Source organism: Haliotis cracherodii, unplaced genomic scaffold (genome assembly GCF_022045235.1).
Source record: "Haliotis cracherodii isolate W230 unplaced genomic scaffold, xgHalCrac1.p SCAF_2, whole genome shotgun sequence".
Lineage (NCBI taxonomy): Eukaryota > Metazoa > Mollusca > Gastropoda > Lepetellida > Haliotidae > Haliotis > Haliotis cracherodii.
In genome coordinates this window covers 38,070,742-38,288,292 of record NW_027266275.1, presented here as the reverse complement: position 1 = coordinate 38,288,292, position 217,551 = coordinate 38,070,742, and the positions used below count along the sequence as shown (strand labels likewise).

General features: G+C 39.6%; 6 protein-coding genes across 12 annotated transcripts; 3 read left to right on the top strand and 3 right to left on the bottom strand.

The window, feature by feature from the left end:
* Nucleotides 1-4,667: 4,667 nt before the first annotated feature.
* Nucleotides 4,668-57,089, bottom strand: LOC139468065 (PDZ and LIM domain protein 7-like). 5 transcript variants are annotated; one of them, XM_071249768.1, is made up of 14 exons: nucleotides 56,836-57,089; nucleotides 55,809-55,960; nucleotides 31,191-31,223; nucleotides 28,736-28,832; nucleotides 19,062-19,195; nucleotides 17,364-17,491; nucleotides 15,278-15,461; nucleotides 13,077-13,283; nucleotides 11,781-11,818; nucleotides 11,121-11,478; nucleotides 9,675-9,861; nucleotides 9,081-9,201; nucleotides 8,125-8,240; nucleotides 4,668-7,704 (listed from the first exon to the last, which is right to left on the bottom strand). In XM_071249768.1, the coding sequence occupies exons 1-14, from the start codon at nucleotides 56,944-56,946 to the stop codon at nucleotides 7,627-7,629; spliced, it is 1,944 nt and encodes a 647-aa protein (XP_071105869.1). In that variant the 5' UTR covers nucleotides 56,947-57,089; the 3' UTR covers nucleotides 4,668-7,626. The 5 variants fall into 5 exon arrangements, with proteins under 5 accessions (XP_071105869.1, XP_071105868.1, XP_071105870.1 ...); XM_071249767.1 differs by having other exon boundaries at nucleotides 17,364-17,494; nucleotides 56,836-57,088; XM_071249769.1 differs by lacking the exon at nucleotides 31,191-31,223 and having other exon boundaries at nucleotides 17,364-17,494; nucleotides 56,836-57,088.
* A 9,368-nt stretch (nucleotides 57,090-66,457) lies between these two features.
* On the bottom strand, nucleotides 66,458-95,621 carry LOC139468066 (PDZ and LIM domain protein 3-like). 2 transcript variants are annotated; one of them, XM_071249773.1, is made up of 9 exons: nucleotides 95,368-95,621; nucleotides 80,358-80,509; nucleotides 79,307-79,448; nucleotides 77,734-77,927; nucleotides 74,357-74,565; nucleotides 70,751-70,859; nucleotides 70,085-70,170; nucleotides 69,484-69,580; nucleotides 66,458-69,145 (listed from the first exon to the last, which is right to left on the bottom strand). In XM_071249773.1, exons 1-9 carry the CDS (start codon nucleotides 95,494-95,496, stop codon nucleotides 69,142-69,144), a joined length of 1,122 nt encoding a protein of 373 aa, XP_071105874.1. In that variant the 5' UTR covers nucleotides 95,497-95,621; the 3' UTR covers nucleotides 66,458-69,141. The 2 variants fall into 2 exon arrangements, with proteins under 2 accessions (XP_071105874.1, XP_071105875.1); XM_071249774.1 differs by having other exon boundaries at nucleotides 74,492-74,565.
* Nucleotides 95,622-97,945: 2,324 nt separating this feature from the next.
* LOC139467602 (uncharacterized) lies at nucleotides 97,946-100,742 on the top strand. Its single transcript, XM_071249134.1, has 2 exons — nucleotides 97,946-97,987; nucleotides 98,926-100,742. The coding sequence occupies exons 1-2, from the start codon at nucleotides 97,946-97,948 to the stop codon at nucleotides 99,436-99,438; spliced, it is 555 nt and encodes a 184-aa protein (XP_071105235.1). The 3' UTR covers nucleotides 99,439-100,742.
* A 4,436-nt stretch (nucleotides 100,743-105,178) lies between these two features.
* Nucleotides 105,179-112,544, top strand: LOC139468063 (IQ domain-containing protein K-like). The gene is made up of 7 exons (XM_071249766.1): nucleotides 105,179-105,436; nucleotides 106,226-106,480; nucleotides 108,240-108,337; nucleotides 108,777-108,829; nucleotides 109,127-109,204; nucleotides 109,842-109,926; nucleotides 112,078-112,544. Exons 1-7 carry the CDS (start codon nucleotides 105,382-105,384, stop codon nucleotides 112,471-112,473), a joined length of 1,020 nt encoding a protein of 339 aa, XP_071105867.1. The 5' UTR covers nucleotides 105,179-105,381; the 3' UTR covers nucleotides 112,474-112,544.
* A 4,526-nt stretch (nucleotides 112,545-117,070) lies between these two features.
* Nucleotides 117,071-181,020, bottom strand: LOC139468062 (TATA-binding protein-associated factor 172-like). The gene is made up of 39 exons (XM_071249765.1): nucleotides 180,689-181,020; nucleotides 175,920-176,043; nucleotides 170,700-170,814; nucleotides 170,198-170,335; nucleotides 169,831-170,000; nucleotides 168,241-168,365; nucleotides 167,288-167,414; nucleotides 165,144-165,302; nucleotides 164,063-164,158; nucleotides 163,466-163,642; nucleotides 162,524-162,664; nucleotides 161,618-161,745; nucleotides 160,553-160,685; nucleotides 159,610-159,867; nucleotides 155,957-156,102; nucleotides 154,887-155,061; nucleotides 153,448-153,617; nucleotides 152,331-152,495; nucleotides 148,403-148,520; nucleotides 147,937-148,093; nucleotides 147,058-147,125; nucleotides 146,466-146,555; nucleotides 145,853-145,985; nucleotides 143,405-143,502; nucleotides 142,224-142,425; nucleotides 141,238-141,386; nucleotides 140,266-140,418; nucleotides 139,237-139,374; nucleotides 137,457-137,608; nucleotides 132,175-132,252; nucleotides 131,646-131,709; nucleotides 130,393-130,600; nucleotides 128,457-128,701; nucleotides 127,345-127,493; nucleotides 123,770-123,928; nucleotides 122,912-122,989; nucleotides 122,450-122,579; nucleotides 121,546-121,637; nucleotides 117,071-121,057 (listed from the first exon to the last, which is right to left on the bottom strand). The coding sequence occupies exons 1-39, from the start codon at nucleotides 180,697-180,699 to the stop codon at nucleotides 120,790-120,792; spliced, it is 5,487 nt and encodes a 1,828-aa protein (XP_071105866.1). The 5' UTR covers nucleotides 180,700-181,020; the 3' UTR covers nucleotides 117,071-120,789.
* A 10,588-nt stretch (nucleotides 181,021-191,608) lies between these two features.
* Nucleotides 191,609-211,822, top strand: LOC139469091 (uncharacterized). Of its 2 annotated transcripts, none has more exons than XM_071251219.1 (5): nucleotides 191,609-191,679; nucleotides 202,014-202,115; nucleotides 202,632-203,669; nucleotides 210,231-210,338; nucleotides 210,811-211,822. In XM_071251219.1, exons 2-5 carry the CDS (start codon nucleotides 202,056-202,058, stop codon nucleotides 210,994-210,996), a joined length of 1,392 nt encoding a protein of 463 aa, XP_071107320.1. In that variant the 5' UTR covers nucleotides 191,609-191,679; nucleotides 202,014-202,055; the 3' UTR covers nucleotides 210,997-211,822. The 2 variants fall into 2 exon arrangements, with proteins under 2 accessions (XP_071107320.1, XP_071107321.1); XM_071251220.1 differs by lacking the exon at nucleotides 191,609-191,679 and adding an exon at nucleotides 198,376-198,437.
* The last annotated feature ends 5,729 nt before the right edge of the window (nucleotides 211,823-217,551 follow it).

The following is a 217,551-nucleotide window of genomic DNA, read 5'->3' as shown; positions in this document are numbered from 1 at the left end:
TAAAGTTCACTAAAATCACCGTGAAATAAGGTGAAATAAGTATGGCTGCCGGAGTCGTTATAACACAACACAGTTCACATTTCATTAATGTCGAACACACTAGTAAGGTCCACAATGACTGGCTAACTCAGTATCTGGTGTAACCGCCTCGCACTTGGATAACATGTTCTACACGCCGTCTCATGCTGGTCACCATACGTCTGAATCTCTGTTGGGGGATCTGCTGCCACTCATCATGCAATTCATGGGTCAATTCCTGAAGGTTCTGAACTGGAGGATCCCTTGCTCTCACCCTACGTCCCAAAATGTCCCACAAATGCTCAATAGGATTAATGTCTGGACTTCTGGCAGGCCAGGGTAGTGTCTCGATGGCGTTGTGTTGGAGATGCTGAACAACAGCTCGAGCACGATGTGGTCTGGCATTGTCGTCCATGAAGACTGGACGAGTGGCGAGAGCATGGTTATCGAAATGAGGCACAACAGCACCGTCCAGGATCAAGTCCTGGTACCTCTGTCCATTCAGTGTTCCGGGAACTGTGATGAGGTCAAGTTTACAATCGTAGGAACAACACCCCCACACCATGACGGATCCACCCCCAAATGGGACATCAGCTTGAATATTCCTCTGATCATATATGCTGTGCCTCTCTGCCTCCAAACTCGTGCCCTCCCGTCTGTATGATGCAGCAAAAATGTGCTTTCATCGGACCAGTGGATCCTTCTCCATGTCCTCAGGTTCCAGCGAGCACGTGCTTGGCACCAGGCTAAACGGGCATGGCGGTGCTGATTTGTGAGGAGTGGACGTCTGATTGGTCGTCTTGCTCTCAATCCTGCAGAATTTAGGCGTCATCTGATGGTGCTGATGGACACACTGTTGTATGGATGCCATCCATGTCGCAGCTGTATACAAGTAGACTTTGGGCTTCGTCTGAGAGCACGATCTCCCCTGTCATTGGTTTTTCTGGGACGTCCAGACCTCGGTGCATCCTTCACTTCACCGGAAGCAGTATGCTTACGTATTAGCCTGCTGATGACAGTGTGATTAATGTTCAGTTGTGCTCCAATAGCACGATATAACATACATCTGGTGCTTACCAATAATTTGCCATCTTTGGTTCAGAGGCACTGGACGCTTGGTCTTTTCACTGGTTGGTCAAAATAAAGCTTAATTTATGCCTAAAACCAGATTTTAGCTGTGTCTGCCAACATAACATACGCCAAAAGAGGCTATGTGCATACTGCATTTTTAGCAAACCGACCCCCGGTACAAGCATGCTCAACGCAAGCATGCACGTGCAGCTCGGAAAAGGGTCTGTTTGTGATATTATGTTCACAGATGGTGTAGTATATGAAATATGTGCGTGTAGTTTAAAAAAACTGAAAATGATATTTTCTGCTTTTACTTTAAAATGTGTGGTGCGATATTTATGACGAGGTGTATATATACCTGATACCCTGCAACTGTGGCCACCAGTACATTGGAAAAACCCTTAGACCCCTCAACACAAGAGTCAAAGAACATCGGACCTCTGTTAGCAAACTCTAACCATCTGCCTAGTGCATGGGACTTATTGCTCTGATCTTTGTCGGGGCAAAATGCCTAGCTGGCTTCAAATTGGCCCTTGCTATGTCCATTCTTACACCTATCAGTGTTCCTCATAATAAAGAAGTTGACATCCATATATTCTCTTCCTTATGTGAATCACTTCTAAATGCCATTCAAAGGCCTGGGGAATCTCCTCGTCCAAAAACAACTATCTGCGACAGCAACCTCCTCGACTGTTAGAGATGTTATGGTGGCTAGGGTAGGTTGCTTCACCACTGCTTTCAGGGTCGGACGGACGCTAGACTTCGTTGTACGTCTAGGCATTTTTTGACGAGGAAGATCCATGCTGTGTCCTTAGATTTTGATCTGCGATCTACGTTCCTCTTCTTGCATTTCTTTAGGTATTCGTTGAAAGGTATGAACATTCTTTCCATCGGAACGTAGGTTAACTGTGTGGATCCACCGCAGAAAATATATGCCGGCACTTCTCACAGGGCGGACGTTTCTGTTGGTCCTTGCCCAGATGGTGTAAGAAGTGCCCCAAACTCCCGTAGAATTTTGAGAATTAAGGCCTAAAATATTCTCTCAAGAAATAAGTAGGTGTCCACAGTGAGGCGAAGATAAAGAGAATGATTAGACAGAGAGTGCCAGGTGATCAGCACACGTGCGGCAAGCTGCACGAGATTCGCGTGCAAGACCTGATGGACAGGGTGGTCGCCATAGTGATCCAAAGGGTGATTGGGCGAATGAAGCTTACAAGCTGGAAACTTTGTTTTGGGTCGTTTCCACACAAGGATCTGAAGAAGGATTAGATGCATAGAGTGAAACAAGATAAGTTTAAATATTGTTATTTTCTCTTAACGTTCGTTGTTTACTGGTGTAACCGTTCAAAATGGAGGGTGTAATTCAGAACTCCCGTTCAGCGATTCCATACCGAGATCATGAACTAATTCAATTATGATTTGGTGCCCCAGTAATGAACTGTGTCATCCTCACGCAGAAGATCTGAGTACGAAGTAAAAGGGTTACAATATCACTCAAATCTGATTAAAAGGTGTAACTTATTCTGCTTACATGTTTTAAGGTCGCAAAGCATTTTCGGTATGACATTAATGTCACAACCCTCATTGACTGATGCGCATCACCAATCGTGACGGTGGATGGATGGAACTCTCGAAAACTAACATCAATTCATTATGGATCCCAATGAGCAATAGATCCTTCACTTTATTGAAAAATTCCTTAGTGTTATTGAAATAATCACGTAAAACTCCTCCGCTTTACTGAAATACTCCAGTGGGATTTAACATGTTATACTGCTGTTAATGATCTCGGTAGATCGTGGAAATATTGGACGCAGCGCCAGTAAAATATGACGGTCGGGTCAAGTCGGGACAGCTTTTTGGTTTGGAAACCATGTCAAATTCAGCTGACCATCAATGTTTTTTGCTTATTGTAGATGCCCTAGGCTATCATCTAGTCTCTGAAATGAACATATTTTACAGAAAAAAAAGTTCTTAAATTATTTTAATAAAAAGGAATTCCTGGGTATCTCTTCATTCTCAGATACTACGGTAATCTAGACTTGCCCATTATAATAGAGTTGCATGGGCTGCATTGGATATATTTGTTTCAGGGTCTGTATGACAGACTATTAATGCCTGATGAACATTGTAGTGTACACGACCTAAAGTCTCCACATCATACTGTCATTGCCAACTGAAAGAAAGCAACACAAATAATAAATGAACATCGAAGACGTGTAACGATACAGTGGGGTCGCGCTACGATTCGCACCCCGACAATGTGGATGCGATACCATTCGTATCCCGATGAAGTACTTATATTTCATACGTTGATATTATTTTCTTTTTGTGGTTGAATCACAAATCTGAACCATTTGGGATTTTTTAAATTCAGGAAATCGAAGATGGGATATTTTGGGGCGAAACAGGGCGTGAAGGTTATGCTTCTTATAGCCAACCGGGAAATACAAGAGAATCTGTCAGCTGGTTGTTGAACAGTTTGTTATTATTCATGTTTTACACCAATATAACTTTCAATGTAGCGTATGTATCGTTTCAACACAGCCAAGGTAACCATATTGCAGATAGTGATAAATGTGTTTATAGTTCTTCCAGATGGATTGAAAACCTTGTCATTTGTATCAGAATTAAAACAATTAATTAGCCCTGAGGTTTGCTTCACTTTCATGGACCAGAACAAACCAAGTGTTGCCATAGTAATAGATATTTAAAAAAAGATGGATGCTTATTAAAAAATAGTATAGGTTAATTGTTATGTTATCTTTAAAAAAAACGAAACAATAAAACAAAACCTCCACATGTAGATTTAACTCTTTCTTTTTTTAACCTCAGACTTCTTACTTCTGATTTTAGAGGGCAGATCGTTGTGCCCTACGACCTGGGTTAGAGAAGGTGCCCAGTACTTTTGCAACTGATCATGATAGTGTCCTCTTGCTCATAGCAGAGGCTGTATCATTGCTAATTTACGCAGTCACCAGTTTATCTAGTCCAGGGCCCCGTTCCAAAAACGATCTTACTGCTATAGGACTATCATTAGCCAATGTGAAAGGGCCAGTAGATCGAGTTAGACTTTAGCACTATGATTGCTTTGTGTAAGGGGCCCAGACTTAATTGTTGACAGGCCACCTGGATATGGCTGGGATCAAAAACATTCACCAACTCTGTTTATCCCATGCATAATTTCTCCATACTATTATGATACATAACCTGTACCCATTCACCACCATAGTATTGTTAATGGACTGACATCATCATCATTTCTCTTACCAGAAACTTCGCACAGAAGATCTCTAGCTCTTGAGTGCATTTGATTGGACATCTTTGTTAACCAATGCATAATTATAATCAGCCACAAAATAAAATGCTGGTGAATGGTCTAGGGTATTTGATATTGAAAAAGGGAGACAAAATACCCTGCATCATCGAGGATGGTACCATCAATCACAGAAAGCATTAGGGCAAAATATTTACACACAGTTAAAAGTACAAAATACGCCTAATCAAATTTAAGAATGGTTTCAAGTCAGATTGCAGCTCCAACTCTTATTTACAGTAAAAGATAACACAACACATAATCAAATTATTCCTTGCGTTTATTACTCGGAACATGATATGGTTGGAAAGTTACTATCAAGTGTTACTAGGAGTACTGTTTGAAGACAGTTCAATATTAATTTGCATCCAAACACGAGGATCTCCATGTTATGTCTGGGTATACACCTATGTAGCCACACAGATGGGATCAAACTCAAGACTTAAAATAAACAAACAGCCCTTCATACTACCATCATGTCAAGGTATATTTATGAACTATATATATACACTGTATGCAATGTATACAACAGAACAAGCCTTATATAACAGCTTCTAGGGGCGATATATTCTATAACACATCAACGTCCTTGCAAAACATTGAATAATGCATCAGTTTCCTTACGATATATTCAATAACGCATTAACTTTTGTGTGATATATTCAGTAACACATCAACCTCTGTAATGCATTGACCCCTTGTGATGTAACATTTGAGTACCCTGCGAAATGTTCAAGATGATTCTGAGAACATCGTATATTACATCATCTTTCATGTATCATACTCTGTCAAGTTTCAACCTATTTGTGAGAAACTCAGAATCATGTCAAGTCTGCTGCAAAATTCTGCAACTCGTCTCCTTTCATGTGATTATCTCAACACTGCATCAGAATGCAAGACTTTTATGTACACTACTCCACACATGCATCGGACCCAAAGTGTCATATTTAGTCCAAGGTCAGGGTGCCGTTACAAAGCGATCTTGCGCTAAGGTGATTTTAACTCCCATACATTAACACAGACTTACAACAGTCGTAGCGATAAGGATGTTTTGTACAAAGGCGCCCTGGTCTTTAGCAAATGTTGAGTAGCATATATCATACTTGAGAACAATGCATTTTGAAAAACCTCACATTATGCATGCATGGAAATGACTTTATCGCTGAAGACGATTCATTCCATAAACCCCTGCTGTAAAAGTTTGTTTTCCTTCTTCAGTGCAAATCATGCACAGGTTTAAGCTAGCAGTTTGGTAAGAGAAAAAAGGCTAAATCTCAGGAAAATATTTGGACTATAACACCTGACATTACATTCAACATCCTGAAAAACTGAGGTACTAAACTGACAAAAGTCCAACACAAGGGAATAGTTGCAAGTATAAAACTTGCTCTAATGGCATCCATATTGAAACAGCCACGCCTCTCCTGTCACAACATACCCTGTTCCTAGCTACTGCTTCCACTCATATATCCGTTTCTTTTAATGATAAATGAAGTCACTAATGCATGCAAAAATTTGGCCATACATATATTGAGTTCAAATATTAATCACCATTGAAATCATTTAAATAATTGCATATGACTTTTGAATTTAGGCCACCAGAACTCAGAATGGACAATAGAAAAGGGTGTAAGAAAATAGTATTTCTTACAAAGGTCTAAAAAATGGTACATATTGAGGCGAAGTTATAAAAGTCATAAATTACTCATAAATTTGTATCAACTATGTATAATCTTTGTACAATATATCTATATAAATAGGTTAAAAATAAAAGATTTGCATATATTGGAGAGACCCTGATAGAAAAGCAAGAACAGAAGAGAGTTGACATCTATCTACAAGACCTATATACACAAGAAAAGACATTATGCAGGGGATGTAAGGGAAGTTGTTAACATGTATATATATATACAATACTTACATAAAGGTTTGGGCATACAACTCAAACTACACATCGAAGCACATTAATGTGGAATATTCACAAGCAATTTCAGCCTCATACTATAAATTTGTTCCTAAAGTATTCACCAAAAATATGCAGCATGGAAATTTGGAAACCATGGATTCTTTTACAAAACACTTCACTCCAAAATGTCATAATTGAGACCCAATAATGACTTCTTTTAACATATAAAAATTATGCAAATGTTTATTTTCTCAGTCCACAGAATCGACAATGTTATTTTTTGCATTTAGCATAACATGAGATCTCAAGAAATTAAAAAAGGATATTGCTTAGAACAGTGATTCATAACATTTAACATTCTTATTCGAAGATGGATATATAGTTGATATACCACAGTAACTAATATATATTGCTAACACCAAGCAAATGATATGTTAATGATGAAAGTTACTTGGGCTACAGGTGATACAAAGTCTTCGCAAGTTATTTTTATGTTCCGTTTGAGCCTTCTAAACACGACTAAAGTTAAATGACTGTTTCATTGGGTAAAGAAGCGTAATGGCAGTTGGTAGCAAACAAGAACACAAGGCACACACAGAAGATACTATTCTCCTAAAACAGATTTCAATATTACATTTGGCTATAACAAGAGATTCAGACATTGGTATATATACACATTCTGCACACAGAGACTTAACCAATCAGATTGTGCCTCATGCTTTTTTCTCACTATTTTAAGACATTCTCTGAGATGACTCCAAATACTCGGATCTTTCAACACCTTTAAAAAATTATTCAAAGCAGGAGATATATCAAAAGACATATTTGAACAGTTATAAAAAGACAATAACCTAACAAATGTTGTTTGTACACAAAAACTCATTTATTCAAGATTTATTGCTTGGCTAAGTAAATCAAGTGCAACCATACGCATAATAAGTATCTTATTCTGAACCATTTAATTGTTGCACAACTTAACACTATAAGAAAATATCAAATGATCCAAATCAGGATTAAACATTAAACAATGTTTAATATTTTGTACATAATTTTATGCATTTCAAAATTATATTATATAAACTGTATGCTTATATAATCAAGGCACACAGTCACATAGTTTTTAATTGCTTAAACAAAGGAATTATTGAAATGTGGATGGAGCAATAAAAAAAGACCCTAGCTAACTAGCCATTTCACCACAAGGCACCGCAAACCGTCGACCGTGGAATAACCCAGTACTGTAGCCAGAACTCATCTTCACTTATTAGTCAACAGTTGTATTGTAAGAATAATTATTGTATCATCCAGTGTTATTCTATCGTACATGTTTCTTGCAGAAGGGCTTCCCGGCCTTGACATAGAAAGGAGCGCCTTCCAAACTAATTTGGCAAGTCTGAAAAAAAAGGTACAGAAGGTTATATAACATGTAACCAGATATTCACCTTAAATAATGCAAAATAATCATATTTCCAAAAAGAAATTGTGTGTCTACAAATTCAGGGGGAAAAAAATCAACTTATAAACTCTCATATTATGTGGTGTTCAAGACAAGTTGTGTATTGATATTATACCATACAGCACAGTGATATTTCACTGTGTTCTGTATGGTATAATATCAATACACAACATGGGGTACAGTGTAAGAAAAACGACATGTAACAGGAATAAAGCATGAATTAACAAGGTTTTGACATATATGTATCTATCTATATATATGTATCTTGAAATAGTTTTCACAATCACTTCTAAATATATATTGAGACAATCCCAGCTGGGCTTATGAACAGTATACAGACAAAGAGAGGTAACTCACCGAGCAGTTGAAGCATTCAGAATGGAAGTTCTTGCTCATGGCCTCGACCCATTTGTCGCCAGGTTCGATGGGGAAGCTGCACCCAGAGCACATTGTCTGGAACATGGCGTTCCAATCTACGGACAAAAACATTTACATGGATGAAAATGCGAAAAGCTGTCCATAACAATTATCCTATCTTACTTAATTTTAGCCCACAAAATGTAAGGCCTGGTATCTCCTAAGGGAGACAGGGAGACAATCATGGGGTACTGGGGACCTACTCTGCCCCAGAATCACTGCAAGGAGACAATCATGGGGTACTGGGGACCTACTCTGCCCCGGAATCACTACAAGGAGTCAATCATGGGGTACTGGGGACCTACTCTGCCCCGGAATCACTACAAGGAGTCAATCATGGGGTACTGGGGACCTATTCTCCCCTTGAATCACCACAAGGAGTCAATCATGGGGTACTGGGGACCTATTCTGTCCTGGAATCACTACAAGGAGTCAATCATGGGGTTCTGGGGACCTACTCTGCCCTGGAATCACTATAAGGAGTCAATCATGGGGTTCTGGGGACCTATTCTGCCCTGTAATCACCACAAGGAGACAATCATGGGGTACTGGGGACCTACTCTGGAATCACTACAAGGAGAAAAGAGTTGGGTACTGGGGACCTACTCTGCCCCGGAATCACTGCAAAGAGACAATCATGGGGTACTGGGGACCTACTCTGGAATCATTACAAGGAGACAAGCATGGGGTACTGGGGATCTACTCTGCCCCGGAATCACTGCAAAGAGACAATCATGGGGTACTGGGGACCTACTCTGGAATAACTACAAGGAGACGTGTGGGGTACTGGGGACCTACTCTGCCCTGGAATCATTACAAGGAGACAAGCATGGGGTACTGGGGACCTACTCTGCCCTGGAACCACTCTCCCCATGACTTGCTAGGTCATGTCTCACCTTTCTCACAGTAAGGGTTTCCATCCTCGATGTGGAACTGGTTTCCACCAATCGGCTGCTTGCACTGGAAGCACAGGAAACACTGAGGATGGTAGCTCTTCTGCAGAGCATTCACACACTCCTGCAAACAAGACAAGGTAGACTTAGCACCCAGTGAGTAAATCTACACTGCATCTGAAATAATGCTATCAACTCAGTTGCATTTCGATCCACAACTTACATACCCTGGAAACCCTGGAACTGCAACAACTCAATTCAGTATCCCAAACTTACTTCCACAGGAGACATAGCTTGTCTGTGAACAAACGATATCTCAAAGAGAATCTACCAGAGTTCTTTCTTCACCACCCACTGGTCAGTTGACATAGGCCTTCAGGTTAAAATATTGAAATCTTACATTAGTGATTCTGCTATAGCCTACATTGTTCCTAAAAACATATTTCCATTTATTTTATTCCAATACTGCCACGAAATAACAGCTAATACTGAACTCTTTGGTTAGTGAGGATCTGATCGAGTGCAAGGTTGCAAGATTCTAAACCTGTGATGTTATAGCATAATAATATATACATAAATACAACATTGTTCACTTACTCCGACAATGGCAACACTGCACTTGGTACACTTCGGGGCAAAGTATAGCTCGTAGTCTCGCTCGCAGTAGAGGTAGCCGCCCTCCTCCACGAAGCCGATGTCAATCAGCTTCACACCACAGCGGGCATTGGCACAGATGAAGTGGTCGGGACACCATGTCTTCCCCATGGCAACCACAAATGGACCTCTGGAACACACACACACCATGTCTAGTGTTTCAAACATTTGGTTTGCATGTACCCTATTTACCATAATAAGTGCCAAGGACACAGTCACTTGACAGAGGTGGTGGTGGTGGAGAGGGGTGGGGGGAGCTATTAAAACCACTAACAAATTAAAATTGTGTTAAAAAATCGAGGGATTGTGATCAGACTGAGTTCAAATTTCAATCAAAATAAAACTTTTTTAATAATAATATGCTGAATAAGGTCCATGAGTTATAAGTCTTTGAAGAAGGACATAATGAGGCAAATTAGTTACAAAGTTGCACATTCACCTCTAAACTTCAATTTCGGCATTGTACTCTATCCCACTCCGAGCTATAATACTCTCTTGCAAGATACAGAATGGACTGTGGCCCCATGTCACCACAGCAAGAGATGGTCGAGGTCGTGGCCACTCGGTGGCAGGGGCAGGCGCACCCCAAGAGAGAGTCTAGGTCTAAAGCCTTGACAGGCATATCTCCACATTAGGGTCCACGTTACTTCTCGTACGTGGGTCCTCAATTGACAAACCCTCATTATGCCTTTGTTATAAACTGAACTGCAAAAGAAACTTTACTTCATTGAAATACTTTTCATGAAGTGATGTTTCTTTTGCGGTTCAGTACATACTCATACTATAAATTTGTTTAGCATCTCCATGGCTCCTGTCGCTGTTGTACAGGAGTTGTGTTTATGTGACTGCTACGTTATAAGAATAGTTAGCGCATTACCTGATAGCATTCAAAGTGTATTACTACTGTTTAATCTCATGGCCTACTGCCTATTTTCCTATAAAGCTGAAGGGTTGGGGGTTAAAACAACAACACATTTGAAGTGATTTCATGAAGGGACTTGTCAGTTGGGCGAACATGGTGTAATAAGAAAGCAACTATTTTTTTCAGAACTGAATCTGTTTCTCAAATTATATATTTTGTACCACATTTGTGAAATATTAACTTTGGGTGATCTCCATATAAAGCATTTTAAAATAAAAATCAAACAATGTGTAAGAGTTCTTTTATAAGTACATTAAACTATGTTTATAACAAACACGCTTGTAACAAACTTATGCATATAACAAACTATTTCATGGTCCCCTCCATTTGCTGTATATATGCTGTTCATACGCTTATAATGAACAATGTATATAACAAATTAAAATTAGTGGTCCCATTGAGATTGTTATAACCGTAGTTTACTGTAATTTAAAGTTTTCTATGCAATAACAAAGGTGACTCTTTACCTAATGGTATTCCCACACTGGGCACAGGTGGCCATCCTGGGAATGTCCGCTCCAGTCGCCCCCTGTTGGCGCACCACAGCATCACCCTTCTTGAACTTTGTTGCCCCTTTGCCGGTGGGCTTGGGCACTGGGCCTCGGGAACCCCCCATGGGTCCTCCGGATCCCCCCATGGGTCCTCCGGATCCCCCCATGGGTCCTCCGGGTCCCCCCATGGGTCCTCCCATGGGTCCTCCCATGGATGGGCCTGGGGGTGGTGGTGCAGGGGCAGAGGGGGCCCATGGCTTGGCAGCAGGGGGAGGGGCTGGGGCTGATACTGGGGCTGGGGCTGGCTTAGGTGGAGCCCATCCAGTGTGCTTGGCTGAAATAGAAAATATGTCTGTTGCAAATGTTGACAAAGTGAAACTGGGCATCTATTCTATTTATCCTTCACTTATCTGCATATTCCACCTATCTTGTGGACATAGAGTCCATCCCATCCATTTTAACCTATTTCTGTCTGCATCTCTCTCATCCATCTATGCCCAATGGTATCTCCCACCTACTGGTATCTCCCCCATGACGCCAACCTCCACCCCCACCTAATGGTATCTCCCCCATGATGCCAACATCCACTCCCACCTAATAGTATCTCCCCCATGACGCCATCCATCCCCTACATACCTCCTCCAGCTGCCTGTCCAGGTGTAACTCCTCCACCACTGTAAACAACAAACAAACAATCAACAACAGGCACATGCAATGTAAAGATTTAACCTCCACATAACTATTCTTCTGAAAGGAAGACATTATTAATTATTCATGTTCCCCAGAAAGGAACAATTCAGAGAATGACTACATGTATTTCCATTACAGGAGTCCCCTGACTCAGAAGATTGTTAAAGTGCACAGATATGATACAAGGACACAAAGAGTTGTAATACATGTATAGAACTGACATACGTCGTATTGTTCTCTAAAACTAATCACTAGTCTACAATTAGTAGGTTGGAACTGAACAGATTAATATTTCATGCACATTATGCTATGTCATCATGGGATTATTCAAAACATATCATTTACTAAACAATGGCATTATATATTAACAGACTTACATTGTCAGCAATCTCTGGTGGTATGACTTAATCACACTTTCAAACTAACTTCTTCCTATGCCAGATCTTCCTACTCTACAGATTTAGGCCACAATAAATTATCACATTTTCATCCACACCTCCCTCTGACCATCTGATCTGCCCAAGTACCTACAGACAGGAGTATACATGCGTTGCCTTCTTTGTAATATGATGAATAGACACCATACCTTGTCTGACTAAACATGAACGCTTTATGTGAATCACATTCATCAACAGTTAATGTGAACATATGCCTTCCATAGTTGGCTATAATAAATAATGGGAAGGGGCAGTATATTTTTTATAGCCAACAATAGAAGGTATCTGTGCACATAAACTCCCACATTTAAATATACTGCCCCTTCCCTATATTTTTTGTGAAATGTGAATAAAAATCTAATAATTAATATATTGTGGATTTATCTAAGCTGATCTAAGGGCAAGTGTTGGTAAACATCCCAAAGTTGGAACTAAGAATATCCCAATACAGGTTATCACAATTATAACTGATTTCAGAAATTAAAGTGCCATTTTAATAAATTCCAAATGATTACCTGCAAATACATCATCAGTACTTAACAGTCTTGTGTACACTATGTTCTTAGAGTATACAAGACTGCATAATACAGATGATGGATTAAATAATGTATTTTCCCCAAATCTGACAACCATTCCTTTTCCTATTTCAAACAATGATTATCTCTGTTACTCTATTCCTGATCCTGTTATGACTATTTCTACATGAGTTGTCTCCCTTGCCACTTGTTCCCCCCTGTCCTTTAAGCCAACATGGGTTGTCCCCATTATGAGTGACCATGACCTCATCTGCCCCTAATTACCATACCTCTCCAGTTGGTCTTGTAACATTTTGAGCGACCGAGATTGAGCAGGTTTGTATCTCGGATCCCCTTTCTCTTGCTTGTTTTCCTCCTCCTGAACCAACTTAAATGTTTCAGAAGGATAATATACACGTTTTTCTGGGTTGGAATTATTTTCGGTGGATGTACCGTTAGTTCTGCCGAAAGTTGGTGCTGGTGATGGCTCATCGTTCCTGAAATAGGACACTCCATGCATATCATGCCAGGTGATCATTCCATGCCATGAACAATATCATACAGTATACATACACCTGATATAGGGTTTATCACATGTACATCACTGTAAACAAATTCAGTAATGGTTACCTTCCCTATAAATAGTTCGATGATAGCTTAAATTCCTTCGGACTATCATCTCAGCAGAGTGAGTGAGTGAGTGAGTGACTTGGGTTTATCGCCTCTTAAAACAGTATTCCAGTTATATCGCCGCGTGTCACCTTAATGTGGGAGGAAAGCCCCAAGTGATGCAGGTCTCAGATGTTTACCACTTCCATAAAACCCACGAGCACGGGTATGGAGCTGACAAACCTAGAAACATAATCGGGGCGAACTGGGATTCGAACTCATGATCATAGGTTTCTGGCATGCCCAAGGGATGCAACTCTGCACAGTGAATCGCTGCGCCTTTGGCGCCTTTGACGACTAGGCCACCCATGCCCCTTCATCTCAGCAGATGCCACTACAATTAACTGCACAGTTCCCTTCAAAATTTGACTCTCTAAAGGTGCTTTAAGTATTGACACACAAATTGTGTAGGTTTAAACATAGAAAGAGTGAAGATTACAGAAGAGATCAAATGATATTAAACGAATCAGAATTCAATAAATATTTTCACAGAATAAGCAATTAATATGATGGACTACGTGGGGTTTGGTTACAATTCTAGCCTATGAGTTAAAGGGGAGTTTTATTGGTATGTTAACAGGATTTCACTCTCTGCATGCAGTAGTTCACAAACTCATCACAAATACATTCATCACTCAAACATCTTAATGAAAAATTGGTATGAGCAAACAGGTCAGTTCACACAGACCTCATACAGTATGATAATGAAAATATTACACAACGCTTTTATTGTTTTGACTATACAGAAAGTAACAAGTAACACGAAAGTCATTTGGATCACTGACTCATAGAATTCATTGAAATTCAGTGTTGAATACAAATCACACCATACATATCATGATGACAATGCAATACAATTCACCCCATGAGAACACTCGTGACATCATTCCATTGTGTGCCTGTAGACTAGGGAGCTAGTTGTCACACAAGATTCTACAATGTCCGATAATGAGACACATCAACCCGACAACACAGTTTCCTATAGGATTCTAACAAATACTAAATGCCTGATCAACCAATGGAAACAGCAGAACAGGTCACATGACCTGCACCACACTGCACACAGGCGACCTATCAAGCGCAAGGCGAGTATACCTGCGCCAAGCCTGAACAGGTTCAGCTGCTGTCCATTGGTCTGAAATACAAGCCCAATGAGATGGTCAACATCGGATCATATAAACTGTTTCCTGGGTGTATGGTTCTTGTTGTCAGGTTCTTTGGAGTTCTGTAACTACTTCGACATTCAAAGGGGCCATAATCAACATCTTCGGCATCGTGTACCCAATCCTCTCCATGCATAGGGGCAGTTGGGTAGCCTAGTGGTTCAAGCGTTCCTTCATCATGCCGAAAGTTTTGGTTTAATTCCCCTCTTGGATACAATATGCGAGGCCCATTTCAAATGTCACCTGAGATGTTGCTGGAATATTGCAAATAGTGGCATAAAACCAGACTCACTCAGTACTGTAGATAAGCCCATTGGGGGGAGAGGGGGGGAGAGGGAGGGAGAGTCGGGTTGAACTTGCAGAGCTAAGGGTCATTTATGGAACCTTCGACAACTGGGCCACCCTGGGGCATTGTGGTCACAATGTGGGAGTTTTTTCAGAAAAGACTGTACCCTATCCTGTAATAACAGGGCTTCTTTAAGGAGCTTACTATGTTGAATACAGTACTGACTAACATTCTTCCTCACATTCTCCAAATGAATCCAACATCAAGACAATACATTCCTTCCACTTGTCAGTTTGAATGATTTCAATAGAACTGAAATATTGCCACTGACAAGATAACCACCATTTACAACATAACATCATGGAAGATTTACCCGCTGGGATCTTTGACCAAGAATTTAGACTGTCCTTCGAGTTCTCTCTCCACATTGGTGTCTGAATATAGTCCAATGGGGTTGTTATATTTCTGCGCCATGATGGCCTTGACCTTCCCTTGGGAGGAGCCCGCCGCGCCGGGCGTGTCTCCCGCAGGGGGCTGTCCGAAGGCAGTGGGGGCTTCTGAAAGGGTGGTGGATGAGTTGGCAGGCAAGATGAAGTGCGGAATCTATGGGTAGTGGCTAAATGATATTCAAGGACCGTCCATTTCATATTCTTGGGAGTGGGGAGGGATCCTGGGAGCTAGGTCATTTCAGAAAATAATTTTCCCTCAGATTTAACAAAATATTTCCGAAATATACTTTTCTTGACATTGTGGATGCCCTGAAAATAAGGTATTTTAAAAAGAAAAGGATGTTTCAGCTCTTATTTTCAGAAAAATAAATTGTATGTTAGGAAGTAATGACCCAAAAAATATTTGTCTTACAAAACTCCAAGGCCCCATCCCTTCCAGAATATTAAATGTTGGTTCCTTATGCAGTGTTCGAAATTAAGGAGGGTCACAGGGTCCTTGAGGTGTACTCCTATAGTATTTGAAGCAATGGACCCCCTAAATCTATATTTTTAACATTACTGTTCTGACATGTGAAAACCCCTTTAACTTTCATACTTAATTTCGACCACTGCATATGTATGAGATATCTAGAGGATGGCAACGAGTGAGTGAGTGAATGTTGCTCTGCCCAATTAAGCAATATTCCAGCTTTTTCATGGCAGTCTGTAAATAATCAAGGCTGTTGAGGCAGACAAACTAGAGGACGATGGCATGAAAAACAGAGCCTGCTTGGGTTCAATGACACATAGTTGGTTAGGTCACACATCATAACCATCATCATCAGTCGTCTTATACGACAAGCATGAGTACAAGGGTTTTATTTTGACCCAGAGTGCAAATTTGGGAAAGGATTGCAATGAAGGAACCGATGATCGCTGCCTTTGGAAATTTAAAAAATATTGTATGATAATATTAACATACCTATGTAAATCATGCTAGTTCTCAAACTTTGTTTCTGGATACATTTTTTGCACTCATTGCTGCAACTGATTCAGTACGATCAACTGATACAAACCTGAGTGAGTAAGTTGTGTTTAACGCCGCTTTTAACAGTATTCCAGTTATATCACGGCGTGTCAGCTGAATGTGGCAGGTCTCACACGTTTAACATTTCTGTGAAACCCACAAGCACGGGTATGGTGCTGATAAACCTAGAAACATAATCGGGGTGAACCAGGATTCGAACCCACAATCATAGGTTTCTGGCATGCCTGAGGGATGCAACTCTGCACAGCGAATCACGGCGCCTTAGATGACCGGGCCACCCATGCCCCCTGATACAAAACTGCCCTGAAGTCCCTTGAATCAACACACAATGTCTTGAATAATGTATGTCATTACTTTACTTAACAATTAGCTGAACAAGTTTCAAAATGACTATATACTATGCAAAACATTGGACAGTTAACGAAATTGCAAAAAGGGAAGTTATCTCCCTTGGGTCATGGCTGATCAAACTTCATCCCAGTGCATAACATCTTCTTACCCTCCCAGCATTTTTGCTGCCACCAGTAGGGATTATGTCATTACCACAATCAAACCTAAATTCTTGTGATATTTGTGAACTTGTGAAATGTGAAAATAGCCAAGGACATATTTACATTTATTTCTTTCAAAGACTCATTCCAGATCCATGGTATCCAATTATCCGAAATATCCCTTACATTTTCTATTACAATATTTGTTTCCTTAAAACATATAAAAAAGAATAAATTAATAGTGACATCTGACATACCTATTTCATGGCTCATCTCTTACAACAATGGTTGGTGGGTCATGATTAACTCCATGTGGGGATAAGGACACCTAGAAGTGTAAGAAGTTCTGAATGGTGGCAGCGATAGTACCGGGAGCAGAGGGATTGATGTATCACTAAAAGGAGCTTGATGGCCATAGCCACAACATTATTTCCAAGAATTGTGAAACTGTTGAGAATTATCTCCTCGAGATATAGCTGGAACCTGGCCCACCTTGTCCACTGTCCATGAGACCTTGAAGAAATTTGAAAGATCTTGATTGGTTCTGTGTGGGGTCTGGCGCCGTGTCCCTCTCCGTATACCGCTGTGCCGCGGTTAGGTAGTCAGGTGCCTGGCTGCTGCTGCTGATGGGAGACATCAAAACTAATTCACAGCTGGTACTAGTGTACGTTCCGAGAGTCTAGGCTGGACATTGTGTAGCAGATACACAAGAAAATAGTTCCTCTGTGAACAACTGTACAGAGTCAAACAATAACCCTTGTTATCATGCTAAGTGTTTTGATATGTACAGAAAAGGACCTGATCACTGAAACTGTAATAAAAAGTGATATTGTTTAAGTGTACACATTTTATGATGTTAGGAGTGTTGTAATTTAGGGTATTTGATTTTTGTACTGAGTGTTACTCTTAATGATAATTTAAGATAGCTCTGCACAATATGTAACTATAGAAGCCATGCTAAATTGTTTTTGCACTATGCACTTACTTTATTAATATCTATATTGGACATTTTGCTGATACACGCTAAACAAAAGCAGCAACGAACAAAAAATATATGTCATCTTACAGGTTTCAGCTTTCACAACATGAAATTTTTGCACTTGGTCAGTCATTACATCAAATAAGTATTTCTGTCTAAGTATTAGATTTGATCAAGGTTAGAATTATTCATTCAATCAGTTAGCCTCGTGGCTCAATGTGAGTGTGCCTAATGACTAATACAGTTAGCCTAATGGCATATAGTATGATTAGGATACACACATTAGACTTCCTTGAACAATAATCTCAAGATCATTGTGTGTACACGTAACAAGTTTAGACAACACTGACATTGTAGAATACAATCTTAGCACCATATTGATTAAACAATCAATTAATCCTTCATTAGTACTAAGTTAACATTTTGTACTTTTCCACGTTGAAATTAGTCTATTAGTAATATATTTAACACAAGGGCACGAACAAAAACACATGCTTTAGTTCAACAAAAAATCATCAACTTTTCAACACCAGCGTCTGCAAAACCATCACAACAAACATACTAACTACACTTATATCAGCATACGTGTGGTGTGCGCAAAGGTCTGAACAGTTGCAAATTATTGATGCCTATCAAGAAAACTCTCCAAACTTCACATAATTCACATTTAAAATTCAAGTCCATCTCAGCTGTATGTACAGAGAATCTCACTGAGTGTCTTTTGATATAAAATATATCAACATGAGTTGATAAGAGCTGAAAAACTCTGAAATCTTATTGTCACCCATTTCATTCTTAAATCAAAATACGCGGGGGGAAAAATTAGTGATTTATGAAAACGATATCTACAAAGTTTATATCTCTTGATGTCACCAAAGCGATATCTCCTGTGGGAACCAGTTTTGGATGATATATCTGCTTTGATCCATACATAAGAGCATATCATCATACCCAACCATCTGAATAACAGGAGATTGCAGCCATGTTAACTCTTCCACCACATGAATTGAATCACTATAAATGATGCCAAAAGGATTAAATTCCAATTTGAAACTTTTGAATTTTAACATACTCGCAAGTCTTCTTTAAATATTAGGACAGTCTTGACAATAAATTTCAAACAGTCCAAGAATGAATATGTGGCGTACTCCAGAGTTACCTCCCCTGTGGTTGCCACCAGGGGAGAGAGGCATGCAGACAGGTGCACCTACCCCGAGATGTTCATGTTCTGTGTCTGCTGAGACAGGCTGTTGACGCTGGGGCTACTGAAGCTAGGGGCAGCAGCTGGGGCAGCAGGGGCGGCCGGAGACGGTGCCCCGAAAGGCTTGGGGGCAGCATTGAAGTTCTGTAGATAAAAACATTGAAAATAACAAAGATGAAGTGAAAATGGAGAAAGAGAAAATGGCAGGAAATCCTTCAAAATGCAGAAGTGTCAAGTTCATTAGGTACCCAACCCAGTGAGAGTGAGTGAGTGAGTGAGTGAGTGAGTGAGTGAGTGAGTGAAAAACAGCTGTTCAGTAAGCATGGTAACAATCACAAATTGTATTCTTGTGGGGGATATACCCGGTATGTGTATTTTCCCTTAGGAATGATTCCCCCTTAACTAGTCCTCCTTACTGTCACAGTACTGACAACAACATGATCAAAACTGAAATAAGTAAGAAAAATGTTCTTCAGAAGAATTAAACTGAAACTGTAGACTGGAGCAGTCTCCATTCTTTTATGACAGATGTTAATTATGTCTGACATTACCTTAGAGAAGCAAACAAACAAAAAAGGCAACAACTAAACTACATTTTAAACATTGTTCCAAAAATGTTTCTTATGCAACTGGAACATACCAGGGGAACAAATATATCTCTTATTTTTACAATATTTTTCTGTAATATACAAATTGTAAACAGGGACTTCTTCCAGTCTTGTTTATTGATGCTGTGTTTACATCTTGAGATTCTGATGTTTGTATGAGGGTGCATAAAACTAGAGGGCAGCAAGAGTGTATCAAAACACGACACTCAACGTTTCTCATCACATGTTCATTTCGGGATATATTTAGTACGCAGACAAGATAATACTTCTTTCATGAACACCACTGTTTACAAAGGAGGAAAATATTTCAATGTATATTTATTACATAGATAATATCACACTCTTTTACGAAAAAGAAGTCTTATCAGTTCCTGATTTCTTTCCCTTATGAACAGATGGTGTTGGAACTAGATATGTGCCCCGATGGACATGACAAGTCATCTACCCAGATCACAGAGTTCACAGAGTTGGACAGGTTCCCCCATCCCCTCCAAGTCAATCTGGCAAACCCAGGATGTCATGGGAAACCCACAAGGTTTTAACACATCCATGAGTAGTTGTCAGGAAATCATACTGTATCAATCATAATCCTCTTCCTCACCATCATCATCAATTTCTGATCTATCATTTCAGTTAATGTTTTGGAGTTGATATCTGACTCATGATTATGTATTACAAGAAAATTTCTCCATATCTGAGGCAGCAGTTTGTCTGGTTCATAACCCGCCCAAAGCCAGAAAACCCATCCTACAACCCCGTCAAATGGATGGCTATGATATCTGGCTGCCATCACACCAACCCCATCCACCCCAAAAACAACACATACCCCCATCAAACACATTCTTAACCACCCCACCTCCACTCATGCAGGCACCCACCCAATCTAGCGATCATTCAGCTGAAGACCCATGTTTCATTCCACAAATGGATCCAATGTCTAAAGACAATTGTTTAAGTCCTTGTCCATAATATTGCTGCAAAATTGCTCAAATGGAACATAAGCCAACTCCCTCTCCTCCAACAGATCAGGTGTGTGAATAAGTCATACAAGACCCCATTCTCTTGATAACGGCCATCAAGGACACGCTCAGGAAATTGGGCATACTGTTTCAATCAACTCGACACAGACATTTGTAAACATGTTTAAAGCAATCTCTGTGGTTACACTTAGTAAATATCCAGAAAAACTATATTTTTCTAGAAGAATTTAGTTACAGGGTTAAAAAGCAAGTCTTAACGTCAGACATGACAGTGTTTGTGGAGGCATTCACAGACGAGTGTGTCCAGGCCTTGAACACTGTTCCTGAGGCCAGCACAAACAGGCAGTAAATACTCAGACTTATCACCTAATGATAGAAACCTATAACTGTATCACCAAGTTATTTCTTAATGAACCAATGAGCAGTTTAAATATCGTCAAAAACACAGCCAAATTGCTTTGGAGATAGCTGAACACCCAACAGATGAACTTGTGTTTGCGTAGGCAGACAAAACTATTTATGGCGCATTCTTTTGGCGGTGCCCTCCCGGAATATCAGTTGAGTCTCTGCCAGGTATAACTATGATAACATCCCACACAGAACTGCAGGTGTAAACAAGGAATTCCAGTTCCTGCTAATGCAGCACATTTCAAATGTCTGATAATTTTTGGATAAATGACCATCTCTATCACTCTAATCACTAATTTAGCTCAGAATTTCTCTCGCTCTTGAGTGTAATATAATTAGATGGCTATTTTAAGTGTCATTCCATTTGAATCAGGCTCAGTTTCTGTAGCAAATTAATTGTGGGTACTGATCTTAATACAATGGATGGATTTCTATGATCCTTTGAGTTGGCAGTCAGAATAGGGTAGTGTTGAGGGGTAACTCCATGAGTGAGTGTGTGAGTTGTTGAATATAACATTCAGCAGGATTTCATCAACTTCACAACAGCCTGGAAATAATTGAGTCATAGCCAGGCAAACCAGTAGTTGATAGCAAAATCAAGAATCTCGGGTACATCATGACACAATCAGACAGCTCACTCACTGTAAGCACAGGATCCTCATTTAAACAAAACTCGGCAGTCATTACGAGTGAGTTAGATTAACGCTGCTTTGAACAGTATTCCAGTCATATTAGGACGTGTCAGCTCAATGTGGGAGGAAAGCCAGAAGTGATGCAGGTCTCAGACATTTACCACTTCGGTGAAACACACAAGCACAGTATGGTGCTGAGAACCCTAGAAACCTACCAGAGCAAACCAGAATTCAGACCCTCAATCATTGCTTGCTTGTGTGCCCAAGGGATGCAACTCTGCACAGCAAATTGTGGAGCCAGAGACAGCTGGCCCACTCATGCCCCCAGCCATCATTATAACCAGCCATTCAATATAATTACAGAGACACACTACTTCCTAGTTTCCCATGGGGCAAAGCCCACTACAATCATTTAATCCTGAAACTTCTCCATCAGGAACATCCCCAACATCAACATGACCATCATCATCTACAACATCCACAGTCAGCACTGACAGAAGGTCACAGGAAACCCATGTAAGCATGTTCAACAACACATGTGTCTATTTTCAACTCTTCAACAGCTGCCAAACACATACTTCCAACAATGTTTCTATGGGTTTCTGGTTCTAGCTCCCCTTCTACACATGGCCTTCACTCACCTTAGCATTCACAGAACTAAAAGGTTTCAGACTCAACAATGGCATGTCATCACTCGGTACAACTTACAACTACCGTATGATATCTGTGGCAGTGTTAGAAATTGCCAGTAAAGTTATGAGCAGAAAAGTTGGCCTCCTACTGCATTTGTCTAGGAATAATATTTGAAACCTATTTCACAAAATTTATCCGAGGTGGATCCAGGATTTTGAAAGTGGGGTGTACATGATACTGAAGTCACAAAGTGACTTGGACGAGGACACAGTTTACATGTAACATGCACCCCTCCTCTAGAGTCGCCAGTGTTTAATGGTTATACATTATGAATGTTCTACCTGTAGATCTGACCCCTGAAGTGGCGACTAATGGGATCGGGTGGTCAGGCTCACTGACTTGGTTGATGCATGTCATCGATCCCAATCGATGCTCATGATATTAATCACTGGATTGTCTGGTTCAGACTCGATTATTTACAGACCGCCGTCATATAGCTGGAATATTTCTGACTGTGACGTTAAACAACAAGCCAACCATCCTGTAGATCTAAACAACATTCGTGCAACTTGATTAGCTTGTTGCATTTAATATATTATTACCCATATACTGTGTCTTCATTCAAACCATTTTTTATTACACACAAAAACAAATTCCATGAGGTAAGAAAATAGAAAGTATTTATCATATTTTGGAATCAAACCATTTGATTAGACTTTTCAGGAATGTTATCATAGATCTGACAGCATGAGGTTACCAGCTATAAGTACAATCATCATAACTGAGGTATCAAATAGGTAATAACATATCCCAAAATTCCCAACCAACTTTAGGTGAGGTAGAGTGACATGGGTTTTAACCTCGTCCTGTTCTAGATTATTTCACTTAAATAGTGACAAGCATACATGTGTGTGTGGCTGCTTGTACTAGTCTTGACTAATGCTGGTTGTATTGTGCTAGTCCACTGAGATAACATTCTGCAGGCTGACAAGTGCCATCTTTTAACATCCTTAGATATGATGTGGCCAGAGAATCGAACCAGAACTGACGGGATTCCACATATAAGATGGAGTCAGTAATAGTCTCAGCCTTATTCAATGTGCTACAAGATTCAACCAAGGAGTCTGACAAGCAGCATTTGTAACATGGTAATACTGAAATCTTGTCTCTGCTGACTAACACCCTGGCTTATAGGATCAGCAATGCAAACAAGAGCCCAAGTCAAAAATATACTGCTGTCAGCTTGAATCACAAGAAGCAAACCAAATGTTTCCCTCCGATAGTATACTATCACTACTGATCAGATGCTGCCAGGTGTTAGCAGAGATGCAACCATAAATTGAGGCAACTGGGAATATCTGGAATAATTGGTGTCTATATGTGGGATTGAAAATATATCCCATTTGTTATCATTTTAAGCATGTTAGACTATATGGCTAGGAGGAAATTAAACAATCTATTGTATCATTTTTCATCCTCCAAGCTGCTCAAAATCTGAAAACGTTTCCATCACAAGCTAACACAGGAGATTACTTATTCATCATTAATCTGTATGGGTAGCGTGGTTAATATCTGGTTTAAGTTACAGGCAATGCTGTTTGGACAAATTTGTAACATACAGAATAACTAATGATTCTGTCCAAATCATACTGACAGCCCACAGTATCCTCCAGGGTGATAACACATGTCTAAGCTGTCTGTTCTCAGAGCCCAGCAGGTTAGCTGTAACCTGACCTCACAAGCAAACCACACCTTCCTACCTCCTACCACATACACGATTATCAAACTCCATTAACATTTACCCACGAAACAAATGGTTGCATGATACGGACACCCTGCAAGTGATATAACAATTGTAATGCTCAGATCTCTATCTCCTTGAGATGACCTTTCGCTGGCGCCATTGGCTTCAGGACAGTCTGGGAACCATGCTGGCCTCCCAAGTTGTCCCTGATAATTATGGATTTATCAAAGACAATAAACTCAATTTCACATGAATAATATTTGAACAACAAAAAAACATTGAATTTTATTTTAATAGCTTTTGAAGAAAAAAAATATTTAAATGCATTTGAAGGCACCAAGGTCAGGTTTTACTTACCACCTGTTAACACAGTGCTAACACAAATATGTGATGTCATAAAAGACAGTAAAGATTCAACAGGTCTCCGATATGTTTCCATGTGTATGATACAGACCATACTCCGATTCCACAGTCTGCAAGAATTATCAATCATTACCAGGAAGCAACTCATTACCTGGCTGGGTAATCACATGACACAATATACATACATACGCACCCTGTACATGAGGATGAGGAGGTAGTGCTGACAGATAAACCTTGGTGTGTTGTATGAGGCCTCTGCCCAGAACCTGGACTTGGGATACAGTTACTTGATCTCCATTGCAAGAATCTAACGCCCTATCCTTTTATAGCGAGTTGCTTGGTTATGTTATATGAGGGCCAGCTGTCTACACAATGGTCTTATGCCATCTCACTGCAATACGACCACTGCCGCTATTGCGCCCAACAGGAAGCCTGCAATGGTTTGGACGGATGATGACGCCAAAGTGAAATGTCAACGTCCCCAGAAGCAGTTTTTTTACCATTTGTTAACTTTATGCATGCTGGGTTAAAACGAGGTGACTGTTATTTCTGAATTATATTTATTTTAAAACTTGATGTATATTCCAGATGTGAAATAAAAGGGTAATATTTTGTGCTATTGTTTTTTGTTTGAGATGAAGGTGAATCTTTGGGTAGAATTTTCATGAATAGCTACTACCGGTACTATTAATATTTGAATTAGAACTTCTTTGTGGAAATAAAATGTAATGTTTCCATTGTGTTGACTTTTCAATGTGTAACACTTTGAATTGGACATTTCCTTGCTTGTCCGTCTCTACATGGTCACAGCTTGTAAAGTTGTATTCCCCTCAAAACAAATATTACTCCCAGTACTGCTAAACTTCATAAACCCTCAAACAATATGATTTTATGTAATCTGATATTAAGCATATTGAAATATTAATCTGTGAACATCAAATACATCTTAATTACATTTCTAAGGCATATTTATTTTGGTGTTAAGAAAAATAATTATTTTCTATTTCCTGCTCACAACTTTTAGAAATGATTATTTCATAAACAATCATATACACCTTATCCAGTGTGTGTTTATTACTTAAACAATACTGTTTATTTTACCACAGCAAAAACAGGCTACATACACGCCCAGACAAATTCTGTGACTTCTCGGAGAGTCTGTACAGATTTATTCATTCACAGCCAGCCCACACCTGTCTCGATAACCTTATAAATAATTCAAGCAATCAAAACAGTTTTTAACAAATTAGGTGATGGTTTTGTCTTGCCTTTCTAACATGCATAATTACAGCATTTGTATTCAGTGGTTGCTGACATGTTTGCATGGAGATTCAGACTGCACTATCAGTGTAGTGTCATTTCAACAAGGGATCTAACAGCTTTGATATGTGTCTGTGTGCTTTGAGGATTAAAACAGTTTTCACGTCAGCATTTCCTTGCATGTACATAAATTTAAGAGTTAAAAAAGGAACTTGACACCTGCGTTTCAAGTAGAAGTCCTTGACATAGAAGGGTGAGTGGACAGGGACATGCAGACACTGGTTGACATCCCTCTGACTTCCCTCTGGCTATACAATGTTTCTCCTAACAACTACTTACAAACTCAAAGACATGTTGTCACAAATGGCCGACAAGTTGGTTGTTTCTCTGTTTAGGCCTTCTATATTTGTTGAATGTTTCTCATCTCTTAGCACTCCTAAATTAGCCCCACTCAAAAATAATTGTTACATCCACCTATTCTCCAACGTGTGAATATATACTGAACAAAGAGGGTTTGGGATCATGAATATTTTGCAGAATATTTTTAGGTACTGGAGACTGGGCACACCATTTCATAAAACTATTCTCCCAAATATTCATGATCCCTAACTGTTTTGTTCATCATGCATCATCCTGCCCTGGAGAAGTTGTGCTCTTTCTATTTTCTTTCCTTCCACCCACCTGAAGATGGGGATGGAGATGAGAAACACATGAACTAATACGGATGGCCTTACAAGAGTTGGGTTGGCTTCCCCTTCCGCCACCACATCTCGTCTTAGTCACTTGAAACGATAGTGTTGGGCTGAGCTCTTTCAACCCCAGAATTCTGATGAGGTGCACTACCCAAGAATTCTGATGAGATGCACAACAGAAGAAAAAACACTGAACAGTGCTGATACAAACTCATTTGAATGCTTCACAACTCCACATCCTGAATAGCATTCTTCATCTTAGTACAAACTCCAGCTTGCCACACATGTTTGAAAACATTCCCTGACAGATGTAATGAGAACATATGGTGATATCCACTTTTCCATGACATATGTAATGACAACATATGGGGATATCCACTATTCCCTGACAGTTTTAATGACAACATATGATATCCACTATTCCCTGACAGTTGTAATTATATGGGGATATCCACTATTCCCTGACAGGTGTAATTATATGGGAATATCCACTATTGACAGTTGTAATTATGTGAGGATATCCACTATTCCCTGACATTTGTAATTATATGGCGATATCCACTATTCCCTGACAGGTGTAATTATATGAGAATATCCACTATTGACAGTTGTAATTATGTGAGGATATCCACTATTCCCTGACAGTTGTAATTATATGGCGATATCCACTATTCCCTGACAGGTGTAATTATATGAGAATATCCACTATTGACAGTTGTAATTATGTGAGGATATCCACTATTCCCTGACATTTTTAATTATATGGTGATATCCACTATTCCCTGACAGATGTTATGACAATATATGATGCTATCCACTATACCCTGACAGTTGTAATTATATGGTAATATCCACTATTCCCTGACAACTTTAATGACAATATATGGGCATATTCACTATTCCCTGACATATGTAATGACAATATATGATGATATCCACTATTCCCTGACAATTTTAATGACAATATATGGCGATGTCCACTATTCCTTGACAGTTGTAATGATAATATAAATTGATATCCACTATTCCCTGACAATTTTAATGACAATATATGGCGATGTCCACTATTCCTTGACAGTTGTAATGACAATATACTGAGGATATTTAACGGTGGTAGTCAAATACGCTGTTTATCTCAGCGAGAGGCTTGGTTAGAATAGATGTTTTAACGAGTAGCATTGGTCAGGGAAAACCAGATAGTCTGACAGACAGTCAAACAGAAATTCCCTTAACAATCTCATACAAGTTAGCAAGTCTAAATTTCTTAAGTCTTAGGAAATTGAATCTTCGGCACTCCTTTCTACATATTAAAACAAAAATAATGAAAATCTTGCCAGGCCCCAAGCTGTTTGGACCAGGTGAGACATTGTGACCACCAGTCCTCATTATAGCTGGTTCTTGACAAGCATGGTGCACTGCCAACCTGTGCTACACTGGTATCATCATGTGGGGAGTCAGTTAATGACTTAATAAGGGTTCTGTTTTTGCCATGATGTAATTACAAGCACCTCTGGTAGAGCAAAGTAGGTATTTCTTTTCTGCCAAGTATCTTGAAAAGTGAACGATCACTCATCCCACATCCTCACCACACTCTGTGTTTGTTACTTCTTGGTTTCAATTTCATACCTTGTACCTAGAGGCTATTTTCAAATAATCAGAAACTCATTACACAGCTGTGCAACGAATAGGGATTTAGCTGCATAAATGATCTCGATGCAGCTGCCTTAATCTGTGTGCTTGAATTTGAAAATGGCGTTTAAACATTGCTGCAGCTATCACAGAGCTCAAGAGAAGCTGCATATTTGCGTAAAATATGCATTAAATAAACTGAAATATGCACACAAATCAAATCCTAGCGTATCAAATATAAAACATAAACTATAAATACGCTATTCAAATAAAATTAATGCAATTTAGATAAAATGATTGTGTATAAGACAATTGCCAAATTCACTTACATTTGGAAAAGCTTCTGCGACAAACATACTGATAGATGCCACATTGAAAAGTACATTGTGCCTAGTCAATATACATGTTGAATCTTAATTAGTCGCTGATTGGTAATTAAAACAGGTTTTTAAGTTAAATGCCCGAATGTCATGAAACAGGTGGGAAAAACAAATTTGAATTCCCTCTAAAACTTGTGGATACCCAATCAAAATCAAACCCCTGGGTAAAATACCCACATAATCAAAAGCTTATCTATAGCCCAGTATCATAAAGAAAACATGTAGAATTGTGCTACATCACGGTGTACGTACCCTATCAAGATGTGAGTGCTGGATCAAGGTGTGTGTGTGTATGTGTGCGTGCGTGCGTGTTCTCTATCAAGCCATGTGTGCTGGATCAAGGAGTGTATCTCACCTGTGAGGACTGGAAACTCCCCTGTGCTGGGCTGGATCCTCCCCCGAACTGGTTGACAGGAAACTTGTCATAGGCAGGCTGGATACTTGAGCCACCTCTGAAGATTAATCATAAACTTTACAACACATGGCTTTTGTTTCTATAAAAGTGACATCTATTGACACCGTATCATATCTCATTCAGCTCATTAATCCTGCGTTTCATCTTGCTTCATTATCTAACCAGTACTTCACAAAATGGTAATAAAAAGTTTGCAAATAAATATTTAAATATCATTATTAATATTATTAATAAAATGTCCATATATTTACTGATACTGACATGTTTTTATTTCTAATAGAAAACATGACGAGACACTCAAAAAGTCACTTTTACTTAATTTGTATAGTTCCAATGCAATGAGTATCACAAAGCAAGATGAAACAAAGGATTATCAAAACTATCCTATGTAACAATAACAATGATTAACATAAACACATTTCAGACTATCAACACATGACAGAGCACAAGAAGCTTGATGGGAAAAATACTTTGAAGTACATCTGATGCAACTGAAAAAGGGAGATAACTCTTGCATGATAACTGAACAAGGAAATAACATAGGGTCACACTGGATCTGGATCTTAATCACACTTTCAACAAAATGACAATGCGTCTTTGTATCCGGAATTTCAGGGAAGCAAAACAATGACAATGACAAAACTTAACAGGGGTTGAACTCTTCAAAACTGTCCATTCTGGATACTTTGATGAAGGACTTTAAGGAACAAATAACATTTAAAGCTCAAAACAATTAAACAACATACTAACATTAAACCTAGGCCTACACAGAATTTCAAATGAACACATTTCATGCTTAACTATGGTTACAAATATTCAACTAAGTATGTCAAAAGTGTACATAAATTTATCATCAAAAGCATGCATATCCACGAAGCCTAAAATAACCTTTGAGAGCAACAAACACAAAACATATGTCATCAATTTTCTGATAATTCCAAATCCATATGCATTAGGATTTCTAAGGTTCATGTAAACAGAGTTACTAAACTAACAGGTTTGACAAGGCTATAAATTTAGACCACTTAACAGCGTGTTGGTTTTCCAAGTGATATTCATACAATACACCTATTCATCAAGTTCAATGAAAGCGTGTGGTACTCTATATTGAGATACTTAATCTGTGACACGTGGTCTCCATATATGCAGAAACTGTTAGTTTCTTATCTGAGACTGGGTTTGCAGAGCAGCCAGACAAGTTATAAAACACTATGGCTTTGTTGTGTAGCTCACAGCAAGAGCTACTGAGGGGCTAGGTAGGTTAGAGAATTCCAGTAATGTCATGACAGGGTCATCACCAACTAGCTTTACACAGTGTATTATGTACTCAAATCAAATCCCCGTCTTCGGTGTGGCAGCCAAAAGTCTTGACAACTAGACTAAATCTCTCCTCAATACAAGTAGGCTAAAACAAATTGTATTATTTATAAATTTCTGCAATGACATGTTTACATCATCCCACATACAAAAATATGCACTGAATAAAACTGGGACACAAAAAACGACATTACATATTTTTCATTTTGAAAATGTTTACTTTATACATAACTTGTTTTGTTTCAAGTTTCTCTCGCCTCCCCTAACCCATGTGATACACACATAAAAAAAGACACCTAAAATTTTCAACCAGAGACTTTATTTGTGCTCAGAATGTATAAAATACACCATTTTAGGTCTATATTTGAACATGGGGGAGGCAAGCACCCAAACACCCTTAGATAGCTTTGTGCCTGCAGCTCTTGCATTTAATGCATCCAAGGGGACCCCATTATTTTAGAGACCAATGCAAACACTGGTATTTGGATATAGTGAATATATTGCATATATGTTAAAAGAAAAAAACTGGAAAAAAAATTATCAACTAAAAGAATTAATTATTTCCTTTTTCACAGAAAATAGATTATCACGATAACAAGCTGAAACTTGAGTGTCCATTGTCACAAAAAGTAGAATATGTATTTAACTTTCAGCATCTTCAGAGTCAAACAATTACAAGTTGTTTATTTTAGATCATTAAACTATTAAAAGAAGAAACTGCTTTCTGACAAGTCTAGGCTACACAATCAATATCATGCTGACTACTCTATTAAACATTTTCACACTCATCTCATGCAGTTTGTGGCCAAGGACACAGAAAGCTATAAACAGGTTATAAGTACATTGATTCAAAAGTAACTCTATACGGCTGAAACAAACCACATTGGTCATTTGTTGACAGCATAAGGGTTAATACACCATGCCCACAAGTTATACACAACATGGAGTCAATATACATGTTATACATTTCTACATAAGGCCATTTAGTTACACATTGTACATTATGTAGGTGATCCTATGGTTATAATAGTCTATATCTCCTTCATGCTGTACATTTTTACTACACAATCATACTCACCTGTTAACCGGTTCACTTTTCTTTTCTTTAATTCTAAATTAAATAATTTAAACCTCTTCAAAAATTGGATAGGTACTTAAATCATTTATGTGTGGATAAAACCTAGTTGTAGTATTTCAGTTCTATCATAGCATGTCAGCTTAATGTTGGAGGACCAATCTAACAGGCCGTTGAAGCTGTTTAAGCATTTTACTGCATCCATGGCAACATTCAATATAGATTGCTCTGTAAATGTGTATTAAAACCGTTATATCTTCCTTAATCTTCAATCTCTGATCTTTCCACTTTCCCCCTTCAAACCTTATGATTAGCACAGGGTCATCCATCAAATACAGGCAAATTTTGTTAGGCCTTATCACAAAATCCCAGTGATCAAGTAAGAAGAGTGTGGATTACGAGACAGGCAGTTATAGCATTGACTCTCTGCCCCCCTAGATCCCAGGCGAATCTGCCCTAACAAATAATCATATCCTACAAGAGTCCGATAAACTTGGATAACTTGGTTCTCGCACCCCAACTCTGCATACGCATGTGACTGAGCATGAAAAGCCATTACTTTGTGCAAGTTTCCAGTGAGTGGGTCTGAATGGCCGTAGACAGCATGTCAGGCAATGACAGGAGTGTAATGAGGGTTATTCTCCGCTTCATTTTACCTTCACGTACACATGATATACAGCCGATAAGATGTGGAATAAACAGGATATACATCATGTACACCGAATTCAATCTTAGTGGATGTCACTGCTTACGAAACCTTTGAATTATGAATGTGTAACGAAAACTTTGAACTATGAATATCTTTTTGTTTGTTTGTTTGTTTATTATGAAGACTGTTTAAAGTACTTGTGAATAGTCTTTTTTTAGACTCAATGAAAATGATGACACACACAATTCCGAATTGATTCATTTGCATGCAATAATGATGCTGATGCTGATGATGCTGCTGATGATGATGATGACGACGACAGGCAAATCAAGCAATAATGATATCCTGCACATGGTTTTCACCATGGTTGAATCTCTAGTCACCATAGACCATACTGTTCGAATAGCATTAACATCTCTTTGCTCTAGCATGGTGGTGCTGCAATTTATCAAGGTTATTTATCAACTGAGGTAGTTGATTACCACCTTAAGTACCCCATAATGCCAGACACTCATTAACATACTCTGGCAATAATCAGCTTTCAGATAAGTGTACAATAATTTACAATCTGGCACATTAGTAACACATAAGAACTAGATACTGGTTCTTCAACACAGCATTATAGTGCTATTTAGAAACTTAATTCTTTTGCACTTTCTTTATTTTACCTACAAGGTACTGTGTTACCAAGCTTCTGAAATACATCAATTTAGAAGTTCGTTTCTAGTCCTGCACCATGACTGTGGACTTCCTATTTATTCAATTATCCTTTACTAAAAGCCTAGGCAAGTCAAGATGAAACCAAACAAGTCTAGTTTCCTTGATTCTACATGAAAATAGCATCAGAGGAAAGGTTCTTGTGAACAAAATTGTTATTTTAAAGAAATGTTTTCTTAGACTAAGTGTTAGTCTTGTCCATCTGTAAAGTAGACTGATAGGGCCAGCATAGGTTTCTGGGGACCTGATGTAACCTGGAATCCCAATGGGGAATCACGATATTGTCACATATGCATGTAGGTTACCAAACACTTGCATCTATTAAACACATGTTCATGAAGATGACATTATCATGTAGACATATTGGAGAGGACATTATTCATCATCAGCTTTGAAACAATAACCAGGATATACAACACAGGCATGTTATACTTGCATTCAGGTTTTTATCATATCAATGGTGATCAGAAAATATTTATTTTATTCATTTCCCAAATATCCTGAATTTCATAGCAACAAACTGCTATTGAAGTCCCCATTACACTGTGAACATAGGCTAGGACAAGCAGGGGGATGTACAGCCAGAGTGCTGTCCCTGTCCATTCCAGGAATAGCTACTGGTGTAAACACAAACACATGATGGGGAGGAAATCTCAGATATGTCAACAACATGGGAGATGTCAAATTGGCTACAGTCACCCTGCCAACATGGGCAAGGGTTTTCTCAAAAACTTGTCTGTCAATTAAAAACAATAACATGTCATTTTCTTAATCAGACATTATCATAATACATATCTCATTTTACATTATTTAAAAGATTATAGTTTAGTCTCAAATTTGAGCTACATTCATAACAATAAACTTGGTATTTATACATTTACATATGTTATAACTTTTGACATGGTCCCCGTGATGGAGGTTGACATTTGTGTGTGATGTGGGTCTGTTTCGGTGACAAGTACATGGTAAGGTCTGCAGGGTATCCCACATCAATACTGTGAAGGGCTTGACAGCAAATGTCAAGTCAGAACAAAAACATGAGTTGCAGAGGTCGCCTGTCACCATATTCCACTTGGACATAGCAGGATTAGACTCAGAGTGACCACCAAATCTAAAAACAAGCACTTTTCCACACCACCATATTCAGGGGGAAAAAAAGCCTCATAATGTAAAGGTGAAAGACTATAGGACATTTACTACTCCAGGTAATAAAAGCTGATGTCTTAGCTACGTAATTTATATCAGCTCAGATCTATGATCACAAAGAACCTCTATTTTCTCCTAGTGTGCATTAGTTATTCATTTGGAAAATAAAATGCTTCTTATCTGAATTGTAACTCAAATTATTATTACCTTACACAGCCTCAGTTGTAACAATGAGCACTGAAATACCTAGTGAACATTATTTATGCATATTTTCGATTTTTAATATCAGCAATTTCATCAATACTTTGCCACACAATAATGCATGAGGTATTTGACTTCTTTTCAAACAAATCATTTTCAAATGCGCCTCTATCTTCATGGTCTCAGGAAGTTCAGTTAAACATGAAAGATCACCTTGTTCTGAATGTGTGACTAAATGAATGAAAATCTCTTTTTAATGTGATATTCCTCATTTAAGAATATCATAGACAAAGACGTCCACTTGGACACATCTCCCAGTAATCCTTACTATCCATTAGAGTGAGTGAGTGAAAGCCTGACCTGTCACGTACGTGGGACTAAATGAATGACAGAGATGACAATTATCAGACAACAGGTTTTTCCTTTACATGAATGAACTGACGACTGAATGAACAGGCTAGTGTTCACACCTAGGTGGGGGAACGTGACTGACCAAGTTTGTGGAGGTGCCAGGTGCGGTTGCTACATTGAGGACATCTTCATCAGGGTCATCTGAGCACACACTATGCTGCCTCCCCCGACACACAGTGGGAGCTCATTAGCACCTTCCTGCTTCCCGGGACTGCACCTACAGGTGTCTCTTGACACCAGCATGGTAGATCCTACTACACTGGAGGGGAAGGGAGGGGACAGAAGAACACTACTATCTAATCAAAGTCCTAACCCCTGCAACCCACCTTAATATACCCTTTCTTGTTCCAGGTAAAATACCCATAACAAGATAAGTGTGGGTGAAAAAACATTAAAAAATGTAACCCTGGATAGGTTTCCTAGAGGGTAAGTGATGTTTGTTTTGTTTGTTTGTTTGTTGTTTAACTCAGCAATATTCCAGCTATATGACGGCGGTAAATTATCGAGTCTAGACCAGACAAATCCAATCATTGACATCATGAGCATTGATCCATGCAATTGGGATACAGTGACATGCATCAACCAAGTCAGTGAGCCTGACCACCCGATCCCGATAGTCGCCTCTTGTGACCTGTGACAGTCACCTGGGCAAGTGATGAAAAATATATAATTCCAGGGTTGCAGTCAACTAAACAGTTGGTTGTAACTAGAAACCAAAGTTCTGTTCTTCTTGCCTGTGTTTTATTTCCCTGAATGATGCTGCCCTAAATTTGATTTGTGGCATAATTTACCAATTTATTAACACTGACAGAAAATATTACAGGCTCCATCAAAAGAATATGACAAAATGAAATCAGTCCACTATTAACATCTTGAAACAAATTGGTTATCATAAACATGGTTGGTTATCATCAAATGAAATTTAATTTTTTTAGCTACAACAAAGGAAATTTTGTGCATAAAAAATGATCGTTTTATTCTGAGAATGATCAGTTTGGGACCACATCTGACACCAGTTGAAATTTTCCCTTTCAGCTTTGATATCAATACTTCACCTGCCAAGTTTAAACAGTACAATTAATAAAGTCCATGTTCCCATTAACTTGTAACAAACCCCAAACCCAACAAACAAGTTCTGAACATTATCAAGGACTGGTATTAGGCGAAGATAATTAATCACATCATAATGAAAGTCAAAGTTAGTTAATCATTTCACTAGCATTGTATCCCTGTGTTGGGAACAGCCTTGTTATCTAGGACCAAACACACTCCCCTTTGCTGAGTGCTGCGGTGGTTAAACTCTTGATTCACCAGGAAACTATTTTCACTCGAGTCCACAGAGGTTAAGGATCCTTTGCAAGTTTGTTCTACCTGAATCTGGTATTATATGGTGGACTCCCCACAGCTCCCCAAGAGAAGCAGGGGTGAAAGGCCCCGACATAGACTCTGGGGAGGGTCAGAGTTGGGAGAGGGAATTGTAATACAAGGGATACAATGTAGACATTGTACTGGAGAATCAGAGCAGGTGAAGCTAGTACAACAGCTCACCAGGATACAAAAACAATTTTTTGTTTCGGTACACACAGTCTGTAAGCCAGGGCTGACATTAGACACCTCACTTTCCTGTCAAAGCAGTTGTGTATAGCTGTTGATATGTTACAGAAGTGTCCTGATAACAGATATCCTTGGTCATTGAGTAACAAGGTACCTCAAATAGTTGAACTAGTTTATAACACTATAATACACTGCTGATAGGATAGGCAAGATTTATTAGGGATGGGTATTGGAGGTCTAAAGTGTATCACAATATTTTGCGATGCCAAAGGCCATATTGCAATACGTATCACAATATACTGAATAATTCTAATCTTTGAATTAAGAAAAACCTAGAACATCAAAGTATGGATGGAAGTTCACAAAAGGGAATGGAACAAAAAAGGATGCTGGTACAACAAAATGTTTACTCATTTAATAAAATATGCAGCCATCTTGGGTTCATGGATGCATGCTCCAGGGCAGCAAAGGTATTTGGCAAGGGTCTTACATGAAACACATGATAAAAGTCGCTATTTTAAACCAGGAATTCCAACATATTCACGTACAAATAATGATAAACATAATAAGAGTTTGCCAGAACCGGAGTGTGAATTTGACACAAGGGATTTGACACATCCGAGTTTGAGACAAGGGGTTCAACGGTATATTTTACATGTGTGCTCTTTGTGCTTTTTGTTTTGTCAACAAACAAAAAAGTCTTAAACTAGGTTCAGCTGGGTAATAGGAACAACAGTTGTTTTAAGCACAGTTATTGCATACAGTCAACAGGTGCTTGCTTGAAATAATGAATAACAAGATCTCACCAAACCAGTTAAGTACATTCATAATGCAAGTTCATAATACAAAAAACAAACACTGATGTATCCGTATTTCACACTTGCAATCTCAGATTAAAAACCCCATGGCAAAACATGTATTACATGTCAAACACCCAAAATACAAAGTAATTTATCCTGCTGCAGCCACTGATCTCCGTGCAGTTACCAAGGTAACAGATGTAGGCAAGTATGCTACTGTGTATTGAAGGGAACTGCATAATGTGCTGAGTTGGCGATAGTGAATTCCACACCTGCATTGGAAATGGACTCTTCTACACATGGCCTTACCCATGTCTGCAGCATATATCCTGGTTGCTATTAGCAACATCTACCCTCCTGCTTAGAGTAAAGCTAAAGCACTGCCCCAGTGATGGAGCTAACTGAGTGAGTGAGTGAGTGAGATAAGGATTCTATCATGGGTCTGTTCTAAAATGTGAGTAGAATTTATTTAGTCTAAGTTAAGATTTAGTATTGATAGAAATTCTGTAATCTTTTTTCAAACTTCTTGTTTTCAAGCAAATTATCATGCTTATGGGACATATTTCACCTTAGTTTCAAATTTTTGCTTCAATATGTACACATACAGAACTAATTACATTGATATTTGTCCAAGCCTTTTAACTTCTTTAGGGTTTCAGTAAGTTTTGTTTGTTTATTATTAGCGCCGCACTCAGAGATATTCTAGCTATATAACTGCAGACTGTAAAAAAACCCAGACTGGACAAGACAGTCACGTGATTGATATTATGAGCATCGATCCATGCAATTTGGATAGGGTGAAATGTATCAACCAAGTCAGCGAGCCCGACCGAGAGTCACCTCTTATGACAAGAATAGTTGCCTCTTATTGAAAGCATGGGTTGCTGAAGACCTATTCTAACCCGAATCTTCACGGGTTTGGTTTCACAAAGACCTTCATACTAATGTTTGCTAAATACCATCAGAAACTAGCCATGTCCCTCTGACTATAATCACGATAATACATACTTCCTCAAACAATAAAATGTATTAATCTCATAAAGATGTCAAATATATGCGTCCTCAAATATGTCTACTAGAAACAATATTGATCCTATCCAACAGAATAACAATTCAATAATAGCACACAAAATGAGAAAACTCTCGAGGTAAAAACCCCTCATGAACACAAGAGAAACAAACTTTCTACCTGTAACAGTAGCCTTTGAACTTCATGAAACAAATTGAAGGCAACCTTCCACCTGCCTTCAGTCCCCCAACCTTGTGTCTATATACTCTCCACCAAGGTACACAGGTCTAGGTCTCACAGTGTTATCACTTATGAAAGCCACACATCAGTGCAGTGTGCCTTACACTCATCGAGTCACTGATACCTACATTTACACTTGCATGTACAGACAGTGTGATCGCACAGGCAGAAGATGCATCAATAATACAAAACCAAACACCTGACATTGAACAGATGTGGGTTGGTTAGCAATATTCCAGCTATATGACGGCGGTCTGTAAATAATCGAGTCTGGAACAGACAAGCCAGTGATTGACATCATGAGCACTTGATCGACGCAATTGGGATCGATGACATGCATCAACCAAGTCAGCGAGCGTGACCACACCATCCCGTTAGTCGCCTTTTACGACAAGCATGGGTTGCTGAAGACCTATTCTACCCTGGAATCTTCACGGGTCTTGAACAGATGTGAGGCATTCTGAGTTCACATACTTATATACACAGACACAATTGGTGAATGTGACTCAATTTTCTTAATTCTTTAGGCAAGATCCATTTTTATAACACATAATTGTGTCAATGTAGTCAAGACCAAATAGTCTCTTCTTTCTCTATATACATTTTTTAACCTTTCTTAAAAATAACTTTTAAAATAAAAGACTTTAAAAAGTATGCAAAATAAATATATATTTAAATTTAAATTTTTAAAAATTATTTAGCCATTTTTGGGGTAGACTCAAGACAATAAATTGGTCTGGGTAATTATTAAATATCAATCAGAGATAATCATGATAATCTCATTATGTTACCGGTGTTTACAGAGGGCAGTACGTACAGCAGCTTGATATGGTCACAAATATATAAAATATGAGCTGTAATGACCGGCAGAAGCAGGAATTCCGTAAGCGGAGTGTTCATGTCTGTGTGGGGCTGATTGCTTCACATACACAGGCAAGTATTTCCTGTACAGAGAGGTCTGAATGACTGGGTCGGTGCAGCAACGTGGGCTGGCTTCCTGGCAACAAGGGGTACAATATTACCAGGTACACTGTTATCACATAATACCACACAGCATTGTACAACACAGGGATGTCATGAGTGATCGTTACATGACAGTCAGTGATATTCCAGCTATAAGGCAGCAGCCTGTAAACAACTAATCAAGTCTGGACCAGGCAAACCACTGACTGAAAATAAGCGTTGATCCCTGACATCGGCTACGATGACACACAATTAGCAGTCACAAAGTCGAAAACCACATTTTATTCACTTGCCTCTTAAAACAAGCAAGAGAGTGTTAGGGGTTTATTATGACCCAAGTCAATATTGAAATTTAATATTCATCTGTCAATGTCCAACAAACATACAATATATCAATTTAAAGATTTGCTAACGTGCTCATACTACTTAAGCAATATGTTCCTGATTAGAAAATCAATACACTCTAAATAGAAGATGTTCCTGTTTCTATCACTAATGTGTCCATAGCGAGACCATGGAGACAACAAAGGTGTTTAACAGAGACAACAAACATGCACTGTTAAGACTTTTTAAATGTTTTCGATCTGTTGAAAGAAGGATTTATTCCATGAATGATTCTACTGCCATATGAATCAAACAATTTTAAAAACCTCACAAACAAAACTACATTGCAGTTCTGAAAGTCATAATGATGAACAACGCAAAGATCGTGAAAGGGAATTAAATCCAAATAAGGCCATTTAACGGAGCAAGGCCAGACTGGGGATGATTCACTGATTAGCCGTCAACGGAGGATAGCAACAGAACTCTCCTCTCCTAGAGGCAAAGATGTGTCACAAGCTGAGGGTTACCTCACGATTATCTCACACAGGGAGGGGGGTCCATCAGAACATGTCCAATGACATCATTGGATTCATTTGCCTGGGAGGAGGGTGACACAGCTCCCACAACTTGACATGGCTTGTCTGTGCAAGGATTAATGGAGACGACTAGTCACCAGTTGTGATTTCTCACGAGCAGTCACTGTATTGTTGGCTTGACCTTAGTCAAACAGCCTAATTGATATGTCACAGATTTTGGTCAGAGGACAAGGGATGTTACGTGCTCTCTTCCCTGATGTCACACAGCAGACCGATCAGAGCGGGGCAGAGATATACACTAGACACCACATTAAACGTCACAGTGATGGGGCAGAGATACATGTATACACCAGTCATCACATTAAATGTAACAGTGATGGGGCAGGGATACATGTATACACCAGTCATCACATTAAACGTCACAGTGATTGGGCAGGGTACATGTATACACCAGTCATCACATTAAACGTCACAGTGATGGGGCAGAGATACATGTATACACCAGTCATCACATTAAATGTCACAGTGATGGGGCAGAGATACATGTATACACCAGTCATCACATTAAATGTCACAGTGATGGGGCAGGGATTCATGTATACACCAGTCATCACATTAAATATAACAGTGATGGGGCAGAGATATACACCAGTCATCACATTAAATGTAACAGTGATGGGGCAGAGATATACACCAGTCATCACATTAAATGTCACAGTGATGGGGCAGAGATATACACAAGTCATCACATTAAATGTAACAGTGATGGGGCAGAGATATACACAAGTCATCACATTAAATATAACAGTGATGGGGCAGAGATATACACCAGTGCTGGATGTGCTGAAAAGTTATATGAACATTAATTGTTTGACCCCTCCTCCAAGAAATGTTTGTCCTGAAGGACTGACTGAAAATATGATAAAATGAAAAATCCCAGGTTTTCCCCAGAATATTACCAGTTAGTCCCTAAACACATTTGTGATAGAATTATTGAGTGAGTGAGTGAGATTAGGATTTTGCATCACTATTACAGAAGGCACTGAGGGTGAGCTTCATGAGCGGGGAATCAAGCCTGTTCTCATGAGGGACAAGCCTTTTGCCCACCGACTGTATAAACCTTTCTTTTTGTTTAACTAAGGGCAGGGTATTGCACTGTAAGGTTCATGAGCAACTCCAGCAAACAGAGTAAAGGTTGCACAAATAAGACAGACCTAAAGAAGGCCAATGTCTGAACCACTAATGTTTGTGTTATTTCTAGTTGGTACATCAAACACTGCAGCTAATTTGTTAACTGCTGCTTAAGTGCCCATTTCATACAATTAAGTTTTTCATCCTCCTTCCTCCAAAGTCATCTGTAACTACCTGTAAAACAAATATGACTTTTAACGAATCAAAGTATGGCATTTATGATATATGTATCCATTCTCTGTCAACTAAAGTTCGTTTCAAGGTGCCAATAATAGCGGTAATCTGACCGTGGTTGCTGATAATAACGGTGAGTTGTGCGATCTTCCGATCGTTTCACTCACGATTTCGCCGAAATTAATTAAAACAATATTAAAAGGAATTTTGAATAAAATTAATGAAATAAGTTACAAACATAAGTCCAGATATACAAAGAACACTTTTTATAGCCAGAGAGCGTAATTACATGAATAATTTGCAAACTTCAGTATGGATTTGTTGACATGGTATTTCCGGTGTTACGTGCTCACGGTAATGTCTTTCCATGGGGGGAAAAACATCAAAACTCATTAATTCGTGCATAATGGGCACCCCCTTCTATACAGCTGTTTTTTGGGGGGAAAAAATTGTGCACTATACTCAAGAAAATACGGTAGTGTAAAATGTCATAGGTGTAACGGTCACAAATAGGAGTGTGTGTGTGGATTCACGCCATTTCCTTCAATATTCAAGCAACATCTTTGGAAAGGACACCAAGAATGGGCTTCACACATGGTACCCATGTTGGGAATTGAACCTGATTTTTAGCCAGACAAGCACACATTTAATAACTACATGACTTCCCAACCACCTCCTTAACCATCATATTTAGCACCACTACAAATTGTTCTGAAGAGTGAGTAAAGTTGTATGTCTCTTTTTGCAATATTCCAGCAATAACCTTGCGAGTGACACCAAAAATGGGTTCACACTTTGTACTCATTTGGGAAATTGAACCCAGTCAATGAACATGACAAGACAATGCTTCAACTTTTCCCCAAGGCCCCCTTAACCATCAGATGTAGGACCACTACAAATGGTTCTAAAACTGGTGGCATGTGTTGACTGTGTCGCCTTTTTGATGATGAGACAAAACAAGATTTAACCACCTCAACGACTGTGAACACACACAGAAATTCCATATGGTGATTGGTGTGTCCCCTAAATGAGTCGACAGGCTAGACAGGTGAGCAGACAGCTCTCTTGGACAGGTGACACCACAGGTGAACTAATGCATCGTGGAGGTCACAGGGGGCAGAGCTAAGCTAATTAATTTGTTTTGGCAAGGTGAGAACATGAGGAGTAGTATATCCGGATGGCACTTGGCTGTGGAATATTTACTAACATCGGTTTGTCAAGAGAAACTATGCCAGCACATTCAGTTTCAGAATTAACTACAAGACTATATAACTAAATAAATAAATAAAATATATTTCCTTAATCAACAATGACCATCTCTTGTTTTCTTGCCCTTAAGGTAAGAATTCCACATTGTCATGTCTGTAGGTAATTGTAGGGGCGATAGGGTAGCCTAGTGGTTAAAGCGTTGGCTTGTCATGTCAAAGACCAGGGTTCAATTCCCCACATTGGTACAATGAGTAAAGCCCATTTTCCAGTGTGGCCCCAGTGTGATATTGCTGAAATATTGCTAAAAGGGGCGTAAAACAGTACTCACTAACTCTGTGTAGGTAATAATTAATTCAGATAGGGCTGTAACCATGTGAAGGATAAGTATTTTGACAGTAAGTTTTTGATTAAAGACACAGAAACAAAAGTCCAGATTTGAGTATAAAATAACAATGGTTTCAAACTTCACATACAGATTATCAAAAAATAGTATTCCACTATCAATGTAACACCATACTATACATAAACTATGTTCCCGATATATATTCCACATGGGACCTTAGGGTTCGAATATATATCCCCAGCATGTAAGGGGCAGCTGAAAAGGATGTGGCAGTCACACTCATTGCATGTCAGCATCCCCTGATTAAGTGAGGCAATGCTCATTACATCAACCACTGGTTTGTCTGTCCCCCACCCCCATCCCCCGTGATATGGCTGGAAAAGTACCATGTCGTATGAAGAAAGAAAATCCTGATACACACATGCATCATTGTGCATCAATACCTCCCAATATGTAACAGAAGCACCAACTATTGCCATACACTGAAACTTTGTTGAATGATTACAAGCGTACATCTAACTGAAACTCAATTCACTGAACATGTCAGTCAAGATGATACCACTGATGGCCCCTGGCAAAATCCTTATCAACACTACAGTCTAACACTTCACAGGGGGCACCGATGGCCTTGTCATCAGTTGAGGACAGGTGCGGCCCTTGGGCATGCCAGAAACCTATGATCATGGGTTTGAATCCCATTTGCCCTGATCATGTTTCAGTGTTTGTCAGCACCATTCCCGTTCTTCTGGGTTTCACCAAGGTGTTTAATGTCAAAGACTTACATCACTTCCAGCTTTCCTACCATGCACACAAGCTTACACATTGGGATATTACTTGACTACTGTTCAAAGTGGCGTTAAACCAAACTCACTCCCTCTCTTTTTCTCTCTCTCACCCACAAATCAGAAACAGTCAGCGTCTGATACCTTGCAATATGATACCCTCACAATGTACAGGATTTGGCCAGCCTGAAAATATACTTGACTCTCTGCCAACCTGAGTTAGTATGAGGTTTCTGTGAGACATTACCACTGCATGACCTGACACTGAGGAACAGACGTGCAGCTGTGCAGCTGTGCACCCATCAACAAGCTGCCTGCATAGAACTGGAGAGACCATATCATTGGGTAATCTGAATAAATCACAACTACGTTGGGGCTTTCATTGCATGTGTGCACTAGAATGAGGATTGGGTGGTTACAGTGTGTTATTGGGATATTGTGTATTTCCTTGATGTTTAAAGCCAAAATTCTGCAATATCCCAGCAATAGAGTCTGCAAATAATCAAATCGGGACCAGACAATTCAATGATTGATATATTGATATGATGGAGGCGACTTCATGGAATTGATGGTCAGGCCTGGTGACTTGGTTGATAGTGTCTCATTGTATCCAGACAGCTTTGATCGGTGCTCATAACATCAACCACTAAATTGTCTCATCTACACTCAACTATGTACAGGTTGCCATCATAAAGCTGGAATATTTCTGAGTGTGGTGTTAAACAACAAACACTTGAGTTTCACAAACTGACAGACTTGTTATATTTACGAATTTGAACACCCCTGTTCCGACTGTACCTTTGAAGAGCCAGATGAAGTACAACACTCCATAAATGGGACCAGGGCTGAGCAGGCACTTCTGCATAATGACAGGCCAATCCAGCACACACTGACATAGAACTAGGGTATTGTTAAAGACTGAAATGTGGGTATGTCCAAGCAGACGCTCTACTCAATCAAAATACCATCTACACAACCTTAATAGTCCCATAACCTAAGTCAACTGACTCGCCCCATAAAGTCAACTGAAATAAAAGACATTGATAAACAAAATAAGACCCTGAATTTTTATTCTATTTATGAGATGTTTTCCGTCCTTAAACCAACAACACGCCAGCTTGATATACTGCCTGTCAAGAGCTCACAATACAGACATATTTTCATGTGTACAACAATTAGTGCCATGTATTATGTAATTCATAGTCACACAGGAGTGGTGTTATGGGTGTCACAGTGTGAAATGATTTAAAGCCATCTCTTACACAATGAGAATCCAAATTAGCCCCAAATTCTTTATTCAGAAGTCAGCTTTTTAGGACATTTATCAAAAGTCTGAATCCTCTGTTGTGACGGTGAGAGTACCTGTGGTTTTTTTCTTTGCATACCTCAAGACTTAGATTACTTTGCCTGTCAATGGTGTCGTGTCAGTCTGTTCAAAGATATTCAAGCATGCATCTACACGTCATTAATTCCAAAGCTATACAGACAATAATAATTCTCATACAAAGCCTAATGTTCCTAACTCAAGATCAGCCTCTTCATGGACTTCGAATACAGACAATATCTAGATTTCTATCTCTTTCATTCACAGCATAAATATGACGATATCCTAAATTATAAGGGTTCAGGTGCACTGTGAAATGATTTTCAATTGAAATAAGAAAGCCATGCAGCATTATCAGCTGTCTAACATAATAGCAATGCTGTGTCCTTGAAAGATGTTATAAAGATTTCAAGCACAAAGGCTTAAACAGGTAAGATTTTCACCAAACATTGTCTTCACGTATTGTAACCATGTTGGAATCAAACACAGGTGTTGGGTGTGATAAGTGAACACTTACCCTACCTGCTTTTTCACATATTAACAGGCCCATGAAGTTCCGGGGTAGAATAGGTCTCCAGCAACCCATGCTTGCCATAAAAGGTGACTATGCTTTTGGTAAGAGGCGATTAACGGGATCGGGTGGTCAGGTCCGCTGACTTGGATGATGCATGTCATCTATTCCTATTGCCTGGATCGATGCTTATGATATTAATCACTGAATTGTCTGATCGATTTTACAGACCGCCATCATATAGCTGGAAAATTGCTGAGTGTGGCCTTAAACAACAAACCAACATATTAAGACAGAGTAAATTGATTTGACATTACATCAGCACTATGATGAAATCTATATATCACCCTGATGTTAAATCAGGCTCGGGTTTGTTGAGTGACCAGCAGACTCTGCAACACAAGGCTACTCCATCTTGTAATCTCATACACTTATTTTCAAAGTAGTGGGTAACCTTATGCCTGACACTGTCGCTATCAAATTCTTCAAACTTTTCATTTGATGATTCCCCTCCAGGCCCAATATTTAGCATTTTCTGAGCAAATTGTTTCCTACAAGCATTGCTGTGACATGTGCGACTGAATCCCAACAACCCCAGATTAACATCTTCCTTGACTGCACCCTACAGCAATCTATTAAATTCTTACTGCCTACATCCTCCTTTGTATTGATGGCACTGGTGTAGGTATATGTAACACTAATTGTGTTAATGTGGTAAATCAGGCATAAATATCCTGCTTGTCACCATGGAGAAAGATGATATGGACTGAATCAGTCTGAATCATAAGGGCCAATGGGAAACACAGTGTTCTTGTGCTGTGAGAGTCTAGTGTATGGGTTTAAGTTTGTTTGTTTAACGCCGCACTTGGCAATATTACACCTTATGATGGCGGTCTGAAACTAATCTAGTCTGGACGAGACAATGCAGTGATTAATATCAAGAGCATCGATTGGGATATGACGACATGCATCAACCAAGTCAGCGAGAATGACCACCTAATGCTGTTATTTGCCTCTTACGACAAGCATGGGTTGCTAAAGACCTAACCTGGATCTTCACAGGTGGTATGGGTTTAAGTTAACAATGTATACTACAGACAACAACAAGGAAAGGTTTTTCTCCATCGGCCTTTTCAACACAGTGTCCATATGTCAACTCCTTAGCAATAATGTAGACTTTAATGCATGGTGCTTACATTATGTGGATGAAAATGAACAAAGTATTGTGTGAGTTGGGTTCGGCAATAATTTCAATAAATATTCAGAAATACTCAAATGCCTAGCTCCTAATGACAATGATAAAGTGTCAAGTGAATGTTGTATAGTGAATAGGTCTTCAGCAACCCATGCTTGCCGTATAAGACGACTATGCTTGTCGTAAAAGGCGACTAAGGGGATCGGGTGATTACGCTCGCTGACTTGGTTGGTGCATGATCATCGATCCCAACTGCGTGGATCGATGCTCATGGTGTCAATCACTGGAATGTCTGGTCCAGACTCGATTATTTACAGACCGCTGTCATATAGCTGGAATATTGCCGAGTGCGGCATTAAACAACCAACCAACCAACCAACCAACTCTCAGTGGGAGGTATAAGAAGACGGCATAATATGAGCTAGGTTACATATCATGATAGTATACTGTACCCTAGTCAATATTATCCTACTGTTACATAGTATAACAAAGTACATCAACAGCTCTCTAACTTGAACAAAGTTGCACAATTTATCGACCATCCACTATTGATTGTTATACCAATGATAAAGCAGTTTTTCTATCTCAACAGAACATATGCTCCAAGTGGTACAGACTGTTTATAAAATGTGGTATTGAGATTCCGAAAATATCTGAACAAGCACATAAATCTACTTTGATCTACAAAACCAGAGACCATAGATAGGACACGTTCTCCATTAGGTGACAAGTGCCAGAATCGCTACTCGTGTATTATCAGCCATGTACAGATATTAGCCACTCAAACCTGCCAATAAAGTGAATCTATCTGGCTTTATTACCTTCTCTGTGGCCTGTGTTGTTTATTGACCACCGGTCAAGTGAACACGGTCTGTGTTTACCTGCCTTCCAGCTTGAGAGATATCCTTCAGCTGTTGTTGCAGTGTGATTGGGAAACCTGAATTAGCACTAAGGTTACTGTGAAAGTGAAGGGCATGATATAGCTCATTTGTTGTTCAATGCTGCACTCAGCAATATTCCATCTATATGACGGCAGCTTGTAAATAATCGAATCGAGATCAGGCAATCCAGTGATTGATATTATCAGCAACAATCCACACAGCTTGGGTACACAATCAACTAAGAGGACACAGCCCGACACAGCCCGACACAGCCCGACCACCCAGTCCATTACAAAGGAGTAACAGGTGTTTGAGATTCATCTGTATCTGATACAACATTGACAACCTCCATATGGCAACCATGATTAGCTTCTTTAAAACTACAATTCTACAAGTGACATTATTTATACCAAAACATTTTGGGTGTAGGACTTCTTCAAAAGTTACAAAACAAAATCAGGAAAACTATCACTAACTGAACTTACAGACGCTTTAAACAAAGTTGTATGCATATACAGTTTTACCAGACTAGGAGCTTTACTAACTAAAGCTCTGTATGTACGACTTCACCAGACTGAGGGCTTTGCTATGTAGAGGCATGTCAACAGTTGCCTCTGGCCTATCTTGCAGGAGGATCTGTGTACTGCTGGTCTAGATCTGTTCTCCATAAGACCATGTTACCAGCTAACAATGCCTACCTATATATACCACCATCGTGTACCACTTGTTGGCTGATCATAAACGAAGATAACACTTTTCTATTCCTTCCATAGTTAGAAAAAGACTATGTATAAAATAAAGATATATTTTCATTACAGAGTAATTTGCAAGTTTGAAGTGGCATTCCTGATGCAAGCTGAAAAATACATCAACATTTGTTCTATTCTAAAATACAAAAAGAAAGAACACAAAAAACACGCATGATGTCGACATAAAGAGGAGAAGCAGCAAAGTCTGGAAAAGATGTTCTCAGCCTGTCAGCAAAACAAACATAGCCAGTGTGTTACTCAACACACGTAGTACATTCCATTGGTAATGTATTCCTCATGACTGTTCCAGACAAAATTGGATATACTGAAGACATCCAACCGGAATGTGGCTACCACAGAGAGAAGATGGAAGGTGCAGCTGTCCTACAGACACCGACAATCTCAATATTGATCTCCTTTTCAAGTATGTATATATTTTGTTAAATCAGTGATGTAAAATATCACCAAAATCACATTTCTTTACACCAATCCTGTAAACATAAGTAGATCTATCATCATAACCCTATTAGTCATTAACCACTAACACCCTTTGGGTAACCAAGGGGCTAATTGGTACTTATATAAAGAACTACTTATCCCTTATAATACTGTAGTGGAATATCCTTACTGGCGATGTGGTTGCCTTAGCTCTAGCTCAGTGCACATTAGGAGTAACAGCCGTACTGTGGAATATAGTATAATTATAACATTGACACATGTAAATGCATGCACTTTGTACATGATTTCATAGCTAAAAAAGGCCTACCCATGTGCGTCTTAGTGTGTATTACATGTCTAGGTATGTGATACCCAATGTTCTAAGGCTTGCAAAATAAGCTATAACTATTATAAAGACACATCTGTGTAGTCCATGGAAAGTTTCAGTTTGCAGGTTAATAATTCAGATTTAACAGCAGTTGCAAAGGTTCTTAGTACTCGTATTTGCACAAAACTTTCTTTCATGGAAGAAATATTGATTAAAATATATTGAATATATCTGATATCGCAAGACATATAAAATATATATAAATTGTCACCACATAAACACTTTTTAATACATATATAATTGCATACCACTTTTCATAAAAAATAGAAATCTCATGGTTATGATTTTTTTCTGTAATCTGTGTATTTTTTGTACAAACAGTTAGACATGTGAACTGATGTTCATTGCCTTCAACATAAAATGTCAATGATTTATTCATTATTGATTTCAAACAAATCTGTGTCGAATGAGCCTTGAATGACAAAGCCCAAGTTATCAATACAGGGAAGTGACAAGCAGTGTGGAGACCAATTGCTTATTGATTGAGAAAGGTCAGCAAGACTCCACACAAGCTGGTTATAGTATCATCTATCGAGGTGATGATAGTGTATCCATTAACATTCCAGGATGAAAATAGAATTATTGGCAGGCAGGTTTCCCATCACTGTCAGACACATGGTAGAAAAGGGAAAGGAGAACATGCTACCAAGATATAGTACCAACTGTTCTTTCAGCATTGTTTGAAATGAAGCCACCAAGAGCTGTAGGATAGGCTGCAAATGATAAATCGCCTCTAATATCCAACTGGAATAAAAGATAAATGCCTATGCATTCACCATGTTCACTGTCAATTTATTCATACATTTTATAGCAGATGTCATCTACGTGGTCAAAATGACCCAAACACCATGACCACATTTTCAAAACCACTGTCCACAACATTTTGCCTGAACAATCCTTTCAGTCTGTTCTTATTCATCACTGGTAGCAATATTTTAATATTCATGGATCGTCTGCCCTGTATTCAGCCGGAAATATTAAATCAGCTATGTATCAGGTCAGATCCTGAGGAAAGGAATGATTATCTGGGGATATAAAAAATAATTTCTATTAACTGGCCAGAGTCTGAATCTGTCTGTGTTGAACAATGACACTGGCGTGTCTTCCCACAATGTCAATTGCAATCCAATGTTCACAGCTTCACAGGGGGTCTGATTACCTGTGACAGGTAAAATTGACAGTGACTTATGATACCGTCACACTCTGATGTTCTGTCACGTCTTACTGTTTCATTATGGCCAATTATGAATTTGGCAGTATCAAATAGTTTCCAATTTCAGACAATTTGTCAAAATTTTGTCTCCACAAAATATGAACTGCTTTCCTGTTATTGGCTATCACAGTAACAGCGAACTGAAAAGTATGATTTTAGCTTTAGTTCTGATTTCAGTGTTTATTTGAACTTACATATATTTATTAACTATTTTATTGAATCTACAGAGAGCCACATTAAATATTAGTTAATTAATATATATAATAATTGTATATTATCGATTGTTACATAGTACTTATCTGAATTATCAAATGCATTAGCAAAAGAAAGTATTTTTTATGAAGGAAGTTAACAAGCAAACACTTTTAAAATATTGAAAAGAAAGTAATAAAAATGACATACATATTTAACTCAAAGAAATCCCAACAATTAACAAGCAAAATATGTAAACATTATTTATGTCAATTATTATTTGGATTATTGATAAGATTCAACTTGTATCATCATGATCAAGTATGCACAACATATGACAACACCAGCACACTTGACAATTTTATGGATAGAATTACTTCATACATCCAGAGACTTATCACTCAGTGCTGCCTTGGAGCAAAGCTATCTTCCCTGGGACTACCTGTAACTGACTAACTGTAGCATGACTAACTCCCTCAATAGCTGGCTAACTGTCAGGAAACCATCACTAACCTTATGACTAACATCTGGGTCATTCAGATTTGCACACAAATCAATGCAAGGTCACACCAAAGTTGTTGTTTTTTCTCTAGATTATGTACATTCCATGATCACTGATGATATGCCAAGATTTAATAAATGTTTTCGTTGATTTGGGGTCAGTTTCCAAAACAAAACCTCTTTAAATCAAAGTTGAAATAAATCTACAAACAAAACAATCTTCAAATAAGCATATTTACAATCGAAAACAGCTATTTTTAATTCATTTTCTCTCTGCACTATATACAGTTGACTAAGAAATAACTGTCTAGGGTAAAACTTCTTTAAAAGGGACAGTAATATTTAGAACTGAAAGTTAAAACTGAAACTGAAACTAACTTCAAAAGTCAGTTATGAGAAATTAAGTGAAATAAAAACATGCTGTATGTTGCTGATTGCATGCTCGTTTGCTCAAAGCTTGGGATATGACTGTGTACAGTGCTGATTCGAGTCATCACATGCTAGACATCAAGTCAGAGAGAATATGTTTACTTAACATCCTGGCATCTGTTATCTACCATATATCCTGGATTTTGTTATCTAATATATATCCTGGCATCTTTTATCTACCATATATCAATCAAGGGCTGAGGGTAATAACTGAATAGAAGAGAAAACACTTGATCAATGTAGTAACACATGAACAGTGTGGGGAATATTTTCACCTATGCTCAATTAATATATTCTCATGCTCTTATACCTCAGTATTACACACAACAGATGCATGTTAATGCTTGAAGGAATGTCATCAATGAATAATAATAGTTATAATAATATTAATAATAATAATATTAATGAATTTGTGAAAGAAGGTGAGTGCATGTTGTTTTATGCCACATCCAGCATTATAATAACAGTAGTGACATTTGATTTATAAATATTCAGGTCTTGCCCAGTCAAGACAGTGGTTGATGGCATGAGCACCCACTGTATACACCAAATCACCATTTTACTTATCTAAGTCAGTTCTTACAATAAGCATGGACTGTTGAGAATATATTCTGACTTCAAATCCCCATGGGATGTTAAATGGCATAAATTGTTTTGAAGTAAGGCTCAAGGCCAATTTCAATCCAAGCCAAAACTCAAGTGACTTCAAAAATGTGTTATTGTACAAAACAGACATGTTCAGCCCAAATACTAAGTCTATCCCCATCTTCACCACCATTATCTGATAATACTTGTCTAGGTTAAATTTTTCCATCTTTGAAACGGCTGTTCCATACATTCCAACTAAATGTCAAGTGCTAGATCTATAACCCAGCACTCAAATATTTCCTTGAAGATATTCTGCTGACTGACCATATATATATATTCCCCCTACAACTGATGACCTCAGGGTCAGGTGTACAGTAAGCAGCCCCACTGATGGGGTTCGGGAGGAGGGCTGATCTGTTTCAAATGTCACCCTTCCTCCCCCTGTTGGCTGAAGACAAGTGAGACTCAAGGTTACCCTGTCAGTGCATCATAGCCTTACCTTAAAGGTATCATGTTTACTACAATACACTTTTCAAATGATACATATTGAAATATTTGTTCTGTTCCGGTGTATTGAGTAAAACTAAAAATAATTATAATAATATTAATTGTATTGATTAGCCTAAAATCTACACAGCAATTCATTCACAAATGAAGTTTCCCTTCGATTACTAGAGTGAATGTGTGAGTGAAAAGTATGTTATTTGCTGTAGAAAAAAACCACAAAGATGCACTGATAAGTTGTGCTATATGTCATGGGCTTTCTCTACCCTGGGTAGGAGCACATTTTATGTAATAGGCACTTCTTTTTAAAAATACAATAAAAGAAAAAAATATTCCCTTCGAAATTGATTGACAAAACAGCTGAAACACGGAATTGATTTTTCTCTCAAGTTGTTATCTCCCAACCTCCATCACTATAAAAAGGCAGTGACTGACCATACATACTGATTTTGACATTGTAATATTAACTTTAGGAAGTACGGACTAGGATCAGCCTGTACAGTCAGTGTCAACCTTGGGTTGCTGCTGCATGGTCTGTACATCATGATAACCCAAGTGGTCTGTATCACTATCCCCTGGTCTTCCAGTACCTGACATATTCCATTAGCAGCCTATCTGCTCCCTGTGGGAGAGGTCAGAGACCCACCCAGCCCTATCATCTCCAAGCTTCACAGCTTGACCCTAATGTCTCCCACACTGTAAACTGTTGGGCTAACACACTTGCTACACTGTGGCATCCAGTTACCACCACTCATCCATCTCTGATAAACACTGTCCTGGTGCTATGTCTAACCTGTGTATACAAAACATACACTGCTTTATCATAAATTAAATAAACAAAAGAAAATATAGACAATAAACAACACACAAGGCTTTGTCCTATGATTGTTTGTCCAATGAAGATAAAGGAGCTCTGATGGGTGAGTGAGTGTGTTTGGGTTACAGCTACTTTGACCAGTATTCATTTACATCATGACATGGGAGGAAAGCCCAAAGTGATGCATGTCTTAGGCTAGACTAAAACGTAGTCTATGAAAATATTTCTTTAAAATAATTGATTTTATTCTTAAAATAACCTTTCCTCTTCTACTGTTCTCACATATGGAATCAAGGAAACTAAAGGAAAACGTAGCCCGGGAACAAGTATAAAGAATATCACCTCAACTTTCCAAAACAAATACTTCCTTACCATGTAATTCAACCATTTCATGCCAAAACCCTTCAGTACTGCAACAACCACTTGATATTAATTTCGAAAGTTTCTCACAATTAGTGTGTGATTCGCTTTCGATTCACTTTCCCAACAAAAGTTGCCGGCAAAGAATTTCCTTCTTCCTGTTCACACAGTGGACTGAGATTTTCTGTTTTTCTCCTTCATTCAATTCCCATCTACCTTTGCTATCTCCTACTTGAGAGCATGTTAACATCCTCTGCATCTGCCTCACTGGGCATGGCAGTTCACCTTCCGCAGCCGGCTCTAACCATTAGCATTCACTTCAGCCAGGCTGTACACATGCCATGGTAACTGGCTACAGATGAAGGGAATGCTGCCAAATCCCTTCCAACTTGCTGTCTCAGACTGTTTAACATTGCTCAGCCAATATTCCTACAGTGATTTCCCCTGTGTATGTTTAACACACTCATATCTTCCCTAGCTGCTTGACCTGGATCTTGTAAGGTGCTCGTTTTTTGTTTTCTTAAAAACTGAACTCAGAAAATATGTCGGTTTGTTTGTTTATTTGTTGTTTAACGCACTCAGCAATATTTCAGATTTGTGACAGTGGTCTGTAAATAATCAAGTCTGGGTCAGACAATCCAGTGATTGACATAACGAGCACCGATCAATGCAATTGGGATACAATGACATGCATTAAACCAGGTCAGCGAGCCTGACCACCTGATCTCATTTGTCGCCTCTTATGATTAGCATGGGTTACTGAAGACATTTTCTAACCCAGATCTTCTCAGTTCATATCAAATGTTAAACTATGCTTGTCGTAAAAGGCGACTAACGGGATCGGGTGGTCATGCTCGCTGACTTGGTTAATGCATATCATCGGTCCCAATTGCATAGATCGATGCTCATGATATCAATCACTGGATTGTCTGGTCCAGACTCGATTATTTACAGACCGCCGTCATATAGCTGGAATATTGCTGAGTGGGGCGTAAAACAACCAACCAAATCTAACCAAAAATTCTTTTCAAAATACAAGCATCACCACAGGGATTATCGTGTGTGTGTGTGTGTGTGTGTGTGTGTGTGTGTGTGTGTGTGTGTGTGTGTGTGTGTGTGTGTGTGTGTGTGTGTGTGTGTGTGTGTGTGTGTGTGTGTGAGAGATATATATCACACACCCTTTACCTATCGTACTGTTGCCCAATGTTTCAATCTGAAGATAAATATGATCCCTCACTGATATGAGATTACATGTTACATAATATTCAATACCACCACTGTATCGTTACATTGTATCAGGTCACATAATTCAATCATAATCATAATCTCAGTGATCTGATAAATTATATCTACTGTATGTTAATTAACAGTGTAGACAAACCACTTAAACTAATGGAGAGTTCAAAATGCAAGATATTTTCAAATTTAAATCGAATATAATCAAATAACAATGAAAATAATTTCTTTACACTTTGAATAATACATGAATTAGCACACACAGAGAATAGATATTTACTGTGCACACATGTTCTTGTTAAATGATATGTTTATCTTAAGAAACACAATCCCTGAGTTTCCACAAAGAGCAAATTTTGAATTATTGTTTCATACCTCAGTGTAAACCACCCCACGACAGAACGTCTATTTTATTTACACTGCACTCAATTTTGCAACTGAAAAACTACTTTCATGATTAACTCTTGTAGCATAACTAAGAAACTGAAGTGAAAAAGAATGTTTAAATACCGGGGCTATTTGCCAGGTTTCCCTGACATGCAAGAAGGGTGCATCAAGTACATGCTGTAGGCCCTTGTGTTGTGAACATGTCGTTGTAGACAACACAAGCATATGGAATGTCACCTGGGCCCTTGTATGGGAGATTCACATAACATTTTACTGTTGCTTTCAGCCATGTTGTAGTGTGCTAAACCTGACATTGTCACAAGTAATGGAATGTGTCAAAGTACATTGTTGTGACATATCTGTCAGCTATGCTTGTGTTGTATTATAATGTTGATCTATTTGAGGTGAAACAAACAAATATTTTAAACATTTTCAAAAATATTTAAAAACATAACAATAAATATTTTTAAAGATTTTATTAAAAGTAAGATTTTGTTCTTTTAATTACCATGATTACATCAACTATCTACATATATATCTGCTTATATGTTTTAGCTGCATTTGTTGAATAGTGAATAATACCCATAGAGTATTATGGGTCAGTGTTTTATTGGATCAGGGAAAATACATTTTCTGTGCTGAGCTGTCAAATCTATTACCTTTGCAGAAGCAGGTCCAATCTGTTAGGGCAGGCTACAATGATGTCCTGAGCTTCCTTATGCCTCAAAGGCTCAGCAGCAGCATTCCCTATTTTCAGAATGATATCTCCCGCTTGAAGGCCACACTTTGCTGCCAGACTCCCGGGTGTAACCTACCAGAAGGGGGGACAGGTTAGCCATGTGAAATAGGAGCAGTTATGAGAGGAATCCAGCTACCATAAATGGTAGGTTTTGGGAGGTGGAGTGTTACTGGCAGACTTTGCCCACATGTTTCGCTGTTTTCTGATTCCTGTGTGGATGTTATTTATATCTTGCATGGAAACACCGAACAGACAGAGTACTGGGAGTAGATTTACACATTCAAGGTCACACTGGTGTTTCAAGGAAGACCTTGTAATATTGCATCAATTGCAACTATCTGTGGACACTCAGTAGGCTCAACATTATTTGTCAATGAAAATAATTCAACATATTTAACCAGCAATCGTTATACAAACTTTAGCAACAGTTTTATAACTTTCATTATCTTCTCCCCAGCGCGTGACACGCAAGTAACAGATTTATGGGATTAATTGTTTGAATAGTACGTGACGATAATCAAAACTTCAAAGGAGCCGCCTTTCATGACCTCGAACCGAAAGCTACACGAGGAGGTGGCTTACTTCGCGTATAACGGGGTGGATTTGAATTTCAAACAACCAAGGCGCGTGACATTACAGTATATTACGAGTGTAATGACCCGTAATATAAACGTGAATTTAACTGACAGTTGACGAGTGACATGGGATATCTCACAGAGTAAACAATCGATCCACACCTACACGTGTGCGAATAATCAGGGATTTAACTTACACATTTACACCACGCGAACTTGTGGCAAGAAATCTACCAGATGAGGGATGAGGAGACACAGTGTACATTGTCACTGAAGTTGAAAAGACCGTTTTGACGCTCTAGTAGTCATATGACCACGAAAACAACTCGTCTCACTCTCATGTCAAAGTTTTAAAATCGTATCGTTACTCACTCTTTGAATGGTTAAGGGGCTCGCGTAGTCCTTGCCTCCTTGCATACGAAAGCCCCATGCCGTTCCTTTATCCGTCCTCTCTAGCTTGGCTTCTAGAGTAAGCACGGACATTTTGACAGTTCAGTTGTAGCAGCAACTATAATCTACTGAGGGTATCCCTTCGCTCCCACTCCTTCCCGAATGAAGGCCCGACTACACAACATACGAGCCGGTAAAGTCCACTGACTCAGCTTTGCACACGGCACGCAACACACCTATAAGCTGGGTCGGATAATAGTGGATAAGATTAATCAAAATTATATCACTGATCAGATTACGTTAGCGTATCGATTACAGACACCATACTTAATACACAATAACATAAATGAGCAAAATTACATCAAATGGTATTACTTCAAAGGAATCAGTTCATAACGAAACTCGGAATCTCACAAAGGAAGGGAGGTAACTCTGACATACTCCTTGTTCCAACAATTCTACACTCCACAGAAATGTGATTCACATGACGCGAATATGTAATTGCTACAATGTAAGGAAGTATAATCTTATCGGATTTATCAGTCTCGGCATATAGCTTAGAGGTAGTTTGTGTGTGTAATAAAAAAGCCCCGTTCGTAAATAAATCGGTTTCGAATTGTATAAAACTTAACTACTAAGAAAGTTATTTAAATAGTGTTTTTTGGTATACAAAAAATACACGTACGTGATTTTTTATTCGCGTTTAGTTATTTTTGTTCACTTAACACTATATGGTCACTGTATGTGTAGGATGTATGTTATCAGAGTGCTTATTCTGATTAAGAATATATACTTTTCTATCTATTTTTTGAATCACTCACTTAAAGGAGAAAAAAACATGTTAAACTTAATCCTTATTCGTCTTAAGTAAGGATATCAAAGAACTTATTCGTCTTGTATGATTTATATGCAATGCTGTACTTTAAATATGAATCATTTAAGTAAAGGCTTGTATAAGAGAATAACTTTAATTTATAAATAATGGGTCACTGCGTTTATACTGTGTCTGAGTGAGGTATTCATGTTAAACTGCGACATGGTATCTCAGTGGGCTAGCGCTTTAAAGCCGGCATTATTACGGACTAGTACAAGCACACACACGTGCGTGCACGTCGTTATATAAGTACAATAATCTTGAACGCGACGCGACGTTAAACCCAATTATCACCTCACCTCACCTCACTTTACCTCTGATAACGACGACTTTATTCTAATCTCAAACACTTGTCTTTCGTTGAAAAAATTAAGGCATCGACATATTACAGGTTCACCAGTGAATATGTCTCGCACTGTAGAGAGTCGTGTGGTTGTGTGAGTAATGAAATTTCTATATTCACAATTTAAACTCTGGCCCTGTGTTCTCGACATTTTAACTAAACATTACAAACGATCCAGGGAGTGTGTAGTTATTAGCTTCATATATACACGCTGATATAGATAGTGATCTATTTGTTTTACACCATGTACAATCTTTTTTCGGGAATGCATCAGGGATGAGTTTGGAATGAAGACTGAACAGAAACCAAATTAGACTTTTAAAACATCGAACGCTAGACCTTTGACTAAACCCGCAAGTTGGGATTCCAATTGAGTTCGTAAGTAAATGAAACACTGGCTATGTTTCAGTGAAAAGGGGTAGCCAGAGCCTCGACACGATTGATATATAAACAAGAAGACGCACACACACACACACGCACGCAACTCACCACTCACAACACACAAACAAATCCAATATTATTGTAAGTATTAAGAGTGTCGGGATGTATAAATGAATGCATTTTAATAATGCCCAATGTAATATAATTTCACCAAAACAAATCCTATAACATTATATTTGAAGCTCTCTGACAAACGATCTGAATGGCAAACTGGAAGATACCTTTCATTCAGTATGTAGACATGTATATTGGTACATTGAATGTGCAATGCGCGGGACCATAGACGGATACAGACCCAGTGGATCAACGACCATGGTCGGATGCAGCCGCGGTCCGTTTCCTTCAGTAAACAACAAGAACAAATAATGTACATGTGTATGTAAACACTGCGATTGTAGCAACTGTGCTCGTGCTGATATGCCAGGCTGTTTAGGGCTGTGAACTGTATGGATAACGAGCATGTGTTCTGTATCTTTTCATGTAAAAAAGTTGGAGGTAACGGACCGATCATTGGGGTCGGAAGGGTGTGTGTGTGTGTGTGTGTGTGTGTGTTAGGGGGGTTGGGGATGGGTTGTAGGTTATACTAGACAACTATATGATGTCCCGACTTGTTTTTTATACTGGACATGCTGGAGGTTCAGAAAAAAAATGTTGATGTTCTGAATTAGTGGCAGCAAGCAATATTATTCTATTTTTAGAAGAAGAAAAAAACGCCACATACTTAGGATAATACATTGTCGGCTCCTCATCACAGAAATAGTTGGATTTATACCTAGATTTAAATGTAATCCCTGAAATAAAGGGATGAATGTGGCTAAATATACTATACTTCTGCAAGGGAGCCCTCATGGGAGCCACCCAAGTCTCTTAATGTCAGGAGAGCTAGAGCTTGAGTCAGAGATTAGGATGGGTATTGGCCGCTAGAGCTAAGGATGGGATAAGTATTGAATAGGGGTGATTAAAATAACATTGTATGCTCTGTGGCCTTTAAAATAGACGATAGATTTATACTGTGTTATAGGGGCACTTAAGGCGCGGTATTCCAAGCAAGCAAGCTTCATTAAAGGTATTCTTGACCCTGTTGCCTGCATGCTAACTCAGCTTTTTATTATGTATATCGACATTGAGGTGTTCGATAACCCAAATTACACCGAGACACTGTTAAATTTTTACACATGGCACTCATTAGAAATGTCTATTAGACCATGGAATCCCTCTTTAAGACGGTTCATATGGATCCATTAGCTACGGGGTTAATCCGGTTACTATTATGTAAGCACAGAAAGAGTCAGATTGACGAGTGGGCCCTCAGCGACACTGCCCCTCGGTAAAGATAATTAGCGGAGACGATTAAAGTACAGTGGAATCAGTCTTTGGTACCAATAGAAAAGAAATACCAATAGTCCGAGATGTGTTTTCCTTCGTCCCTGGTGCGGAACGAATGCATGACAAACACAGGAAACGTATTTTTAACAAGGCTTCTTAAGATAATATGAGACATTCGTTAAATGTCTTTACAATGAATAATAATAAAAGAGACTGCTCCATGCAGTGTACGATTAAGGATGACCGCATGGAAAATGTTGTTATCATTCACACAAACTATATTATTTTTACCATACCAACAACAATAACAATAAAACAACACGTCCTAAAACAACTTGCATGGGTGAATCATGTCGAACTACCTGACCAAGACGACTTTAACTTTCGAGGCACGTTGTATTTATATTTGTTTTTTATTTAGAGGTCATTCTAGTGTTCATTTTCGTGACCTTTAATACAAGATATCTTTACAGATGAAAACCCGTTTTCAACGTGCCACATCAACGGTAGGTCCGAATGACGTACTTCACAATATATGTCACTGAAGGTTGGACCAGTACAGGTAAGCAACACAAAGTTCACGCAATAACAGGAATTATAACGGAGACGAGCAATACAGACCCCCTGCTAATAAGCATTTGCATTAAGCTAATGGTTATATTATTAGGGGGCCCGAGTGTTCGAGGGGAGGGGGTAAAGTACCCCTTAGTGCAATAAATCGCTTGATTCCATTAGAAAGATATCAGTATCACACATGTGAATGGGTTCCTGGCCCGGCACGCGCCACGCTGGGCGATACCAACATAATACCCCAGCGTGACGTCAACATACATTACCCAAGCCCAGTTGTCGGTATGCGATGGTAGGGTATATGTCATTGAAGATACGACCTAAGAATATGTAACATACTCTGCTGGCATTAAATCGTTAATATACGATATGTGGGCGTTGGGCATCGTTAGCTGGAATAGGGAGAACATTATACCCGATTTTCTCATAGCATTGCCACCGTGCAGTAATGGAAACGAGCTGTAATGGTATCAAATAAACACCAGTTCAAATCTTGTTTGTCCACGCCTTGTTTGGAATAGTAACGTAGTTATAAGAGTCGCCATCAATGTTTCTAATTGTACTTAGATCATTATAATATTTCTTTAATCACTTAAAGTTCATATTCTCACAAATGTTATATGTGATACAGTTTCTTAGTAAAGTACAAATTCCTGTACTTTTGGGGGGTTGTTCCAATTCTGGATTCGAACCCCCACTCTCAGAGTACTGGATTTTGTACTTTACTAAGAAAGTGTTATCCCAAATATAACATTTGTTACATTTTAACACTTTCTTAAAGGCATTGTGTATTCAAAGCTTTCGGTCATGGGAACCGTGCCAGTTTACACTTATCAGAGGGGTACACCAAATACTTGATCTAGGTTACCAGTAATCATTTTTTGTGGAAGCCTCGGTGGATCAGTGGGTGTGTGATTTCTGACTTTGTGTGCTGGCGATTAGAAGTCGTCACTCTGACGGCGAGTCAGTTTAAAGAGGAAGCCCAAAGTGATGTAGCTCTCAGACGTTTACCACTTTGTTGAAACCCACGACAGCGGATATAGTGCTGAAACAATCGGGGTGAACCGGGATTCGAACCCACGATCACAGGTTTCTGGCTTGCCAAAAGGGACGCAACTCTCCACACGAACGACTAGGCCATAGACGTGTGTAGAACTCATAACCCTCATTCAACTGTGGTGAAACTCATGTGCACGGGCATGCGAGCGCGCGCGTGTGTGTGTGTGTGTGCCTGATAAATCACAGTGAATGAACTATACACATATAAACAACTTGAGTAATCCACTGTACCTTTTCTTCTAAACACCTAAGGCTGAATGAAGGTCTCACCAACAGAACAATGACCTAGTTACTCGGGCCTACAAGGACAGCTTTTCCTGGTGCTCCTGTCGATCAGGGATCTCATACAACCAAACTTAACCCAGGACACTAAAACTTATGTGTATCTTACGGCAATTTAAAAAAGAAATCTTCCAGCCGTCTTTTTTATGATTTATGCATTCATCATCTATTAATTAACTGTCAACATCACAGATTTAAAATCTCCAACGAAAACAACGGAGATCCTTGTGTTTAGATGTATCACTCTTGTGACTAATCTGTTTACTTTGCATTCCACCTGTTTTTGATGCCACCTCCCTGCCAAACGGAATGCCAGAGTGAGTATATAGCAGTATCTCAACACGCGGTGCCAGACTCGTCATATACAGGCTCACCACACGCACAGAAGGACTCCAAGAAATGACCATTATATTTATGACACCCTCCCCCTCTACAGACTTGTTCATGCTTTTCATGACACTCCCCCCCCCCCCCCCTCGGCAACAGAGTACAATGTTTCCCGACCGTTTTCAATAATTTGATGAGACCTTATCTCGACTGTCTCCTGACAACCACATCCCATAACACTGTTTGGTTCCTTCTACTAAGACACTTGTAACTTCTGTAACTTCTGTGCCGCAGCACTAAGATCGCTCTGTGGAACCAATGCATATTACACTTCCTGTTTAAGAGACTATCGATGACAGTCATAATCGCTGATAACCCCTGGTATGGCGAACACAAAGGGGCCTTTGAAATCAGTTTGCTTTATCTGAAACACCCTATTCGGAGGTGTGACCTCAGGAGTGCTCAGAGATTAGATTTGGATTCTGTAGAGTGGGCATATCTGAAACAGAGTTGTCTGTAATTGTATAGGTAATCAATTTGGGAGAGGATAGGTATTCAATAGATTACAGATGGTTTACCTTCCATCCGAAAATGGTTCAAACATTACAATGTTTGTATATTTGGTAGAAAAGTCATAAAACAGCTTAGAATGAAACTGAAATAGAGGAAGGGTAGGCAAGACAGTCTACAACTACAGACACACTTGCATCAACACCTTGAAGACAAAATGCCTCCAGGCCTTCCTCACACTGTAGACAGACCTGCATCAACACATTGAAGACAAGATGACTACAGGCCTTCTTCCCAATACAGACAGACCCACAGCAACACCTTGAAGACAAGATGACTCCAGGCCTTTCTCCCACTACAGACAGACCTGCAGCAGCACCTTGAATACATGATGACTCCAGGCCTTCCTCCCACTACAGACAGACCTGCATCAACATCTTTAAGACAAGGTGGCTCCAGACCTTCCTCCCAATACAGACAGACCTGCAGCAGCACCTTGAAGTCAAGGTTATTCCAGGCCTTCCTCCCACTACAGACAGACCTGCATCAACACCTTGAAGACATGACTCCAGGCCTTTCTCCCACTACAGACAGACCTGCAGCAGCACCTTGAAGTCAAGGTTACTCCAGGCCTTCCTCCCGCTACAGACAGACCTGCAGCAACACCCTGAAGACAAGATGACTACAGGCCTTCCTCCCAATACAGACAGACCTGCATCAACACCTTGAGGACAAGATGGCTCCAGGCCTTCCCGCCACTACAGACAGACCTGCAGCAGCACCTTGAAGACAAGATGACTCCAGACCGTTCTCCCACTACAGACAGACCTGCATCAACACCTTGAAGTCAAGGTAAATCCAGGCATTCCCCCAACTACAGACAGTCCTGCAGCAATACCTGGAAGACAAGATGACTCCAGGCCTTTCTCCCACTACAGACAGACCTGCAGCAGCACCTTGAAGTCAAGGTTACTCCAGGCCTTCCCCCCACTACAGACAGACCTGCATCAACACCTTGAAGTCAAGGTTACTCCAGGCCTTTCTCCCACTACAGACAGACCTGCATCAACACCTTGAAGTCAAGGTTACACTAGGCCTTCCCCCCCACTACAGACAGACCTGCATCGACATCTTGAAGTCAAGGTTAATCCTGGCCTTTCTCCCACTACAGACAGACCTGCAGCAACACCTTGGAGACAAGATGACTCCAGGCCTTTCTCCCACTACAGACAGGCCTGCAGCAACACCTTGAAGTCAAGGTTACTCCAGGCCCTCCCCCGGCTACAGACAGACCTGCAGCAATACCTGGAAGACAAGATGACTCCAGGCCTTTCTCCCACTACAGACAGACCTGTAGCAGCACCTTGAAGTCAAGGTTACTCCAGGCCTTCCCCAACCACAGACCGACAGACCTGCATCAACACCTTGAAGTCAAGGTTACTCCAGGCCTTCCCCCAACCACAGACCGACAGACCTGCATCAACACCTTGAAGTCAAAGTTACTCCAGGCCTTCCCCCCACTACAGACAGACCTGCATCAACACCTTGAAGTCAAGGTTACTCCAGGCCTTCCTCCCACTACAGACAGAACGACCTGCATCAACACCTTGAAGTCAAGGTTAATCCTGGCCTTTCTCCTACTACAGACAGACCTGCATCAACACCTTGAAGTCAAGGTTAATCCTGGCCTTTCTCCTACTACAGACAGACCTGCATCAACACCTTTAAGTCAAGGTTACTCCAGGCCTTCCTCCCACTACAGACAGACCTGCATCAACACCTTGAAGTCAAGGTTAATCCAGGCCTTTCTCCCACTACAGACAGACCTGCATCAACACCTTGAAGTCAAGGTTAATCCAGGCCTTTCTCCTACTACAGACAGACCTGCATCAACACCTTGAAGTCAAGGTTACTCCAGGCCTTCCTCCCACTACAGACAGACCTGCATCAACATCTTGAAGTCAAGGTTAATCCAGGCCTTTCTCCTACTACAGACAGACCTGCATCAACACCTTGAAGTCAAGGTTACTCCAGGCCTTTCTCCTACTACAGACAGACCTGCATCAACACCTTGAAGTCAAGGTTAATCCAGGCCTCCCCTCCCCCGCCCCCCCCACTACAGACAGACCTGTATCAACACCTTGAAATCAAGGTTAATCCAGGCCTTCCCCCCACTACAGACAGACCTGCATCAACACCTTGAAGACATGACTCCAGGCCCTTCTCCCACTACAGACAGACCTGCAGCAACACCTTGGAGACAAGATGACTCCAGGCCTTCCCCCCACTACAGACAGACCTGCAGCAACACGCTGAATACAATATGACTACAGGCCTTCCTCCCACTACAGACAGACCTGCATCAGCACCTTGAAGATAAGATGACTCCAGACCTTCCCCCCACTACAGACAGACCTGCAGCAACACCCTGAAGACAATATGACTACAGGCCTTCCCCCCACTACAGACAGACCTGCATCAACACCTTGAAGTCAACGTTAATACAGGCCTTCCTTCCACTACAGTGGCAGGCAAATGATTGATGGTGGCTAAAACTTAAACAAGAAAGGGTTAATCGATGGTGATGTATTTGATAGGGGTATCATAGTTGTGTTTTGGACCTTAAGTTTTCAGTGTTTTCAGCCCAGTAACATTTGGATAATGTTTGTAATTGTTTAGTCAAATCCAATTTTCATGAATATACTTTTGCCAGCAGTTTATATCGGAGCAAAGCTATCATCCAGGAATTTGTCATCCGGGATGATTTCACTGGGAACGGTATCTTCTTGTTTACTGACGTTGTACTCTATAGCATTTCAGGATACATCCCTCAACAGCCATGACTAACTGGGGTCACTACAATGTGGGTAACCAAGGGTCGCCCAGTCATCTTCCTGAGTTAACTGACTGAACAAGTCCAGTTTCCACCCTTGCCGAACTGGGCTGGAATTTCTGGGCTTGACTGTAGCGCCACCAATGGCTATTACGAGTTATATCCCTTTTATGTCCCTCCCTATTGACTACCGGGGTAATCAGATTCAACCTCTCATATCGCATTTTCTTCAAATAAAGTGGCGTCCCCCAGTGAGGATGATCTGATCAATTCAATTCAAGATCTTTTCGCAAAGTGCACCAAATTATGTGAGCACCTTGATTAAAAACATGAAAAGATTTGGAAAATATCTGTTGACGGTTGGTTGTTGGTACACACGTTTTGAAAATCCTGCAATCGACTGAATTCTGCAGAGCAGTTTACAAACCGGCATAGACTCATTAATCCAGCCAAAATATAACTCTGTAAATCCTGCCTTGTTCAAACGAGGGGGGAAACTGGACTTTTATAGTCGGTTAACTCCTTGCCTCGGGAAGATGAGTCTATCCAGGCTCCACAATTCACTGTACAGAGTGGCGTGGTCGTGGGTTAGAATCCCAGATTCTCCCAATTATGTTTCTTGGTTTGTCAGCACCATACCCATGCTCAGGGCTATCAACATCTATGACCTGCATCATTCAGCTGACACACCAAAGCAGCCTTAGACTAAACTCACTCACTAATTATGACATTGGGGGACACCAGAATTTGGCTTCACACAATGTACCTATGTGGGGATTCGAATCCTGGGGTGACAAGTGAACGCTTTAAACCCCTGCTAGAATAGGCCCAAGCATGACATTGCTTGGTTGGGAGGTCAGACTAGGTGATCTTGCATGTATTCATACCCAAGGACATGGGATGTAGCTCAGAATATCAACCTCTGGTTTGTCAGTACCAGATTTGATTATTTATGGGCTGCTATCACTGACGAGGAATACTGCATTAAACAATATTCAATCACTTTTCAAAAAGGAGCAATAATGAAACACCAACATAATTGAAAACTGAAGAAAGCACATTTTATTGCCATATTAAGATACAGTCGAACATTCTGGCCCTAATCATCCGAACACAGCCACCCTGTGTTTATAGCACCAATGTTAGCACTCCACCAACATATGTATAGCCAATAGCTATAACTGCTCAACTCATTAGCAGATGCTAGTCTGTTCAGGATATGTTTCCTTGTAACTTTTCCAATTGGAATTGTAAGTATTTATGTCACAAAAATATACCTATGAATACTAAAAAAAGAATTTCAATGAATATCAAAATCAAGAGACATGAATTTCAAATATAAATATATTGTTTATATTACATATTGCCCAAATACTCATATCTCTTAGTCCTTAAATACACATAAATCTACCCAAAATAAACCTTGATTTCCCTAAATTTATTCTTTGGTAAGTACCCAGAATGGATGCATAAATATTTTCAACAAAATATTATAGAACTTCTATTATGAAAGAATCTCTGACTCCAGACTTCAAGATAACAGAATTATATGAAATATTTTTTTAAGAACATTTGTACAAAATTTAGCAAATAACATTCCAGGCTAAAACATCTTGCAAACTGAAACATACACACAAATGGATAACACATTGCACCTTTTTAAACAGGAAAGTTGACCACTGGAAAACATATAATGTAATTATGACCATGACAGGAAAGATGGACAAATAAATATAAAAATTAGTTATTCTGATCCTCACTACAAAATTTCTTCTACAAACTACACAAAATTTTAATTAGTGATATGAACAAATAGTTTTAAGGTCAGACCAACTTAATGTTTACAGTTACAAATATTTTGACAAATTTGTCCTTGCCTCTTCCCTTAATAACGATTTTTCAAATGAACCTAAAAAAGTATGCATTATACAAAAAAACACAGTAATAGGCACATTGCAGTGATAAACATATTCATTGACTTTTTAATTGTTTTTACTCTTGCCTTCAGTTATCCTGTGATAAATAAAACATAAAAAGGAAGTAATTAAATTGGTCTGGCCTATATGAATTTATATTACCAGAAATACTTTACTCGGAGAGTATTTGCAGTGTTACCCTGTCTCGAATTACTGCTGTAGTACCCTTAACAAACATCATCACCACTTGTATCACAGTAGTTTAAACGTCAGATCTTATATTTCATTATGACTCCATAAATATATGCATACAACATTATGCATCTAATAACAATCATAACTTATAACACATCATAACTATCTCACATCTCTGTTCACATGGTCGGGATTCAGAGTTATTTCCCCTTAGTAAGAACAAACTTTTGTTAATAATGATCTATATCCCTTCTATGAAATACCGGAATACAACCATTCACAACTAGGATTTAGAGTTACTTCCCTTTACTAGAAACTGACGGGAAAGCAGGTAAGGATTTGAAACCCTGCTAAACGTACAATTAACTTTCATCCTGGGGTTAGCAGACCTACTGATTATTTTGATCAGTTTGTTGTTTTCTTTCAATCAACATATCTTTGTCGGGACTCATTTCCTTGAACTCTGCATCACAAAACACATACCAGTAATGTGTAAACAGTTAGACACCATCAGAGTTGTTGAAGTTGTTTGAGCAAAAAATAAACATAACATTGTTTACAACTAAAAAATAAAACTTTGGTTCTGAACAAACTGCAGGTCAAAAACGCAGGAAAAAACAAGGTGAACCCTTAACACTCACAGGGCTCTGCATAGAGCTGGTGGAACATGATAATGAATTATGTCAACAAGGTTTTTAGCAGTTGTTGAATTTATATTCCAGTTAGGACAATAATTACTTTTTATAATGGAATGAAAGATATCAAACCACAATAATGCAGTTAAAATATGTCATGTTGATAATTGTAAACAGTTAAATACACTGGCACTTCATCAGGGGTTAGGGGGGTGAAAATACAATTCCACAACGCAATCACAGAGCTACAAAAAGCTTTTGACAGTGGTACTTTGACAATTGCTTTGAAAAATAGGGCCTTGGTAAAACTAATTGTTGGGAAAGATAATTTAGCACATTTGTCCCGATATGAAAAAGTCTTCTTTTTTTCACAAAAGCTTAATTTTTTTCAACTCTGCCCCCAATAAAATTTGTTGATTTGTGATTAGTAAAATAATTGCCAAATCTATTTAATAGAGAAACGGCTGTTGACTCCGGACATGAGGAAATTTCTAAGATTTCGGTGCACCTTAATATTACCTGAATGTATCAACCGTAAAACAATTGTTGGGATAACCCAAACAAAAACAGATTTCCCAAATAAAATGTCTGTAACAAACTAAAATTTGTTGATATGTAATGACAAAAATATCAGATCTCTTGGCACCCTTCATCAACAGGTGTACCATACTTGTAACACAAGGAATGAAAGTAAAACAGAGTAAACAAACTTCAAGTGGGATGAGGATGATTTTGATGACAACCCTGTCTAACTTCAGCAGATAGAGGAGACAAACTAGGGGATTAAAGCTGAGGTCTCGCTAGCTTCTGTACTATTGAAATGCCTTTTTCATCTTATCATCCCCATTATCTGCAAGTGAACTCTTCTATCTACTATGACTGGTTAGTCTATGGAAGGAAATAGGGATGACAGGCCGGGCTGGTAGTTGGTCTGGGAGGACTTCTTGCACACAATTTGATCATCTTCCACAAAATATTTACCTGCAAAACAAAAGTATTCCCAATGTAAATATAACTAAATATGAATTGTGAAATATTTGCACATCTTTAAAGCATATTTTGTAAAATCAACTAAACAAATTATTCATGCATATTCCTTAAAAGATGAAATATATTTAACCAATACATAAAATGGAAATGTACAAGTTCTGCAAATAGTCCAAGTCATTACATGAATGTCATCAATATTAAACCATGAATTACAACTTTCTAAAGACCCTCATCAAAATTTATTATTTTTGTCACAAGTTTTACATGCAGATACAAACACCCAGTCAGATCCGCCACCCCGGGTCTTTCCCAGCTCACACCACACCCACCTGTAGACAGGTACAGACACCATGTCTGGCCCTGGAGCCTGGGCCCTCTGTCTGGCGTGGGTCTCACAGTACAGCTTCTCCTCAACCACAAAGTAACCTGAAACACAAATATAGCCACATCTAGGAAAATGTGAAATATCTTTTTAATGTTAAAATAACATATATATTTTTAATTACAGGTAGCAAGTGAATGAGTGTCACTGACTCTTATGACAAGCATAGGTTACTGGGAATCATCATCATCATCATCATCATCATCATCGGCAGCAGCAGTATCATCCTACCATATTACTATCTATTCAGGATGTTGCTGTGCTATACCACTTGAAATCCCTTATCTAATTTATTTGTCTGTTGTATGACTAGTCTGTCTTACAGACCCTGATACAAATATATATCAAATACAGCCCATGCAAGTCTATAATGTTTGGCAAGTCTAGATCACTGCAGTATCTGAAAATGAAGAGAGTTACTGGGCTCCTTTTTATTATATTTTTATTAAGATAACTGAACAACTGTTTTTATGTACGATATGTTCATTTCAGAGACTAGATTTTAGTCTATTGTATGACAAGCATAGGATGTTGGATGAAAATAGTACCTTTCTGTTTGAGGTTCATACCACATGCCGCACACTTGAAACAGCCCACATGGTAAGGGACTCCATTAGCTTTCACAATCACACCCCTGTTGGAGAACAGATAGGAGAATATATTTCATTTCATATTTCATCATTTATAGATAGCCATTCTTTATGTGTCAAGACAAAATGCTTGTACAACAAAACAGTTTTCAAGAAGGTAGTATTAAAAGTACAAAATGCTAATAAGATGAGTGTGTTACTGTTGTTTAATGCCAGTCAGCAATACTACAGCCACCTACAGCAGTAATTGAATCTGGACCATGAAAACTGATGGTTGATAACATGAGCAACAATTGACACCCTGAGAGTGCAATGACACACTACTAGCCAGGTGACACATTGCAAGTATCCAATCTCAATATAAGACATATTTGCAACATGCTAGTATTAGGAACTGATGCAGGATTTTCAATAAGGGGGAAATGAAACATATTTTGCCATGAAAAATCAGAAAAGCTTCAATTTTGTGTGAATATTCACTGACACATGAATATGTAGCTTGTCCCCAGGATCACCATGGGATCACTCATATGTTACAAGTTCACTATCCTAAAAAGTACATAAATAGATGTATATGTACAAACAAGCTCCTTGAGGAAAGCAGTACAACAGATTCACACTTACGTAGCAAGCATGTCACAACCTCCGCATCTCATGGACGGTTGTTGGGGTTTCTTCTGACTTGCGGGGAGAGCTGTCGGCGCCTTCACGGACCGGAATCCTGCTCCTGATTCTGGAAAACACAATCCCTTCATGAAAATATTTGAAAACAAATTGATCAAATTTTTAATATTCAAAGAGAAATTACATAATGAGAGAACATTTGAATTATTCAGTATTAAATTTGTGAACAAAATTTCATGATTGAAACATAACTCATATAGTCACCTATATTGACTGACTTGTTAACAATATCATTACCTTTAAGTTCATGGTGCCAAATGCTATAAATACAAACAATAATATCTACACAAGAACAGCAATCCCCCAACACATCATGATACACAAAGCAAGCAATGCGCAACATGGCTCCCGCATCTACAACAAGCTACTACACCAATGTTTTCCAAATTCCAAAAAATCTTGCTGAACTTTTTTTTAACATTAAACGTATACAATGCAGGGTCAATATGCAAATGGGCCTGTTCTCAAGATGTAAACTGATTATGCTGTTTTAAGTAGTTGTCAGCAATATTTGAGCCATATCACTGGTCCATATGAAGTCTGGCCCGGCACAAATGTGGCCGACAGAATAAGCAATGGCTGATCCATGCCTTTGGTATATGACGACACACAATCAGGTCAGGCATTTTGGCCAACTGATCCTCATTTTAGTTGGTTATTACCACACACAGTGATGCTGGTGACCAAATTCATGACAGTGATACAGGGCCTGTTCCACAAAGCGATCTTAGTGCTACAATCATTGTAAGTCTACCTTAAAATATGGGAATTACGATCATCTTAGTGCTACGAGCACTGATATTGTAAGAAAAACAATGGAGTTACGATCATCTTAGCACTAAGATCATCATCAGGCAATGTTAAAGTGTGGGAGTTATGATCATCTTGGTGCTGTGATCATAATAGGTTGATGTTAAAAGTATAGTAGGTACAATTGTTCAAGTGAACCGTCTTAGCGCTAAGATCGCTTTGTGGAAGTTCTAGGTTATAGTGGTTTATGGGCACCATCGACAAGCTATAGTGTATCTTGATATTCTTGTTTTGGCATTCCATATCATTCTTCCACTTACATTACAATGAAGCTTTTCTGTATCTAACACTTCATGAAGCACAATCACTGCATACCTATCAATTATGGAGTCATTGGGTAAGATGTCGGATAAAAATAATAATTCCTTAAGTTTGAGGGTTGGGGTGTTTACATGTCTGTAGGTTTTCCATCAGACATAATTCCTTTTTCAGGTTTTCACATTTTAAATAATCAAATAACAGCTCTAATCATAATATTTTTGCTCTGAAAACAAACAGCATCACTACTGCTGGTAAATAAAATAAACCTTCCTTGATGTCTTGGTGTTGCTCAACAACTTCTGATGTGCCTCATTTTTTTACATTATGCAATGGTACTATGCTTTTGCATAGTAAGTCTTACCAGTAATTGTAATAAAGAAGTAGTTCATCCATAAATCCTATCCTTACTTATGCTTTTGCAGTCGTAGGAATTAAATCTGTAACATTTATTGCACAAAGAAATGTCGCTTGTGCATCTTGAATTTGACTAGTCCCAGACTAGCAGACATTTGTAAATTTTAAACTTCACATGCGATAATCAATGATCGGAGTCAAGTTTATACACATTCCATAACATATAAACAGATTGCCCTTGATACTGTCCCCTTTTAAAGAATTGTTTTTGATAATATCTATGCCCCATCATTTCTTGTGTTTTCAACAAAACTATTATTGTTACTTCAGAAAATACACTTGTGTATAACACGATAATAACAGGACATTGGTGCAGGACATGAAGTGCAGTATGATCAAGCCACAGTCACATGACAGTCATGTGACACTGAAACCCTCATGTTTGAGGTATCTACATTACATGCAGGAAAAAGTGCAAAACCAACTCACAAATGTTGAACACAACCACACAGAACTGTTTGGAACTATTTTGTTAAAAGATTTATGTTCATATTTGAAATGGTAAACTTTATGACGTTTCCATGCAGATTCTTTCAAATTGGTCATTGTTGAAATAGGGGATAGTTACCAAACTTAGAAGGAAGAATATGTTTTAGACAGGCTTGGAGTTTACCTGCTAAGTTAGGTTACCATGGTAACAATATTGGTCCGTTTCCTAGTAATAAATAATACTCTTTTATTATCATCATTAATATTGCCGTACGATAATGATCATGAAATAAAACAGTAATGAACGATACATACCTCAGATAAATGACAACATTTTGGCCAATGAATTATCACACTTAATCTGTTGATAAGTGTTAGACATTCAGTAAGAGTAGCACTGAGGAATGGTAATTACATGTCTTACTTATGAAAAGCAGCTCATGATTAAAATGTAATATTTTTCCAAATGCTTTTCCATAAATATGATAAGGGGATAGTCTATATATTGATAGGCCGTTCATCTACTGGAGCCCACGGATGACAATTAATTAGTAGGTATTTGTTCAATTCCCAGTGGCAGGTAAAGTCATGTAGTGGTTTTACCAATCTCTGAAAAATAACCATTCAGAAAAGTGATTTTCTGCAAATGGGGATCTGGTTGTTTGGTTAGGAGAAATAAGGGGAGATAACTACAGGTTCTTAAAGACTGGTGCAGTTGCTGACCTCTACAAATTATTGGTTGACATATTAGATAGATTTTTACTAGATCTATATATGAGGTGTTCAAGGTCTGTACATTTACTATCGTATAAATACACTTTGTGAACAATACATTAACTTTAGTGTGCGTTGGGTTATATTCATTCGGGAATATTAACAAAGTATATGTTCTCTTCCTATGTGTTTTGATTAATAAGTTGTGACTCACCACACCCGATGTAATACAGTTTGTCATAGCTCTCAAACAATGATGTACCTAATATATAAGTACATCTACAATACAATAAAACAACACAAATACAAAATTCTAAATAAAATTACTGAATATTTCACAATTTTTGACACAAGAGAATGTTCTTTTTAGTAATTTTGCACTTTTGTTTGTAAATCATAGGGGTGTTTCAGATTGAATCTTATGGGTGTTTCAGATTGAATCATATGGGTGTTTCAGATTGAATCACATGGGTGTTTGAGATAGAATCATATGGGTGTTTGAGATAGAATCATATGGGTGTTTCAGATTGAATCATATGGGTGTTTCAGATTGAATCACATGGGTGTTTGAGATAGAATCATATGGGTGTTTGAGATAGAATCATATGGGTGTTTTAGATAGCATCATACGGGTGTTTCAGATAGAATCATTTGGGTGTTTCAGATAGAATCATATGGGTGTTTCAGATATAATCATATGGGTGTTTCAGATTGAATCATATGGGTGTTTCAGATTGAATCATATGGGTGTTTTAGATAGATTCATATGGGTGTTTCAGATAGAATCATATGGGTGTTTCAGATTGAATCATTTGGGTGTTTCAGATAGAATCATATGGGTGTTTCAGATAGAATCATATGGGTATTTCTGTGTGAGAGCACTGACAAGGGTAGTGAAACATGCAAACCAACACATACGTGGCATCTCGCCCTGCTGTTCTAAGTTATCCTGCAGGGCTTTGAACGTGCGTGATTGAACATGCGGGTTAGTGTAGCCCTTATATTCGGGTTCCTGGCCCTCCTCTGTCTCCTGGTAGCGTGCACTCTCCTGACCTGGCTGATCCTTAGTCACGGGTTGGTAGGTCCCAGTCATCCTCGACCCCACATCAGACTCACTCACATCCAACCTGGGACAAGTACAGAGCACAAACATCAGAATCATCCTGGGCTCTACTTCCTAAAGAGCCCTCATAGTGCTACGACCCTAGTATGTCTGTGTTAAAGTATAGGCGTAATGATAGTCATAACACTAAGTTGCTCTGTGAAACAGGGCCCAGGTCTCTAATGATGGCAAAAAGTAGAGGTCGTATCCAGAACTGATTTGGTCATGGAGCAGTGAAGAAATATTGGCAGCCCCACAAATAGATGCCATGCCTGGTAAAAAAATAAAGTGTGTTTGTTTGTTGTAAAACACTGCACTCAGCAATATTCCTGCTATATCACAGTGGTCTGCAAATAATCAAGTCTAGACCAGACAATCTAATGATTGATGTCATGAGCATCAATCTATGCAGTTGGGATGTGATAACATGCCTCAACCAAGTCAGCAAGCCTGACCACCCAATCCCGTTAGTCGCCTCTTACAACAAGCATAGTCGCCTTTTACAGCAAGTATGGGTTGCTGAAGACCAGTTTTAACCAGGTCTCCAATAATGAGCATTTGTGTATGGTCCCAAACCAATTCACAGTAGGTGATACCAGAAATTAGATTCACAGATCCAAAGGTTGTACCCATGTAACCATGGGGGCACCTTTTAGAGGAAATGTGGCATGTCACGTTTGCTGGCTCTTGCCCAAACACACACCTTTCCTTAACAGCAGTGGAAATACTAAATAAACCCCATCTTATTTGCATTTCATAATGATATTCAAATTCTTCCCAATTAATTAATTATGCTAAATATTTGCATATATGTTTCAATCACTTTTTTCCTTTGAAACTTTACATACAACAATGTGTTGTCAAATGTTCATTGAAATAATTTACAATATTTTTTTATCATGATAATATTAAACGATTTCAAAAGACACCTGACAATTCAAAGGCATTCCCACACGCCCGTACCCACCCACCCAGCTTCCTACATGATATCATTCCTATTGTGACAATATTTGCCCATGTCCCTTCTGTATGGAGCAGGCTAAATCACCCAGAGCAACCACACCCTACTGTCAACACAAACTGATGAGTCATCAATATACGCGGAGTTTCTACCACATCCAGTCAAGCAATCAATATCTGTATGTATTATACACCACACAGGTGACACAACCAGAGTGTACAAACGGCAATGATTGATCCACCTGTGCTCCATAAATAACCTGGTTTGTGTTATATAGGGCAGATGTAAAGCACAGAGGATGAGCGAAGAGGAATGATGATGATAAATTTAATACCTCATCCTAAACTCCAACACTAAAATTCTTCTATTGCTATGACAAACTTCTACAGAAGCAATTCCATGTCACACATTTTGCATAGCCAATCATAGATGTGATTTATCTTGCTCCACAAATATCTCCAATCTAGTACAGTAAGGCAACTTACATTGAGTCTATTTGGTTCTTTTTTTGTATCATTTGGTTATAGATTCTCTTTTTGGAAACCATATGGTCGGTGGTCAAAATGACATATACTCTTTTGAAGTTAATTCTCCCAAAAAAATATGATATTAATAATGCAATAAAAAATGAAATGAAAGGCAAGTTCTGTGTGGAATGTTCCCTTACATGACAAATCAACACTTAAATCTCTTTTAATGAGCCATTAAGAACTGTTAAAAAATAGGAGGAAATTCAATGAAATTTTGAGACCATAGACCCATAACCAAGAATATAAAAACAAAAAAATAAATAAATATAAATATCCACCCCAGAGCAACTCATATAAGTACATGTATTTGTTAGCTTGATAATGGCAGTGTTTTTTCTATAATATTTGTATTTGCTAATTATTACTTTATCGTGCTTGATGTTTTCAGTCAAACCCCAGTGATTAGCACCTGTTTGCCCAGAGCCCCTGGTGTCCAGATCATTATTGTTTGGAATGGCTACATTTAATCATGATTCATTAATCTGAAAATTTGTTAAGCTGGACGATTACACTTGCAACGGAACCAGATTGTCAAGGTTAAATTGTATACAATTATGCACCAACACAAACTCCCAACTTATGAAGACTATGCCTTTGATTCACAGGAAATAATTATTTCAGGGTGTGCTGTTTTGGTCAGGTTTGTGTGATATTCAGTACTTAACCTAACCAACACTGACACCCCTTGATGTTATCAAATGCCAGACTCGCAAGTTTAAAATCAAACTTGACTCATCATTATTTCACTTAAGAGTCTTCTGACAACCACATGACATGCCCTCCTCAAAATATGTCTATCCTGGGTTGTGAATTAACACCCCTCCACACCCCAGTTGTATTAGCCTACACTAAGCTAATGTAAACAAGAGTCATCAGGAGATGACATAATCCCCCCCCCTCCCCAATCTGGTCCAAATCAGTAAATTACTGTAATGGAGTTTGGCTACTTATACCCCACTAATGATGTTTCAGCAAGAAATATTTAACACTTTTGGAGTTCTGCTACGGAAACAGAAAAACAACTTAATTCATGAAAAATTATGAAAACAAAACATAATAAAAAGAATAAAAATCCCAAATCATCAAAAGGCACCAGTTCCCCACTAGACTGATCTATAGAAAGTTTCAACAAGAAATATTTAACGGTTTTGGAGTTCTGCTCGGTAACAGAAAACAGACATCTGTCAGACGATGTAGCATGGTGATCGCTATATCCCCCCATTGGAGGATAAAAATAAACCAATTATGTGCTTGATTGAACAAGCCCAAACTCACGAGAACGGGTATGGTGATGACAAACCAAGAAACATTAATCAGTGCGAATCTGTGATAATAGGTTTCTGGCATAAGATTACACTTCACATATTGTTCTCATACAGGGAGTCAAACCTGATACTTGTCATCAACATGCATACACTCTAACCACTTGACTCCTCCACATGACTAAAGACGATTGTATGATTAGTTGTGTTTGGTGTGTTATGCTGCAGTCAACAATATTCTGGCTGTATCATGTCAGTCTGAAATAATGACGGCCAGACCTGACCAACTAGTGACTGATATCATGAGCAACATCTCACACCATGGGAATATAATAACACCAATCAACAAGGTCACCAAGCCTGACCACCAGATACCCTAGAGTAGTGAGTAACTTTATCTGCCCGGTCCCCAGGGGCCAGTATTTATTTTGGACACTCACTTCTCCATCTCGCGTTGTATACCAGCCGTCTGTGAAGAGTAGGTGGAGGCGATGTTGCCCGCGGAGTACAGCCCAATGGGAGTGTTATACTGTGAATGGACGACATTTGGCGTTGCACTCTTGGTGGAACCTGCTGCAGCAGCGCCGAATGGCTTCGCTGCCCGATTGTGAGTGCTGCCTATTCTGCATGGTTCCTGGAACGCAATCGACCATTCTTTATCACTACATGAAACAAGTCAAACTTGTTGCCATGGAAACAGGAAAAATTCCTATTTTTTAAATTCCTAAATAGCTAAAGGCACCACACTTCAGGCCTTGATAAATACATGTACCAAGTTTGGATGAAAAATGTTAAATAGCGTTTTAGTTCTTCTCCAGAAATGACAACTACCTCCTTTTCAGCAAAGCCTAACTTTGAAATCGAGAAAAATGAAAATGCCCAATATCCGCAAATAGCAAAAAGCACCACTTCAGGATCTGTTTGATATATCTGCAAATCTTTGTTGAAAAATATTGAACATGTTACGAGTTACGCTCTGGAAACAAAATGATTATGGACAGACAGACAGATGGATGGAGGGACAAGGCATTGACTATATCCCCCGCATTATATCCTGGGGGGAGGTTTAACAAATAGTTTCAAATGGTTGGTGCTTACTGAAGACTATGGCGGGTGCTGGCTATTTGTTCTGAATTCAATAATATAATAAGAAAAATACCAGCGAGTGAGTACCAGCATGCACAGAGTAAATTTCAACCTGTTTTCTTCATAAAAGTTGGGTTCCAAATAAGTTGGCATGGTTATTGGAGCAGGGGGCTTAACATGTTGAATACAGTAGACAAATCCGAAACGGAAACATGTCTGCAAGTGGACGAGTGGGTGAATGGGGTTTTATGCTGTAGAAATATATTAGCTGTATCCAGCAGTGTGAAAGGAAGTTTAAGAAAGAGAAAAATTTGTCTGTGTAAGCAGCTTATTTCCTTGCATCCATGGGGTGAAAACTTCAGTCCTTGTGTACAGTGGAAATGTAATGTTTTCACTATGAGCCCTGTACTGATATGGGGCCTGAGAAATCCCGGAATAATTTTTTAGCTTAATATTTTATGCTTCCTAATCATGTCAAATTTTTGGTTTGAAAATGTTTGTTATTCAAACTTCCATGTTTTGTTTATAAGCATAAAAACAACAGTTGTCAAACATGACTGTTTACTATTACAACAGATACATTGCAATTGAAAAGCATGTGGTGCCTAGTGTATCTGATTGGTGCTTCTAAAAATAGTGTCCAATGACAAACAATGCAAGGTTTTGAAAAAACAGCTTCCTCGAGAGGTCATTGCAAGCAGAGCAAGACAGGTCAAAACAAACTTTACCGAATGATTTGCAGGAATTGTTATGAAACAGCTTCTCAAGTGAAAACATGCAAATATCAAGAAAACAGATATGTAAAAAATATAACTGAATACCACTGAAGATTGTGGATACCAAATCAAAATCAAGCTCTCAAGCTCTGAAAGAGATGCCACAATGACCCTATTTAGCTCTGCCTGCTAAAAGCCATCACATCCTTACAGACTCGGGCTTGTTCATGACGAGGGACGTCTTCTGTACAGGAACAAACTCTTCTCCTGTTGCTGATACAATCGGTTTGAGTTCGGCTGGTCGGAGTGAGGACAGTGGTGTGACTTGTGGCTTCCAGATCTTGACCGCCCCCCTGCAACATATAAGCAGTTGTCAGGCAGCATATACATATATCCTCGCTGCATCATCATTGCATCATCACTGCATTATGTATGATACCATGATCATCACTGGCATATTATGTAGCACAGCCTCACAATCACCATGATATACTGTATATAAGGCAAGGGAAACTATGTTCTAGTTTAATGGGAGAATGCAAAATTAATGTGTTTTGGGTTGACTTTAAGTTCATAAAAACGCTCCAAGGTGGAGCAGATTTGTCCATGAAACAAGAATTCAGTTGATCTTGCCTTTAAATGTATAATGTATATTATGATTATTACCATCATGAATACAATAATAATAACAACAATAACAATAATACATGCATTTATAGAGTGCAACAATTCACAAAATAAATATGCTCTGTGAGCTTTAGCTACTGAGGACTGTTGAAACAGAAATGTCTTAAGATGAGATTTGCAGATTTACGAGTTTTAGGCACATTGTTTCACTGAGATGCTGCAGTGTATGAGAATGTTCTTTTGCCAAAAGTACAAGTTTTAAGTTAAAACTTTTAACACAGGGAACTGTGAATAGATGTTGTTGTTGAGATCACTTATCATGCTTATAGCACATCACATAGCATTGCAGTAGCACCATTATATCACAGCCTCATCACTGTGCATGTATCATTAGGCCACATGTGCTCTTACTGGCATTCGTGATTATCCAGTGTACCCTAGCTACACTGTCCACACTCAGTGGCCATAGTAACCATCGGATTCCCATTCCAGCCACTCTCGTGGCCATGGGCATCCATGCTGACCCAGACCCCTGATGAAAGCATCACAGCACACAGCAATAACACTCTCTGCTGACCTTCATTTCCTAATATCATTCAAGTGTCTGCTATATATCAAGCAGATCTCCAGCATACCTGGCAACGAGCATGTCGATTTTATTTCCTGAGCGCACTATTTCCATTTTGGCATTTTCATGTGTCAAGTTGTCTGTGTTTTCAGCGTTGATTCTCAAAATGGCGTCCCCTGCCAGAAGGCCACAGTGCTCGGCCACACTATTTGGCTGGACCTGCACAGAGAAACAACTTCCGTAAATTGACTGAAGATGTGAAATCAGAAAAAAAGACATTTCTTAATGAGACCAGTCAATAATAACAGTAGCTCCATCTTTGGTAGCTCTTCTGCCTGAAGGTAACATCCATAGCCTGGGCAATACTTATCTCCTCAAGTGGGCGACATCTGGGATTGTTAACATGGTAAAAGGGACACAGGCCTTAGCGTTGGGACGATAAGTGTCCTAGCAACGTTTCCAAAACAGTTTGTTTATCGTCAAAGCAAATTGTATTATGTATATCAACATATCAGTCAATAACTACCCTAATTACTTGTCCCATTTTCACACAAAACACTAAATATGACCATTAGAAATAGACTTTTAATGACCCAAGAGTGCAATGGAGGATGCTCCTCCCTTAAAGCCGGACATGAAGCCTGTTTGAAATTCTCAAAAGACAAAATGATAACATAATGTTAAACATGTTAAAATGAATTCCATGCAATAATGAAATGCCCAGTGTGTATAGGGAAATGTGTATACCAGTAATACATGTAAATCCACCATACCTAATTGTTGTTTCTGAAAATAAATTTGAGCATCTAAATTACTTTCTGTCTTAAATACAAATACGAAACCTTTAACTATTTATACAAATTTGAAGATTGGAAGCTTTTCGTTTGTTTGGTTGATCCACAACATAAAAGAAGCACGGCTTTATGTTAATGGGTGAGGCAAGGGACACACAGAATGGATATATCTTAGAGTGAGTGAGCGTTTGATTTAATGCTTAATCCTGGAGGAAAACCTGAAATAATGCAGGTCTTAGACATTTTCCACTTTGATGAAATCCATGACATGAGTTTAGTGCTGACGAGCCTAACCACATAATTATGATGATTATAGGATTAGAACCCAAGATCCAGCACATCTAAGAGAGGCAACTCTGCACAGAAGATTGAGATACCCTAGATGACTGGGCCAGCCACATGCACCGTGTATCCTAGAAGGGCACATTGAGTTGGTGGCCATTAAACACAGTCCATATGTATACAAGCTCCTTCAGTGTATTTTTCATCACATCTCCTTATCCCTGAAGGTGAAACATGAATATATACCAAAATGTCTCCCACAAATTACAATGTTGACACTTTCATATACTTTTTGTTATATTTAAATAATAGTTCCACCTCCTACAAAGTAATTCATCATCACCAACAATCATCCCTTTGTTATCATTCCACTAATAAATATTCGTAATTGTCATGACTTGCCAGTCACAAGACTGTTCCACTACATTGCTTGTCTGCAGACTCTTCCATTCTCCGACACCCTTTGGTTGATGCATCTGGCGCCAGCTGCTATATGTTGACTGAAGTATTTCCATAGCTTAAGGCAGTATAATCCTAAATAAGTGTCTCTCTACCTACTTCTACCACCATATGTACCACATGTATATTGAAAAACAGATGGTTGACTACCGCGTCAAATGTAAGCACAAAAGTTTTATTAGATACGAAGGCATGTAGTCAGGAATATTGACGAGCATTGAGGAGAAGAAACAAGACAGTTCCATATTTTTATCGGGCTAGACATTTTTTTTGTTGGTTTAAGGATTTTGGTGACAAAAAATAAGTGGGGGGATATAAAAAAAATATGATTGGTCATGGCTTGCCAATTAATGGGACCATGTGCAACTCATGTATCATATCTATGTTGGGAATTAAATTTACAGACCAATATTTTGTCTTCAGAGATCGGTGTAACTTGACTCAACTTGACTCAATAAACTGGATTGTTTATAGATAACAGAACATAAACTTCTAGAACTTGCAATAGTCAAACTCCACACATCAACACATTCACACAGAGGTATGAAAATGAACAGAACATGACAGTGCCATGACGTCATGTCCCGCCCAGCATGGCAGCTCGGCAGGTAGGAATGAGATCATGTTTCAGCTAAACCTCTGAGTGTCTATTTGGAACCAGTGCAATATGTACATTGCTATATATACACAGCCTTCAGCATGCTGTGCACTTTTCGGGCGCACCACTTGCATATAGTCCTGTCCCAGGTAATGAGTAATATAGGTCTCTCATTTCTCAGGTTCATTGCTATGTTTATCTTCCTTAGGGAGTTAACAGACTGTAAAAGTCCAGTTTCCACCCTTGTTGAACAAGGCTGGAATTTCTTGGCTCGATTGCAGCGCCACCATGGCTATTACCAGTTATATCCCTTCTATGTCCCTGGTACTGACCAATCAGATTCAACCTCCCTTATCACTTGCATTTCCTTCAAACAAAATGGCAGCGCCAAATCAAGATGATCAGATTGATAATCAAGATCTATATTGTAATAAAGCATGTCTTACTTTGCATTAAATCGCATGAGCACACTTGATAAGAAACACGAAAGCATTTTGGAAAATATCTGTTGACGCTAAGTTGACGTACACATGCTTAACAAGTCATGGAATCAACCAAAATCTGCACTGCAGTTGACAAACTGGATGTTGATTTCTACCGACTAGTCCTTATTTTAGCCCCTTTATGAGGAGTGCCCGACAGGGTAACAACAAGTTCCATATTCTAACACGTTTGGTGTGACATGGCCGGAATGGAACCACTGCCCTTCCACTCTCCAGGTGAATGCTCTACCACGGTGGTAGTTTAACAGAAAATTGATGGATGTCAACTCTTTTGATCTACACAACTGGGATATGACATGCATCCACCAAATCAGCAAACCTGCCCCCCCATCTGGGCACTTTCACTTTCTATAATACATGAATCATATCACGTACTTTCACTCATAATAGTGTTAGGTCTTTCAAGAGGTCTTTCATGATGTTTGTCCTTATTTAGGGCCAGTGATTGAATAAGCATGATCCTTGTCAAGTTTAGCTTGTCTAACAATTAATTACAAATTCAGCAGCATGTTTTCCTCTGTTGTCCTTGAACCTTCCAGTATGATTAAATTGTGAATGTGATTTTGATTAAATTGCGAATGTGATTTTGATTAAATTGTGAATGTGATTTTTAGTATGGGCGACACAAACCATTATGCACAGCTGATGCTATTTGTGGTTAATGTACCGACACAATGTGGTGAATTCTCTGATTGAAATAAAATTGTGTATAGCTTTGTCACTACAAACTTCCTTCTTGACTTCACTTAAACATGAAGATTATCCTGTGTTATTCTGTTTGAGAACATGTTGTTTAGGGAGAGAACACACCACAGCTCAAAATAGTTGCAACAATAAGGAGCATATTAATAAATCAAATTGACGTAGTTTCATTTCCCATTTGTGTTGTGTGTGTTTCCCATACCTACACTCCCATCCGTGGGATTCATGCTCAGCCAACTGCATAGCCTCGTCTGCTATGACTTCACACTGCATAACCTTTGACCCTGCCCCTGATCTAAGAGGAAGGATCACAAAGGCCCTTTCATATGGTCTATTTTCCTGGCGAGAGGTGTGTCGACATTCCTCTGGGTAACACAATACAGTTTGTGTACAATACATGTATTCACCAAAGCCCGACACCTTACTCAATATTCACTCATGACACAATATAGTGCAGATAGAACATGAAGCGACAACTGTAAACATTCGTCCCCATCATGAACACTGTGGGTGATTTGTTAATGAGGTGGAAAACTGTAACTTAATTATTTACTCAAATACAGTTTTTATTAGGTCTTTGGGTATCGTTAACTCTTCATAAAGATAGAACTATTTCTTTCTTTCTTTGGAAACAACTAGAGAGGGCAGCCCAGGACCGAGTACTGGAAATTAGCCTACTCAGCCTACTTTAAAACTTAAAAACACACACATCACAGGACTGCTGTCCCTACTGAAAAGCAGCTGGAAATGAAATGAATTAAACATAAAAATATAATATTTTTTATTATGTCTCAACATGCTCAAGCTAGTAACATAGACCCTCTTATATAAAATGTTATCATAAATCCCATGTCTGCATCACTATCAGTGTTTTAAAAAGCCAGCCACAGTTTTAACACCATGTCAGAATGAAAATGATTGACAGAGCTATTTTTTTCCATGTCGACTGACCTTGTGTTGAAAAGCTGGAATAAATCTGTGAAACAAAATTTAAAAAGTGTGGCCTTATTCATATCATCCAAAACAATAAGGTCAATAAAAAATCTTCAAGAAACACAACTGCACTGTGTAAACATGACACCTGTATCAATCAGCAAGCCCTGGGGGTGAGGGTGGGGGGAGGGACCCTGTTAGTTCTCCGCTTATCAGGGTTGAATCATTCCCCTCCAATTACCAGACAACCAGTCACTATAAACAGAAACTACAGATAATCTCTGTGTCTGGCGGCCACATGCTTCCACAGTCAAGGGCCTGCAGAATTCATGACATTCTTCAAATGTTTCTGCAGTAATGGCTCATAGTATTCTAACTTACATGTTATTTCACACTTCAGCAATTCTGTTCTTATATTCCGTGGCTATTATCCTGTGGCTATACTTTCATGCATCATTTGATGAGGCGGAGTGTGTACATATTGATTGTCGTGACTTGGCTCTGCAGTGTGGTTAGTGGGAGACTATTCTGATTTTGTGTGTAGCCACCATTCTATCTGGCTCTTTCAGTAGCCAGTAAACTGTAAACATAAGTACTAGATCACCAGCTTGGTTGTCATAAATTGTTTACTGAAACTGGCCAAACTGGTATGAATCTTGATTGATATATGTACGACTAATGTTATGTGAGGCTAGACATTTTTAAAACTTAGTTTATGAATCTGCAGACTCACAGCAATTGAAATGTGATTTTTTTCACACAAAAGCATTTTTGTCCCGTTAAAACAAGCAGAAATTAGTAAAATGCTAAAAATTCCAACTCATTTACTATACCTCTCAACATAAATAAATTATTTAAAATACTATAATTAAAACCTATTGATTTCTATCTTAAAAAATCCAGCCCCAATTTGTTTTTTCCTACCTACTTAACATTTTGAGGAAATCAAAACAATATTTGAAATTGGATTTTTTCTTTTTCTTTCGACCAACCAGCCTGAACTTTTGGCACAAAAATCCATAAACCACACCGATATATCAAAATCAGGCCATAATGTCCCCGGTCAAAATTTCCCACATGTCACTAATTACTTCAATAAAACAAGTCAATCAAGAACAGTTTAGATCTTTCCGGTAACAAATACAACAGTTTTGACATGATCTTCCGCTGACAAGAGAAATCCATCATGACCTGACACTGTTGCAGATTGTCTGTTTCATTGTCATATTACATCATGTCTAAGATGACAGAAAACATTGGAGTATATACAGCGACACACTTTTTTAAAGGCAATGTTCACAGTTTCCCCCATTACAGTTATTCAGCCATGACGATCAGGGGAAGAATAGGTCTTCAGCAACCCATGCTTGCCGTAAAAGGTGACTATGCTTGTGGTAAGAGGCGACTAACGGGATCGGGTAGTCAGGCTCGCTGACTTGGTTGATACATGTCATCTTGTCCCAATTGCGTGGATCGATGCTCATGATGTCAATCACTGGGTTGTCTGGTCCAGACTCGATTATTTACAGACCGCCGTCATATAGCCGGAATATTGCTGAGTGTGGTGTAAACAACAAACATAAGTCAAATCAACAAGCTACTCAAACCATTGCCTCAACCCATATTGATTCACTCATCATCATCCTTATCTCGTACCATAGAGTTCATGTTTACTTTTGTCATTGTGGAATGGAGATCCACTTCTACCAGGTCCAATGACACTATATTCCAAATCACCAAGCCTTACCACCCAGTCATTTAGTCACCTCTTACTATGGCCAGAACAGGTTGCTGGAGACCTAGGACCCATTCACAACGTGAGTGAGTTTGGGTTTTATTCCGATTTTAGCAACATTCCGGCAATATCACGGCGGGGACACCAGAAATGGTCTTCACACATTGTACCCATTTTGTGAATCGGAACCCGGGTCTGCGGCGTGACGAGCAAACGCTTTAACCACTAGGCTACCCGACCGCCCCCCATTCACAAAGGAATCTTAGCACTATGATGATTGCATGTCTATGTTAACGTATGGGACTTTTGAAGGTCTAAGCGCATTGATCACCTGTGGAATGGATGTGGGTATAATTTGTTGCTTCCATTGGTTTTGTCAGTGGTTTTAGAAGTTTAGATGCATTTCACAAAGTGACTATTGCGCTACAAGTATCATAGGTCCACGCTAAAAGCATGGGACTCAGATCACCTTAGCGCTAAGATCGCTTTGTGGAATGGATGTGCATATTATTTGTCACCTCCATCGGTTCATACACAATGTCAGTGGTTTTAGAAATCTCTTGCTGGGCCCTGTCCCAAAATTACAATCATCTGATCATAGCTCTATGAGTATCATAAGTCTATGTGAAAAGTATGGGGACTTACGATCGTTTTCGCACTAAGATCACTATATGGTAAGAGCTCTGTTCTACCCAACAATCCTCATAGATCACCCCTGCTAAGGCAACATGAGATACATGGTATTACAATATAGGGGAGGTGATTAGGTGTAACTCGGAATCAAACATCACAATTATCTGGGGAATAAGCCCGTGTCCCGAGGTGTTTGACATACCATCAGGTAAGGAGAATTAGGAGATGGTTCGTCACCGACAGGTTATGTTCACATCCGTAATCTCCTTAATCCCCCTTAGCCCCCTTAGTCACACATGGATTAACAGATTAAAGCATGCGGTAAGTGGATAATCCATCCATCCACCTTGTAAATAATTGTTTGGTTGTTTGTACTCTATTTTAGGTTCGGTAACTTTACCAGAACACACTTCTTGACTACACAGTCTACTTGATAATCTTTAATCTGAGCAGCCATTTATAAACTTGGCAGAGCTTTCAAATAAACCAAATCTCTTTCCCTTATATGCAACTCAAAAGTTAAAGAACTCCTGCCTTTTTTCATGAAAAAATGTTCTTGAACTTCTTTTGAATAGTATATATTAAACAAACAAAATATTTCAAACAATATGTTTTTAATGTTTAGTGGATGTTATCACATCAAATGAAAAAGATACATCCTTGCTGATTTTTATAAATCATACTGGAATATTTTTAATGAAGGTAAACCTATTTCTCAAACTTAAATTTGTCAACCAATAAAATTACTGCCATAACAGCCCTAGTTGTCTTGCTACCAATTAAACACTTATATGAAAACCACTTTGGACTGACCAGCATATATCAAAGTGATAGGACTATTAATAGGATGTTGTCCTCAAAGATAAAGATGTATGGTTGCATATGGCCAATTTTTGAACCTGAAATGTTTTTTTGGTTACCTGCTAAGATATCATACTACATTTGTATATTTCAAAGTTTTGTACTAGTCATACCAGGCTCCCTTTAGAAGCAGCTGTCTAGGATGAGGATCAAGATGAGTGATACCTGTCTACTAGAGTGTCATCGTACCCCAACAATGTGAATTATTGTTAAGCCATCAACCACTGGTTTGCCAGGCCCATAATTAATAATTTACAGGATAATATAAGCACTGTGTAAATAACATTCACTCATTACATGAATCAATAGTTGGTTTAGTATGTTCACAGTAACACTATAAAATTGGGAGTTTGACTTAAGACGCGATAACACTACACGCTATGGGTAGCAAAATTTCCAAGTCCTCCAAACTGAATCACCAATCCAGGAGTTGTATGACTGTACTACCGAGGGGCTCCTTAATTCAACAGTCAGTAATCCACTCACCACTGTCACATAATATTTCCATTAAATGCAGTAGACCTGCTTCACATACCCAGTGACTCAGCTGCGTGGAGGGCGCCATAAACAGGCTGGGTAACAGTTTGTTATTGTGACTAGTGACTAGCCTTGCTCCAAGGCTATACTGAAAGGTAAGTCCATTGAGGTGTAGTAATTATGTCCTCATAACAGGCACGTATAAGAGAACAGCACAAGTCTTTTATAGGGCCAACTTGTTCTTATCATTTATATAATCTAGAAATTATGATTTAAACTAATAATTATTGCCTTAGAGACTTGTGCAAGTTTAGCTAATGACCACTTTGGTGAGAATGAGGGGCACTCGACCAGAACATTGTCTCATCCTTATACAGTAATTCTCCAGACAAGTAAGTGACTCACACCCCACTCACTCCGTTAACTGTACTGGACACTTTCAACTGGACCTTGAGGTCACATTAATGTGTAATGTCAGGTATGCTAACTTTGTGTATGTCACATGCAGTATGGATTTTAGTTTACAATATGAGTATGCATTTCAATGGCAATGAGTGAGTCAATTTGAGAATAAGTTATATAACACTTCAGTCTAATAATATCTGTCAGTCTCATTACAATCAGATCGTTTATTCAGTTATGATACCTCTGTGCTAAGGTCTGAGTAGGCTAACGCTTCGTCTCTGAAAATATATAATATTGATAGAAACAAATAACTCCATTTAAGTTGAAATTGACCCCTAATGAGATGGGAGATTCAGAGCCTGGGGGAAATCTAGACTTGCTTCATTTAGTGCTTTTCCATTACAGTGAGGCCTGGGCTAGTCTGTCTCCCAGACCCAAGAGAAAAAAATTTGAAAAAGAGTCCAACACAAGTCTACAATGATTTGGCAATTCTTGATTGCCTCAGCTCTAGAAATTAAGAATTGTTCTGGGCTCTACTTGGATTTTATTCTTTTTATTTTGTAGATATATATTTCTAAATAAGATAACTATATTTCTGGGACTGAATGTCAGTCTAGGCCTGGGAAAATAATATGGTTCAGGGAGTGAGGCCGACTTAGGTCTGGGGACATGCAGAGCCTGCTCACCCCTCCCTCTGTGGTCAGTATGGTCAGTGATCCATATCAGGTGCCAACACTGTTTAAATAACAAGTCAACAATTTTTCATTTCAAACAAACCAACAATCATATCCATCTATATCTACAGCCATTCATGGCCTGTCCCCAAATGAAAGTGGCCCATCATACCCAGCCACCATGTAAATACCAGGCAAATCCTCCACCCCATTCACAAGCTGTTCCTTTGTGGTGTTGCACATTAGAATTGCTATATGGGTATGAATGGACCTACCCAGCCAGGCGACTCAACACACTGTCACTTGACCTTAACTGTTGTCTTCACTCAAAGAATGTGCACTGGTAGTCTTGAGTTGACAGCCACAGATAGCTGGCCCCAGCAAGCCACTGCAGTTTCATCAGGATCGTATCTGGCGTTAACTTTAATGGCATTCCTCAAAACACTGACCCTTGACCCAGTCAGGTCAAATGTCAGATACACTCTGGATGGATGATAAGCGAAGCTTAAATTTTCATCCACACTTTTCAAAAATGTTAGGAGGGAGGATTTTATATTTTCATAGATTTATTTCGTTTAACAAAGTATTTAAGGCATGTGTGTATATTAACTGTTTAGAGATTTGATTCTGGATAAGCATGATGTTTGGTTGGACTATGCAGTGTATTTCATCAAATAGACAAAGAAGGCAACACAAATACCAACTTTTCTTAGCTCTGTAGTTACTTGGTTGCAATGCAGCTGTGTGAGGTGTGTGAGGTGGGCAGGGATGAAAATCCAATAGTTAATTCACATTTATGATAATCAAAGATGGCTAATTAATTACCATCATCATGAGTGTAGTTATTGTATCATTATCATCATCCACATACAATCAGGTAAAAAGAAGAAGGAAATATGAAAGAGTGAATGAGTAAGGTTTTACACGCTTGAAGATCCGGGTTACAATTGGTCTTCAGAAACCCATGCTTTTCGTAAGAGGTGACTATGCTTGTTGTAAGAGGTGACCAACGGGATGGGGTGGTCAGGTTCGCTGACTTGGCTGATGCATGTCCACGTATCCCAATTGCGTAGATCGATGGTCATGGTGTCAATCACTGGATTGTCTAGTCCAGACTTGATTATTTACAGACCACAGTCATAAAGCTGGAATACTGCTTAGTGTGTGGCATTAACCAACCAACAAACAAACAAACATGCTTGAAACAATACTCCAGCAATATCACAGGGAGGCTCTCTAATTGTACCCATGAGGCAAATCAAGCCCAGGCCTTCAGCATGAAGATCAAATTCTTTAATTACTCGACTACAAAACCGGCTCCTAAAAATTTCATTACGCTCTACAGCCCATCCTTTTGCTTTGTGACCCTTTCAGGCACATTACCTGAATTCTAAATGTTTACCTGTTGGCCTAATCGCCATCCTCACAGAGACAGAAGCAGAGAATACACCAGCATCATTCACATTGTAATCTTCCTCAGCATCTCTAATTTCATCATCAATGACATCATAATCATTCCCGCAGCATCTTAGGCAACATTGCTTCCCAGAAACACAATAATATGCTTCACAAATGTAACTCAGTTCTAAGATATAATCATCTCTGCCACTACTGTTGTATATACCGGTATACATATACACGTATGTTCATTTTTCTCATCAAATGTGTCCTTCAATAAAAAAAAAAAATAAGTAATAAAAAGGGCATTACAAAATAATAAAAAATGTTTCTATTTCCCGGCTTTGTGTTTACAATATTCCTTGTTACCTTCAACAGAATCATGACAGTAGTTTCTTAATAAATAAAAACTTCATAATTGTTATGACTTTTATTGCTTATCCAGATCAAGAAATCTTTTGTTACTGTGACGATAGTATTATCCTGCACTTCTTAGAGATTAAGCATTGATTTCTCCAAATTAAACTACACATACCACACAATCTTATGCCAAACACCCTCTAACCCCCCAACCCCAAATATTCAGAGTCAAACTGTCCAATTGTTATTTGTTTAGGTGACCCTTTCGGCTTTAAATGTACCTGATACACCCCATATATCAGCTCTGGAGAACATCAGTTACACTGACATTTTTCGTAACCATGCCGACAACACAAGTCAACAATGGCACCTGACAGCCAGCCTGATTCAGGTGAGATGTTACCAGTAAGGATAACATGACAGGACAATGTGAAGTGATCCCCGCTATGCCTCCATATGACCCCTGACCTGACCTCTGACCTGTACCAACCGCCACATGCTGTCCAACAGTCTTGTTAATGGAGGCTGCTACCATGGTCCGAGAGGGATACACTGTCAGTATCCTGTCAACACTATAATCTTGTTTACCGTTCAAATACAACTAATTCGTGTTTCATTTGTTTCTGACACTGAGTGGGGTTCAAAATAGTAACTGTTTTGGCTGCTGTTTGAAATTAGTGAGGAAATTCTATTGTAATATGAGAAACAAATCATTATTATTAAACACCAGACAGAATCATTTTGTTCACAATGGTTAAGTCTATGACAGGCATTCAGAATTCGGAAGAACTTGGAGACAAGAAACCCTTATTGACAACTTTGTATTGTTTGAGAAAAAATGTTCAGGGCTACTTCTTGTCCCTTCATCAGGTGATGAATGATGAGTAGTTGCATCAGGTGATGAATGAGTAGTTGCATCAGTTGATGAATGAGTAGATGCATGAAGGGTAAAAAAGTAGCCCTGAAAACATTATTACAAACCATAAAAAGGTTATTTATAAACATTTCAAGTCTTCAAATCAATTTCATGTACCGGGTATTATGGAGTTTCTCATCTCTCAGAGGCAAGGGAGTTAACTGTCTGTAAGAGTTCAGTTTCCACCCTTGCCGAACAAGGCTGGAATTACCGGGCTCAATCGTAGCGCCACCAGTGGCTATTACAAGTCATGTCCCTTCCACATGTTCCATGTCCATTCTATTGACCAGTCAGATTCCACCTTTTATATCACTTGCATTTGCTTCAAACAAAATGGTGGCGGCCTGTCAAGGCATCTGATCATTAATCACAATCTATATTGTAATAAAACTACTCTTACTTCACAAAGTACATCAAATCACCTTGCTAACAGATATGAAAAATTTGGAAAATATCTGTTGACGCCGAGTTGGCGGTATACATGCTCTACAAATCCTGCAAACGACCAAAATCTGCACGACAGTTGACAAACCAGATGTCGATTTCATTACGCCATTTTGATTGGACTGCGCAAAGTCCAGCTAAAATATAACTCCATAATTCCAGCCTAGTTCGGAAAGGGTGGAAACTGGACTTTTACAGTCAGTTAACTCCCTTGTCTCAGGAAGATGGGATTTTCTGATCAAAATGCCAAGCGCCAAAACAAATAAAATTGTCAGGGTTGATTTGAGGTTTAATTTTCAACAAAACTCATAAAATCAAAGTTTGGACAAAAATACTTACGAAAAAATATATTTTCACCATTTTTAATATCTTATTTTTTTACTTTTTCAAAGGCGAAGGTCATCTGTAAAAGAGGAAAATAACCTGGATTTGGCCTAATGTTTATTAAGATCTATTCATTGAAATATTAATAAGTGGAAATGTAAAAAATAAAATCAGAAACACTATTTCACTCACGAGGTGATCTGAATAACAAACAAAAGAACAGGCAACAAGGTTTGGTTTGGACTAGAGGACAATTCTGCCAGTCAGTAGCAAAGACTGACAAGTGTTAAGGAAATGTTTTTTTGGGTCATGGCAAAGGGTCCTGTATCAGAAAACAGTGGTGGTGGTGATATGACCACAGTAAGTTCATGGTAAATTACATCAAGCAGTAAAGTGCTTTTGTTTAAGGAATCCACAACCCCTTAAAATACACTCTTTACAATGAATGGTTAGCTTAGCCATGTTAACCACATCTTGCTGTCTAATATTATACACATCAGTCAGATTTCTCAGATTCAGCATTACAACTCACTGCTGCTGAAACACAATCTTGAACCAGTGATACCGTTACAATGAGACACATCTGTAATCTACCAGACATAAGTACATACAATTACCTGTGTCCATCACTATAATTAGAGTACCTGTGTGATTCACTGTCTGAGTACTTGTAGGATTAGGTAAATAGACAGTACACACCTCAACTAGGGATGTCATCGTATATTGTGATATTGATGTATCAGTAATGTTTAAGTCAATGCAAATCAGGACAAATTTATGAATATTGATACTAAATTAATAGACCCCTGAAGATCTGGGGTTGAGTAGGTCTTCAGCAACCCATGCTTGCCATAAAAGGTGACTATGCTTGTTGTAAGAGGCGACTAAAAAGGATCGTTTGGTCAAGCTCACTGACTTGGTTGAAGCATGTCATTGTATCCCATTTGCATGGATCGATGCTCATGATATCAATCACAGGATTGTCTGGTCCAGACTCAATTATTTACAGACAGCCGTCATATAGCGGGAATACTGCTGAGCGCGGCATTAAACAACAAACAAATAAACTAAATTAATAATTGACAGCCATAGAAGTGTTTACATTTAATACGATAGCCATAGTTTAGATGGACAATGAAAATTCAATCTTAAACATTTAATCAATCAGTGTTCATATTTAATATTAAGATGATAAAATGAAGGACGTAGATAGGAAACTGTTATTTATACACATACAGAATAACTAATTTTGTTATTATTAATATGTCATGATACTTTTGCGTCATTATATCGATACTATCCTTTCCAATCAATGACACCCCTAATCTCAACTCTTCTCAGGTATTTCATAGGACAGCTACAGGTACAATTGTCTGGGTGTACTTTAAGTGTGGAAGAATTATGACTGGAGCTGTTGGGAAATTGAAATGCCAAATACAATAAAAAGATGTTCCTACCCAGCTTTCTTTTAAAAAAGTGCTAAGAAACTAGCTTTTTGTGTGGCTTAACTCAAATGTTTACAATCATAAAAAGTAATTCATAACTCCTCCAAACAAAATAATTGTTTAAAATTCAATAAAAGATAAAGACCCCAAAATAGAAAAATTATCACCAGGCATCCAATTTTCCGCAATTTTTAATGATCCCAACTAGCATGACCTGGTTCAAACTGTTCCTGATAAAATGAGCCACTTTTATCTGGTGAAGTGTACCCCTTAATCAGAATCAATTATATATTATCGCTGTTACGAAAATAACTGAACAAAGTTTTCTCATTGACTTCTCTCAGAATTCCTAGTGGAATTTCCTGTTCCTTCTATACACAACACTCCTCTACATAGTTTCGGCTGCAGAAGATTGTTGGGGTATTTATTCCAATACTACAGCAACCTGTTGTTCAAAGGCAATCTATTCAGCAACCACCTGGTATATAAATGCATCTATTCCTAGCATAAACAATGTTGCTCATGTCTGAACAAACTATCCATGTGAAATGTCATCGTTACATAGTGTTAGGCTTGTAAACAGTTATTCCACCTATTATCACCAACTACCCAATATGTGTCGGTAGGTCTTGATTGTGCAGCCCTATATCATATTACACAGTTGATGTCTATATCAATTCGTGAGTACTTGGCGTCGACAGCAGTATATTGCTGTCAATCAAGTACATATAGCAATCAGCTGGTCCGTCTGTTTAGTGGGTGATATGAAATATAAAAACATTATTAGCTTTGCCGTGAGGCAAGTTCGTGTTACAGGTATTTTGAGCACGCGCTTGGCTTACCCATATATAGCTAGCGATTCCTTACCACAGGCAGATAATTGGCCGAAGCCGAGACCTCGCTCTCAACGAACTATCTAACGAACACCATCAAAGTTAGCAGCTGTACCGTAAGAGCAAAACACGGACGATTCATCATAACATTATTTAGTTCAAATAAGTCACACCTCCGATGTTTATCCTGAATAATGTTATACATATACGTATTAGTTCCGTGGACTTTTTCACAGATAACTGTCATCCACCGGCAGACAAAATAGATGAGTCTCGGATGTGTCAATGTATATGTACTTACAACTTGCACTGAGAGAGGGGTGCTAAAGTCCGTCCCACCCTGCAAACGGAATCCCCAGGGGGTACCGGAATCTGGACGGCCCAGTTGGACCGTCATTGTCTCAGCTGGCTGATATTCGATGTTACTCATGACGACGTCTGTGACAACGGTAGCGGGTCCGACGTAAGTACTCGAAGTCGATGGGCCACTTCGCAGCTTTATCCAACTCCTCGCCAGTGAGGGGACGGCTTCGGTAGAAACAAACTTTTGCACACGGGCCTGTAGGATGCGTCAGTAGGCCGCGGGAGAGTAGTGGGTGTGACCGACTGTGACAAGTTTGGGGCTGCGGAAATAGTTGAAACGGTTGTAATTAGGCCCATGTTACTGACCTATTAGGTAGCCGATTTTACTTGGGGATTATTTGTATTTCGGGGGTGGCTAGGGTCACACGCTTAACTTGTAACGCCTGTGTAACGAAACCCGTGTAACGGCGTCTCGTTTCAAATCAGTCTGCGTCATACATTCAGGTGTGGTTTAAAAGAAAGTCTCGTATTTGATTGAAAGAAGTCATATGTCAGGTTATTATAAATCATGTTAATTGAATAACTTTGGAGCTTAACGTTTTTTTGCTAACTTAAACAAAAATATACATTTCATTAACGTTTGTTGTAATTTTTAAACAAGAAATGCTTTGAGAGAAATTCGTAGCTATTAGCATGGCCATTAGCGATAGATTTGATCATTTAGTCCATTTCTTTTTATAAAGAAATTTAGATTTGCTTTCAAGTTTTCACTTCGGGGCATGTGTCATCAAAAGTTTCTAATTTGTATTGACTCCCAATTTTAAGGATTGTAGAAAACGTCGAACTAGCATAAGCGATGGCTTTGAAATCTCTGTACAGAAGGTACGTTTCCTTTTATGTTAGGAAGTCATAATATCCACGTCTTTCGGTGTGGGATATTATTTATACCTAAAACGTGCTGCACCTAACGAAGTATATTATCATCGGTCATATAAGAGTTCGAACTGATGGAAATATCTAAAAATATCGCAATAGGTATAGTATTGTAAAAGTGCGGTACGGCATACAGTGAAACCTCATTAATCCGGACCACACCACCGAGTGGCTTATCTTGTAAGAGAGATATTATATATATAGCTAAACATCACTCCGTATATAGTGATGAGCTGTATATATAAATATTTGTCTGTCCGCATGAACAATTTGGAACTGTGATATATGAGAGTTCGAATTAGATCATGGTGCGATTTTCTTACAAAGGACTTGTCCGGATCAACAATGTTTACTGTGTATAAGTTTATGTTTGGACGTTAATTCTTCCGTTTGTACAAAGAGGCTTAGCCACTTTAACGGCGAATCAATGTTTAGATACCCCTGCCGATACATTAATGCTACAACTGAAAACAATGTTTTTTTTCATATATAACATAACTTGATTGGGACACAGTGGGTTTACCTTCCCACGCAAACACAATTTCATTACTTTCACAAACAGGCGCACTAAATGATGGTATTATCATCAGCTTCCTTATAATGGCTCGATACAGAAGGAAGAGCCAAACTTTATAAACCCATAAAATAATTTGTTAGTTGTAATCCGTTGTTAAATACAATGTTTGGTCATACATTCAATCTGGACTTTCCTTTTGTATATTCATGAGAACTTGTCAGTAAAAAAATGTAATAAAAACTCGCCATGTCGTCCTTATGAATACACAAATCTGATTATTAAATAATACCTGTCTGTCTAATATGACAACACATATCTATATGTGGTGGCATGCTATTTAAGATAATCGTTTTCAGGGTATCTTTTGTAACAGGATTTAACATTCGTAAATTAATTTGAATTCAATATAAAATTGAAACGTTTGAGCTACACACTGCATTAATTCTGGCAAGCCACAGATACACACCAAATCCAGACACGCCAAATTGAAAAATCAGATGTACATAGGGGTGAGTGGGTGTTAAAATCTGGTCTGAATTATTTCCTCCGTGGAGATTGTACGGACGCTTCATTCGTTTCGCATACCACGCGTGTTCCAGCTGTCGACAAGCGACGTCTGAACACCATTGACTGTGTGGTAGGATGAAACGCAGCAGAAATTACAGGCTATGAACAATCAAGTGAACTTTAATCCTTTTCTGCCCAATCAACATCCCGCACATATATACATGATTTTAATTTTTGAGAAAGCATTTTACAGCTAGTCTAATTTTTTAAGTTAAATATGCACAAAAATCAAAGAAATAAACCCTCATTCCTTCTACGCGCTTTGAATGTTATAACTCACGTATGCAGCAGCTAAGATTATTTTTCGTTTTCCTGATTTGTCTGTGCCGAATTGCCAAGACGCATTAAAGTGACATAAACACGCCCTAAATCTACTTAGTTTTCAAAGATATGTTGAACACTTTACTTTATCAAAAAACAGGGTGTAATTGTTTTGGTGTGCCATAAATACGAACAAATGTAGATCTACTGCGTACACATATTACACAGTTCTGGTCAAAAGAATTGAAATTGTCGACACAATGCTGTTGCTCTCACGAAGTGTGTATTTGGTCCGGTTATGACAGTCCGGCTTGATGAAGACGAGGACGAAATGTCGTCGGCAATGTTCCATCATAAACTGATGCATTGTGCCAACCTGTTCACTGATAATTCGTTTATCGGGAACATGTGAATATCTTTCGTGTGCCGGAAAGTATGTAACAAGTAAACTCTCGCGTAATTAATTTGTATCTAATGATCTGAATGTTTCAGAGGTTATTTGTTAAAATCCGGAAGAATATATTTGCGAGTTGAGATAATATTTATGTTTTATTGGCTAGTTGTGTAAACTACTGATCGGTTTAACATTGTAACGTGTTGGTTATTGAAAAGATCAAGTCATATTTCATAAAAAATGGTCTTATAAAACAGAAAAAACATTATGAAAGCATTATGAAAAAATATCTTTTTAATTTGACATCAGTTGCAATGTTATGACTTCCCATGGCACAGAGCTAGTTTCTTTTGATTGATCAAGTATACTGAAATTGATTTAGCAGTTATATGTCACTGTATCAATATTACATCAATTCATTAAACCATCAATCTTGTCCAATAACAGTTTATTTTTTTGGTGAAAATCCTAAATCAATAAAAAGCGTGATGTATTCATTCTACATTCTAAATCCTGTTTGGATTCTTGGTAAGAATTTAATTGGTTTCCTGCAACCTATGCTGGACGTAGTAAGAGGTGACTAAACAATTGGGTGGTCAGACTTGATGACTTGGAACATTGCATGTCATCGTAGCCTGATGATGTGATTGTTGGTCATAATATCGATCTCTGGATTGTCTGGTCCAGACCTGATTATGTAAAGACTGCGGTCATATAGCTGGAATATTGCTAAGTGTGGCGTTAACAGACCCACCCCACACCCCCTCCAAATATAAACAAACAAAAAACAAAACAAATGGAAATCCTAAACTATCTGATGTCATAAGCTGTATCCATGACTCTAATATATTTCAGTGCTTATTAATTTCTTAATTCTTTGACAGATTCATTTGCCTGTAACACCACTGATCTTGCCAAGAGGAATGTTGTCAACGTCATCATGTATATGTGGGAAAATACTCCCCCTCCTCCTGCAGCATAAATCAGCAGTTTCCACGGAAACAGTATACCGTACAACTCAAGTGATATCAAAAGTGTGTGATAAGTCTCTCACAATGAGAACAATACATTCATCCTCAGGTAATGCAAATCAAAATGATGATCAAGCTGTGATAAAAACTAAAGCTGTTGATGCAACTGTCGGCACAGAATCCAAGTTGCTGGACATGTCGGAGCCCACCCTCAAGACTCAGGGCGTGATACCAGGGAAGGGTCCCCCCCCTGAACCTCCCATTGACTGCTGCATGAGTGGATGTGTAAATTGTGTGTGGATAGCGTATGCGGAATCTCTGAAGGACTATTACAGTGATGGCGGGAAGTCAGCTCGAGAAGCCTTGGAGCAGATTGAGAACCCTTCTCTTAAAATGTTTGTCAAACTAGAGATGGGATTATTATGATGCTATTTGATATTGCCAAAAGTTATGACCGCATTTGACGTAATAAGCGCCCAGGGCGTTCTTAAAATTAGAAATAGGGGGCACTTATTAGAATATAATTGTGGTCGGGGAAAAAAACAGAGTTGAAAGATTGTAAATTTCGTGGTTTATGCTGACAGTCTGAAATGATACAAGAATAATCTGTGTGTATTATACACAACAAACATATTTTTCCAGAATTTAATTGGCCGTAATTAAGGGTGCATATAACACATGAGTGTGTATTATACACAAATAAGTAAGTTTTGTGTACATTGATCAATCGCTTGTTCACCCGCCAATATATTAGCAAATATCGCAAATTATTAGAACGGGTAGTTAGACCGGGTAGTGGAAATGATTTGGGAGCTATGTATTATACCCATGAATGCCAACTTTGGACCATGTTATTGTTCAGTATATTCATCTCCATGCTATTATGATATGTGACCTTGCAGTCATTGGCTACTAGAGGTTTTGTTTCAACTCTCTTGTCACTAACGCATCTTCCTGAGGCAAGGCTGTTAACTGTCTATAACAGTCCAGTTTCCACCCTTGCCAAACTAGGCTGGAATTCTGGAGTTCTATGCATAATCCAATCAAAATCGTGTTTAGAACTAGACATCCAGTTCGAAAACAACATGGATTTCAATGTGCAGGTTTCAATCAACTGCAGGATTTTCAAAGCATGTGTACTATCAATTGGGCGTCGACAGATATTTTGGAAATCTTTTGATGTTTTTAATCAAGGTGATTTGATGCTCTTCACGGTTAAGACACGTTTTATTACAATATAGGTCTTGATTATCGATCAGAACGTCTTGACTGGTCACCGCCTTTTTGTTTGAAACAAATGCAGGTGATATGAGAGATGGAATCTGACTGGTCAATACGAGGGACATAGAAGGGACATAACTTGTAATAGCCACTGGTGGCACTACTATCAAGCCTAGAAATTCAAGCCTAGTTCGGCAAGGGTGGAAACTAGATTTAATACTCTGTTAAGTCCCTTGCATCAGGGAGATGCACTAACTAGGCACGGAATTTCTCTTGCTTATGAGTGTAATTTGATTGAATGGCTATTTTTGCTTCATGTAATTCAGCGGCCTCAAAATAAAGCTCTGGCGGTGAATGGGTCTATTATCATAATGGAATGGAGATATAATATCCTACGTAATTGAAGATAATTTTGGAAAGGACAAATTCAGAAGTCCCTTTATCCCATTGGTTATGCAGTGAGTGAGTTGGGTTTAACGCCGCTTTTAACAGTATTCCAGTTATATCATGGTGTGTCAGCTTAATGTGGGAGGAAAGCCCAAAGTGATGCAGGTCTCAGACGTTTACCACTTCGGTGACACCCACAAGCACGGGTATGGTGCTGACAAACGTAGAAACATAATCGAGGAAGGCTTGGATTCGAACCCACAATCACAGCAAATCGCGGCGCCACCCGTGACCCCGGTTATGCAGTGATGCATTGAGACTCTGTAATCGGAGATATTCCCAAGTTTTAAACAATATTTCAGTGATGTCACAGATGTATTTCCAGTTTCACTATATATGAACCAGACATTATCCTCAATATGGCAACAAGTCATTGAAAGCAGGCTTTTAGTCTGAAACAATAAACATACTGAAAATTACAATTTTTCAAAGGAAAACAAAAAGTATAAAAATTACCTACATACTCTATTTTTTGTTTGTCTTAACAATCTTAATGTGAAATGAAGTCCCTAAATGATGCAGATCACTTGATGATTACCACGTATTTACTGAGCATGATGCTGACAAACCAAAAGTCTTTTTCTGTACAAACTGATATCAAGCAGATATATGTGTTTTGGAGTTAGCTCAGGGACACAACTCTGCACAGTTTGTATTTTTGTATCCATGATGTGATAGTCAAGACTATCACATGTTGGATTCTATATGTATGCACAAAAAAAAAGATGAGATTCTAGGGCTGTAGCTATGTGCATATACAGAAACACTGAGAGGAACTCGGATTAGGTGAAGGTAAACCAAGATTTCACAGCTCCGCCCTGAACAAACCTTTCCACGCATAGCAGGGGGGCACAGTAGGCCCAGTCGTCTAAGGTGCTGCGATTCGCTGTGCATAGTTGCGTCCCTTGGGCGGGCCAGAAACCTATGATTGTTGGTTCGAATCCCGGTTCGCCCTGATTATGTTTCTAGCTTTGTCAGCACCATACCCGTGCTCATGGGTTTCACCAAAGTGGTAAACGTCTGAGACCTGCATCACTTCGGGCTTTCCTCCCACATTAAGCTGACACGCCGCGATATAACTGGAATACTGTTAAAAGCGGCGTTAAACTCAACTCACTCACTCACTTCACACCTAGCAATGCTGAAAGGGACGTTTAGAGATGACCGATATTAAAATTGTCACATATTTTGGATCTGACAAGGCTCACTGGGCAGAGCCACATTATAATGTGCTCTGTTTAAGTGACCAACTTTACATGTTCCCAGTATATGTTTCTTGCTGAAAAGATTTACGTGAGATGTTGCCTTTAGAAATACTCTACACAGTAATAACTATATAGAATTCTTTCAGGATTTATTTATTTTGTTATTTGTATGTTGGTAAATTTTTGAACAATTTGTATCTTTGTTGACACCTCTGTTAATAGAAAGACATCTTTGCTTTGTGTCTTTTGATAGCTCTGTATATGTGTTAATTTGTTATTGTTCTAAAAAAAATAACATTTTTATACAATAAATGTTGTTGACAAAGGTGTTTTGTGTAGCAGGCCATCTGTCTTCTTTAACAGCATCAGACTCTTCCTAGAGACGAAGAACATCATGATCATATGATGTGACAATTGATCAAACTGACCCGTGAAGATCCGGGGTAGAGTAGGTCTTCAGCGACCCATGCTTGCCGTAAAGGCGACTATGCTTGTTGTAAGAGGCGACTAAGGGGATCGGGTGGTCAGGCTTGCTGACTTGGTTGATGCATGTCATCAATCCCAATTGCGTGGATCGATGCTCATGACGTCAGTTACTGAATTGTCTGGTCCAGCCTTGATTATATACAGACCACAATCATATAGCTGGAATATTGCCAAGTGCGGCATTAAACAAGAAAAAAACAAACAAACAAAATCGATCAAACCATGTATTGATGCAGTCAACATTTTGTTTAAAGCAAGTGCAAGAGATAAGAGAGGTGGAATCTGATTGGACAGTAGAGGGATATAGAAGGGTCAACTCGTAATAGTTATTGGTGGCGCTACCTTTGGGGCTTGAAATTCCTGCCTTGTTCGGCAAGGGTGGAAACTGGACTTTTACAGTCAGTTACCTCCCTTACCTCTTAAATTATCACTAACACAGCACAGGGTATCTCTTGTTTGTGTGAGTGCTTTGATTGGACTTCTAGTTTCAGTGTGATGTCAGGAGGATCACAACATAGCTATGACATCAGATATAGGGACAGGTTATAAGTCTTTATAGAATGGAGATACAATACCCTGGATTATCAAGGACACATACACCCAGCATTTTTAAAAAGGGAGGTGGACACTTAGTGAACGAAACATGAACACAGGCTGACACTATAGGTGTCTGAAAAAGGGGTTCTCAGACTTAGCATCCTTCATCTGGTTCTATCAGCATCTGAACTCAGTGTGTCTAATAGCCTACCAGTACTAAACCTGGGAAGGTGGAGTTATGTGGACCTACGGTGGATTTTAATGTTGACTAAACCCAGGAACCATTTGCTTTTGGGATGGTTAGGCTTCTTATCATGATACAACTTAATAGTAATCTTTTGCAGTGATATCGCAATTGTGGTTTGAAATGAAAGACTTCTTATCTTAAAATTATAGTTGCATATCAATCATGTTTCTTAACTTTGGGACCTATGAAGAATTGGGGTTGAATAGGTCTTCCGCAACCCATGCTTGTCATACGAGGCGATGAACAGGATCGGGTGGTCAGGCTCGCTGACTTGGTTGATGCATGTCATCGTATCCCAATTGCATAGATCGATGCTCATGATGTCAACCACTGGATTGCCTGGTCCAGACTTGATTATTTACAGACTGACGTCATATAGCTGGAATACTGCCGAGTGAGGCATTATCATATACAACATACAAACAAACAAACAAAAAAACTTAACTTTGGGGGAAGCAGAAAATCTGTGAATTCAGGGTTGAATAAATGTCTGTTTTGGATTTGGACCAATATTGGTGACTTGGATCAGGTTCAAATTGATGAACATTCCATTATGATACAGTGAACACCCTGTCAGAAGAATATCCCAGGTTCATTACAGCAATGCTTTCACGCAACTCCCCTGTCTGCGTGTGTTCTCTCTCTCTTCATGTACATGTAGTTCAGTACACATAACTCATAGAGAGACCATTTCAAAGACTTCTGTGACAGTGTACAATACATACTATATACATTCCTCTGCAAGAAAAGTTAACATCCTGCACTATGAAACAGAATTAGCATCTTTTCCCACTGAAATGATTGACCTAAACAACTACACAAATTAAACTTTATTCAGTAACTGATGTAGAAAATGTATTAAAAATGAAAGTCTTTTCACCTGCTGGGAAAAAAGACTTCAACATTTTTGAAGATTGATAACTCATTCAAAAGCCTATATATTATTGCATACTTTAATATACTGTAGTGCTGGGATGGCTAACTCGGGTACCAGGTCTGATGGATCCTGAGTAGGACCCTGGTACCCACAGGACTTCTCTGACCTAAGACTAGTCACATGAGATATGACATGAAGTAACAATGTAACATTTTGTGATAATATAAAAAACTTATCATGGTTACATCACCCTACACAGTTTCATAAAATAAATATGGTATCTAAGTATGATTTGAATATGAAGAATGTTTTCCAGAAATGTAATAGTGAAGGCCGAGTCGATTCATGTAATAAGGTAGTAAATTTGGACTCATTCCCGCCCTAATGTAGTGTATGTAAAACTCTATGGTTCGTCATTCAAATCGTATTTTGAAGTAAGGTTGGAAAGATGTCACACAAAAAAACGATGTCATAGCTGAAGATTGTCAAAATACAACAGTGGTTTTCTATGACTGGTTGTGATCAGTGCATCACGATTTAGAAATAATGGGTAATAAAGAATTATCATATCGCTCTTGCTTGGGAAATACACAAATTCTGACACTCGTTTTGTAAAATCAGTATGACACACGTTCGTATGACAATCTCGATGTATCATTGAACATGTATTGTGTTATGCCATTGCGAGAATTCCAGGTTGAAACTTGTCCCAAACAACCTTGGCTCTTTGTTTGATTGATTACATTCACCATATACTAGTATATCGTCCTTCAAAACATTTATGCTTCATGTGAATCACATTCGTCAACAGTTAGTGTTCCTTTTAATATTTTGGGATGGAAATTAAATAATTTATTTATTGTGATCCTGTCATCATTATATTATAACTTGTATTAATTTTACAAAAACTTTCATTTGAAAGTTGTTTATAAAAGTTTATTCGTTATATTTGAAAAGATTATAGTATTATATGGCAGGTGAATAAATGATATCTTTGAGAGCCAATGTAAACGTCTAAAATTGTATCATAAACACTCGAAAGTATAGATGTTCTTCGTGAATCGAACCCCTAAAAAATAATACATATGTCAAAATATAAGGACATGCACACTTAGAGTGATGTCCCTTGTCGGTTGCTATGGGACGACGACACTTCCGTCGATGAAAATTAGGCTCGATAGAGTTTCCCTTTTCACGTGTAATTTGTAAACATAAGTGCAGCTAGTTATTTGATGTTTTTATATGTTATCAAGTAAGATACATATTGATTTAGTGGTTGTAATAAGAATATTTCTGGAGCCTAATCGGAGCAAGTAACCAAACATTCTTCAAGCCACTTGGCTAACAAGATGTCAGTCATCACAAGAGTTCCAGAGCCGAATATTTGGCACGAAATCTGCAAAGGTACAGTTATGTTTCTTTATCTGTCCTAGTACTTTTCCGATCACGATTCCCAGTGTATCTTGGGCTAATATATCATCAAACGAAATTAGGGTAAAAGTTATGCTCATCAAAATGTTATTGATGATGATGAAAGAAGTGTTTGATGTCGCCTTGGAAAGAAATAGCCTGCGCCTATGTACTGCTCATGACGAGTTCTCGAACAGATAGCCTAACGGTTCAGTTGCAGATTCAGCTAAATTGACGTGCATCCAAATTTAATCTAAAAAAAACCGCATTCAGATTTAATAATTCCCATGTCGGATGGATGATGCATCTCTTGGCTGGGGAGTTTTGGGTGGAAAAATTGTTTCAAAAATATCTGAGCACATCTAGGCTAACAGCTAATATTAACTTTAATGTATTGTTTAGATAAATGATTCCAGAATGGGAAATACTTACTTCATGTTTTATACCTATAACTATATAAATTTATGTCTATCACTATAAAGCCATAGTATGAAGTCGTGGTGCCATTTCTGCTAGTTCCATGTTTAACTTTATGAAGAAAGTGTAATCCCAAATATAGCTTGTTATATTACCAGATCTTGTTGTCTGTGACCTACGGCCAAAGACCAAATATTGACCTGAGTTAATGAGATAATCCTTGTCCAGTTAACAGCCATGACAATAAACACGACATTTAGAAATGTAGTCGTGACACATGACAACCTGAATTGACTATGCACACATATGTAGTCAGTGGCACCAGGAAGTGTATTTGTTGAATATTGCTACAATATTTCTTTTCAGAAATAGCAGGACAAAGGCCTCCTTTCAGAGAAGAAGACACATCCTCGGTGCTTACAGATTACAAAGACTATGATCCTGCACTTCATCACCCAGTCTTTTTTGGAAAGATGCATGAGAGAATTGAGTCGGATGCTGACCCATTTGCAGAAATTGATGTAGCCAAGAGTCATCCATCCTGCGTGGGCTACTCTTTCACGCAGAAACCACCGAAATCACCTTTGCCACCGCCTCCTCCACCCCCAAACAAAGACACTTGTATGTTAGATTGTTTTATCATATTTTGTCATACTTTCACACACAGTCATAGATCTTGAGGTCCCTTAGGCATGCCAGAATCAATCTTCCCGAGGCAAGGGAGTATAACTGACTTTAGAAGTCCAGATTCCACTCTTGCCAAACTCTGCTGGAATGTCTGGGTGCGCGACCAGTGGCGATTACGAGTTATGTCCCTCCTGTTCACCAGTCAGATTCCATCTCTCATATCACTTGCATTAACTCCAAACAAAATGACGGCACCTATAATCAAGACAATCTGATCGATAGTCAAGATCCTTATTGTAATAAAATGGGTTCCCACCTTGAGAAGTGCATCAAATCACTTCAGGACCTTGATTAAAAACATTAAAAGATTTGGAAAATATCTGTAAACGTAGAGTTGACGGCACACATGTTCTGCAAATCCTGCAATTGACTGGAATCTCCATGGCAGTCTCCATGTTCTTTTTACACTTTTGCAGTTAGTTAACTCCCTTGCCTCAGGAAGATGGCCAGAATCCTATGACCATGGGTTTGAACCCCAGGTAAGCCCTGATTAGGATGTCAGCAACATACTTGTGCTCATATAAAGTGGCAAACGTATAAGACCTGCATCATTTTGGGCTTTCCTCCACATTAAGCTGACACACTGAATACTGTTCAAAGTGGAAATAAGACACTCTAGATCCAGATAGATTTCCACAATGTCTTTTTTGTACTTGTGTATATAGATTGTTCGGACAGATGACAGCTTCTAAGCTGAATGTTGCTTGCTGATGCTGTGGTATTCCTCGAAATGGAATTAAACTTGGGTGCATGCATAATTTCAGTATCATTCAAATCATATCTATTTCTCTAAGATGATAGACCATCTCTGTGGTCTAGTGGTAGAGCCTCTGCCTGGAGAGTGGAAGATTTGGGGTTTGAATATGGTACTTGTTGTTACCCTGCCTGGTGTTCATCATTAAGGGGTAAAAACAAGGCATGGTCAGTATTCTGTGTCTAAGTGGGGCATGGTATCCCAGTGGGCTAGCGCTATAAAATCAGCATTAGTCCAGACTAGTACAAGCAGCCACACACATGCACACAGGGTAATAATCTTGAAGACATCGTGAAAACCCATTTCACCTCACCTCTCAGATGAAACCTCTCTGTATGAAGATCCTACAAACCATCCATTGGATGTGGTGTCAGGTGAATTTTCTAATCAGCATCAAGGCTTCTTAATTTCATAGAACAACAGAGTGAAGCATTGAGAGCAGTATACCATATATTGCTGTCTCTAAAGCGACCCCAAGTATAAGGCGACCACCCTGTCCAAGTCTTTAAAATCAATGCAAATTTATACACCCCGCCTATAAAGTGAATCGGAATGAAGCACGTCACCAGCGCATACACAATCCCTACATTTGCAATAAAAACGTGTTTGTCTTCGGCAGAAAAAAATTATGTCATTTCCCTTCAGCGATCATATGATCATAACAATTAAACTTGGTCAATACAAATTTAAAAGTTGCGAAAATAAGTTGAAAAAAACACTAGACATGATCATTTACCGATTAAATTGTATTTCCTGTTCTGATAGGCATTGTTTTAGAGTGCAGTCAAAGTGTCCCTCAAGGTTCACCCGGTGAGTCCTTCTATGGAGGATATGTATATCTTCATGCAGAGAGGTTTTGTATGGGAGTAATACACCTGAGTTTAACAAGATTTGCAGAATGAAGATTGAGTCTCGCCATCTGTTCCTGTATTTTTACAGGCACGGCCCGAGAGTACCTGGAACATTATGTCCTCCCCGTTTTACTGCCAGCTCTCGAAGCGATGCTCCGCCAAGCCAAAACAGAAAAATGCTTTGAGGTACAAAATACATTCAGTGGATAAAAAAGTGTTTTAACATGATTAAATATACATTCTATGAGAGAAGAGTTTATGTGTTCTCAAATCTTTGTTGTAAGCTTTGATAAGAAAAGATTATAAGCCTGAAAATATTTTGCTCAGTGTACATTCAATTCATTTTGTATGTTAATAGCCGAACCTCTGTTGTAGTTAACATAATGAGGTTCTACAAAGTACCATTATTATTAGGACAGTTGATAAAATCAATTGATTTTTATCTTATTTAATAATGTCATTTCAATGTTTTAATTATATGTACCTCTCTATTGTCTTTTTTTCTATTGTACCTTTGTCTGTGGGCCAATGGCCTTAAATACCACAGACAGAATTGACTGATGAAACTGATAAACCACAACTGATCATTTTCATGTATTTCTAAATAATTTTATTTTGTCCACAGAGAAAGAGAACCAAATTCAACGCACTGGATTTTATTACCGAGTACTTATACAGGTAAACTTCATACCTTATCTGATGTGATCAGCAATCCAGGTGTTAGATCAAGTCAGAAACATCAGGGACAATTATTGGGATAGTGAGAATATGAAATTCAGTTTGTTTGTCTACAGGTATCTGTAACATCAAGAAATCAGAAGAAATAATAGCTGAAATGTATTTTGTTGAATAACTTTCATCCTTACAAAACGAAAATCACTGTTGGAATGCAAAGGAAATAGGAGAAATAAATCACTTAATAAATCAACAATTTATTGTTTCCTTGCTTGAAAGGTTATTTGTTTATTTGTGAAGGCGAAATCCCCAGTACACTGACCGAGGAGAAACTGACCTCTGGAGCATCCCATTTGTGCAGGAGTGGCTCAAGGAACAGTGAGTAGTGTAGGCAGCTTCTGGGGCAGGGACACTGTAGCTATGCACTCCTCAGATTTTACCATCCGACATCTACTGGTCGCTAATTCTGAGCTGTGATTCATGTCTTAAGTCTGGTGCTAGCTTTCACAAGCTCTGTCAGAGTGCAAATTAAGGAATATCATGGACATATTTTGCTTTTGTTCCTTGTGTTCAGGACAATTCATCATCGAAAACCATCTCCCACCATTGATACTGTTGTCTATTATGTCTCTCTGTTGCAGTCTATCTTGTTTCACTGTTGCCAGTCCATTATGTCTCTCTGTTGTTGTCCCATCATTTCTTTCTGTTGCCAGTCCATTATGTCTCTCTGTTGTTGTCGGGGTGGTCGGGTAGCTTAGTGTTAAAGCATTTGCTCGTCACACCGAAGACCTGGGTTCAAATCCCAATATGGGTACAATGTGTGAAGCCCATTTCTGGTGTCACCCGCCATGATATTGCTGGAATATTGCTAAAAGCGGCGTAAAAACTATACTCACTCACTCTGTTGTTGTCCATCATTTCTTTCTGTTGCCAGTCCATTATGTCTCTCTTTTTGTTGTCCGTAATGTCTCTCTGTTGCCAGTCCATCATGTGTATCATGTCTCTCTGTTGCCAGTCCCCGCCCACCACTGCCCCTGTCGCTCATCTGGACCGAGGAGGAGGCTGCTCTCATTATTCAGTCCCACTGGAGAGGCTATCTGGTAAGTTACTTTGAGAGTAAGGCCACACTTATTATAGTGTTTATGGATTTTCGCAATTACCTTGGATTGGCCGGAAAAAGTATTAAATGTGTGTGTGCCTAAAATAAAAAATTGTTTGTGTACAAAATATGAGCTTATGCTGTTGGACAGGATTTTTTACTTTTATTGTAATTCTGAGAAATTTTTGTTGCAATAACAAGAGACTACATACAATGCATTTGTTCAATTATTAGTATGTAAAAAATGATAGCTACTTCAATTTTACTTAACTTTTGTTGAATCATATTTCATTTTTCTAATCCGTCATTGTTGGGAAAATAAATTTAACTATTTAAAATTTATTTTTTCATTGTGGCTTTTGACTTGATTCAGCATGTTCAGTAAAATGAAATAAAGCCCCCAAACAAATACACCCCAATGAAGAATAACTGAGTATCAGCTCCCCCGGAAATAATGTTTTAAGTTTGTTTTGTTTGTTGTTAAATGCCGCATTCAGCAATATTGCAGCTATATGATGGCAGTCTGTAAATAATCAAGTCTGGATCAGACAATCCAGTGATTGATATCATGAGCGTCGATCCAGGCAATGGGGACATAATGATGTGCATCATCAAGTCAGCGAGCCTGACCACCCGAAAGCCACTTCTAACCCGGATCTTCATGATTTAAGTCCCCAGTTTTCCGAGTAGGTTATTCTAGATAGTATTCTCGGTCATTATCAGAAAGGAAACTGAGAAATAGAACCATATAGGGAAACTTCACGGACCTTTTGTTCGTCCCAGTGTTAAACCCAACTCACTCACTCACCTATGGTTGTGTTGACATCATGTTATCAATGAACGCATTCTTTCTACCTCACTGGGAAATTTTACCTGGGCCAAACCCATGAAAAAAAGGGTTCTCATCAACCCATGCTTGCCATAAAAGGCGACTAAAGGGATCGGGTGGTTAGGCTCGCTGACTTGGTTGATGCATGTCATTGTATCCCAGTTGCGTAGATTGATGCTCATGATGTCAATCACTGGGTTGTCTGATCCAGACTTGATTATTTATAAATCACCTTCATAACAACAAACAAACCTGAGCCTACATCTGGGTGGAACATTCATGCATGTTCTAAAGATACATGCTCAGTGGGAATGTCATTGAAAGGCAGTATATGTTTATTGTCAGGATATTTTCCAGTCGATAATCAGTACTGAATTTTCCAGTCAGGGTTCCCTTGAACAAAGCAATCCTAGCGCTATGAGTATTGTAAGTCTATGATAAAGTAGCGAGATACTATCATCATAACGTTAAGATCACATAGTGTAAAGGAACCCTGATTGGAAAATTCAGTACTGATAAACAACTGGAAAATATCTATCTCCCCAAGGCAAGGGCGTCAACTGACAATAAAGTCCAGTTTCCGCCCTTGCCAAACTAGGCTGGAATTACGGAGTTACAATTTGGCAATGCGTAGTCCATTCAAAATCGTGTTACGAACTAGGCATCCAGTTTGTAAACATCATGTTTTCAATGCGCAGATTTTGGTCTACTGCAGGGTTTGCAAAGCATGCGTACCACCAACTGGGCAACAATTATTTTGCAAATCCTTTCATGTTTTCAATCAAGGTGCTCAAGTGATTTGATACACTTTGTGGGGTAAGACCTGTTTTATAAAAACATAGATGAGATCGTCTTGACTGGGTGTGGCCATTTTGTTTGAAGCAAATGCAAGTAATATGAGAGCCACTATGATCGTGCCTGGAAATTACTGCCTACTTTGGCAAGGGTTGAAACTGGACTTCGATAGTCAGTTAATGCCCTTGCCCCGAGAAGATGGAAAATACTCCGACTTTAACTGAAATAAACTGACTCTCAATGACATCCCCACTGAGCAGTGCATCTTTAGAACATGCACAGCCTTGTATTGAATGACCCACCCAGATGTTACAGATCACCATCACCATCTGGCTATTGCTGTCATATGAGGGGACCACCTGTACATTGTGTCTCCATACCAACAGCATGGTTCCATTGAACTCAGTCTCAGGTTTGTTGGGCACATACTTATTCAGGCATCTGGGATATTACTGGAATATTCCTGACTATGGCTTAAAACAACCAACAAAACAAAACTTTATCAACACAATGTCTGCTTGTGTCCAGGTTCGTCGGGTTCCAGAAATCCAGGAACTCCGCCAGTGGCAGAAGGAATGGCAGGAGGAGAATCGAGGGATCCAGACCCGTGTCTGCGACTTCTGGGACAAACAGATGCCAGACTGGGACAAACCCACACCCACTGCCTCCAAGACCAACATGGAGACTGGGGAGGATCTGCCCCCTGCAGTCCAGTCCCCAACCCCTGCAGCCCCGTCTCCAACCCCCGCAGTCCAGTCCCCGACCCCTGCAGTCCAGTCTCCAACCCCTGCAGTCCAGTCTCCAACCCCCGCAGTCCAGTCCCCGACCCCCGCAGTCCAGTCCCCGACCCCTGCAGTCCAGTCTCCAACCCCCGCAGTCCAGTCCCCGACCCCCGCAGTCCAGTCTCCGACCCCCTCAAAGTAGAGAGCGGGATCACCATGTGTTATTTCATTCCATTGCTTCCACTGGATGGTGTGTGATCTGTTCACAAAACATCAATGAAACATTTTAATCAGACTTATTTGTTGGATGGCAGTATCTTCATGGGTACTTGACGGAGATTAATGAATGATGATTATACATTCCCAGTCTTATTGCAGTGATTTCACTGGTGTCAGCTGTAGGTCGGAGCTCTAGCATTCTTCTTAGAGACAGAATATAAGTTTTCTCTGAATGAATAACAAAAGTTTGGGGTGGGGTTGCCATACAATTTTTTTCTATGGACATCTGAACATTTGGGTGTATGTAAATTAGGATTCTAAGTAATATGTTTGCACTATTTCTTGAACAAATGATTTTTGGTTCCTTACATTGTATTGAAGAAATATTTTCCATTTGTTTTTTAATTCCTGCAGTGATTCACCATTATAAAGTAAAGCAAATGCTTATAATCCGACAAGTGATGCTACCTCTCTAGGACTATCATTTGGAAACTTTGTTTTAAGTACATATTTTTTTAAGGACATTTGATGTCTGACTATAGTCAGCTGAGACAAACAAGCTCATAAAATAGAAAAGTAAATTACTGTTAATTCAGGACATCAACCAATGTATACACAAATAGGTTTATTCATAGAGCCATCTTGGCTGTTTAATATCAGCGCACAGAGTCCTGACGACATTGTTTAAAACCTGACATGACAGTTATATTCTATAGATCCTTTTGTGAACGAAATACTTATGACTGTTTTGAAGCATAAAAAATCTAATGAAGCTTGTTGTGTTAGGATTGTAAGTTAAAATATTTGTGTATATATGTATATATGTAAATCTGTACTTTTCTGCCATTGTAAATACATTAACGTCTTCAATCTGTAATGTTTCCTGGGAGTTAAAAACACTCCAGTGTTTCAGTGAGAAATAATAAACAAAAACAAAACTTATTTCATTTGTTTATTGCTTTCCTAGATCAATTGATTTTTTTTCAACAAAATGAGAAATTACAAACTGCAAATGACAATTTTCAGTGGTTTTTCTTTTTTTCTGTGGTACATGTATTATCATTTACAGGTAACATGTTTCAAGGAACCTGGTGTGATTCACAAAATGTCAAAATATTTAAGACACATTTCACTATCATCTAATTTAACCTTGCAAAGTCAACAACAAACCTACATTAATTTCCAAAGTAACTTTCAATTCCATGCAGAAACAGCAGTAAATTAGTGTACAAATCACAAAAAAACAGTTCTTAAAAATATTTCCACCCTTTCAGAAAATTCAACAAGCTGTCCAGTTTATGAATTTGCCCCTTTTTAACAGCAGTTAAAATATACACTTGTTTTTCATGACCTATTATTGACTGTGGAGTGGGGATTTTTGTTCTTATTTGATTACTTAGTAGTTAAAAGCTGTTCAAGAAAACTTGATTCTAATGTATACTACTCAAAACAAGTTAAAGAACACCTACAACTGGAAGGCTGTGTGTTGCAATACCCACCAGCCATGACAGATTAACTATAGTTAGATGAAACATATTGGGTGTTCTTCAACCTCTTTTGAGTACCATACAATTTTAATATGACTTTTCTTGGCTATGGTCCTGAAGTTCGAACAGACGAGTCAAGGCCATGCTGGCCATGTCAAGGTACCCCCATGAATCTGACACACAATGAATGGCAGGGAATGTGCAAAAAGTTGGAATCCTCTGAAAAAAAAGGAAATTTGAGTCTAAAAAGTTGTTTCTTGACTGTGATAAAAATGGAGAAAAAAAACAGAACCCCAAACCCCCAACCCAAACCCATTGGGCGGGGCTAGGTCATGAGAAACAAGAAATTTATCTTAACAAGTGTAACATCACATATTACATGATGACCATCTGAACAGTAATCCGGTAGATTTCCGTATCTTTCAAAAGTTGGAACTCGAACTGACTGTTAGTCCCCCTTGCTGTGATTCCGCTATTGACAATGATCTGTAAATGTCGGCTGTAATGTAAAGCTGACATAAATACTGTAAAACCACAAAATTCAACTCAAATTTCATTTCGTTAATACCCTTTCATCTCGGTTACACTTTATCAAGAGATATTTCATTTCATATCCCACATCGATATATCACCAGGGACCATGAACTACTTTTTATAGAACTGGTGAAATGCTTCCAATGATGAGATGTTGGTAAAATAGAAATAATCTTGACTATATGCAGCATTTGTGAGAGTGTTTGGTCTGACACGGATGTGAATGATATTTCAGTTACATCATGGCGTGTCAGCTTAATGTGAGAGGAAAGCTAGAAGGGATGCAGGTCTTAGAGTTAACCACTTTGGGGAAACCACCAGATGGGTATGGTACCGACAAACCCAGAAACATAACCAGGGGGATCTTGGATTAGAAAAATACCTGTTTCTGTCAAATGGTTTATACATTTTGAAACAAAACATTCTCACGAAACAGACCTTGTGTAACAGATTTCATTCATTTAATACATGTTTCGGACTAGCCCATTATGGTAACATAGTTGTGGTTCACAACAAGACCAGAAAACTCACTTTGTAAGCTTCAAATTAATTAAGGCCACACATTTAACTGCCCACCGCCCCTACTGAAAAGCATATGGAAAAAATAATACAGCATAAAAGTATTTATTTTTATTATGTCTCCCGCTAGTACTAAAGACCCTCTTATACAATATGAAATGTTATATATAAATTCCATGTCTACATCACTATTTGTATTGTGACTGACCTTGTGTGAAAAAGCTGTAATAACCCAATGAAAGATAACATTAAAAAAGAGTGACCTGAACAGAAAAAAACAGAAAGACCTCACAGCTAATGTAGCCATGCTTAACTCTAATGATGAATGCTGGTTTTATTGTTTTACTGGTATGCAGGGTATTATTATGTAAGCAAATATAATTCTACTTCCAGACCCCAAAATGCACTAGATTGCGAAGGACCCACTACATGAGAGAGTTAACTAAAGGATGTAGCTATTCACATGAATTTAAGTACTCTATGAAACTGAGCATAGCACAATTGCATGATAGAAACAGATCAACATCCAACTTATAACAAGCACAAGCAAAACAGTGATTAAACATCAAAAACATTTCATTTGTGCATATCACAAACAATAAACAATTACTTGCAATGATATTTTACTTATATGCTGATAGAAGTACATTAGCAACAAAAACAAGCACATTGGAAAATCTTCTCACAGTCACTTGTTTGGTTTGATGAACGAACTGCAAATATACACCAGGAAGTAAATCGACAAGTTATCAACTTGCTATTTCATGCCGTACTGAGATCAAGTAACTATACGTTAACAAAACATGAAGTGTTTTTTTACTAACTTGGTTTACAGAGAGCCGAAAGGAGGCACATCAGTGATGCTTGTATCATCTACGCTTCACTCTCGAACACAACTACAACTCTGACAACCCAAGCTGCATCATAAGGGCTATCAGAGATTCTAACTGTACTTGCTGTATTAAGCTGCAAGTATTCTATGAGCACCCCTCGGGGCGGTCGGGTAGCCTAGTGGTTAAAGTGTTCGCTCATCACACCGAAGACCCGGGTTCGATTCCTGACATACGTACAATGTGTGAAGCCCATTTCTGGTGTCCCCCGCCGTGATATTGCTGTAATATTGCTAAAAGCGGCGTAAAACCAAGCTCAGTCACTCCACCTTGAACACCCCTACTAAGACAGATAATATAAATGACAGTCCATATTTTCTTGCTTATATTGCAGGTTTGTTTTAAAGACAACACAGCACTGTAGAATGTGTTGTTAACAACATACAACACTATTACACGTACAGCCTGACAGTCGGAACATAATTGTATCTGGACCCAACAAGTGGGTGATAGCATGAGTAACAAGGACTACAATCATTCAGGATGTACAAAACCACCTGATCTCAACATCTGTCCTCATCGTGAAACGTTTCATCCATATCCAAAGCACTTGTCAACAATGTTGTGAAATGAAAAAATACATGTCAGCAGAATATCTAATGGAATGAAGTAAATGAGATGCAAAGAACAGAGATCTGACCTTCCGCTGGAATAATGACTGCTTCCCATGGACGAATGACAACCTCCCAAGGACGAATAACAACCACCCATGGATGAATGACAACCTCCCAAGGACGAATGACAACCTCCCATGGACGAATGATAATCAACCATGGATGAATGACAACCTCCCATGGACGAATGATAACCTCCCAAGGATGAATGACAACCTCCCATGGACGAATGACAACCTCCCATGGATGAATGACAACCTCCCAAGGATGAATGACTCCCACTGATATATAACTCCCACTGATAATTCAAAGCAGAAAGATGTGACAAACCCTCCCTCCATCAGAGTTGACATCAGGTGAACATTCAAAACAGCCAATGAGCATGAATTCTTTGTATGAGCGAGTGGAGATCTTGGTACAGCATGTTTGATATTTGTATCTTGAAACAAACATTTTCCCAATGTAAAATAACATAGGTTACATTTTATACAACTCAAAAGAAGTTAAAGAACATCTGATTTTTTCATTTGATTATTCTTAATCTGTAATGTCATAACATTAACTACAGCCATATGAAGAAATCGGGTGTACTTCAATTCCTTTTAAGTAGTATAAGATGCAGATATTTTCCACACCCTTTCATTTGATAGCACCATGGCATCTGTACCGAGAAGGGTGTATTATTGAATGAATATTGGTCTTATGCGTTGGTTTTCTTACACATCAACATTTCCAAATTTTTGTTTGTTGTTAAGCGCCCCACTCAGCAATACTTCAGCTATATGACACGGTCTGTAAATAATCAAGTCTAGACCAGACAATCCAATGATTGACATCACGAGCATCGATCATGCAATTGGGATATGATTACATGCAACAACCATATCAGCGAGTGACCACCCTTTCCCGCTAGTCACCTCCTACGACAAGCATGGTCGCCTTTTTCAGGAAGCATGGGTTGCTGAAGACATATTCTAACCCGGATCTCCATCTTCACTTTTCAAATGAAGGTGGTGAAGAAATGAAACTGAATCGTCTTTGATCCGACATCTGAATGGCTCAAGTATTCACAGAAACTTCAAGCTTGGATGGTCAAACCTTCGTTCAGGGCTCACCTGAAGCAATGCTGTAAGATTTGTCAGATCTTTACGCGATTTGTATCGGAGTAAAAGATCTGATATTAAGATTGTGGTCACTGTTGTGCAGATCTGTAAATATGCAACTGGTTCTACGACTATGTTGGAGAGGTCTTCAAATAGGCACAATGCCTGTTGACCAATCCGGGTTTTAATTCATAGAAATAAAATATTGGTTTAACTACAACTACACAGCAATAGTGGGACTAGACTACACTGGCACTACGTCCCATCAAACATTATGGCTGGTATCTGACCTCCCAGTAATACTATGTCATGTCAAACACATACCACCTTCTGAAGGCTATTATATCTGGAGTGACATGATCCTATGGCTTATTTTCAGTCTGTGTTCCATACAAACACCAGGAGGACTTGTGGACAAATATTTCAACAAGTGGAAATAATCCAGTTGGATATATAATTCAGTGGAACATAGTCATGAGTGGTCAGTACCAACAGATAGGGCTGGGACAGCTAACTCAAGGACCCGAGTACCCACGGTACTACCCGGACCCGTGGTTAGTCACGTGATATACTGTGTAATGACAAAAATGATCTAGAACTCCATGGTTACACTACATGTCACTAATGTTTGACTATGCATGCATTCCTTCTGACTTTTATATGTTTGAATAAAGATTGCACTTCAGTCAACTTCTTTGTATGCATAACCAGATCTTTTTATTTGTGTCTCTAAATACATTTTGCCAGGGCTACGGTCAAACAATTCCAAATCGGACATTTGTACCTATATCTTGAGACCTACAACGGGTCCCTGGGTAGGGTATTATGGGTGTGGGTACCCACGTAGGGTAATAGGGGGGGGGGTTAGTAAATTTGGTCTTGTCCCAGCCCTACACAAAGTACATAAACACTTCTTTTGCATGCTACAAATAGCATAACAACTGTTGATTTGACATTTGACATTTCAGCAGTTGCACTTTTAATCATCAAATCATCTGAAGTCTTTAAGTTATAGACGTCTCCAAGGATACATGCAAACATTTGCCCTAGATGCTATGAATGAGATGCAAAAGTAACAGGAATCATGAGAAGAAGCTGCATAATGTGTATTGTAAGCTATGAACACAAGGACACAAGCGACCCTCTGACTTTACCCTAACCCTGCAGTCAGTCTTTGGTCTTGATTAATATATGTACGCCTAAGGTTAGTAACTTGAAAAAATTGAATTATAAAAAATAAAAATAATATGAAAATGAAAATCAGTGTTTTTATTATTTTGCCGATCAGAAATAAGTAATATGTTTAAAACACCCCAACCTAACAGTTGCTATCAAAATAAATATTTTTTAATGAAAAATACTATGATCAAAACTTTTATTCTTCTTTCCTTACCTACTTAACATATTAAGAAAAAAATCAACTATTTTTATATTTTTCGACCTACCAATCTGAATTTTTGGGCCCCAAATCCATAAAACTGTAGGACAGACCAAGGATCATAATCTGGGCTTAGTTGGGATTCAAACCCACTATCAGTGGCTTGTCATGCACAGGGAATAATGGCACTTTTGTCCACTGTGCCGATGTGCTCCTACTTGGGTGTGGAAGATCAGGTGCAGGCATTGACCACATAGCAAGCTTCTGATGCTAAGTCACCTGTGACCATTATTCTGTCCAGAAAAAGAAATGCTGCAAACAATATGTCCACGAGACCCAAGCAATCCACTCTCACGTTCAAATTAAAATTCCCCTAAAACACACATTAAAACAACTACCAGTCTTAAAATGACACATTTTCCTGAACATCAGAAAACAATCAAATGTTGCATAATGTTGTCAAGAACCATCCAACAAATCATGGAATATTTATCATACATAGAAACCAAGGAGTCAGATATGACCTTGACCTGTGACCTGACCTGATGCATATATACATGTATATACAATGAGAGCTATCGTCTCTCCACGTATCTGCAGGCATGTCTTCTTTTGCGAACTTGTACTCCTAATGTTGCATCAAACAGGCACACACACTGCACGGACAGACTGGACGTCTTGTCCGTGACAGATTTTCACTCCACTGCATTTGTAAGTCTAACACTAGGGTGTAATGATGCTAAGGTTACAAGAGGATACACAACATGATACACGTAAACTCGTTTCTCGGCATTTTCGGAGACATTCAACCGACACCTATTTGAATTGATTAATGAACCGTGGCCTGAGATCTCTTGGGCATACAGTCAGAAAACATACTACTCAAAAGAAATTAAAGAACACACAATCTTTCCACATGAGTACAGTTAATCTAACAGATAACTATAGTCAGAAAAACATTGGGCGCTCTCTAACTTCTTTTCAGTAGTATACATACATACCGTATTCGACATAATAAGCGCTCAGGACGCTCTCAAAATTAGAAATAGGGGGCTCTTATTAGAATATTATTTTGAGTTGAAAGATCGTAAATTTCGTGGTTTATTCTGACAGCCTGATATGTTAATATACGACATATATTTTCCAGGATTTAATTGCCTATAATTAAGGGTGCATATAACATATGAGTGCATATTATACACGAATAAATAAGTCTTGTGTACATTAATCAGTTGGAAGGGGTGCTAATTGAGATTGTTCACTAGCCAACATATTAGCAAATATCGCTGTGGGCGCTTATTAGAGCAGGGCGCTTATTACGTTGAATACGGTAGGTGAATTGGTACACCCGTGACCAGGATGTAGTAATCAAAGATAAAACAACTGTTCTAAGATTACAGGTCTCTCTGCAAGTATTGGAATAACATGGTATCTTCTGGAACTTTTAGTTTAGAAAACAGGTGAAACAGCCATATAATGAAACAATTGAATGTAATTATTCTTCAACTATAACAATTGAATTCATGCAGGAATACATTGGCATTGAATGCCCATTTCCTTCCAAATAAATACTGACAGAACCCGAGTCATGCTTAAAGGAAAGCTGTTCAACAATATAACATGCATGCCCACAAGTTTGGATAGCCTACTAAAAGTAAATGACTCTTCATACTATCAGGGATACTTTCACTTTGCGCTATCAACCCCAATTCAACAGGTCTGTTCTGGGAACAGTTTGTAAACATGGTCAACCAAGCCAGTCACACATGGAGAGCTACTTGGCCAGAGACTTCATGAAGTTGTCCAGGTTGAATTCGTTCTCATACTGCTTCTCGTCCCAGAGATCCCCCAGGTTCTCCAGGATGGTTCTCATGGTCTCCCGCTTGAGGGCGCCGTCCTTGGCAGCGCTGGCCGCACTCTCCCCCTTCTTCTTGTCCCCCAGGGTGAAGAGGTCCAGCAGTTGGTCGGTGCCCATGGTCTGCAGGCTGGAGTTGTCCTGAGTGATCACGGTGTTGGCTATTGTCAACTTGAACTTCTGCAGCCTGAAGCCAGGGAGTGAATCAGTTAGGAGATGCTGCACTAGGAGTAACACATGCTGCATAGTGAGATTCACACATGATACATTTGGAGATGATCTCCTCCTGAAGTAAACATTCCCAACCTATCCCATGATCTCCAGTAAACATGACCCAACTGACCCCATCATCTCTTCTTGCAGTAAACATGACCCAATGTACTCCATGACCTCCAGTAAACATGACCCAATGTACCCCATGACCTCCAGTAAACATGACCCAATGTACCCCATGACCTCCAGTAAACAACCTAATGTACCCCATGACCTCCAGTAAACATGACCCAATGTACCCCATGACCTCCAGTAAACATGACCCAACTTACTCCATGACCTCCAGTAAACATGACCCAATGTACCCCATGACCTCCAGTAAACAACCTAATGTACCCCATGATCTCCAGTAAACATGACCCAATGTACCGGATGACCTCCACTAAATATGACCCAACTTACCCCATGATCTTTTCCTCCAGGGTGCCACGGGTGATGAGACGATAAACATTTACCACTTTCTTCTGCCCAATACGATGAGCTCTGTCCATAGCCTGGAATGTGAACCAAGCATTTTAACCTCAACGTTATGATTATTATCTCACGGCTCTTGAGTGAGTGAACGAGTCGGGTTTAATGCTGCTTTTAACATTATTCCAGTAATATCACTGCATGTCAGCTTAATTTGGGAGGAAAGCCTGAAGTGATGCAGGTCTCAGACGTTTACCACTTCGGTGAAACAAATGAGCACGGGTATGGTGCTGACAAACGTAGAAACCAAGGGCTTTTGAAACCTCAACTGGAAACAATTATCACCTCCTTTCAGGAGTGACAAGATGCTACCTGACAGAATCCATCACACGAAGTACTTTCAGTCCAATCTTCCACTCTAAAACTATTTAAAAAAGCAATTTATGTTTATAATATTTTTTTCTTGGGTGCAAATGTTCAGCAGTTTTTTTTATCAAGACCTCCACGGGGCTAGACATTGGCACCGGTGCACTAGCCAGAGTGTTTATCTAACATTAAAGGCATCTTGATGACTAGTAGAATTTCTTGGGATGGCCATATATATTTGGGCAAGTATCATCAATGTTTAAAATATTAAAAAGTATAACATTACGAAACTTCAAAAGTTTTAATTCTGATTCTGCTTATCCTGAACAAGTTTCAATTGTGGTCCTACTGCCATACTCTTATACTCAATATGTTTACGACTTATATCAATCTTTTCATCTATTACCTTGTATGCAGTCAATAGGAACACCCTATGCTGTGTTCAATATGTGGACTAATACACAAAAGCTAGTTTTGAGCTTGTAGACAATTCTGGGTAATTTCTACCACAGCCTTGAGTCGTACTGACCTGCAAATCCTTCATAGGGTTCCAGTCATGTTCCACAAATATCACAGTGTCGGCCCCGGTCAGGTTGAGGCCCAGCCCTCCGACATGGGTGGTGAGCAGAAGCATGTCTATAGATGGATCGTTGTTGAATCTGAGACAACACAGACATGACATTGGTTGGTTCACAATCATCTTACATAAGGATTGTGGACAGCTTATGAATGAATTCCTTTTTTGAGAGATAGTATGGGTTTTCGGCTACTGCAAAGTGAAAAATCTGGTATTCTGAGTGAGTGAGTGAGTGAGCGAGCGAGCGAGCGAGCGAGCATGATGTGCAATATTCAAGCAGCCTGTCCATAATCAAGTCATGGCCAGGCAAAGTTTAATGTGTTTTTTACAGATTTGAGCAATAGTGAGAGCTCTACTTCAGCGAGCAGATGCTAAGCAAGCAGAAGGTAGGCGGTGCACCAAAAAGTGACTGACCTGTGTACAATATCATGTCTGGAGCCAGCAGGGACACTTCCATCTAGACGGAGGTAGGTAACCGATGGCAACTGACATCTGGAACAAGACATACAATGACAATCAACTCACTTCCACATGGAAGTCACCAGTTTGTCTTCTATATATAATGGTAGACATGAGGTTGAAAAACTGGTGCAGAATGGTACCTCACATTGTTTGGGAAACTGATACAGGGATGTTTTACTGATACAGAGATGTTTTACTGATGCAGGGATGTTTTTCTTATACAGAGATGTTTTACTGATGCAGGGATGTTTTACTGATGTTTTACTGATGCAGGGATGTTTTACTGACGTTTTACTGATGCAAGGATGTTTTACTGATGCAGGGATGCTTTACTGATACAGAGATGTTTTACTGATGCAGGGATGTTTTACTGATGCAGGGATGCTTTACCGCTGTTGGGACATCTTAGTGATACCAGAATGTTTTAGTGGTCCAGGATGTTTTACCAATGCAGGAATATTTTATCGAGGCTGGAATGTTTTACTGATGCAGAAATGTTCCAGTGATCCAGGATGTTTTACCAATGCAGGAATATTTTATCGAGGCTGGAATGTTTTACTGATGCAGAAATGTTCCAGTGATCCAGGATGTTTTACCAATGCAGGAATATTTTATTGATGCAGGGATGTTTTACTGATGCACAAATGTTATATTGATGCCAGGATGTTTTACTTTCACAGGGTGTGCCTCATTACCATGCAAGAAAAAAGTCGCACGAAATGTTTCTCTTACTTCTTGGCTGAGACTGTGTTTACACACAACACACAAACAGACGTGTAACAGAAGTGACAGGAGACTTGTCAAACTCACTTGAGCAAATCTTTCTCTACTATATCCAGCATGCCTTTCAGCTGACAGAAGAGCAGCACTCGATGCTGGTTGACAACCGGTACATCTGTACCGAGATGACCAGTGCTGCCCCCAGGCATTGACACAGTGACACCGATACCGCAGTCGTTTAGTAATTGTCTGCAATATGATATCACGTCTATTATTCTGTTGGTACACGAATGACACTCAAGGCACAACAACATGGATTTCAATAATCCATAACAGGGAAATACATGACATATCAAATGAATTACTTCTGGTGTGCCACAAGGAAAGACATGAAGAGTTTATATCATGCCATGTTATAAGAAATTACTTGTTATTCCCACAAACAATGAATCTAACATTATTGGGAGAAATGTATTTTTAAACGTACAAATATCATTTATACTTATCCTGACTCACACTTATTGCTTATCTCATCTCATTTCCGAACGGTAGTGGAAACTTCCTGAACTGTGTTCCCAGAGAACAGAAATAAAGCTCACCCGAATGCACCCCTGAGCAGCTCAGACACACTGGAAGACTCAACCTCACGGTGGAGGTTAGATGAACTTTCCAGCCAATCCCCCCTGTCATATCTGTGTAGATTCAATGTTAGTTGAATGATACCACGGTGAGGGTGATAGTACTTTCGTAGAAAATTCATGTAAAATACAAGCCATGTACACTTAATGTGGTTGACATGGTCTGTACCAGAGTTTGAATATGAGACTTAGAGAACCCCGATGATGGTGTCTGGTGTGATCTAGACTGTCCTTACGTCTCCGATCCGATAGGATTAATGAGCAGGATGTGCTCAAAAGGTTAAACGCTGTGGCTTGGCTGGTAGGACACGTTGCATAACTTTAGCTGTTTGAGTATGACGCAGGTACAGAGGTCTGTGAAAAGAAGGTTGCAAGAAGAGGTCGACTGTTGTGTGAAACACGGAGACTGTGCATAAGTTAGAGGCTGCGTGAATGTACGAGTCTGTGAAGGATCTGTGCCTGTGTGATGGTCTGCTGCGTAATCTGGAGGGTTGCACGCAGGTGTCTACTTCCAAGAGAAATGTGGGGGGAGCGGAGGAGAACTGGTTGCTAATGCCAGGACCCACAGGTGAAGTCAGGGACTTGCTCTTCTTAGAATTTGAAGTGCCCTCAGTAACAAGTCAGTGCTCTTCCTGAGGGAAGAAGTCTGCATTGAAACTAGAAGTTGGTAGCCCTTGGGTTCTTGTAACCATGGTGAAGGAAACATCTGGACTCTTTCTGATTGTTACCGTATAATGAGTAGAAAATCATGTGTCACGCTAGCTACTAAATCTGTTTTAGAAGGTGGAGTAGGTATCTTACCCTGCTGAAGAATGCAAGCTGCGTGAATGCTGTAGACTACATGCAGGTAGGGTCCTGCATGAAGGCCTGAGGCTGTGTGAAGGTCTGAAGGTCTGATGCTGTGTGAAGGTCTGATGCTGTGTGAAGGTCTGAGGCTGTGTGAAGGTCTGAAGGTCTGATGCTGTGTGAAGGTCTGAAGGTCTGAGGCTGTGTGAAGGCCTGAGGCTGTGTGAAGGTCTGAAGGTCTGATGCTGTGTGAAGGTCTGATGCTGTGTGAAGGTCTGAGGCTGTGTGAAGGCCTGAGGCTGTGTGAAGGTCTGTGGCTGTGTGAAGGTCTGATGCTGTGTGAAGGCCTGTGGCTGTGTAAAGGCCTGTGGCTGTGTAAAGGTCTGATGCTGTGTGAAGGTCTGAGGCTGTGTAACGGTCTGAGGCTGTGTGAAGGTCTGAGGCTGTGTGACGGTCTGTGGCTGTGTGAAGGTCTGTGGCTGTGTGAAGAAGGCCTGTGGCTGTCTGAAGGCCTGTGGCTGCATGAAGGTCTGATGCTGTGTGAAGGTCTGATGCTGTGTGAAGGCCTGTGGCTGTGTGAAGGCCTGTGGCTGTGTGAAGGTCTGAGGCTGTGTAAAGGTCTGGCTGTGTGAAGGGCTGAGGCTGTGTGAAGGTCTGTGGCTGTGTGAAGGCCTGTGGCTGCATGAAGGTCTGAGGCTGCGTGAAGGTCTGTTGCTGCGTGAAGATCTGTGGCTGTGTGAAGGTCTGTGGCTGTGTGGCTGTGTGACGGCCTGTGGCTGCATGAAGGTCTGAGGCTGCGTGAAGGTCTGTGGCTGCGTGAAGGTCTGTGGCTGCGTGAAGGTCTGTGGCTGCGTGAAAGTCTGTGGCTGTGTGAAGGCCTGAGGCTCTGTGGCTGTGTGACGGCCTGAGGCTGTGTGAAGGCCAGTAGCTGTGTGAAGGTCTGGTACTGTGTGAAGGTCTGTGGCTATGTGAAGGTCTGGTGCTGTGTGAAGGTCTGTGGCTGTGTGAAGGCCTGTGGCTGTGTGAAGGCCTGTGGCTGTGTGAAGGCCTGTGGCTGTGTGAAGGCCTGTGCCTGCATGAAGGCCTGTGGCTAAGTGAAGGTCTGTGGCTAAGTGAAGGTCTGTGGCTGTGTGAAGGTCTGTGGCTGTGTGAAGGTCTGTGGCTGTGTGAAGGCCTGAGGCTGTGTGGCTGTGTGAAGGTCTGGCTGTGTGAAGGCCTGAGGCTCTGTGGCTATGTGAAGGCCTGTGGCCGTGTGAAGACCTGTGGCCGTGTGAAGACCTGTGGCCGTGTGAAGGTCTGTGGCTGTGTGAAGGCCTGAGGCTTCGGAAGGTCTGAGGCTTTGTGAAGGCCTGAGGCTGTGTGAAGGCCTGAGGCTTTGTGAAGGCCAGTGGCTATGTGAAGGCCAGTGGCTGTGTGAAAGCCTGGGGTTGTGTGAAGGACTGGTCCTGCATGTATGGCTGGGTCTGTGAAGGTTGTGGGAGGTTCATGAACTTCTGGAGCTGCATTGATGTCATTGGATGCGTGCAGGTATCTGTGTTCTGTGCATTAGCAGATCTTGTCGTTGAAGATGAGTTGCAATCAAGAGGGCTTTTTTTCTTGGCTAACACCTTCAGGTTGTTACTGCTAGTGCAGGTGACAGTAGGAGATTTCTTCTTAGACCTAGATGAACTTTTAATAAGAGTGTCGACGTCCTTGCTTCCCAGGAAAGAGTGAGTGAGTGAGTATGATTTTATGCCGCTTTTAGCAATATTCCAGCAATATCACGGCGGGGGACACCAGAAATGTGCCAGGAAAGAACTTAGTGATGGCATGACTGCCTTACCCTGCGAAGAAGGAAGGTCAACGTGGACCTCCTCCATAACATCTTCCTCTGAAGAAGAAGTAGGCGTTACCTCACTCTTCTTTTTCTTCATAGTTATCATATCTGAAGAAGATGCAGATCGTGATAATTCTCATCTCTTCCAGTGTAACCTCTTCCTTTACACAACAAAGAGGTATTGTGCAAATTCTTTTTGTCCTAAATTGAGTGCAGAAACTACACTCTCTACTTGTTCTCTGGGAATACAGTTCAGGAAGTTTCCACTACCTTTCAGAAATCGAGATAAGCAATAGGCATGAGTCACGATAAGGTTAATTTTTTTTATTGACAACACAAGTTTCCTCAATATTTGTTGAAGGTGGTGACAAGGGATTAAGACTAAATTGAGTGTTGTGAAATCCCGACATGAGACAGAGACTTACTTGAGTGCTGTGAGTTTGGGGGCGTGTGTGAGATCCTTCAGGGACGAGTTCTGCTGCTTGAGGTGCTGGCAGACGGACTCAAACTTGGGGTGGTTGGGGTTGAGCACGAGGGCCGGGTGGTTGCACACCTTCCGCAGATACTGCAGAGCCTGACGAGAAAACATCAACAGTCAGCTGCTCTGACCACCAGACTACACGTGAGTTAATGAGAGCAAACCAAGCTGTATGATAAACACTTGCAGATACAAGTATGCTAATCTAAATGCAGCGAGGTTTGGTGACACTTAAACTGTATTTCAGTTATATCGGAACTCTGAACAGTGACTAGATGACTAGACTAACTATACTCCTTTGTACAGTCTGCACATCCAGTGAGAGAGTGAGCAAGTGACCAACTTGGATTTAACTCCGCTTTGAACAGTGTTTAAGTTTTATCACAACACATCATATTAATGTGAGATGAAAGTCAGGAGTTATGCCAGTGTTAGATGTTTTCTTCTTCGGTGGAACACAATGTGATACTTGACAAAGGGTCCATATTAGGGTGAATCTTAGATACTACCCACGACCAGTGGACGCTCGAATGACTTAGACACACTTCTGAACAGGTAACTGTGGCTCCAAAAATCACTGGGCCATCTTTCCCAAAACAGAACATTGACTAGTTTCACACATTCTTTTACTGCTTTAGCACTGATATTAATGGGAGACTAGGCTTGGGTCACTAGGTGTTGTTCGCAATATTCCAGCAATATTACGGTGGAGGACACCAGAAATGGGCTTCACACATTGTACCCATGTGGGGAACAGAACCTGGGTCTTTGGCATGACTGGCAAACGCTTTAACCACTAGACTACACCACTGACCCATCAGTCTTAGCCAGCCCTTCATGACCCATATTGTTGGGAATTCACATTGTACAGTGTATATCCACCTGGCAGTTGATGACTACCCTATGTCTCAGATTGACACAAATCACTAATTTCATCGACCAGACCAAGACAGAAAATGTATACCAGATCATGGAGCACAGACCCACTGTAAATATCAGACATTTAAAATCATCACAGGCTTGACACAATAAAATGAAATATAAAAGATTTACACATACTTGGAATATATGAGTAGTTCCCTGAGAGTTAACTTTCTTGTCCGTGTCATCCTGCAGGGTCTCATCGATGCCCTTCTTGACACGTGAGCGGGCGAAGTCCTCGTACAGCTCCACCTGGAGGGGACTTAGGTCACAATAGTAGTCCTGGATGATCTTCGGGGGCAGGTCCTGCAGCACGTCCTCCTTGAGGCGGCGCAGGACGAAGGGCAGCACTTGTCGGTGGAGAGACTCCATAGCGAGGGCACCTGTAACACAGTCAATATTGTCACTGAATAAAGTTCTATATGACAGTGCAATAAGTGAAAAATACATCAAAATGGTTTAAAGTATTTATTTCATGAGGGTATAGATGTTCTGATCGGCAAACAAGCTTTGTGGGTTTATTTGAATGCCTCTCCGGATAACATGGTTAGCTTACTACCAGTATTTGCCATAAAGTCTAGGAGTGAGTGAGTGAAGTTTTACGCCATTTTTTGCAATATTCCGGCAATATCACGGCAGGGGACCCCACAAATGGGCTTCACACATTGTACCAATGTCGGGAATCGAACTCAGGTCTTTGGCGTGACGAGCAAACACTTTATAACCACAAGGCTACCCGACCACCCCATATAAAGTCAAGGAATACAATGATATAGTCAGTGTGTGCTGGAAAGAAGTAGCAACAAATCAAATTATGGTAATTTAAATTTGTCTGAAAACAAGATACACATGTAAACTCAAGCACAGATTCAAGAAGTTTTATCAAACGTCAACTTTGAATATGCAATTACACCTGTTAAAATCAGAAAGAATATGTGCAATACAAGCATTGTTCCTTAATCAACACCAAATTACTTTTCAAGAGAATATCATTCCCTATCAAACATCTGAAATTGTTGGAGGCAAAAATCGAGGACACCAACTGCTCATTACTACATGATAATGAACACTTTTCATGATAGCCTGTGGAAGAAGCCATATCAGAAGAGAAATAGTTTGCTGAGCTCCTATGTGTTGTGTTATGCACCCTTATACCCCAGCTATTGATTATGCCTGAAGTATAATACAGTCGAAAGTCGTGTCAAACTCCGAGGGACCTGGAAAAAAGTGTGAGTTGTCCAGGGTTCGAGACAACCAAGAAAGAGAATTTTCCGAAAACCAAACATCATGTAAGAGATGATTACCAGGTCTGGACGCAACACTAGATTTTGATGCATATGTAAATTTCAGTGCCCTGGCTGTTGGTCGTGATGCGGCCAGCTATTCAGGCGTCTCATAGCAATCTGGTCTGGTGTCAGTGTTTCAGTCATATCTTAAATAATAGATCTTAAATCTGTTTTACTCATTTTTCAATTTTCACGTGATATCAGCAGTCACATGAGAATGCTAAAGTACCTTTATGCCTCTGTGTATCCAGTAATCAGCTTGTACGATTGTTGTAATGTGTGCTTGTTAATTAGCCTTGATTGGATATTGTCTTGATTGGATATTGTCAGTTGTTAGAAAGCATCCTGCCTTTGGTGTAATTGTGTCAATCGCAGTGAGGTCCGTCATTTGAGTGTGAAATGAGTTGAAGGTTGAAAGTTTGGCGAGTGTGGATGTTGTTTTGTTTTATTATGAACTGTTTGAGACAACCGGGAATTTGACATATCCAGTTTGACAGATCCAAGTATAAATGATGATAAATATAGCAGAAATTAACAGGGACCAGAAGGTGAGTTTAAGGGAGATGGGAATATGACACATCAAAGTTCGACACAAGGTGGTTCGACTGTAGTTCAGGGCTTAAACATGCACTATTACACATCACAAGCTATATTTTGAAAAAAAAACCCAAAAAACCAACCAAGTCATGAAAATATGCGAACTGTTATTAATATGCAAACTGTTATTAATGCATGTTTGCGTAAGTTCCCAGGTAGATGCTACACACACTGTTAGTGGTTCTCCTCACCTGCTTCCTGTTCCTTGGTTGTGCTCTTGGCATCCCGACTCTGCAGGATCGGCTTCCCATACCGGGCCTGGAACTGCCGCTCCGTGCCCAGGAATCCCGGCATCAGGAAGTCAAAGAGAGACCACAGGTCCAGAACATTGTTCTGTATAGGTGTTCCGGACAGGATGAGGCGGTGGTTACACACCAGCATCTTCACAGCCTTGGACAGCTGAACAGGTGGCAAGAGTGTGAGATGGGTTTACATCATAGTATTTCAGTTGTGTCACGTTAGCATGGGAGGAAATGTGATGCAGATCATAGACGTTGTACACCATACAATCCACACTCTTGTGAACATTTCAGAACTTGGTTTGTCTACATTCCGAACATTGATTGTTTCTTGTTTAATGACACTCAGCAATATTCCAGATACTGTAAATCTGGAAGTTTGGCGCCATGAAATTAATGCGAGTGGCTAACAATAGCATTAACTACGTCTGGAAAGTTTTGCAATTCCATGTTAAGATTACCAAATATAAAAACCTACTTTTGCATGTGTTATTTTTGATAAGTAGGAAGCGGCATGATGAAATGGTAACTCAGTGTCAGTCAGTGTTTACTAAAACTATAGATGCATGTGTTGTTGTTGTTGACTAGTGGGGTTGGAGTAGCGTGTTTATCTAACAGACTAAACTAGCTGGCGTATGTCAGATTACTTGGTGTTATGTCAACTTGATGAGATGAGGCAGGTTAGTGAACTTAGACAATTAGACTATTGACTGTGAATGACCATGTGTAATTAGGTAAACAGGACGGGAGTGTTTGTTTATTCAGTAACTGGTTGGTTTGATTATGTGTGGAAGTGATTTCAAGAAACATGCCTCCTGATGTCTTTCGTTTGTTGTTGGTTTGCAAACATAACTGCTTCATGAAACTATTGCGGGTGTGTGTCGTTCACAGTTTTTGCAGTACTTTCCTGCTCGCAAAACTTTCCAGATTTATAGTACATGATGGCAGCCTGTAACTTATTGAGACGGTGATGATATAATAGCCAAGTCCAACAACGTTGGGTTATGATGACATCAACCAAGTCAGCGAGCCTGACAACACAAGGATGCCTTGCACAGGTTGCTAGACACCACAGGGTAGGTGACATGTAGCATTGCAGGAATGCATCATCCATCACAAATATATATATATATATATATTTTAACATCACACAATGAAAAGGTCAAGCACCCCTCGGATCAATGCAACAAGATCTTGACGCATACCTTTGTTTTTCCATTCCTGATAATATGACCTTCATCCAATATACAATAGTTCCAGTTGATGGTGCTGTGAAGAAATACACAATGTTCTGACATGGCATGTAATCAGGGTTTTGTTTCTTTGTTGTTTAACACCACACTCATCAATATTCCAGCTATATAAAGGTGGCCTGTCAATAATTGAGTCTGGAGCAGACAATCCTGTGATTGACATCATGAGCATTAATCCACGCAATAGGGAGATGATGACATGCATCAACCAAGTCAGTGAGCCTGACCACCCGATCCTTTTGGTTGCCTCTTGTGGCAAACATGGGTTGCTGAAGACCTATTCTCTACCTGGATCTTCATGAGGTTTGTATCCATGGTAGCAATACATGGTATCCATGGTAACAACACATAGACAGTAACTATGTTCTAACACAACATGCAACGAATACTGAGATTAACTTAGGAATTGCATTTATGACTTTTTAATAACATTGTTTTGATTTTTTTTTTAAATTTGGTGATATTCTGTGTTGTAGCTCACCTGAAGAAGTCTATGTCGTTCCTGACCACATCATAGGAGGCAACGATCAGGTTGTGCTTCTTCACTTTCTTCTGCAATCTGAACAGGGAAAGGAGGCCGACCATATAGACAAACCCCTAGTTCAATTACAACATTTATTTCCATAAACTATTGCAAATGTTTGATGTTTAAAAAAATATCAATTCTACCTTGAATTTGGAAATAACTCGATTCTGACTGGTCAATCAGAGGCTATAAACCCCTCTGATTGAACAGCTGGTTTAAGGGAAGCTAATATTCATAGAATAGTACTTTTTTGAGTCATTGTCGGTTGGCATATTCAAATAATTATATCTACAATTACAGGTTTCTATATACGACTGGACATCATATCTTTTGTGTGACAATGAGCGATATGACGTCATAATGGTTACTTGCAGTGTAGAAGGAAAGCCTTGCAAAAATTGGTTATTTTTCTTTAGGGATGCCTACATCATGTCAGCTTCCCAAGTTGCCATGCTTATATGCTTTCAGTGCCTGTCATATATCTGCGTGAAGTATCACGGTGTAAACACACTGCTTGAGCATATACAGCGCCATATTTTGTTCACGGGCTGTTGTCGGTGATTCCGTAATTCAGATCAACAACCCACTCAAGAGACTGGACTCAACACCAAAGAGTTTGCTTTTTATTTAGTCATGGTAGAATGGAGATAAACATACTGTTTTCAATTTCGAGCTAGGTTACCTGTGTATTAACTGCGCTAAATTTAACATTTGAAGCCTCACGCTGCACGGTTCCAAATTCAATTTAGCGGGGTTAAATCTACAGCTAACTTAGCTCTACATTGAAAACACAGTATGTTTATCACCTAAATATCTGACAATAGCATGAGCTAACAATATCCCTGAAGGAGAACATGAACCTCCCTCTCAGCCCATCCCTGTTGGTATTTATCTCCCTCTCACTCCCTCAAAGCAGGTATTTACCTCTGTCTCACCCCTGTCCCTGCTGGTATATATCTCCCTCTCACTCCCTCAAAGCAGGTATTTACCTCTGTCTCACCCCTGTCCCTGCTGGTATATATCTCCCTCTCACTCCGTCAAAGCAGGTATTTACCTCTGTCTCACCCCTGTCCCTGCTGGTATATATCTCCCTCTCACTCCCTCAAAGCAGGTATTTACCTCTGTCTCACCCCTGTCCCTGCTGGTATATATCTCCCTCTCACTCCCTCAAAGCAGGTATTTACCTCTGTCTCACCCCTGTCCCTGATGGTATACATCACCCTCTCACTCCCTCAAAGCAGGTATTTACTGCTGTCTCACCCCTGTCCCTGATGGTATATATCTCCCTCTCACTCCCTCAAAGCAGGTATTTACCTCTGTCTCACCCCTGTCCCTGCTGGTATATATCTTCCTCTCACTCCCTCAAAGCAGGCATTTACCTCTGTCTCACCCCTGTACCTGCTGGTATATATCTCCCTCTCACTCCCTCAAAGCAGGTATTTACCTCTGTCTCACCCCTGTCCCTGATGGTATATATCTCCCTCTCACTCCCTCAAAGCAGGTATTGACTTCTGTCTCACCCCTGTCCCTGCTGGTATATATCTCCCTCTCACTCCCTCAAAGCAGGTATTTACCTCTGTCTCACCCCTGTCCCTGCTGGTATGTATCTCCCTCTCACTCCCTCAAAGCAGGTATTTACCTCTGTCTCACCCCTGTCCCTGCTGGTATATATCTCCCTCTCTCTCCCTCAAAGCAGGTATTTACCTCTGTCTCACCCCTGTCCCTGATGGTATATATCTCCCTCAAAGCAGGCATTTACCTCTGTCTCACCCCTGTCCCTGCTGGTATATATCTCCCTCTCACTCCCTCAAAGCAGGTATTTACCTCTGTCTCCCCCCTGTACCTGCTGGTATATATCTCCCTCTCACTCCCTCAAAGCAGGTATTTACCTCTGTCTCACCCCTGTCCCTGCTGGTATATATCTCCCTCTCACTCCCTCAAAGCAGGTATTTACCTCTGTCTCACCCCTGTCCCTGCTGGTATATATCTCCCTCTCACTCCCTCAAAGCAGGTATTGACTTCTGTCTCACCCCTGTCCCTGCTGGTATATATCTCCCTCTCACTCCCTCAAAGCAGGTATTTACCTCTGTCTCACCCCTGTCCCTGATGGTATATATCTCCCTCTCACTCCCTCAAAGCAGGTATTGACCTCTGTCTCACCCCTGTCCCTGCTGGTATATATCTCCCTCTCACTCCCTCAAAGCAGGTATTTACCTCTGTCTCACCCCTGTCCCTGCTGGTATATATCTCCCTCTCACTCCCTCAAAGCAGGTATTGACTTCTGTCTCACCCCTGTACCTGCTGGTATATATCTCCCTCTCACTCCCTCAAAGCAGGTATTGACCTCTGTCTCACCCCTGTCCCTGCTGGTATATATCTCCCTCTCACTCCCTCAAAGCAGGTATTTACCTCTGTCTCACCCCTGTCCCTGCTGGTATATATCTCCCTCTCACTCCCTCAAAGCAGGTATTTACCTCTGTCTCACCCCTGTCCCTGCTGGTATATATCTCCCTCTCACTCCCTCAAAGCAGGTATTTACCTCTGCCTTTCCCCTGTCCCTGCTGGTATATATCTCCCTCTCACTCCCTCAAAGCAGGTATTTACCTCCGTCTCACCCCTGTCCCTGCTGGTATATGGGTCATTCTAAAAAAAAGTGAGTTTTTTAGTCCGAGTTGAATAACAAGTAAAATATTTATTTTAGATATGTTTAAACACAAGTGTTTTTCGTAGAACATACCATGGTGTCTGAAAGTTAAGTTTCAGTATTTCTTATTAGGTATTTTATTTTAATTAAAACTGCTTAATTGCAGTTAAATTGAGCTGAAGGGTGTGTCCGTAACCCTATGTTTGCACATCAACATTGTTTAATGTTGCTAAAAATAAAAAATATTATGTAAATAATGTTTATATATTGTACATTACCTTTCTAACTCATGATATAAAATTATCTTTTGAAGATACACTCTTTTATTTATATTGGTTTTTGGTAAGAAACACTTGTACATAAAAAAGTGTCTGTCCTGTTACCAGGATGGATCAAAACTGAAAAATAAATAATCCTTCAAGATTCCCATAATTCAAAATAACAGAAATGCAGCTTACCTCCTGTACTATCATGGCAGCAGTGTCCTTCAAGTGAGAGAAGATCTTGGATAATTCTGCTTGACAGGGAAGTTTATTCCTATCATGAATACTCTTTTCTTATGTCTGTGCTGTTACTGCTCATTTTTGCCAAAACAAATATTTTTTTCTAAAACCATTTTTTCAGAATATTAGAAAATATGAACTGTTCACAATGCCATGTGGTCTCAACATTTCAAGGGAGGTCTCATTAAAAAAACCTGTAATTAATGTCAATTTGTCTATGCTGTTACTGTCTGTGCTGTTACCTTCAAACATGTAACAGGACAGACATTCCGTGGTAACAGCACAGACTTATCATCATCTTAAACTGTCTTTCCTTGTTTAACCAATCAATAATATCATTACCATAATAACTCAAATAATTCCTTTTGAAATAACACAGACATTCAAAAGGCTATAGTTGTACAAATTTTCCAAGCTGAATAAAAACAAGTTGCTCAAGACTTAAAAGTAACAGCAGAGACAAATATTGGTAACAGCACAGACATTTGGTCAGCTTTATCTAACTATTCTTGTCCAATTCACTCAATATTCTAATTTTATGAAACATTAAGACATATGTTTTCAAATTTATCACAGTTTAGTAGAAAACATATACATAAAAAATAGACTACTTTGTTGAAGATAGTTATCTGATGAAAAAGTAACAGCACAGACATTCCGTGGTAACAGCACAGACTTATCATCACCTTAAACTGTCTTTCCTAGTATAACCAATCAATAATATAATTACCATATTAACACAAATAATTCTTTTGAAATAACACAGGCATTCAAGAGGCTATGGCTGAACAAATCTTCCAAGCTAAATAAAAAAAATTGGTTAAGACTTAAAAGTAACAGCACAGACATTTGGTCATCTTTATCTAAAGTTTCTTATCCAATCACTAAATATTCTAATTTTATGAAACATTAAGAGATATGTTTTCAAATTTATCACAGTTTAGAAGAAAACATATATACATAAAAAAATAGACTACTTTGTTGAAGATAGTTATCTGATGAAAAAACAACAGAAGGGTGGAGAAGACAGGTGGTGTGGTGGAGAAGGGTGAGGTTGAGAAAAGTGTGGAGAGGACAGATGGTGTGGTGGAGAAGGGTGAGGTTGAGAAAAAGGTGGAGAGGACAGGTGGTGTGGTGGAGAAGGGTGAGGTTGAGAAAAGTGTGGAGAGGACAGGTGGTGTGGTGGAGAAGGGTGAGGTTGAGAAAAAGGTGGAGAGGACAGGTGGTGTGGTGGAGAAGGGTGAGGTTGAGAAAAGTGTGGAGAAGACAGGTGGTGTGGTGGAGAAGGGTGAGGTTGAAAAATCTGTCCATAAAATAATATCTGTCCATAAAATAATGTATCCAATCTCTTTTTAATTGTACTCATTGAAATATTAAACAATACATTTAAAAACAAGAACTGACATGATTTGTGTTGAACTTTGAAAAATATTGTTACAGAAAATATAATTGTTAAAATGGTAACAGGACAGACATATTTTTCCTGTTCAGTGTTAATTAATAATCATAATTCAGACATCATTGATTATTAAGGTGTCATTTTGCTTAACATTATTATTCAGAAGTTACTTTGTGTACTGAGTCAATAAAAAAGGAATTTTACAAAAGACAATTTTGATGTTTTTGCTTAGTTGAAATTCTGACATTTTTTGAGAATGACCCATATATCTCCCTCTCACTCCCTCAAAGCAGGTATTTACCTCTGTCTCACCCCTGTCCCTGCTGGTATTTATCTCCCTCTCACTCCCTCAAAGCAGGTATTTACCTCTGCCTTTCCCCTGTCCCTGCTGGTATATATCTCCCTCTCACTCCCTCAAAGCAGGTATTTACCTCTGTCTCACCCCTGTCCCTGCTGGTATATATCTCCCTCTCACTCCCTCAAAGCAGGTATTTACCTCTGCCTTTCCCCTGTCCCTGCTGGTATATATCTCCCTCTCACTCCCTCAAAGCAGGTATTTACCTCTGTCTCACCCCTGTCCCTGCTGGTATATATCTCCCTCTCACTCCCTCAAAGCAGGTATTTACCTCTGTCTCACCCCTGTCCCTGCTGGTATATATCTCCCTCTCACTCCCTCAAAACAGGTATTTACCTCTGTCTTTCTCCAGGGGGCCCAGCATACATGAGGGGGTTGAGATACTGCTTGTCCACAAATTTGTTCACCTCGTACACCCAGTGGCCCACCAAGGTGGGCGGACACACAACAATAGATGGGATTGGTGTGCTGTCCGGACTTGAAGACTTCTGTCATGAAACAAACAAGACTTCATTTGGAGGCATGTAACACACTTTCAACAACAACAAAACAAAACATTCATTATTTAACTACATATTCAAAGTAAAACCCTTTATGAAGAGGTGTTAAACTGATGCTGATACCAAGGAACTAGAATCATATTCAAGTTACTTATCAGTATTATCTCATAAGTTTCTTGACTCATCACTGCAACATAATTTATTATTAATGATCAGAAGTCAGTGTTTCACCTATTTATTACAGTATAGTAATGATATTCCCCTTCAGACCAGAAAGGACTCTTCTGGGTTGCTGAACAAACATTTGCTTGGCATATAGGTTTGTGTGAATTTCTCAAATATCAACACCTATATAGTCTTTGATAGGCATTTTGAAGTTGGTAGACATGAATACATGACACTTTTTTTTATGGATAGCAACTTCTTTTATTCCTTGTCACAACGTTTCAGAGCTAATTCTTGCTTACAAGGAATAAAAGAAGTTGCTATCCATACACAAGTGTCATGTATTCAACACCTATGTAGTGTGCAACCAATTGTATATATCTTCAGGACAAAAATAGTGAGCATGTGAGTGAATGTGCCCAGTCAGCAAACTATTGGCAGCTGCCAAACATAGTGGATGACAACATAAATGGCAATCCTTGTCATCAGAATACACTGACACAATCAGCTAGGTAAGTCATCATAACCTACTCGATCCCTTATAAGTCAATTGTTAAAAGAACCTTGAGGTTGATTGTTTGTTTGTTTGTTTGTTTGTTGTTTAACGCCGCACTCAGCAATATTCCAGCTATATGACAGCGGTCTGTAAATAATCAAGTCTGGACCAGACAATCCAGTCATTGACATCATGATCATTGATCAATACAATTGGGATACGATGACATGCATCAACTAAGTCAGCAAGCCTGACTACCCTTTTACGGCAAGAATGGGTTGATGAAGACCTATTCTACCCAAGGATCTTCACGGACCTTGAGGTTGAAGTGCAACTTTTGTCTGGCATTTGTACGTCTTTTGACTCAGCAATATTCCAGCTACATGACAGTGACCTGGATGTAAATGAGCCTGTTCCACAACAATCAATCACTTATCAGATCTTAGCAACGTCCCACACAGCCCGGATACGTTGACATGCAATCAACAAGTCACAGAACTTCACCACCTCATCCATCAACTTGCCCATGACAATCAGCACATCACGCTAGTGTTTGGTTTGTTTGCTGTTTAACACCACACTCAGCAATATTTCAGCTCCATGATGGCAGTCTGTAAATAATGGAGTCTGGAACAGACAGTCCAGTGATTGACATCATGAGCATTGATCTACGCAATTAGGATATGATGACATGCATCAACCGAGTCAGCGAACCTGACTACCCGATCCTGTTAGTCACTTCTTCCAAACAAAGGTTGCTGACAACAACAGAGAATCTTCATCATGTTCATGGGTCGGTTGCTAGGTTCCAACCAGGAATGCCCATGGGGTTGCCTGGCATGTAAAACAGCAGAAGTATCAACACTACGATCCATGTTTAGTCAATTGTTGGTCGTTTACATGAATGTGATGAGCTACAGTGACTATGAGCACGTATGACGTGTGACTGACTCACTGTGTACTCGTGTTCCCGGAGGAGGTGGTCGCTGGAGAGGATGCAAATGGACTGCAGAGTCTTCCCCAGCCCCATGTCATCGCACAGGATGCCGTGTAGCTGGTACTTGTTGAGGAAGGCCAGCCAGTTCACGCCATCCTGAAGGTTGATGTATATTTTGTTTAAATAAAAGACATAGCAATGCTTATGAACTGATATAATATTCTGTAATAACTTGAACCACAATCAAATGATTCTGGTAAAAAGCAAATCGGTGCACAGCAAGCTGTTGGCTTAAATTTCAACAGTTTTAGAATCACATTTAAATATAGGTCTCAGGCAAAGTACAAAGTGGTTCCTGCGGGTGATACATTAATCATTGATGGTTTTTAAAACAAATGAAAAGCAGAGTATTTCAGATGCATTGGCACCACAGAATAAAAGACATGTCAAACATCAGACACGTCAGACATCAGACACATCAAACATACATCAGACGTGTCACACAGACAAGTCACACATACATAAGACATGTCAGGCACGATACACATCAGACACGACACATCAGACTTGTCAAACATCAGACATCTTAAACATCAGACTTGTCAAACATCAGACATGACAAATATCAGACATGTTAAACATCAGACATGTTAAACATCAGACTTGTCAAACATCAGACATGCTAAACATCAGACATGCTAAACATCAGACATCTTAAACATCAGACTTGTCAAACATCAGACATGCTAAACATCAGACATGCAAATCATCAGACATGACAAACATCAGACATGGCAAGACATTTCATGTATCAGACATGTCACACATCAGACATGTCACACATCAGACATGTCACGCATCAGACATGTCAAACATTAGACATGTCAAACATGGAGCAAGAAGCATGGACCAAATCTGACAAGAATCCACCAAGGATGAGGAACAGGCCTTATCACGGGACACATCAACCATCAGTCCCTGTGATGAGGAACAGGCCTTATCACGGGACACATCAACCATCGGTCCCTGTGATGCAGCGAGATGTACCTGCTGATACTTGCGCAGTTCGGCCAGGATGGGGACGGAGATTTCATAGCTCTTGAGCTTGGAGCTGTCCATGAGCTGCTCCAGGAACTGTCTCTCCTTCTCCTTCCTTGCCACCAGCGCCGCCGTCATCTCAGGCGGGTCGGGGATGCCGGCCTGAAGTAGTGGGCACAGCATGTACACATTGACAATATGCAAGTCAAACTGATCCAGAACTTGTTTAATGAAGTAGTTTCATCAAGTAACTTGTCCCCCAAACAAAGCTTCACCTTACAAGTGACACTCATGGTATATAAGTTAACGTACTATCAAGTTCCATTTTAGCACCTCAGATCTGAGTTAGTTTTCAGTGCCTTGAAAGAAAGGCCTACTGTTCTATCCCCCAAACTAGTCATGTTATATAAACAATTTAATAGTTTGAAATGAGCTGTTGTCCTGTTTAATGTGTCACATTCTACCCCAGTGAGCTTGTATTTGTCACATGCCTATTGTTTGCTTCATCAGTGTAACTAGTGAGTTAGTGAAAGTTATTGGGAGTGAAAGAGGCCCTGCGACCCATGGTGACTGGGTTGACCCCACATCATGAGGCCCTGCAACCTATGGTGACCCAATATCTAGAGGTCCTGTGGTGACACCACATCAAGAGGCCCTGCGACCCATGGTGACCCAATATCTAGAGGCCCTGCGACCCATCGTGACCCCACATCATGAGGCCCTGCAACCTATGGTGACCCAATATCTAGAGGTCCTGTGGTGACACCACATCAAGAGGCCCTGCGACCCATGGTGACCCCATATGTAGAGGCCCTGTGGTGACACCACATCAAGAGGCCCTGCGACCCTGTAGTGAGCCTTGATCTAGAGGCCCTGTGGTGACACCACATCAAGAGGCCCTGCGACCCTGTAGTGAGCGTTGATCTAGAGGCACTGAGAACCGTGGTGACACCCTGATGACCCTAGTGTTGTAACTCTCACCTCTAGGGGCATGAGTCTGATGAGAGAAGCAAAGCAGTGTGTAGCCATCAGGCGTACAGCCTCATTCTGATCCGACATGCGGCCCAGGATCGGTACGACCAGCAGCACCACATACGGCACCAGCTCCATCCCCAGCACATCAATGATGTCTGGCAGTGTTAAGGATGTTAACCTTCACAAGAAATCAGAGACCTATCCAGAATATTTTCATGATTACACTAGACAGCAAACATATGAATGAATCCAATTGCATAGGATTCATACAAAAAATAGATTAGAAAGTACCTTGACTGTTGGGGCGGTCAGATAGCCTAGTGGATAAAGCGTTGGCTCATCACGCAGAAGACCAGGGTTCGATTCCCGACATGGGTAGAGAGTGTGAAGCCCATTTCTGGTTGCTGGAATATTGCTAAAAGTGGCCTAAAACCATACACACACTCTTTGACCATTACATAAGGACACGACATGTTATTAATGTATTGGGGTAAGTGAGTGAGTTGGGTTTAACGCCGCTTTTAACAGTATTCAAGTCATATCGCGGCTTGTAAGCTTTAATGTGGGAGGAAAGCCTGAAGTGAAGCAGGTCTCAGACATTTACCACTTCAGTGAAACCCATGAGCACGGGTATAGTGCTGACAAACCAAGAAACATAATTGGGGCGAACCGGGATTCGAACTCACAATCATAGGTTTCTGGCGTGCCCAAGGGACGCAACTCTGCACAGCGAATCGTGGCGCCTTAGAAGACTGGGTCACCCGTGCCCCCTATTCATGTATAGATTCTGCCAACCATAAAAACTGTAAGGTTCGAAAAACATGAATCTGAAAGGCCAGATATTTCTTCTCTAGCTGAATCCTGTTAATACCCCCTGATTTCTAAGCTATCCTTCTCAAAGATCCTGACAGTCATGTATTCACAATTCCATGTTTTTTAAGCACGGAAGTGCAGCTGAAGCTATGGTCATGGCATCAACACTCGAAGGATACTGGCAAAAGTCTCTATGGCCCCTTGTCTCTTCGTCTCGCTGTCCGTAGCTCCAAGCATCAGCAGTATCTCCTCTATAATGAACATCATCAACACCGTGGTGCGCAGCTGCGTCAACATGGCAAAACATCTGGCTGCCATGTGCCGCACGCCGGTGTAATGACTCTCTATACATGACCTAATGGATTCCAGGTGACTAAATATCTGCAACAGTCAATGAATGAATTGAAGAGAGTTACCAGAGCTGGATTAGATGAGGTCAGGTGAAATGGGGCTTAACATCGGATTTGAGATTATTTCACTTCACATGTGCATGTCTGTGTGTGGGAATCTGCTTGTTCTAGTCCTCCTCTTTAAAAGTCCTTGCTCAGATACCATGCCTTCGTCTTACATGGATACCCCACTCAGTCACATTATACTGACTCTGAGCCAACCACGAGGCAAGGTAACAACAAGTACCATCTTTTAAAGTCTTTTGGTATGACACAGCCGGTGATTGAACCGCCAATCTTTTACTCTCCGAGAGTAGCTGGATCACAGAATGTTTAAAAAAGGACCTGAGGTGTCAGATTATCTGCAGCAGGTAAGTAATAATTCCATGAATTTGGAAATAACTTGGTTCTGATTGGTCAGTCAGAGGTATCAAATCACAATCTGATAAGTGAATGAGTGAGTGAATATTGTTTTCACCCAGGTTAAAGATTAACTGTTTAACACTGAAATTACACAATTCTACTAATCAACTATGACATCAATCAATACAACTAAACTGTTTGTTTGTTTGTTGTTGTTGAACACCGCACTCAGCAATATTCCTGCTATATGACGATGGTCTGTAAATAATCGAATCTGGACCAGACAAACCAGTGTTTGACATCATGAGCATTACATCTATCGACGCAATATTGGGATACGATGACAAGTGTCAACCAAGTCAGCAAGCCTGATCACCCGATCCTGTTAGTCGCCTCATGTGGCAAGCATTGGTTGCTGAAGACCAATCCTCTACCTGGATCTTCATGGTTTTTGTAACCATGGAAACAGATACAGGAACAGGTACATCCCGTTAGTTGCCTCATATGACAAACGTAGTTGCCTTTTACTGCAAGCACAGGTTGATGAAGACCTATTCTACCCCGGATCTTCATCGGTAACGACCAGACTGAAACATGGGGCTACTCACTGTTTCTACGAGATCGTTGTGAAGAGCGGGACCAATAGTCTCCAATACTTGTAAAGAGTTAACTAACTCTTGAGCTGATTCTACCGTCTGGCTATTATCTGTAAATACAAATGTCATGAAGGAAAACACTAGAGCATAAATCTTTAGTTCTGTGAACAGAATACCATATTTTCTTGAGTATAGTGCACAATAAATATAGTTTAAAAAAAACAAAAAACAAAAAAACACAGCTGTGTAGAAGGGGGTGCTCATTATACATGCCATAATGAGTTTTGATGTTCCCCCCAATACAAAGACATTACTGTGAGCATGTAACACCAGAAATACCATGTCAACAAATCCATACTGGAGTACGCAATATAATCTTGTAATTACACTGTCTGGTTATAAAAAGTGTTCATTGTATATCTTTACTTAGAAACCTTTTTCATTAATTTTATTCAAAATTCCTTTTGATATTGTTTGAAATAATTTCAGCGAAATCTTGTGTGAAGCAATCAGAAGATCACACAATTTACCGTTATTTACAGCAACCACGGTCAGATTATCACAATTGATGCCTTGAAACAAGCTTTAGTTGACAGAGAATGGATAAATATATCATAAATGCCATACTTTGACTCGTTAAAAGTCATATTTGTTGTAGTTTGACAATTCTGTCAACATATAGATTTCACAGCCTTGACGGTGACTGGTCAAATTGTTCCATGTGAATAAAATATCCGGCAATAGAGATCAGCTGCACTGACGTGCTATGCTTATGGTTATTATTATTTTAAATATATAGAGTAAAAGCTGCAACTAAAATAACACGATATTGGAATATATTAAACAATAGTTTCAGATACAATTTTTCCCGATCCTTGCATCAAAATCCTTTAAAGTTATATCAATGGGAAAGTTTTAACCGAATCACTGGTAGATTCCAAGAAAACGTGTGTACAGCTAAGTTTCTGGCTTAGTTTACGAGTAAATACACAAGGTAAAACTTAATCTTGGCATGTAAAACAATGCCTAGCAGAACATTTTATGGTTATTTTTTATGTCAAATTTCAAATTTGTACTGACCAAGTTTCTTATTACCTGTTCGTTTACCCGAATTCGCTGAAGGGGTACGTGAAATTTCTGTGTAGGAATGCAGCATCCACCTGCCTATTCTATAGAGGAAGCAGTGTCCACCTGCCTATTCTATGTTTGAATGCGTCCACCTGCCTATTCCATATAGGAATGCAGCGTCCACCTACCTATTTTATGTAGGAATGCTTCCACCTGCCTATTCTATGTAGGAATGCGTCCACCTACCTATTCTATGTTGGAATTCAGCGTCCATCTACCTATTCTATGTAGGAATGCGTCCACCTACCTATTCTATGTAGGAATGCGTCCACCTACCTATTCTATGTAGTAATGCGTCCACCTACCTATTCTATGTAGGAATGCGTCCACCTACCTATTCTATGTTGGAATGCGTCCACCTACCTATTCTATGTAGGAATGTGTCCACCTACCTATTCTATGTAGGAATGCGTCCACCTACCTATTCTATGTAGTAATGCGTCCACCTACCTATTCCATATAGGAATGCAGCGTCCACCTACCTATTTTATGTAGGAATGCTTCCACCTGCCTATTCTATGTAGGAATGCGTCCACCTACCTATTCTATGTTGGAATTCAGCGTCCATCTACCTATTCTATGTACGAATGCGTCCACCTACCTATTCTATGTAGGAATGCGTCCATCTACCTATTCTATGTAGGAATGCGTCCACCTACCTATTCTATGTTGGAATTCAGCGTCCACCTACCTATTCTATGTAGGAATGCGTCCACCTACCTATTCTATGTTGGAATTCAGCGTCCACCTACCTATTCTATGTAGGAATGCGTCCATCTACCTATTCTATGTAGGAATGCGTCCACCTACCTATTCTATGTAGGAATGCGTCCACCTACCTATTCTATGTAGGAATGCGTCCACCTACCTATTCTATGTTGGAATGCGTCCACCTACCTATTCTATGTTGGAATGCGTCCACCTACCTATTCTATGTAGGAATGCGTCCACCTACCTATTCTATGTGCGAATGCGTCCACCTACCTATTCTATGTAGGAATGCGTCCACCTACCTATTCTATGTAGGAATGCGTCCACCTACCTATTCTATGTAGGAATGCGTCCACCTACCTATTCTATGTAGGAATGCGTCCACCTACCTATTCTATGTAGTAATGCGTCCACCTACCTATTCTATGTAGGAATGCGTCCACCTACCTATTCTATGTTGGAATGCGTCCACCTACCTATTCTATGTAGGAATGCGTCCACCTACCTATTCTATGTAGTAATGCGTCCACCTACCTATTCTATGTAGGAATGCGTCCACCTACCTATTCTATGTAGTAATGCGTCCACCTACCTATTCTATGTAGGAATGCGTCCACCTACCTATTCTATGTTGGAATGCAGCAGTACAGGTTTCCCAGAGTGATGGAGCATTGTCTGGCAGAGTGTTGCCGAAGTGCTGACATATTGTGAACAAGGCACTCTCTGACCCCTGGCGCTGTATCCGGAGTTGCTTCTGTCAACAGAACATTCTGCAGTGAAGTGAGTGAGTTACTGAGTTTCTTAGGGCTGCTGTGACAGACATTCTCAGTCATATCGTGACGTGTTAACTTGGTGTTGACAACCTTAGTGGAACCATGAGCATGGAGGCCATCTATGGATTGCAACATATCATCTACACTTGGGGCATAAACTTGGATTCAGTTCAGTGAGTGAGCTAGGTTTAACATATCTGGAAAGTTTTGAGCAATATGCTCAGATGTAAGCAATATGTACAGGGCCCATAATGATATAAAATATCTGAGGAAAGTATGGAACATCAAAGTAAACAATCAAAGATAAATACTGGTCAACAATAAGTATTAAAATTTAATTTATTAGCATGTGATATTTTTTATGTGTAATTACCAGATAAACAACTTTAATTTAAAACTGGAATTATATTTTTTGCACATCAGAAGACCCATAAATCAAGAAATAAAAAAACAATTATTACCTCGACCTCTGAGTTGGTTTCGCTAGATCCTTCAGTGTCCACCTTAACACTGACACTGCGCTTGTACCATCTCCGACTACGCTCGGGGGCCTGTGACAACAAAAACTGGGCTATCACAGAGTAATGGAAAAGAATTACCCTTGATATTTTTTACCCTGTGGGGGATTCCAGGTCAGAATAGGTCTGCAGTACCTCATGCTTGTCTCCTTGTGTGGATTCTGGGTCAGAATAGGTTGTAAGAGTCAACTTAAGTTAAGATAGGGTGCTCAGACTCTGTGACTGTGCTATGGACCCCCAACAGTGTGGGACGTCGGTCATTCTGTCAACCCCTGGGACAGATTAGATGGGGTCCGAGGTAGAGTAAATGGCATCAAACTGGACCTGGTGGCCAGGCTCATTGACTTGGTTGACTTCTTGTCATCGTACATTGATACAGTGATAATTCTATCAAGCACTGGTTCACATGGGTTAAGACGATAATTCACTGACTGTGACTGGAATGTTGGCATCTGCCACATAAAACAAACATATATTTTTTATTTCACATTGTTAAAATTCAACACGATCTACACCCATAAGGCAGTGTTCTCACCTTCTGCATGTTGGTGAGCGTCAGAATGCCAGTGTGTGTGTCGCATGTCATCTCATGAGGATGCGGTTCTGTTGAAGGAAGACAGAGATTGAGGAAACAAGACATGCTGATTTCAGCAGCTGCTCAAATGCATCATGGGATTCTACAACTGAATATAGTGTCATCCACTGAAGCATTTCAGTTGGTGTCCTGATTGAGTGACTTCATTTCCCAATATTTGTACATTTGCAGTTAGTTATAATCAATGTGGATGGGTCAGTTGAAGCGGTATGACATAAATCTGCTTCACTGTTGAGAATAATACAATATGATGTCATCCATTATTCATGATGTTACAATTTGATACATTGAATAATTTGAACACTTGGTCGATGTCTGAATTGTCTCTGTCGAATTCAAGGTTTTCTTCATGTTATTTCTTAGACCCGTGAAGATCCGGGGTAGAATAGGTCTTTGGCATCCCATGATTGCCGTAAAGCGCGACTATGCTTGTTGTAAGAGGTGACTAACAGGATCGGGTGGTCAGGCTCACTGACTTGGTTTGATGCATGTCATCATATCCCTGATGCATGGATCGATGCTCATAATGTAAATCACTGGACTGTCTGGCCCAGACTTGATTATTTACAGACTGCCGTCATATTGCTGGAATATTGCAGAGTGCAGCGTTAAACAACAAACAAGAAAATAAAATGACAAACGCATAGAATAACCAACTACCAACACAGAAATATGGTTTATCTGATCATTGCAGGTTGCTTTTTCACAGGAACAGCAAAATAAAACTGAGCTGTGATGACTATTCTCCAAGCACCTGCTGCAACCAGAAGACCCAATACACATGGTACCACACAAGAGTGAACTGCAGCTTCCTCTCACCTGTATGTTTCTGTACCCCTGTTTGTGAGACAATGGGGGTAGATGAGGGGTCACAGCAGAGGAATGCACATAAGTTCTTGAGCACCTTGGAGTTTGGACTGGGGTTCCGCTGAGCACATTTACTCAGCAACCTAGCAAGACCCTTGGAAGCTTCACTCTGTAAATAGAAAAAATAAATTTAGCGGTTAGGTGTGGTGCGGTGCGGTGCGGTGCGGAGTGCTTGTGCTAGTACAGACTTTTTGATATAGATACCAAAGCACAATCCTAAGTTTCTGCACAGAGAATTGTGACAACTGAGACGACAACCCAAACACAAGGTCCCACCCCCAAGCACAAGGTCCCACCCCCAGCACAAGGTCCCTGCCCCAGCACAAGGTCCCACCCCCAGCACAAGGTCCCACCCCCAAGCACAAGGTCCCACCCCCAAGCACAAGGTCCCACCCCCAGCACAAGGTACAATGGCTACCTGGAGACTCCGGTTCTGCTCCTTCTTGATGCTGTCCATGAGGGGTCTGATGACAGGGTTCAATTTCTCCGGGAGCACATCCAGCACAACCGCTGCCAGTGCAAGGCTACTCAGTACCCTGCAATACAGAAATCTTCTGGTTCATACAAAACTCAAGCCAACACATCTCTTACGGCCTTACTATGGCAATGAGAACACTTTTCTTGGCTGAAATATAAATATAATTGTGCTTTCGAACAGATTTTATCAGCACATCTTTGTATTTCTTTGTCAGAACGGTTCAATTTGCATATCCAAAAATAAATATTTCTAGGCCTTTTTAAGTCTGTGTTGAATTTACTGAAGTCATTTGTGAATTCAGTAAAGCCTTAAAGGGGCACTGATCTAACGCAATTCCCTGGGACTGGTTGTTGCCTTTGTTATTGTTTTTTCCCAGTGAGTACCCGGATGTATAGCAGAAATCTAGACTAGTTCGCGACCGCTGCTGCGCCATTCGTAAGCGCATTAGTCACTTTTATGGATACCGGTAGTAATAAGGGCGTATGGTCACATTGATCAACAAAATGAAATACAGTTTTCGAGATAACAAGGAAATGTAGGTATCTTTGTGGGTAGCATCGGTAATTGTGACGAAGTTTTGATAAGTCACTTGCTTGGTAATTTTGTGATTTTCGTTTACACTCTTTTGACTTGCAACACAAAGTAAATATTTCAACTGAGCATTGCTTTTTTTTATAGTGTGTGTATTTTTTTACTGTCAAAATGTGTAACATATTTATTAAACGTGTAAATTTTCAGTTATTTTACAAAGTGACTGAAAAACATTTCCATCTGTATTATTATGATAACGAATTCCAAACATTTTGATGTTTAATGTCATCACCAAGAGACTGAAAATATTACGTTGAAAAGTACATTTCTATGTTGTTTGTCTTCTAATCCTACATATTAATCTGTTGTGATGTTTTTGGCCCTTTTGATCGTCTTAATCAATTTTTAGTCATTCTGGACAGATTTTTCAGTCAAAATGACTGAAATATTTACACATTTTATAAATTGCCTGAGAGAATCACATTTTACAAATTGATATATACACGCTTACAAAGGAAAAGACTTGTGAAAACAACGTCTATCGCGCATTGAAGAATTTCCCAACCATGACGTAGAGAAACAAGAACGAATCGGTTCCATGCTACTGCAAATGAAGGAAAACAAAATGCAAATACCATAATTACAACCTACCACATTTATGTGTATAAATATTAGGCAGCTCCTTGTTCGAGGAATGTATCCGTGAATATCCACACAAAGGAACAATATCCCACTTGGCTGCAGCTGTACAAAGAAACTTATTCGATGTCCTGTGTCACTATAACAATTCAATATTTTAAAAGATATTTATCGTTTCGGGATATTATAACCCGTGTTCGTTTCTCAACTGATTACTTAAATTATTTCAGGTGTTTCACATAGGTGTCAAGTCTCAAGGGTCGGCTGAGAAAGCCCACGTGACGACTATTTTCATAACGTCCACGGTTCCTAAAAATCCATTGAGTGATAGATAACAATGAGCAATCAATCAACGTATTATCAGTTACCCCTTTGAACAAAGTATGTTGTTTTTACATCGGCACTTCACGCCATGATATGAGTGTATTCCCTTTGTTTAAAGTAAACCTAGACATGTAAACAGTCACTTTTGACAGTGTTTAATCAATCAACAAATTTTCTGTTAATCCTTTGATGACTAGGAACGATCCGTTGATTTACAAAAAAAGTAAATCAACTGATCATTCATCTCTTGTTGGCTGCCCGTGCATAATACATAACACACATTTCACCTCACTTCAAACCTGGATTTAGATTGAATAATTACCCCAGACACAATAAATGCCAAATAGGAACCTTTGTCAGGTAATCTATGTGGTGCTACCATTAATTGTACCTGTAATAAATTCATTAACTGAGCATCAAGTGAATGACGACAAATACACAAGTGTAGGGTTATACGAGAAAACGTGGATGACAACAAGGGAGTAGAAATCGTATTGACGCAATCCGAGATCCGAAAATGCTTTCACTGCATGAATACTTTTTTAGTATTAAACTATAACCATCTGGGGTATTTCCAAATGACGACATCCGATGAGCTCCGCCGTTCTTTTTGTCTGTTTGTTCAGGCTGAAGAAATTAATTAACATGCGCCCTTTGTCGAAATCTTTATAGATCACAGTTAACCAATCAGTTTTTATGCAAAAATGCGTAAAACAAATATTGCCTCCAGCCTCCAAGTTTATTTAGCTGTCCTTGCAGACGGTAGCCCAGTCTCTGGTCACGCTCAGTTGCATTGCGTATCATCCGGGTACTCACGAGGAAAAAAACAATAACAAAGGCAACAACCAGTCCGGGGAATTGCGTTAGACCAGTGCTCCTTTAAGCAGGGCATCTTTAATGTCAAAGATGTGTCCTTTTACCAGGGCTCCCCACTGACACCTGGCTGCAACGATTCACCAAGTCTGACCTCCCATCTAGTCGCCTCTTACCACAAGCACTGCTGGGGACCTATTCTAACCCTCCCATCTAGTCGCCTCTTACAACAAGCACTGCTGGGGACCTATTCTAACCCTCCCATCTAGTCGCCTCTTACCACAAGTATTGCTGGGAACCTATTCTAACCCTCCCATCTAGTCGCCTCTTACCACAAGTATTGCTGGGAACCTATTCTGACCCTCCCATCTAGTCGCCTCTTACCACAAGCACTGCAGGGGACCTATTCTGACCCTCCCATCTAGTCGCCTCTTACCACAAGTATTGCTGGGAACCTATTCTGACCCTCCCATCTAGTCGCCTCTTACCACAAGCATTTCTGGGGACCTATTCTGACCCTCGCATCTAGTCGTCTCTTACCACACGCATTGCTGGGAACCTAATCTTACCCTCCCATCTAGTCGCCTCTTACCACAAGCACTGCTGGGAACCTATTCTAACCCTCCCATCTAGTCGCCTATTTCCACAAGCATTGCTGGGAACCTATTCTAACCCTCCCATCTAGTCGCCTCTTACCACAAGCATTGTTGGGAACCTATTCTAACCCTCCCATCTAGTCGACTATTACCACAAACATTGCTGGGAACCTATTCTAACTCCCCCATCTAGTCGCCTCTTACCATAAGCACTGCTGGGAACCTATTCTGACCCTCCCATCTAGTCGCCTCTTACCACAAGCACTGCAGGGGACCTATTCTGACTCCCCCATCTAGATCTCTTACCACAAGCATTGCTGGGAACCTATTCTAACCCTCCCATCAATCCGCTCTTACCACAAGCACTGCAGGGGACCTATTCTGACCCTCCCATCTAGTCGCCTCTTACCACAAGCATTGCTGGGGACCTCTTCTAACTCTCCCATCTAGATCTCTTACCACAAGCATTGCTGGGAACCTATTCTGACCCTCCCATCAATCCGCTCTTACCACAAGCACTGCAGGGGACCTATTCTGACCCTCCCATCTAGTCGCCTCTTACCACAAGCACTGCAGGGGACCTATTCTGACCCTCCCATCTAGTCGCCTCTTACCACAAGCATTGCTGGGGACCTATTCTAACTCCCCCATCTAGTCGCCTCTTACCACGAGCACTGCTGGGGACCTATTCTAACTCAGCGGCCATCAGAATGCTACAATGTGCCACTTAGCTGATGTGTTTCAAGTCAACATATGGCACAGACTTGATATCATCACACAGCCATGATATGGACTTAAATCTTAAAGTGTAAAATACTCACTGAAATATAATCTCATTCTCAGCCTTATTTATTACAAATTCACAATTTCAACATTCGTCCAGCGTTTCACATAACAACCATCCATGTCCTCACAATCCATAAAACACATATAAGGGAAATGATGCCTTAGCTACTGCATCTCACCGTATTGTCAGTGTATTCTGTTCATGGCTGGTCTGGTCGACCGTCACCTGCAGCTGTTTGCGTCTGTCCTCCAACGTCTGCAGTGACCGGGGCTTGATGGAGCCCTTCACCTGCTCAAACAAACCCATGGTCAGGTGGTTTGCCTGGTCAAGGGTCAATATCGCTCTGAAAAAGTCACAAGCGAAAGGTTGGTTCAGATACATACGTCCAGTTCCTCACACATGCTGTCAGAACTCATCTTTTCACTTGTTTCATGAAACAGATTAAACAAACCAAGGTGCCACCTACCCTGAGTGTAGGACCAAGGTGCCACCTACCCTGGGTGTAGGACCAAGGTGCCACCTACCCTGGGTGGAGGACCACAGTGCCGCCTACCGTGGTTGTAGGACCACATTGCCGCCAACCCTGGGTGGAGGACCACAGTGCCGCCAACCCTGGGTGGAGGACCAAGGTGCCACCTACCCTGGGTGTAGGACCAAGGTGCCACCTACCCTGGGAGTAGGACCAAGGTGCCGCCAACCCTGGGAGTAGGACCAAGGTGCCGCCTACCCTGGGTGTAGGACCAAGGTGCCACCTACCCTGGGTCTAGGACTGCGGTGCCGCCAACCGTAGGTGTAGGACCAAGGTGCAGCCTTCCCTGGGGGTAAGACCAAGGTGCTGCAATAAGGCAATGAGAGGTGCTACGTACCCTGGCAGTAGGACCAAGGTGCCGCCAACCCTGGGTGGAGGACCAAGGTGCCACCTACCCTGGGTGTAGGACCAAGGTGCCACCTACTGTGGGTGTAGGACCAAGGTGCCACCTACCCTTGGTGTAGGACCACGGTGCCGCCAACCCTGGGTGGATGACCAAGGTGCCACCTACCCTTGGTGTAGGACCAAGGTGCTACCTACCCTGGGTGTAGGACCACGGTGCCGCCAACCCTGGGTGGATGACCAAGGTGCCACCTACCCTGGGTGTAGGACCACGGTGACGCCTACACTGGGGGTAGGACCAAGGTGCCACCTACCCTTGGTGTAGGACCAAGGTGCTACGTACCCTGGGTGTAGGACCACGGTGCTGCCTACACTGGGGGTTGGACCAAGGTGCTGCAATAAGACAATAAGGGGTGCTACGTACCCTGGCTGGAAGATGGAGTCTATCGGGATTCCCTGCTGTCGTAGACTGGCGATGAAGTCTTGACAGTCCGATTGCATCCGAGTGAACGATATTGCTATTTCATCAAAGTATATTGCTTCACCTAAACATTCTAGGATTTTGGTTTTAACATCTGTAGGACATTCGCAGGTCTGAAGAGAGAAGGTCAACACTTATTACTTGCTGCTCTTTCAAAAACATTAAACAATAACAGAACAGGCACAACACATCTGAATATAATGACAGAATAGTGAGTGAGTATGTTTTTACGCCTTAAGCAATAATCCAGCAATATCACGGTGGGGGAAACCAGAAATGGGCTACACATTGTACCCATGTCGGGAATCGAACCTGGGTCTTTGGCATGACAAGCAAACTCTTTAACCACAAGGCTACCCGACCGCCCCTAATGACAGAATAATAGATACTGATATCAGATTGAATGATTACACAATTCTTCCAAATTAAAGCAGTACATGGGCAAAAACAAAGATACCCTGCCATATAACTTGCTTCATTCAATAGCTGGATTTCCGTTTCCTCATTTCTTGACATTTCAAATGTTCAACCTTACTAAATTGTAGGTGAGGGGTTAAGCTTAACTGTACAAAGATAATTCTACATCTCTATACATTTCAAAATGCCCAATTGTTCGAGAGGAGAATTATTTGACGTGTGTCTGAAATTAGTGTTTCTGCTCTGGACGCTAGTTTGACTTAGAAAAGAATGCCGCACTAACTGATGGAAAAACAAATGGACAGAGAAAAACATTGGCACAAGGAGTTTCATACATTCTACTGTTTATCTAGTAGTATAGTCTTCAAATTCATTCATGTTTCATGTTATGGTAGAATTCCGTATTCGATGTAATAAGCGCCCCGCTCTAATGAGCGCTCACGGCGATATTTGATAATATATTGGGAAGTGAACAATCCCAATTAGCACCCCTTCCGATTGATCAATGTACAAAAGACTTATTTATTCACATATAATATGCACTCGTGTGTTATATACACCCTTAATTATGGGCAATTAAATTCTGGAAAAATATATCTGCCGTATATAAACTTTTCAGGCTGTCAGCAAAAAGCAGGAAATTTATCTTTCAACTGTTTTTTTTCACCAAAATAATATTGTAATAAGAGCCCCCTATTTCTAATTTTGAGAGCGCCCTGGGCGCTTCTTAATGCCGAATATGGTATTTCATATTAATCAATAATCAATGGATTTCTATGGTGTATCTACAAGCTGTATCACAAAAACATGAAAGATTTTATAGTGCCAGTAGATGAACAATTTGGTAAATTGTAGATGATAATTATGACAGATGATTGATATAATCAATGGATGATTGACAGTAGGTAATTGATTGTAGATGATTGACTCGACAGATGATCGACAGTGCTACATTGATTACTTACTGGACTCTGCAGAAACCAATGGTAGACTACTTGTGCTATTACAAAACGTTGCTGGGCGGACTTTGTGTTGAGGTGGAAGACGAACAGTTTGGCAAGTGATTCAACAGGTTTCTCTACATCAGCAGGGAAGTTGGGGATTGGCATTGTTATGAAGGAGGCCAACTGACCCAGTAATCTGGAAGGAATGATCAGGATCAGGTTGCAATAATTCTCTCAAGGAAAGAATTCCCCTGTCCCTACTGTCTGCCAGTCGGTATTCTGAGTAGTGGACTACTTCCAATATAGATTAAATCCTCTTGATTCTGAAATAGCCAACTTTACAATCTAAAAAAGAAGATAGTGTGCATTTCATTAGGCTAGGCTCACTTTTGACCTACTACTCAAAAATTACTCCTTACTACAGATGCATACAGGGAAATCCCGACTCGTCTAAACCATGTTTGGTTACAGTTTTGCATAAAAGTGCAATTAATAGGATTTAGTATGGAGTTTGACTAATCAAATCTGGATCAGATAAGCCACTGGTTGAGTTAATGATCAGTGTCCCACACTGTCGGGGTACAACAGACACATAATCAAGCAAGTCATTGAGTTGGATGACTCCATTCATCTGAGTCAGCTCTTACAACAAGCATGGGTTACCGGAGACTTATTCTAACCACGACTTCCCATGGATGAGTGAGTGGGTGAGTGAGTGAGTTGGGTTTAACACTACTTCTAACGGTATTCCAGTTATATCAAAGCATGTCAGCTTAATGTGGGAGGAAAGCCCGAAGTGATGCAGGTCTAAGACGTTTATCACTTCGGTGAAACTCACGAGCACAGGTAGTGTGCTGACAAACCTAGAAACATAATCGGGGCGAACCAGTATTCCAACCCACAATCATAGGTTTGTCAGCATAGGTCCAGGGATGCAACACAGCAAATTATGGTGTCTTAGACAACTGGGCTACCCGTGCCCCCTAACTCCCCATGGAGAGTAGTAGTAGTAGTAGTAGTAGTAGAGTAGTAGTAGTAGTAGTAGTAGTAGTAGTAGTAGTAGTAATAGGTTAGTTGTTACAGCAACATACTTAGCTGCAGTTTGTCGGGCATTGATGACGACAGCATCTCTGTCTGTGGTGTGATTGTTGACTGTCTCTGTGCCACCTATAAAATCTTTCTGCTCTTTCACTGTGGCAGGCTCTGGGAACGACCGTCCCCGATTGTGTTGTTGATCCTGGAACAATGAACGACACTCAGGTAAGTTAAGCATGGATCCTGGAACAATGAACGACACTCAGGTAAGTTAAGCATGGATCCTGGAACAATGAACGACACTCAGGTAAGTTAAGCATGGATCCTGGAACAATGAACGATACTCAGGTAAGTTAAGTGTTGATCCTATAACAATGGGCGACACTCAGATAAGTTAAGTGTTGATCCTATAACAATGGGCGACACTCAGGTAAGTTAAGTGTTGATCCTATAACAATGGATGACTTTCAGGTAAGTTAAGTGTTGATCCTATAACAAAAGATGGCACTCAGGTAAGTTAAGTGTTGATCCTATACCAACTGACGACACTCGAGCAAGTTAAGTGTTGATCCTATAATGGACGACACTCAGGTAAGTTAAGTGTTGATCCCATACTAATGGACGGCACTCAGGTAAGTTAAGTGTTGAACCTATACGAATGGACGACACTCGGGTAAGTTAAGTGTTGAACCTATAACAATGGACAACACTCAGGTAAGTTAAGTGTTGATACTATAACAATGGACGGCGCTCAGGTGAGTTAAGTGTTGAACCTATAATGGATGACGCACAGGTAAGTTAAGTGTTGATCCTATAACAATGGACAACACTTAGGTAAGTTAAGTGTTGAACCTATACCAATGGACGACACTCAGGTAAGTTAAGTGTTGATCCTATACCAATTGACGACACTCGGGCAAGTTAAGTGTTGATCCTATAATGGACGACACTCAAGTAAGTTAAGTGTTGATCCCATACCAATGGACGGCACTCAGGTAAGTTAAGTGTTGAACCTATACCAATGGATGACACTCGGGTAAGTTAAGTGTTGAACCTATAACAATGGACAACACTCGGGTAAGTTAAGTGTTGATACTATAACAATGGACGGCGCTCAGGTGAGTTAAGTGTTGAACCTATAATGGACGACGCACAGGTAAGTTAAGTGTTGATCCTATAACAATGGACAACACTCAGGTAAGTTAAGTATTGAACCTATACCAATGGACGACACTCGGGTAAGTTAAGTGTTGAACCTATACCAATGGACCACTTTCAGGTAAGTTAAGTGTTGATCCTATAACAATGGACGACACTCAGGTAAGTTAAGTGTTGATCCTATACCAATGGACGACACTCGGGTAAGTTAAGTGTTGAACCTATACCAATGGACGACACTCAGGTAAGTTAAGTGTTGATCCTATAACAATGGACGACACACAGGTAAGTTAAGTGTTGATCCTATAACAATGGACGACACTCAGGTAAGTTAAGTGTTGATCCTATAACAATGGACGACACTCGGGTAAGTTAAGTGTTGAACCTATACCAATGGACGACACTCGGGTAAGTTCAGTGTTGAACCTATACCAATGGACGACACTCGGGTAAGTTAAGTGTTGAACCTATACCAATGGACGACACTCGGGTAAGTTAAGTGTTGAACCTATAACAATGGACAACACTCGGGTAAGTTAAGTGTTGATACTATAACAATGGACGGCGCTCAGGTGAGTTAAGTGTTGAACCTATAATGGACGACGCACAGGTAAGTTAAGTGTTGAACCTATACCAATGGACGACACTCGGGTAAGTTAAGTGTTGAACCTATACCAATGGACGACACTCGGGTAAGTTAAGTGTTGAACCTATACCAATGGACAACACTCGGGTAAGTTAAGTGTTGAACCTATAACAATGGACAACACTCGGGTAAGTTAAGTGTTGATACTATAACAATGGACGGCGCTCAGGTGAGTTAAGTGTTGAACCTATAATGGACGACGCACAGGTAAGTTAAGTGTTGATCCTATAACAATGGACAACACTCAGGTAAGTTAAGTGTTGATCCCATACCAATTGATGGCACTCAGGTAAGTTAAGTGTTGAACCTATACCAATGGACGACACTCAGGTAAGTTAAGTGTTGATCCTATACCAATTGACGACACTCGGGCAAGTTAAGTGTTGAACCTATAATGGACGACGCACAGGTAAGTTAAGTGTTGATCCTATAACAATGGACAACACTCAGGTAAGTTAAGTGTTGAACCTATACCAATGGACGACACTCGGGTAAGTTAAGTGTTGAACCTATACCAATGGACCACTTTCAGGTAAGTTAAGTGTTGATCCTATAACAATGGACGACACTCAGGTAAGTTAAGTGTTGATCCTATAACAATGGACGACACTCGGGTAAGTTAAGTGTTGAACCTATACCAATGGACGACTTTCAGGTAAGTTAAGTGTTGAACCTTTAACAATGGACGACACTCGGGTAAGTTAAGTGTTGAACCTATACCAATGGACGACACTCGGGTAAGTTAAGTGTTGAACCTATACCAATGGACGACTTTCAGGTAAGTTAAGTGTTGATCCTATAACAATGGACGACACACAGGTAAGTTAAGTGTTGATCCTATAACAATGGAGGACACTCAGGTAAGTTAAGTGTTGATCCTATAACAATGGACGACACTCGGGTAAGTTAAGTGTTGAACCTATACCAATGGACGACACTCGGGTAAGTTAAGTGTTGAACCTATAACAACGGACGACACTCGGGTAAGTTAAGTGTTGAACCTATAACAATGGACAACACTCGGGTAAGTTAAGTGTTGATACTATAACAATGGACGGCGCTCAGGTGAGTTAAGTGTTGAACCTATAATGGACGACGCACAGGTAAGTTAAGTGTTGATCCTATAACAATGGTCGACACTCAGGTAAGCTAAGTGTTGATCCCATACCAATTGATGGCACTCAGGTAAGTTAAGTGTTGAACCTATAATGGACGACACTCGGGTAAGTTAAATGTTCATCCTATACCAATGGACGGCACTCAGGTAAGTTAAATGTTCATCCTATACCAATGGACGGCACTCAGGTAAGTTAAGTGTTGATCCTATAATGGACTACACTCAGGTAAGTTAAGTGTTGATCCTATAACAATGGATGGCACTCAGGTAAGTTAAGTGTTGATCCTATAACAATGGATGGCACTCAGGTAAGTTAAGTGTTGATCCTATACCAATGGACGGCACTCAGGTAAGTTAGGTGCTAATCCTGGAACAATGAGTGATACTCAGATAAATCAAGTGCTGATCAAATAACAATGTGAAACACTGTACAAGTATGGCGAACCAGTAATTATTTCCTTTTATTATCATTGTTATTCAATGTGGTTTGATAGATTATGACAATTATGATTATTCCATCTGTTTCCGCTCCTAATATAGCCACATTATTGATGGTAACATTTTCTCTGATGAAATGTTAGCAGTATTTCTGTTTATGACAATGTTCTAAGGTATGTGGCATACTAATGTTAAATTCAAATTTAACTTAATAAGCGTAACAATTTTAAATTTTAAATTTTAAAAAATAAAATCGCTTCCATGTTGCTAAATGGGCAAAATTTGGCTCAGAAAAATCTAATTTTTTTTATTGACATGGATTAAATTAGTTACCCTCCACAATAACCTACCCGAACACGATGCTTGGCTTCGATGAGGTACTGGGGGTCAAAGGGGAGGCTAGCTGGCTGCATGAGGAGACAAAGCCAGACACCGAGCCAGGGCATGACGGCAGCCACCAGGTAGTCGAGGGGGGCACACCCGAGCAGCTGACCCCACACCTTCTGCACCAGGTCCAGCAAATCCTGCCGCTCCTCCAGGAGACTCCGCTGGAAGACATGACGCAGCACATCCTGCAGGATCGGACACAGCCAGCTCCGCACCACCGGCTGGGGGGAGAAGGAAAGGAGCATCTTTAATATACTGGACAGGGATAAGTAAAGATGAATATATCTACTTAGCTAAGACACAAATTAATCAACTTGGTATCAACAAAATGCTACGAATATCCTCATCATGACTTTTTACCCATTAATACCTGCCATGGACACCACATATTAGTTCTGGAGGTGTTGAAAATTCCATAAATAATGTAAAATCTGGTAGAAGCTGGTTATTCAGTTAGGCGATAAACTTTCTGTGATTTCAGATTTGCAGGTGCTGTGTACATGGGCCCACTTGCACAAAGCGATCTTAGAGCTAAGACTATTGTTAGCCGATGTTAAAGTATGGGACTATGATCATCTTAGCGCTAAGATTGCTTTGTGCAAGTGGGCCATGGTGTATTTGTTTTTGTCCTGAAGTTACAGCGATGAATACAAAAGTTCCATCTGCATGAACTCTCACATTTGTGAGACAATATGTCGTCATCCTGGATGTTGTAAAGTCATGATACAATGGATAACAACTGAGCTAAAATTTAGCAAACAATTCAATGTGGTTTTCAAATTCTGGGTGAAGAAAAAAACTTCTTAAAAGTTATCAAGATTTCCTTGTGGGTACAAATTCCATTTAACATTTTTCAACCAATCAAAATGCAGTCAACACTTACAACCGATGACGACCCTTACTGACCTGTTTTGTGTCTGGGGTGGCAATGGTGAGGAGCGTGGACAGTGTTTGTAACGCGGCACGTCGCACGGACACTATGTTATGCCGCAGGAAGGGGAAGAGGCGAGGTGTCAGTTCAGACAGGGATGCAGTTACACTAGAATGGACAAACACAGGGGCATCAAACAGCAGGAAATATCTACATGATATAGATGAGGCATTAAACTGAACTTACCATTTCAACACATGCAGGTGAGTGTGTCGCCTGAAACAGTGTTCAGGTTATATCACTGAATGTCAGCTTAATCATGTTAATGTGGAAGAAAAGCCTGAAGTGATGTGGGTCACAGATGTTTACCACTTCGGTGAAACCTATTAGCACGGGTATGGTGCTGACAAACCTAGAAACATAATTGGGCGAACTGGGATTCGATCCCACAATCATAGGTTTCTGGTGTGCTTAAGGGACACAACTCTGCACAGCGAATCACGGTGCCTAAGACGACTGGGCCACTCGTGCCCACCAGAATTACTGTGAACAAGGGTCAAATGCAATCAATAGATATGTGAAATCTGTTCCAAGGTTTCCACAAGGCAGGAGAGTAGTTTTGAATAACTGATAACTTTTCCTCCTGAAATATACCACTCAACATTTGATATACATATATGTGACCCATTATGAGAATCTGTTCAGTGTATCATGGAAAGATAAAAAATATGCCTATCAAAAGTGCAGTAGTATATTTCACAGGATAATTGGTATTGTCCCATCTGACTCTGTCTCTGTACAGACACCTACTAAGCTTCCCACCCTAAGATCGTGTTCCTGGGGAACTTGCCAGCATCTTCCCGAGAGATTGACATCACAACGATTGACGTCTATCTAAAAATATTTTTGATTCAGGATGGCATCAAACTGAATCTATCCAGTGTAGCCTATGATGCCAACATCTAGTCTTTAAGAAGGAGTCTTAATGCCCGGAAGTAGTTTAATTTGAAACTTCTGGCTAAAGCTGCTAGTACCCAATGAAATTCCTGGATATCAAATAGTCAATAACAACTGCAAATGTGATTACATCATCAACATACGTTGCTGTTGCTGCTGTGAGGGGATGACCTAACAGCGTTGACAGCAGCGTCATGATGGAGTTAGTTGAAGCAGTAAGGTCGTCGAGGTCGAGCAGGGTCTCCCATAAACACTGGATCACATGGGGCGTCTGGGCAAAAACAAACAAATAATGTTTCACAGATACTAATTGCAACGTTTTGTTACATGAACCTTAAATCTAACATCTCATCTCAGGACTTTTTGTTTGTTTGTTGTTTGACGCAGCATTCAGCAATATTACAGCTACATGATGGAGGTCTGTAAATAATAATTATCGAGTCTGGACGAGCCAATCCAGTGATTGATATCATGAGCATTGATCCACGCAATTGGGATATGATGGCATGAATCCACCAAGTCAGCGAGCCTGACCACCTGATCCTGTTAGTTGCCTCTTACGACAAGCATATTCCTCTCGTACGACAAGCATATTCGTCTCTTACGACATGCATATTCATCTCTTATGACAAGCATATTCATCTCTTATGACAAGCATATTCCTCTCTTACGACAAGCATATTCGTCTCTTACGACATGCATATTCATCTCTTATGACAAGCATATTCCTTTCTTACGACAAGCATATTCCTCTCTTACGACAAGCATATTCGTCTCTTACGACATGCATATTCATCTCTTATGACAAGCATAGGTTGCTGAAGACCTATTCTAACACGGATCATAACGGGTTTCTAAGGATGTGTAACAACTGATAACTAACTCATGGTATGGATTTCTGGAATGTATGGCATCAAAGAACATTTTCTCACAATGTTAACTTGGTTAACACATGGTAACACTGTAATGTTCAATCTCAGTCATAAAAAAAAAAATGTACATCAAATAGAGTGAGCTGCAATCAAGGCACATTTTGCTAAAAGAATGACCTGTTCTGGCATCAGAGTGACGAGTGTGTCTGTAACAGGAACAAGAGCGGCAGCAGCAACTGCCCTCACATCATCGTCAGGATCTTGTAGCCCCAGAAACACAGCTGGAAGAACCTTCGGCAACAACGCATTTGACATGTCCTGCAAGATACGCAACCAGGTAGTAACTTTATAGTCAGTGTCACTAACAACGAGAAATGTTTAACAGCACCGAATTGTTCAAGTGTTTGGTCGTCACAAGGATCCAGGTTTGATTCCCAGCATGGGTATAATTTGTTCAGTCGATTCTCGGTGTTTGACACAATACATTATTTGACCACCAATATGAGGAATATGTTTTCAATAAATCCATATATATTTAAACAAATATTTGAAGCAATTGCTGCCTTCATAAAGAAGTTGACATAGTTATATTTTATTGAAACAACTACCGTGAAAAACACGTCATTATGACACTTGTCAAATCCAGGACCTTCGGGACTGGTCACTTATTCAATGCCTGTGGGTGAGTGTGAGTGAGTGTGAGTGCGTGTGGGTGCGTGGGGGTGCCTGGGTGTGTGTGAGTGCCTGTGGGTGCGTGTGAGTGAGTGAGTGCGTGTGGGTGCGTGTGTGTGTGTGTGTGTGTGAGTGCTTGTGGGTGTGTGTGAGTGCGTGTGAGTGCGTGTGAGTGCGTGTGAGTGATTGTGGGTGCGTGTGGGTGCGTGTGTCTGCGTGTGGGTGCGTGCGTGCGTATGGGTGCGTGTGAGTGAGTGTGAGTGCATGTGCATCAGAGTTTTGATGCACTAATGATCATTCCTCAAGTCCTCTGTTGACTTTTCCCTGTGTTGTCAAGCGTGTGTAAAGTAGTTTAAAACCTAAAGTGGTCAAAATGTTCTAAAAACATATTTGTCCTGATCTCAAACTACACCTTAACAGGAAAGATTCCTTGCATGACCAACTCACCTGTCTGACAGCAAGGAGATACTTGAGACAAAGCAATCCTCCATGTCGAACCTCCCATTGTCCTTGACCCAACAACTGTAATAAAACTCCCACAATGCCCTCTACTTCCTGCATATCCAGATACTTGACAATGACACCGAGTGTCTGAGCACAAGTCTCCCTAACTGGCGCTACCACCTGGAACATACAGAAGGTGCCAACTCTCATCAACATGATCAAGTTTGGCTCCAAACATCAACGAGCAAAATTTGATTGTTGTTTAACGCCACACACATTGATCCACGCAATTGGGATATATTGACATGCATCAACCAAGTCAGTGAACCTGACCACCCGATCCCGTTAGTCACCTCTTACAACAAGCATAGTATGTCGTTTACGTCTTCACGGATATCAATGAGCATATATCAAAATTTGAGATTCCAGAATGGAAAGACAAAGGTATGTTTTATCGTTTTGATTACCTCATTATTTGGGACAAGAATTGTGAGACATAAACTTGCACATATTGCATCAAAATCTTTTACTAAATATACTGTTTATTAACATAAATAATGGAGAATCATTTCATCAAAATCACATATTCCAATATCTGACCTCATCGGACACAAAGTCTCCAAACCTATCCAGAGCTAGAACACATAGGACTCGAAGGGCAAGGTCAGACAGCCATATATGGTTGACAGCAGGCAACTGAAAGGGAACACAATATATGAAACTTATTGGATATTTTCATTCTATTATCATCTGATCATGATTATGATACATACCTTGTACAAATTCACCTCTATAACTTTATTTCCTAAGTGACATCATCAACTTAGCATAGAATTTATCTTGCTGTGAGCTTGAAATCAACAACCAATCAAAATGCCTCCTCAGCATGCTCAGAACACAAGAGCGGCACAGATCTACACTCAAAATCACAACCTCCCCAAAGTGAGGCCTTGCTATATTTTGGCATCAGTTGTTGGAAAAGTTGTTTTCCTGAGGACTAAGTGTAAACAATTAATGTTTCTGGGTCATAAAGTTTCAGGAAGAAAGAATATTTATACAGAATATTTAAGTGTTAGAAAGATACTGGCTGTGGAAATAATATCCTTGGCAAACATTTCCACTGGATATCTTTACCTAGGAAATTACTTTCTCCTGGAAATAATCACCCAGGGGAAAAAATATCCTATTACATGAGCATGCCGAGAGCATGAGGGAAGATGTTCCAGATGTACTTGTGACACCACACAGTAGTTGTGTTGAGTACAGGTAATATTGCCGCTTGTTTCAGTTGCAAAAGAACAGTCATTCGATTGGAATTCATGTCATATAAGCCATATAGAAAATACAGGTGAGGTTGCGATAGGGTCTGGGGTATTAATCATAATAGACTGTAGGGATAATACTCTGGATGATCAAGGGACCAGTGTTAGATGAGTACTTCTCAAATAAATAACCATGTGTTATTAAACTTAAGTAAAACCCACATATACACCCAGAGACATATCAAATAGGAATCCAATTCAGTTATAGACCCTGATAGACATGTATCACCGCTTGAAACTGTCCATCACACGCAGGACCTTCAGCCTGTTTCAGAAGGTGATGGGCGGTGACAATTAACCAATGCTGCCATTATGCCAAGGGAACCAAACAAATGTCTACACTTGAAAAACTCCTCTACCTGATCGGCCGGCGTGTCGTTCGTCTTCCCTGCCCCTCGTCCGTGAAGCTTGATGACCTCCCGAAGCCCTGTAGCTGCCCCGTGCCTCGTCTCCCACGACGTGTGGAACAAGTCATTCATCATCAGCTCACAGAAAGACTCGAATGGCCACTCCTCCATCTGTGAAAGATATGTTACCAGGACATTTCTTGACCATAAATATTTCAGGGCAGGTTCAAAAGGGTGAGGGTATTTTTAGGAGTGAACTTGAAATGCTAATTACAACTGACAAAATGTGTGTGCGTGCATCCTGTTCTAAACTGGAGTCTCAAAATGAAAAATATTCCTACTTTCAGGCAAAGGAAAAATAAAAACACATTCCCCTTCAACCACATTTGAAGAGATAATAGGATACGTCACTCAGGTAAATATTCAAACTTAAGTTTACACTCTTTTTACATATTACGTCATAGCCCTGTAATGCTATATTTTCCATATTTGCCAAATAAAGGCTCATTCGTTCCAGTGAAGTGCATTGTTAATAGTTCATGGGCTTGTACACACTATGTTCCTCTATCACACATGAAAACATGTATCGCTATTTTCACCAACAAATCCAGACCTGGTTTCAGGGAGTGGGAACCTACTTGTACTCCGGCCAATGAGTGCTCATCTTCAATCTCACAAACAGGATGTAAGATGAAATGGGGTTTAACGCCACGTCCAAGATTATTGCACTTATATAAAGACGTGCATGCACATGTGTGTGTGTGGCTGCTAGTACTAGTTCGGACTAATGCTGATTTTGCAGTGTTAGCCAACAGAGATTCTATGCCACAGTTTAACATGAAAAACCCACTCAAAACCAGGCCTTGTTTTAGCCCCTTAATGCCGAGCACCAAGCAGTGTAACAAGTGCCATCTTTTAATGTCTTTTGGTATGACATGGCTGGGGATCAAACCCCCAACCTTCTGCTCTCTGGGCGGACACTCTACTACTGGACCATGGAGGCGGTCTCTCTCACAAACAGTAGTGATTCCTGCTTCACAATGTGTGTTACATGTGCCATAGCCCTGTTGCCGTCTGCTCCACATATTGCTATGTCAGGAAATGGTAATGGGGGCAAGTTCATGCTTATTGGACTTCGATGAAGTACAAATGGCCTCATTTAATTAGCTTACAACAAAATACAGTCAAGTCCCGTTAATCCGACATCGATGGTTGCATATGATTGTGTCGGATTAACGAGTATGTCGGATAAACGAAATTTAGTAGTATCAACGTTCGTGATCGAAAATTGGACAACTACACGATAGATAAGGATTCAAACACGTTATAAATAATATAAGATATATATTCATATTGTTATGTTGAATTGTTGGCGGAATATGTTTTCTAATCATTCAACCTCTAAAGTTTAACACAAAACAACTGTTACGGACTGTTTGACAGATTCAAAATACTTTAAAATGGAAGTCGCAATGGAATGGAAGTCGCAACTTTGAAACTGGTACCCAAAGCTTAAGAAAGCTTCTTTCTAAGTGGCTAACGTCGACTTCCTGTTGGTCATTTCATTGGTAGGTCATAGTTCGCGAAAGGTTGTTCTGACGTGACTTGTAATGGGATGTCCTCGTCGATAGCGAGAACTTGTATCTGATTTTAATAAGATTGAGGTAATCTAAGCATGTGAATTATCCTGTTTTCTTTATTTAAAGCATTAATTGTTTATTGTTAAGCAAGTTTATCGCTGCAGCTTTGTAATATGCAGCTACCAGCCGACTCGCCTCGCATCAAAACACTGGCTGTGTACTCGCGGGCAGATGACCACGGAGTACGCTGATCACTGTGTCGGATTAACGAGACTGATTAATGAGTGATTTCGGTATTTCGTTGCAAATTAGGTGTGTCGGAGTCGGAGTGCGAGACTGTCGGATTAACGGGTCTAAATAGCACTGATTTAATCGGTTCCCATTATTAGTGTCGGATAAAGCCGATTGTCGGATTAACGAGTGTCGGATTAACGAGACTTGACTGTAGACAGACATCACTACTTCACAGCATAGCGTCCATGTGTATTCACAGGGGATAGAGAAACACAGTGTATAAAGACAGGGTGAGTACTGGCAAAGGTGAAGTGCCTTACACACTGTCACAGAGGGACCCACCTCCTCAAAGTTCAGTGTAGTGTCTGTGGAATCTATGACCAGCTTGTCATCAACTCCATCCTCACTTGATGGCGTTGTTGGGCGTTGTCGTTTAGTTGGAGGTTCGCCTTCTGCACTGCCATCACAACTGTGGAAACATGATTTACTTTATTGGACTGACGCTTACACTGCATTGAGCCATACATCAGCTTTATCATGTCGGAAAAGTTACTCTGATAATTCAAGAGCACAATCCAGCGAGTCAAGAGCATAATTTAGTGAATCAAAAGTACAATTCAGTGAGTCAAGAGCATAATAAAGCACAATTCAGTGAGTCAAGAGCACAAATCAGCGAGTCAAGAGCACAATTTAGCAAGTCAAGAGCACAATTCAGCGGGTCAAGAGCATAATTCAGTGAGTCAAGAGCACAATTCAGCGAGTCAAGAGCATAGATAGAGCACAAATCAGTGAGTCAAGAGCACAATTCAGCGAGTCAAGAGCACAATTCAGCGAGTCAAGAGCACAAATCAGTGAGTCAAGAGCACATTTCAGCGGGTCAAGAGCATAATTCAGTGAGTCAAGAGCATAATTCATTGAGTCAAGAGCATAATTCAGTGAGTCAAGGGCATAATTCAGTGAGTCAAGAGCACAATTAAGAGAGCCATGCATGGTTTAACATTTAGACTACATGTTTTTGTATCGTTGTGTTTTGTATACATTGCCACTCAGCAATATTCCAGCTATATGATGGTGGCCTGTATATAATGGAGTCTAGACCAGATTGATGTGATGATCACAGATGGATATGATCGTCACTCACCACCATGCTCATTTCATATGTTTTGAAAGCCAAGAGAACAATTTAAAGAGTCACACAAAAGTTTTTAGTGTCTTGCCCCAACTGGTTATAAACCATTAACTGGGGATAAATAGTTTTCATATTTTTATCATACACGAAAACCCAAGCTCCTCACCTTTGAGACTCTCGAGACTTCTGTTTGATGATGTGTTTTGCCCTCCGCTTAGCCCGGTTGCGTTCCCGGGCACTCATCCCGCCCATCACGTCCAGCAGCTGTTGCTTCACGATGTCTGCCACAGGCTGCAGAAGTCAGGAAGTGGATTAGGGTAAAGTTTGCCTGACACAGTGTTTGAGTTACATCACTAGGCGTCACCTTCATGTGGGAGGAAGGCCAAAGTCGGACAGGTCATCAGCGTGTATTACCGATGTACCAGGGATCATAGATCAGGATGAATTTGTGGTTCGAACCCACAACCAGTTCATCCTTTTACCATGGTGACACTTAAAGGAAACAACATTCCAGTGCAACTTAGGGTGCCTCAGATCACGAGGTCACCCATTGCCCCAGCATATCCATTGGGAAGTGATCAAACTATATCTGCAGTGAAATAGGAAACAAACAATAGGCTATCACAATGATCAAAGCTCTCATATCTGGCTGCAGATACACACAAAAGGCTATCACAATGATCATAGCTCTCATATCTGGCTGCAGATGCACACAAAAGGCTATCACAATGATCAAAGCTCTCATATCTGGCTGCAGATGCACACAACAGACTATCACACTGATCAAAGTGTCTCCAACATGGCCGCACATACACACACCTGACTAACACTGATCAAAGTGTCTCCTACCTGGCTGCAGATACACACAACTGATTATCACACTGATCAAACTGTCTCCTACCTGGCTTCTGATACACACAACTGACTATCACACTGATCAAAGTGTCTCCAACATGGCCGCACATACACACACCTGACTAACACTGATCAAAGTGTCTCCTACCTGGCTGCAGATACACACAACTGACTATCACAATGATCAAAGTGTCTCCTACCTGGCTGCAGATACACACAACTGACTATCACACTGATCAAACTGTCTCCTACCTGGCTGCAGATACACACAACTGACTATCACACTGATCAAAGTGTCTCCTACCTGGCTGCAGATACACACAACTGAGTATCACACTGATCAAAGTGTCTTCTACCTGGCTTCTGATACACACAACTGGCTATCACACTGATACACACAACTGAGTATCACACTGATCTAAGTGTCTCCTACCTGGCTGCAGATACACACACCTGACTATCACACTGATCAAAGTGTCTCCTACCTGGCTGCAGATACACACAACTGAGTATCACACTGATCTCAGTGTCTCCTACCTGGCTGCAGATACACACAACTGACTATCACACTGATCAAACTGTCTCCTACCTGGCTGCAGATACACACAACTGACTATCACACTGATCAAAGTGTCTCCTACCTGGCTGCAGATACACACAACTGACTATCACACTGATCAAAGTGTCTCCTACCTGGCTGCAGATACACACAACTGACTATCACACTGATCAAACTGTCTCCTACCTGGCTGCAGATACACACAACTGACTATCACACTGATCAAAGTGTCTCCTACCTGGCTTCTGATACACACAACTGACTATCACACTGATCAAACTGTCTCCTACCTGGCTGCAGATACACACAACTGACTATCACACTGATCAAAGTGTCTCCTACCTGGCTGCAGATGTTCCTGCTGCTGGACTGTCCATTGCTCTGGGCAGCCATAAGATCTTCATCATTAAAAATGTTGTCTGTCTCGATCCCGAGGTTGCCAGCTATATCCAACCCCAGCCGCTTGTTCAGCAGCTGCCGCTGCCGAATGAGGGACTCTTGGTCACCCAGTGCTAAAACAGGCAAATAACAAAGTGTTTGAAATAAAGGGGGACCTTTAGGTATGTTACTGGTTTTCTAAACTGACAGGGGAGAGACCTTCCGCTCTCCTGACAAACTACGGATGACATGTGCAAAAAAGTTAAAGATATCTTATGTTGATCATCTGTTCCCTCAGGTTTGAGAGAGGTCCTGTTTAACACTGACTTACCCATAGCTGACATGTCCACGTCGTACTGGGCACCCTCAGATCCGAGCAGCGACGTCCCATATGCCAACACCTTGTTGATGTCGAAGTGGGAGAACAGGATGCGGCCAGCCACATGCGCCGACGAGGGTGATGGGAACTCTAGCAATGTGGTCAAATTTATCCATGAATGACTTCATACATTTCAGAGCAATGTGAGTACATGTACTGATAAAGCTTGGAATATTTTGGAGAAGTGTTGGCAATTAGATGAAATTTTAAGATTGATCACTGATTTTGAAATAGGATTTTGTTTGTTTGATGTTTTACGCCACACTCAGCAATATTCCAGCTATATGACGGTGGTCTGTAAATAATCAAGTCTGGACCAGATAATCTATCTTCATCTTATCAAGTCAGCAAACCTGACCAAATCCTGTTAGTCGCCTAATACGCAAAGCATAGTACAACACAAGGCTATTAATTTGTACAAATCCTGTAAGGTAACCATGGTAACAAGACTGACCTGATTTAGGAGCTCCTCTGGGTTCCCACTGCGGGACATGTCTGGAGATGGCTTCTACTGCTAATCCTGCCGCAATACGAGTCTCCCAGTTACTGCTGCACAGGTAGCCATGTACCTGAGGAGTGCAAACCATCGTGCATTACCTTCTGCAGCTATTGGGTGAGTTTGGCTTAATGATGCTTTGAACAGTTATGAACAAGTGCGGATTCCTGGTTTGAATAAGTCCCTAGCAACCAATGCTTGTTGTATGATGTTTGTTCGTTTGTTTGATGTTATATGCCACACTCAGCAATATTCCAGCTAAATGATAATTGTGGTTTGTGGTCAGGGTTCTGGGGTCCTCAAGGTTTGCTGCTACAGTTGATTCTTCTAACATTAGAGTCATGACCCTGATGATCAGCCAATTTCAAACACTGATATGCCACATTTCATTTTTGGATCAGTAAAAGCAATACATAATTTAGTTCTAAATGTCTTAGTTTCCATGACAACGTAGTGAACTGCAACATTTCCCTCTATGAGGAAGCAAGACAACATAAATGTACTGTTTGAAGATGATGCTTTACCAAGTTATACTTGTGAATACACTTCTCCGTAGTTTCACTGATAGAATGCAAAGGATTTGGGTGGCCATGTAGCTAATGTTTGCAATTAGATTTTTGAATAGTTTTATTCTCAACATTACCCAACCAGATACATTTTTGATCAATTGAGCATGTTGAGTATTTATTCACATTCTCTTTGGCTATTTATATTTTTCTGTGCATACTCAACATATTTTTACCCTCTTGGTCCAGTCAGGGGGGTATAGTTATGATTTGTTAAACTGATCATGCTAATAAGTAGACATTTTTATTAATAATTCAGCTTGAAACACATACAAAATGAAACTTAATCTGACTTATTTGCAACTGTTTATGTGCATCCTGTGTCAAGCTCACAAGAGGGATAATTGTCTAATTTACAATAAATATGCCATCAAGTACTGCATATGTGCATTATTAACAGTAGTCAAGTTCACGTACAGGTATGCAGTGTCCGCAATTGATCAACCAGGCAAGCTGTAAAGGGCACACTGGGTTGTTATTACCAGTTAAGCAAAGTGACTTTACATTACTGGTTTTTGTGATTTAAAAAATACATAAACTTGTATTTGTATCTCAGCTCTGCCCAATTGTTACAAATTTGAGTACACAGGGCGTGGTGTGGAAGTATTCAAGTACTAAATGACTTGACTGAACTCAACACAAAGAGACATCAATAAAGTAATGGAAGAGGTTTTACGCCACCTTTAGAAATATTTCAGTACAGCGGGAACACCAGAAATGGCTATTGTACCCATGTGGGGAATTGAACCTGGGACTTCGGCATGACGAGCAAATGCTTTAACCACGAGGCTACCCCACTGACCCAGGGTTTTACACTGATGTGGATACTTGCAACAAATACAAACGGAATCATGGGTCATGTTTCAGAAACTGAGAGCAAGGGGGCCTATACTTTGCCCATGGAATTATCTAGTATTTGAAGCTAAGTTACAAGGCAGGCAAATTGGGATAAAATGTTCAATATGAGTTCTTATTTACAAGAATGTGTACTTTTTTATCTCATTCAAAGCAATAACACATAACTACCGGTAAGCATTAAATCTTCTATCTCACACTGGTCCTGTTGTCAGTGATACACCAATCACCTCACAAATCGACATTAGTCACTACTATTTACTAATATATACATACAGAATTGGGAAATTTGTAACAAAATTTTCAGAATATTCACTGACATCTAGAGGAGACTTGTATGGTTTCAGTCGTCTTCCACCGGGAAGGGAGATAACTGACATTAGAAGCACATTTTCCAGCCTTGCCCAAATATGATGGAATTCCGTGGCTCGATTGTAGTGCCAACGGTGGCTATTATGAACTATGCCCCTTCTATGTCCCTCCTATCGACCAATCAGATTGCATTCGCTTCAAATAAAATGGTTGTGCCCAGTCAAGACGATCTGATCAACAATCAAAACTGTCCTACTTTCCGAATCACTTCAAATCACTGAAACATATGAATAAAAACCAGAAAAGCTTTGGAAAAAAACATGCATGCCAAGTTCATGGTACACATTCTTTGTAAATCCCAGAATCGACGCAAATCGGCATGGCAGACGCCGTGTTGTTTACGAAAAGGATGTTGATTTCGTGACATGATTTTGATTGGACTATGCATAAACTCTTTAGGCCAGCCCAAATATAACTCAGAAATTCCAGCCTTGTTCGGCAAGAGTGGAAACAAACTGGACTTCAAAAGTCAGTTACCTCCCTTGCCTCAGGAAGATGGGTTTTGATGAATCTTTAGCATTGTATCGCACTACACTAACTCCTCAAAATCTGTAAACCTTCCACAATGTCCACGACAAGATAAACATGTGATTATCAATTGATTATTAATTGATAATAATAGCTGTAACAAGCATGTGACAATGCCTGTAGTGTGGTCAGTAACTCGTCTAAACATGTTAAGTACGAGGAAGGTTTTGGGGACAAAATCTGCATAATCATGATAGTATTCAGTTCACAGCATTGGCGGAAATTGATTCTAAATGTTGTAACAATTCCATCAAAATTGGAATTGTTGGTATCTGCCGATCATTGTCTATACAAGTTATACAGAAGTGTATCAAGAAGTAACATGGAAACAAAGATATTTATTTCCTGTTTGAATTGATCTTACTTGTCAACCTAAACCAATTTTCGGGGCACTGCACCTTGTCATTCTGGCCAAGAAACAGGAAAATGTTAACAGCCAGAAATCGTTTGACGCTGGTCCAACCATGGTAACAAAGTGATTGATATTTGGAAACAATAAGTTTGGTGAACTTCAATGTCGTTCATGTCAATGTACGAGAATGTCAACTGGTCTGAGAGATTTTAAGAAGTTTATTTTTTCCTGACAAAGTTTGTTGTTTAATGCAGCACTCACAATATTTCAGCTATAGAACAGCGGTCTTTTAATAATCAAGTCTGGACCAGACAATCCAGTGATTGCCATCATGAGCATCGATTCAACACAATTGGGATATGATGACTTGCATCAACCAAGTGAGCGAGCCAGACCACCCACTTCTGTTATTGCAACCATGGGATGCTGGAGACCTATTCTACCCCGGATCTTCCCCAGTGTCATACTATGTGTAGAAATACCTAACTATTGAAATGAAAAAAGGGGCAAGTGTGCATCTTATTTTGCTAGGTGCATTTATCATTATTTATTGGCATAATGCATTACCACACGCCATTCACACTTCACCACAGAGGCATATATACGGAATCTAAATGTTAACAGTTTCATATAAAGGCATAATTATTACTAGCAGTGTTCTGCAAAGAAACTGAACAAGTGGGGTCAGGGACCGCTTCAGTATAAATACATGGGGTCATTGTCAAAACTTATGGGGCCACATTCTGATAGATCATATAAAACTATAAACCAGATGGTGTGCAGGTTATTGATGCAGAAATGCTGTCCACATGGAACGTAAGGGATACACAGAATCTTTGCATGGCATCTTTCTCAGATAAGACGTACTGCAGCAACAACGTCTGACATATATCGAGACTCAACAGTTTGTTTGGGATCTCTGCCGTTAGCAAGTCAAGGTACGCATCATAAAATTAGAATGTAGCTTTGTCATTGCATTAGATCCCACATGATTTATACAAAGCTGACGTGTCAGAGTATTTATTTCTGAGTTCTTCTGCAACCACGTGTAGTCACGAAACCAAGTTTGCTGAAAATTTCTACCTTTCTCAGTTTTCTAACTTAAAATCTATTTGTCACATTCCATTAATATTTTGTGAGATGACCTTTCATCTTTATAACATGCAGAATCTGCTTCGGAATCGTCAAATATAATCCTTGAACATACTCAAGCGGTATATTTTGCCAATATGCATGGATCTCGTTGAAAAGTTCATCAGGTGTAGTGACGTCATTGACATGGGATTTTAAATGTCTTTTAATTTTTAGCCAAATATTTTCTATAATGTTCGAATCAGATGACTGAGCTGGCCATAAAGCGTGTTTACTTGGTTGTCTTCCATATACTTTTTTTAGTTTTGCCGCACAATGTACAGGGGCATCATCATCTTGGAAGACGATAATGAAAATGCAAAAAATGGGAACATGACGGGCAATAACTGGTCACAAATTAGTGTCAATTACATCCATATATTTGTCAGCACTTATATTTCCTTCTACGGCAACTAAAGTTTCGACACACTTAAAAGTTACACAACGCCATATCATCAAAGACACCTTATGTCGCTGGGGTGGGTACACACACTCTGGCCTGTATGCTTCATCGGACGTCCTCCATACATACACACGGTTGTCAGTACAAATAGCAATTTTACTCTCGTCTGAAAATATCACCTTTTTCCAGAAATTATCTACACTTTCTTTTCTCCGCTCTTTACACCATGAAACACGTTTAATTCTATTCACCTGGAAAAAACTTGATCCTTATTTGAATTAAATTCACTGGTAATTTCCCTCAAAGTCATTTTGTTGATTATTTTTCGTGAGTCTAATAAACGAGGTGCGATCACGTCCATCAATGGATTTTCTTCGTGCTCTCCGAGGTAGATTTTCGACGGATCAAGTGCGGCAATATTTATGAATAATATATCTAACTGTAGATCAAGGAATTTTCAAGAGATCAGCAATTTGTCTCTGACTTCTACAACTTTCAAAATTTTCTGCAATTATGTCTTTGAGAGGCACGCCTAGCTCATAACTTTTTCGACCCATCTCGGCTTTTCGGTCACTCAGTCAACAAAAGCAGCAGACAACAAGTTCAGAGCGTGTCACGTGACAGCAACTTGATGTGAGACGTAATGCACCCACTAAAATAATTATACGACGCCCGGTTGCAATATGCAAGTGCTTCAAAGAAGTGAGTTGAACGTTACACAAAAGACGTAGTTGCTGGATGGGCCAATATAAGTTGCACATGACTGTACATTAATGCACCCTAAGTCCCACAGTGTAAATATCATGCACCAATCGATTAAATATTGCGAGAATCCTGCACTGTACCAAGTAGAGTGCAGGATATATAACCAAGTTTTTTATGAACGGTTTTGATAGTGCAACAGGGCCTTTAGATGATCAGGCCACTTGTTACCATGGTAACTCATGAAATGACTTGTGAGGGGGATGTACCTTGGACAGAAGGTTGTGCAGCTCATAAGGATGCAGCTTCTGCACCTCTCCAAGCTGGTCAGCGGCTGACTTCCGGATGAGAGGCGTAGACCCTGTGTCCAGCAACAGGAACAGGCGATCTAATCTGGAAGGAGAAAAATCTTCTTACAATACAATCATAATATTTATCATGAGAATACGTCACTCTATAACCACTACAATTTGTGTCACAAACATCACTAGTTTCAGTGACGTATTCTTAGGTCACTCAGGGATTAAACTAGACATGCTTAGAGGCAGATGTTCTGCCCCAAGTCTGCAGCAAATATCAGTAAAAATTCCCAAATTGGAATAAAACATTTCCCAATTCATGCTATTATAGTCACAACTAATGTTATGGCTTTGTAAAGGAGACTCGTAATCCCCTGACAATGGAGACCAATATTGAGAAAGAGTTTTGCATAACATTATTGCATTGAATGCAATGATAAAATTCAATGTTTAAACATTGTTTAAAATATCCGAATTCTGAACAAAATAATGATTTTTCCCAATTGCATGCATCTTTGGAATCCTAGTAAAATTCCTGTCAATATACCCATGGTATACTTGTAGACATAAGAGAAGTAACTCTCTTGTTTGCACTCAGCAATATTCCAGTTATATGATCGAGTCTGAATCAGACAATCCAGTGATTGACATCATGAGCACCAATCCAGGCAATAGGGATCGATGACATACATCAACCAAATCAGCGAGCCTGACCATCGATCCCATCTCAGACTGTGCTCAAACCAAAGTACCAGAGCTCACCTTGTTTATTGACATCAAACTGGAGTGAGGATCATCATTTGCCGTAAACCATTCACTCAAGAACTTGGATATCATACAAGTAAACACTGGCACTTTTCAAGTTCTCTGAACAACTGGTCTCACCTTTATTGATACTTTGGGATAAATAAACAGCCTGAAGGGTTTTTGAAAATGGCAGCGTTAGAAATTGGCACCAGTCCTGTAGTCCTTGCCAAACTGCCCAATAGCTAAGTTATCATAAGGACTAGTAGCAATTTGCCATTTTTTAGGGTTTTGCAATATATATATGTTATCATTTTAAGGCAGGCATCCACTTATTTCAGACACTGTCCATAAAAGTTTCATGTCTTTACTTATCATGCGACCCTTGAAGATTCAGCAACCCATGCTTACTGTAAAAGGCGACTATGCTTGTCGTTAGAGACAACTAACAGGATCGGGTGGTCAGACTCGCTGACTTCGTTGATGCATGTCATTATATCCCAATCGATGCTTGTGATGTTAATCACTGGATTGTCTGGTCCAGATTATTTACAGGCCGCCGTCATATGGCTGGAATATTGCTGAGTGTGGTGTTAAACAACAAACAAACTTATCATGCATATACAGTACTACTAATAGTATAACTAGATGCTCATACAACAATCTGTCACAAGAGCCATCAATAATCCTTGTAACAGATGTTGTCCTAATGTTCCGACCTGTCCATTTTTAATTTTTAGGATTATAGATCTGACAAGCAAGGCAAATCAATATGTCTCTGCTCACATATTTATGGCACTGACCAAGCTGACCAATCCCTGTGTCTATAAACATGAAAACAGGATAAAAAAAGTATAAAACACTAAATTGGTATGTTACCATGGTTACATTAGATTCTTATGACCTAAATAAAAAACAACATAAACTCAAACTTTCACAGTTGTAAAATGCTTAATCATGTTAATAAAAGTAAATTCTTGAAATTGACAGTAATGTCTAAACAAATTTCGTTGGCAACAACTTTTATTCTGACAGACCAACAAAACATGCGATAAGAAAATAGAGGAAAATCATTAAAAAAACAACAACTATAAGTAGTCAAACCATGCCAAAGATTTGTTCACACAAGCAGGATAAATAGCCATGAAGTTGAAAAGGCTCCACTATATTCCTCAAGTTACAAATTGACAATCTAGGATGTCTATAAATACATGTCATCTTGCAACCTGATTCCTACTGTGTAAGGGGAGAGTTGAACAATGGAGCGTCACAGCTTACATAAAACCCTTGACATGTGAAAAGGTCATGCATGAGATGCTTACGTAGAACTGACGTAATTTCAAGGAAGAAATGAAGCTGTCTAGTAAAGCATCATATTAATCCATGTCTCCTCTGTCTTTGACTGGCCATTAAAGAACTGCAGTTAGTCACTGCTCCAGATAAGCAGAATACTTGCATAAAATATGCAAAATAAATCTCCATTACCCAATTAATTTTGAGTTGCTTGGGTACAAATATGCATGACTAATTTTAGGAACCTAAAAGTACCAGAGCCATAGATTAGCTTTTGGTTATTTGGGTATTTTACCCAGGGTTAAATTTTGATTTGGGTATTCAATTTTTCCCCCCACCTGTTTCTTGACATTTGGGTATTACACTTAAAATTTGTTTTGTAACAATCCATGTAAATCAATTAAAACTACGTGAATAGGAGAAAACCTGTCTGCGTCTGCTTGCGTCCTCTCTTGGAAGCCATTTTTTGTTTACAACCCTAGCATTGTAAGAAAGGCACTATTGTTTTAATCACCAATCAGCGACTGTTTAAGATACATGTACATTGACTAGACACGATGTGCTTCTCAATGGGCATCTATCATGTCTATCTGTATGTTTGTAGCAGAAGCTTTTCCGAATGTAACTAACTTTGGCGATTGGCTAATACACAATCATTTTGTCTAACAGTTTCAATATATGCAATTGCTTTATTTCAATGGCGTATCAATAGTTTTTGTAGTGAATTTGATACACTAGGATTTGATTTGTCTGCATATTTCAGTTATTTAAAGCATATTCTTCGCAAATATACAGCTTATCTCGAGATCTGAGTACAAAACCGTCCTGAGCAGTTGAATTACCATATCCACTGTATCAATTTCAACATGTATTTCATTACAGATCTTTATTCACGATCAAATGCAGACATCACCCATACATGGACTCGGCATCGGTGTAGGTTAACGAATGCTATCTTTTGACATGGCAACATGGATGCTACTCCGCAAAATTGACATTCAAATACAAAATAACATCAAAACTTAAACACTGTTAAAATTGATGTGTTTATGAATAGGGATTTTTGTGTTTAAACTCAGTATGTAATTCAATACATCATAATACATTGAACGTACATGACTTTTTGATTTTGTAGCTTTTGTTGAAAGAAACAAATAGAAAAAAGCACTTTTCTTGATCCCGTTGATCATAGCTATATATTCCATCCTCATGGTTAGGTTACATTTAGGTAATTGATAATGTACTCAAATTGGTCCAAGAGAAGTGTATACTTGTTCTGGGACATAACCTGATTGGCAAAACAGTGAAGTTAAAGTGGAAGACTCATATTTCATGTGCATTGCATAGGAAGACTCATCATGCTCATTGTCCAGCTAAGTATGGAGTTCTTGAAAGTTTTGTGATACGGTTTTCAAAACAAAGTTGTCTTAACATTTAATAAGTTGAAGGTGTTTAGGTTCTATAAGTGTTAGCCATGGTTGAATAGGTTTGAACACCTGGTGTCAATTAAAAATGGTTGGTGTAGAATGGTGCAAATAACCGGCTTTGGACATAACACTGTTAACAAACCATTTCAGCGACTGTCTTTGTAGTCGAACCTTTACTTAAATGAGAGTTAGAAACACACTGGTTACCTTCAGACAAAAGCAAATATGCTTGCTTTAAACAGATGTTAGATGATGGTCATATTTTATCATAAACATGATAAACGGACAGCAAATATTGAAAACTACATATTTTTAAACCAGTTACCAGAATTTGGTTGTCTCATATTATGATCAGTCTACAAAATGGTCTATACTTGCCAGGTTTTGCCTGATGCAAAATACTGTATCCTACATGCATAATAATTTCCTCAATGAATACTGAAATTTTAAGTGTCCTGAAAAACTTGAAAATGATACTTTGATAGACAAAACTAAGCTTAGTATTTTGATTGAGGGGACAAGATATTTCTAAAATAACAGACCACGAACATAATCAACAATACAACTCTCCATCACAGTAAAAGGAAAAAGGATACCAGATACCTCTGATGATTGTTGACAGTTTTTCAAATTGCGCATTGAAAGCTAGCCATGGAACCGCAATTAAGATCCTTATCATGCTTATAATTAATTTCAACCAATTTTCCTTTATTTATGATGAATTCAGACAATGACCTACAGAAGTCATTGCAGGGGACCACCAGAAAGGAACTTTTCACTTGCACGATATTTGTACATGTATATTTTCTCTAAACTCAATCACACTTTTCACATAACCACATACTATAGACCACCTCAGATTGAAATTATGGGCATATGTAATTGACATACAACTTGAAAGTCAATTGTTGACGCTGTATATATTCTCATAAAATTAACTAACAGTCATAGATTTTTCTGTGTTCACATTGATAATGAATGGTCACATTAATATAGATGTTAGATTTTTAATTTTCATGGCTAAGCATGCAAATCAGAATGGATAATTATTGATTTTCATCAATGATTGGAAATTAATGACATAATAACAAATAGAGAAGAAGCTTAAACTGACAATCAAACTGCTATAAGAACCTACGTAGAAATATCAATAATACATTAAATATGACATATTATTATCTAGACCAGTCACCATTTTTTAACACACGTCAAACGGAAGAGTGTACCGCTGTAAAATGCTGTTGAACGAATATTTCTACTATGCACTCTAATTACCTCGTGGTCATACGTTTGCTTTAATGGCAATGTAGATGTGAAGAATTCAGACAGGTTTGTCTACGTCAGCTGGAGGTCGGCGGTAAATATTTCCCTTAGGATGACACCCTTCCACCGGATGCTGCCATGTCAAGACGAGAACTGAAGCAACCTCTTTCGAGACAGCAGCAGTATCCGTATGGCTAGAAACTTGCTGATATCCACTATATTTTTCGTCTAAAAGATTGTAAATGCAAACATTTTGCAAGAAGTTAAGCACAGTTCGACTCTGAAAGACAACAGGGTTGACAATCAGTACATTCGGAGTTAAACTTCCCGACACCCTGCCTGTTCCGCGGCGAACATTTATACTGACGGCCATGTTGAACCTCTAGCCTAAAATAGCGGTGTACGAGGGTTCTGATTGGCCAGAAAACCAGGAGGGTCATTACTTTTGACCAATGAAAAGTGTCTAGATTTATTGACGGTTTATGGTAGTCGCTACAAATCGTTTGTCACCATTTATGATAAACGCGAGCTTTAACTTCCAAATATATTAACGTCTTCTTCCACGTACATTGTCGGGACGATAAAACTGGTCAGATTTTAAACACACACATATCGGAACAACGAAAGCCTTGTAGTGTATTGACAGCTCTCAACAGGGTTCTTATACAAAGAAAGAAGCGGTAGGTAATATGACAACACAGTGTAGGAAGTTTAGCGAAACTACGCATGGTTGATCTAGTGTCATTGAGTGCTCTCGTTGTATTTGAATGAAATAAAACATAAACCTTAGGGAATTTTGCAAACTGTTAATGAGTCAAAGGATACTTTAAGTAAACAAATCTGCCCATCAGATACTTTTATGAACTTAATGATAACTAGATCTAGATGGTAAAAATGTCTATATAAACGAACAAAAAACGCACATATGTTACAATATGGTAAATAAAAAAAAAGTCCCAGCGTTCACAACTGTGCCAAAAGTACGACACACTAGCCCTTAAAAATCGGTTAAAAGGTAACGAAGCTATATTGTTTTTTTAAATGCCAGTCTAGGAATTAAAGGGGTCTATATATTTCCGGTCAGTTTGATTCAAATTCATGCATATGCATTAGATCTGATTTACTCTAACAACTCACAATAAATTTTGCATCCAGTAGTTAACACTTACCCAAATTATGCAGACAAAACGTCGGAATTTCATACGTGGCAGCAATTACATCTAGACCTAGGCAGGAAATGGACAACAAGCAGACCCTGCCGTGGAGATTCGTCTCCGTTTAAGAGAAGATGGGGTTTTGAAATCTAACTTCACCTTTATATTACCGTTACAATTGTCATTCTGCTTACGCTAGATGCACTTCTAGCGATGCCAGATAAAACGAATAGCCGTTTATTGTAAACACACACCTACAATAGTGTCTTGAATGACGATAATAATATTTAGAAGGGTCATTGTGTTTTTTGCATAAACAGCATGTGTTAAATAATTTTTCGTTAGCATGACTAATCGGGAATGTCGCATCTTGCAAAGCATTTTTGTTTCAAGATTTGTATCTGCTCCATTTCAATAGGTCAAATTTATGAAGTACGTATTCCGTCAGTTCATGAACTACGTATTCCGTCAGTTCATGAACTACGGTATCATTTCAAGAACTACGTATTCTGTCAGTTCAAAAACTACTGTATCATTTCATGAACTACGTATTCCATCAGTTTATGAACTACTGTGTCATTTCATGAACTATGTATTCCGTCAGTTCATGAACTGCTGTGTCATTTCATGAACTACGTATTCCGTCAGTTTATGAACTACTGTATCATTTCATGAACTACCGTATTCCGTCAGTTCATGAACTACTGTTATTTCATGAACTACGTATTCCGTCAGTTCATGAACTACTGTGTCATTTCATGAACTACGTATTCTGTCAGTTCACACTCTACGTATTCTGTCACCAGTCGAGGTCGCTGTTCAGGTGTGACCCTTGTATGGCTGTAGGATCTTCTAGTGGTGGGTTCGAATTCAATATTCGGCACAGTATTGTTCCTTGGACTGTCTGTCAGCTCCATGCAATAAAACAGTGAACACTTTAACCTGCGTTAATTTGGGTTTCCCTCCGACATTTAGTTGAATGAAAGGCTGTTAAGAAAGGCGTTAATCTGAACTCAGTCACCCACACACGCTGGCTAAATTATAAAAAAAAATTGACTCACACCCAATCAAACAAAATTAAGGTGCAATGAGATTGTACTCAATTGAGGGGTGTTAAAACTTAAGGTCGCATGGACAGTTTTGAAAAGGAATCAGTCAACGCTGTTTTATTAAAGATCGTCGTCGAATATCCAGTGTATCACATCTCCATTGTATGAGGATAAATATATACCCTGGGTCCATCGCAACAATGGCTTTGTTTATGGGCCCGATTCAAAGTACATGACGCTACAATGGAGGTCCAGTTAGTCTACGAACACTGTTCTCGAGAAATGTATTGTCACAGTTTGGTAGATAAGAATAAACTTCACACAAAAAACCTTGTTAATACCGGACCATTGTGTTCAAAGTGAAATCGTCCCAATTATCTGAACGTTCAAAGTAGACGTTCCCAGCAGTGATCGCTCGGAATGCCGGGGTTCCTGACAAACAGTTGACATAAAATATACAATGAGACATTCGACTATGTTTACCATTGAGGGGCATATCGATGACTTTGTCCTCTTGTTTCTTCATACACTGGAAGGCTGGGAACTTTGTTTAATACAGGTTATGTTTTTCAGTCAGCGCTTCATGCCAAACACTATTTGAAGCCACAAGACATTATTTTTTCAGTGTGTGTGTGAGTGAGAATTGTTTCACGCCGCTTTTAGTAATATTCCAGCAATATCACGGAGGGGGGACACCGGAAATAGGCTTCACACAATGTACCCAAGTGGGGACTCGAACCCGGGTCTTCGGCGTGACGAGCGAACCCTTTCACCACTAGGCTACCACACCGCTCCTCATTATTTTTCAGAACGTCCAGCATGTCAAGTGAAAATCAAAATGGCCGGCCTCAAATGAATAACAAAACGGCAGACGACTAAATAAATCAATCTTTTCACTGGGGTCCATATAGCGTGCTATTGGCCTCTCGGGCGGATGGTCTGTTACACTATATATCAACATCGATAACGGTATAGGTGTAATACCTAATTTCGACAGAACAACAGATGGCTGGAGATGCATCTGATTGCATAAACAGGTGGCTATACACATTGCGAAAACACACATCTGCATTTCCGATATAAACACGTACATCCGCCATAAAGCTGGAATATTACTGAGTGCTGCCTAAAATATAAATTAAAAAAAACCTCATCGTAGTATCTTAAACTGCCGGGCAAAAGAAAGTACACACCCATTTTTTATGGCAGCTAAAAATGAAACAAACAAGAAAAGGTTATTCGATGGTGATGTATTTCATACGGGTATCACTGAGCTGTTTTTGGAGCGTTTCTTTGGCTGTTCAGCCTAGTAACGTTTTGATAACGTTTGTAACTTTTTGGTCAAATCCAATTTTTAAGTGTACACTTCTTTTGCCCGGCACTTTAGTCTAGGAGTTCGACCTCATGCAGTTGGGGATGCCATATTCTGAGAGTTAGTTCATGATTTGAACATATTTCATACATCTTGATTGTGAAAAAACATATCTAGCTTACTGGACACTCTCAGGAAATAGGGGCCACGGGAGGCCCAGTTGCTTTTAAGGCACTGCAATTCGCTATGCAGAGTCGCGTACTTTGGGAACGCCAGACATCTGTGATTGTGGGTTCGAATCTCAATTCGCCCCGATTATGTTTCAAGGTTTGTCAGCACCATACCCTTTCTCGTGGGTTTCACCAAATTGACAAATGTCTTTACTTCTATCAAGTGATTTTATTCCGTAAATATTTTTTACGGAATAAACTCTATCACTTGACATAAATAAGTTCCTGATTTGAAAAGTATAGATATGTCTTAAGACAACATTATGCTCCTGACGTAACAGTCGCAGCCAATACTTTTTATCCTCTTATACCGGAAAACCTTCCAAGCTCCCTACTTGCAGCCGGATTAAGAGTTAAACGGTCGAGTCTATCTATCATGTATATTATCAATATGTATTAGGTAGTATGACCAGGAATATCAGCTCATGATCAATGCATGTGTTTACAGTTCCAAACTCAGTTACCGTGAACAGAACAGTACTAGTGTACTTAACACCGCCTTTGTCACACACAAAAACACGTGCAAGACTTCTAACGGATACAGTGTATACATGTATAATATAGAACATCGACGCGGGAGATTAACCAGTGTAGATTATCTACCGAAGCAGGTTATATTGGGCGTACGGGAAAAATAGGTGTGAATGAATAGATCGCTTAAAATCGGCGATGACACCAAGTGCTCAAGAAAGGGAAAGCATGTCCTGCTCTACCGGTAGCACCCGCCATTCACACATTTTACATATAAAATGAAGAGTTGTTTTTGTTGTTGTCTGACGCAGCACGGGAGTACTCCTGCCATACGATGGCTGCTTGTTAACAATCGTGTTTTGACAAGACAATCAAGTGTTGGACCACACAATCCAGTGACACGACAGCTCATTTACTAATTCTGTTGAATCAAAAAACGATATGTTAATTTTAATTTTTTGCTGCGTACGAATGCCGAGATTCTGCTATATGCAAGTAAATTATAATAGATAAATGCTACAGAGCTCAGGATGAAACTCGGGTGAGTTCAGTCCACCAGGAGAAACATCGACCCAGTTCAAATAAATATTAAACGCCAATGCCAGTCTCGATTCTCCACCGAAACAGATTTAGTTCTGCTGCCTGACCAAGTGTTGTTGCCTTAGGTACATGCCTTCTTCCAACCCCAGTCTGCAGGATTCGGTAGCGTGGGACTGGCATGGTTCAGTGCCGGTCCAATATTTTGATCAAATGTCAATACAGGCCTCTTAGCCTTTTTTATTGTGTCCTCTCAGATCTGGGATGCGATTTTTTAGTCTTGTTGTGTGGTCAGCTACTGAGTTTAAACCTAGTTCGTGTTGTCTACTCGAGTCATATATTCCGCAGATCTGCCATATAGACTACAGGCCTTGCGTCAAATGAATGGCATGGCGTACCCAAACTATAACATTCAGTAAAACATTACTTGGAATTGTTTTGAACTGAACAAAAGATACTGAACAAACATTTGACAATCTATAAAAAATAAGTCTTTTTGGTGGCCATCTTTGCTTTTCGCCACCACCAGGCGAGCTGCATGCTAGATTTGAATATTATATGAAACATCCTGAATAAATTGCTAAGATTGACCAGATTACGATGATACACCACAGGGAGAATTCCCGCGTTTCTATTAGCCATCTCGCTCCACTTGGTGCAAATATTCAGCCCTTCTCAAGAATTCTGTCGTTACAGTGCAGTTCCTAAAAAATAGGTATTGTACGTCCGTTTCAGTGACTATTGAAAACATCACAAGATCTCTGAAGCGTACATAAAATAATTTATTGAACCCGTATTCATTGAGTTGACATTTATGACATGACTTGTTTGAAGCATGTCAACGATCCCAATTGCATGGATCGATGCTCATGATATCAATCACTGGACTGTCTGGTCCAGACTAGATTATTTACATACCGCCGTCATATAGCTGGAATATTGCTGAGTACGGCGTAAAACAACCAACCAACACGTGAAACTTCGTATTACCGACAGTGTTGACCTCTGCAGATAATAGATATCTGGTGGTAAAGATATCTGATTTTCAAGGTGAAGGCCATCTGTTCTCAATATCTTGTATGGCCACTTTCCAAAACTGAGTAGCATCAATCAGATCCCGAATCGTGTCTGGGGAGTGTTCACCTATTCGAAAAACGAATAACGAATAACGAACCTCCTGGAAATACCGTATCTTATATTTGTTATACCAAGTCTGAATAACGAACCCGGTGCTGGTTTGTTTTTTGTGAGTCAAAAGTACTGAATAACTAAACAACTTTTGGATGATGGTGTAAGACGAACCTGCTGTCATATATAAGATGAATTTCAGTGTATTTGACCACATTACTGCAGTTGTTTAATATACAGCTTTTGAATAACGAACCCGGTGCTGGCTTGTTTTTCGTTATTCGAAAAACGAATAACGAGATCTGTGACTCATATTGTTGTATCAAGATTATTTAATGACTTTGTGTCTAAATACAATTATTTACTGACTGATTTTTTCAGTGAGGAGGAAGTATTATGTATGACAAAATGTAAATGGCTTTAATGAATTAAATGAGTTATTTAAATAGATTTCAGGACAATAACTGATACACAAGATTTTGCAAATATTTTGATGTATGAATAGTGGATAAATATTTTATGTGAAAACAATGTGTAGTGTCATATGATTTCATTTCTGCTATTCCTATATTTCTTAAGTGCTAAAGAGAACTAGACTATTCTCTGAAAACTTTATAATTTTTGCAGGAAAATCACAACGAAAATGGACAAAGGGCCCCATAATATGGGATGTTGAGATTTAGATGTCTAGACTTGCTTTATTTGGAGGTATAGCATTACAGGTTCAGTTATGGTGGAGGCAAATGGTGTGATTCAGGGACTGTGAGACAGACTAATAAATAGCAAGTAGATGAACAGTGACATGTAGGCTGTCACACATTATATATCTTACAAAAGACTTAACTAACTTGATATAGCCGAAATGAAGCAAGTTTTAATTTCTTTCTGATTTATAAAAATTCTGTAATATAGGGTTCAAAGCTAAATATGTTATCCATATATCATAATATACATGTTGTACAATATTACAAAAATAAACTATGTTCATAATAATATGACTGAGGATGTTCTTTTTTAATGTTTTATTTTCACGTTTTGTCTCTGCCAGTACAGAATTAGTGCTCCAAGAGTCAGCTCCATGGTCCAACTAGTTGAATTGAAAATAGATGTCTCTGACTGAACTGTAACCTGATACAAAAACTGCTGCACCCTGACAATGTTAGGTGGGGGGTAGAAGGGATGGAGGGGTTAGCACATGTGTGGTCATGGCCGGCTTCTGTTGAGGGAGTGAGGGTTATTTGTTAATGACTTGTGACAGGGAACATGTAAACAAAAGAGAGAAAAGGCAAGGATTGGGATTTCGGGTTTACGGGTTTGTTCCCTGGTATTGCCGCAGTTGAAGAGGTGGCCGTGGTGGTTCTTTCACGTAAGTGACGTGGCAGTATGAATCTGGCCTGTGTTGTCGAAGTGATACGTGGTCGACCGGATCTGGGAAGGTCACGCGTTGTCTTGTGTGTCTGATAACATTTCCACAGTCTTGTAATGGTGCTTGGTGCTACGTGGAAAAACCTGACTACGACCAAAGACGATTCTCCTGTTTGCAGTCGGCTGATGGCGTTGTTGCTCCGTCAGTTTTGGTATGTTTTTGCTGTTCACTTGCTGAAAGATTGTGATGGTTTTTCAACCCAAAGATTTAGAGCCTAACAAGTGATATTGCACGTGCATGTTAGTGTGTTTCGGTGCCTGGCCCTCATTTTTTTCCTCCATCTTTTCATCAAATTCATTTTTGGTATAATTAATTTTGTATGGATGTCGACAACAATGTCAGACATTTACGATTTTACTACTTTTGCGTTTCTTTTTGTACAGAGTATATACTCATGATGATAATAATCACAACAGCAACGCACAAGCATGTGAAGAGAGGACGGTGATGTTGATATGTGGGTATGCAAAACAAATAGCGTTCTGTTAATGGAGACCTGGCGGGGTAGCCCAGTGGTTAAAGCGTTCGCTCGGTCACGCCGAAGACCCGGGTTCGAATTCCCACGTGGGTACAATGTGGGAAGCCCATTTCTGGTGTCCCCCGCCGTGATATTGCTGGAATATTGCTAAAGCGGCGTAAAACCATGTAATGGAAAGTTGTAAATATGTAAAATATTACTTTAAACATGTTTATGATATTCGGCAACAATCATAAGAGGGAGACACGACCTGTCCTTGACGGGTTTTCCTGCCCCAGAGCGCTTGCGCTCCTCGCATGCAGCCGCTAGGAGGCGAAGGGCAGGGTACCGGTCTAAGCACCATCCGACTTATTTCGCTGTGGTGAAACGTTGCCACATTTTTGTGGAACGGTTCTGCCTGTCGAGAAAGAACGGGACAGACCTACAGCATATCGCTATGCGGGAAACGTTGACCCAGTTTCCGTGCAGGGAGATATTAGCACTTTTGCACAGTATGAATAATTGATGTATCAGGCTACAGGACTAAACATATTACTATTAGGAGGTAACTCTCATAGAGAAGTATGGTTCATGGTTAAAATTACCAAACGCACTCACAACGATGTGGGTTTCAGTTTTAACAATATCTACATATCTTCACAGATTTACTTCATTATAAAATAATATTACAACAATGGAGTCATTATTTTGAAAATAATAATTATGAAAAAATATTAATAACTTTACCACTCTAGTGATGTAACTGTCATCAGTATCATGTATACCACTATGAACTTAATACCTCTTGTTCCTTGAAAACAATTACAAATGTTACAGGAAGTCATTGTTGTGAAAACATTTTACTCGTTTTGTTTTCATATTATGTTTGCTTTCTACTTTTATATAATATACACATTTAAACTGAATTGTGCCATATTCTTATTCCTGATTCTGAAGGTACCACATGCAAACTACAATTTGTTTTATCTTCTGGGTTACACGTGTGCGCTTCATGACATTTATAGGTAGGTACGCTGCAAAAATCCTTTGTGCCGTGTTCATCGTCTGGATTTAGGGGGCACGGGTGGCCCAGTCGTCTAAGGCGCCGCGATTCGCTGTGCAGAGTTGCGTCCCTTGGGCGCGCCAGAAACCTATGATTGTGGGTTCGAATCACGGTTCGCCCCGATTATGTTTCTAGGTTTGTTAGCACCATACCCGTGCTCGTGGGTTTTGTGGTAAACGTCTGAGACCTGCATCACTTCGGGCTTTCCTCCCACATTAAGCTGACTAGCCGCGATATAACTGGAATCACTCACTCGTTTGGATTTAAGTTATCTTGTTCTTAAAGTTGTACGTTTTCTTATTTACGCAGCATTTTCTAGAATGCAAATCAAACAGTTCGCAGACATCACTGCTGTCTGTGGTGCACGGCACGATATCAAACTTGTCTGCTTTATCATTGTCAAATATCTTTTTCAGCGATGAGTAATGTCTCATGGTTTTAGTCATTGTCAAATATTGATTTGTTTGTTTATTGTTTAAAGCCGCACTCAGCAATATTCCAGCTATATGACGGCGGTCTGTAAATAATCGAGTCTGGACCAGACAATCCAGTGATTGATATCATGAGCATCGGTCAACGCAGTTGGGATACGATGACATGTATCAACCAAGTCAGTCTTGGGACAAGCATAGTCGCTTTTTACCCCGGATCTTCACGGGTGGTCAAATATTGAAATAAGGTCATTCGATGGCTAAAACTACATCTATTGACACTATATATTGAATGGATTTTTATAAGTTGTGGTATGTATGGGTTCTTAGCGTAAGTATTTTACTGAAACATTAAAATTACTGCTAATCAAACTTGAGAAAACACACGACCTGACATTATCCGTGCAGTCGATAACAACGACGGGGATGACAGGTTATGGTTGTGCTTTGTATTTTGTCAAAAGCTCGGGGCTTACACTTTTCAATTACTCGGGGCAGATAATCATTAATTCCTCGTAGGTTATTCCCTAATGAATATATACGCAGTCAAAGACGGTTAATCCTTTACAATCCTCGACTGGAACTGTGTCAAGTGGGTACACATGGCGCATTTGACAAATACACATGCGTGTATAGCATTAAGTCCACGTGCACCGAGTCACTCTCAACCGCAGTCCCCTGTTCATGGGAAATGGATTCTTCCGTTGCACACAGACCGCCTGCTGACTCGAAACGCGGTGTTCACACAAATGTTTTTCTTTGTTGAGCATCAATTTAATACATTTGTATTTCAAACTGTTTTTCAAACATGCATCCTTGATGAATATTGCTTTTACCCCACATAAACACACTTGAATTGTTATTTTGCTGTTATGACGCGGGCGCATCGACTTGATAATGAATATACTGTCGAATTGAAATTTATTGACTTAAAACCGAACATTAAAATGACTGATGATTGAAATGTACAAAGGTTTTGTAACATAACATCATTTTGGAACGCCGAGTTCAGGTTGCCATAGCAACTGCTACATTGATTTTACCTGTTGCTGGGCTTCTTCTTGAATGTACGCACATGTTCGGAATAATGACTTCTGACCCTTGTAAATGGGTCATGGGCGTGACTGGTCACATGTCACATACGCTCCTTCCAAATTAAGCTATGCATAGGTGATAGTTCACGGTCGTTCACAGAATGGAGTTGCACGAGTGGAGCAACGCGATCGCGTGGTAGGGGATTCCCCTCAGATTAGCAAACACTGGAAAAACCCAGACTCTCAACGGTGTCTTTCGTTATTGTCGATTTTTGGCCCCTAATATCCATATTAACAATAAATATAAGTATTTTTTACTGCTTTAATACACAAATAAGGGTTGGGATGCGTTTAAATACTTTCATCTGATATATGGCATAGAGTATTTTCCACTTATACTGTCGATATTTACTGCCGACCTCGATGGACAAGTGACAATACCCACGCGTTCGGTTGAAATAGAATTATTACATATTCTACAAAACATTTTATTTTTAAAACACTTAAGTGTCCATTGACTTCAAACTTGATTTTACACGTTTTACATTTATTTTCGATAATTTTTTAGACAAAGATTATATTGACGCTGTGCTAGAGGTTAAAGGTATTTGGGAATTCCCCAGAAAATTTCCCCGCCGAGGTTGTGTGGGAGTGGGTGTTTTGGGATGGGCTTTTAGAAGCGGATATTCAGCATGGAGACAAGGCACTGAGGTAATTTAAACCACGATCAAGCCAACTTCGGATCTAACGTTAGTAATACAAGTTAAAGGTGACTGCATGTCGAATAGAGATCTATATATAGATTGATATATGACGTCACTACTGAATGCTCCATGCACAGGTTGGGAGACGGCCATGTTTTTGTGCACTGAGACTGAACGTACACATTTCTGAAAGGTTTAACTTTTGAGGTGTACGCTATGTGAACATTTTCTTTACATATTTGGGAAGGGGTATATTTATTTTAAATGAATTAAATAGCATACTTCTACCTGAAGCAAAGGAAATGATTGAATGCCCATGACTGATTGAAAAGGAATATGGGAGTGAGACCAAAACAGTAGCGTACATATTACAGGCACTCTCTGATCTGAACTTTTGCACATACCGTCGATGTGGTCAGTGATTTTAACTGCAGCACAAGTGGTGTTACCGTTTAGATTTATGTAAATGCACAGATCGAATTATTAAATTACTTGAGCGGCGCGGAATCATTTGGTAACACGTCACCAACAGAAATCACTTTAGAGATACGTGTCAACCGACCTCAGGGAGATATATAGGGCTCTCGCCTAACATTGTTGATCGTGCAACGTAACTGACTGTTAACAGTGTAGCGGGTTAATAGTCTGGGTAAATTTAAGATGTCATGAAATAGTTTTGCTTTTGCTGCCCATCAAGTTTAATTTGTGAGAATCAAATCCCAGAACCGGTCATTGAAAATCCCCCAAATACAACAAACTCATTTCAACTAAAATTGGTTTTAATATTTTTATGAATTTTTAATTTTGTGTTATGTATACATCTTTTGAAATTCGATGATTAATATAGCAAATTAAAACAGTCGAACATCGTGAAAAAATTCATTAAAACTCTCTTTCTCTATCCATCACAGATATATATATTACACGCATGAAATTAAACTCACACGCATTCTCTCCCATATCGCCATGAACATATATTAAGACACACAAACACCGACACACACAACTTCGTACATAAACGTATGCAACTGCATTTTCATAAACTTTACGCCCACTCGCATGTATATTATCACCTCCACTGCCAAATATACATACACAAATTCTCAAACAGCCACTGTCGAACTTACAAACACGCACGACATGCATAAGCAGAAACAACAGCGAAACCCATAAGCATGAACGTGTATGTTAACACAGGCACAGGAATTCATAACCCCACACATGACAGACATAACGAAAATAAAATTTTGTTTATATATTCATTGAATCAACAATGAACATATCATATTTATCCAAAAAGATCGTATTCACATTATCAGTATAAATATATGATGCATTTCACTCCTGTTGTATCCTGTCAACACACACACACACACAGACACACACGTACACACACACGCGCGCGCACGCGCAACTCACAACGGCCATCAAACAATCAGGTTAATATGCCAGGCGTTATATAGCAGGTATAGACAGAGTATCAGTGTTCATCTATACGGGTCACTCCCTTAGCAATACCCAACTTATATTCTACTTTCGTTTTGAACCTATACAAAATGGCGGACCTGTTACAATTTACAAATTGCACATTTGACAATTAACAATGATCAGGTGAAAGGTATATTTAGGAAATATGTTATGCTGTTTTCTCTTGATGCTAAGACCAAGTTGAATTACATATATTAAATGCTCACGTGGCCGCATTATCTCAAGAAAGCGGATCAGTTTGAAGCAGATCCGGTTTAAGAGGTCGAATTGTTCAGGAAGTCGTTATGACCCGGATCTGGTTATGCATAAACATTCACAAATACATGCAGAGTTATGTGTATTGTAGCTGTTTGATTTTGTGTCGAGTTTTTATGTTTTATACTGTTTGCATGACAGCAGAGAGTGACAATTAGCTGCTATAATGATATTGAACGTTACCGCATATACAGCGGAGTTGATCCCGTCAATCAATTATGCGCAATTGGCGGGTATTATAAATGTACTGAAAGCATGCAGCATCGACTGTGACTGCCGCGGGTCTACATATTAGGTAACAGGGGCACACTGATGTTGATGTTTGACTTGGGATGTTGTTGGTGTCGTGTTGGTGGGATGACTATGATGTTGTGGGAGTAGTAAATGTTAATGGGTTCAGAAGTTGAGCAGATGTTAAGGTGGGTGTTGAGATTTGGTTAAATGTTCATGCTGATGTTAAAAAAGGGTGTTGAGATAGGGCTATGGAGCGATAGTGATGTTAAAGGTGGATGTTAGGATAACTTAGGGAGCGAGTGTGATGTTAAAGATAGGTGTTGGGATTACTTAGGGAGCAATTGTGATGTTAAAGGTGGGTGTTGGGATGACTTAGGGTGTGACTGTGATGTTAAAGGTGGATGTTAGGATGACTTAGGGAGCGATTGTGATGTTAAAAGTGGGTGTTGGGATGACTTAGGGAGCGAGTGTGATGTTAAAGGTGGACTTTTGGATGACTTAGAGAGTGACTGTGATGTTAAAGGTGGATGTTAGGATGACTTAGGGAGCGATTGTGATGTTAAAGATAGGTGTTGGGATTACTTAGGGAGCAATTGTGATGTTAAAGGTGGGTGTTGGGATGACTTAGGGAGTGACTGTGATGTTAAAGGTGGATGTTAGCATGACTTAAGGAGCGATTGTGATGTTAAAGATGGGTGTTGGGATGACTTAGGGAGCAATTGTGATGTTAAAGGCAGGTGTTAGGATGACTCAGGGAGCGGTTGTGATGTTAAAGGTGGGTGTTGGGATGACTTAGGGAGCAATTTTGATGTTAAAGGTGTGTGTAGGGATGACTTATGGAGCAATTGTGATGTTAAAGGTGGTGTTAGGATGACTCAGGGAGCGGTTGTGATGTTAAAGGTGGGTGTTGGGATGACTTAGGGAGCAATTGTGATGTTAAAGGTGGGTCATGGTTGGGATGACTTAGGGAGCGAGTGTGATGTTAAAGGTGGGTGTTGGGATGACTTAGGGAGCGGTTGTGATGTTAAAGATGGGTGTTGGGATGACTCAGGGAGCAATTGTGATGTTAAAGGTGGGTGTTGGGATGACTTAGGGAGCAATTGTGATGTTAAAGGTGGGTCATGGTTGGGGTGACTTAGGGAGCGAGTGTGGTGTTAAAGGTGGGTGTTGGGAAAACTAAGGAAGATAGTCTGATGGTAAAGGTGACTGTCGTAATAATGTTTGGGAGTCCTACTGTTGATATAACTTGGATACTGTTCAAAGCGGTGTTACAGCAAAATCACACTAATATTAGAGTTAGAATTGTTGAAGCGTTGAGAGTTAATATAAATTGTATCTTTGTTGCGTTTAATTATTTGTGGGGAATATGCATGGCAAGAACAAATAAAATTCAACGTTGTTCATCTGGTATAAAACCGGCTTCATTGATAATAACTGGTTCATCATAACCCGGTGCAGGGACAAGTCCGGGTTGTGCGTCAAGTATGAAACAGCCTTAGTTAATCACCACGCCTATATCCGCCTATATGCGGAGCGTTGGTCGTAACGGAGAAACGGTCATGGCACTTGTCGTGGCTTGCATTCTGAAACAAAACAGTCGAGGGATTAATGAAGGTGTATCCTCAGTGTTATGACACTCCTAGGACACTGTTTCATATTGCGTCAGTTTGAATAAGCGCTTGAGGAACGAACTTGTCTGGCTCAGACTTAATTATTTACATGCCGCCGTCATGTGTCTTGAATATGGCTGAGTGTGACATTCACCTACCATTTTGTTCCCAAGATAATCTTTAATGTTGTTCGAGTGGTCACATTAAACAAGGTTCCCGTTACAGGAAGCACTACCACTGTCGTAAGTCAATGCTCAAGTTATCTGTGTTATGACAGTTATAGTGCTACCACTGTCGCAAGTCAATGCTTAAGGCATTTGTGTTAAGACAGTTATAGCACTACCACTGTCGCAAGTCAGTGCTGAAGTGATCTGTGTTATGACAGTTATAGCACTACCACTGTCGCAAGTCAATGCTAAAGTCATCTGTGTTATGACAGTTATAGCACTACCACTGTCGTAAGACAATGCTAAAGTCATCTGTGTTATGACAGTTATAGCACTACCACTGTCGCAAGTCAATGCTGAAGTCATCCTTGTTACGACAGTTATAGTGCTACCACTGTCGCAAGTCAATGCTAAAGTAATCTGTGTTACGACAGTTATAGCACTACCACTGTCGTAAGTCAATGCTAAAGTCATCTGTGTTATGACAGTTATAGCATTACCACTGTCGCAAGTCAATGCTAAAGTCATCTGTGTTAAGACAGTTATAGCACTACCACTGTCGCAGGTCAGTGCTGAAGTCATCTGTGTTATGACAGTTATAGCACTACCACTGTCGCAAGTCAATGCTGAAGTACTATGTGTTATGATAGTTATAGCACTACCACTATCGCAAGTCAGTGCTGAAGTACTATGTGTTATGACAGTTATAGCACTACCACTGTCGTAAGTCAATGCTGAAGTACTATGTGTTATGACAGTTTTAGCACTACCACTGTCGCAAGTAAGTGCTGAAGTACTATGTATTATGACAGTTATAGCACTACCACTGTCGTAAGTCAATGCTAAAGTCATCTGTGGGTAGACAGTTATAGCGCTATCACTGTCGCAAGTCAATGCTAAAGTCATCTGTGGTAAGACAGTTATAGCGCTACCACTGTCGTAAGTCAATGCCAAAGTCATCTGTGGGTAGACAGTTGTAGCGTTATCACTGTCGTAAGTCAATGCTTAAGTCATCTGTGGTAAGACAGTTATAGCGCTACCACTGTTGTAAGTCAATGCCAAAGTCATCTGTGGGTAGACAGTTATAGCGCTAGCACTGTTGTAAGTCAATGCTAAAGTCATCTGTGGTAAGACAGTTATAGCACTACCACTGTTGTAAGTCAATGCCAAAGTCTTCTGTGGGTAGACAGTTATAGCGCTACCTCTGTCGCAAGTCAATGCTAAAGGGGGGCACGGGTGGCCCAGTCGTCTAAGGCGCCGCGATTCGCTGTGCAGAGTTGCGTCCCCTGGACACGCCAGAAACCTATGATTGTGAGTTCGAATCCCGGTTCGCCCCAATTATGTTTCTAGGTTTGTCAGCACCATACCCGTGCTCGTGGGTTTCACCGAAGTGGTAACCGTCTGAGACCTGCATCACTTCGGGCTTTCCTCCCACATTAAGCTGACACGCCGTGATATAACTGGAATAATGTTAAAAGCGGCGTTAAACCCAACTCACTCACTCACAATGCTAAAGTAATATGTGTGTTACGACAGTTATAGCACTACCACTGTCGCAAGTCAATGCTAAAGTAATCTGTGTGTTACGACAGTTATAGCACTACCACTGTCGCAAGTCAATGCTAAAGTATATCTGTGTTGTTCGAACAGTTATAGCACTACCACTGTCGCAAGTCAATGCTAAAGTAATATGTGTGTTACGACAGTTATAGCACTACCACTGTCGCAAGTCAATGCTAAAGTAATATGTGTGTTACAACAGTTATAGCACTACCACTGTCGCAAGTCAATGCTGAAGTAATATGTGTGTTACAACAGTTATAGCACTACCACTGTCGCAAGTCAATGCTAAAGTAATATGTGTGTTACAACAGTTATAGCACTACCACTGTCGCAAGTCAATGCTAAAGTAATCTGTGTGTTACGACAGTTATAGCACTACCACTGTCGCAAGTCAATGCTAAAGTAATCTGTGTGTTACGACAGTTATAGCACTACCACTGTCGCAAGTCAATGCTAAAGTATATCTGTGTTGTTCGAACAGTTATAGCACTACCACTGTCGCAAGTCAATGCTAAAGTAATATGTGTGTTACAACAGTTATAGCACTACCACTGTCGCAAGTCAATGCTGAAGTAATATGTGTGTTACAACAGTTATAGCACTACCACTGTCGCAAGTCAATGCTAAAGTAATATGTGTGTTACAACAGTTATAGCACTACCACTGTCGCAAGTCAATGCTAAAGTAATCTGTGTGTTACGACAGTTATAGCACTACCACTGTCGCAAGTCAATGCTAAAGTAATCTGTGTGTTACAACAATTATAGCACTACCACTGTCGCAAGTCAATGCTGAAGTAATATGTGTGTTACAACAGTTATAGCACTACCACTGTCGCAAGTCAATGCTAAAGTAATATGTGTGTTACAACAGTTATAGCGGTATCACTGATGCAAGTCAATGCTAAAGTCTTTGAGTGACGAACGCTTTTGCGCTACGATCCATGATGCATAAAACACAAGTGTGTCACTGCACCCCAACCACATGGACCGTTGCTCATACTATTATCCACCGGTTTGCGTGGCCCAGATTCTGTTATTTGCAATCTGCCTTGATTAAGCCATAATTTGCTGTCTGTGAACCAAAACCTGATTCTCTCAATTACACCAAATGTACTTACTATGACCCTACCCATCACGAAGACATATTTCAACAGCGTAATGACTCCCTTTGTTAACCTCCAAAACGTGTTTTCAATTTCCCAAAGATTTGTCACACATGATTCTATTTTCGGGTATGCGTCATCCCCGTTACAAGCGGCAACGGTAAACTCTCGTATACAGCTCAACTTGACACGATCAGTAGTAAACGTCATTGTCTAAAAATAGAATGACGTGGCACGTCTCTTCACAACGCAATAAGCTCACCCTCACAAGTCCCAACTATTGCAGTTTCATGTCTATTGTGGTCCCAGGAAGTATGCCTGGATAGGTTTCAGCTTTCTCGAGGTAACTTCAAGTATTGCACAAACGCGATAAAGACCAAAATATAGCCAAAATGTATGCATGCGTCAGTTGAGGGAGACGTAAAGAAAACATGTTTTATGATGTTCTTGTTACTGCCTGCCATATGCAAGACGTTTACAAAACTGCAAGACTCGGTTGCTATGGAATTCCCGACAATGACTGTGCTTACTGACATATAACGTTTAAATCTCGTTTCATAAAACAGTAAATTACAGTTCAACGAGTTAATGGGATTAACATGAAATGATACTCGTTACTCAGATAAGACCAAATAATCTCTGATCAAACTTGTAAATAAAATAAATTCTAACGTTTTGGCGGTAAAACGAGCGTTTAGCAACGTGTAACACATTGGTACTATACTAAAACTGCGTCCAATAGACAGCTGGTGCCGACCAACTCTACCACTGAAATAGTTATGAAAGCAGTGTTCAACCCTTCTTAGTCTCTGTATAAATTAAATCAAAGTTGATTGAGTTTGCATTGTGATAAGATTGTCCACAACCGACCTATGCCATTCATATACTTCCTTGTAGTAACAATGCTTATAGTTAATTTCAATAAATTTTCATTGCATCCTCTACAACTGTTATCACAAGGATGTTCCTGTCGACCCCGGCATTGTATTTTAGTATATACATTTAGTCGAATCAATAGAAGAGAAAGGGAATGTCAAATGAAAGGACAACATGACCGTAACTTATAGTAGAAATACCGCATTTCGGGACCGACCATTCCATATTCGTGCAGGGGCTGATGAAAACATATTGGGATTGTGTATGGAGACTTAACCAGATATTCTATAAACATTGAAATAATGAGCCTAAATATGTTTTGTAAAAGCTATTATTTCGTTCAAACCTTCATATTAACCCGACATACAAACCATAGTTTTGGCTGTTTACTGACCGTATTGGACGACGCACAGATTGAGTGCACTTCCGGGATTGGGGTACGAGGGTTGACTGATAAGTTCTGAGCCTCACTTAGAAACACTTGACCTAAAGACATAAATTTGTGTTCTTTTCAGCATATAATTCCCTTTCACATTGATAAACTTAAGCTAACAATATTGGAGGGACTTTATCCCAGTTTCGTAGAAGTCTTTCTCTTGGCTCTTGGGACGGTCGGGTAGTCTAGTGGTTAAAGAAGACCCGGTTCGATTCCCGACATGGGTACAATGTGTGATACCCATTTCTGGTGTCCCCCGCTGTGATATTGCTGGATTATTGCTAAAAGCGGGGTACAGCCATACTCACCCACTCACTCTCTTGGCTGTCCAAAAGGTCCTTCACAGCTGCTATGCCGTCATCGTTCGAGTTGAAATGTAATCCGGTTGTAGCTTTCTTCACGTTGGGAGTCACAGATGGAAGTCTAACGGGGCCAGATCAGGAGAATAGGGTAGGGGCTGAAGGTGTTCAAAGCTACGCTCGTGGATTGTAGCCATGGCAATGACTGATTTGTGCACTAGTGTATTGTCCCGATGAAAGGGTACCCCTTTTCTCAGCTTCCCACGTCTCTTCGTCAAAATGTCATCCCGAAATTGCCCCCAAAGTGCAGAATAATATCCGTTATTGTCTGGTCTGGAAGATAGTCCACCATGATAACAACCTCGACAATCCAGAAAAAACGAAGGCTATTGCCTTTCCAACTAATGGGACATACTTTGCCTCCTTTGGTGGTGGTGATGTCAAATGCTTCCAATGTTTTGATTGTTGTTTGGACATGGTCACAAATCGTTGCAAGAACCTTTTTGGATCAGCTTCAAACAGAGCCTGATTATCACAAGACGTGTTGTACTCAACGAGCTGAAACTTTCTTTATTGCCAAAGTTTAACGGAATGTACTCTATCCAGGGAAATGCCTACTGAACGAGCAATATGAAGCACATTCATTCGCCGGTTTTGCAGGATGGGGGTCGTCTTCATTAAGGCTCTCCTTGTCACACTTAAACTGCTGCCCCCCCCCCCCCCCCTCTTTATGGTATGCTTCCCAAGCGTTGTACACATATCCCCACGAATGGTTTTTGGTGTAATTCAGCAATCCTACTCAACATATTCTTATACCTTATCACAGAACGTTAAAGTGTGTCCATTTTCCAAAGATCACAGACCCCTGCTCATTTTACTGGCTTGTAACAGCAATACGATTTGCTCAATTATGGATATACCTCTTTGACCTTATGTAAAGTCCACAACAAAAGATTTCACTATGAAGCAACTCCTTCCCTTTGAGACTCAAAACTTATCATCAGCACTATTCCATAAGTCCGTCATACAGATGCCAGCTACCTCAGATCAGATGGAAACCTAGAAGGAAGACCATGGCAAACGTTAAAATTACCAGTTTGTCCATCACCATGACCACGAACGATAAATAACGTTATTACTGCCACTTCGTGCCAAATGCGAAAATACATAGTGAGATTGAAATACTACTAAGGTTGAAACTACAAGATTACACAGGACTTTATGTATTGTGTATAAAACTGATATGTTTTGACATAATACATAACCCACTCATAGGTTAAATTGCTTCAGTTTGTTTGTTTTTAACAATGGTGATTTTATGATGACTGACCATCATAAAACGATTTGTGTTGGCTACCTTGTTTGATAGAGTAATGACTAAAACGTTGTGAAAGCTAAACCTTCTATCTGTTTTACATAAAGACTACAGCTGTGTTAAAAAAGAAGACTGGATTTACTTATCATTAGTAGTCATCACAACTATTGACTGTGACAACGTTGCTCAAATATGTTTTTCAAAATGTGTGTCAGAACGTTTTGTCTGAATATCTGAAGCATATCCCGTATATCATATGGTCGGCCCCACCCCTCGCCCCACCCCCAGTATATGCAAACACTAAAATGTCAAATCGATGGTCATAAAACATAAATACAGCGAAACACAGTTAATCATGGCGGTAATCACACATTTCCGAATAAACGAAACATTTCATCACACAGTCCTTCTTGATACAAACCAATTGTAATTAAAGTTTCAACAGATCTCCAACAATTATACAAAGCAATTGCTTTGGTCATCAAGCGATCTCTATCTCTAACAGCATCTAAAGCTGCTCTGTTCAGGCTGTTCTTCATCATCATTGATTGTACTACTACTACTCCTACTACGACAACGACAACTACTACTACTACTACTACTACTACGACGACGACGACGACTACTACTGCTGCTGCTACTACTACTACTACTACGTCATCAAGCGATCTCTAACAGCATCTAAAGCTGCTCTGTTCAGGCTGTTCTTCATCATCATTGATTGTACTACTACTACTCCTACTACGACAACGACAACTACTACTACTACTACGACGACGACGACGACGACTACTACTGCTGCTGCTACTACTACTACTACTACTACGACGACGACGACGACTACTACTACTGCTACTACTACTACTACTACTACTACGACAACGACGACGACTACCACCACCACTACTACTACCACTACTCCAGTCTTTGGGTATCGCTCGGTGGCATCACACAGACACTCGCATACAGTTGGTGTATGAAATATACTTTCAGGTCTGAAGATCTGCTCCGACAGGGCAACCTGTGAAGGGCGGCATGCTAGACTGGAGCCGACTCGCATACTCTCAAAGCCCAGACACTTCCAGTAATCCCAAGGTATAGTATTTGGTTATTAAGTTGCATATTTTCCTGCAGCACTTGGCGTAAGTGTAAGAAGCTTAATCGAAACGTCACGAAATGCAATAAACCAGTAGTTATCCATAAAGCTGTATACTCTTGTATACTCACCAACTTCTAAAATGGCAATAAAAAAGTCATTAGATATGTTTTAAATTCATCTGTCCGTTTGAGGTGAGTTGGCATTACTTCGTGTTGAAGATGTAATGTGCATCTCAATATGAAGATTCTGTCATAATAATAACATTTCATGTTTCACCTCATTATGTTGAACATGTTCTGGGGCACATGTGGTCTAATGGTCTAATTTGCAGTGTTGAGTAGTATCCCATAGCCATATCAAAATCCGTTTGAATTCTAGATTCACCTGTCATCAATATACCACGTCTGTGATGTTCACTTAATGTATGCCGTCATGCAGTGATATAACTGAAATACTGCTACTTTCATTTCCGTATGACGCTTTCTAATGATTATACCTACCCTTCCTTTCAGCACAGGGGAAGATATGGAAGCACCTCTTTTTATGAGTATCTCCTCGAATCTTCTGATTATAGAGATCGAGAAACCCGTCCTGGAGGTGTGATTATTTACCTAATACCTCTCTTTCACACTTCCCGTATGTTGAGAGAGGAGGATGACACCACTGGCGAGCCATCCAAATTATCTCCATCAATTCCAACGTTGCCTAGTTTACCTGAGTTTGATAAGATTTTGTCTGATGATGTTCCTAAGCCTCGTCGTCGATCAAGATCTCCAAGGAAGGTGCTAAGAGTAGCTTCTGAGTCGAAATCTGTCCATAAAGTTAAAAAACAACGACAGCTCCTCCCTAAACCACCTGAGAAAACAACCTCACCATTAACTAGTCATTCTCCATCTTTCTTTTCATTTGAGTCTTCGGGTGTATTTGTAGACTTATCCGATGTTGAATTTGATGAATCAGAACTCACGTCAACAATAATACCTGATGAGCTTTCAGACATATATGGTGACTTCACGGAGCCCACACCCAGCACAAGTCAACACGATATAGATGTTTTCGAAGCAGTGACAGAGCCAGACTTAGAGGAAGATTCAGGCCCAAGTATCTCAGGCTTTAGCAGGAAAAGACACAGTGACATTCCTCTTATTTTGGACCTCTCTTCATCATCTACAGAGGCATATCCTGTGTTTGAACGAAGTTCAGATGAGGTTGTAAAGACTTTTGTACATGCAGAAGAGCAAGAAGGAAATCAAGAGCCAGGCCCAAGTGTCTCAGGTTTGAGCAAGAAAAGACCCAGTGGCATACCTCTTACTTTTGATATCTCTTCATCAGAGGCAGAGGCATCTCCTGGGTTGGGAAGAACGTCGGATGAGGTAGTAAAGGTTTTCGTATATGAAGAGGACCAAGAGGTAAAGCAAGCAGCTGCTGAATCCGAAAAGTCTCAGTCTGTGTTGCCGTTGATTAAAGAAGAACTGAGGACCAGGATTCAACTGAGACGACTAATATCCGGGGATGGAGACACAGAACCCGATATTAAAAAACCGTATAAGGTGAATTACTGTCCCATAACTCATCTATCCCAACTTACCGATGTAGTCGTTCATCTTCTCCTTTGAATGTGTCACAAAACTAAACGTCACTGCATCACTTTCAACACTTAACACTGAGAGCATAGCTTTGGAATCATACCACTCCACCGGATACCTGAACCATTATCATATCTGTATCAACATTAAAACAATTGTAGAGAAAATGCATGATAATTTAAAAAAGAAATGCATCATATAGCATATATATGCTTCCTATATGCCTATATTTCCCTCCTCTAAAATGGCACTCGCCTTTGTGGTACAAATATGTCATCACTACTAATTATGTATGTCATCCCTAATGACAATGCCATGCATCAGTATATGGCTTGGTACAAATACCTTTATCACTCACTTTGAAATCTCCAGTATGGCTTTCTGAGGTAAGTAACTTCACTGTTAGGTGAAATGCTTGGTCATATATGCGTTAGTTATAGTGCCCTACAATCTTTTGTATGTGAATATTCTCCAATACATGCAACATGAGAAGATCGACAGGATGGAAACAGTAAGTATGAAATAGAATGGTTTGAACGCCGCCCGTTACTATATAGAGCCCAATTACTCTTAATGAGATTCCCACACAAAATGCTGTTGTCTTTGGAGACAGTAGAGATATTGGTACAAACCAAACTGAGAATCACCGGATACATCCGATGGATAACCAAGGGAAATGCAAAGAAGTTAACACATAAAGTTTAAATAAATCTAGAAAGGGATAAGTGAGGTACTTGATTTGAGGGAAGGTGGGAATGTAACCATCTGAAAGAAAGTATTGTATTTACAGCATTACGATTTTAATAAATGTCTTCAGATGATGATACCCAAGATGGCAACGTTGAATGCATGGCTACACCGATTCAAAGTATAGTTGGTGTATTAGTATTTTAAGTTGAAAAAAATACGCAAAATAAGGTTTCATAGTATTGCTGTGAAAAAATGGCGTTCTTCATGGCAAGCTTTCAAACGAAGAGCGAAGTTAAGCATACAGGTAACATAATTCTAAAGATACCAAGCAAAAGAAATATCTTATGTGTTATTATTTGTCATCATTTAAGGGACTGTGTGCATGTATGGTATTGCCAAGCCAAAATCTCCGTGGAGCCAACGTTCTTAAGAAAGAAATCACGTTGGAATATGTTAGTACGACATGCTACTGGCTAAATAAAGTAATCGTCTCACAGGTGAGGTATGTTTACCTTGGGTAGGGCCGGGATGTGTTTATTTCCTATTTTGGGCACAGGTGTACAGAGATATCCGAGGTAAGAAGGGATGTTATGTTATTCTGTAGAAATATGGAATCATGTATGTATTGCATAAGGTATTGTGTGTATGTTTCCATGCATGTTTCCCCTTTAATATCAGATGTTAATTATTGTGATGATGACAAAGAACAACATGAAGGTTTCATACTCCGTGTCATGAAACAAACGAGATCAAGCTATTGCTGAACATGACTTATTGCAAGTGAATTTAGGACTTCACATTGCCCTGAGACCATTGTATTGTGTGGATGTTGTGTTGTAGTCAGTTCACTCTTCTCAATAGTCTTACGTGTTACCACTGAAGCTGAAAGTGAAGACTCTGATTCTATTTGAAATTCAAACTTACTGTTTCAGACTGAATTTGTTGGATAAATCTTTGCTGTAGAGCTCGTTATTGTGTGCACTTACCTGTTTGCTGTTTATCACTGTTATTTTCGAACTCATTAACTTTGCTAAATGATCTAGGCAACGACATGGGGTTGCCCAGTCTTGATTATTGTCAGCACTCCAACATGCTGCCAGTATCTGTGCTCCAATTCATTTGAAATACACGTGTATGTCTTGATGTAATGACATAACTTGTAAATATGTTTACAAGGTAAGTATATATGTATACTCACACGCAAAAGAAACGCAAGTCGAGTATGCAGTATACATGTTATTTATTTTCAACAGTAAAGACAAGAAATACTAATAGGGCAAGATTGACAAAAATTTGACTGACGACAGTTTAATGGATTAAAAGGCAGATGACATAATTGATTTTTCAAATGTTAATGGCTTACACAGTTTCGAGTCAATACCCAAAATGTCAGTCAATAACTGGTGTGACCACCATTAGCGTTGATCGCTGCCACACATCTCCTGTACACTGAGTGGATCAGACGATTTGTGAAGGCCCTAGGGATCCTCCTGCACACATCCAGAGCAGCTGTGCGTACGTCATCGGCAGTTGTAGGGACTGGGCGCACATTGTGCAGACGCCTTTGAACCTCATCACACAAGTGTTCGATGGGGTTCAGATCAGGGATGTTGTGTTGTTGCAGAAAGGCCATGGTAGCTCTGGCAACATGGGGACGAGCGATCTCCTGCTGGAAAATGTGTTGTTGATGTTGTGCAAAAAATGGAACAACGTGGGGTCTGATCACTTGGTCGATATACCGATGAGCATTGACGCCGTGTCCCCGATCTTGACCAACATTCAGAAAGCACATGGGTCCAAGTCTCGCATTAAGTCCAATCCCTGCCCATATCATGACGCTAGGTCCACCCGATGGATCCCTTTCCACAACGTTTCTGTCAGCGAAACGATCACCTCGACGCAGCCAAATTCTGACTCTTCCGTCTGCATGGGAGACACAAAAGCGACTTTCATCAGAGAAGATGACACGCCTCCACTCAGGATGACGCCAATTGTGATGACCCTGTGCCCACTGAAGTCGTGCTTGTCGATGCCGTGGTTGAAGAACAGGACGACGTGCTGGTCGGCGACATCTGAGGTTGTTGGAACGGAGACGTGTCGAATGTGTCGATTATGTGTTCCTATGGTCTGTCAAGCACTTTCACTGCAGTTAGAAACGGATGCCTCTGGTGTTGACGGGTAATCTGCCGATCTTGTCGAGGTGTGGTGACCCTAGGACGACCGCTCCGAGGAAGGTCATCTGTGGTCCATGTAGCATTGTATCGATGCAGGAGACGGTAAATTGTGGTTACGTTAACGTTGAAATGACGAGCAACATCTTGCACAGACTCTCCATTTTCCAAACGTCCGATAGCCTGGTTTCTCCGAATTTGAGTTAGGCGTGGCATTGTTGACCAAGGAGTGGTAGGTCCAAGAATCGGCCACAGTTTTATACCCACTACAGTTCGTGACAGTTCGTGCATTTTCGATTTCGCGAGGAATGGGTGCATGATACCCACATATTAATTAAAATGGTGCGTTTTGGCGATTCGTTTTTTATGTTGCGTTTTTACTCGTGGCTTTCAAAATACAACCAAAAATATTGATAACACTATCAGGTTTAACTACATGCTAAAACTCGTATCAATTTATGGTTCCGTGTTTGTTACCTATTTGCTTAAAACCACTTGCGTTTCTTTTGCGTGTGAGTATATATCATACAGCACGCCTCCCCAAATGAAATGTATTTGCTAAAGCTATATGTATTGGGTATTGGGTATCCTGATAAAAGAGAAAAAGTTGAAAGAATATAGATAACTTGCCGATAGAGGCAGGATTGGCCACGGACCCTCAAGCTATGGATGAAATTTCTGAAAACAATCAAAGTCAGGTGACACCAATGATTGTATGGGCAGGCAATAAAGGTAGTTTCAGATTCTTTTATGATATTTAATGCACAGACAAGTGACTTTACACAAACATACATTCTGATTCATTAAGTAACTGCTAATGATTAACCATGTCGGTTCCAAAATTCTAAACCGAGGTATGTGGGTAAACAAGTCTAGCAAATATAAGAATGGACTTTTGCCAGTGAGAATATTATGACATCATAAGTATGTAAAGGAGGCGAGACGCATCTTTTTGAGACATGCAAAAAATGTGAATAACAATACGCTTGCAGCTCTTGCACATACATCATTCTCAATGGCGAGCGGTCGTGGTCATGCTACATTCAGGGGATTCCAGCTTGGTAACAAAGCTCCTTGAAATATAAGTTTCATTGAACTCTACTTGTAGCTCTATCTGTAACTCTAAAGTCATTATCCCTATAACATTTTGAGTTGTACAGTATCTGAGGTGACGAATGAGACAGCTGGATTTGATATCCATATAGAGAGTTATGATATACTGAATAATTCTATAGTTAAGTTTCAGTCTGCATTGAAAAAAATGAAATTAATATGATAATAATTTGCAGTACCAGAAAGCTTGATTATGTAAAGGCTTGATAATGTGTGTCAATCTAGCCGTGGCACTTAATTCAACATCTTAACCTGGACTTACTATAGGCTGTGAATAATAGAACCTCTTAACCAAGGCAAGACTCAGAAAGCAAAGAAGAGACTTACAAAGTGAGATCCAAACCATTCTAAAGAAACAAACTATCAACATGTATATGGGAATGCTTTGCCTAGTTCCTTGTCCCAAGAGTTGAATCCTTTGAAGTTTCACCTTGATATTCTTTGTTGTCTCTAATAAGAGGATAGAGAAGAAAAGAAACAGTTTAGTTTTGCCAGGTGAGTCAACGAAAGTAGGATGGCCATGTCACCATAATGACATATGACATTATCTGGGACGAGATCACACTTTTGATGTGCGATTGTTCCTATTGGCATTGCGTTGATTTAGTAGACTTTGTTGAATTATGCATATTGTCACAGAGCTCCACCATCCCTAAATGACCAATCAATTGCTAATAGATTATTTGCATACACTCACATCGGAGTTGTTGAATGGTGGCTTTACTCGTCACTTTACTAGGTATGCTACACGACTGAAGTCCTCGATTTACACGTCTTTGTGTATTTTGGTTTTCACCTTTTATCAGGTAAATCTTGCTGTATTGCCACCACAAATGATGATAATAATTGAGATCTATAGGGATGGTGGCTAAAGGTCTGTGACAATAACTGACCATGTAGATAAATGTTCATTGTGTACAATGTTCGTTTGTATTGGTGTTACGAACACCACGGACGTTCATAAAAAATGAAGGATGTTTAGTTGCGTTTACACTTCAAAGAGTAAAGTGCCACTTAAAAAGGTTAGATGATATTGATTAAGATACCACGTTTTATCATGTATATATCATGTATATATCTACCCATCTTGCACATATTTACACGGGTTGATTGTGGACATTACATGCTGTCTTAGAGGTATATCCAGAAAGAAAACTTTAGTCAGTTGAGCAAGTTGTTTCGCAGTGACAAGTCAGTAAAATAAGCAGGGGTGTATTAATTTGCAAAATGGACAAATGTGAGGAACGGTGATGATCAAGTTCTTGCCAATTGTTGTTTGGACTGGAAGAGGTAAATCAAGATTTCATCCATAGTCACAAATCGTTACACTCACCTTTCTGGATCAACTTCAAACAGAGATAGATAACCATGAGAACTCCTTGTTTTTCTATCAGATGTCAAAAGATTGGAACCCAACGAGCTGATACTGTCTTCATTTCCAAAGTATGTGTGATAATGGAATCCTGGTAAATGTAAATGAACTAACGATATGTCACTCGATCATTCTCTAGTCGGTCATCAACTTATTATGGATTCTCTTGATAATTTATCTTTTTTGAGACGTAACAGGCTTACCAGCACAGGGTTACCTTCAAGGCTCTGCCTAGTGACAGCCAAACAATTTGCTCAATTGACTCAAACTTTTGTGGATATACTTCCTTGACATCATATTATGTCCCAAACAAAACTACGCAATTCCTTCAATGTGAGAATTATAACTTAACAATCAACTCTTGTATATTAACAATAATCTTTCTGAGGGGATGTTTTAGGCGGGGCATTCCTTTCCCTTCTTTCTCTACCTGTATGCGAAGAAGATTCCTTTCAGATTTGTGCCTTGTATATATCAACGTATAACAGCTATCTTTGTCAGTATTGCAACCTTGTGACAACTGCATGGGTACTATCATTCTGTTTCATTAATCATATGGTTTGGGATAACAGGCATTTTCAGACATTTCAGCGAGGTGAAATTTGAAAGTCCTCGTTCCACAACTAATCTCTACTCTCCAGGCTCTAGATCTATATTAGGACCAACACAATCTGGCCTGTTTTATTAATTACCATGGGTTTAGGTTTGGTTGACATGGTGCACATATTCATCAAGTCATTTAGTTAAGGGTTAAAAAATGTCTCTGAAGAAGATATGCATGAAGACAACTGTCATGAATCAAAACCACAGTTGATTCTGGATGTTTTGAAACTTGCAGGAAGCATTTTCACATTTACATGTAACATGAAAAGCACAACATATAGTTGTTCAATCTCCTAGGAGACTATACTTCTTGCAAAACCTTCAATATGATAGCATCACAATTGTACCTGTACAGTCTAGAAGAATATGCTACTTTGACAAAAACAATTGCAGCTCTACAGTCTAGAAGAATATGCTACTTCAACAAAATTTAAATGTCAGAAAAATGCACCTGTGTAGATTCTTTGAATAATGTCTAAGTTGAAATAGTGATTGTAGCTGTAGACTATTTAACTCTAAAGTCTACTTACTCCGTATTTGATCTCACTGGGGACCTTTTTGTTGCAACTTTATCAGATGACATTAGATGAATTGAAAAAACGTGAGAGAAAGAAGGAACAGAACCGACGGGCGGCTCTGCGATCAAGACAGAAACAAACAGATCAAGAGGGAGAGATCGTACAGGTAGATATCGGCACTAGATATAATAACTTATTTCTATGTCAGCAGCCGTCAAATAGCTGTAATATTGCTGATTCCTATGTTAAACTATAAACAAACAAAAATTGTCAGCGATGTGAATGTAAGCTCACCATTGATCATGGATTTCTGTTAACAAAGGACGAAGCTGATTAAAAAAATAAATGTCATTATTTCTTCTTGAAAACCAATTTTACAAAACAGATGACTTATATGATCATCATGTAGCATTTTCAAAAATTCAGCTTGGTATATCGACACTCAGATTGTAGTTGTAGAGGTGTTGAAGTGGTGGATCTGAAACGCGAGCAATGCATTTAAGGAAGTCAGTGAAAAGAGAATTGTAATATTATCTTATTCAAAAGTTTATTAACTGTAATCTAAAACTCACCTACCCGACTGCCTTGGAGCTTGGACAATTGGAGTCAAATTTACTTTCAATCTGTTATTTGAACAGAGGCACCGTGATCATCTGAAATGGAATGGGGTTTTGGAAAAGGAAAAGGAAGAATTGAAAAAGGAACGCCATTGGTTGGTCAAGCAACTTGAGCATCATGTCACTACTGAATGTATGCTGCCACGTTGTGCAACAGATATGGTATATGTCCAAAATATCAAAAGTGGTCATCTTCAACAAAGTTAATAGTGTCACCAGCAATACATATGTTCTGCACTCAAGCATGCACATTCAAATACACCCATGCTGTTAGATACTTTATTGCTGTGCTTATCGTTTTGCACACGGATGTCCTTTACCCCAAATAAGGAATCATCATTTAAGAATTGTGTCTGTACATTACGTAATGTCAGGAATTTATGAAACAGAAAATATATTTTTTACTAGTGGAATGGAGGTTGATAAGGATGTTATGAACAATATATTTGTATCGTCTATAGAATATATTGCCATTCTCAGGGACAACGATATGAATTCATTTATCAATTAGACAACTAGACAAAGAAAGGGCACCCAATGAAGCCAGTTTAGATCCTTAAAAGAATCACGTCAAGGTGTTACGCAGAACTAATACAAGGTCCAGAAGAACCTATTAGGAGATGAAAAGGAAAGACAAGAGCTGGCCACAGGAAGCAGACCCTGGTCATTAAACCATCAACTCCAATGCTTCAAATACACCAGACACTACCAAGGATGGAAGGGCAGTTTTAACGGGCTGTTCTGGGTCTCGACAACACGAACAGAAGTGGAGGACCCGATGGAACAGAAGAAGCTGCATCTTCCCAGCTGCTTTAGGGATGGACCATAACATTTCTGAGAGTGGGAGGGCGTCCAGTGATCTTTTTTAGACCTGAGTACAAATTATTCTTCCAACTCGTCACCCCGAGAATATCCAATGGTCAGCTCCTTGGTTTCAGCTTGATATTCGTGGTATGCTTTTATTGTTACAATTCTTTATCAAGCAATGACGGAATTTAAAACATCATGCTTCAAGTCTAATATTGATCTCATCACCAGGTGATTGACATATTTTGTTAATTAATGACATATAATGTTAATATCTATGATTTCTAACAGTCTGCAGAACATGATTATCCTTTCCGCAAACACCTGGTGTCACTTTACAGTGATTCATTGATATAATGTTCACCTATATTTTCCTTTTACGCCCAATGGGATCTGTTTCGGCAAATAATCGATAACTAATTATCTCGGGCGTTGACGTTTATATTCGCGCATGTGTTCTAAATAAAGTAGACATCGTTCGGCAAAGAACTGCATCTCAAATGTAAAATGTCACTATCAGTCATACACAACAAGTTTGATTTTATCCACCAAAGTAATAATCAAATATGAAATTAAAATGAAATGAAAAGTATTTTGATGCATTCGTCTGGCATTTGAATATCAGGAAATTATTTTTTTTATGCTCAAATAATCAATACATTTATCAAGAACATATTATGAAAGCATGGTTTAAGGTCGTTTTAATAAGGGCTAAGCTCAACTATGTTTATGTAGGTCATAGTTTCTGGAGCACCCTGGGTGGGTACATTGGATAATGTAGATATGGGTCTTCTTGAACTTGTGTAATAGTTTCGTTGGGTAATTGGATGTATTTGTTCATTTGTCATAACTTCATTAATGTGTTGAACATTTTTATATGATTATATAATGGTTTATTCGTAAATTTGACCAATATCTACGATGAAAACAGTAACTTCATTTATTGACATAATAGAAAACATACTCTGACATAAGCGACAGTGTCGTCACGCACAATTAACTCCACAATTAAAAAGATGTATCGTTCAATATTTTATTATCATGATTTATATCCTTTTATAGTTTAGATATTATTATTATTATTATTATTATTATTATCGTGTTACCACCAGAGTAAGAAATATTAAAAATATATTTCGAATCATATTGCAATGGGTAGAAATCAGTCGTGTCTGGTTGTCGAATATTAGGTGTTCCGTTAAAAGATGGGGTATGTTATTCGAAAAGGAATGTAATATATCAATTCAATACCGCGTAACACATGAACTGTAGGAGAATTGAACAAAATTCCCTTCCCGTCCTATCTGTCAAATGTATTAAAGTTGAAATCTTTGGTTTGTAAAATCGGGTTATATAGTTTGAGCCACTAGTGATAAGAACATAGTATTGTGTTGTGACCTGTTATCAATAATAAACAAAGACTCATTAGTTAAGCTTAATGTTTGAAACGCATATAGGTAATAAGATTCGTTGACAAAAGCAAAGGATTTGTTTTGTTTTGAAATATTCATTTTGTTGTTGACATATTCTTTCTTGTTTCGTGTGATTTTTGTTGTGTTTGAACTTCGATTCAACAAATAGTAAAGATTGAATCCAGGTAAGGACATTTGGGAAAAATTAGGAATTAATGGAATATTTTGAATATAAGCATGCAGAGGTTTTTTACGTGGTCATTATTTTGTTAGTTTTAGTTAAATATGACTTACTTCGCTTACGAGATCCGAAGGGAAGTGTTTTATGTAAGTTATAAACTGAAAAATCTGAAACAATATTTATCAACAATTTTCTGTTTCATACTAGACTGACGTTACGTCCCAGAAATAAAGTTAACTTATTTAGAAATATATATCTACAACATTTTCAAAAATCATCCAAATGGAGCCCAGAACAATCCTTGAGCTGAGGCAATCCACATATGCCAAGTCTAGTCTTCTCTTTTATTAAACGTATTGTCTGGGGTCCTGGAGGACAGATTAGTTTGAAACATAATTTCCATGAAACGGCCATAAAATTTCTCTTGATGGACGACATCTATTTGACAGAGAGATTTTGAAAAGCATGGTGAAGTATGAGCTTTTCAGTGGCCTAGTGGTTCGCCACAAGGCTAAAGATACGAACGTTGCAAGTTCAATCCATGGAAATATTAAGAAAACTTTTGTTATTTGGTTTTACATCATTCCTCAGACATACATTGTATTCAAATGCAAAATATATCACTAGCGAGAGACAATAATGTGTTACAATATCACCAGAACGTGTTTCCTTAAATCCCTGGGGTGTTATATCATCCCAGTACATGTTATGTGATCCGATTGGATAACATAGGACAACGTAACTGAAGGTTAAGAAGTTTAGTCAAGTCATGATATATTTTACAGACATTTTACATGATCAAAAATTGGTTTAAATATGAGAGTGAGATACACGGTGGAAAGGATAACCCAATACAGTAAAAAACTCAGTGCTGGACTCTGGAGTATGATATATTAATAGTGTTTACTGTGCGTGTGTTACTGCTTGTAGTTATGCATTTTTTATAGTGACAATGAAATTTCCAGAAATAATAATTATACTATTAATTTAGACATTGATTCAAACATATAAAGATAGATTCTATTTCAACATGTTATAGCTTCCTTAAGGTTGAATTAGTTAACAGACACAGTATTTAACTGATGTGTTTATTAACAACACATGACCAATTCTTAATGAGGTTTTGATGAGGTTAGGAGGTGAGACTGTGGGAAATGGATTGATGCTAGGCTCTTTCGAAGCATATTATGGTTGGTAGGATGGGTGTTAGTACCACTCTTCAATGATCTCTATCGACCATAGGATAGACATTGGGCGAAGGGACAGAACTTCATGTTTGTTTTTCTGGTCAGAAATTGGCAACATATATTCTAATTTTTTACTATCTGGTTCTCAGGTTAAAATTAGGTTGAAAAATTCAGGTCAGAAATAAGAAAATATTATTTTCAGTTTTGCCTTACTACGGTCGTAGCAAAGAAGCAGGGGTATTGTTATTCCAAGGGGACAGTTTTTTTATTTCTTGTTTTGTTAATAGTCAGCTTTCTTCCAAAGGCTGGATGGTGGTTCATGTCTGAGTCGGTCGGAATAAAACTTCTTAAATTTTAGTCTGATCAGTCTTACAAATCTATTTACACACCATGGCTATCACACAACTATGTTATCGTATATGCATCGCTTTAGGTTTTTTTGTTGTTTGTTTTTTGTTTAACGCCGCACTCAGCAATATTCCAGCTGTATGACGGCCCCTGCAACTTTAATATCTTAACTTTGTTATCAGAGGATTCGATATATAAGTCTTCAAAATATCCGGATTTCGTTACGGGGATTTCCTTATATCCGAATGTCGTTACATCCGGACCTCGGTATACCGGTTTTTCGTTATATCTGGACCTCGTTATACCGGTTTTTATTTATAACCGATATGTATCTATTTATGAGTATGCAAAACACCCATAAAAATTCCGAATCCATCGTGCACACAACTAAAAAAGGGAGCCTTGACATTCAGCATTCACTCCCGACATGACGAGGTCATTTGTGTAACGGAATGTAGGCGATAAGGACGTCGCCTGCACAATCTTAACCGTCTCACTAAACTTATTTAGTCACTTTTATCACGATAATTAACCCGACATGCTTGATTGAACATGAAAAGGTTGACGCTAATCACTTAAGTGAGAACCTTTAGTTATCATTTTGAAAAAATGTTTTATTGCAATTGTAATAGAATTTTGAAGTTTGAATTTGTATGAATTAAATCATTTTCTTACTTGACAGAGGTATTGTGAAAAAGGGCAAATTATGTGTTAATGATATGATGTTTGGTTCACATATGAGATCGATTATATTTTTGTATCGTAATGAAAGAACGAATGTTCTTGGATGCCGTTTTAGGTATTTTTGATTCTATTTGATTCCTTGTGGATTTGTTTTGTGTAAATATTTATAGATGTGTGTCAATCACTGATATCATCACCCGAACTGTCAAATAGATTGTGTAGTCACCGTAAAAGGCGACTATGCTTGTCGTAAAAGGCGACTAACGGGATCGGATGGTCAGGCTCGCTGACTTGGTTGATGCATGTCATCGATCCCAATTGCGTGGATCGATGCTCATGATGTCAATCACTGGATTGTCTGTTCCAGACTCGATTATTTACAGACCGCTGTCATATAGCTGGAATATTGCTGAGTGCGGCGTTAAACAACAAACCAAGCAATGATGTATTTCACTGTGAAAAAGCAAAGTACGAAATTATAAGAAGAAAATATAATTATTGCAGTGATTGTCTGGAATGTTTCGAGATTGTCTTGTAATGTCTTTAAATTTTACATACACGTTCCCAAGACTAATCCGGGGTGGAGTTTACTGATTAACAAAGTCCAGATTTACATTGACAATCAAGGAATCCCTGCATTCCGGACGTTTTGTAAAAAACGTCTCTCTTTATACATACACTCAAACTAATATTACTTTTTAGCTATGATTCATGCATCCGTCCGGATTGACGAAGTTTCAGTGTTTTTTGCTGTTTCTCCATTCAGCCTAAAATTTAATCAAAATCAGCTGTTCTACTCCGAAACGATACATGTAGTTCTCTTAGTGAAAATCTGAGAGCAACTCCATAGGGGAACGTTCAAATCAGGCTACAATTCTGTTATGATAAATACTGTGGATCAACTCGCTGCCACAGTTTCCTTCAATTGGAGAACATGAAAATTGTGACTTGCGGGTGTTTGTATTTGGTAGCGAATGGGTCCAGTATGGAATACTGTAAGGGACATTCTCGCGATCTCGCATTCTCGTGTTTTGGGCATATTTACCTCGTTTCCAAAGGACGAGATCGCGAGAATGCGAGATCGCGAGAATGTCCCTTACAGTATTCCATAGTCCAGGGTATTTATTATAATAGAATGGAGGTATAATACCCTGGATAACCAAGGATTTCATTTTAAGGAACATAATAGCTGGTATCGATGGGGATTAAATCTGATAGATTTAATCTTGGTGCATGTGAGGCATGTTTTAGATTTGTACTAGTGTTCATTGGCGTCTTCAATTTTAGTATTTTATGTTAACATGTGATAAAGTATGTGTACCGAAAAAGGGAAACCGTAACACAATCTTACCTCGTATTTACTCTGCGTTAGTTAAAATTAAAATTTAACGCGTATCAGAATTGTTTCAGCCACATAGCGATTCTGCCTCTTAGTATAGAACTATGCTTTTTCCCGAGACAAGGGAGTTAAGTGTCTTATAAAGTCAGTTAACTCCCTTGCCTCGGGAAGATGAAAACTATGTATAACATTCCCTTATTTACTACATAATTGAATAACAAAGTCGAATTAACATGATTTGTTAAACACCAATTTCTTTACATTTGTTTCTATTATAAATGAGATGGAAATAAGTGTATTTAACACATGCCTTACGGCGGCCTGGGGGCAGGGGTGGCCCAGTCGTCTTAGGCGCCGCGATTCGCTGTGCAGAGTTGCGTCTCTTGGGCACGCCAGAAACCTATGATTGTGGGTTCGAATCCTGGTTCACCCCAATTATGTTTCTAGGTTTGTCAGCACCATACCCGTGCTGTTGAGTTTCACCGAAGTAGTAAACGTCTGAGACCTGCATCACATCGGGCTTTCCTCCAATATTCAGCTGACACGCCGTGATATAACTGGAATACTGTTAAAAGCGGCGTTAAACCCAACTCACTCACTCACTACAGCGGCCTTGGGTGGTGGACTGGCCTTGTGGTCAAAGCATTCGCTTGTCGCACCGAAAATCTGTGTTTGCTTCTTTTCATGAATACAGGTGAAACCCCTACGGGCGACCCCTGTCGGGATTCTGCTGTGATACTGCTTCTTAAAGTCTTTTAAATATGTCCGAACACTCTAAATCGTCAACGTAAGAGCTGGATATAA

Coding starts and splice junctions, on each gene's coding strand:
- LOC139469091 (XM_071251219.1), top strand. CDS start 202,056: ATGCTAGACTGGAGCCGACTCGCATACTCTCAAAGCCCAGACACTTCC. Junction 203,670..210,230: donor ATATTAAAAAACCGTATAAG/GTGAATTACTGT, acceptor CAACTTTATCAG/ATGACATTAGATGAATTGAA. Junction 210,339..210,810: donor AAGAGGGAGAGATCGTACAG/GTAGATATCGGC, acceptor TTATTTGAACAG/AGGCACCGTGATCATCTGAA.
- LOC139468063 (XM_071249766.1), top strand. CDS start 105,382: ATGTCAGTCATCACAAGAGTTCCAGAGCCGAATATTTGGCACGAAATC. Junction 105,437..106,225: donor TTGGCACGAAATCTGCAAAG/GTACAGTTATGT, acceptor ATTTCTTTTCAG/AAATAGCAGGACAAAGGCCT. Junction 109,927..112,077: donor CCCACTGGAGAGGCTATCTG/GTAAGTTACTTT, acceptor GCTTGTGTCCAG/GTTCGTCGGGTTCCAGAAAT.
- LOC139467602 (XM_071249134.1), top strand. CDS start 97,946: ATGACAGTCCGGCTTGATGAAGACGAGGACGAAATGTCGTCG. Junction 97,988..98,925: donor ACGAGGACGAAATGTCGTCG/GCAATGTTCCAT, acceptor ATTCTTTGACAG/ATTCATTTGCCTGTAACACC.
- LOC139468062 (XM_071249765.1), bottom strand. Junction 147,126..147,936: donor AGGGGTACAGAAACATACAG/GTGAGAGGAAGC, acceptor TTCCTTCAACAG/AACCGCATCCTCATGAGATG. Junction 141,387..142,223: donor GGCCATAGAGACTTTTGCCA/GTATCCTTCGAG, acceptor TAACACTGCCAG/ACATCATTGATGTGCTGGGG.
- LOC139468065 (XM_071249767.1), bottom strand. CDS start 56,946: ATGTCCGTGCTTACTCTAGAAGCCAAGCTAGAGAGGACGGATAAAGGA. Junction 11,819..13,076: donor TTACAAGACCAACTGGAGAG/GTATGGTAATTA, acceptor TGTTGTTTACAG/TGGTGGAGGAGTTACACCTG. Junction 11,479..11,780: donor TGGACAGGCAGCTGGAGGAG/GTATGTAGGGGA, acceptor TTTCTATTTCAG/CCAAGCACACTGGATGGGCT.
- LOC139468066 (XM_071249773.1), bottom strand. CDS start 95,496: ATGAGTAACATCGAATATCAGCCAGCTGAGACAATGACGGTCCAACTG. Junction 74,566..77,733: donor ATACAACGCGAGATGGAGAA/GTGAGTGTCCAA, acceptor TACTTGTCCCAG/GTTGGATGTGAGTGAGTCTG. Junction 70,860..74,356: donor ACAGCAGGGCGAGATGCCAC/GTATGTGTTGGT, acceptor TGTGTTTTCCAG/AATCAGGAGCAGGATTCCGG.